This window comes from Solea senegalensis, linkage group LG8 (genome assembly GCF_019176455.1).
Source record: "Solea senegalensis isolate Sse05_10M linkage group LG8, IFAPA_SoseM_1, whole genome shotgun sequence".
In the NCBI taxonomy this organism is placed as follows: Eukaryota; Metazoa; Chordata; class Actinopteri; order Pleuronectiformes; family Soleidae; genus Solea; species Solea senegalensis.
This window is the reverse complement of record NC_058028.1, coordinates 7564142-7852499: the sequence shown is the minus strand read 5'-3', so window position 1 is coordinate 7852499 and position 288358 is coordinate 7564142. Positions and strand designations below refer to the sequence as shown.

The 288358-nt window shown below is 41.6% G+C and overlaps 3 protein-coding genes across 8 annotated transcripts; 1 reads left to right on the top strand and 2 right to left on the bottom strand.

The window, feature by feature from the left end:
* Positions 1-53413: 53413 nt before the first annotated feature.
* nectin1b (nectin cell adhesion molecule 1b) lies at positions 53414-196067 on the bottom strand. Of its 6 annotated transcripts, XM_044031849.1 has the most exons (12): positions 195239-196067; positions 144073-144444; positions 142016-142315; positions 141304-141421; positions 136132-136283; positions 83142-83289; positions 81413-81481; positions 75278-75371; positions 70437-70538; positions 65797-65909; positions 58362-58409; positions 54428-54530 (listed from the first exon to the last, which is right to left on the bottom strand). In XM_044031849.1, exons 1-12 carry the CDS (start codon positions 195288-195290, stop codon positions 54500-54502), a joined length of 1599 nt encoding a protein of 532 aa, XP_043887784.1. In that variant the 5' UTR covers positions 195291-196067; the 3' UTR covers positions 54428-54499. The 6 variants fall into 6 exon arrangements, with proteins under 6 accessions (XP_043887783.1, XP_043887785.1, XP_043887786.1 ...); XM_044031851.1 differs by lacking the exon at positions 58362-58409 and having other exon boundaries at positions 54393-54530; positions 65722-65909; XM_044031852.1 differs by lacking the exon at positions 58362-58409.
* A 76784-nt stretch (positions 196068-272851) lies between these two features.
* ttc36 (tetratricopeptide repeat domain 36) lies at positions 272852-275405 on the top strand. The gene is made up of 3 exons (XM_044031401.1): positions 272852-273066; positions 273296-273484; positions 275020-275405. The coding sequence occupies exons 1-3, from the start codon at positions 272961-272963 to the stop codon at positions 275286-275288; spliced, it is 564 nt and encodes a 187-aa protein (XP_043887336.1). The 5' UTR covers positions 272852-272960; the 3' UTR covers positions 275289-275405.
* Positions 275406-275409: 4 nt separating this feature from the next.
* LOC122773032 (F-box only protein 40) lies at positions 275410-280475 on the bottom strand. The gene is made up of 4 exons (XM_044031400.1): positions 280426-280475; positions 280141-280173; positions 278173-280017; positions 275410-276269 (listed from the first exon to the last, which is right to left on the bottom strand). Exons 2-4 carry the CDS (start codon positions 280141-280143, stop codon positions 276087-276089), a joined length of 2031 nt encoding a protein of 676 aa, XP_043887335.1. The 5' UTR covers positions 280144-280173; positions 280426-280475; the 3' UTR covers positions 275410-276086.
* Positions 280476-288358: the final 7883 nt, after the last annotated feature.

Here is a 288358-nt window from a genome sequence, read left to right as displayed (position 1 = left end):
AGTGAACTACTAAACGCGAACATGCAACTGAACCACCAAAAGAAGTGAACTCTGGTCAAGTGAAATCAAGTCAAGTGAACCAAATGCAGGAAGCGGACTACAACGCAGGGCATTGTGGGTAAACACAACCAAAACATGCGCAACATTGTTGCCTTGAATAGGTTATTCAAAAGGTTTGGTTCGGCTGAATGTTGCAACCCCCAATTGAACCGAGTCCCCAATCGTGCCGAGTCTAGCCAAGTATTAGGTTAAAAAAAACGACCTAAGATAAGAAGTTGTAAACCAGTTAAATACGTCCCTGACAGCAGGATGAATTTTTTAACACTCTTCATCAGCACAAAGTCAGTTGCAATATGTGCATGGATAGCAAAAAAAAAAGAAGAGGAGCAGCCCCCCTTTTGTCTGCTGTGTTGGCATTTCTGTATTCACCACATAATGTAGAATACTTCCATTTGAAAACTGAATCGTGTGTCAACACATCCCCGCTTCCCATCTTCCCCGAGGCACTTTTCTCAATGCAAAGCTGGCTTTAGCCCCTGCTGACCCGTGTAGTTCTGCAGGAAGATGCACTTAGCCCTAGGAGAAACAAACATAAAAACCATCCCTCTCTCCGACACAGTCTTTAATAGTAATGTGGGCCCTGTGGGGGTGCCTCATTTCCACTGATCTGGTACACAATATCTCAGAAGACCAGCAGTGCTGCATTCATTCAATCTACAGGGAAGAATGAAGAGAGAAATCCTTCTCGGAGCTGTTAATCCAAAGCATAAAAACCCCACCTCTGAATAGAAATAACTAATTTTCTGTAAAATATGTACTTAGTGTGAGTGAGTGTGTGTTTGGATGCATCATCTAAAATTATGTCAAGATGAAATAGTGTTTGCTCCCTTTACTCATTATTCTCTCCACATTTGTGCCTGCTAGCAACAGTAGGTATAACAAAGACAAATGACTAAACATTAGCCGTACGAGACGTCACTTTTCAGTTTATAAAATACTTGACGAGCCCCTATGGCTTGATTAAAATCTGCTTCGTGTGTGTGTGTCAAGTTACTGTCTGTCTCATTGCAGAGGATGGACACTTGCTTGACTTTGGGCAAGGACACCGAGAGGCAGACCGATGCCACATGGGACATCTGGATTTTCACTCTTCTCGGCAACCATGTGTAATCCACAGCGACAGGCAGTGAGTGACGGCATCAACTCTGTTGCTGAATACTCAGGTGGACAATGATTCCTCGATCATTTCTGTGACTGGAACAGATCAGTGCCCTTGCCTCGTGGCAAGAATACTTTAGTCACACGAGTTGGAGCTTTATATTTTCAATGACTCCACTTGGGGGTGTCGGTTTATTTAGATGTCGGGGTGACAAGCACATTGTCATTAAAACCGGGCTCAAAATATGATCAAGTCCAATATGGTTCTGTCTCTCTTCATGTCAGATATAAAGGAGAGAAAATGAGTCACTAATCAGAGTTGGATTAAAACTGAAAGAAGCAAAACATATCCATCCATCTATCCCTCCATCAGCCACAATGCCTTTTAAGATGTGGAAAACATGGAAATTAAAGAAAAGGACTTTTGAACCAAAGTTTTGAACCAAAAAATAAAAACATACACAAAGGGGGTAACTTATAGGTACACCTGTGCAACTGCTATTTATCAGCCAATCAAGAAAGGTCAGGTTGTTGTTTCCAGACATGCTGCTCTGAAGGATTTTCATTCACAACCACCTCTAGTGATTTTACAGAGAACTTTCAGAAAAAAAGTCAAATAAAAAAATATCCAGCATCTGCAGTTCTTCTTTGGGCAAAAATTGAGGACAGAGCAGACTGCCTGGACGGTTCAAAATGACAAAAAAAGCAACAGTTGTTTAAATAACCACACAATAAGAACCAAGGTGATGTAGAGAACCATCTGCAAACATCATGAAGCAGACGATCACATCCTGCGTTACACCTAATATAGTGGCCAGTGAGTGTATATCCAACTTTTCTTATATTACTACAAAAGAAAACGATGTTGCGAATAACACTATTATTCACTGACAGCCATTTGCCTCAGGGTGTGGTGCACTTTGTCTTAAAACAAAATCCATGAACCAATCTGTGAGAATGAACCTTCAAACTGACACACTTTGCTTTAGTCTTCCTTTGATTAACAAAGAGCTTGGTCAAAATTGAATTGAAACAACAGCACGAAAGTGAGCAACAAAAGTAGCACGGCATTGATCAAAATGATCGGCACGAATGCGATTGGTTGGACTGGCACTGACCCTCATTTGTATTCCCAATGCGAGCCGGGAGTGAAAGACCTTGATTTGAGGCGCCGCTGTGAAAGCACAACAAAATAAACACAATTAATATAAATTAATTTGTGGTTGTAGTGCGGTTGGAAATGCAGCAATGAAATAAATCAAAGGTGAACAAAGGGAGAATAAAAACGGGTCCACACAGAAATGCAAGCGATGGATCATTTCAAAAGTCATTCAGAGAGACTGGATTCAATTCCGTCCTGCCTGCCTGAGCATGTCCTCCTCATCTCTCTACTGTCTGCTTACCAGTAGCTTCTAGATTCCATGGGCACATTTCTAATCACATTTGTTACTTGCTCATATCACACGTGGGACATGACGACCTGTTTAAATCAGAATATCTGACACTGAACCGTCTGTCTGTCCAGCCATTTTCACTCTGCTGCCAGTGTTCGCCCAGCGCAGGAGATCAACTCCGTGTTAGGCGATGAGGAGAAAAAAGCAGTAAAACTGAACGTTTGAATAGTACAAATTTGACCGGTAGTGCCAAAGAAATGCTCACTGACTACTTTGGATAAAGCTTGCTTAGTAGATGCTAAATGCTACTTAGATAGTAGATGGTGTTAGTGTAAAACTAAAGCAGACAACAGGAGCCAGATAAAGATTGGGCCGGTGTTTAAAATGCTCAAAGGGCTTTTCATTAAGTATTAATTCCAAAGCTTTTGACTATGCATGTATTGCAAAGCACCACAATTTGGCATTTGCACCAAAATGTCATAAAAAATAAATAAAAAGAAATAGGCCATAAAAAAAACAACATCATTTTATAAATTTCTCAAAAAAAGTATCAGTGTGATGTAACACTGTGTTATTGATTTTCCACAAAGCCTGTCGAGACACATTACTGGGAAATGGGTAAATGTGAAGCATAAGAGAATATTGAAACTTTTTCTTTCTTTTTTTTTTCCTGGACAAAGTGAACCTGTGGTGAACAGAATGAACAAAAAAACACAGCTGTAAGTGGATTACCGATATCTGATTCCAGGCCAGATTTTTACCAAAGGCTTTTTTACTATTTCAGTTTGTTTTAATGGCATAACTATGGGCAAATAAACCCTCTTTGAGGCCACCAAACACAGACAGCTTGCATTTTCAATGAGTTCTGTTTATTCAAAATAACACCCTAGAAACCTCAGATCTTAGAAAATGAGACATTAGTCTAACTTTTCAAACACAGAATATGTTTGCTGGAGGATAAGCAACCACTTCATTGATAGTGAGGTTAAAGTTAAATTGAAATGATTGGAAATTAAAAATGTCAAACCTAAAGTGTAATTGGAGGCTTTGGGTTATATATGGTTCCTTGCCCGTCTGTGGTAAAACAAATCCAAAAGGTGAATATATAATAATATTAACTAAAGTGAAAGGAACATTACTTGGTTCAATTTTCCGTGACGCAACTGGATCTCTGCTGATGTGTTTCTAAGATCTTGCACGGTAACGTGGGTTTTTGGATGTCTGCAGAAGTTCCCAAATATAGTGCCCAGTTAAGCGTTAAAGAGTATTTGTACAAAATAAATAACAAAGGCCAGTACATGAAGTTTGGAGAGAAATGTTTCACTTTCTAAAACATTTTTGTGTCAAATTATTGTCTGTTGTGTGGCCTCATGAGTGTTGTTTCATGTTTCACTGCATTCATAAAGTAGGTTGTGCTTTACTCTTTTAGAGCTACGCGCAGGGATAGAAGATGTTCTAGACTTTGAGGTGCCACGTCAACGGAGCATTCCAGCACCACGGACAGATCCCCAGAGCAGCAGCACTTTCTACACTTCACCGTTTTCAACTGGTAACTCGTAAGATCCCAATTACTATGTGGGAAGAATGAATACTTCATGTGTTTGGTGTTCAGTTGCTAAGTCAGACAGGCATGGAACATAATGTCAGAGTCAAAAGTTTTATGTAATTTCATCTTTGATAACATTTTCAAAGGAAAACTCTGAAAGTACAAGATAGAAACTTTCCGTTCAACACAGAAATAAACGTCCATGGCCTCTGCCTTTTGCAAACACATCACAACTCCTGATTTCTGAGCTTTCAGTAAATTCACAAGCACAGGTTTGTGAGGGGGGGTGTTCCTCAGGACCTTTCTTGAGAAGCTCAGTAACAAGAACCCATTTCATGGCGGCGTAGCATTATTTCACCTAGACTTTTGTTCTTGAATTGTCAAAGGTCACTCTTACACTTCATGCAACTTGATACCTAGTCAGTGCTTGACTTCAGATGCCTCTTTTGTTGCAGTTCTTCCTGGGAGCAAAGAAGACAACACACACTCACAAGTTACTAAGCATAGTTCAAAGTCAGAGGTTGTGTGGATTTGTATGATTATGTTAATTTTTATTGCACCTTAAAGCTTCATATTACATAAATGTTCAGAACATAAGCAAAAAATGTGTAAGATTTTGCTCCCAAAGGATGAGCAGTAGCAGTCCTGGCTCCATAAAGTGTGTTGAATAGTGCTAACCACCAACTAGAGTGAATTGTGTCAATCTAATTTGGTTTTATTGTTTCAAAACGTCTGTTTTAAAAGGGTAATTAGTTTAAAATAACAAGTGTGGAAGTTAAGCAGGTAGAGGCAAGGACATTACAGGTCACTGGTTTAACCTGCAGGAGCGTTGGTGTCCAGAGAGCAGCAAACGGAAAGCATGAAATGGAAGTTCTTCCTGTTTGAACTCATTTCCAGAAAGAGAACAACTGACTGCGGATTATCTCCTGTGAGAACAACCTGTTTCGCAGGTGCCAATGCAATATGTTGCTCCCTGCATGCTTTGCCTTCGCTTTGATTTTTTCGCAGATACTTTAAGTCAGCATCTCTTTCAACTTCCTGGCAAACTCGACTAACCCGAATATTACTCTCAGATTCCCAAAGGTCTGTATTATTATCACCTATTGTGAGACAAGGCAGCTAATGCAGAAGCCCAATTTGAATTGTGAAATCTGTGAAGCTGTAGCTCAGAGACTTGATCTGTTTTGTAGGTGTAAATGGTTCACTGCGAGATGAATAAAAATTAGGCTCTGCATTGGAGATGCGACAGAGAGAAATTTGAAGACAGAAGATGTGGCTAATTAGCCAAGTGGTTGAGCCTCAGGAAAGGTCTCTCTCTCGTTCGTACACGTTGCTGTTGGATATCTAACATGTATCATGTTTATCCCAGTCTGTTATTGTCGCCTGGCAACCCACAACAGCCTCGAGTCCGGGGAGGAAGGACAACGCTCTGCAATATTTGAATTGGAATTGCATTGCAATGCTCAAGGCAGCAGTTTTACATATAGACGCCTTTAAATGCATTTAGTTTGTAATATTATCATAATAGCGTAGCTTCCTTGTGTCTATTTTCTTTTCTTTATTACTCCCAGTGACCAAACTACGTGAATTAATTTTTAAGCATGTCACACTTTTGCTGAAGTACAATTTAAGCCTCAAAGTTAACTTAATGTGAAGGAAGCTCAAGTGGGCAAGCATGGTGAAGGAGATGCATATCGTATATGGCCAGATTATGAGGCGTGATATGTTAAATTAAAACTGGAACAAATCAAGTAGAAGTCTCTTTGGTGTTCCATTGAATATTAATTAAGGTAATTAACTGAGGTAAATTGCAATTTGGAGTGTAATTTGTAGTGAGATGACATTTGAAGTTCAACCAGGACTGAAATGCAGTCACCCCTAAACATATGGTAATGGAATTTCCCCCTAATCTTTACCCTCACTTTTGAATAGAATGGGTTTTACTGTCCAATTAGCTTTGACCGAACAACCCCGCCATGGAGAAAGATGAGGGGCAAATACATGTTGGCGGGGAGGGAAATATGAGAGAAAGTCGAGGCTGTATACTCGGTAATGGAACACATCAGCACTGAACAGCAGATTCTGGTGGGAGTAGTTGAATGAGGGAGAAAAATCAGCACGGGGAGCAGATACACTTGGCTTGAAACAGGAGCTGAAGGCTTTGTGCTTATACCCACCAGGGGTGAACTATGTGCTGTTCAGTGATTGAAGAAAATCATACAGTATGGATCTGTTGTACTGCCAAAACAAAATTTCACTCTCTGCACTTCAAACAGATTTGGAGCCAGAGAAGAGAGTTGATTGTCTGTTCTTTCACATATTAAAGTGCTCACACTGGAATGAAAAGTGTTTGATAGATTCTTTTCCAACACTAACAGGACAGGGTGGAAAAAAAACAGGTTCCTTTTTTGTTGTTTATTCCTTTCATGAACCTAGATATAAAATTAATATTGTCTGGATTTACTATATCAACACATGGGAGACCTGAGGAAGTTAGCACTGCTGTTACTAATGAATGCTCAAGATGGTTACATTCACAAGGTGCAACTGTGACCAAATGAACAAATAATGCAAGTATTTGATCAAAGAAGAAATACATTTGGGTTATTACAATAATAACAACAACAATAATACTACTACTAATAATAATAATAATAATAACAATAATAATAATAATAACAATAATAATAACAACAACAACAACAACAATAAAGAAAAGTTTGTGCAGATTGTGCCATAACAAAATAGACACAACCTACAAACATTCTCAGGTTAAAAATGTGTCAAAAAACCCAAAAATATCAATAAATGTGAATAAAAGATACATATATTTGTGTTTCTTTTGAACCAGAAATAACTTACCATTATGAATGAAAAGGTGATGGTGACTCTAAAGCATAGTGGGTATATACAATACCGTAAATTAGTTATAATACTATTGTGTAATGTGTAATTAAACTAAAAGAAATTCTTCTACAGAGAGAACAATTTATTCTAAAATTAACATGACAGCAGCACAGTGTTATACACTTCAACGGTTCCATGTTGTTCGGAAGCTACAGCACACTACAAACACCACAAAGACCATATAGCACAGTGCTGTAATTATAAAACATTACTTGACATAAAAACTACTCCCAGGAGTTTCCCTCGCCTGGTTCTTGAAAAACATCAGTGACCTCATTGTTAAAACTTGCTTTTAGTGTTGGAAGCACGTACGAGAAGCTGCTGCTCTAACTGCAGACAGGATAATAAAGAGGAATCAAGGACCAAAAGGCACACAAACATATTGATTAATCCGCCGCAGGCCTCTTCTGACTTATTACTTATCAAAATGCTTTTTGTACACCAAATAATATGCAATAATAAAGGTATTGATGTGTTGTTTTGATTTGATACATGAGGGCTTTTGGTGAACTACTAGTGTTCCTTTAAGCACCGCAGTCATTTCACTTTGACGATAAAATGTGCTCTGTACTTTAGTCCACATAAAAGCCATTATAGCTTGGTAGACTATAAAGTCTACATTTACAAAAAAAAAAAAACACCACCCAATGATGTGCTTATAACATGCTGTGATCTAATTAAATACTAACAAAAAAAAGGGAGCTATTACTCAAGCTGTTTTCTTGCATGTTGAAACTAGGTGTGTCGTGGATTTGCCAATTAGTGAGTGTGTGTGTGTGTGTTGTGCTGCCACCTGTGTGGGCACATACGCATATCACTATCTCGATAATAAGACCTCAAAGCAGTAGCAGTGCATACATTTTAGATATAAATAAATCTTTTTTTTCTTACAGTGTTGATTAAGTGGTGAGCAGCTCCACACACTCTCAGTATAGCAGCGTCTGTGCATTCATGTCAACCAGGCCAATGGGGTCAAGGAGGAAGGACAGCAACTACATAGCGCTAATAAAACGCGAGGTAACGGTTATTGAACGCAAAAACTGACGAGCAGCACCTACAAAACATTTCCTCCTAGAGCACGGAGACATAGGTGACTTCAAACCAGACTATCCCACTCAATACTATAGCATATTATGCTGTATTTTTTGGTTTTCTTGCTGCCTTGTACACACCTAAATAATATCACCATCCATATATCTCATTGTTTATATAACTAATTCTCATCGTCCTGATCCCTGTTATTATTATCATTATCATCATCATTATTAATATTAATAATAATAATAATAATAATAATAATAATAATAATAATAATAACAACAATAATCGTTTCTACACATTAGTTTACTTTGCATTGCTGTTCTATTTATGTTGCACTTACATGGCGTTCTGCGTTCTATGCGTAGGCACATTTTTGTTTCTGTCTGCTCAGTTAACTTTATGAAATTCCTCCTGGGGATTGGCATCTTTTTTGTTACTTGTCTGTTGAAAGTCACAGACAAAGTCACAGTCACCACCTCCAGCAACAAATCACCTGGCCACACACTGGTTGGGTTTGAGTAACCATGCTTTTGGGCTACAGTCAACCCTGAGGGAATGAATCTGACTGTTTTTTTTTGTGATTTTGGGATTTGCATGTTCTCCCACGTGTGTGCAGATTTCTCCGAGCACTCCTGTTTCCTTCCTCACTTCAAAGACATGCAGATTGAGGTTAGGTTAATTAGCTGTTGGTGTCAGTGGTTGTCTCTTTATTGACTCTGTGTGATGGCTTGATGATGATCTGTTCGGGGTGGAACTACCACCCGTCGTCTTCCCCTCTCAAGAGGATGTGCTGTAAATGAATCCATGTATGGATGGATGAATGTTTGCGAAAACACTGAGCGTCATAAATACCTGCCATGTAAACTGCGTCGACCTGACACTGGCAAAGATTTTGGCATTGAACTTGGCGACACTTTGTAATCTGAAGGGAATTAACGATTCAAACTGACAGTCCACACTTAAATTTATAAAAGTCTCCGAAATCCCAGCCTGCAGCAGCCCGGACTCTATTTTAGGGAGCCCCATTTTACCACATTTAAATTAGCTCACGTGTCTGAACAAATGTTCCATCGAGCTATCCACACTCATCTGTGAAGAATCAGCCCACACACACACACACAGGCCCTACACTCGATAAATGTCTGAAATAGGGCCATTCATCCTTAGCACTCTTCAGTGCGGTAACAATGACACAGAAGTCGCACAGTGTGGACCAAAATGGAGAAGTACACATATCTATATGTAGGTTTTTTCAGAAATTGAAGAAGACAAGAGCACGGAGATGGAGGAAGTTAAATGGAGCAGCAAATTATGCTTGGAGCCCACCGATACCATCAAATGCTTGTGTGTCCTTGATTATACAAACAGTATAGCTTAATGTCGAGTGCTAAATTTGTGCCGTGTCACACAGAGGGAAAAATAAATCACTGCTGCTTTCCTTGATTATTCATTAAGCCCCGGTGAAATATTTTTAAATGGCTGCACAGACAGAATTCACACCGTTCATTGGAAAGCCCTTGGTCCTGTAGCAGTACAGCACAGGTTGCACATTGGTTAAAACAAATTCTCTTTTAATAATCATCAGATTCAGGAGGCAATCAAAAGCCTGCACTTCAAAGAGCAGTTTAATCCATTAATCACAAAGATTACTTCTGTTTATGCCTCTGGGACTTTTCTTTTTTTTAAAAAAAAAAAAAACACTTTTTTTTCCTGATCATTTTTTTTGGTTGTTTTTGTCTTCAGATTTTAAATATCATGTTTATACATGCGTACACTGTTGAGACTTCCGAGGAGTTTGGGGATTGTTAGATGTTAAACCCTTGTATGCTGAGGTTCCACATTAATGCTCATTTACATATTCATATAAATGTATTCTTAGAAAAAAAAATATTTTAACCTACAATTTATATATTATATTTTCGGCAAAAAAACTAAAGTGTGAACTTGCGTCAAATGTTAAATTCAAAGGTTCTTCTGCTGAAGGGTTTTTAACCATTATAAATTATTATCTTATGTGACATTTCTCCATTTGCCCACACAGACCTCATCATGAATGGCATTTTTGCACTATATCTTCTGACATCTTATAAATGGATATTATCAACAGCCATTAGATGTACCACTAAACATTATTGCTATCAAGCACTTACCACATTCAGTATGGTCCACATAAGTGCTTGATAGCAAAATAAGCCATTTGATTCCCTGGGTGGTTTTATGGGCTGTCTGTGAGATGAATGATGGGGATTACTCATGGTTCCTTGGAGATGGTTTGAACTGATGACTATTAAGGTGGGACTCATTGACCTCCACTTGACTGGCAGTGACACCAGAGGCCACCTTGAGTGGGATAGGGGTCAAATTGGATCAGTGTGAGGTCAATGCTGACACAAAGGCCCAAAAAAAAGGTCCTCCGTGTAATGAGGTGAGGGGAAGAGGCCTGTCCACCAATGACAGGTTGCCTCCACCACTAAATGCCACTGGATTCCAATTTTTTCTATCAGTCTACTTCACAGCAGCAGTTATCGAGGTTATTAAGGCTGCACAGTAGAAAATGGGCATAATATATGTGTGGGGGGGGGGATTTGATGTAGTTGTTGATAAATAGCAATGACTCGGTGATTATTTCGCAAGGCCCTGACCTTTCTGCTTAAAACTCTTACTGTGGAGCAGTCTGTCTCTCTGGCAAAAAATCATCCTGCCCATGGGCATTTTACAGATCCAGCCCTTCACATGACCTCATACACACACACACACACACACACGCGCGCACCAACAACCTCTGCCTCAAGTGCTGTCCAAGCTTTCTGTGCATTTTCATGCTCCAAATTTTTTGCAAATACTCACGACGCACACAACAAACGTCCCCCCCGCATTTTCCCAACTTGACCGATAAGACTCGTGTAAAACATTAGCATTAAGGGCATATGGAGCTTGTGAGTTGGCAGAGCAAACTATAATGCAAGTACCTGTATTTACAGTGTAAGCTTTAACATGAAAACAAACTGCTCACCTTGCTGCTTTTTTTCGTCGACATACAGCTTTGCATCCAGGCGACCTTTGTGTGTGAGCATGTGTGTGTGTGTGTGCAAGCATTTATCAGTGAGGTTAATATCTTTTAATGCTGATACAGAGCCCGGAAATGTGGCATTATCAGTGTGCTGACACGTTATCCTGATTTTCTGAGAGTAAGACTCAGACACGGTTGGGAAACCACGTTATATTTTGCAGTTATGATGGCCATGAAATTTTGTTAAGACATTCATGGCTCCTGGCGGACTTATAATGCGAAGCCCTGACATTTTTTTGTTTTTTTTGTAGCACAACCACAGAGTTCATACTTGTGGTTGGATTTATATGTTTCAACATTATGGGCTGCATTGCCATGAAATGCAAATTGTACATTTATCTTCAGCAGTTAGCTGCAGGCAACTGGATGGAGTTACACATTTATGTTCTCCCAAGGATGAATTATTGAATTGAAGATTATTATTAGTTTTTGTTGTCATCAATTTGCATGTTTTGAATTGCCTATGTATGTAATCTCATCCTGTAAAATATCTGCATAAAGTATAGGTACGATCCAATACTATGGTTAATGACGACCCTCAGGACTTCCTATAGTGCATAGTGAATAGTCAGCACAATATGTGCTTAACATCAGTATTTTTAACTTGTTAAAGCAATATATGTACAAGGAGCACACACAGTTGCTAGCATGGCTTCAGTCACCTTATCATATTAGTCCATCAGTTCCAGGGCACCAGTACTAAAGGGCAACCAGAAACAAGATATTATGAACTCTCTCTTTACTTTCAGCAGAGAGAACAGCATCTCCTTTACCACTACTGAGCGTGGTAATGAGCAAACACTGCATTATTCAGGCCACTTCGTGTTGTTATTGGATCTAAGGTCAGTGCTTTCAGTGGGAAACTTCACAATGTGAACTCCTTTCAGCGATAATACTATCATTCGAGGGGTGAAATTGTCCCGGTGAAGGACTGACAGAGGCATTGGTATGCAAAGACCTCAGGACAGATCATAATCTGCTATCTATTTTCCGTCTCCATCAGGCTGTCGGAGGCTAGGAATATGCAGCACCTTGGTGTTCAACATTCTGCTAAGCCTTTATAAGATGCTTTGATATGCTTAAAGGAGCTCATCAAAAATTTCACCTCCTCAGCAAAGCCAACTGTGCAGGGTCGTCCTCAGATGCCCCTACCCAGATATTTGTGAAATTCATTGGTCCTGTTTTGATGTCTGCTTCACCTGTGTGGGCTGGCCGGGGGGGCAGAAGTAAGCAGATTTCACTTATGTGATGTCTTAATTATGTCTACTTGAGGGAATTTTACAATTTCACTTTAAAGCTTATTATGTATAGTCCCACACATCAAAGCGAGCAGTTTTCAAGTTGCTTTTCAAACTTTTTATAAGAAGAAAATAGATTAAAAAAAGAAAAGAAAACATAAGTAATTGGGATATATATCGGGAAAAAAAATTAAGAGACAGGTTCAGGGAGATGGTGCATATATTGTGCATAGAGTCAGCCATTCCAGTACACTTAGGTCAAGCTGATGACTAGAAATAATGCAGATAAAGTTCTCCATTGCCTTAATATAATGTATTTATTCCTGCATTCATCACTGTACAGCTCTAGTGCAGGCAGAAAAATAAGCTGACTTTTCATTAATATGGGGTCTCTTTACCGTCACTTTATGGCCACATCAAAAAAAGCCATCTTTTTAAATAGCCACAGAGATACAACACAGTCCCTGAGCCTGACAGACAAACTGTGGCTTGCACAAGTACGATAGCGTTTGCTGTCACATGTGACAAACTGTTGCGACTGCAGGACGAGAACACACTTTTTATGAGTTTTAACCATTAGCCACTCCTGCTGCTTACAGCTATGTAGTAACAATAAAGCTACTTTTATCGCAATGATCGCAACATTTGACAGATAAATGGACATTTTCCATGCCGCCTGAAACTTGTAGGCTTGCTGTATAGAGTCGATGCTAGAGTTAAAATAACTCATACCTGAAGAGGCAACAGGCAGTGATCATGGACAGAGTCATTCCTTTTTGCAGTAATAGCAAGACGCTGCCAAGGGCACACACATTTCCTCAGAGCTGGTGTTGAGCCATAATACAATGACAAAAAAAAAACATGATAGATACCATGTCAACATGATTTTCTTATTTGTTTTGGATACAGAGTAACACAGTTTCTGACAGAGTGAAAGCACGGCTCATGTGTGGTTGGTGTTCTCTATTGCCACTGCACAGTGTAGCGTTTGACTTCATGACCACAAAAAGTTGGTGATTGTAGCTAAGTGGAGCTCGACCTCTTTATTCCAAGGTCAAGATGAAGGGCATATATGTATATGTATATATATATACATATATATATATATATATATATATATATATATATATACATATATATACATATAGATATATACATATATACATATACATATAGATATATACATATATACATACATATATACATATACACATATATATACACATATATATATATATATATACATATATATATATACATATATATATATATATATATATATATATATATACATATATATATATACATATATATATATATATATATATATATATACATATATATATATACATATATACATATATATATATATATATATATATATATATATATATATACTGTATATAATGTATTTGATGTGATACAAACAGCACTGCCATTCCAGTCATTATTGCTCAATAAAGCCAATAATGCTGCTCATGCTCTGGCTTTGATGTTACTAACCTAACAACCAAGCTGCACCTGCAAGACTGTGCCTCTCATCTCTGCCTGTCTCGTCTTCCTCTTAGAAACCTGAGGCCTATTAGAAGGATAAGAATGAATCTCTATGGAGGTAGCCTATTTAACTCAGGGAATCACCGCTAGTGGTGAAGCTGTAAATGAACCCTCAGAGAAGAGAGGCAGCTTAACTTCTTGATTCTCGATGATGATCGTATGATACAGTGTGACACAGATGAATAAACGGATATACAGTCTCATTTCCAAGTGAATAATGCAAGAGGACTAATTGAATGAGTCAGCAATTAGCGGCAAGCAGACGTACGGCAAAACGTTCTGTTACAGCCTCTGTCTGCTGAGTTTAATTATAAATTATTGTTATCATTGAGAATGGACATGAAAGTATTCAGCGTACGAAATCTATTTTCTTTCAGTAATAAATGATTTGATAAAGCCCTCCGTGGAAAACAATCCATATTCTCCATTCTAGTGTTTTTTTTTCTTTGCCCTCTGGGTTTGTGCTGTTGAATAATGGCTGCAGTTGATGCCATATTTCAAACCAGAACACCACTTTTTCCCCTTTCCTTTTTATTTTTCCTAATTGTTTAATACAAATATGGAAAACCCTCAACATCCTCTTTGGTAAAATATGAGTTTTAATGGTTAACCTTGACCAGGCTTATGTGGAAATTGTCAAAATCTAAATCCGCACAACTCTCTGGTTGTGAAAAACATTGAGCATCTTCAAACAATAAATCCTATGCACTCCCCCACGGGCGATGTTAAGGTAACGTTGCATACGGATGAGTAATATCATCACAAGCACACAGTTTGTTTGATCTGCACTTTTTCTACTTGCTTCACATTTTATTTGGGAGATTTTGAGACAGACAGTCTGCCTGCTAACATCCCTCAGCTCTAGGTGTCAGTGCAGCACACTGGCGTTTTAGCTGCTAATGCTAATGGCAGCAGTGCAAACAAACTGACCAACCTTGCAGCCTGTGTGTTAGAAATCGGCGTCATGTTGACATTAGGTCAGTGGGAGGAAACAGTTTCAGATGCTGAGAAATAAAGTCGCTGATATATTTTGCAGAACGGCTGAATCTGCTCTACATTGCTTTTGTGATTTTCTAGCCATTTCCACACTAAATGACGTTGGGTAACATGTTTTCAATGAATGTCCATGGTTTGGGATGACAATGTGCGTACACTTACACGTTCAGCGTCTCTTCAGTTCTCCTTGGCTTCACTTTCATGCACTCATTTCCAACTTTACCGTCTTCCCCTGGACCCCAGACAGACTTTCTTCAGCTCACATCAGGAAGGGGGCATATGCTGCATGTAAGATGAACAACAATTATCTCTGTCGAGTGTTTAGAGTGAATGTTTTCAAAGCATATCTTGACTGAGTTTGTAGTGCAACCCTGTCTCAATATCATTAAAACACCCAACCTCCACCAATTTTCAGCAGCATTTACTCTGTTTAACTGAGCAGCAAAGGCCACAAGGTTGGTGCAGTGGTTAGCACTCTTGCCTTTGCAGTAAAAAGACCTCGATTCACGTGGGTTTTCTGTGTTTTTTACCTCCCACAGTCCAAAAACATATACCCCACCAGTATCATGCGGAGGATGAAGCAGTAGAAGATGAAGATGATAAGATAAATAAGCAGCACAACTCAAAAAATGTGCTCAATTTATTAAACTTCAAGGTCAGGGAGGGTGAGCCGTGCTTGTGGAGGTTGTGCTCTGTAAGTCTAGGTTTTACAAAGAAATGTTGAAATGACATGACATCAATTTATTTCCCCATTATATAAACTGAGCACAATAGAGGAGTGATTATTTCACAGCGTCAGTGAACACTGCAGAACTCTTAGCAGCACTCACCGCCTTCATAATATCAAAAGTCCACATACACACCCTGCAACCTATGTGTCTCTTAAAAGCAGACGTCTTTTTATTCCATAACCTCCACCCACAGTCAGCTGTCTGGTAAATATGCCACTTAAATTCATTAGACATTGGCTCATAAAAAGAGTAATTATTTGGAGTCCTGTGCCTCCAACCGTTTAGTGTAAGAGTCAATTATGGTGAACAAGGGAATGTTAACTGGCTCATTAGATGGCAGGAAACAAAGCAAATGTCCCATCTCCATAGGAGGGCTGCCTCGAGTTTGATGGAAAGTTAGCAGGCAGGTTTAAAGTAACCTAAGACAATTTATACGGAGGATTTAATAACTTAGCAACATATCAACTACTGACAGGTGTACTGTTAGGGAAATTCAGAGCCATTACAGCAATTGAAATTATTATTATTATTCTTGTCTTTTAAAGAAATGAATTTCTAAGACACATAAATTGCAGACTGTAGATAACATGTAACATGCATCTTATAATTCTGTTATTATTCTGTCTCCTGAAAATAGCTTTCATTTTTACAAAATACAGGAATGACATTGGGAATAATAATTCCAACTGTGGACTATTTCATTATCACTTATTTTAACTTCGAAACTTGAAAAATCACATGCGCAACGGACATCATTTTACGTCTACAGTCATGATTATCAGCATTTCCAAGATCACAGAAAAGCCACAGCACTGTTGAAACTTGTTTATAACCTTTTGTCTAGATTAACGGTCACAGGTTGTGACTTTGTTATCTTTATAGCGAGGAAAGATACTGCACAACACAACAAATAAGCCCACCATTACTTGCAGTCTCGCACACAGAGACACAAGGGGAATGGATGATGCAGAGCCCTAATAGAAGCAACAAGCAGACTTTTGAGTTGGTGATACAACATAATGGAACAACAACGGCGACTTTGGACAACAGAAGAGCTGCATTTCCTTCCAGAGTAACATCAGAGGTGGCACTTTAGTTTGCGTTGACCACAGTGCCAGGCTACTCTTGCAGCGCTAAAAGGTATACGTATGGGATGATAGGGAAAATATACTGACCGAAATAACTGTGATTCCAAACACACTTTGGATTGGAATGTTGTGACTGAAAGTTGGTCTTATACAGCTAGCTTATCAGCAAGCTGTCGATGAGTTTACTCGCATAACACATGCACGTAATACTGAAGCATGACACAGGGCAAGAGGCAGGGTACACCCTGGACAGATCACCAGTCAATCACGGGGACACCGGCTCGCCTCGGCACGGTTAAGTTGTGTTTCCACTAGCATAGTACCTGGTACCAGGTACTTTCTTAAGTAACTGCTCTGGCAAGGTTCCAAGCAAGCTTAGTAGGTACTCTGCATGATGTCGCCATACTGTTGGGCACTGATTGGTCAGAGTTCCGTCACAGGAAGCGACGTCCAACACAAAAATCAAGCCAAACAATGCCGAACTGCATATCAGTTAAAAAGACTTAATCTCCAACAATTCCCAACAAAAAGGGAAATGTCTAAAATCTCAATATTTAACAGAGGAGTCTAGTGTATTTAGCGACAGCACTGCTGATCGCGACTTGCATCACAAACCTTGCCGCCGTATGGAGGAAGTACTGAACAAATTAACTGATTCTAGTACAACTGCTTTACAAGTCACTAGTCACTCGTTTGTGTGTGTGTGTTTAAAATGAAGTCACCGCAGTTTTACGCAGCCGTGCAGTGATGACTCCGCCCATGTTGAGTAGGTAGACGCAACCTAAACTATGTCGTGCCATGCCGAGGAGAGCCGGGACCATAGTGGAGAAGGGCCAATAGAGACAAACCACCATCCACTCTCACACTCACACCTATGGACAATTTAGAGTGTCCAATTTACCCAATCCCCATATTGCATGTTTTTGGAAAGTGGGAGGAAGCTGGACAACCCGGAGAAAACCCACACACACACACGGGGAGCATTGGAAACATATTTACTGAAAAACAACTCACTGGGACAGTATGCAGTATTCTTTTTACTTAATTCACGTGAAATTTCAACAATTTCAACAAATATCGATAATGGAGATGTAACGTCTTGTGGATCCTTTTATTGTGCTAAGGTATTAAATGACATATCTTCCCATCAGTACACACACACTTTCAGACTCAATCAAATCTAACTACTTTTGTCTTCCAGGGGGAAGGCTGTGGAGAATGTGAGGTATACGTGCAGGAGAAATATTATTCAATTTTTACTCCCATCCATCTCTGTATATCCTCATGACTCTGCTGAAAGTGTTTTCCTATTGGCAAATGTGGCAGCACTTCGGTAATAAATCATGAGCAAAAGCTGTGGCCCCCAGCTCAGCTGACATGATTCTCAACAATTGGATTTCTCTCGCTGTGCATATGTTATCATGGCACTGTGCAGCACCATGGAGACCGCCGATTCAGCTGCCAAGCCCTTTCGTATTTAATTGATAAATATTAGTCCTGCATTTGTGGTCATGTGCATCGGGTTCACTGTGAATGTGACCTTGTGAAAGGTTCCAAGATGTATTATTATCATTTGAAAGTATAAGCAATGATGATGTAGTTTTATTATTAAACCAACAATGAAATGTGTGATTCATGTGTATATTCCTTTACTCACAAATGTGAAGCAAGGCTTATTAAACCATGCAACAGTAGGCACACATCACATGTATTCAACACTCATCTCCCTTTACAAATACATCTAATAAAACTCCAGGCTGAACAATTGGACCTGGAAGCAAGGTTAAATATTTGCAGCTGTGCCCTCTGCCTGAACTATTTCTATCTATGTCTTGTAAATTGTGTGATGTATTTAGTGAGAGGAGGATGCAGACTAAAAAAGAAAAAAGAAAATGCAAATTAGTCACCAGAAATTGGATTTGGGGGGGAAACGTGATGAGATTCTCACTGCAGCCAGAAACAAGGAGAGAATGAGTGGCAGTGGATATGCTGCTGCAGGAGTTTTAAAGAGACAGTGAATGATCCAAATGAAGAGTGCAGACCTTATCACTGTCAGCGTTTCACAATCTAACAGCATATGCTGCCTCCAGTTTGCTAATTCTCTCAACGTTTGGATGAATTATACGCCGCGTGATTGGAGCACGACGCAAGACGCAGACAGTACAAGACGTTCGAGTGTGTGTTAAAGTTCTTCAGAAATGTTTTAATTGTGATTTCCCACTTGCCTCTTACGACATCGAAGTTTGGACTGTGGAGCTGAGAGTCTGTCTGTCTGTCTGTCAGCGAAGTGCGTATGTGGGGGTGTGAGCAGATGTAGAGTAAAAGTGCATCTGAGCATGACAATATAATGAGTCCACTAATCACAGTTATTCAGCCAAGCAGGAAGCAGTAAAGTAACGGTAAAGCCACTGTCATCAACAGCTGCAATATTGACTCTAGCGAAAAGACAAAGAACTTTCATACGGAGTAGTAGTAATCTTTACTGAGGATTCAACAGAGTCGAGGGACAACAGACACTGAGTCGAGCCAATCTAATATTATAACACATGCATATTCATCGATGCTATGCAGAGACATTTGCATCACATTTCCCTTTTGCTAATGTTGTTGATGGAGTTGTATAAAGGACCTCTACAGTAGTTGATATTATTGTTATTATTATCTTTATTTAACAAGCAAGGCATAACAAAGGATATTATTACATATATACACAACTATATTCCAAAAATGAAATGAATGCAGGATGATAAAAAGAGGCAATGTGAGTCAGTTAAAAGGTCTGCAGCCAAAGTTATGTTATTTCTCATTATTCAAAGATTATTGATCGATCCAGCTACATTTAACCCTTAAGAGTTCCTTTAAAAAAATTACTAACGTGTTCCTAGCGGCAGAAACTGTCACTGTCAATCTTTTAAAACTACTTCAGCCTAAAATATACATACCAAACATTAATTATATTTTTGGGATTTTAAGGCTAGTATGTGTACACAAATTTGAGCTATATTCATTCAACATAGCCAACATGGCTTAACAATAAACAACGGAATGGCAGAAAATGTCCCTATGAACTCTTCAGGGTTAATATCAAAACGTTGATCAAATTGAACCGCATAAAAACCCACACTGCTCCTTGTGGAAAACAGCAGACATACTGTATTTAAATAATTTTATTTATTTTATTTTTTAAACAACCCAATGACTATTCAGACTATTAAAAAAGCCCTCAACTAAAACACAAAGTTGAATGTTTGTAATTATGGTCAAAAGGAACTAAACAAATCTGTAGTACACACCATATCTATGCAATTTCAAATAAAAGGTGAAGAGATATAATTTGTGAGGAATTTAATGCAACATTAAGTGAGGTTTTGGAAAAATGTTTTGTCACTGTGTGCCTTATCTCTATTGAACATTTAATACTTTTTAATTAGACACAGCTCAGTCAGTCTTCTTTCTCTATTCAGTGGTTTAATGGAATATAAACACAGATCAGCCCTCAGTATAATGTGGAATTGGTGGCACACGTTTATAATTGTTATTATTAGGTGTGATAATTGAGTGAGGCATTGACATTTACGTGCAGTACAGCAGCTGGTCTTTTATATTTCACTGTGCGATGCGTAACAGAAGAATCGTAACGCAGCATGTGATAATATTTCAACTTCGGCTGAGAAAGCTAATAGCTTACGTTAGACACACGAGGTGTTTCATGTTTCAACAATGATTTGTTTAAAAAAAAAAAGAAAAAATCAAGTGTGGGGGTGATGAGATGCATCACACTCGCCTCTGATGTCTAATAACGATAACTGCGTGTGACAGTGTTAAATACTTCCTCAGCAAAGTCAAACATTTTAGGTCACAGTACAAAAATATTCAGGATCTGTTTCAGGGCTTTATTTTTTTTTCTTTCTTCTGAAGTGACGCTGCATCAATATGTGATGCCATGATGTTTAAAAAACAGGTCTATCGGACATCATGGGATAGCACACCACTGTTCAGGTCATACATTTTATCCATTTCAAGCTCTTCCGAATTCATTAATTCTAATTCAACTTCCACTGTGAGGAATTGGCGATAATGAAGATGGTGGATTTTGTGTTTAGAGTCAGGGTAGAGGTTGGTAGAGGGTGGTGAATTTTATGTCACAGATTTATTTACGATGTGTTTTCAAACTTTTGGGCCTGTGCAGTTAAATTATTAGCATATGAAATTTCATTTGTGTGATGATAAGTCACCTGAGAGTGATTATTTTAAGTGTTATTTGTGTATGTAAATCTTCTGATCATGATTATGTTTACTATTATTATTGTTGTTGTCGTAGAGCCAAAGACAGCCAAAGTGACTCACAGGCTGTTGCATCCAAAGTTGAATAGCCCCCAATCTCCAGATGTTTAAGTAGAATGAATTGAGTAATGTTTGGCTTTTTTAAAAGTAAAATTATTAAACTAATGTCAAATGAGCAACCTATGGTTTTAGCTCATTTAGTAGAATGGATTTTTTATTTTTATTTTTTTTACATTAAATGGGAGTCTTCCTCTTTTCCTCCTGCCCGGTGGCTCGATCTTCAACATGCTTTGTCCAAGATAATCCGTATCGCTCTTCTGCACATAACCAGACCGTGTTCATTCAACGTGAGCTATCTCAGCATCTTCAGCTCTTGCGACTTTCAGCTCTGCCTCCTGTCTTTTAGACAGTGCCACTGTCTCCAAGCCAAACACCATCCATCAACACGACCTCACTGTCTTATCGCTCACTTTTGCTGCGACAAAATGGATGGATCGTGACATTTAATGAACATGCTTTCTTAAAAAAACAAAACAATGCAGCAATGTCAGGGAGGCCGGCAAAAGACATCAGCACCAAGGACAGCTCCTACAATATTCAAACACATACAATCTCACAAAAATCTTCTTTTTTTTTTTCCAAATCAGGGACACTGCTTTCAGAACAGTCAATAGATGTGTGATTAACCCAAACAGTGCTTCTGAGACATGGTTAACATTCATGTTTCCACCTGATTTAGCCACAATATAATCATAATATATATTTTTTTTTGGCACAGCATATAGGAGCCACTTAATTTTTAATTTCCTCACCAGGTTCACTACTCATTTCCTGCAATGCTTGTCAGAGCTTATACAGTCCTTTGTAATCCTCAGCTGTCAACGCACTACGGAACGACAACCACATACAGAACCGTGGCTTGAAGAATGACTGTGCGAGGATTTTAATACATCTTTCCCTGTGGTAACTGTTTTTGAGTGTTTATGTGTGATATGAGCTGGTTTTATGTTCTGCGGGTGTTTGTCAGTCAGTAAGAACCATATATACCACTTGTAACACAAATAAACACTTAAATATAGTAGAAGGTCATGGAGTGGAGTTTTGTCTATACAGTATGTGATATACACATTCTACCCATTTTTAATTAGAAGCACATACATATCTGAAATATATCATTCCTTATAATGAATAATTACCTTGAAAATTATAAGATCAAATGGCACTCATGCTGTGAGTCTGTTTAATTTTAGTCCTTTAATTATTTGACCGTTTGATTTCATCACTTTTCTTCTATTTTTTTTGTACTTTGAAGTCAAGTCGTTGGTTTTTCCCCACTTTCTTTTAACTGAGTTGGTTGTTTTTTAATGGCTGTGCAGACCATTTAATCAACCTCCATTTACCCAATGTGCTTTATAAATATCATAGCCTTGCCGTTTTACAGTCAATTTGCCCAGCTTTACCGTTTACATTAACCAAGATATACCCATGTAGCAGCCCATACAGTCACATTAAAATGATGGCCCTATGGTCACGTCACCCATTGTATTGGTCCAATTCATGTGCAATGACAAGGGGTATTTACTGTCCGTATGTCTATTTCAGCACAGCGTTTCATCGCCTGTTGTAATGAAGACATTGACCAAGTTAAATATACATGTTGAGCTCAGAAAGTTGTAGCACAGACATTATAATTAGGGAGACAATAGGAGTTATTCTTGGAGGATACTTCACCGGCATGGCATTCCTGTTTTCTTACAATCCTGCTGTTATTTACTGAGACGTGAGTTCCCTTCTGAACTTTAATTAGCGTGGGGTAAAATATGAAAGGTCAAAATTACATTGCTTGACAGTTTGATGTTGCAGCTCTAAACCAAGTACTGTTTTTTCGAGGCAATGCTAAGAAGAATGTCACTCAGATGCCGCCTCATATTTTTAGTTAGATTACAGGTTGCAAATTAGTCTTTTGAAAAAAAACAAAAACAAAAGCCACATTCAAATAAATGCCCTACAGATTAAAAAAATCCAGTATATTGAAAAGCAAAAAAAAAAACAGGGGCCTACACCGTCTTATCCAGTGACACATCTCTGAGAACAGAACAGCAACGATGGCAGTCTGTTTGTGCCGCTGACATTTCTCTGATGTTTACAATAACAGTGTCTCACATACAACAAAACACAGGAGCAGGAGTGATTTTGTTCCATCGAGAAACTGAATTATACAACTTTACAAGGCTCAGCACACACAGATGCTGTATCATTAACAATGTAGAAAGGGCACACAAACGAAATCCTGTTCATAAAATAGCTTTATCGGAAAAAAACCCAAAAACTTTGTATTTCTTTGTTCTCGAGATATACTGGAGAACAAGTGAAGTGTGTCCTGTGTTTTAATACACTTAAGTGTAGCACAGTGTACAATTGAAGATTCATGATGAAATACATTACAACAGCATGCACTGTAGATATCTGTGCAGTTAAATGCGTTGCCAGAATATCCACCATCAGTTTCTAGTTTAATCTAGATTACCATCTACTTTAAAGAATCATGATAATTAAAGGAAACATGGAGCTGATGAAAACTGAGTTTAAATTTGGACTTGCAGTTACCTATAATACACACAATTTCACTCTGTATTGTATTTATATTGTTGTTTAGCTCAAGATCATTGTCGTATTTTCCCACCATTGTCTTCCAAGGTGTTGCTATTTTCATTGTAGTTTGCTGTTTTTATTGTTTTTGTACTAATTGTGTTATTGTTTTTTTTAAATTGTTAAGTGATATCATTAGTCTTAATTCATGTAATGATTGTTCTTGTTGTGGTTATAAAGTATGACTCGATAAATCCATTTAAACATTGGTAAAAAAAAAAGTACAACAATGTTGCTTTATGCAATAAAATGCAATAAAATGCAATTTTAGTTTTGAGAATACATTTACTGCAGAGTTTTGTTACTTTTCGTCTGTGCATGTTCACTCCTTCAGAAAATAAACACAAGATTTAACTCTGTTTTAGCTCCAGGTAAGAAACACTAATTGGAACACACCTTGTTTAACACAACAAGTGAATTATGGTCCCAATATTCACAAACTGCCTCATTGGCCTTGTCAACTACAGAGTGAAAGTGTGACCAAACAGGTTCCCTGAGGCACACCGCAAACAATGGCCCACGTCAAAAACTCATTGCTGAACAGAAGAAAAAGCCTTGTTTTCTGCAGTCCTTAAAGGGTCATTTACTACTGTACCTTATTAATTCAAGAACAGCACACAAAAAATACTTTTATACGCCATTATGGACGTGACTACCTTCAGATTTCAGTTCTTATTCACGATGATGAACTACTATAATGGGCACATTATGGAAAGTGAAGCAGAGTAAACAGAGACTGCTCTCAGGGTAATATATATTCCATTGTTTCAGTGAAGAATAAACTGTCTGTTTTCTTGTTTTTGACTTTGCACTCTAAACTGGAGATGCAGTATGAGGTGTTGCACATATTATTCAAGATATGTGACACGAGCCTGCAGAGCTTGCAAAGCAGGTAGCACCAGCTTCTCACAGCCACAAGAAACAAGTAGAATTATTTATAGGTGTAAAATATTTATTCTGGATCTGTCTGTGCCCCCCATTGCTAAAAAATAACAGACTATTCTGCAGAAAACCCACTGTGGGCTGGGACATTGAAAGAATAATTTCTACTCATTTCACTGCTACAGCCTATTTGATGCTTTTAAAAGTTGTGTCTAAATAAGGCAGGGGAACTCAAATTTACCTACGACACCAGTTGCACTATGTGACTTTTGAAAAGAATCAAAAACTTATTTGAGAACTTTGCCGACAACATTCCTTAAAATGTTAAAAATAATGGTTGTATGTGTTATAAGAAATGCAGTAAAACACCCGTGTCTGGAAAGTGGTTTGTGTGACTTGTTATAACAGTGTAGTTACACTGTCTGGAAGATGGGATTTCTTTTTAGTCTGAGTGAATGTGCAATTCATTTAAAATTCGCTCTTTAGAAAATTAGCTACGGATCTTTATGCTCATCAAGAAGGGCAGTGGACCATTTAGTGTGCTGACCTCTGTGTCAGAGCGATAGCTGCTGTCAATCATCCCCATGGTGATATAACGCCCATGAAGATCCTTTTGAGACTTTCACTTTTCTGTTTCTGTGTGTAAGAGCCAAGTACATTTTCTTTGTGCATAATATTTGTGTCATAATGTAATCAGTGTTTTAACTAAGTCATATTACATCCATTTATGAGTCAGACAATTTACATACTGCACATACAGTACAAAACTGTTACAGAGATTTATGATCACTAAATGTTACATTTAAGCATTTAGCAGACACTTTTATCCAAAGCGACTTACAAGAGAGGCATAAGCTATATATATATATATATATGTATAGAAGAAGTCTAGGAAAGCACTCCACTCGATAGGAACAGTGGCGAGAGTGCTAGGACAGAAGATGCTCTTGGAAGAGCTGGGTTTTCAAGAGCTTCTTGAAGATAGACAGGGACGCCCCTGTTCTGGTAGCACTAGGTCATTACACCAGCATGGAACGACACATGAAAAGAGTCTGATTGTCTTGTGCGGCGTGTTGGCACTGCCAGACGACTATCCTTTGAACGGAGTATTCGAGAAGAAGAACATAAGCCTTTAGGTGAGCATTTAAGTAGGTGGGAGCAAACTAGAGCTGAAGGTCTAGTTATAAGAATAAGTGATTAATTAAACTTAATGTTGGCTAAAGATAAGAATTTTCTCTCACACATACTGTATTTATGTGAATCTGAAATTTAGCATGTTAATATGACCAGATACAGTATAAAGGACATGTTCATACATGAGCATGGCCATCCATCAGGGCCTGCTAAAAGGGTTATCTTAATGAAATATTTCAACTCTCTCAGTATTATGTTGAGAAATTTGATCATGTCTATGACCAAACTTAGTTTTTTTTTTGGCTAGTTTTTCCAGGCAAAAAAGATCGACCTGTCAAATCTGACAGGAAGATCACACCTGCAGCTGAAACGGCACGTGACCAACTGACATCAGGTGATAGTTCTGAGGAAAGTGGAAGATACATGCTGAAACCGGTTAATAAGATGAAGAAAACGTTCTTTTGTCTAAAACCAAAAAACTAAGGCATGTTAGTATTGCTTATTGTGATAAATATCAGATGTTAAAAAAAATATATTTTTGCTACTTAGTGGAAGAAACCATTTAAACTTCTTAAGAAAACAAACAAACACTCGTTAAACAGAGAAACGATTTACAAATCCGAGGAAGAACTTTCACAGTGCTGTGTGTGATGCCTCAAAGTGTGTTCGTGCAATGCAGCATCATTATCTTTATATATATATTGAACTTCTATTTTATTGTTACAATTATTGCTCAGGAATTATCGCACAGCCCTGTAATCCATGCACCACCACACAAACACCATCAGCGAAAAAAGGACAAGCTTAGCTGCTACAAGCAGGTTATTTAAGATGCAAAAGCAGGTTGGCAACAAGAGCAGATTAGCATCACACACACACACACACACAGCACTTGTACTATGAACTTGCATGATTTTACAGACACAAACAAACAACAACAAGGCTATCTTGTTGACGACAGGAGCAAAGATCCTGCATGTGCACCTCAGTGGACATGCAGAAGTCTGAGTGCAACACAATCTTCATCATTCCTCCGAGAAAACCTTCCACGTGCCAAATGATCGGACACCTCATAGATAAATGAGCAGCAACAGCAGTCACAAGTCTCAAGGACATTAGCAAAATGAGCAAACGCACACTGCAGACCATGCTCTGGCAATCTGAGCAGACTTTTAATTAAATTTAATTTAATTAAATAATTAATTGTCTTTTTGCAAAAAGGTGCACTACATTTGGTGGTAGTGGATCAGTTTTGGGTAAACTGTAAAAAGAAGTGTAAAGGCTTAAAGGTTTTCTCTTTTTTTCCAACAGTAAACATTTTTTTATCCCTTTAACAACGAGCATATCACTGACGACACTTTACATTACCGGTTTGTGCTATCACAAAAATTCCAACGGTTTTTGAAAGCTGAGACATTGCATGTCAAAGCCAACATGTGGTAATTACGGCGATTTCACCTACGATCTTTCAGGAAGCCGAGTTCCAGAGACTGGGAAGAACATCATAGTTTCCATTTTTTAGCCTCTTTTTGCACATTGAGAGACAAAGACTCAAAAAAATTAAAATTTCAAATTTACTATGCATAATCTGGTGTTCATGCACAACTGCAGTGTTTTTTACAAATAAACCATTTTGTTTTTCATATTAAAACAGTATTTTAAAAGGCAGTTAATTGAAAATAACTGCCAGATATTGGAAATTATTCTGGGAAGTCCAGACAGACATTTTGAAGGTCAGGTGTTAAAGGGTTAATCACATGTATTACAACTACATATACAATGTGCATGGTTTTCTCAGTCTGTTCTGAGGCAAACCAGGAAATGTAAACATATTGAATAGCCACAAGGTGGCAATTCTGCTGGTTACATAAATGGGTCTGTTTGAATGGAAAAATGTGCTGACTTCCCACTTGATTTCTAACACCACTAAACATTTTAAAGAGGAGTTAATGGTATCAATCAATTGTTTCAGGTCTTCTTTATTAGCAAATGCTGCCAGTTATGACGTAGATATATAATAAACACACACACAAATGTCAACATGTTAAGTTAAACTGCGAGGCTTCAAAACAGTTTGGTTTCTTGTGTCTTATGGGTGACATCACAACTGGCTCCATTCAGTTCATGTAAGTCAGGACAGTGTAGCAGTGAGCCAACGTGCGCCCCCGACACTGAGGAAACTAAGTGGAACTTGTGACCCTTCGAAATGTATGGTCAACAATAATTTTGCAATACAAATGTCTGAAATTTGACAGCCCACTCTACTCCTTTATTATCTATCTATCTATTACTATCTATTATTCATCATCGTAGACTCAGTAAGATAAAAGGTGCTTCATGTTACTATTATTATGACAGCAGTTGGTACAACTCTAAAAATTGTAAGCTCGACACAAAGTAAAGTGCTTAAAGTAAAATGTTTTGTTATTTTTAATTCAAATTAATTATTTAATATTTAACTAAATAAATAGACAACTAATATAATTAATATACAAAGCAAAGTGGATAACAGAAAGAACAAAAGCAAGCAATAATATTTTCTTCCAGGTTGTTGTTGCTGCCTAAAAGATATTATTGCCAAATCACATAATATATGGTTACATTTATGATATGGGTTCGGTGTGATTTTTTTTTGTAAAATAAACACAGATCCTCTAAAGTTACTTCAGTCTTGAACACACTGTGAGACAATGGGTCACTTCCATGTGGAAACAACTGAAAGATTAACCTTCTCAACCTGTTTTGGACAGGAAGAATTATGTTTGCAGCTGAAAGGCAAAATGATTAGTTGCTCTTTTGCTGAGACAAACAATTTTTTAGTTTTTTTTGTTTTTTTCCCTGCTACGTGCCCCTTTAGCAACAGCTGATATGACTAAAGCTGTACTTTTTCAGAGTACAGTTTATCCTTTGATCACATAGAATAACAGATATCCTTCGCTCAGAGCCAATTTTACAAAACAGCATCAATATGGATTTTCTAAAACCTCTTGATTTGAGCGGTTTAATTTTGGAGAGAAAACAATTCATGATTTTATGTTGCATAGATTGTTGAATCAAATGTGCCCCATAAAAGAAAAGATGTGCCGTAAAAACGCAGTCCTATCATAAAACGTTCTCTTTTTTGCCTTTCTCTATGTTTTCCATTTTGTGTACATTCATGTTTAATGTACCACATTTGTGGAGAGAGGGGAAAGCTTATTAAGAGGAAACGGGAAAAGCAGGAGGGAGTTGTGTATGAATGACTACTGCTGTCATGAACAGGAGGGAAGTGACAACCCCCCCCACCCACAGCACTGCTTTTACCTTGCAGTACCAACCCCCTCTACCCCCTACTCTTTTACTCCAGCTGTGTGCTTGTTGGGTCTGTCTGCCTCCTGTCTCCTTAGGCCCTAAAGCAGCATTAACACACAGAGTAATCTGTCGCCTTTCCCAAACCCATTTTTGCTCTTTCTCTCTGTGGTTTCACATAAACATCAGGCTCTTTTACCAGGGCTGGCATTCTTTAAATGTCAGAAGAATTGTCCCAAGGCATTCTCGCCTGTTAAATAAAGCCAGACACACACAAAAACTGAGTCTCTAATAAAGTATGTTAACCGGGAGCAGTAAGGATCTGTTTGTATTGCCGTGCTGTTTGCTTGCACAACATTGTGGGGGGGGGGGGAAGAAAATGAAAAAGTGATAGCAGGGAAACAGAGAGAAGGTACACTTGACAAGCATATTATTGTGAAAAAGACTCGGTGGCAGGAACACTCTGCTACGTTGTGGTGGGCTATCTTCTTTAAGGATGGAAAAGATGAAATGCTTTGTCAAAAAACACTGATACCATTGGGGGAAAAAAAGAGATTAAGGAGGGAAAAAACAGAACTCTCTCTCTAGACCACACTTACCCGGGTGACACAACTGATATGTCCACAGACCGATGTGCCAAAATGAGCTATTGTGTGTCCAGCTTTTGGAAAAGGCTTTTAAAAAACACATTTATTTGTTCCATGTATGGTGATTTTTGTGTCACACTGACTTCCTGTAGAATTCACACTGGCATTTAGCTTTAAACCGACACTGTTGCTTTGTCAGCACTGAACACCACCTAAGACTAAAAAGCCACATTACAAGTTCATTATGCGATATTTATACTGATGCACACGGATAACTATTGCACTGGCGTGCAATGTTTGATAGAGAAGTTGATCAATAACACCGACTCAGTGGTTGCCAAGTACTTAAGACCCATCTCTGCTGATCTCCACGCAGGCCTGTTGTCCCACCAATTAACACTCATCTTGGCTGAGCATAAACTCTTTAGCCTAACATTGTATTGAGCTCACTTAGTGTACACAGTGTTATTCTGATGTCTAGATTTAGGTTAGTCTGTTTGTGATGTCCATGCGTCCTAGCACAGCCAGGACTAGATTTGCATGCAACTAACCCCTCTTTTAACCTGACAATCCTCATCATACATAAATGACCTTAACAAACAAACACAGCAGCCATGCCGTCCAGAAGCCATCTTTGATTCTGCAATGTTGTTGTTGTTGTTTCTTTGTTAACCTCCATCTTGAATTGAAGCCTGAGTTGACCATTTAGTCTGTGCACACAGACGCGTTCTCTTTCTCTCACACACACACACACACAGTCGAGTTTTTATAACTTCAGAGGACATTGATTTACTTTAATTTCCCAGATAATTACTCTAACTTTAACCATAACTTCTAGTGGCCCAACCCCAACCTTAACCTCACCATAATCTATATGGGATATTTTGTCCCCATTAGGAAGAAAAGTCCTTGTAATCATTACAAGGACTTTTTCAAACAACCTTGGGGCCACCAAGCTTCTAGTCAGGTAAAAAAAAATGTATCCGACATCCATCCATCCATCTTCTACTGCTGCTGCTTTATCCTCCACATGAGGGCCATATTTTATCTGCAATGTATTGTATGTTCATTAATATGCACTGTCCCATTCAAAGAAACATTAATTTATTCATAAATAAGAAATTACATCATATCCCACCATGATATCTCAATAAAAATGTTGGTGATGAGCAATAGTTCACAGAACTTCAAAATAACAGAGCCTGGAATGATATATAGTTCAAATAAATGTATCTATCACTCAAAAAAAAAACATATATATACAGAAATAACCCCATTATATCTTGGTTTGAGTTTGAGACCTCTGTGTAATGTGAATGTGCAAACAGATTTAGGTCCCTAAAAAATTAGTAACAGTTGGAACACACATATACACACTATATATATATTAACATTTTATAGAAAATATTATTTTAATCCTTAATGTCCTTCTAATAAATGTGTCTTAAATACACAGTCTGGTCCATTTAATGTTGCATAAGTGTGAATATTGCCAACCTCCTCCCAGTAGAACTCCAATCCTTCAATACAAGCTAACTATTGACACAGCATTGTGGTTTATCAATTATTCAGTTCAATTATCAATCATTATCCAAATCAAAATACAGGAGACTGGATCAGTAAATTGGCGTTTCAAAGGCTTGTGCCCTAAGGAACTTTAATATAAAGTAATTAATGTAATATTCATATAATTCCAATATTATTTTTAATAATATTTGACAGCCAACTGAGCCGCTTCAGCCCCGTCACTGACTGAATAGCGCGCACACACATACCTGCTGATAAAGCGCGCGCGCGTGCATGCGCACACGCACACACACACACACACACACACAAACGCACCACCTGTCCCCTCTCTCTTCCTCCTTTTTTCCGTCGCTTCGCTGGTACCACAACACACTCCCCGCAATCTTTATTTGGGCAACAAAGAGTGCGCACTTTCAACTCAACCTTTCAACAATTTCGGACATTTTCACTCACCCGCTGTTGAAGAACGTAGGCCTACACCTCCACCTCCTCCACCTCCTCCGCCTCCCGTCAGTCTGTCAAACAAGATCAATTCCACTTCCGCACTAAAGTAGTGTAAATTCGCGCGCTTTTGGTAGTCAGGTGACCAGCGTTTTTTTTCACTTCTCTACCAACACAACATAGATGTTTATAGAGGGGGCAGAAATAAAGCTACATTACATGATTTTGTCTGAGTATTGTGACCAAGTAAGAGGCCTTAAATTATATATTATTGTGTTTTTATTTTATTTTAAGCCTGATGGGCGGGGCAAGGGGTTTAAAAGGGGCTGCTAAGAGCATCATGGAGGAGTGTATGGTTCCATTTGCAAGCTTAGCTTTGGATTTCTGTCTGTTGCTTATGTGAATAGTTATTGGAGAACTGTTCATGACTTTCTTGTATAAAGATACACTTTTGTAAATTAAAAATAATTTTTTTCCTATTGTTGTGTATTTTTTCCACCTGTAAATATATTTTCACTGTGTTCAAAGGGATCTTAACTCAAGTCAGTCGATGTGCCATATTTTTTTTTTCTTCTATTAGGAGTTATTAGAAGAACTCCACGACAGCCACTCACCCAAAATGTTACTATTTAACAACATAGGGGTGAAATTCAAAAATCCACCATTTTTAAGAAATCCTGCCATAAGCAATTCAGAGCTAATTGGGCAACATTCAGTTTTCTGGGCACACGTGTCACATTGATGGTACAGAAGAATAAATATAACACATGCACTTTCACATATATCCTGTGCCTTTTGCTTCACAGGTGCACTGACATAATATATGGATGAATTCCCTCAGAGAGTTCAAACAGCAGGGTGGATAAAGGTGACACGTTGTCAGAGGTCAGAGAGCTGCTGTGGGGGAATTCCGCTGCTTCAGGCCTGCATTATTTAAATTACCACAGTCATTTGCCATCATTTTTTTTCACAAGGGAAAAAAAACCGACAGGCAGGTTTCCAGTAGTATCTTTCTTCTTTTCGTCTTTGATTACGGTACAAAAACAGAACCTCGTCAAAAGACCTCTTCTCAGTTTCTGGACTTGACAAATAAATAAATCAGTTAATTGGCAACACTCAAATTAAATAAGTTAGTTAGTAAGTTTAGTTAGAACTAAATTAATGGTGTGTTACCATTTTAAGTATTTTTTCATTGATTGTGTCTGGCATTAACATTGATTGTGTCTGGCATTAACATTGGCCTCCGATGCTTGTTCTAGACGAGATGAGGTCATGTCCAATCTGTCTGAGAGAGAGAGAGAGAGGGAGAGAGAGAGAGAGAGAGTAGAAGGAAGGCACGCTTTCCCACCCAATGGACAACTATTAAATGGCTCTGGGTTGAAATGAGTGGGAGCGATATACGGTTTGAAAGGCACAGTTAGCTCGGCAATACGTCCTCCTTCGAAGCAGGTTGGGAATACTCAGTAGGGTTCATGACCATTCTGGTCAAAATGCTATTGATTGTCGTCCAACTCAAAGTGATAGCTGCAAAAGGCCTTGAAATCACAGCCCACAGTCACAATATGCATCCTCTCCGAGTCACTCACAGCGATTGGGCTAGGACCTGGAGATGGGTTGCCGGGGCATTTCTTTTTGGGTCACAGAAGAAATCTGCTGAATTGAATCCATCCTTTTCCATAAGACTTTCTTTTTTTTTAAATAACACATTCATGTATCAAACATACAGTATATCTCATGAAAATGTCATGTCCTGTATCTATTTAAAAAAAAACACCGCCACTGCCAGAAATGGCAGTAAATTAAGGTTCAGGTTATGCACGAATGTGCTCTTGTCACAATTAATAGTGTGAACTGAGTTGTGATGCAGCTTCACATAATTTTAAGAGGTGTATCTCTGAATAAAAAGTGTGTGGAACACTGCATTTATACTTACTTACTTATTTCTGGCCCACATGTTACAAACAAGTTTGCCACATCCCCTTCTCACCAATTTCCCCCGTTATTAACATTTTTAACTTGTGGAAACTGAGATAACATAATTAGTAATTTGACAGATAATTGGACGTAGGAGGGAGCCTGCTGATAGCCTCAGAATAGTTCTATTTGGTGGCCGCCCCTTCAAGGTGGACCATGCATTTCCAGCCTTTATGAAAGTTAATTAATCAAGAACCAGATTAATTGAGTTAATAAATTGAGCCAATTATCTCAGTGCTGGTCCTAGTCTAAACTTATGTTGGATGACAGCTCACCTCAAAGTGATGGACAAGGAGGAACAAAGAGGTAGGTCATACATTTCAAGCAATATTGACATAATCAAAGTTGGGTGAGTGGCAGATAATACACTAATACAGATTAGGTGACTAAATAAAACCAATAGAATAACAGATTAAGTGTTAATTAATGGAAACGTTTTATATAAATCATGAAGCATGAGCATGAAGACTCGCAATTTTTGGTGAGAAAAATATTTTTCCTATTTTCTTTAAAAAGTTTGTGTTGCTTTTCACTCTACATACTTTTCCATCCTGCAAGCTGTAACACTGACATTAACTAATGTCACTTAGTTCACCTCCTGGTAGCTGGTACCGTCCTCATTATTCCTGACTTCTGCCTCTGACACCGTCTCCCCCTGGCCTAAAAAAAAAATCTTTGTGTCCAATCAGCAAAGGAAAGAACATTTACAAGACTCATACTTGTTATGTAGAATGAAATGTAGAACGTCAAAATCCATACAATCAGAATCTTTTCAATTTTTCCTCACCGTCATCTGCACCCGTAGCATTGGATTTCACACAGGCACAAAGCCAGTGGCAACTGGAAAAACATGCATTCTTTCCTGATGAAAGAAGATTTAGTCTAAATTAAATGATATGGCAGAACACACAGGTTGATACGTGAGTTCAGGGGTCGCAAGCATAATTTAATACATCATCTTTTTTTTGTACAAAGCAAGAGAGGCTGGCTGGCTAACACAAGGTAATGTGTATTAAAAAGCCACCGTATGACAGGTTCAAGGGTTAAACCAGTTTTAATTGACCTGACAAGAGAGAGTGTGGGTTTAAAGGTAGGCTCCATAAATCAGCAAAAGCCAAGCAAAAGCAGGCTACACTTTAACAAAATGCAACCCATACGCCCCCACCTGTCAGCCTTCTCACCAAAGTTCCAACACCATAACACTGGAAGTTGTGTCTGTAATGGAACTCCTGAATTTTGGCTAATCTTTCTCTGCCCTGTTTCCATCATGGCACAATTGGGTTTGGTACAGTACGGTACGGTTTGGAAGGCCCTCCATCAGGCTTGTGTTTTGACTGAGGACAATGCCATTACTTGGTAGGAGGATACACAACGGACAATAATGAAGAACATTGTTGTTTTTTAAGCTTGGTTTGTGGCTGTTTGTCTCAACAAGACGTCAAGCTTTGTATGAGAAGAGACTGTGGGTGTTGCAAGGGCCAGTTGCAAGGGAGTGATGCTGTCCTGTCGCCCCAATCAGCTGACCATATCATGACTCTGGTGCATGATATGGTCAGTAAAAGGTACTGAAATATGAGCGTTAAGGCAAATTATGTTTGTACTATTCTCAATGGAAACACAAAAAAAGTATACCGACTGTACCAAACCGTTCCACTCAGAAGAATCTGGCCTTAGTATCACCATTAGTGATAGACATAGGTCTTGTTCATTGGAGGATAGTGAGACCTACAAACAGACTTTTAATTTTAATTTTCTCTTGACAACTTAATTTATTAGATGTCAAAAAGTAAGATATAAAAAGCAGCAGTAAATTAGGTTTATTGATTTAAAAGGGCTGACAACCTGGCTTAGTTTACTCATCGCAGTGCATCTGGTGTGAGGGTGCAAATGATGCGTGTTGTCATGGAATTTGGGCGCTCATCTATGATTTCTTGTAACTATAATCCGAAAAGGGAAGTTTGGTGTAAAAAAACAAAGCGAGGGGGAGGGAAAAGTCACACGAAAACTGTAGGAAACACAGATTGAGACACAGAAACGTATCACATCTTGCTTCCACTACAAAAAATAAAGAAGTTTTGAGACAAAAAAAGTGCTGTAGTATGCACACTGTGATGCGCGAGTACAAGGCTTGACTGTGGCAGCGAGCACAGGTCAGCAGGTGAGACACTGGTTAGGATTCAGGCGAGCAAGCAAAACTTGACTCGGCTAAAGGGCTAATACCACAAGGTATGACATGATCTGACAGAGACATCTTATCTAGAGGAGATGAACAGTTTGATAAGTACTCCCTGAGTTCACTTTCTCTCCAATCTGAAGCTCCTTCTCCGAGTATTATTCTGTGCATTGCACTGCTGCCACACAAATGATGTGGATACTTCCATGAATGGGCACCTGCTTCTAATAAAGCGTTAAAAGAGTATATGTGTGTTGCTTGCGACAAGTGAATAAGAAGATGATTTGTTGCATCACATGCAACTAGAATGGTAATTTTGCACGACAGTCATTTTGTGTCATGTTGGTAATGGAATAATAAATATTGAAAAAAAAAAACAAGCTGACACATTTGTGCTCGATGTGCCAACACGCGACTACGGATTCCCTCTGAGGAATTCATGTTTTTTTTTAAAAAAAACACACTGATTTTATTGTCTGCAGCACAGTTTCTTTGTTGGGAAAAAAAAAGTCAATCAAATTTCCCTGACAGTCCCTGTTAACAGCTGCAGCTTTCATGGAACACCAGCTGCCACTGACATTATCCTGCACCTTATGTTGTATCGATAAAATATTGTCACCTGGAAAGTAGAGTTATCTACACAAGACATTTAATGCAAGCAACGCGCTTCATCCAACTGTGGGGACCTGCTTTTTTAAGCACCAACCCCCTTCCCACTTTTTCATTTCTTTTACCTCTGTGAAGGAAATAATGTTATGTTTACACTGTCTGGTAGCAGGAATACAAAAAAATACAGGATTTTTTTTAATCACAAAGTCAGAGTTTAGATTTTAAGACGACTGTTGGGCCTTCATGAAGTACATATATCTGCATTTTGCAGCCACTTATGTTCCTACTTTTTTTCCCCCCAGATACTTTCCTGCAAATCATGGAAAAAATAATCATATAATAGTGTGTGCATGTTGCATTCTGGCAAATATAGTGTCATATCACTGTTTCCAAAGTGAGCTATTTCACAAAATCTTCTCACCAAGAGGAGTGGGTTGGCGGTGTGTAAAAGTGAGACATCGCCAACACATTTGCAAAGCAGCAGATCACAGTTCCAGACCAAATGTCGCAGTGTTACGAGGACATTCTGGACGTACCAGGTGAGCTGTGCATAAACCTAGCTGCATTTATTACCAGGATTATTTATTATCAACCTCAATACCGCCCAAAAAGTGCCTATCATGTTGATATGCAAATAATAAGTCATTTAATTTCAGTAAATGTGAAGCCACACGAGTGGTTTGCAGAAACATAAAGTGGCAACATACGATCCCTGATTCGTTCTGTATGTTACCCACACTGGCAGAGAATGACCCAGAACACAAGCCAACATGATTCTGCAGGTGAGAAGAAGGAGGGGTTGGGGAAAACCAGGTGATCACACGATGAGCAGAACCTGAAATGACAGGAGAGTTAAAGTACACTCAAATTATTCAATTTTAATTTAATTTGGATCCATTACAGATCCATTACAGATCAGATCACTTCTCTCTTTTAAAGTGCCTTCTTTTTTCTGTTTTCACACCGGTCTTGCTGCTATATTTTTATTATCTTATGTTAATTTATACATAGTCATAGTTCCTGGAAAAATGTAAACAACATTTCTTATTCTTATTTTATTGTTAATATTTCCATTTTCTCTTTAAAATTGTTATTTATATATTTGTATTTTGCACCAAGGGAGTGGCACCCAAATTTCGTTGTCCACAAAATAACGACAATAAAGGCTATTCTATTCTATTCTATTTGATGGTTCACATTCATAACGTCACGAGTAGCTGGCATGTGACTTTCATATTGAGTGTGATTGTCCTCTGAAATGACACACATCCAGTCCAATACAACTTTGTTTATGAAGCACTTCAAAAACAACGACGACAGCTGAAACAAAGTGCTGTACATCAGAGATAAATAAAATATAGAAAAATAGACTTAAAAAACAAACAATACAACATACAATAAAACAATAACACACTGATCACAAACCACAGAGACAGAGGTGGACGGCCAGCCTCACCGGCGCCATGTTCACTCACGTAACCATAGCATATTGTTCAATATGCTAAGCACGTGCACAGTCTGTCAGGAATGGAAGATATGACAACTTTGTGGGTGATATTGTTGTTTGTCTTAGCCGTGCTGCCGACGCTCGGTGCATGCATACAGACAGACAGCCTCATGGATTCTGACACGAGCATTCTCACGCACGGTCACATCGCGGATATATATCCACATTTTGGGGGATCACAAAACAAAGTGACACAAATATGATTTGAAATCCAGAACTGATGATGATTTACGTGTCCACACAACCCTGAATCAACGGGAAAAAAAAGGTAATTACACCCTGATCTAAATGTAACCTCTGTTTAATGACATAACTGTTAGTAAACTGTTTGACCACATCATATCTGGTAGGTAGTGCATGTTCTGCATGGTTGATCAAAGTAGAGGAACTTTCACTGTGAAGGTGAAGAGGATTTCTTCATTTTTACCTCCCTCCCTCCCTCCCTCGCTGTTGTGTAAGCAGTGCAGTGTGACTTTACACTGCCTTTCTTCTCCCCGAGATCAGAGGACATTGTTTATCGATCAGATAAAACAGCCACAGTCGACTCGTCAATGCATTCACACGACCTTCCTTCACTTGTCACACAGAGAAGCCGCGGCGTGACCAGCTGCCGGCCAGTGTGACCACCTCTCCCTGACCCCGGCTCATCCTCTAACCAGCTCGGCTTCCCCCTGCTCCATCAACTTGACCACAACCTTTCCGGCTTATGCAGCAGGACCATTAAAAAGAGTCTGTTTACTTCTCTAAGGGAATGTTGCTGAGCATGAACCCATTTTTAGAGAGAACGGACAAAGAAGAACATCATTTCAGTGGCGTTCCACTCTGGTCTGGGGAGGAACAACATGCACATGTTTGTTCTTTATAACAATCATTATAATGTTAGATCAACATCTTATCTTATCACGCCAGGTTTTGCACACATGCAAACATCTATGAAACCGTATTTGTTTTCACGACCCTTTACAATGAAACCATTCCCACTTGAGAACGATGAACGCTTTGACCGAATCATCAAAGCCTTACCCGATCTACCCACTGATCTACTCAAACAGGAGCCAAACCCTCATCTAAATTACTTTTTTGGGGGGTGGAAAACAATTCCTCTTATCTGTTTGAGGCCAGCTGTCAAGAAAAATGATGTATAATGACTGGGTCTGGAAAGTCTTATTGATTTCTGATGAGTTTATGGTCTGAATTTTGAGTGTCACTTCTTCAATAAAGCGTAATGTCGTCATGGTAAATACGGCCCCGTTTAGAGCTGAAGTGTTGTGTTGGGATGTGGACACAGTGTGATTGACAGTTAGTACGGGCAAGGTGGACATGCAGAGGACAAGCTGTCAACCAGCCTGCTCTTTCAAGCATGGTTACTTCTGTTAAAACACACACACACACACACGCAATACAAAAATAGATTGCGCTGAGAAAGTTTCAAATGAATGGGTTAAATCTTGGTGACTCCCCCACTTCAAACAAACAACAACAACAACAACAAAATCAACATTTTCAGTTTTCCACCCCTCCCCTTTTTTTACTCCACTGTTCATCTCATGCTGAGCTATGTTTGTGCAACTTGGAGACTGGTGTTTTGCTTAAGGGCACCTTGATGGAAGCTACTCTGAGATCAGTCTTTATCGTCCCCCACCACTGAATGTATCTCGAGTCAACCTTTGCAGTCACACGTTGTATTAACCTGTGGGCTGAGACGGCTCCTCTGTCTGCTTTGTCCTCAACTTGCGCATGAAATTGTTAATAAGCACATTTCAGGAACAGCTGAATAAAATAAAAGACAATTTAAAGTCAGATGCCCATTAAATTTAATTAAGTACTATTACACAACTAAATAAGCTGTAAAAAAGGAATTGTAATGTGACAGGTTTTGGGTAATGGCAATTATCTGAAGTTGGATAATAGTACTTTTATTCGTCATAATGATACAGTTTTCCCTTTTCTGATCACATTTTCACTGGGTCTTAGATAAGTTAATTGAAATAAAGTGCCGCTGTGATTGGCACTCATAACTGAATAACATAATTCTAAGTTCTTAGTAAGTTCATGTGACGTGTGATAAAGAAAGCATGGTTTTTAGATTTATATGTGGTTAAAGGTAGGGTGGGAAATTATTGTCTGGAGCATTTTTTACTGTATTGCTTAAAATACTAGCTGTGGAGCGGACAGGGCTGTAAACACACCATCCAATCATAATGCACCGTCCTAAAACTGGCTCTGTTTCTACTGGACCGGTAAATTAACTTTATGTCTTTGTGATCTTTTTCGGCATCAAGTATCCAAAAAAAGTTCTGTACTGCAAGTACTGAAAGTTACCGATGCTGCACAGTGCTCATGAATCCGTGTTGCGCCTTCCTGTGCTCTGGAGGTGTAGCTTCCGAGGTCTGAAGAAGTTCCATAAAAGCACATTTCAGGTCAAGGTGAATGACTACAAGATGCATTTTTAAATGTTTTATAAAACTGCTACATTAGATTGTGTGAATGCAAAGAGAAGTTGCTGGAAACCCAGACATATTTCAGTTGAGTCCTGCTTTTTTCATATTTTTGCATACTTGCATGACGCTTTTTTTATGCCACCTTGAAATGCAGCCATCAGAGTTTAACTTTGATGAAAGTTTCCGGTGCTCCTGCAGAGTTTACGCAAGGTGCACTGAGATTGGACTTCAGAGAACGGAGGAAGGAGGGAAAAAGATGACTGACAAAGTGAAGGCGGCAGATTTATTGTAATATTTTTTGAAAAAAGCTCTTTTCCCGCACTTCACTTTGCAGGGCACTACACAGCAGTTGGTGCAGTGGCACAATGGTCAGGACTGGAATAAAAACAAATTTTAGTACCATTATATTTGTCATGCGTTTCCTAAAATGTGCTCCCTAATTGTAGATGCTGTCACAAAGGTACCTGAAAGCCTGCCACTCACTCACTTTGCTAGTGCAAATGCCATAGTAAATTGCATGAAAAATATTTTCTCTATAAACACTCTCAAGTTGCCTGTTGATGATTCAGCGTGACAATTCTCGTTTTAATACTGTTTATAATACAGTTAGAATAAATACGGTGTCAACAGCAGCAAATCCAGAGATGATAATAAGAAGTGCCACCCTTGTTTTGAATTCACATTAACTTCAGAGGCCCTGTTTAGCTCTGAAACACAATGTTTTAAAGAGGTGAATTAGCTTTGATACCTCAGACATCAGAAGGATGCGAGAGGTTACAGCTCAGAGCCACGCTGCACTGATGATAGCGGCCTCCAAATATTAGTGTCTCAAGGTTGATCATGAATAACCACGGTTGTTAGTTGTTCGACATGCGGCTTCAACATTTTGAAGTGTATTGTATGAAAATTACCTTCTCCAGCACACTTCTCAAACCTCTCTTATCTCAAACTGTGTTTTTTTCTTCGTTATCAGCCTCCTTCACTGTTGCTGTCCATTTATCAGCTGCTCTGGCATTCCCGTTAAAGCCTCCCCACGGTTTGTCTCTTGAACAGTGATGGACACAGGTGGTCAGAGGAAGTGTCCACATGGCTGAGATCTGACCACTGTCCCGGGGCTCTGGCAGTGGCCTTGAAGGCTTATCATCTCTCCACAGAAGTGCTCTTTCATGCTTTTGATCTCGTGTAAATTAGATTCTCCGGCTTTTCTGTTAAAGCACCCCCACTCCGTCCCAGTGATGACGAGCGCGATCGCAAACTTATCGGAGTGTCACTTCTGCCACCGTTGTGTCTCCAATGAACATTGAGAGAAATGCAATTAGATAATTATCTGGCCTCACAAAACAACAGGGCACAACAAAAACATAATGTATTCATTTATCTGGATTTTTAATTTAATAGAATCTCTTCCACAGTAGATTACCGGGCATAAATAATATCAAGTAAATGGAAGACCATAAATGTAAAAGTCGATCAGGGGAAAAAAAAGGTAAGTGTCTAATGTGTCTTAATTGTATAAATGTTCACGTTCGTCTGTTTACATCTATTACATCTGTTTACGATTATTACTGCACGCGGAAAGTTGCGAAACACATGACTGTTGTTTATAAAAACAAAAAAAAAGCCCACGTTTTACACCTTTATAATTATAATACAATTAAATCATATTATAATAAAACACTGAAATGACACAAAATGCATTTTTGCATTTTGACACAATTTGATAAAATCAGGAACATAACTTGTCCAATATGTATATATATATATGTGTATACATATATATATATATATGTACACATATATATAAATAAAGTTACTTTTTACATATATATATAAAATAAAGTTATAGTAAAAAATAAAAAATGTTTACATGCATGCACATGTTAAAAAACATCAACCGACAAAGGTTTAATGAAGCATAAAGGAACTGTATAACCGTTACGCTTTCGTATGTAGTCTGTTAATGCTTTGAGTCAGCCAATTAGTAACAACACATTAACTCACCTCTATGACACTACATTAATCCTCACGACTAAATCAAACTATGTTAGCATTCGATTGATAATGATATAATCCTTTCGCCCTCGCTTTAAAACACAAAACCCACAGGCAAATCCCACGTGGCACAGTTTTATGAGTCGCAGTTTAAATAAAAGCAAAACTACACACGTCATCCACTTTGTTCAACAAAGCTTTGTTATTCTGACGGATGGCATTCTGCGACATGTGCTCTCCATATTCAATTTAGAAGTGGTGAAATGAAAAGGACTGACAGCATGATGTGATTATCTTTAAGCAACTGGTAATTGTCTGCGATGGAGAATGTAATCAAATCCATCACTTGTCTGTGGCTGTGATGCGGAAACAAGCACAAGATCTTTAAGCGCTGTGTTTCTCATTGTACTTTATTGTGAGAGGCAGAAAAGAAAAAAACAACAACAAAGTTTGTGATCCTTGGGAGTTATTTCAATTTCTTGTTGAGCCCTCGATGGATATTTAACTGCTCCGCGTCCCCGCCCTCAGGCCAAGTCGCAACCGACTGTGACGTCTCCCATCAAGCTCCCGTCGGTTTGTGGTCGGTGGTTTCAAAGCCCCTTGTTTGGCCGGCGCCATCTTGTGTTTTTTTTTTTTTTTGTTAACCCAAAGTCACCGTATTTTTTTATTAAATGGGGGAGGTACTTAACTGCACATGCACATACACCTGAAACCACTCGAGGGTAATAGATGTTTTGATTCATCCTAAAGGGAACCATCATTTACAAAAATAAATCATGCTGTATTGAATAACACCTGAAACATTTATAAAAATGATGTTGATGTTATAAATTAAGTGAGCAGTAGAGCCATCTTAGACTTACAACCAAAGTAACTGTGTGTCTTCGACCTAATCTTTCCAAAGAAAGCCGAGGTAAATCAAGTCAAAACATCTCTTTACAAACATAATCTTACCTGTAAGAAAACAGAAATTAAATGACAAAAAAAAACTGCTAATTTCCTAAAGATGAAACAAAAATGGCTTCACTCTCCTACTACTGCTACATTTTAACTTTAAAATGAACAATTCCTCTCAAAAAAACATTACAATTGCTTATTTATCTTAAATAAACAAGAAAAACGCAGGTTAAGAAGGGGTTTTGTAGTGCTGGCCTCTTCTCTCGGTGAGCCAATCCTCTTCCAATTAGCCACTCACAGTGTGACACCTGGTTGCTGAGATCCAACCTGAGAGATTGACAGACACCACAGAGACACACCCACATCCCAGTCACACAGACAGGAGGAGAGAAACTGAATCTTAAAGTACTAAACAGACCGAGGGTCACAACACTCATAGAGTGTAAAAAAATAAAATCAGTTTATTTTTTTTAACAACTATTTGGTTTGATTTTCTGAGTATTTTTTTTTTTTCATGGTTGGTTTTTCGGAGTAATTTTTTTTTCTGAGTTTAGAGCGCATTTGAAACTCGTTCAGTTCAATCAAGTTATCAACTTTGTTCTGGGTTTAAGACACTGGGAGATAGTCGTGTCCTTAAGTCACATAGATGGTATTAGCATTAGTTTGTCGACTTTACGCAGGCACCTGAGGACTTGGATCAGTTGGACGGATATGGCATGCACCATGGATGTAAGATGACTGAAGAGCCGATCAGGAGACTGCTGGAAATATGGGAGTCACCTGCAGTTTGGAGGTGAGTTTACTTACTCAGGAAAACAGGAGGGGAAAAGAAAACGGAAAAAAAATACTCAGAAAAACAGAAAAGAATTACTCAGAAAAACAGGAAAAAACATTAGTTAGAAAAACAGAAAAAAAAAGAAACGTTCAAAAACATTTAATAGCAAATAGCATTAGTGGTTTTACTTTGTGTAGTTGTGTTGTGGGTGGAGAAGTCAGCCATAGGGTCTCAGGCGTGTCGTGACTAAGAAGATTGGCTGCTCCAATCAAGAGCCAGTTGTCCTTGCTGAGCATAGCACAAAAACCCCTTTTTCTAGATCTGTTTTCATTCACCGTCAATGCTTCAGGCCCCAGAAAATGTTATCTTCTTGTTATTGTTTAGCCAGTCATTTCAGATGAATATACCAGAGAGGGGAAGAGCTTGTGAATATTTTAGTAATTTGTGTCACAGTATCACTAAACTGCAGCCAAACTCAGCTGTATACCAAACCTGCTCTCTCTCAACAATGTGTGATAAGCAAAAAGTAAAAAAAAAAAGAAGGCTTCACTGCCACTGGATATGATATGAGTACAGCTGTGGTGGCCACAGTGAAGAAAAAGCCCTTCTTCAGTGCATCGCAAGAAGCTTAACACAGGGCTGAAAATACAGCACAGGGCTGATGAGAATAAATGAGCATCACAGCCTGTCCCAGTTCGCCTGCATTCACAGACCAGTTGCATCGATCCTGCCCAGTGAAGTTTTGGTTTAAACCTCCGATGATGTGAGTCAACAAACACACGCATACACACACACACACACAGAGAGAGAGAGAGTGGGAGGGAAAACAAAACAGATGCATTTAATATGCTTGTCTGAAAGGTCAGGTGTTCAATGGAAGTTACAACTCATTGGAGAATGTAATGAGGTGAGATTGTTCGTGCATCTTCACATCCGGTGATTTTTGCCCCGGTTATTTGAACACAAAACAAAATGAGAAATCACCAGTCACCATCAGTAGATGAAGAGATAAAGATGTGAGATAAAGTGCTTTACAGCAGAGGACGTCCAGTCACAATTTCTTCCAAAAATCCATTCATGTATCTCTCAGTTCCACATCCACAGTTTTGACTGACAAGTTACAATATACAATATCATTTTAAATAAAATGTAAGCAATTTTATTAAGGCGTTAATGTATATGTATGCAAAATGAACTGTCGTCAAACTATTGTTTGTCAATTTTACTTTTGAGTTCTGTAGTTTGGTCAGCGCCATCTTGTGTTTTTTTTTTTAAATCAGAAAAGTAATTAATAATTGGGAGAGGGAGGGGGAAAAAAAAGCAGCCGTACACGGAGCATGATCGCTAAAATGTAAACCCCTTGTCTGGATTGTCTATGTGGCTAAAATGGGATCATAATTTACAAAATAAAGTTCTGTCTGTATAAAACTAGGGTTTGAGACAAAAGGAAAATGTCCTGACGTGATAAATGAAGTGATTGGAGTCGCCCTCTGATGGCCATATGAGAGAATACAACTTTCAGGCACTTTATGGCTGTAATTCAGTCCTCGGTACAACATGTTCGGACGTCTTAATATAAGATAAGACAGTCCTTTATTAGTGGGGAATGATGAACCAAAGGTAGAAGATGTGATACTGGTCAACAAAATGGTATTTTATAGTTTATGTTTTCCGAGGCTACGCTCATCGTCACCATTATTATTATTTTGTAAATTAAAAAGTCGATATCAGTAACTGTATAAACTTGTAACCTGATACAGTTGTTGTGTATCTGCTGCTGGTCTCCCTCTCTCTCTTCTGTCTCTCCCTCTTGTCCTTTCTCTCCCCCCATTTTCTGTCCCCCACCTCTCCACTATGCCCCATTTTTCCTTTCACCCCAACCGGTCGAGGCAGATGACCGCACATCTCTGAGCCTGGTTCTGTCAGAGATTTCTTCCTGTTAAGAGGGAGTTTTTTCTCTCCACTGATGCCTAGTGCTTGCTCATTGTGTGAACTGTTGGGGGTCTCTGCTCTCTTTGATGTTGTCTATGTACAGTGCCTTGAGATAATGTATGTTATGATTTGGCGCTATACAAATAAAATTGAATTGAATTGAATTGAATGTTAATAACTGTATAATGTTCTTTGAGAACTCCAGTATACTGTATCACAGAATGGAAACTTTAGCAAAGTGCAATACTTACGGTCGCTTATGTTACTTTATTGTTTCACAGAACATAGTGAAAATTGATTTTCCATGTCTACACTAAAACATTGAGTTGTTCACGTTTGTTTTTAGGAGAGACGCAACATTTTTTTTGCGAGAAAGCCTATGCGACACAGTTACAGCAACATGAGCACCATTCAAGTATTGTGAGTGATTTAAATGTGATCTGGTGCACGTCTGTTTTTCGATTGGACGGTTCAGAGAGTGAAAATTATGAAAAAGGATAAATGAACGTCCTCCACTGGTAACTCCTGCTCATGATTTGAAATGTGTGTAAAAAACACACAGTACATGCCACATACACACTTACATTGTGTTTCTGATGATTCCCGTGCAAACTTCACCCGTCCGTATGCCTGAGTTTTGCTTTACCTGTTGCCTGGTGACCAGGGAGCTTATGAGCGATCTTATTTATTTTCTTTGACACAGGAGGTGAATGAAATAGCTGCTCTTGTTCAATAATATGTAATCAAATACAAGGGGGCATTCAAGGCTGTATCTAGTCCTATTGTGGCACTTATATGGTATCGTAGAGCTTTCCAATTAGCTCTTGGAAGAGCTGGGTTTTCAGGAGCTTCTTGAAGATAGACAGGGATGCTGTAGTGCTGGGTAGGTCTGTCCACCAGCGTGGAACGACACACGAAAAGTGGCTGGATTGTATTGTACGGGGTGTTGAACAGAGGGGTAACTTAAGCCTTTAAGTTGCTCCTGATGACTGTGCCATGAATGGACAGAGTATGATCAATGTTACTGTATAACACACGTCAGCAAATCGCGCGCGTCACCGATGTCACTCACAAAGATTTCAGAAAGACGTAGCAAATGAAAGATGAGCGTAAGAGGAGCCAGAGCAACACGTTACATAAAAGTGACACAGAGGATTTGTTCCAGGAGACTTCACCCAATTCAATTAAGTGGGCTTTTATGGATGAGTTCTCGAGCGACGCATCTCTCAGGAGGAAGCACTCAGGTTAACTCGTCCTTTGATAATGATAATGAAACAAGTTCTTTTTGTCACAAATATGAAGCTCGGCAAGATTCTGCTGATCTTTCTGCCCACACAGCAACACCATTGATATAGTTTCGATATAGAATAGTGCAGAGTAAAAATGTGAGCAGACGTGTGTCCTCTTTTCTAACGTTTCATCAGCCTTCATAGTTTCACCAGTATTTTTATCCCCTTGTTCTATGAAATATCAGTTCACCTGCTAATGTGATGCTTTAACAATGTCACACTAATGGGTTTGTCAGTTATTCACAATCTCGCGCCTTTTCTTTTTTCTTTTCTTGAAGAGTAAAATCAATCCAGCTCTCAGAGTTAGGGTTAAATATGCACTAAATATGAGCAATCTATTCTGTATTGTTAGTTTCAGCTGTAGGAATTGAAGGCAAACACCCTGACACTGCCTGTGGACACACACAGTAAACACTGAAAGCGCTAATGACAATTGAAGATTGATGATTAAGAGTTGATGTTTTTTTTTTCTTTGTTTGTATTTTTCATTTTCAAAATTGTGCATATTTTAACAGATTTATTGGCAAGGTGCGTGATGGTTCCAATAGAATTGTGTATTTCTAGTTAAAATGTGTTTACTTACTGGTTGACGAAAATTAAGTACTGGACAAAGCGTTTGAAAAATGTTCTCTTTCTTCTGTTTCAGTATTTTTCCATGGTTTTGAAGATATTCACCTTGTTCAAATTAAGCATCCTGAGAATATCTTTTGTGTTTTCTGTGTTTTTGACCCCCTCATGACAGAAAACCCTATGACACGTTGACTCTGATGAAGCACTCCTATTCCTGACTGAATGTCACTGATACTTTGTTAGATTTCTAACGTCAGCACACCCTGGTCTCAAAGATTCTGTCCCAGTCGTGTGACACAGGTCTCTTTTTAAATGGTGACAAAGTGTGTTAACTTGCTGTCTTCTCTGTGTCTCGGTCGCTCTCTCTCTAGGCGTCTCATCTTACAGTCGCACCCGTCGTCTCCTCTGCCCTCTCCCCGTCACCGTCAGGAAAAGAAAGGAATATGTCAATTAAAATCTGACACAGTTCTCATGTGATGATTAGATCTTATTTATAAAATTGTATTTCATACTAATTCTATGTAACACTGTTTTTCTTTGTCACAGACAAAGAATGAAACATCATTCAGCACATTTAAATGAACCCTATGTAGTATTATTGCTGCTCTCAGATTCATATATCAATGACATACTGTAAATGAAATCCATGAGCTAAGGTTAAATGTAGCTCTTACCGACAGTAAAATTCTCTGTGTTGTTTGTTCATGTCACAGATGGATGCAGCGCTCAGCTCTGATACTTGAGTACATTTTCATTCTTCTGCTGCTGCTGCTGCTTCAAACGTAGGTGTTACTCCCAGAGCTTCTGTCGTCTTACTGTCCTGACTCTCCCAAGAATGAATTTGCTGCGGATGAAACCGCCTCAGAACTTTTACTGTACTCTGCTAAATTAGATTTCTCTGTTTGCCTTAAGCCAAGAAGAATCCCCCGCACACCCAAGCTGGTAGTTTTGGTTATAGTCTCTGGGACAACTGTCTTCCATCTGCGTAATATTATTATCATAAGAAGAAACATCTCAAAAGGATGCTGAAAGCTATAGCCCATAATTACACCAACACAATGAACGTCTGTAGATAGTTCCTTCAAAATATACAGGTATGTCGCGTCTCCTCACAGCATGGACAACACACAGAAACAAATAATAATTCACTCTCACACTCAAACATAATCAATTTAAAGTGTCCCATATCAACCTCTACATGTTTTTGGACCATGGAAGGACCCAAGTAAACCCACACACACATGAAGAACATGCAAACTCCACACAGTAAGGCTTTCAGTGGGAGGAAGTCCTGAGCACAGAAGTTAACAAGAGCGGCGTACAAACACAATAATGAAACACTAGAGTACAACGATTTCTTCCAGAGAGCCGTGCCGTGACGTGTTACCACACACGAGGTGTGGGACAATGTGGCAAACGAGTGACTGGAGAACCAGGAAATAAGTAGAGGTGCTTGATGATTGGATTGGGAGCAGGTGTGCTCCCCGCCGCAGGTGAGCTGATTGCATGCAGGAGAGAGAGGCGGAGACGCAGGCGCAGATGAAGGCGGAGCACGACATTCAGACCGGGTTCATGAACTCAGACCATCTTGCACAGAGGCAACAGTGCTAGCCACTTCTCCACCATGTGACCCCCACATCAAGCCCCACCTGTTATATATATATGTACATATGAGTATCTATCTATCTATCTATCTATCTATCTATATATATATATATATGTATATATGTACATATGAGTATCTATCTATCTATCTATATATATATATATATATATATATATATATATATATGTATATATATATACATATATATATAATGCAGGGTTAGGGCTGGTTTACGTGAGCCCTGGAGCATGCCTTAGGTTCAGTATGCTACGCTATAAGCCTTGGCTGAGACCCCATGCATTTATATTACTGCATTCATCAACACTGTCCTCTTTCTCCTTTCCTGTCCTCATTCTTTACTTTACTCTGGAGCTGGAGGACGTGGATTTGCCACAGCTACACAACACATATTAATATCACAGGCCATGGAAGTCCAACCTGAGACGGACGGACGCACATGAAATGCAAACATAGAGCACATTGATTAACAAGCATTTATACAAACTGTGGATGTCGGCTAGAGATGAAGGGAGCAAAAATGGCAGAATAGAGATGACAAATGCAAGCGATTTTCCTTGTAATAAAAGTAATATATGAAGGTAGTCATGGTGTGTTATTCACAAACTTATAATCATTGAGCCACAATCTAACTGGAAGGCTCAACCTTGTGCTGCAAAAGTGCCTTGAGGTGATGTTCGATTTGGAGCTAAAACTGAATAAAATTATATTCAGCAGTTTAATGCATTGACATCCAGGGAGCTTCTTCTTTAAAATCTACTTTACAGTACAAAATGTCAAAAATCTTAAAGAACATTGCTGGAGGGGCCAGATTATTCGAATTATCAACGTTTGGAGAGCTGCTTTGAATTGCTGTGTTGTTTAGAAAAGATGTCCTTTTAAGTGTGCAAAGAATGTTAAAAAAAAGAAAAGAAACGCAAGGCATCGAGTCTTTGAAATTCAGGTCTGACTTTGTCCGGCTTTGTTCCTCGGGCTCGCTGTGGGCTACAAAGTCTGGCATCTGTATCTCCTTTGGCTGTCATGTCTGTTCAGAGTCTCGTGTTTCCTTCTTGTTATTGATTCCTTCATTTCACTTACAGTATGTTTTCCTGATGTGATAATCCCCTCAACTATGTCCTCATGCTGTAGATGCTGAGGTGACACGCCACATTTTCTTATTATCGCATTTGCACGAGTGACACATATACACCCATGAATATTCACCTGCTCTCTTCTAGAAAAGTTTTCCCTATCTTGTTTTTACAGTCGTGTTGAAATATCCAAACCTAAGAAAGTTATTCAAAAATGATTCCTATTGAGCAATCTGCATCACCTTTCAAATTTAGCATCCACTTGCATGTGTGCATTGGTTTTTATGAAATTTCATTGGGCAAAAAAAAATTACTTGACTGTCTTTGTTGTGAATGCACCATTATATCATCAAAATCATCCCGCTTTCATTGCTAAGGAGACACCACTTCCATCAGATGTTACAACATGTTGCTTTAAGCTGTTGCGACCATGGTTGCATCTTCTTTTTACATGCCTTGTGCGTGTGTTGATTGGTCACTCTAAATTGACCATAAGTGGGAATGTGAGAGTGAATGGTTGTTTGTCTCAATGTGTGTGGCCCTGCGTGACCTCACGGCGGAGGACGGAGCGGGAGATAATGGATGGATGGATGTTTATCCCTTTTATAACAGTCCCTTCGATCTCACAATCAAACGACCATGTAATGAAAATTCATCTATTTTTCAAGGCTAGAGAGGGATATTTGATCTGGAATGTAATCTTTAAGTGGATCATATCGGCACAGAAATATGAAACATCTCTTTTTGATTTCATTATTGAAAGTTAACTCTAACCTGACCTTGACCTGCTTCTGCTGTTGGTCTGGTCTTTGGACTATAGCTGCACTAAATCCCTTTGGATGGAATGGTTGTGTCTCCTCTCCGGTGGTGTTCCGGTCTTTATTGGCAAATGACAAACAAGCTCAGGGAATTACACTTTTTGATTGATCACGTAAAAATATGGATTACGTCAGACCGATTTAGAGCAAAACTTGTCCCTAGCGACATGATTCATTTTCTGCCAAAGTAGTCACGGTTGCCATAAGCGTACAAGTAAATATATCAGCCTGCTGCTAAAGAGCATTTGGTTCCCGAAGGAGTGGACGGAGACTAAAGGAGAGTGTATATAAATCCATTAAGTGGACAGAGTCATGAGTCCATACAAGTGCTAACGTTAATATTTTAGCACTTGGGCATGATGCATTTTTAAAGAAGATTATAGCTTTTTAATTTTATGTGGCTATCGCTAATTCAGTGTGTTTATGGTATACAGTATATCATTTACAATGTATGTGAGGTATTTGCAGAATTCGTCTATCTACAATAGTAGAATAATCTAGATTTATTTTAAGAATAAATTGCTACAAATCTTAGCACCTAACATTACACGTCTTTCCTGTTTTTGCATCTTATTACTCATAGTTTTTTCTTATCCACCTGTGCTGTATTTCCCCAAATATTTGCTTATTGACTGATTTCATATAGAGAAAACACATTAACAGCACGTTACACATAGGTTTGTGAAGTTTAATGTTAAACCGCAGAACTTGTTTTTTGTCACACATCAGGTACAATGTTAATATTTACATCAAACATAACTAAAAAAAAAGAGAAAAGGTTTCACATCATTTTATGATTTCATCCATGACAAAAAATATTTATTTTAGGTAGTGTCCTTCCACGAATGTACAATACATGTCAAAAATTAATATATATATGTTTATGTCTTTCACAGAAAAATAACTACATGCTACATACAGTCTTACAAAACTCCAAACAACAAGGTCAAGGGTGAAAACAAACATGGCAGTTTTCTTTAGGACATGTCAAATAAAACAACGTGAATGAAAAACGTCAGACAGTAAAAATGAACACATGTTAAATTCCATGTTAAACAAACTCTAGTAACAACAACAATAATAATAATAATGATAATAATAACAGGAAGGATCTCATGAATAGCAGATGTGTCACAAAAAGACATAGCGGTGTTTCAGTGTTGGTAAACCAATATCAAATACCTTCAGACAGCACTGCTGAAACTAAACGACAGCACACGTATCGAGCCGTTGCAAGACAAACAAAGGTGAGCACAGGAGGAAGTCTCGCAGGTTTCACTCTATCCCATTAACCACCACCTTTAAGAACAAGCATTAAAATTACCTTCAACACCTCAAGGACTGTTCTTTATTTAATTTTTTTCCCCACATTGAGCACAGACACAGACTATTTTCATTTCTTTATATAATTATTTCTCCAAACACACACACACACACACACCTAATATGGCAGCAAAAATAATATGAACTTTTGACGTTGAAGTAAATTAGCAATGTCCAGCAGGGTTGTGTGTGTGGCGGGCTATATCCTGCAAATTGGCTCATCAGCACATTAGCTTATGTATGGTCTGGAATTAACAATTTAAAATGGAGTTTACAAAATAAGTGGCATGTTGTCGTGCATACGAAAGCATTCTCTAAAAAAATACAGTAGTTAGTGTTTTATATCCAGTGTTTTATAGACAAATTAATACAAAAAAAAACAACTATACAGTATATGATTAACATGTGGGCTGTCCTTGAAAAGGTCCCTCCCTTTAGATTCTTTCATCATTTAAGACTTGAATCTGTTTACTTTCCAGGACAACCCCCAATGTTTGTGATTGTCTTCACCTATCGCACCTGCAGAGAGAACATCTGTTGGTTTGGTTGTTTCAGAAACACAAAGGAGCAATAAATCCCAAACTCCACCACACACAGATATGAAGCATATACAGCATATGGCAAGGGATCATGTAAACTGGGGAAGTGAAGCACGTAGCCAATCCACTTTGTTTATTTCACATTAAACCGGGTAGTTTCAGTATAAACACTAGCATCAAACACAACCTAATGAAACTATAGGTATTTGGCAATTGCCGGTAGATAATATTATATTATTATTAGTATTATTATTATGGTTATTATTATTATTATTATTGTTACTATTAATAATAATATGAATAATGATAATAATAATAATAATAATACCAATAATAATACTATTGATAATAATATGAACCATAACATTAATAATAATGCTAATGATAACAATAATAATAATAATAATAACCATAATAGGATGAATGGACAATACTACATGAAATAGAAGAAATGTGTTCCTGCTAAATTTCAAGCCCTTGGTTTTTCTTTGCAGCTACTCAGGATAACATTAATATCTCGTCGTCAAAAAAATACCCAGTCAACTCCATAACAGCAAAGCTATTATGGGATGTAACAAAGGATTCAGTGGCCAATTTCACATCCTCACATAACAACCCCTGCCATTAACTGTCAACAAAGGGGTAGTCCACATCGTCATAGATTGATAATTAGCTTCACAAATCAGTGTTTATATATATATATAAAAATTTTTTTTTCCACTAGAATACACCCAGTTACACAAACAGCATCGTCTATGACTTTCAATGAAGCAAGCATATGATTTACATAGAAAAAGAAAAAAAAAGAGAGAAAAAAGAAAGTATAACAAGCACATTACAATAAAAGGTCACTATCACTGTAGGAAGTGCTGCAAAAATAGGAAAATCACATCTTCAGTGATACAATGGCATAGTCTGTACAGAGAAAAGACAATTGGTAAAACCAAAAAAAAACAGACAGGGTGAGTAAGTACAGGTGAGTCATAAAGGGTAAAGGTGTGGAGGAGGGGTAGTCGGTGTATGCTACGCTAACATCGGTGGAGAAAACAGTGCACGATACGCATTGGACTGAGCCACATGAGCTATAGACACGTTGATCCTAACATGAGGAAGCCCATGTGTGTTTTAAGCTTATAGAATACACAGAAGCACAGTGAGGGACGGATGCACGTCCATCAGTGCGGAGCTTTGTTTTCCCCAAAGCATTTTTACCTCTTGTGGAGCTAAGAGTTAAGCGGCACATCACACCGACTGCTCCTTCGGAAACATGGGCGGAGCTCGGGGGCCGGGGCCCGCGTAGCTCGTGTTGGAGTACACGGGCTCCATGGACGGTTGCTGAGTGTAGGGGTGCTGAGGCAAGAAAGTGACAGGAGGGTAGGTCGTCGCGGGCTTGGAGTCGGGGAGGTGTTCCATGTTGCAGACGCGCTCGTAGTTCACATATTCGGCAGGGTTCAGCAACTCTTCTGGACGCCTCCCAGAGTCCTGCAAAGGAGACGACAAGAAGAGAAGAAGAAAGGAGACAATACTGCTGCGAGGTCACGGGGAACGACAGAAGTGCATGACAGTAGAAAAAAACAGGGCATTCCAGTGGAGCAACGTTGTGGTTTCCTCCTCAGTCCTCACAAACTTGTCTACTCTTGTCCAGTGACGCAGAAATAGAGAAGTAGGGCAGCATTACAGTCACCTGATTAGTTTTATGTGTTTTCAAGTATTGTCTTTACTTTCAAATATTATTCAAGTGTAACTTGAATGCACATAAAACAGGCAGATGGAAACACACCTCATGACATCATGGTTGGGGAAACCCACCTGACGAGACCCAGTGTTACTATCCACTTTATTCCTTTGACCCACGATACCTTGTGTGAAATATTGGAGCAACTGCCAGTGCATGTGCTGTCACTGAAGCAGAAGCAGTGTTTTCCATGGTAACTGGATGCTAATCACAGGGAGAGACTGTACAATTTAACATAAGGCAACATCACCTGTTACACCTTAAAAGGCGTGAGGTGATCATTTCCTGCCTTCTTCGACACAGTAAATATTGCAGTGTTAAAGTAAAAACTTAAAGTGTCAAATAACACCTTCTGATTAGTGGAATATAAATATGAATTGTTAAATAGACTGTTTTACTTTGTATAATTATCACATTGGTAAAACACGATGCAACAGCCTCTGCAATTATCAAATAATAACTCATGTAAAGAATGAAATGATCTCTGTTGCTAAAGACAGTGAAGCTGACAGTAAGATATCAGTATTTACACGGCAATAAGATTAGTTAGAGTTTTGTCAAACAGGAGGTGGAACACAGTCTCATTTAAAGGCAGATAAATGGTGCTTTTCCAATATAGAGTACCGCCTCGCCTCGCCTCGCCTCGCCTCGACTCTACACGGTTTGGTTGGTTTTCCATTCCAAGTACCTCCTCAACGAGCGTGATCGTAGGCTTTCAGCAGTGCCGTCGCTAAATACACCAGACTTTTAGACATTTCCTCGCTAAATGTTGGAGGTAAGTGTTTTTTTAAGTGATCTACAGTTCGGCATTGCTGGTTTAGAACCACATCTGACCAAGTACCGAGTACCAGGTACTATCGCTAATGGAAAAGCAAAATAACCGTGCTGTGCCGAGTCGAGTTGCGCTAGTGGAACAAGCGCCACAAGAGCCACAAGTGAGAGCCACCACCGTGTTTACCACTGGAAAGGACGAGTTTACTGCTGCTTCTGCTTCTGCTCAGGAAGTTTCAGCCATAGTCAGTGGATAGTAAATCGGATAACTTGCTCTGGATCCTTTTTATATATGTTGGGCCACACAGGTCCCCTTTGTCCTAAAGTCTCTTGAAATGCCCCTGGTTAAAAAGAAAACAAACCACATAAAGGTTAACTATGGGGTTTAGTGAGCGGTCTTCACACACAGCATTTAACACAGTCAATCTTGAATTATATTCGAGCGCATGTACTACCAGGGGCACAAAGTGAGGAAAACTCACAAAGCAAATCAAATGCCCAAAGGTTTAGATTAACTCATTGCTATTTATGTTCCGTTTAACACTTCTTTTGAGTCTGCTCTTTTCATATCTGTATTCACGGCCCCGTTCATCATAAATGTGGAATTTGTATTTCTCTTTTCTTTACAGTTTAAAGGGGGAAAAAAGTGAAAGAGGAGGCCATTCATTACAATACCAGATGTGGCACTAAATGTGCCATATGTGCTTAACCGGCCATTATGATTTTACAGTGGGGGCCCTATTTTTTTATGATTGCGAAAGGTGTAACTACAGATGGTGGTGATGTCAGCCAGCAGGAGATAACAGTGGCAACACAACTCTGAGAGCCACATGGCTGTCTATGTGTGTGTGTGTGTGTGTGTGTGTGTGTGTTGGATTGAATGTTTAATGTTTATGTTTGAGGGTTTATCATGAATCATACTGACTCCCTGTGTCTGGATTTAGATCTGTTTTACACCACCTTAAATCTCACATTCAATCTCAGCACTATTTGTGCCAAATATTTCAGTGGCTTTGCACAGTGACTTTGGAAAACTCTGCCACCTCACACATCCGTCAGTTGGATTCCGCTGGACTAATTAAAATCCCAAATCAAAACAACCCCCCTCCCCCCCGTCTTATCATCTCCAACTAATTCTCGTTCTATAAAAGATTTACTCTGAGGTGCGCTGAAACATGTAACATGTAATACAGCTTTTATTATGATAAAGTTACAATAAGCCATATGTTGTCAGGGTTGTTTCGCTGATTTAGAAAGCACTAAGAGCAACAAATGAGTCGAAGCTTCTTCTTGTCCCTTGGAAGCTGTTTCTGTATTTGATTGTGTTAAGTGCGTGTGCAGTGCATACTGATGATGACATTTCCCTGTTTTAATTATTATGTCTTTTGTTTTTCGCCGTTTATTTGTCTTTTGCTATTATTGCCATTACCAGTGGAAGTCTCACAGCGCAACTCGGTGCTATTATTCATGTGACACCGCGGCTGGTGTAAATAGCCGTCTCTATGTGTCCAACCACCCCCTTTTTCAATTGGACAGGCTTTCCAAATCCAAATCAGCCTGCATCACGTATTCCTGGGGGTGTGATGCATCTATTCAATTATCATATCGTCAACAGTGAGTATCAATTTAGTGCTCAAATGCTCAAAAGCACTTAAATAGTCCAGTGTGAAATACACTTAAATTTAACCTTTAGAACGCAGAGCATTTAGGCTGCTTTTTTTTCCATTACTATGCTAAAACGTACAGTATATACAAAGGTTATATAGAGTTTCTTATATCCTTCTTTTCCAGCACAACCTCTACAATTTCTTTCATTTTCACCAACTGTATAAACACAATTGAGCGAAAAGTACTCAAAAAAAGTGAATATGTGATCTATAAACACCCCCCCACAGGATATCCATATAAGGAGTTGTGTATTATTCCCAGGGCAATTTAGCATAGGTGCCGCGTAAGCACTAGGGGTTAACAAAAACACCCACAGCCACGATTCTGCTGCGTGCATCCTACATCATGTTTGATTGTTGGTTTATTAGGATTCTGGTTCTGAGTCGCAGCAAAACCCCGTCCTGTGTACAAGAGAAGTATGACATAAGTGAGACACTGTAATGTGGAATTCACACGTCTGAGCGTGCGCGCCACACACTGACAGATGACTCAATCCTCGAACTCTCTTGTGGATGAAGTGATTTCAATTCATGAATATTCAGCCTTCATTTCATTATGCAGCAGTGATTTGGGGGGGAGTGGACATTTTAAAGTTTCGAGCATGAAAATTGCATTTTGCCGTTAAATAGGAGAGTGCTCCTTTCTGAGGGAGGACGTTTTAAGTCAAAAGCAAAGCACGCCATGGAAGCTCCACACAACACAGTATGCTGACAACATTAACACTGCAGCGGTAAAAGGCCAGTGATGTCAATCAGTGCCATTATGATTATAGTGCCCTAAGCTTTAAATTGATTTTATTTTTAGCTTTACGGGGGAAAAAAATCTGGCCTTTGCGAATCATTGACGAGGCTGCTTTGAGTGAGGGAAATATGGATTTATCCACACTTGGATGCAAAGTTGAGGAAATCTTTTTTGGAGACAATTTAAGTTCAATCAAAGTCCTAATCCTGTCAAATCTTTTTCAGAAGACTTCAAATGATCATGGAGACGTGGATTATTGAAGGTGAGTTTTGAGGAATTCCTTAAATGTGTTTGATGTTTTTGATATGAGGAGTTATGCAATATGAAAGGAAAACAATGAATAGCATGCAAAATGCGAAACAAACACATGAATGAAACAATGGATGAATGGAACTCACGTATATTCCTCCACCATCTCTATATCTAGGAAAACGATGATCCCAGATCTGGAATGTGTTCAAAACCACAAACTGACTTTAATCTGCCTACAAGTTCAAATATATGGTAAACAATAATAATAATAAAAAACAATAAAGCTGACATTCTAAAATATATATATTGTATGGGGAAAAAACATGGGGAATAAAGCAAAGTAACATGCAGGTCTGAAGCAAACAAACTAAGCCCATATGACTCCTCTAGCAAATGATATTGTCTCAATTTTTATCTCTATTACATATTTTGATTTAAAAATTATTTAAAATGATGTGAAACACAAAAGGGTGAATGAGAGTTAAACTTTTGTCCTGACACACAAACTCTAGACGTCAACAGAGGCATCTTTTTTTGTTCTGTTTTACATAACAACCCTTTATCAGACTCCACTTGAGTAATAGAAAGAAATAATGTGCTTCGTAACTTTATTGTGTTGCCGGTGAACAGAGTAACAGTAGCCTTAATGATACTTCACTCACCTCTGATTGGAAATAATGGGAGCGATAATATTCCCACAAATTAAAACAAATAACCTTCAAACGTTTTACTAATTGTGCTTTGTGCACAAATTACATCCTATTATAGTTCTTCTTATCTCTATTAATTAACAATAATCACTCTGAACAGATCATCGATTGGCATTAACACAGATGTTAATGCTAATCTGTTAAAAACCAGCTGGATCCAAGCCACCCCGATATTGAATTATAAGCATTAAACATAATATGTATAAAGAAGACTCCAATCAGTGGAAAAATGATGCAACTCCTGATAAGTGTGTGGTCCTGTACCTCAACACAATCGTCTAAAGTGTGTCATTTAATGGTGATTAAAATGTTTTTTTGAATGTGGTTACATCTGTCATTATGTCCATGGTATAAATATATTATTATTATTATCATTACTATTGTAAAATCTAGCATGTGGCCAACTTTTCAAGATATGGACGTTGAATGGTTTTCAGTGAACACGACAGGATGTGAGTCAGAAACAGAAGCATATACTGTACTTTCCTTTGCAAGAGACGGTTCAACACATTTGCAGGAGACAACTGTGCTTCAATGAGCCACAAATAATCACACCTTTTTATAAAACGCAAAATGAGCAAAAACTCTGCTGCACTGACGCCTACAATGGCACATTTACATGAGAGCAGCTTGCCAATTAGTTTCCATTATGAAACCACACCACGGGAAAATAATAGCATGCAAAAACAATTCTGTGTTTAGCTACTTTTTTTTTTCTTTAATTTGAACTATTACTATCCAGGGTTAGCACTCTTGCCTTCGAGAACTGGTTGGAACAAGGGCCTTTCTACATGCAACAATGGGCATTAGGTACATCGGTCACTCTCAGTTGAGGTGTGAGAGTGAATGGTTGTTTGTCTCTATGTGTGGCCCTGTGATGGACTGGCCAACAGGGTGTACCCCACCTATCACCATGTCAGCTGAGATTGGCACAGTAGCCCCCGCGACCCTCCTGTGGAGGATAGAGCGGTAGAAAATGGATGGATATTACTATCCATGGTCTAGAATAAAAATAACAAAATATGTGAAATTCCTGAAAAGCCTGTTTGTCATTTGCATTATTGAGTTTTATTAAATAAATGCGGAGGTTTGACCTATAACTTTCATTTGGTAATACATTTTTATGAGTGCGGTATATTTCACCTCGTAGGGTAATATTCCACCAAGAGGTCAAGCTTGTTATGTCCTTTTAAGAAAAAAAAAAAGAAATAATAATCTGAACAGCCTCAAAATCAAACTCTGGGCAGTTCGCCAAGGACTCGCACAATAGTCTACCAGATAATAGCCCATCTGAAGATATACTGTCTGAAGGAACGGAAATTTAAAGCAAAGAAGGCAATAAATGGAACAGAGGACATAATGAAATAGTAACAAAAATAGCGAATAATTCAGCTACACTACGAGCGGGTGTGAACGAGGAAACAGAAGTCGATTGAAAACATTGACAGTTAACGCGACGCTTCTCACTTTTTGTTTCTCACAAGAGAGAAACAGATGCAACATCTGCTGACACGGAGAGGAAGGCAACATCTGCGGCTAAATTCCAACTTTCCCCCTTTATGGGATGTTATCGTGAACTCAAACTGTCTGAGCTCTTTATGTCATATGGGAAGAGTTTCCCGTACATCTTCCAAATAATGATCATAATTCACTTTGTGCTCATCATGTCTTTATTAGATGTACTTCACATAACATAATGTTTATATGTTTATTATATTCTTGGAAGCTGTTATTCAACACAACTGCACGGAGCGCCATCAATCTTCTCTGTTTGCTGAAATATATTTTCATCTCGCTCATCAACATTTAGCAGATAAGTCAAAAGGACTCACTGACCTGCGCTGGCCAAAGGCCGCATGCACGTCAGCAAATGCATCAAAATGCAGCAGGAATTCAATAATCCATACACTTGAATTTTAAATGACTGAATTTTGTTATGATGCAAACTTATTTTTCATTCACCCACAAAGTCACATTTATTCTCAGAGTGCAAATGTATGCAAATCAATAGCTTTCCCTCGCATGTTCACATTTATGCTCCTTCAGCCATTGACAGAAAATGTACTTTCACTGAATATAAAACAAGACCAACATCTTAATAACTCAGTCTCTACCCAATAAACAAACTATGCTCTATTCTATTCTATTCTATTCTATTCTATTCTATTCTATTCTATGACAGAGTACTAGGGCCAAACTTTTGAGAATGAAACAATATTATGTGAATAAAGTGATAAAATCTTCACATTACAAGAATAAAGTTGTAATTTTATGAGAATAAAGTCGCCATTTTGTGAGAATAAATTCATAATATTAAAAAAGTTGTAATATGAGAAAAATGTAATAATGTTATGAGAATAAAGTCGTAACATTGCAAGAATAAAGTTTATTTTTTGTCATCTGAGTTATTGCTATTCTATTCTATTCTATTCAGGAAATGAAAGAAAAGTGAGAATGAATGATTGAGAATCTTGAAGCTCCCCTTACATACATACATAAGTCACAATGTGTCAAATAGCTGTACAGCGATGTACAGCGTTTGAAACCTTATGAACATCTGAGAACGCCTCATCCAATCAGGAGCCAGAATTCAACATTTCACACAACAGGACGTTCTTTCTACTGCATTCACTCATGTGGTGTGAAGAGGGAGTAGCAGCTGAGAGACGGCATTCGCAACGGAATTCACAGTGACTGAGCCTTTGGCTAATCTCTATTAACATATAAGATCAATTTTAAAAAAAGCACAGAAAATGTGTTCAGCTAATTATTATTGTGGGCAACCAAAGTAAATACCCTCCCTTTTCTACAAATGCTTGTCAGTATCTCTTCGTGACAATTCGAGGCAGCAAAAAGGACAACATCACCGACAGTAGCTTTAACTCTGCCAGACAACAATTGCTATTAACCTATGAGACAACATCTACTTACAGTCAATTCAGCTTCCACATCTGTTCAAAAACAGCAGATGCTACAGTTGCTTTGGTTCGCGTGAGCCCGGAAAAGTCATTTCTTTTATATCAATCATTCCACCTGTAGCTTTCGTACGTCTCGTTCCCTTCCACATTTTTCCTTGTACAGTTTATCTTAAATGCATACATTTAAAACTGAAGGGTTGATCTAAATGAAATCTGGCTCACCTCGGAGTCATTATAAGTAACGGTGCACTGGGGCAGATAGCGTAACCTCAGAAAAGCGTGTCCTTTTTGGTATCTGATATAACGTAATAACTCAACTGCCAACGCCAAATGGATGCTGGGAAAACATACAATCACGGTGTGATTAATGCCGGCTGACTTATTTAACTGATTACTTAGAAGTCCGGAGGTGAACTGGAAAACTGGCTTTATTCTTCTCAGGGGATAAAGTGTGGATTTTGTGACTGTGGGTGTGACCTCATGGTGTGTTCTTTGGCTCAGTAAACAAAGGATCTTATTAAATGGTGTAACCCTGTGACAGGAGCCAGTCAAGACGAGGCTTGACGCCTTATAACAAACAAAGAAGGTCGACAGACACTTCCCAGAGGGACTTGAAATTGTTGTTGTGTGACATCGGCTGTAGAGCTGCTCACTGAACACCTTGAGAATGCCAATGTTAGAATGTAATCAATATTCATTTGTTTCTCAGAACTGTGTCTTTTGGGTGGTTAAAAAGCACGTTTCTGCATTTAAATCCTAAAAGAAACGTTTTCCACATTTGTACAACTGTTTTACAATGTCGTTATATTTGCTTTTGCAACATTTAGTCCCTGCAACAGATGCATAGATCAGTTTTACCTGTGTCCTAAAAACGACATCTCCAAACGAGGCCCTTCACGATTACGTACGACTCCACTAAAGATAATGTTCAGTTTTTACCATTGTTTCAGAAAAACACACACGCACACACACACAAACTAGATATTGCAGATGATTAAAGTCTAAAATCTGAACAAATGATGTTTTTACTGTGGACTATGGCTCTTTCTGGAAACCTTTGATGAGCTTCCTCCCACGTGCAGCTGCCAAAGATTTAATATCAAAGATAAGTTTGGGATGTTAATACAAATTGTGTGCACATAGCTTTATGCAAGAATATTAAAACTTGCTAATTTCCTTTGGCCTTAGTCACAGGAGGCAGCAGCCCAGAGAAGCATTTCATCCTATTCACATAAAAATATGTTCTGATCTTGGTGAGATTATATATATATATATATTATATAGACATAATACACTAATGTGACTACATATATGACGCTAATGTTTTTGATCTTCTAATATATTCTGATAAGAGACATTTTAGAATTTAATGATATGCTATATGCGAGCTATGATCAGTCAAACTGGGTACGCTGCTGCATTACAATAGCATCTATTCTCTGTCTCTTATAAAACCACTCACAGCACTTTATTGAAATGGTTGCTGCGGAGGTAAAAACGCTAAAGTTTGACTTTCTTACATAGTGTGTTCCTTGTAAGGCTCGTCGTCCACCCTCACCTTTTCAGGGCAGTATTTATCTTTTAATAATAAGACATTTTGTTGTACCGTGACTAACTGGTGTGATAATAAAAGATGATTTTATTTTATTTTATATCTATTTGTTTAATTAATTTGGCAAGTGTTGATTTCAAGGTCCAGTTTTATTCTATCGACGTTCTGACCAAAAGCATGATGTGATATGATGATCTTTAAAATGAAAATGCTTGGCATTTGGAGACTTAAAGTAAGGCCTTGATTTACACGGGCCACCATCGTGCACCACCGTGTTTCTGCACCACCTCAAAACGACAAACTAGCCGCTGCATGTTTTGCAGTGGCAGCTTACTTTGCAAACAAAAAAGAAAAGCTATACCCACTTAATCCTGAGAGTCAGAGAATGACAAGAATGGATGAGTCTGCGGTGCACTCTCAACATTAGATGTCACAAACACGTTGTGGCTCTTTAAAGCCTTAATTTGGCTGCAGTGCCATCTTGGACTGAGAGCTAGAGAATATGCAAGATGTGGGTCTTACCGGAGACAAATAGGCGCCAATCATTCTATAGCCGTGTCCTAAAATACACAGGAGGTGAAATGTTGTCCCATGATGGTTGGTGTCGGATTGATTCTGTGAACAGGTGTCTTTCATACAGGTAACGAGATTAGCAGCTTTTTTTTTTTTTCTTAAAGTGAGAGGACTAGTCTGTGGGAGCCAGAATTTTTTACTGTTGTTGATGATCAAATACTTTTTCACTGAATGAAATGCAAATAAATGTGTATCTTTTTTTTTTTTTTTATATGATTTTCTGGATTTTCTTTGAGGTATTCCGTCTCTCACTGTTAAAATAAACCTACCGTATAATTTGTTTGTCAGTGGGCAAACTAATTATATAATTATTTCCTCCACTGTATTTGACTCTAAATGATATATATCACAAAATGGTTTTGTTTTCTCATTGACTTGCATTTAAACCAGTGGAATTGCCCCCTGGTGGTATGTCAAGAGAATGCAGGTTTCAGCCTCATCCTGACTCAAATATGTCGACGTTTATACAAAAAAAGTTTGCACACGCTGTCTCTTCTGTGGCTTTGGCTTCATTTAGCATCACAGGTGCTAACTTGATAAATGAGCTTACAGTTTACGCACGTCCAGCAATGACTTGCTAATGAACTGGTCGACATTCTAACAGTGTCTCCCATTGAGACACGACATGAGAATACCTAATGCGGCTCCGGCTCTGTTTACAGTTGTGACTCACCAAAGTATCGCGTCTCCAAAACTGCAGTAGAAAGTGCTCCGTGGTCCATTATGTCAAAGCTGCTCTCGACACGAGAGTTTATTTATTTATTGAAAATAAATAAATAAACGAATAACTAAATATACGATTAAAATGCAAGCAGCTCGTACAGTAGATTTAACTTCTGGCTTTATGCACCGTAACGCAGTTGACAGCTGCATTTATTCCCCCTCCGATGAAATTGTCTTTAAATGAAAAGAGAATGGCTGCCGTACTATTTCAGTAACGCACTCTGTGCTGCACACCGTCATGTCTCAGCAATTGCCCGGAGAGAGAACCTTGTGAATTGCCTGGAGAATTACTTCCCTTAGGGAATTGTCATAGAAAGCAATCGAATTTGTGTGTATTTTCTTTTCTTTTCGTGGCTCTCTCCTGTGACACTAAAATGAAATATATGGGCTCCGTCTTGTCGAGCGTGTTTTATCCCAGCTACCAATCGGGGGTTGTGTAGGGTGTCATAATCACTTGAGAAACACATTTTGTATGCTTTTCATCAGCCAAAAGACACAATATTTCACATTTGCTATACTTCAGTGTTTGTTGTTAAGGCAACAAAATACAAACGCATGTGTAAGGATTCACCACTTCATGCGAACACATTAATGGGGGATGTTAAATGATAAGGGAGGGGGAGTTATTGATGGCTCTCGGAGCAGGATTCCTGCATGCTATGTCTACATGATGAGAAAAAAAAACAGTAAAATAATTGTTTGCCAGTTGAGTCCTATTTTAAAATGAAGGCTTCTGAATATAACAGAGCACTAATGCCGATCTTAAGATCCCACGCAATAACGTGCAAGATTGACTTTTTTGTTATCTCTCTGTTGCATCAAGTAACTGGATGTCTGTCTGTGCTATACTGTGTAGAGGTAATAGCCTGAAAATAATAACCACCTCAAAGTTTCTGCGGAGCAGCAAGGGGGGAGATCAACAGAAAACTACAGAGGAAGGTAGACAGGGAGAACCATGAGGTAAAGGGAGGTCAGTGTTTGTGGGGAAAAAAGGGATGAATGAAGGGAAGGAGTGCATCAGTCCGTGTACCTTGAGGCCAAAGTTTGAGGGGGAAAGGCCTATAATGGCATGCGCTAGTGTGAGCTAGGCTGGATGGTTGCATACTCGACAAGGTCCCCAGGGCCAGTGTGAGCAGAGCTTCGTGGGCCGGGAGCGGAGGCCAAAGCTGCAGTATCCAGCTCCGCATACTGGACATCACAGTCCTTGTGGCCAGAGTTCTGGAGACAAGAGAGGCGAGAGGTGTGTGAAGAGTGAGGCAGCCAGAAAATATGTATGAGAGAGTGTGTGTGTGTGTGTGTGTGTGAGACAAAGAAAAGGAAAGGTAGAAAGCAATGAGGGGACATCTGGTCACGGTCGAGGAGACATCTTGAGCTTGTGGGCGGTGGTGTTAGAGAGGAAGGCAAAGAAAAAGTGTTTAAGCATGGAACAAAAAAAAGTTAGATTTGCAGCAAAAGAAAAAAAAAAAAAGAAGATACAGAAAATCATATCTGGCAAAAACAATTAAAAAAAAAAGTTAGAAAAAGTAAATGGAGCTCTTAGTTAACATGCACACAATGACATTTATCCATGGTTTTTGAGTGACCGCGAGTACAACAAAATGAATGCTGTTGTTGTTTTAATGATTCCTCTCCTCGTGTTTGTTCCTCATAAATTATGCAAAGCTCACAGTTGATGGGCATGAAAATTGGATCTGAACTACAACAATCACGGTGACTAAAGGAAGCAATGGAGCTATAAAGCTTGGATTATGGTAAACCTGTGTCCACATAATATGTCAACAAAAAAGAAAATAACTATAGCACTATAAGGGCGGTCATTGTGTTATGTTTTTTTTTTGTTTTTTTTGTCAGCTTCTAAAATGAATATATTCTGTGGTTGCTTCACTCCTCTCGGACAATAAACTGAATATCTTTGGTTTGTGGGCAGAACAAGACATTTGAGGACGTTGTTAGTTTGAGGTTTTGGAAAACACATTTTTCACTATTTTCTGTCATTTTATGCACCAAACATGCTATTGATTATTGGAAGAAGGAAAACAACTGATACTGAAAATAATCCTTAGTCTCCTCTCTAATTTCGGTAATCAGAGTGCATGTAAACACAGGTATGATTCCGACCACTGTGCTGCACAAAGAATCTTTGACTCAATCAGCAATTGGCCAAGTGGATGATGGAGTAAATGACCTCAATGGGATAATCAATCAATGACAACGAAAGCTTGCAACAATTCCAAAAGTACTTGCAAGATCATCACGTTCGGGTGACCTATAGGTCAGCTTGATAATCTAAATAATCTAAAATACGGTGACTTCTGACACCGGTGAGACAGAAACACGGCTAAACAGGGGAACATACATGTGTACAAATGTGCTTGAGAGAAGAGGTAACACAGTGTGGTTATGATTTCCTCCGCCCTTAGAGGTGGCAACTATCATGCTTCAATTAAAAGGCAGCGCTGTGTTTATTCTGTCACTTTGCTTCAGCCACAGACGGACACTGAAGACGCCAAACAACACAAAGTGGCTGTTTGAGCACAGAGGGCAACAAAAAGAAGGCAAACCGCTGTGCACTGATGTTTGTGTTCTTACAGAGAAAACTCAGATTGCAGGGAATCAAAATAAAAACAGGCCATTCTTTCATTTCAGTGGAGAGAGAGAGAGAGAGAGAGAGGAAGTCAGTGACTGGATCAAATGGTGGCTGCTCAGCCTTCAGATGCTGTGCTTAATAAAATCAGTGGAGTAAAAGAGCAAGTTATGATGGCATTAATGCAAAGCATAGCTGTTTGCTAACCCGCAGTTATACATAAATCATCTTAGGGTGGATGTTAAAGGTGGGGGAGGAAGCACATCGATTGGCACGATACCTGTTGTCCGCAAACTGCATCAACGTACCTTATTTCCATCGGAGAGAGGATTACGGGAGAAATGATTGAAGCTTCCCACAGAATTTCACATTAATAATTTAAATCCACTGTGCAATCTCTCCGCCATCACACATCTCTCCACCTCTCGCGCGCCGCTCTCGCTAGATATTTAAATATCTGGGATATTTGTCATGACCAGGGTGCAATCAGGAGGAAAATTACAGTCACATCGCATTCAAAATTGGCAGATAGTATTTTGCCCCTAGAGAATCGTCATTAGTAACACTTGATGCTCAGCAGTCAATGCATGCCTCAGACAAATAGTGTTTTGAAAACCTCAGTGTTGGCCTATTCGTCTTAAGAGCAGCCCTAAACTTCAGTTTGAGGGGGACGTTAGTGGCGATAAGAGACAAATCTGAAGAAAATCTACCCTCAGTGTCCGCACATTATTAAAATTAAACATCCGTTTCCTTTAAGCGTAGAATGGAAGATGACAGTTTAATATCTTTGAAAAACTACATAGAAAATCAAAATCAATTTGTCGTGGTGGGAAAAAGAGCGATAGCAATTGAGATATGCCTGCAAGTTCATCAAGGGACACACACACACACACACACACACGCTGCAAATGCAAAGCAGTGGGATTGAAAAGCTCACATATGTGAGAGTTGTGTGTATCGATTGCGCATTTATGAGCACAGTATGACAACAGCAGGCAGCAGTAAACATTAAATCAGTGCAGGGAAAAGCACACAGAAAACAGACTATTTATGTCACAGCGGCTAAAAGTGGTGGAGGTTCCTTGTGATTTGCATTAGCTGAAGTTTGATCAATTCAAAGACGTTCCATGTATTCGCTGAAACCCGATGGAGAGGCGAGAACCATCGATACAGTATGCTTGTTTCTCAATTCCCTGGCGTCACAGCTCAGCCCCTGTCTCGCAATTTACCACAACTCAACTTATTCCTGGCCGATGAGAATTATGAAACCGAGTTGCAAATCAAATATTGTTCTATTTTATTTTTTAAACAGTAGGAATTGTTGCATTTGTTGGGAAATCTCATTATGTGAGTATGTGGACTGACTGGGGGGAGAAATGAATTGGATTTGGATTTGTATGTCTCCAAATGTGTTTACTTTTGCAATTCTTAACAATGCAATCCCTGCTGGTTGGACTGGCTTTAAAATGAGACAGTGCTGCACCCTGCTGGTGTGGCTGACTGGGGGGGGGAAGCATGCAATCTTTACACGCAGTGCTTATTATAATAGTTTTCTGTGTATCATTGTTCACTGACAAAAAGACAATTTAAAGAAATAGTTGAAATCAGGCCAAGGTATTGATCCAATTGAATTTAAACACATACAGTACATAGCTGAAACAATCACAGTATATGGAGTCACAAAAAGTTGATCCACCTTGTTCTCCAAGTTGCACCTTTCTCATTTACACAAATAACAGCACATGCTATTATTTGCACATCCATTCTCAGCTTCATTAGCAGGTAGCAACAATAATACTTATGTAAAACAGACTTCTCCTGCCGGCAGACATTTATCACAGTGTGACGCAGTGACGTTTATTTTTTCATCTGCCTGCACAGACGCTCACACACAGACACCCACACCATCCAAAAACTCAAAGACTTATTATTAATCTATTTTTTTAACTCAAGGCTGAGACTCCAGCCAAAGCAAGCAATGCTTCCAACACACTCGAGCATCTGCCACCGAGGGAGGCTCGGCGCAGTTAGCAGACGCAGCTGATAACAAGGCAAACACTTCGCAGTCAACAGTTAATACTCGGGGGTAATGATGAGCTGAAAAGCATCACAGTGTAATTTGTCTGCACATAGTTGCCATGCAAACACACGAGTAATTATGGTGGCATGGGGCGGCAGTAGACAGGAAGTCAGGCTAAGGGCAGAGACAGTCATATGGCTTTTCCTCTACACAGTCCCGGCACAGCTCGACACGGCACGGCGAGGTTCTGGACGTTTTATTCGTTGCTATTGCTATTAGGGATAGTTCCTGGTACCTGGTACATTTTTTTTAGTACCTGCTCTTGCGCGGTTCCAAGCGAGCTGAGCCGATACTATACGTGACGTCGTCAGACTGCCGGCCACTGTAAATGGTCTGTATTTATACAGGACTTTTCTAGTCTTGATGACCGCTCAACACTGCTTTACACTAAAGTTTTGCCATTCACCCTTTTCACTCACACTCATATTACGCAGAGCGTTTTCTGTCACTCACGACACGGCCGTCAGCATGTAGACTAGCGGAGCCGGGAATCACCACCAAAAAAAGAACTGCTTTACAAGTCACTAGTCACTAGTTTGTGTGTGTTGCCTGTAAAACAAAGTCACGGCAGTTTCATGCAGCCGTGCTATGATGAGGAGGTACTATAGTAATGGGAAACCATACCAAACTGCGTAGAGTCAAGCCGCGCCGTGCCGTGCAGTGACAAGGCGAGGCGTGCCAGGAATGTGTAGTGGAAAAGCAGCATTATAGTCCACAGAGAGAAGGTCTTTGACAAACTCAGGCTTTGGTAGAAGGTGAGTGGGGCTGATGTAAATGACGAGATAAGAAGCTTAGGAGTGGACTGACTGTTCTGCTTGTCAGACACACCTCCCGTCCACTTTAAAAAAAAACAAAAAAAAAACAGACAAAGCAAAGCCGAAGCAGCGAAGTTAAAGATCTCCAGTCACATCGTCGCGCTGCAGCATTTCACTTCTAAATAAATTCTCAAAAGGCGCAGAGCACACTGGCAGATCGAGTTCACCCTTTCACCAGCAATTACTTCACACGCTGGAGGCAGCAGCTGTGGGTGACCCTGTCAAAGAGGGGCTCCTTTACACCCGTGCGCGGCATCACTACTCACCTGCTTATCAGTGAAGGGTGTCGACTCGGAGGGCGCCATGTCGTAATAAGGAGGCTGAAGAGGAAGCTTCTGCATTTCCTCGTCTTTGTCAAGATGAACCACCTACAGGGAACACACTGTGCATGAAAATGGGCCTTCTCACCTTGTTGACTGTTCTAAGACGACATTTGCTTATAGAAATATATAGGAGAAATAATCTAAATCTTGTCGTTTGTATTGCTGTATGACTGAATTTAAGATTAATGTTGAGTTGGAGATGATGCCACAAAAAGAAAACATTTTCCAATCATACGCTATTTAATTTTCCTACTGGCTACATCATTTCATTAAACTTGTTTAAGTTTAAGCTACAGAGCATTAGGAGCATATTATTATATTGTTTTGTACCATTCGCTCAACAGACAGCAGTCTGAACTTCATCCCCTCGGCTGGAACTCTCTGTTCTGTGTGTATCAAAGATGATTTAGTCTAATCAATTGCATCCATGTCACACAAAGGCTACAATGATGATGTAAACTTTGGAAATTGCGGAGCGGCAGTTTAACTAAAGCTGAAAGAGATATAGCCACTGACAGAACCAACTGTGGGGGGATTTATTTGAGGGTGACACGTGATGACAGAACAGATACAGATTAATCATGCAGATGAAGCTCATTGAAGCCCTCTTTATATAATTCATCCTGAATAAACAAGTTAGTTTTATGCTCTTTTTTTTTTTGGGAATCATGAAAAACAAACACTTTTGCAGCCTCAGAAACTCGCTGTCTCGATCGTGAACTCCCACTGTGATGTTCATTCTACACAACCCATTTAACGGTTTGATGTCAGTGAACTGAGATATTCAAACGCAAAATGATCCCACAGCAAAGACACCTTTAATGGGGGAAGGTGCGCCACTGTGCTTCTGCTTTCCTCATTAAATATCTCAGCATTTTGAGGAGTTCAAACGAGACCGCCGCCTCATAGTCTGAGATGTTGAACTTTCACATTTAAAATGAAGGCTGAGCATTTAATGTGTTAACGTTTTCTAATTAGAGACAAACGCGGAGCGATGTGCTCAGAAAAGTTAGATCTGTTGAGCGTCAAAGGTTCGGTGTCAAAAATCCAAGCGGATGATTCTTTATGACAACTTTCGTAATGCTTTGTAATAATTAAAAAAAAAATTATGATTTGTTATACAGAAACCATTACACTGATTTAATGTGATTTACAAGGTCTCATTACTTCATGTCTTATGCTTTTTTTTTTTTAGAATCTTTTGAATGATTCGACATCGCTGACTGGTCAAGACCAAATCTCAAGGCACAATGTAATTGTAAGTGTTTATATTACTAGTAAGCTGGTGTATAAGCTTGGTTACTGCAAACCAAATTCCCTATATGGGTATACAAATGAAGTTATGTGTCCATCTCAAATGACAACATGTAGTAACACTGGATAAACATATTTTTTTGTGCATTATTACATTAAAATAAGATAATGGAGACCTTTCTAAATGAAATGACTGATCAAAAAGTCTGCCAAATGAAAGAAAGAAAACAAAAAAAAAAAAAGGTGCTGATTGCCGTCAGCGTTCCCATTCACGTTACATCAAAAGGCAAAGAAGTGAATGGCTGAGTGGTTGAACGGTGAGCTGAGCACCAGACTTCATATGTAATTAGCTGGAGGAAACGTTTGTTCGGAACATAAAGACATCAGCCTCCTGGATGGATGTCGTCTGCTTGGCTCCCGGAGACCATCTCACCACAACATGCACTGATTGCTTGTGATGTAGCGAGCGCAGATGTTTATACTACGTTGCCAGTTTTGCTTTGTGCACTGGGCAACGATAGCGCCGGGATGCTGCCAGTCTCTACAGGCCAGTGAAATCACCCGGCATTTCTGAAATAAAGCAACACTATCCAATTCTTTTTCAGGCTCCTGTTGCAATAATAGAATATACTGCATTTTCCATTACCTGTCTGTGTCTGTCACTGTGCCTTAATTCAAACTTTTCCTTGGCGTTCATATCATGAAATGTGGTCAGAGCAGAGCAAGGCCAATAACCACATTATGAGAAAGCAAAACATAATATTGAGTCTATTTTCTAAATTTGAACTGTTCTTTTTCTCTGTTTCCTTATTTAAGCTAAAACTTTCATTTTCATATATTTCCCCATTGCAGGACTTATAAAGTCCTATGAACAATTCAGAAGCAGTGGATGGGCAGAGGCCTGCTGACAATAAGGTTAGAGTCTGTAAGTGTGGAATCCAAATGCAGCCAATACTTCCCGTCTCCTTCTCATCAAAGCGCCATAATCCCAAACACCGGAAGTCATTGTTTGTCGTAGAAGTTGGAATCTTACGAGCAGCGCGTTCCCAGGAAACTTGGAGTCAATTAGCTACCGCATGTAGTTTGCAATAGCAGGTCTGTGATGCATTGAATGTGTCACTCACTTACATGTACAACTAGGACACGTGCATGTCCCCAGAAAATGATGAGTGCTCTCATTAGTTGCTAATCCCCCGTGGAGGAGGCGGGATTTGCAGGGAAAAAGAGTTAAATGTGTCAAAAAGTTGTAAGATTGTGTTGAACAAGCCAAACATTTTGATGTATGAACTGTTGAAACTGGCTAAAAGATGTAGGAATGTGTTCATTTTGAGGCAGCATTCCCAACCAACGAACTGGAACACGACAGTTTGAAATGCGGACTGGAGAAGAGCTTCAGGGACAAAGAAGAAGGAGAAAAAGAGCGAGATATAAACCACATACATAAGCTTTGCCTTGCAATTAAGGAGACAGGCTTGGAAAGACTCTGCAGGAGCGTGTCCAGAGTTCTGACCAGACTGCGATTTGATCCAGCCTTAAAATACATTATTATATTCCATTTTTTCTCCATTATGTTCCATTTTTCTTCGCGTGTTTGGATAACTGCGATTGCTAAGCTAACTCGACCATGAACACAGAGCCTCAATTGTTAAACAGACATAAAAACATGATCTCAACGATAACATAGAAATGGTTTCAGGCACAAATTAGAAATAATAGCTTTTTTTTTAAAAAAGCAGTCATACTTTCAGATGTTTTGCCTGTATTTATTCAAATGTGCTTTTTGTTGTTGTTGTTGTATTGTGAAGTTAATTTCTTACACCCCATTTAAACTATGAAATAGTATAATTGGGAGAGTTGGTGTTTTGTTCGTCTTCAAAAAAAAACGAGAGGGAATAAAATGTAAACTGTTGTTATTATGAGTTGCCTGCTGGCTCTACAGATGCTGATCATCTCTGTGTCATTTCAATACACTGCTCATCAAGATGATTGACAGGCAGAAACATGTTGAGCTGAGAGAAAATGAAGGTGGAACTAAAAGCCCCCTTGAATGTTTATTTTTTTTTATCTTTTTTCACTATTTAGTTTGTCTTTCTTGTGATTTTACAGGTTTACATTGAAAAACAAAAAGATTGTGTTTTCAAATGCATGCAGATGTTCTAAAGATATCAGGTTTGCATCGCCGCAATGACACCGTTTAGCCCAGATCAGTGATCAGAGAACATTGTTGTCGCTGCATAATTCTCCCTCACTAATCCGCTCATTGTTGACATTTCAGTTTGTCACTGATTAATAACAAAGCTGCTTGTTCATGTTATAAAAATCACATCACCTGATTAAATAAAACAGCGCTCCTCAGAGTTGTGTGGTACTTTACTCCCTTTACCACTCAAACAATCATAATACTATGAATTAACGCAGCATGTTGTACATACTGTGTAAGATGCATAGTGTATTTTAACCCTTTAACACGTAAGCCTTACAATGTCCGTCTGGACTTTCTTTTGCTTATTTTAACCATAAAGGGACCAGAAATGTCCTGTGAGTAAGTGCTTTTGCCCAAAATAACTTTCATTTTCTGGTGATTATTTACAAGTGACTGCATGTTAAAATAGTTAACAACTTAGAATTTGTATTTAAAGAAAACACTGTAGTTGTACATCAACACCAGATTTTGCAGATTTGAAATTTGAAATTCACACACAAGAAGCATGTGTTTGAGTTTTTGTCTCAATGAGCAAAAACAGGCCTACAAATGGAAACTTATGCACAGGCGTTTTTCCAACTCTCTCCTCTTTGGTGCCAAAGACGCTCATTCGCAGGCTTCCTGTTCAGTGCACGTTAAATTACCGTAATAACCACATGGTGGCTTTGACGTGCAACTTCTCCGCTTTCGGAAACCGCCGATCGCCTGCGACGTGCTCCGTGTTAAAGGGTTAACAACGGAAATACAGAAGTGAAAAATAGACTGTTCTTGCTTCCATTCTTATGGTGTCCGGATTGAATGTAAAACAACTAACAATTACCTTCTAATGGTAAATGTGCTGTTTGTGCAGGGATCTGTAGCTTGTTACTGTGTCATAAGCCTTTGGTGTCCGTGTACTGTCAGTTCTGCATCAACATAACATCTCTGATAAACACTGAATAAGGTAGGTCATTCATATTTGTATGTACTTTTGTGATTTGATGTCGTGCTTTCGACTTTCTGTGGCGTTTTGCTTCTCGTGTTTTGCAAAACCTGAGTCTCTTCTCTCTACTGTCAAGTTCTCTGTCAGTGTGGCAACTGTTTCCCTTAATTAATCAAGACAGCTCCCCGGGGATAAATAGAGTTCTCTCAACTTAAAGTGAATATATGTTTTTCATCTGGTGCTATAAAAAGTTGGAGGATAAGAAAAGGGGGTATGTTCTGACTTGACTCAGATTTTGCAATGTTTCACTCAAACAATGGGGGCAAAGAGACAGAAATGTGATGCAGAAATCTCAGGATTTGTGTCCGATCAGCCGGAAAGAATGAGAGAAAAAGTGAATCTTACCTGGATGTCATCGGATGTCAAGTGTCCCTTCATGTCACAGTTCTTCTTTTTGGGCGGGGGAGGGGCAGGTTTGTGGGCGGGTGGGAGGTCTGTCCTGTTAGGAGAGTGAAAAGATAACATGACACTCAGCACAGTGAGAGATCATCATCCTTTACGTCCCTCACCTTCTAAGGCACTCTATAATGAGAAGTCCTGCCTGCACTTGCCTTTTTTTTCACTCTTTCCTTGGATTTTGATAGATCTCAGGTTGGAGGCTTTGTTGCAGCGGCAGCCATTCCCCCTGCCCTTTCAAAGGCTCTCGCTGGAGAGACACTGTGCTAATGAGAGTGGGCTGTAATTGGACACTGAGGTGAGGAGATGGGGATGGAGGGGGATATGGAGGGCAGGGAGAAGGGCATGTGTGAGTCAAGTCCTCAGGGTGGATCGAGCCTCATCCAGAGTGCCACATGGACAAACACCGTCCCCACAGTGCGGCGACTGTTTGTTTGACATGTCGTCCTGAGCAGTGACTCAGAGCTCAGCTGGCAGTTTTCCGCTCTCCACTTTTGCCTGAATCCCTGGTACGAACTTCCCCCTAATCCCAGTGCACTCACCCTGCCTATCTGCTGACACACCTGGGGAAGAACAAAGCCTCGACACCTGAACACCTGTGCTCGTTTGAGTGCCACCATTAAACAGAGCGCAACCTACTATTTCCCTCAGTCCTGCAGTAGCATTTTCACGGCAACAAAGGCCACTCACTCGGCACACAGTAACTGCTAAGATGAAAAAGGAGGATTCATTTGTGAGGAGGACGGACAGCAGTAATTGTAAGCTTGATGTTGAAAATGTCTGAAGCGGATGACGATGATAATTTCCGACAAGAAAGTGCGCGTGCTATGAAATCACTACAAAGGAAACTCCGTCCCTCAAACCCGCTGATAGTCAGATGTCATCCGCCACATTGCGACGATGATATAATGAGTGAGCTAAGATAATGAAGTGGATCATAGACACTGAGCTGTGTACCTACATGCGTTATCTCCAGCTCCTCCCGCCTCCCATTTCCATCCTTATTGAATAACATGACCTTTCTGCAAGGCCAACTCGGCGTTTTAATGTGCAGAAAATTTGTGCATGAGTGCACCTCTTAACTCTTTCTTTCACGCTCATTATTTCCAGTTCGTATCACCTTGTCTCCAGACAGGGATGCCGTGCCACTGCCAGATTCGTGTGGCACCCTGTTCAGCCTACAGCAGCACAGAGGCACAGCAAACACAGAGAGACAGAGAGAGACAGAGAGAGAGAGAGAGAGGGACGAGGTGCAGCAGCACACTCCCTCATCTAACAACAACCCTCTTCCATTTCAGAGCCTTCAGAGGAGAGGCATCCATTTCTCTCAGAGACAGATAATTGTGGGTCCTGTGAAATGTGGCGTGTGCAGGTACAGCGGCAGGCTCATTATAAAGAATCGTAATCATCACTCATCATTGGACTGGATTTTGATACAGGTGGAATCTTTGCTATGGCAGCCAACGAGATCATTTGCTTTCATGACATGTAAATGAGGCAAAACGTAATTTTCATCCTCTGTCTGGCCTGAGCGTACACCGAGGCGTCCAATCATCACTTTCCATTAGCTTGCAGGGGGAGAAAGTTAATGAACACCCTGAACAATTGTCATTTTTTTTTAAAGAGGCACATTGTTTGATGTTTTACACAACTTTTACTGTCTTTTGAGACAAGTGGAGCTGCACATGATCATATTGGAATCCATTTATTCTAGCAGGATGGGATTTATACCATGTTGATGTATAATGCATGCATTTGGATTTAGATCCTGCTCCATGCATTTGATTCCATTTGCGTTTGTTGAAGAAATGTGTTCATGTAAGTCGTGTGCAGGGGCCTCTATATGCTGAGTGGCTTTATCGAATCCGACTGAACTCTCCTCGTCATATATCCAGTTTGCATTTTTAATCACGTTATGCACGAAAAGTGGACCAACAGTGTATAAGACTGTCACTGCTTGTTGACACAGCCGTCAGGAAAACAGAGCAAAAATAGCCTTAGTGTCTGGACTATAGTTGATAAATATCATGTATGTGCAATAAAGTCAAACTTATCTATATTTTTGTTTTTAAATGAACAAGGAAAACAGTTTTTACCGTGCTTTGTTGTTGCTCTCGCATTTTAAATGTATACATTTACGCATACATGTAAATGTCTGTGTTGTTATGAACGTGGCTGCCTGAGCTGTGTCGCTGTCCAGTGCTGAAGTCACCTTCTCGTATTAAATGTGTTTTTTTTCTTATTTCCTTATGGTTAATTATTCTCGGACCACATTTGTTTCAAACACTGCATTCGTATTGAATGCGCCGCACGCCTTATCTGCTTTTATTGGAAAAAAACGAGAACACTGAAGTCATAATAATCGACCATTCTCTTAGCAGCCCAACATATTGGCCCAGCTACCCGATGCAGCTGCAGAGAAAAAGAAAAAAAACTAACTGGTGCCAGCAAATCTATGATGTCTGTTAAGATTGCATTCAATAATTCAGCAAATATAGCACAGCGCTGTGAGTGTGAGATCATACAGTAACACACAGTGACATGAATATTCTCCAGGATGAAACAGACTTTTAAAGAAAAGGTTCATCTAAATCTGTTCATCGTAGGTAAATACCCTGATTTGGTATATTTCATGTTTGTTTGTTTTTTTTTTAAATTGAAGCTGCTTGGGCATCAACCTCCATCAATTTCCAATTCCTTTGCAATGCACTATGGGGGAAAAATGTCCTCTGCCCAAAGATGCAAAGCCATTATGTCAGTTAAAGTGAGAACAGTCATTTGCTTCATCTTTAAAAATGAATTAGCATGTATCACTTAAAAAAAAAAAGAAAGAAATTGATGTGAGCATGTGAGACCATGTTTATTACACAAAATCAAATCATCATTTGTGCCAGCGTCGTCTTTCAAACTGTGCTACAAGAGCAGACATCTATTTTTATGACTGCAACATCCCTTTTTATGTCAACATGTTTTGCCTCCTCTCCAACACAACCATATGCTCAGCCCTAGCTTGGAATTTATTTAATATTTATTGAGGTTGTTTTCCTGCTCTGATGTATACGTGTGCCATATGGTGGGTAAAATATGCAGCACATTATATTTGTGTGCGTATAGCATTGTGCATCATTCTCCTCCTTCCACCTCGCTAATTCTGCCACTTTGTGGTCAAAGTTATTGCGAGATGTTATCCGTCAGATGCCGGGGACGTTCGGCTCGACCACCTCCGGTGCATCTCGGCTGTGTGATTGTGCAGCGGCTTCCTCTGTTGTGCTGAATGTGATGCAGGCAGCATGTGGGCGTTGGCTTTCTTGAGAGACAGACACTAATGAAAGCCGACAAGCACCACAAGCCTGTGGGGAGCAGAAAGCACTGGGCAGAGAACCGTAAGCTACATTCAAGTTTGCACTGTTTCCTCATCAGACATCCACCTTGAAGACCTCGCTCTTCCCCGCTCTGCTGGCTACAAAAGGCTCAGGGCAGCTTAAGGAGAGATTTCAGGGGGATAGCGAGGAGAAAACATAACTAATCCTTAAACTGAGAGGAGTAATCTGTGACGGAAGATTTACAGCAAAGAAATGACTTTTGCAATGTGCTCACACACACACACACACACACAGAAAAGTGACCTCTCCATTTTCTTGGCTTTCATTTTTATTTTTTTTGAGCTGCAGATTATCAAAGCTGAAACTGACCCTCAGTGTGAAAATGCACTTCCTGTTCACTGTGTGTAAAAAGTGAACTGTCACATCCACAGAAACCTTTGGATTACAGAGCTGCCATATGACCCCAGCCCAGCTTATGGGAAACAATGCCGAGGGGTTTCAGCCGATCCTTTGCGGCTCTCATTGATTTCTGTTGATCACAATCTTATCTGGTCATTTAAATGCTAATGATACTTTTAATTGCAAGATTGGATAAGTGTGATTTGATGTTTAGGAGGCAATTACTTTCATGCTTTGTCGTGCTCTGATCTTTTCAAATGGTGGTCAGAATTTGCTTTGCAGAACTCAGCTTTCTTTTTCTCTTTTTTTTAATTCTTGTACTTGTGAAGAAATAAAAAAAATTATAAAGAAACCAGAATGACTTCTGTTTTTGTTCTTTGATACCAAAAAATATTTCTGTGCTCTGCTTTTTTTTTTAAAAACAAAACTTTACAATTATACACACAGCCAGTTCCCAACACCCCAGGCTTTACACTGCTATTCAAATGGACATGAGAAACAAAATACAGCTGATTGTTATATAGACACTTGTACTGCATGTGTAACATTGTGCACAGAGGAAACTAAACACCATTTTCACTCATAAACAACAATAGTGGTTGATTCACATTCACACCCAGTACAGTAACAGTCCATGAATGATCCAGACAGACAAAGAAGGATGATTCTACTTTGGTTACAGCTTAGCGCTACAGGGACTCCAACAATGAATTAACCATTTATTACATTTTTTAAAGGTCTCCACACAGCAATGGTACAAAGCCTGAGTGACCTCCTTTATAAATCAAAGTGCAGACAAAATCAAATCAAGTCACTTCAGTTAGTATCTATCAATATTCTCTCAAGAGTTCTTCAACAACTTTCAAACGCCCTCCAAAATCACAATTCAAGGCTAAAAAAAACCAAACATTTTAACACGAGAAGGTGAGAAAAATTGTTTGATACCAATATCTAAGAAAAGGAAAATATCTTCTTCTTGTTTGGTGACAGTGATATCTCGTTCCTTTCGCATCTTGCGCCAGGAAATTGGCATGAGAGTGATTTATACCAGCTAATATCTGCATCTGTGTCAACACCAGCTGCACGTCGGGAGGGAGTTAATTCATTTTGCCGGGGGGGAATGGCGTCCCGATTGGCGGTGCTTTTTGCGACATTTTGGAGGTCGTGCATCACAGTGGGGGCAAAAGACAGCGATGAACGCGTTACTCTGAAAACACCGCTGTTGACATCGCCCATCCATTTTGATAATCAGTTGACTATTGTGCCAGCGCGGCCTCTAAAGGACCAGTGATATATGAGGATTGACCAATTTTGAGTCACATCATGTGCCGCTTTGTGAGCGTGACTGGCGGAGCAGTCAGGCATGTTATCAAATGCCCAGGCTCCATTAACAGCTCATCAACATGCAGAATTAAACAGTCTGGCTAAACACTTCCTCTTTACTCCAACAACAGACATTCATAGAATGCAATGGATTTCTGACAGTGGCCACACATTCACGTTGAAACTGCTCCACATTTACATAATTCGACATTTGAAAAAGAAGTTGACACTTTCCTTGTACGACACGGAACATATCGGATGACAACAAAGATGAATCTAGTCAGTTCTGGCTCTGAGACACGTCACTACATGTAAGCATTCCATGCCGAGGAGTAAACGAAAACAACAACACTGACAACAACTATGACTCTTATCATGCATCTTTGCCAACAGTCGTGCAAACAAAAGCAGGGGAAAGAGCGGGAGGCGGAGGACAGAGGTTCAGCAATGTGGTCTCATGAGAAAGACGCTATCACTTATGTCCAGCGCATGCGATTGCGAGGAAAAACAAAAAACCAAGCTTATGGAACCATCTCTGATTAACAAAGTAATATACAGTATGTGTTCAGTTCACTTCCCCAAATCTAAGAAAAACTCAAAGTGGAGCTGGATATTTTATCTTTAGACTTTTAATTAACTTGGATTTATCTTGGCGCTGTTTCCACTCAGTTTAATTTGCATCCATAGTTTAATCAAACTGCTTTGGTTTGACTTGATGAAGTTTTTGCCATGCACCAAATGCAACAATTTAATGGTATTATGACACAAATATGTTGAATTTGACTTCAAATGATCACTTTGTAGTATGATATGAAATTAAAATGGATTTTTCCACAGATCTGATGTTCTACTACATCAAGTCCAGTGTGAGTTTCGAGGGAAATTAGCATTTTGGTCAACGTTTGCCGCTTTCAGTGCTCACAGCGGCGTGCTCAAGTATGTCACTTGCAGGCCACCGTTACATGCAGGCAACAGAACAGAGGATCCAGGAGGACAGGGTTCAGCGGGGGATAGACTGGGGTCAGGTGCCTCTACTTTCCTTGTGGGGGACTCTGGCTTCTCTGGAGCCTGTGTCACACAACTATCAGCAACAGCAGCAACAGCAATGCTGAGAGAGGGGAGTGGGAAACAGAGAGCAGTTACTTTGGCATCAGAGTGAGAGAGAAAGATAGATTAGCAGGGAGGGAGAAAGAGACAGAATGCAATGGAAGAGCTAAGAGTCTTTGTGCTTCATTTGTCTTGAAAAGCATTCCTGAGAGGCAGCGGCGGTGTGGTTTGAGGGCTTAGCGTTGGACCTGCCGCCATGACAGAGTGCAGGGATGTGCAGCACGGGCACTCACTTTGGCCAAAAGAGCTGGCCGAGTGAACTCGCTGATGCTTGATGTTTGCATCACTGCTTTGAATATCAAATCAATTACAACCATTCTGGAGGGGCAACCACTGAAATGTGCATTATAATCTCATCATGTGAGTTGATTATAGGCTCGTGTGCACCCTCAGCCAGACCCTGCACACCCCCAATCTCGTCTGTTTTGGTAAGATTCCCAGGGTGGATGAAATCCAACCCGTGCACACAAGGAGCATCATTCCCATGGGTCTCTGTTCTGCTTCTTGTATATGCAGTAAATACCCAGGAGCATAATGGAAACCCTGGCAACTATTGAACTCCCTGCCATGGCCAGGTGTTTCAGACAAAGACAATTCATGAGATTCAACTTGACTGCTTGTTACCTTCTCTGCTGAAAGGAGATTTTTTTTTTTTACTATTCTTCCAAAACAGGTGCCAAGAGATTTATATCACCTTTGTACATGTTTTTGTTTTTGTTTTTTTGATTTCCACAGCTCTGTGGCTTGTTGTTCTCTCAGCTCCATCCTCTGCTACTTCTGTTTCTCCCTATGTGTGCAGGCAACAGCTGGTTATATTCAAAGGTGTCATGGCCCCTGGTTTGCATACTGAAAAGAATTACCAGGTTGGCCAAAGAGTGGGGCCCTAAGTCTGGGAAAGAAGTCTATTTTCTCATTTCACATTATGAACAGTACATTTATCAGTTTAAAAGGACCAACATATATTACTTTTCCAGTACAGAGACTTTATCAGAATGAGGAGAATCAATATTCATATTTGGGATTTATTGCCTCAGATTTGTGATTTGGTTGTTTGTCCAAAACCCAATCGTCAAGTTTTGTTTCACTAGTTCTTCTGTTTCCAATAAAGATTGATCAGCGTAATTCCAAAAGAATAATTTGAAGACATTTGACACAATCTCCAGGAAAATCTCCTTAACTTCCTGGCGATATCGTAATAACCCACCAGTGGGGATGCTTTCCCAAGAACAGACTGCAGCACATGGTCTTGCAATCAGTCCTGATTAGAATTTTAGTGTTTCGTGTTTTAATGGGAAATGGGCTCCACCACAACTCCCATTATAATAAAGTAACATCTTAACAGTTGCAGCTTTAATGATAATATATTGTTCCATTTGCCGCAAAGATATGCTTGCTCTGTGTTTTTAAGTTTCGGCACAATTAGATTATTTCTCATAAAGTGAAAGAAGATTGTTGGCTCTCAGGAATGAGAAGAAGGTACCGACATCATTGCAGTGGTTTCGTCTGTCTCTCGCCACATCATCAATCCCCCCCACACTCCCTTAAAATGTGCTTTGTCCTTTCCAAAATGTTTCCACCTCATGGCTTGACAAGAGTTCATGGTTAATCTTACCACCTGTCCAGCTCACTGCAATGCTGTCTGGCAGAGGCACGGTACTCACAGGTCATTATCCGTCTCGGTGCGGGTCTTCTGCTGCCGCCGATGGACCATGAAGACAGTAACAGCCACTCCGATGATGAGTCCGATGGCGACGACCCCTCCGAGGATCCCTATAACACCACCGGGGGGACCCTGAGCCATCGGCTTCTCTGCAGATGAGAGGAGACACAACACTGTCAGGATAGGTGCTCATTGAGTAAACGATGTTGCTGGGTTGAACACCAGAGAAAGACAAAGCAAGTTCACTAATGTCACATCTCAATGACATCCTCCATAGACAATGGGAACAATAAATCACCGGGATTCTGGGCAAACTCAACCGTGTGGCTGAAAATGTTTCAAAATTAAAGCCAGAAAAGAAAAAAACTAAAAAAAAAAAAGGGAACATTTTTGACACTACGTTTGCCATCCTCGAGGCTTTCTGTCAAAAAACGTTATTTCCAGACATACATTTCAGGATGAGACCATTGTCCTTTCTGCTTTGGCACTGCATGAATACCACACTGCTGCGGTCACTCAGCAGCTGCTGCTGCATTTCTAATGTGTACTCCATCATCTGTTCAAAAGACGCCTAAATTGGCTCGGCTTTGACAATGAACCCAAATGCACTCTCAAGAGCATGACAGGGCTATTACATTTACAGTCCTTGCCAGAATGGGGTAAAACATGCAAAATATATATCCGACATTACAGAGATAAATAAAGTGTAAAATGTATTTATAAAAAATTGTCACTGTAACTGATTTGTGAAGGAAAACACAACACAAAGGTCTTGCAGAGCAAACATTGCCGTTTTTTTAATGTTACTCTCTCTGCTCTGTGTTCAGCACTCCAGTCACCCCCTCTGCTGATAAAGCCAAGGTTGTTCATTTTAAAAGCCTTGGGATTCCAGTGCAAATCTTCAAATCAACACGTACATTTTACTCTTTTAAAACCGGCACTGCATTATCTGAAACCCAATGTTTACAAGTAATGATTAAAGCCGATCTGTGTCCACCATCACAGGGAATGTCTGATGACTTGGGTTGCAAAATATGTGGATGTTTTTTCATTTCCTGTGCTAAATAACTCGCCATAATTTAAACAGTACACAGACTGTAATAGGAAAAACAGGGGAAGTACATCACGAATATCACTGATATTGAATAACTGTTCAGCACACATGGAAATATGCCAGGTACCGACAATGGTGTTGTCATTTTGGTCAGGTGTGTCCTAATCGTTTAGGAACAGGTGCCATGTTGGAACCAGGTTTTGGCGCCCGTCCCCCACTGACTTGAATATCTGAAGACATCACCCATAACTGTTTGTTTTGGGGGTTTTTCTGAATTTTCCGTCAAATATTATCATAACAAAATTCTTCCCCTAGCATCAATAAGAGTACTTTTGTGGCTTTAACATGTGTTTCTTAAATTCAATACAGACAAGTCTGGATTTGAACCCTGTCTTCAAGTGTTGCAGTCGTGTGCTTTGCGCACCCGCCGTGCACCCCGGGCGACTCTGCTGGCACTTGTCAAGTGGAAAGTCAGTCATTCAAAACACATGTTGCACACTGGACTATCCCGTATGTTAAAAACATTGAACTAAGTGATTCCAAGGTTCTGACCAAGTGTCTGTATGTTACAGGGCAAGAAATAGTTATATAATATAATATAATATATATATTACATTATATATAATATATATAATAATATAATATAAATGGACCCGTTGTTCTTGCACCAGACACAAGAAACTGGACATATTTTGTGACTATTTGTCCATAACAAATATGGATTTATGACTTAACACCTCGCATCAACAATGAATAATTTAGTGTTACAGGTGAAGGGAACATCCGGCCTCCTGGCCACATACAGCTGGCCTGTGAGTCAATTCACAAGGTCAACTAACAAGTCTTAAGAATCACGGCTGACGAGCATAGAAAAGAAAAATCCACTCCAGTTTGGAAAGTTTGATGTATCAAAATTAACAGACGGTTATTTCTTTGTTGGAATAATGGAGAAGCCAGACTATAGTAGAGAAGGCAAAGAAAAGGGCCCTGAAATCTGATTCCATGAGTCCACAGCAATGGCATTTTATGAAACTCCTCTTTCATTTATCATTGGCTGTGTATAATAGACTGCAATGACCCCAAATCCTCTGACTTGGCCCAGTGTCATAAGCTTAGTTCCTAACCTGTAATTGAAACACCCCTGCCAGCCTCAGCAACCTTCAGGGAGGCAGTAGCATTGATGAAAAAGGCCATTATCTAAAGTTCCAAGGACATTTGCTTTTGGATAAGGATCATTCAGGAGGAGAACTGGTGAAGGAGACGTGAGCGTCATTTTTGTCACACAAAAAAACCAAACATCACAGACTGGATTATTGATACTGAGGAAAAAAAGTGTGGTTTTTTTTTTGTTTTTTTCCTGAGATGAAACAACAGACATAACAAATACAACACAACAAGCCGTTTCTGTGTGATATATGTGTTCAATAATTTAAGACACACTACAAAGGAAACTGAAACAATTGAAATGGCCTTTCAGAGGAAAAAGACTATCAACCCCTGCTGTATTAAATCAAAATTGTGTTCATCTGCTGTGAGATAGATACAGAGCTAAATTGCTGACGGTCCCTCGAGAACCTATTTCTTTGTGTCGCGACTGATGCCAGTTACTGCTGAAACTATTTTCACACGCATAATGTAGATATCATTAGTTGTTGTGGAGGGATGAAGCACCGGCATCCGTCTCCCTCGACAAGAGCTCTAAAAGCTGTCCTTTTCATGACAGTCCAGGGACCAATCAGTGGATGTGAGCCTGTTGTGATGGGGCATGGCAAATTCTTGCCATCTTCCACTTTGAAAAGGAAAGGCTATCTCCTGCCCTCATGATGTCTCCATTATTATCTGGCCGTCCCCTCAGTAGTGACAGAACAAGGCCTCGCTCCCAAGGGGGCTCTTCTCAACAGCCCCGGCCTGCTTGCTTGATTCACTGCCCATAAAGCTGGACACAGAGGACTACTTCACATACGGCCACACAATAGCATGCGTGTTGGCCCACCTTGTTCCCAAACCGCTTGCCGCCTGAAAGCCAGTGATTACACATCATGTCCATCAGAGTGTTATGTCACGCTACGGTGGTCGTTGCTACTGTAATCTTCCTTTCACCTGGCACTTAAAAGTTATGTCAAATCTGCAACGCGAGCAAAATAGGTTTTCTTTGTGCTCACTTTACATGTCTTTCTTGTGATGCATTTCAATTCCAAAGAAAAAAGAGAAGGCTTCAGAGTTGCTGTGATTGGCCGTGAGCGTGATCTTGCGGCATGTGGCGTGGTCCGCAGATAAGCTATAGGACTCGTCGCACCACACGGCGCTAGCCAGTGGGCTGAATTTCATGGCCATAATGCAAATGTTGCTAGACACAACAGTCTGTTGTGTAACACTAACACACAGCGGAGTGGATGAGAATGCAATTTCCCTGTTGTGGAGCCCAAGGCACTCAGCACACAGGGCTTAGCTTGTCACCTCCTCACACATCAAGGTAGTCTGAGTGCTTTTTCTGATTCTTATAACTGCAGAATTATCAGTATCTGGAGATCATATTTTTTTTTTATTTTTTTTTTTTAAGGAAATGAGTTTTACATTACGAGATCCCAATCGCCCTTGTGGCGTTTTGGTGAAATCAATTTGCAAAACATTAACAGCCACACGTGTGAATAGCGGTGTTGAGCGTCGCGCGCAGTTAAACAAAATGATTAGTCGGCCTGCGTTCATTACTCACACTGAGCACCGTAATGCTGAGCTGGGACCACTTATATCACTGTACGGACGCCAAGCCCTTCTACTGTACGTTATACAGCAGCTACAGTGACTGGGTGAGTCTCCCATGACTGAGCTGGGTGCTCATTTAGAGGTTAGCGCTCTCACCTGTTTTTACTGGAAGCCTCACACAGTTCACGGCAACAGAACATTCCTTTTCGATCTCTGTATCTGTTAAGTCACTGAGATGTTTGTTTTTGCAACAAAGGCTTTTATTGTGAAGTACTGAGTTCATACTGAGGAGTCCTGGCATTTAGCAGAGGCATATTTAATACAGTAATTATACGATTTATGGCCATTTTGAAAAAAAGAGAAGCCTATGTAAAACATCGCCGCTGCTCCACAGACTCCCTGTGTTAACAACAGACATTTGCAAAACAAGGCAACGCTCACCCATAGTGACCCTAGACTATTTAAAATGATAAGATACTTCCATGTGCAAAAGATGACCCATGCCTTTAACTGTTTTAACTAATTTTTATTTTTTTCTCTACATATTTTAGCTTGATTTACAGCATTGACAGTTTTTGCCAGGTCGGGAATAGTGACCTTTCACCAATGGGACATTGTCTCTCTCTGTCTCTCTCTCTCTCACTCTCTAAACCTTTCTGTGATTGACTAAAGTCTCATCATGGAGTTACAGGAGTTGCAGAAGTCTGGTTCTCGCTCACTTGATTTAAGTAAAACTCAAAGGTTATAAAATGTTGCCTCGAGCTGCTTTAATAAACGCTCCTGTCTTAAGGAGAGACTGAGGCCCATGACTTTGTCCTGTGAAAGTAATCTTTTGGAAATCCCCCCCCCAGCACTGAACACAATAGGCAGTGCTACATAAGGAGGGCTTTGTCCTTGTTGTAGAATAAACAGTGGATTGCCAACAGTAATAATCACAGGCGCTGAATTACTGTATGCAGTGATTCTCTGCTGCTGCTTTAACAGTCAACATCAGTGCCAGAACCAACTCTGTGCTGTTAGCAGAAAGAGAAAAAATCAGTCTCTGAAGTTAATGCACATTATGGTGTAAAACTTTAGAACTGCTTAATGCATTAAAGCACAACTTTTATGATAGATTACCCCTTTTAAATTCAATGAATAGCCAGGGGAAGCCTTGGAAGAGCCATGGAGACTGCCACAGCAGTGAATTATCAAGTCAATGATTACCATATCTTATGCACCTTAGCTGTTGAACATCATCTTAATTACACTAAAGTCAACAATGAGAGCAAAACATGGCCTTCTTCCATTAAGGTGTCACCAAAATCCAGACCGACACAAACCCTAAAGAATACATGTGGAGAATAAAATCCATTAACCATTTGACCTCCTTTGATTTTCCACTAGAAGTAAACCTGCATGAAAATGTGACCCAGCTCCACTGAGTAAAGGCTGCTGTTCAAATATGTCTTGTAGCTGCCACTGAAAGATTGCTATTGATTTTCAATAAGTGTAAAGCACCCCTCCATGCACTGGCTCTGTGTGCTTTCAGTCCACATCTGTGGCACATTTGAGCTGACAGACGTGTGACCTTGGCTGTTCGCAGCTTTGGCTGTGTCTGAGGTGGCCACAACCTTCATTCCTAACACATATATACTCCCCTGGTGTTCACTGAACTACACCGAATGTGAGCTATTGTTGTTTTCCCTCCACTCCACAGTGCATCCAAACACAAAGTACAGTCACAGGTCTGCGCACAGTGCTCCCTTGGCTTTGATTGGCTTTGTGGCATTGCTTTTACGTCAGCTGGAAGCCCACGGAGAATCACATTTCCCTGACAATCTATCAAGATGGCACTGCTGGCTGCGTGCAACTTCTACCCGGCAGGTTGCTTTGTTTGATGCAGAGTACACAGACGTGCACTCAGGCAGAGATCTCACTGGCTTCAGGGGGACACAGAGAATCTGAACGGGATTATTTCTTATGTATTCCACAGGTCGAACCAGCAGGGGTTCGTGGCCAGGTACAAACATGGGGCAGACAGGATTCATAGAAGATCTGGAAATCTGAAGTGTTAATGGTGCAAAAGTGACCGGCTAACTTAAGCCGAGGCTCCTTCTTGACCAACGTGAACTGCGTGCAACGATTCAGCAAATCCACACATGGGAAAGTGTCAGCTGAGCTCAATAGCCAAAGCATGTGGGCTCTAAGGTTACCGGTCTCCCATAGAAGATGTTAGTCACACATACCAGAACAGGAGGAGTTCAGGTGAGAGGCCAAAGGGTGAGCTATCTCCAGCTGGAGGCAGACTTTACCCACTCCAAATCCAATCTGTCACAGAGTGCAGCAATGCAGGATTTAAATGGAAACAGGCTTTATTTTCTTTCTTTTTTTTTCCCCTTTTTTCTTTTTTGTTTGCAGGGGATCACTGCCATGTACTGTACCTGCTGAGGCCTGGCATGGTTTATCAAATACTGGCAGACCAAGGAAGGCAATTCACAGCCTAATGGTGTCTTTAAATGTACAGTTGCCCGTGGCATTGTGACAAAAAAAGACACTAGGAATGTAGTTTATAGAGACTATAAAGCGATGGTATTAAGGTGATATTTGTGTAGTGGCCTCTTTATAAAAATGGTCCAGTCATAAGTCTGATTGTATTCCAAGAATGGATGCAGCTCCTGGCTCTCTTCCTCTCTCCCATCAGAAATTGTAATTGCTATCTCCTCCACAGGGGCCACAGTACTCTCCAGCAATACTGGTGAGTTTTCAAGTGGACAGATTGAGAGTCTGGCTACGAACCGACGCCAGCTCTACACCACCAATGCCATGTCTGAGACGGCCACCTGTTCCAATACTGCAGTGGCTGGTTTTCCACCTCAGTTTGTACAAGTTGCCAGTGGACCAGCACTGTGAAACAGTCAAGGTGTCTGGTTTCCTTTATCTCTCTATTTATGAGTTCTACAGCTACATTATGTGGAAGTGAATGCCCAGGCTGTTACTAATTTATCTGGAAGAGAATTTTTATACCCTTTTTCCACATTGGGTAAATGCTGTAGGCCCCAATAAAGAGAAAGAAATGTAATTTAATGGACTTCATAAATCTGTATTTCAAGCTGCCAACTCTAGGCGGCACATGCTGTACCGTCTCTCACCCCTACTGGTGTTGGTAATCTCGTTAAAGTTCAATGTTTCCAGAGCTGTCTCCTCTGGGAGCAGAGGCTCCCAATGTCATCCTGCTTCTTTTTTTTCCCCTGCTGCAGTTTAGCCTCTAGGGAGGTCTGCATAGTATTTCACCTAGATTCACATTTATGTCTGTTTCTCCACCACCTCTCAGACCCGATGTGTCAACGCGGAGACGGGAGCTGGAGGCGGCAGGGGCAGAAGGATCGTGGTGCTGTGTGATTGCTGGTTTACATCACTCCGCAGAGAGCAGCACTTCATTAAACACAAATTGTTAACACATGGGATGTGTTTATTAAGATGAATCCAAGCCGATTATGAAGCTAACTGTCCTGGACCTGCTGGGCCCCCCACAACAAACATCTGAGCCCACAGAACAACAAAATATATATTTTTTATTTTCTTTCATCATGTTAGTTGTTTGTATTTTTTTCATTTCTTTTTTCCATTTTTTTAAATAAGTCGACGTCGCCGCGCTCAAGCAGACGACCGATGCTGCAGATCTCTCTGTGACCACATACACATCAGCAGGAGGCGTCTGGTGCACCGCTGAGTCTGGTGCGGTAGCTGACGTGACGACACGCCGCACCAAAGCACCTGTCATTGAGTATGAGATTGCAGGCTGCCAAGCTGATGCTGATGCTGTCATGAGGTATTACCTCCTGTGACAGCCTACATAACAACAGTTCTAATTAAAGAATGATTGGAATGGGTGGACCACTGCCTCCTAATGGGGGAATAAACCGCAACATCGCTCCGGGAAGTGAATTGCGCTCATTTATTAACTTCAGGAAGCTGGTAGCTGCTGTCAAGATGTAATAGCTTGTTTTAAAAGCGACAAACTTTCCATTCTGCCCATTAGTGTGTTCATGCTGACACATTAATTACAAAAACATACACAGAAGATATTTCAGCAGTACATGCAGTGGATTGTCTTTCAGGTAAAGTGTACACCAACTCTTCTTTGTCATGCATCGCCGTTCATCTGTAAACAAGCTGCCGGCCAAGCAGAGGTGGTGATGGAGCGTCCAGTCTGCTTCAGCGGGCACTCTCAAGCCCCTTTTCATGCCCCCGCCAAACACCTCAATCTGTTGAATGTTAATTTACTGGCTCGTCTGAATTTGAGGAGCCGCGGCGTTTGTGTACAGATCTGTAGCCTCGTCTTCCCTCTCGTCTTCCCTTCTTCGCCACCTTCTTCACCGTGTACGCAAAATGACCTGTCTCTCTCTGCCTGGTTAAAAGCTGACAGAGTAACACACCCAGTCACTCTGGATATGTTCAAGAGCAGGTTTTCAATTTATCAACACGAGGCCGAGTAAGTCTGAAAAAATCCCATTCCCAATTCCGGCCGTCTTCTCCTGCCTCAGCAATGTCACTGCAAACACTGGACACACCCAAACATTCAGTGACCCACTGTGGTACTGAATAATAGATTGTTTGCATTCTCACAATAAAATGACCATTGATTACTTTATGTACACTGACAGGATTATAAATTCACTTGGTGAGAGCCAGTTCCTTGCCTGACATTTGCATTTGTATAGTTCTCCCTCTTTCTCTGAGGACATATTTATGCTTATGTTTATATTTTTTTGTTTGTTTGTTTTATCCTTATCCTGATATTTTTCTTATCAACACCAATTGACCACATGTGTGGAAAACCTCCTGCTCATCACCTCTCCGTGATTCATCAACAAAACTAATTCAAGATCAGCTTTCCTATGACAATGTGGTGAAATTCCTGTTGTTTCTAAAGATTTGTTTCTGTGGGAATGTATTTGCCTCTTTGGATCATTACCCCAATCCTTTTGTTGGTTCTGCATGGGTTTAATATAATGTAATGTACTTTATCTGTATAGCCCTTTACAACAAGCCACAGGTGCTTTACAAAATAAAAGCATCACGGACAAGTAGCATAAAAAAAGCAGACGTTAAAAAACAAATTCATGAAACACAAATCAAAGCATGAAAATACCAATTAAAAACACACATGCACAAAAAGTGAACTAAAATAATTAAAATAATAAAAATAATTAAAAGCCATTCTCAATAAATATGTTTTAAGTTTGGATTTAAAAAGGACCAGGTCAGAGGGAAAGCTTATTCCAGAGTCTGGGGGGGCGGCAATTTTGCTGGTTTGTGCGTTTATTTATTTTAAACCATCTCGATGTGTCTAAAACACCAACAATTAAATCAACTGGTAAATCTTGGATTGACTAATCCTAGAAAATATCCCAAAACAGACTAAGTACTTTGGAGGAGGAGGAAAATAAAACACACTCAAGAGATGACCATCATAGTGATAACCATCTTGGCAGTCCTGGCCGGATTAGAGCAGAGACACAAGTAAACAACAAGTTGTCCAACATGGTAAGACCTGTCTTCTAAAGTAAGTGTTTGGAGAAGTCTGTTCTCATAATGAGTGCATGCATTAAGCTTAATGGATTTCTCCTCTCCAATTTAAGGAAACTAAAATAGAACCAACACAACATGTCAGAAAGGCTGTGGAGGCAGCAAAAGAAATGAAAAGCAGCATATACAGTATTCTGACGCGATTCATCGGCTGAATGTAATCTCACAAATTAATGAAGATGTACTGCAGGAAGCCTCACTTCCACCCATTTATATGCTTAGACTTTTACATTATTGTTTCAGCGTTGAGAGGCTTGTTATCAGTGCAGATTTACAAGCAGTATATGCAAAGTCTTTGAGAACACAAAGAGAAAAGAAAGAAAACAACCATTTCAGCAAACTGAATCCAAATAGTAGAGAAGGGCACATTTGAATAGTGGTTAATGGTTTGCCTGATGGTTAGTTTAAGGTGGCATGAGGATTATGTGTATTTGTATTGAGCTTTTTTAATCATTGACAACAATAGTTGTGTTTTTCATCCATTTACACATTGATCATGCAGCACTTTGGGGTTTGAGGCAAGAATTGAACCACTGACCCTCTGACCCTTCAAAAAATGACCCGATGTATCTCCTGAGCCCCAGCCTGCCAAAACATGATCCAGACAATAAGATTAGATTCAACTTTATTGTCATTGCACATGTCACAAGTACAGGCAACACAATGCAGTTTGCAGTAAGCAGTAATAAATAGCATATGTTGCAATATGTACACGGTGGTACATTAAAAGTAGTGCTGTCAAACGATCACAATATTTAATCGCGATTAAACGCAGTAATGTCATAGTTAACTCGCAAAAATTGCATATTTTTATCTCTTCAAAATTTCCCTTGATTTCTTTTTGTCCCATTATTTTTGTTCCCATTTTAATGCTCTTATCAAGTGCATCGGCTTGCTTTGTGCAAATGATGTACAGTATATATATACAGTTTATACAGAGAATGTACAGCGATGCAATGATAGTGCGAAGGTGGCAGCAGTGTAATGGAATGACAGTGGTGCAATGGAATCTACTTTGGATTAAAGTTCAAGAGTTTGTGCGTCATTGTATGTGGATCTGCGTATTATAGTGGGAAAGACACTCATTAGATAATGAGAATCATCACATCATTTATTTTCCAAGACTCCCTGGGTTGGGAGATGACTTAATGTGCCCAAGCAACACAATAAATCTATTAATTTCACAATAAGCATCAGATTAGAATCCTTCATAATGACTTAAGATCACCTAACAGATGCGTGTCGGTACAAGATAGAAACTCGACAACCCTGATGTAAACCATGTGTTGTTGTGTTTCCAAACTGCGAATTAATTATCAAAGATTTGTTGAATGAGTGATAAATAACACAACATAAACTCTGACGCTGTTTGAGTTACAGGCTCGAGAAATATTGAACATCTGCACACTGCCAACAACATCCACGATCCACATGTTTTCACTGTTGCTGAGTCAGAATACGGTTGATGGATGACATCACACTGGAGTTCCCTGTTTCTGCTCACATGTTCACATGCTGTATATCCATCAGACTTGGAGTAAAACCTCAGCCGGTTTTCAAAGAAAACTGAGGCTTAAACCTTTTATTCTGCGTCGCATGTGGACGGAACATGTGGAAAAACAATCAGAATGCGGGGCCATTCTGTAAAACACTGCAAGTTGAACAGTTACACAAGTGTGCACAGCCTCCTTGCTGCTTAAATGAAATGCAGATTCCATAGACTGGCACTAATGTGCAGTTCATTGTGGTTTATGGAAAACCAGGTTGCTATAAAGTCTGCGGTTTCTCTGCATGAGATTTCCAGGCAAACACCTCGGTGAAAACACAATGGAAGGGGGAAGCAATCAATGGACGGATGAAATGTTTTCATCCCGCATCCCTTGCTCTTGCAGAGGAGGAAGCTGAATGGAATAAACACAGTATGGGAGCATACGGAATTTCCCAAGTGGAAATAAACCCTTTAAAAATCCACGCAGGGGATTCACCGCGTCTCACCAATCTCCACCTACCACTGCAGAGAAAAGACATTTACGCCGCCAATGTGTTATTGTCTCAAAAGTTAAAATCCACCCATGACGCTGGAATCTGTGCTCTGATATGAGAAAATAAACACAGGCATGTCGGACATGTTAGAATGCAGTCACGGCATGTTTAAAAACAGACACCGCAAACTGCAATTGCATGGCTTTTGGAGACAATGTGGAGAAGTATTTTAAAATGTGTTAATACGTTTACATTGTCTTACATAAATCTAAAGGAAAGAAGGTTGTAGAGTATTTTCCACTTCTGTGTGATGTCTGCATGCATATGTTCCACTGACAGCCTCATTTTGTGTAAGGGCAGTGGGCTAATACAAACCTGGCCACCACTCTGATGTCAGACTCAAGGTTTAAAGTTAAAAGACGGAGGTATGTCCTCTCCCTGACAGACAGAAGCAGCCTTAACTCAGATCTGTCTTAGACCATGTAACAACGGTGACCATTGTGATTCTGCACGCATACTGCCTCAACCGCCGCAGCTCTTCTCCGAGCACACACACACACACTGCTTAGGCAGACACCAGAGTTTCAAAGGAAATTTCATCGAGCTGCTGAAGCTACTTACTGCCACTGCTAAACACTGCCAGGGAATCTCAAGGCTCTGCCGTGGTCAATGAAAATTATCTGCGGTGGGAAATTTGGGAGCGGAGAGAGCAGTGGGGGGAGACGACATCGAAAGGAGAAAAACAAAAGACCCTCCAAAGAAATTAAAGTTGTGCAAGTCTTTGGAAACAAAAACCTATTCACTCTGCAGCATTTGCTACATCTCGGTGGCAATGATGGATTCATTGCAAGAAGAAGGCGGTGTTGTCATTGTTTGCATATAATGCCGTTTCCTTCTAAAAATATGCACAAACATGCACACCGAGTTTCCAAACAAAAACATCTCCCCCACTGTGCAGGACACCAGGTTTAAACATTTACACATTTGTCTCTTTTTTTGGAAAGGGAGCTCAGTTTGTTACTTTTGGAAAGTGCTCAATTGTGGCAATAGAAAAATCTGACCCAGTACAAACACGCTTTATTATTCTGCAAAGTTCCCCCCAGAATCCAAAGCAAACACATGTAACCTTAACCCTACCTAGACAGAGACACAATTCATCACAACTGAGGGACGATTTCAACGTGTGATGATGCTGCATGTCATAGCTCCCTCCCCAGGTCCTTGTACAGTTTAAATATACATAAACTACGAGAATATGCAAGTTTATATGATGCTGTGTGTACTGTGATTGTCCAGGTTATAGACCCATGTGGCCTTTCTTGTTGTCAACATGACAAATTAAAGCAATGCTTTGTCTCATTTGGAAAAAAAAAAAAATGCATGCATTATAATGCAATGAAACCCCTTTAAGACAAGAAGACAAAAGGCTGAACTCAAAGCCTGACGCAGCCCGAAGTCTCACAACTTGTTGTGCGTCGACACTGCATTAATTACAGATCACAGTGTTGCCCCCCATCCATCACACTGCACTGTGAGGGGCGAGATGATAAACGCAGAGTGCAAAGTGGTCCTTTGCCTGGTAATCACGCGAGGAATCAAGGGAACTGCAGTGGAGACAAGTCGCTAAATGGTCCCATCCACAAAGTGCTACCATGTGGAGGTTTGCAGCGCCATTTACAACCAAATGTTTCTTTGTTCTGTTTCAGTGAAGCTGCAACAGTGTAATTTCAAGGGGGATTGGAAGCGAGGAGCCCAGTGGGCAAAAACCAGATGCACAGACCATATATTCAGTCCACATGAATATTTGGTTTAGTGAAGTTGAAGTTTCAAATTTGTTTTTGGGGGAAAGTAATAGCTCTATAAATAGTTGTGTTTCATGTGGAGGAATGCTGCTTTTCTCATTTCTTATTGCAATGTCTCCCATTATTAACTTCTCACCAGGTTTTAGTAGATTGAATATCATATTGACCTGGGAACAGAAACTCACAAAAGCACATTAAAATGACATTGTTTGGCTCCTACATGCAGTTTCACAAAGGTGAAAATGTGAGTCATGGCTGAGTGGCTACTGTTACGTTGAATTCCATCCTCCTGTGTAAACATGCGGTACTGACAACAGTCGTGTTAGTTTGGTTTGGGTTAAAAGCATCCATCCATGCTTTGAGGGACTTGTCAGTCCCAGTCAGAGGTTGGGTTCAACTTGCTCAGGTCATGAGCCTATCACAGGACCATTACAGAGACAAATAACCTCTCAACCTTCAGTGTAGTGTATTCCAATTAATTTCATCCCAATCTACATGTGTTTGGAATTTGGGAGGAAGCTGGGGTACCTGTATAAATCCCATGGATTAACAGGACTCCACACAGAAAGACCAACCAATATAAGTTGTACGTCTATAGCCGATGCATCATGCATGATATCAATGTGCACACGTTGAAACATTTCCATTTCACTTTAAGGGTCTTCATCTGAAATTATAATACCATACGTAACGTTCTTCTTTTTTCCGTTACTGTGCTTTTTTTCCCCCCTGCCGTTTCCCATTCGTAAGTGTTGCACCGTCAATGTAATTCACTCTTTGTTAAGTCTGAACAATCCCTCAACCACACTCCACTCTGCCGAAAGCTGCTCGCCAGAAACGGGAGGGAAGCAAAATGGCATCACAGTGCTTCTATTCATTTCCGTTTTAATATTATTTCTTGCAGCAAAAAAAAACCTGTCGAAGGTTGTCATCCAATAAGAGCTTCAAAAATACAACAATGCTTGTATAAAGCTACCAGAGGGGAATAAGGGAGGAAACCTGCTTTTGCTGTGCTTTGGGTTAAGTGACTCCTTCAAAATCCCCACTACACCTCTGTGTTTTACGACTCAAAGGACCATTGACTTTTAGAGTGTACCTCACTGATTAATCTTAACAACTGAGGGACAGACAGGGAAGCTACAGCCTCCAGTTCCAGTTAGATTCTTTGCTCACTGTCTACTGATCTCTTTCAAACAACTTGATTGCTCCTCCTGGATTATCTAGTGGATGTGCAGCCACGTGCACGCCGCTGTGTGAACCTGTGTGCATGCAAGTGTGTGTTTTAATTAAAGTTGGAGGGGAATTGGGAAAAGTTTAATTTAGCAAAGGCAGGCTGAAAAATTGTCTCGTTTTCTTGTCTTCATTCCTGTGTTGTTTCTTATCTTCTTTTAAGCTTGGTCACTGCACAGGTTATCTCCAAATTACCAACAGAACTCATCTATTCTTCAATTGAATTAGTTCTGAAAGAAGAGGCCTGCACAGCCATCTCTCTGCTCACTATAAAACAACTCAGCAGTAGTGGCTATCCACAGCTACGACGATAAGACCACAGCAGGATCTGGATCAAACACCTGAATCAGACAACACTGCTGGTTCTCACTCTCTTTCTCCCTCTTTGTCCCACTAATAATCCTCTCTCTGTTCAGTCTTTTTCCACCGGGTCCTGTCAACAAGTCCATACTTCAGGTCAAAAACTCTTCTGAACTACATCCAGACGTTTTTAGTTGAAACAATGAATTGTTCTCTCGTCGTATATGGTGCACAAGTCATGCTCTGAGATGAGATAATGTTCTGGACTCAAAATCTCAAAGAAGCTTAATATATGACAAGGTATCCGCAACCCTCATAGAGTTTGCGCTAGCTAAAGGCAGCTTAAAACGTTTATTTCCAAAAGAGCAACATGAAACCTCCTCAAAGCAGGAATTCACACCTGCCATTGTTCAACGGTTAGCGTGATATGTAAACAAAATCCAAAACGGTGTAGCACGTCTGCAAATCATTTCACTGCGTGAACATTTTGAGTATTTGGAAATGAATGTGAGATTAATGGGGAGCACTCAAGAGGTTGAGAATCCACCGGTCAATAACTCTTGTAACCATAAAAGCAGGGGTGAATTCACATGTGCACAGTAGGGGCATCCACTGAAAATTTGCTTTGCACCCGTTGCATGCAGAAGAAGTTGAGAAATGTTCAAATTCACCGTTAGCGCAAGCATTAGCCAACCAAAACATAAAGTTCAATAAATTTACCAATACAGGCATCTGCCAATCAAATCATGTGTGCGCTATTTGCTCAAATACTACATGGCTGAGCTCTCGGAGAATGTTCGAGGTATCGATATTCTTTGTCGATATTGTGGACATGACAAGCACCACGTTGTCATCACTTATGCTAACTCTTGCTATGTGCTTTGCCATGACAGACACTGCTCTGCTGACCTCTGATAGCTACAGTACCTCCATCAGCAAACGTCAGAACCACATTTAAACATGAACGTAAGACATACCAGCGTAACTGAGAGCTTGTCTACTGCATGTTCACCTACGTCTGCAACTACCGACTGGATGGCGATATCTGTCAGTCACAGTGTCCAAGGCTCGATATACCAATGTCAGGATATATGCTCTGTATATGCCTTATTGAACTTGGAGGTTATTATTTGTACATGGTTTATGCATTTACATATTAAAAGGAACCAGACATCATATGCAGAGTAAAACATACCATATCATATCAGGGATGAATCTAACACCGATGCAGCTCTGAGAACAGTGAGAGCGCAGAATGAGCCTTTACTTGAAACTTTTTTGCTTGCGGTTATGAAACCCATACATCGGTTTTCACTCTGATATTGCACTGAGCATAAAGAGGGGGACTTAAAATAATTGAATGTATTCGCAGTTCATGGAAGAAAATGCAACCAAACAAACAGCGAAAGCCGGGAGAGAGAGAGAGAGAACAACAGGGGTTGTTTGACATTAAACAGAGCAGCAGGCAGTCGGACCAGGCGAGATGAAACCTGCCCAATGACCCTGAAGTCCCGCAGGTAGAGGCTGTTCATAGCGGGTTGTCACAGATTCCAACTCTGTGTTCATCTCATCTGATTTTAGTTGTTTGGATTCACAGGCACATATTCGGGACAGCTGGGCGCCTGTTCCAATGATTTAGTTTCGACTTAGCCTGGCTGTCTTGGGGTAATTTCAGATTATTGAGCCCATTGGCAGTCTTGGATATGCACTATAAAAAAGCTGCTGATCAACAGGCTCTGAATGTGAATGATGACCAAACTATTAAGAGCTATACTTTTATACTTTGATTTATTTATATTCATATTTGACGCCATTACTAGATTTGATATTGACGCATGCAATTGGTCCCCGAGCTACTTAGTTGGCAGTTAAATTAAATTAGCAAATTTCCATAAATAACAAAACATGTTCCACAAGGCTCAGATTTAGGTACCTTTCTGGGTTTTTTTTTCCTATTTCGCAATATTGTCTGATCTTTGGCAAACTGTCACGCTCCTCTGTGAGATGAATAACGTGTCGTTGACTCACACACATCCAGTAGCCAGGGACTTAGCAGTGTTCCCTTTAAACGTTCTACAAGGCGCTCTTAAAGATCCGAGACACGCTGTTTTCCAGAGGCAAAGCCATACGCTGTGATGATCTCAGCGTGCCCACTTCAAACAGACGTACGACTGAGAGAGTCACAGAATATAAATATCCTTCACATTTCACATAGATCACGTTGTGCCACCGACTCACGCGAAAGGTCGGGTTTTTCTGCAAAAAAAATACAGAATGTGGAAAATGGATTGCGGAGTTCAGTTGTCATGTCAGGTGTGGGTGACAGTGATGTGATTTATGGACACACATCCCCCCCCCCACACACACACTTAAACTCTCTCTACCACTACGCTTTGTAATTTATTACCTGTGATCCCTATGGAACACACCATTGTATTTCATATCATATGGTTGTGTGGTCTTATCTTTTTTCTGAGAGAAGTGCTGTGCATTGTTATCTTATCATCGCAAAGGCTTTAATTTGAAAATTATCATCTCACCTGTCAGAATTCCTTTGACACCCAAATAAGCTTTATCAGCTCAACTGACCTGCACTTCCTTCATGATTATTCAGCCAAGTTTGAACTTGCTTTTCATGTCCGTTTATTGGAGCAAATTAAACAACCCCTGCCAACCGACATGCAAGGCTTTCTGCAGCACTGTATTTTTTTACAAATACATTTCTACCTACTTGAATATCATCCCCTATAAAAGGCTGTGTGTGCATATTCACACACACATATTTTCACATTTCCTTTTTATATTAACACCCGTTTGTTTGTTTTTTCCCTTTATGACAGCTGCCTCAAAGATTAAAAAAAACAAAAAAAAGTGTAAAAAGAGCTCAACAGAACTAACGCCATAAACACGCATCGTCAAAAGTCATGATCACAGCGGTCATGACTGCCGACGCAGGGGCTAAATGAAGTGTCTGACTTAAATAGTGTTGTGCCAGTCCAACCAGGTGAGACTGATTTTGTTTAATGACCCACAGCTCCACCTCCAACCTCCTGCAGGTAATTTAGCTGCTGTTACTCCCCTGAAATTAATGATGTTAGGGAACCACACACCTCGAAAACTAATATAGGTCCACGCAGCTTGAGAAAGCAGCAGGAGAATCTACTTTAATCGGCTGGCAAAGATGCAGACCGTACTATTACATGCTTAGATGTTACTTTCACATCCCATAGAAAGTCAACAGCCCCCTTTTCTTGTCTGCTCGTGGGTGTAGAAATAAGCTGTTTATAGTCATCACACCCATAAGTCCTGCTTATACCCACTACATTTAGCTCTGTTTTGGTTGGCCCCATTTTGAAAAAAAACAACACTTTTAAAGCTTTAGAGATGATCTTTTCACTAATAAACCACTAAATATCTGACTTTTTTTTTTTTTTATCATCACATACTTTGCTGATTTGCTGTTTGGTGCCTAAAATGGTTTATTCATTTTTTTTTTTTTCCTGAAAACTAGATGAGGGATATAAAAGAGTGCAAATAGAAATACCTAGTAACATGAGGCTAATGCAGTATCCTGAAGCCGAGTTTCATTTTAAGGTCCATCAGTTCAAGCATTTCCTTTTCACCTCAGTCTTTTAATTCATTGCCAATATGTAGAATACTATTTCCTCCTCGCCCCCATATAATTATAATATTAGTGGAGCTGTATTGCAACTTATTATGTTAGCCAGAAAGAAACAGTGGTTTTTCAGGACTGCCTACTGTGGTTTAACACAGCCAATTAGAACGCTTGTGTCTTGTGAGAAATTGTAGTGTAATTAAAGCCTCACTTGGCTGGCCGTCCTGTGTACAGCATATACTGCTGTATAAATATTGCTTTAGATTTATCCCTACAGTATCTATTGCCTAAGAGACCTCCTCTCTTTGATGATTGCCTCTCTCTCGTCCACCCCTCCCCCTCCCCATCCCTCCTCTGCCACATCTGCTTTCAGTTTTCTCTGTGTATGACAAACAGCTAAGAAATTCCAAACTGTGGTTGTCCTAAGCCAGCAGCCCCTCCTCCAGCTTTCTCTTGGCAGGATGGCTCGTGTCTCACATTTAATCACGAAATGCTTTGCCAGGCAGCTGGGCCTGAGGGAGATTCAGCAGGGGGAACAGTGGAAACCTGATCTGGTGAGGCAGGCAATGTACAGTTAAACCTCTCCATAAAGACACGGGAGCTCGGTCATAACAACACCATCAGGATAGTCGGACCAAAAACAACTTGTGTTTGGCCACTGACCAAAAAAGAGTTGTTTACTTTGTTGGTCAGTGGCACCGACGTAGAAAAATACGACATGAAAAAAACTAGTCAAGTTTGGAAATGCATTGGAGGACTTGTAATGGCAAATTAACTGAACAGATGGGGGAAAAGGAGGCATCATTCTTTTTGCATGCTGTCTCTTCAATTTTCTCTAATTTTCTTCCCCCCATAAAGAGTATGACTCGAGTCTACTGAATGAAAATGCAAACGGTGCCAGGACATGTGTGATCTATTAAGCTGACCAAATTTAAGGCCCCTCTAGTGGCAAGCGTCACATCACAATCCCCAAATTTCTCATTCACATCCATCGTGTATAATTGCATTGTCAAAGAGAATGCTTCAAGGGAACAGATAATTGAGTGGCACATGAACCTCATCATTTCTCCAGAGTCTCCTGAGGGCATCGGGAGTGACAAACTCTTTATCTCTCAAGTCTCAAAGGAGAAACCTTTCCCTTAATCTCGGAGAGAAGGGCATTGACGGTGACCGGTCCTCCTGCTTTTAGTCTGTAATGCATTTCTCTCTAATGCCTTTGACTAAAGCATATCAGCAGGATAGTGATCGAAAGAAATGTTGTGGAGTTCAGTTTCTCCCTCACAGATGTCTTGGCAGTGGAAAATCCACATTTGTTTAAAGAAGACAAAGCATAAGTGGAGGTTAGAAAAGCAAACATCGGACTGATTGGCAGAAACCCCTGTCAATCATGCAGAGATGCCTGAAACCACATTTCGTTTAAAGCATTTACATAGTGATAGGATTCCTAGATTTACATCCCAATGGTACAATAGGAAATACAACTCAGTGGTGCAAGTTTTGATAAACTGCACTTTATATCTGGTTACTTGTCTTTCAGTATCTTAAACACTTGTTAGTCGAAATTACTCCACGGGTCTTAACCTTCTATATCCATGCAGCGTGGAATAAAAGTCACACACATGCAATCAGAACAGTATTCACACACATGCCTGGAAGCAGCTATGATTAACATTTTCAAATGAACACTACATTAACCAGTGTGCAAATCCAGGTAATATATTTTTGTTCAGTGTTTTAGCACATTTAAGGTCATTCATTATCAGGTTTTAGGTTATATTTTCAATTTTCATTCAACTGGACTATAAAATGGACTTTAACTTTCGGCTGTGGCAAAGAGGCTTTTTTTTTTTTTTTTCAGCTCAAAGCTCCCACAGTCCACCTGTGCAGCACCAATTAATGGCCAGACAAAGTTAATGAGTAAATGGGGACCACTGACTCATACAATTACTGCTGGATGTATAAATATAGCAGGTTTTATCAGGAATATCAATGTCTCCAAAGGAAATTAGGCTATGGCATTAACAGTGAATAATAGTTGTGGATTCTCTGCTTCACTGGCGTGCACCTGATTGCAGTTGCTTTGTTTATTATTGTTTTTTTTGCCTGGCTTAATGCATGTTCAAAAAGGCAAATCTTGACAGGACAATGCTACTTTCTTGGAAAGGAGGCTCCGGAGACCACCTGGACCACCCAGACACAGGATGAACACACCCTTATCAGATTTATCTATATGTGACTCGTCCTCAACTTATATCCCCGTGCATTCTATGATTGGAGCAGCTCCAAATCTTACTTGTAAGCACTCCTTCAAGCAGTCTTTCAAGTGTGCCAGAGATTGGTTCCTTGGTTTGTATTAGGAGGATCTAGAACTGGGCTCACACAAATGTCACCAGGGGCACAAAATGCTCAGCATTTGCCGTTCACAGAAAATGGCAAATATAACATTTCAAATGAAAAGGTGAGTCACACCACATTACAATAATGTCCTTCATTTCCATACGTCTGGGACAGCCTCTGCAGGTAATTAAGGGTTACAGTATTAATCAAGTATTAATGTCGCCATAAAATATCCAAAGACACAGAATCTCAGTTTATTCTGTACAGCTATTGAAATCAGGTTTTGTCCAGTGAAATTAACAACCGTGACCGGGTTCCAATGTTTTTCTGTCATGACTCATTAGAGACATCTGTAGTAAGCATGTCATTACCCACTCCTGCACCACACAGCTGACAAAACTGTTCCACAGGAGACCTCAGCACAGACACAGACGGAGAGGGAGCCACATTGGGGGGGAATTGTACAGAGTTATGTATTATATGAAATCATATACCTAAGAAATTTGTGAATTATCGTACGGTATGCCATTGCAATTTATTGTTTCCCCGCCCCTTCACTTTTATAGATCTTGCCTGTGTGTGCCTGTCTTGCATCTCTGTTCATACGCTACCATTATGCCTTTTTATTATAACAGTTTTATTATAACCATAATAAATAGTATCACATATGTTGCATGGATATTTATGGGCCGTACTGTCAAATACATGCACACTTGTAGGTCATGGTGGGTTGCCATTTGGTTTGAGCAAAAACTATGAAAAATATATATATATATAAAACAAATAATCTTTATTTAAGAAAGCAATAAAAGATGTTTGTGGAGAGTGCAACTTGAAGAGTTTCTCATGGATGCCCCGAGGGCTGTGAGATGCTAAAACGGATTTTCAATAATAAATAGTGCATTATCAAATCTGAAAACTGAATATACAGTATGTTGTTCAGACGCACCCGGAAATGTACACGGTCGGGATAAGAAGAAAGTTGTCCATCATGTCCCCACTTTAGTGACAAGCACAATAACACTTGGCATGTTCAGGTTTAATGATAAACAATTGTACTGTATCTTAATAAGCTCTGTTGCTCTCTTGTGTCCAGATTTAAATTATGAGAAACACATTTTTTAAATCAGTGGGGTAATCTATGGACTTTTTCTTCACCCAAAACAAACACTCATTGTTCCCAACGTTCCTCAACCACAGAATTGATGCACCCCGTCAGAATTTCAACCAGATCCTTGTTTTGTTTCTGGTTTTCCTCCATCTCTGGCTCTCTAAATGGAGCCTACACTTTGTTTATCCTTCGTCTGGGCAGCTCCAACGCGACGAACACAGGCATTGACTGACAATGCCAGCGAATTTAGCCTCTCCAACCACTCCACCACCAGTTATTTTGTCCTCCAGCAAAACAAGAACTAAACGTGTTGGCATTTGCTTGCCAGAGACACTCGCATTGATCAGTGCAAACTGGACAAATTCTGTCTTCTTTCTTTATGTCTTCATTCAACTTCATGTCACTTAACCAGTGAATGTTGCACGGTCAATTTCCACAATCCATTACAAAACAGGATTATTCAAAAATGTCAGGCTGATTGAACAGCTACAATCAATCAGCCTACTCTCCTACTGTTTTAAGCCAATTATGAAACATTACATTTTTCAGTCTTATTTTTTATTTTTTTTTTAATGTTGTCCATAATTGCAGTCTTGGCTTTGTTTTCATTCGCTGGAAAATGCAAAATAGTATGAGCTGCTCTGCTTGTTTTGTGCCCAGAATATGAGACATGGAGAATAATCATAGGAGAATATCACTATGATATAAATTCTGAGAAAGCCCAGACACCTCCCAGTGTGTGTGTGTATGGGGGGGGGTGGGGGGGAGGTTACCTCATCTTGACATATAAACTGGTGAAATCATTAGGAAGCACAGCCCATGGTCTTTTCACTGCAGCGCTTTCATGTCAGGTTATAATGTACCCTGCAAACTTTCAATACCTTTGTAGCATCTGCTTTTTGCAGCAAGTCATGAATTCAATAGAGAAAGGTCCCCCTTGAACACAATAGATCACCTGATTGATGGCCATTCCTGAAAGAACTGCCAGAACAAAACAAGACCCTCTACTTCAATTCCCTTAGAGCCGATGAGTTTTGTCGACTGTCAAAATGGGATGAAAAAAAAGGTGGAGAAGCTGATTCATTTTGGTCTGAAAATAGATGGCGGGGGAAGAGGGCTACGACACGTACAATAGTGCGGTCCCGCAGAATAAAAGTTATAATCCGATGAATTAACAGGCACTTAATTATGAGGTCCCCAAAAAAAAGAAAATCACATCACGCTCATCTGCAGAGACGTTGCTCAAAACCATTTCCTGAGCTGTCGTCAAACAAATGGCCAAATCATCTCTCATACAAACACTCGTCAGGCACATTAATTAAAGCATGGTTACAGATCATAGACACAACAGCCAAACCAAATTATGCCATCTAATACAATACCACAATTTGAAGCCATTTATTTGTTAGCAGGGTTGGCATTTGAATACATTTATTCATTTAATTTCAGTCATTTCACTTCAATCAATTAGTGTTGAAAGTTGTCATGTTTTTGCCCCCAGCAGCCAACTGATGCAGAATACATACATATATATATATATATATATGTATATATATATGTATGTATATATATATATATATATATATATATATATATATATATATATATATATATATATATATATATATGTATATATATATATATATACACATATATATATGTATGTATCTATCATATATATGATTACTTTATGTGGAGATGAGTGTTGCTATATAACGCACACAAGCCTTTCCCCAGAATGAGCTGACATTATTCTGTCATTTTCGCTTTCCAAAGACTAGAGAGAGTGTGTGAGAGTTGTCAAGAGGCTACGGAATCTTTATTGTATACCCAAACACACCACACACCATATCATTTATCAAAATTGTGTCGGACATGTAGTGAAGTTTGCACCAGGCTGAGCTGAGATCATGTCTGGTTATTAAAATAAGATGTTAACACAAAGTGTGTACACCAAAATACATGGAAACACAGAGACATCTGATGTGGTACCTGTCATCCGACATGATTTCTCCTTTGGATGATGGATTATCCTCTTTTCTGGTCAACAAAGGCACCTTGCTGAGAAATATTGAATCTGTGACGCTATAACTATCATGGTTTATGCATTATCCAGGTATATTACAGACATGGTGTCAACTTCATCTCTAAAAAGTCTTTCCAATTTATTTACCCTTAATGTAGACTCATACAGTAGAACTATATCCTTCAACTGTACGTTAATGTTTTTATACCTCTTTGCTATGACATAATAAACTTTTTCTATAAAAAGGTCAGCACCTTTTTTGTGCAGAACAATTCATTCAATCACAGGAATGAATAATGTAGTTCAGACGCCGCAGCAGTCTGAGCCCCCGTGTACAGTCTGTTCACTGCCACCAATAAAAGCTGCAATCGCCCGTTCAAAGGCTGCACCAGTCTTGCAGATCTGAAAGAAACTTGGACTCCTTACGTCAGTTTGAGTTTATTTCACAACTACATGTTGTGTTCAACATAATCATGAACAACGTTTCACTCACAGTTCTCTAATTTCCCCCAATTTGAAACATGCATTCTCCACACAGAAAGCCCCTGGTTGAATTGTGACCCTTACTGTTAGGAAGTACGGCCAGCCATTGCACCATCGCGTGACTGTTATTTTAAATAGGAATGGTTGATTCTGCAGATTAGATGGCTTGCGCTGCGAAGTCACTGCAACCGGACTCAAGGTTTCAGAGGGGCTTTCAACAAATCCGTTTCTTCCCTCCCACAGTCCAAAGACATGTAGACTGGGATCAAGTCAATTGAAGACTTGTGAATCCGTCTCTGTATATTTACCCTGTGACTAGACAGACTGAGTGACCAGTCCAGGGTTTACACCCATCAAATCATCAGCCGGGATCGGCCCCAAGACCTTCAAAAGATAGGGAGCACAGATAATGGTTGGAGACACTCTACAGTGAGGATAATTGGTTGAATTGTTGACCTTTGAATGGGTTAAAAGCTTGTGAAGTAACAACTTACTCAGGTATAAGGACAGGTATGATCTTTGTCAATCAGCTGACATGACGTTTTAAGACAGGGGTTTGTCAGGCTGACATTTTCTGCCCTCCAAATCTATTTTGATGGCCAAAAAAGCACTTTCACTGTAAGACAACAGTACTGTGGTTGTGATTATGTTGTGCTAAAAAACATAACAATAGAGCACTTAGCAATGTAACCAAAGCTTAAACGTGCACTGTTCCACATGCACTGTGACATAATAACATCACTTCCAATTGCTGAAACACCATTTAATCACAATAAATGAAACTACGACGCCACGTTTACGGCTGCAGTAGAGGGTATTGTTTTTATGTAACAGTATTTGAGAACAGCCTGTACAACTGACTTGCTGTTGACTGAGTGTTTGTTGCCTTCGGGTATAAGTAATGCTTATTGAACTCAGCTGTGTTAAGTTGTAATCCAGTCTTTCTTATTCTATTCATCTTCTACAGTATACTGTATGTTATTCGCATTTCATACCAACACTGTTGGTTGACTGAGCAACTGGAGGAATAATTTGTCTTTAGGCGATTGCTAAACATCTTGAAATATTCTAATAATAACTTTTGCACCAATTTAAAGATCCCATATCCCGGAAGTGCCAATTAACGCTGCATTTTTTTTGTGTGAATGTGCGTCATTACCTCGTCTATGAAGGCCTAAAAGTCCATAACAATCAGTTCAGCCACTGCTGAGAGCGCAGGGTTTGATTGTTTTCCTGAACCCTACGAAGCGGAACGGCACTTCCATTGACGAGTTACGTCACTGGCAAATCTCACCACTCCTCTAAACAGCAGCGCCTCCTAATCCGGGCACATCAGGTGATGTACTTTCAACTGTAGAAGAAGAACTACTCTTCTTCTGCAGAACTACTACTAGCGATAGCCGGCTACACGCTACGCTCGTGTATCATTTGCATGTGTGTTTATCATCTCGGTAACCACAACGTCAGACTCTGGGTCAGACTTCTTTATCCAATCAGAGTGCATATTCATTCTGCAGCATCTTCTCACCGTCCATTAAGTGTAATAGCACTGCATAAAATATTATGTTCAGAGTGAGGTCCTCTGATGACAACAGAGGATGGACGCACTAGTCATCGGTCATTCATGGAATTATTTCCATAAAAATGAAAGGGGTTTCATGCACACTGCTGTAGCTAATAGATGTGTTTTGTTGGAGTTTTCATTTTTTTTGTGCTGTAACACGTTGTGCTGCAGTTTAGTGCCTCAGAGCCACTCACAAGAAAACATCCTTCAACTATTTTCAGTGAAACGTGAAGAGATGGCACACAGCTACACTACAGCTGAAGGTCACAAATATTTTGCAAACATTTGAGGATGTGAGAGGAGTTCTGTCTGCAGTCCATGTTATTATAACCAAAAACAAATGGATGGGAAGGAAAATGCATCCGACACAGATGGCTGTAGCAAAAACCAACTGGATGCCCTGAATGTAAGATAAGATATGTGGTGGAGTTGCTTCATTTGGGTTCAAAGGACAGTGTTGTTTTCTTATGTGCGTAGCGCCACATTATTTCAGGTTACTCATGAAGCACTCAGCCAGGCATGCACTTGCTGAATACCTTCTCTTTAAACAGGGAGGTTTTTACTTCACAATGCTATTCACTGGACAAAAAGGAAAACCTCTTCCACCCATTCCATCCATCAGCATCAAAGCACCATGTTCCCCTTTGACAAGGTGCTTCATGGCAGGAAGTCCTTGCCCATACCTGCAAACAGAGTCATTTCCTTGCTTTTTTTTTTTTCCTGCTTTGAGAGTTTCCTGTCAGAGCCCCGAGATGTATGTCCAAGTGAAAGCATAAAACCCTTCAAACATTATTCTACTGCGATGTTTTTATATGCACTATACTGCAATTACACATGCTGCCTAGCATTATCTATGCCGTGATGTCAGAGATGTAAATAATGAAAATGGGGGATAAAGTGATTCAGACTCACAAGTCAAACACAGGCCCTAAACATCAATGATTGTCTGAAAGTGTTCATGTCACGGCAAGAGTGCAATGGTAATAAATGGAATTTGATGACGGAGTACCCAAAAGGTGGTTAATGGAAAACAAACACCGCAATATGCACAGTCCAGGTAATAAATAAAGATCAAGACCAAGTAGTAAAGAAGTCAGAAATGCCTCTGCAGCCCGTGGCTTGTCCCAACGTCTCAGCACGACGAGATGACAACGCCATTTGGAAAAAAAAGGCCTGAGTGATTGTCAGTTTCTTCTCCCTCAGGGAGGGAGAGACAGACATAAACAGGTCATCAGCCATGGTGGGCATTAAATTATGCTAACACATTTCCTACTTTGTCCAGTAATTCAAAGCTTAAAGAAAAAAAATGTTTTACCTACAATTACTCAATGGCATGTTTTCTAAAGTAAACCAGCTACAAGTTACGAAACCTTCCGGATATATTGTGAAATCTGAAAGACGCTGTTGGTCACATGGTATAAAGAGAAGAGATTTTCATTATCTCACAGATCACAGATGCACTCTGCCCACTCACGTTGAGCCCACATGTAAAGCCAATGTTCCCACGGAATATGTGTTCAGCATTTGGTTCCATCACAGTGGTGGAAACACTATCCGACCAAATCACTAGATAATGTAGGAAGTGCTGGGGCTACAGAGAGTTCATTGTGTACTGAGGGCACGTTGCCCAATGTCAGGAAAAAGACACTTGTTGACCGTGACCTGTTTTCTCTCAACAAAACTGATGGTATGAGGAAAACATACTGTATGGGCCCTGCATTGTGACTAAAGTAGCTGGTTAACTAACACAGCTTGTTTGTTCTAGTTTCGTCTTTTCAGTGTCGCGGCTCGATTTGGAAATGTTCATTTTGTGCTTTGGAGAGAATGCACATGAACACAACACTGTCCATGCCCCTGCCTTAATCCTTGAACCTATAACTCTACATTAATGTTTCGAGTGTCAACTTCTTGACTTAACCCTGTGATGCAAAGGCAAGCAGACTTCAAAGCTAGGATCTGTAAGGAATGGAAAAGGCATGTAGCAATAGCAGGATACACTTGCCGGGAATAAAAATGACATCCCAACCTCTCCCCATCAATCATCTTGTCAAAGCTCTGGCTCCAAAAATCTGGAAGTTGTTGTTTCTAGTGACACTGGAAATGTTGGCCACAGCTTTTCTGTTTTTCAGTGACTACATTCACAGCGAATAGGACAGGTTAGGACACCTTGCTTTTGAGACATAAGAACATTTCAGCAAATTTGACAAAAGGGTGTCTCAGAAAACACAGGTGAACCATTTTAATTTTGTGACAAAGAAGAAAGGCAGGGACAAACAGAATGTAACCGTATATTAAAAGTTTATTTACAATGAATAAGCATAATGTAAACTTAAAAGAATACTTCACCAATTTGCATTTAGTTTTGTATTACTAGAATAGGGGTAGCAGTTTTGAAAAATGCCGCTCCCCAACCTCAGTTTCCCCTGAGTTGAGAAATATCTTCATTCTTTTCTTTGCTACGTGCCCACCAGTGACACTTGGTCCTGTTAGCGTAACTGTTAGCAAAGATGGCGGACACTGTTTACATTCTGGGAATGAGGTCCCGTCCCCGTGCGAGTGGGTGTAAAATGTGCAGAATTAGCGTTGCAGTGTCAAGCTAATTTTAGTAATACAAAGCTAAGTGCAAATCGGTGAAGTGTTCCTTTATAATCAGCTGCTCCAAAAGTAGCTGACTGGCCTACAGGAGAGAGAAAGACACCATTAACTTAAACCACTAAGGTAGAAAAATACACCCTTTCTCCACTACTTTGGTAATAAGAAAAACTGAATGGAGTACACACAGCTTCCCAAGCTGCACAGGAGGGGAAAACCACCACCCAGTTGCTCACACATTCACATGGTATCTGCACAGCTCCAGAGAGAGAAAGCACCATGCCAGCTCTTCCACAGCTTTTTAAGTCCTCAGCTTGATTGCTGAATTGGAGGCACCTGTGGAACGAGCAGAATGGGCGGAGCCACAAAGCACACAGCACACACAGGATGGAGGACGTCTCACACGGTGTGAGACAACGTCAAAAATGTGGCGTTTGGTTTGCTTCTCACATTTAAACCCGCCTATAATTCCCACATCTGAAATCAAGGAAAGCCCAGGGGGAACCTTTTTCTCCTCAGATGGAGATTTAAATACCACCGACACTTTCGCACAACAAAGCAATATCGGTTCTGCTGATTGGTGCGTGGTGACTGACCTTAGGTTAGTGTATTGAAACCTGCTGCCAATTCTCCTGAGGCAACTAATTGCTTGTGACTTGTCATGGCGACCAGCCAGCCACGAGACTTCTGGGAAATGATTCCCGACCGCCTGTGTTGTTGAGGATCAGTCGGTTTGTTAGCATTTTTTGCATGCATCAGCTTTTGAAAGATGGAGTTGCAAATTGCACCGCGCACCAAATCAATGGCTGGCTCTGCGTATGTATCTGTTGTTAATTAGGATATTTACTTTTGTTTGCAGTAATTCTTTGCCCTGAGAGACCTGCGTGACTTTGGGGGGGGTCAACGCCGACAAGTCAGCAGTGACAGATTCAATGACACATGAATCGCTGTAAGATATGAAACTTTGGACTCAATTAAATATTCTCTGATGACCTCTGTGCCCGAAGATAATTGAGTGGTTAAGTCAGCTCTCGCAGCAGCTACCTGTGTGTGTGTGTGTGTGTCCCTCCTGGCGTATAATCAGATCCCACTGCTTCATTTTCTCCTCTGCCTCCACATCTCTTTTCCATCCTGGAAAAAAAAGATCATTTTTTTGCAACAGCTTTTTTTTAAGTAATCACATCCAAATTTTAATTGGCACATTATATTTTCTTTTTTTATTATTTTAGCCTGGAGTGAGAAACATTGGCAAGAGGTGACTCTGAACTTTTTTTAAGCACCAGAAATGGGTAAGTGTGTGGACTGCTCGCAATATGGTGGATTATAATATTATGTCTATGTATATGCTTATGTGTCTCTGTCATTAGGTTTTACAAGTTTTTTTCTCCATTAAAATCCAATTGTATTTGTTCAATTATTTGGCCTGTTAGATTTATGCTGGAAAAGCAACACTCACAAATGGATTTTTAAGTTAAAGGCCTTTATTTCCTCAGGCTCAAGAGATTAGAGAAAATAACAAGAAGAAAAAAAAATTGCCTTTTACTTAAGACCATCCGTGAGTGTCTGCGGGTTTTCAGCATAAACTGTCCCCCTAATCCTTCTGTGGGAATTCAGTAATTGTGAAAAAAAAAACCTGCTAACACAGTTCCAAATCTTGAATTCACGAAACACCGTCACCGTGTTGTTTGCTCTGTGTGCGCTAGAGTTTCACTGATGTTGCCTCGACCTGGTGGCTCAGCTGATGGGAATTGTTTGTGACAAAGGGTCATTGGTTGTGCATGACGACAGACATGCCTGTGTGTTCTGATGGGCTGCCTCCTCTGGCGCAGTTAGTCTAAATGCAGACTGGCAATGACACTAATGTACACTGATAAAGCTGTGAGAGTCAATAGTCGGGAGAGGGGGAGTGTGGGGGAGTGGGTGACAGTGGATTCTTAATTTATCCCATTTGTCAGACGCTGGAACTCGTGGACACTGGGTTGTTGAATCATGCTGAATGTGGACAAACAAAAAGGGGGCTGGATATTTCCTTCCTCCTACAGTCAGTGGGCTAAGTACATTTTATGCAGGTGAGGGTTCATTTTCATGGCAAGCTTCATGTCTGCGGCGCAGGGACATTTCATTTAAAGTGACATTTTGATGCTGAGTGAGAGTTGACTCATCTTGAGTTGCATTTTCTCTCAAAGCTATAGAGCACAGATGAAGACCAGGGCTCACCTGAGGACATTTTTCTCTATAGGTACCGACGATGACATTACCGAAAGGTACAGAGAGCAAATTACTCGCATTGTTGATTCACGGCTAAGTATCATTAAAATATAGATCATAAAACAAAATAGTGCTCTTTGTTACTGTGGACGCTCCAGTTAATTCTTTTTTTATTTTTTTATTTTTTTATTTTACCAGTGGAGAATTAAATCATCATAAATGCACGCTTTCATGCAAATTCAAATGTGTTTTCTCAACAGACTAACCAACATAAATGAACACAGTGAATTTGCCCCTGTGTGGAGAATTTTAAGGTATTTCAGACAATTTAGAACACTTTTGGACACATATTGAGAATACATATGTCATAGTCACAGTATAGTACAGCACAATTTTGCTTATTGCCTTTTTTGGATTTGTGCTTTGACTAGTTTTGATATTAGATCGGTGAATCGTTCAACCCTTTACCACCCATTTACACTAGCAGCCTGATGTCCCACAACAATGGCTGCACTATTCTCTCCTTAAACTGAAGACAAAATATGAGGCAAATGTCAATGTTGACAGTAGATAACAGTAGTGTTGTTATACGTTAAATGTTATTATGCACGCACTGTGTTCCCACTTCGCCGTCTTCTTCCAAGTCCTTCATCGACTGGTGGAATGCTTTGTGGTCAGGAGTGGAAGTGGAAAATGACACTAAAATTCAGGTGTCCTTCAAACCATGTCCATGTGTTCCCGCAGCCACTCCCCCGTCTCCGTGTAATTATGGATTTCAGGGAGAGTGTCTGTCACAATCACTTTCATCATCCCTGAGCTCCTCGAGGAATTAATATTCCAATTCCGATTTTTTTTTTTTAATTTGAGGCCACGGGAAAATTGGACTTGTATGATGCACTCCATCAAAGAAAAATGTCAACAAGCTGATGACTGCAACTTTTGCCTTCAGCAGTGCTTCTTCACTGCGAATACCAAACACTCCCTCGCGCTGAAATCAAAATTGTGTGGTCACGCACATGAAGAACTGCGAGTGTGTAGCTGTGTGTGTCTGGGGTCGCGCAGGAATTGTGCAGTGAAGAAGCACAAACAAAGGGATGAAGGGTATGTACAGTGGACTCGCTCCGTCACACACACACACACACACACACGGGGTAAATGGTCACAGGGACAGAGTATTCCCAACAGGACTTTGCAGACGAGGGTTGTCAGCACTTTCCTCACCAGAGGGTTTAGGCCTTTCGTTCTGCTCTGGAAAGGCTGAGTTTAATTGGAGAACGCTAATGCGCAGCTGGATAGCAGAGCTGCTCAAACCATGACTGGCTCTGAAAATGGGAGAAATCGGTGTCTGTGTGTGTGTGTGTGTGTGTGTGTGTGGTGGTTGTTTGTGCCTCCAGTAGCTGCTGCTGTTGGCATCCCTCAAGATGCCAACAAATTTATTCATGGAATGTGAGTAGTTTGTTTATGAGCCGGCTAATTTACAAAATAATGGGCAATATTAATTTCAGCAGATTGATCCTGGGTTAATCCAAATAATTGCCAATTGATTAGAATTTGACATTCTCTGGAAACAGAAACAAGTGCAAGTGTGTGCTCGACTGCATGCCCAGTGATATGTGCGATGAATTTCATGAAAAGGGAAAAGAGGAATTAATGCAAGAAATATTTTCGCACAATGGATAACAAGTTGATAACCACGTCCCTACTTCACTGTTTGATTGTGACACAATGCAAAGCTGAGAAAGTCCTCCGCGGAATGAAAACGGTTTTAAATAAAACAGTGTCAGTATGAGTCACATAAAAGCTTGTTCTAAAAGAGAGAAGAACAAAAGGACATGAGGACTTTGAGCTTTTTACTTTTCCATAAACAATCTGCTCTTAGTTTGAAGATGATCAATGGAGCCTTGTTAGATTTACATTGCTGCCTTTTGACTGATTTTCTTTTACTCGTTTGTGTTGGGGAAAGAATGTCAAAGAAACGAGCATCTGTTCAGTTCACTCTTGCCTTTATTCTATTAAACCTGCAGAGGTTTGAGTCAGACATAATATATGTTGTTCATGGATATTTTTCTATTTTTTTGCTTGTTTTAAAAAAAATGCAATCTCACTCATCTATCTTTATCCGCCACATAAGGGTTGCAGGTGCCAATCCCTGCTGACATGGGGTGGGCAACCATCCACTCTCTACCCACGGTCAATTTAGCGTGTCCAATTTGCCTATAATCTCCAAATCTGGGGAGGAAACTGGGGAGAACATGCAACATCCATGTTCCAACAGGGTCACAAACCCAGGTCTTGTGGCCCTTGAAAATTGCAATAAAAAAACAGAAAAGTGAGTGTATTTTTTAATATAATTTCATAAAGAAAAAAGTGTAGCTGCAACCTGGAGTCAGGTTTGTTGTTTCAGGGGGGGGGGGCAAAAGAGTGAGGACGATGTGTTTGAGTCTATCAGTTCAGACAGCGAGCTTGGACAGCGGGAACTTCCACATGAATCAAGCTCCCGTGGAAACACTTTACTGTCAGATGACAGGACGGAGCACGGGGTGCCACGAAGCATCAGTTTAGCACTTCACACACATATAGCATGGCCACAAGACCAGCGGTTCGCATGAGGAAACGGGGAGCAACTGAATCAGTGTGTGAACCACACAGTTTAATGTGAAACACAATGCAAGCAGTGCAAATATTTTAAATTAAAAAAACCAGCCTTTTTGCTTAAGGGGCGAGTTTTCAGTGTGAATATTCTTTTGGCTGCAGCATTATTGAGCAAACAGCTCCTCGTTTTTGCTCTAACGTTTTTAGAGTGCTTTCATGGGGATGGAAAAAAACAGCATGAGATCAGTCTGAAATGTGAATGTGCCTTTTTTTTTTATTATTTCATTTCACTGCTTTGGTTATGGCAGGAATACTGCTCCGAAATGATGTGCCTTGGGTTTTTGGATGGCTCTGCGAGTAAGACCTGTCATCTTTAATCGTGCCATTTGTTGCCTGAGAGAAGAAGAAGAAGAAGAAGAAGGAAAAAAAACTGCGGGAAAAGGGGGAGAAAAAATGACGGTGAACATGCAAAAATAATCCAACGACATCTTTGAGCAGAGGAAACTATGAGAGGTTAGAGTAAGCGACCTGTTTCCTGGTCATTATGAGTCTGTCGCTATATTAATTATGGGTAATTTAATTCTTTTTGTGAGGCATGATAGTGTGATTGACATTACCAGGCACTGTAATTTCATTTTATCCAACTTTGTTTAAATTAAAATGGTTGATTTACCCTTTCAGCTTCATATATATCATTTTTAACCATTTTTGAAATCCTTCACCTTTTATGGGAAAAAAAAGCAGCAGGCAGTAAAGTAGAGCAAAACACATACTGCGCAGTCTTTTCCGACCACAATTATCCGTGTATGCTATTATAATCCCATATTGCATAGATTTGAGCCCTACAGCTACAGTTACATCACTTTGTGAATGCGGACATTACTTAGAAGCTGTCTGAAAATGTTTATTATTATCTGGATGTGTTCCAATAAAGTGAAATAAAAATACTGTAAGGTCATTATAGGGTTTCGAAAGCAACAAATCTAATGGTGGCTGAATACTTTTGCCCAGTATTGTGTCCAAAAAAGGAGCCAATTTATGTTGCGTATATGCATGAAAAGAGATTATGTCTCTTTTAAATGACGTAATCATAGTCGCCCATCGACATCCAACGACAAACACGGTGATGGTGGAGAAAAATGGTTGATTTTCTTATGAACGCACAAGGTCTCTAAACAAAAAAAAAACACTGTCCACTCCCATGTTTGGTCGTATTCACGTGAACTTGTGTCTTCTATGTCTAGTGGCACTTTTCATCTATTGTGTAAGCTCTGAGAAGCCTTGCACGAACAGAATGAGTGCATGAGGAAGCGCCCGAAAGACCCGTTCACTCCCATTCAGCGTATCTAAAGAAATACAGCACATACAATGGCGTCTTAGTGTCGCACTCTTAGAACTAAAAATCCAACTTTAAACGGGGATATCCATAGCAACAGCTCTCTACAGCTGTGGCTGATTAACGGGAGTTCATTAAACGTGTCGTCTTCTTCTCGAAATACATTAACTTGGTGCAATGTACAATAACAATCAGTAGCTCTTAAGCTCTTACTTCACGCTAACAGGTTTTTATGATGGGACTTTTTTTTTTTTTTATGCCGGACCCTCCGTGTGAAAAGTGCACACACTGGGAGAGAAAAAGAAAAGATAAAAAAAAATATTGGAGAGAAGAAAAAAAAAAAACATTTCTGTGGCTATTATAAAGAACAAAGCATGGTGAGCACATAGCATGACATCCTTTTACAGGCTGGGGCTTTTGATAACAACAGTATTTAATGAGAGAACATTCATAACGCAACTTGCACTGGATATAGATATTTAAGACACCGATCATCAGAGGACATTAGATCGTTTCCCTTTCCTTTATGTCACTATACCCCCCCCTGTATCCAGCACAATGAATTACCAGCGCATATGCAGCATGTTCATTATTAGTCATTTAATCACTGCAGTTTGATGACTCGTGACACATTTTCCCAGTCGCACTTTATCGACAGCGAACCCAATTATCAGTGGGTAAAAAGTTTCTTCCACCGCAAGCTTGAATCTAAAAGTCTAATCCTTAGTTTAGTGATCAATTGTGGCCAATTAAATCTGCCAGACCCCTAAAACAAACCCAAAGTGGAGCAATATCGTGATTTACGAGAAAGGCCAAAAGAAAACTAATGAACCTGCGGGGCTCAAACCGAAGTCGTGTTCAATTTCAAATAGATGTTTACATTCTTGGGACTTAGCAGCGCTGTAAAATATGAAAATTATAACAAGGGTAAGAAATGATCTACATAAAATCGCAGCAGGCGCAGGTAGATTATCTTTTATTTATCGCCACCGAGGCTGTTAAAACTAGATGTGATATGGATTTGCTGATTTTCTGCCGTGTTGAATGGAGGGACATCATAACGCACCGTGAGGTGGTTAAACAAAACCGCCTTTTGAAAGGATGGCCCTCCGGGTGCATATTTTTAAACAGAAATCCAGACATATTTCATCATGAGAGGACTTTGATGGAGGAAATGTTGAAGAATTCCACTTGCATGGCTCTGAGGAGGAGGGAAGAAAAAACTAGACGGCCATGCATGTTAAAAGCCTATGTGCTATCAAAGCCCCTTGGGCTACAGAGGGCTCTTTTAGCAAATGGATGGCAACAGCTGCAAACTCTGGGCCGTTCTTAATGTGCACGGTGCAGATGTCTGCACTTGAGTCCCACAGTCTGAGACAGAGCTGTCTGAATCAACACTGTGCCTCTTTTATCATAGCGCTGTGGCTTCATTAAGCACTGAACTCAATATCAACATCTGTCCGACAGTTTCTGCTCTCAAATTAGGAGGAAGAATTCTGACGGAGTTACTGTTTATGTGCCGCATGCATCGCTTCATCTGCTCTGTTCTCAGTCAAACGATTTCTCCTTTTAGTTTTATTCCACTGTGTTTTGGACACGACTGGACAAGTTCTGATTTTGTTTATCTCATCTGCATAATCAGGCTTGCGATGGACCGGCAACCTGTCCAGGGTGTACGCCGCCTTTTGCCCTACGCCAGATTGGCACCTGCGCCAAACCTAGCCCCCGTGACCGATAGCAGCGGTAGAAGATGAATGAGTAATTTGTATAATGGAAAATGTGTTCTGCTCGTGGCACAGGAACTGCGCCGTGAACATTCATCGGTGGGAATCGCAAGATAACTCACAATAAGATACAGGGCTGCCCACTTGTGAGAAAACCTTGGAGTGAGACTGCGTTACCGCCACACACCCAATATATTTATTTATCTATAGTAATATTTGATGCATCCCAAGCGTATGATACATCATAACACTAGAATTAGCTGTAAACACTCATTAAGTGCTAACTTATTATAACAAACAAAATGTCAATTAGTCTAAAAGGTAAAGTGCAGGGTTTACGTACAGTATATTAAATGTTTTTCACTGCTGAGTTCTGTGATAAGACATTTGGAGCACTAAACTTTTGATAATCGCGTGTCACAGTCGTCCCTGTTTCGCGCTGTAGCCTTTTAAGTGTGTACAGCGATGAAAAGGTAACGCTGGCTCAATTTCAGTTGCGCTTTGAGGCGAAATCAGTCAAGAGGACGACTTGTTTGTTGGCCGATTGTCAGCTGTTCATCAGGTGGCGTCGTCTATCTAATAGCACAGCAACACATCATCCCTGCTCCCCTATCCTCTGGCAACTGTCTTCTGAAATATGTTGTTTTGTTCCTGCGTAAGTTCATTCATGCTGCTGCAATGCGTGCCCTCCTCCTCCTCCTCCTCCCCCTCCGCCTATCAGCGCCCAGTGTTCTCAGTCTCAGCAGATCCATCACTCTTCGTCCTTCATCAGCCTCAGCAAATCATCAACCACCATCCTCACCAGCAGCGGGGGTGGTGGTTACTGCGCTGATGCTTTGCCCAGATTCTCTCCATTTCAGTATCTTCCCGCTGAGATCAAGTGCCAACGATTTTCCGAAGGCATAGTCACACTTCATATGATATAATTCACTTGTCCTTCCTCACTCGAAATGTTGCTCTCACAAGGAGGAGGAGCTTTGTTTAAACAAAAAGTTTATTTGCAAAACAAACAAAAAAGAAAACCTTGGGATCCAAATAAGCACCTGCATGAAGGCTACGAGGTTACATCACCAATCAAAGTGTCTGAGACAGTGGTAAAGAAATGTGTCCTTACCCCAATCACTGAACTGGGACAGAACAATGTTGACTATTGAACTCATTTTAATGCTTAAAACAAATACAAGTTACTTCACTGGGTCATCACAATTGAACAAGATTTTTTTTTTTGTTGTTTTCATATTTGTAACACCCTCAGAAATATACATTCACATGGCTGCATACAGACAGTTTCTCTCTTTTAATTTTCTCTCAATAACATTATTATCAACAAACTGTATGCGTCACCCCCTTTTTATATGACAGTGAAGCCACTAGTGGCATATTAAAAACGTACTGGAGGAGCATTTTTAGGTGGGACTTTGGAAATAAGCTACGCAATGTAATCGACGCCATCTATCCATCCATTGTGTCGCCACGTTTGCGGTCAAAATATGTTTATTTTTACACAACCAGGGTCCCCCTACACAATCGCCCCACAAATAAATCCCGACTATTTTGACCGTATGTACAGTATTTACAGCGGAATGTCGAACACACTGAATACAAAAAAGTAGATTAGAATGGAATGAAGTTACAGTCAGTATTACAAAATAGATATTCATAACACCCCGACAACATGAAGCCAATGTTTACATCTACTGGTATACACAATGTTTAATCCGATCCGAGAGCTTTTTCTCTGTCCAACATGTCCGACAAGCAAGTGCGGCAGTGGTTTGATAATAATGGATGCGGGAAAAGTTTTAAGTCAAACGAAACCTTAAGCTTGTGCTTTCAAAAGGGCATTTTTTTTTTTTCGTGTGTGTAATTTTAATTTGACAAGAAATCATTTTCCCACTGGATTTGCTTTGATTGTTGTGCTTAAAATTGTCGTCATCGAGTGACTCAGATCTCTTTAGGGCCCTTTAGGACAAAGAAGTGCTGTTCGACCGTTTTAGCCGTCGTTTGACTTTAACAACATGCAGCCTTTTTACGAGATTTAAAGACCGAGGATAGCTGCATCGCGGCGCTGGAGCTCTGCTATAACATCGCCACTACATTAGCATAAATTGACTGCACTCACAACAAAAATTACAGTACATCATTAATTGGATTCGAAGATGTTTGCAGTCCACGTCATATTTCACTATTATTCGTCGTCTAATTCCGGGCGTGAATATGTTAAACAAAGCAGCTGCAACGAACAACCTCATATCTATTTAGTTTTGATAGGCACTGAATGCAAAAAAAAAAAGGATCTTTTATAGGCTAATTCTGTCTCTGCTCGGGTGCGATGCAAGCCAAATGGAATCGGAGCTCTACGGCATAAACAGTTAATCTGCAGGTGATTAGTAAACTACAGGCTATAAAAAAGTGATTTGAAAGTAGAAACCCCCGCTACTGTCGATTAGTTTCCACCCACTTCCTCTGAAGCTTTCAGTGGCAAAACTTATGCGTCGCTCCCTCGCTGTGGCGAGCAATTTTATTAACCCGGATAAAATGACATAAAGCAGAGAGTAGAAATGGAACGGAACGGAACTGAAAAGAAAATGACACTGGACGTGAAATTTCCCACTTTGCGGTGAAAATGCAGTATAGTTTTAGGCTCATAATAACATGCTTATCTGGAAACGTACAGTAGACAAGCATGGACTGTAAAACATTCACATCTCCCACTGGCAGCAGACCGAGATGCTGTACACATGGTGGTGTGGCAGGGCACCGTGTGCCTGTACCCTTGTACCTCTGTGAATACTAACAACACGGACAAAGTGCTGCCTTTTGAGCTGCAAATGAGAACAAACACATTGGAATTGATACAAAAAAAAAAAAAGTGACATACACACTTCCACTCCCACACAAAAGAAACATGCATAAAATAAGGCTTAATACAGTATTTATATTGTTCAGAGTGAGTCAGATATGCTGTTTATATCAATGGATTCGCTCCCCTTTGTGTCTGTTTCATCCCATATTTCACAATGAACCCTTTTTGTGTGTGTGTGTGTGTGTGAAGCAAACATTGTTTGCCGGTTGTGTTATGGAGTGAAACAAATCATCCACTGGCACTTGTTTTGAAAAATATGCATCTATAGATAGGGACATTATCAATCTTGAGGCTGGGACAACCGACCATTCCTTTTAAAATCCCCCACGTTTGCTTTACAAAGAAAAAAAAAAGGCAACGCATTGAACGACATCATGAAAGCAGCAGGTGACTCATTATACTCCAGCGGGGTCACCATCATATTTGAATTCCCTTCAAAATGTTAAAATATCTTTCTTTTCTTTTTTTTGTCCGTAGACATAAAAAGAAAAGCATGAGTTGACATTGTCCGTGTCCTTTGCGTCCGTGGGTGACTCCTCATAGAAAAACGCTGTTGTTGTGACTGGGGAGGCTTAAGTCACACAATTATAAGTCGAGACTAAGTCATTATTAGGAAAATTCCCCAGGCTACTTTCTCTTGACGTCCACTTGATTAAAAACAGGGTTAGAACGAAACATAACGATGACAACTCGGCACGCGCGCACACACACACATATACACACTCGCCCATAAACACCCACACGTACAAAAGAAATTCCATTCTAGTGGTAAGATTTCGAGTTTGTTGTACACAGGTCAACCTGTTCAAGTCAAGTGACAATAATGACATTTCAGAGCATTAATGAAGGTTTCACTGTGGGACTTACCAAACCATGTGATGTGAGTAGTATACTACTGCAGCCAGTAGTGTACATTCTGGTTTTTGTGATAATGTCACAACAAAAGCAGACTGTATACTACTGCAGCCAGTCTGTCCCTCTTGCTAATCTGACTCACTGATGTGGGACTTTTATTTTGACATGATCAAAAAAAAAAAAAAGTGAAAACACTCAGTATTTATCTGTTACTGCGATGTCATTACAGCTCAGTAGACCGACTCCCCCTCGGTGAAGGACCAAATGGAGCATATAAACACAGAGGGTCATGAAATACTAAACATGTCTTTGGGAAAACAGCAATAACATGTCTGTTTCTCATGCTGTAAATATACAAAAGTGACAAATCTCATGGACACGAAACCCCAGCGAGAAACATGAGAAATGAAACCGGGTGATGTATGGTGTCATTTTCCTGTTTTTTTTTTGTTTCTCTTATTCGTTTGACCACAGAATGACAAACACTTAAAACGCCACCGAAAAGTTATGTCCGATATTTAACTCTCGATTCTCTGCTCATTTAAAAAAAAAATAATCATACAAAAACAGATCATAAAAATGACAAAAAAAAGGCAATGGTAAAAAAGAAAAGAAAAAGAAAAACAATCTTACATCCAGTGTAGGACTTTCACATATGTGCTCACCAAAACCTTAACCTGCAGTCTCATTTTTATACATTTAATACATCTATGACAAGAAAAAAAAATACACAAAAATAATAATACACCAGTATTAATCGACCAATGACCTCGCCGGCCTCAAGGGTCAGCGACAACAAGTCGGTTTAACATACCTTAGTTTTTATTTTTGCCCGTTTACCTGATGGAACTGACACCAATCCTGTCGTGCGGAGAAGTGGACGTTGCTATTTAGACGCTTGATTTTTCTAGTTAAGATACGTTTGGATGGGGTCTCATGTGGGGGGGAGGAGTGGGGAACAGGACTGTGACAGGTGCAGTTTGATGAATGGGAGGGTTGGGGTTGTGATGAAGGTGGAGGGTGCCGTGGAATGCAGGTGGCGTGGGGAGGACACCGGGGGGTTTGGTTTGGTTGTTGCATGCCCCTACACATACCACTCTTTCTTAGAAATGACGGAGCCATCGGTTTGAGAGATCATATCATCGGCTAGCTCAGGTTCGGGATCGTACTGGAAGGCCAGAGTCCGCTCGTCATAATCTCGGCTCTCTCCTTCATCCACAGTGAAATAGGGCCTCTTCAGGTCCTCCGCTTCGGCTTCAAAGTCGCGCTCGCTCGCCTCGAAGCCCCCGGTGCCGCCGATCTGGGCGGGTTTCTTCTCGTCGTCGGAGTCGTCCGGGTACTGCAGGTTCTTGGGGATCGGGGGATGGGCGGGCAGGCCGCCGGCCTTGCTGTACCCGTTCCCGAACACGTGTTTCTTGGTGCTGTAGTCGCCCTTGAAGGTGCGCTGGCGGCGGCGAAGGAATACGAAGAGCAGTATGGCCGCTAAGCCCAACAGGGCGACGCCCCCCACAGCTCCCCCGATGGCGGCACCTGCATTGTGCTCCTGCGTGATCTCTTGGCCCCCATTTGTCGGGTTGATAGGGAATTCTGGGTAGGAAAAGACAGATGGAAGGGAGTGTGTCAGTGCTCTGAAGGGAGGAGGTGCATTTGTGCAGGTGCAGTTTTTTTTGGTTTTTTTTAGGAAAGATGAAGAAAGGGAGACAAGGACGGAAAGCAAAGGGATAGAAGGAAGGACCCCCGGAACCCACAACACCAAATAAGCCTTCAACGACGGTGTGGCAAAGCTTAGTCACCAACAGTCACATGCAGTTTCAGAAATGGAAAGAATGAAATTAAAATCCATTCCAACACACAAGCACCATTGAAAACGAATCAAGAGAGTAAAGTGAAGCTTTGTCAGCATGCATGAACCAACATTTCCTCTCTGTTTGGACGGACAATGAAACAAACTGTGGAAGAAGACATTTCTTAACCTTTTAGCTAACACATTATAGTCATACAAACATTAAATGATATACCATACAGTCCATAAAGACACATGAAAAACAACTTCATCGTCTGTGTCATGAAACGGAGAAGCGCTGCCAGAGATGATTATCAGAAGCCAAGCATAAACATACACACACGGATGCGTCGGAAGAACTGCTCGGCTGCCTGAATCGAGGAGCCTCATGTTGACCAGACAGCAACAAATAATACACATATTATACTCTATGGCACTGAGGCAAAGACATGCTCTCATCTAGAACAGAGTGACAGCGACTAATGCGCTATCTACAAACAAACAGCGGAAAGAGATTTTGCATCAACTCCAAAAAAAATGTTTTAAAATCACAGCTGCCATCATATCTGGAGCAAAATGGAACCAACACTTCACATTGCACCATTTTAGGCACCGCAGAGCCCACATGAAGTGCCAGACAATGCCAAAAACACTGTCGTGTATGGTAATAAAGCAATGGAACCTGTGCACCTTGCGCAGACATTTTCACTTCACAGTGAAAAACAAATGCGCCCCAAAGCTCCTTTGAGCACAGAGACAGAAAATAATTTTCTATCTGAAATGTGATCAAAGCCTCAGGCTGCACATGTAGTGTTTGTCTAAACCTGCAGAGCAGAGGCACGTTTAACTACAGTGGCAAACGCCGAGTCCTCCGCAGTTAGACGAGGGTGAAATAAAAGTAGAGTTAGTGGGAGAATGGAGAAATAATAAATGGTGCAGAAAAAAAAAACAGGTCTCGTATGTAGAGAACTTAACAAGGCCAGACACGTCTGACAAGACCGAGACAATGTTTACTTCTACTGATACTACTGAATTATAACATCATACTATCACACATCACGATCACCTAAACACAGTTTGAATCATGTGACTTCTCGAGAAAATAACCAAAACCACTGAAGGAAACCGCAAGTAGCATCGTCTTCTATCCAGAGCGGGTTCAGCCGTTAACAACTGCCAAGCGCACTGGTGGCGAAACATGTAGCGTATTATATTATTATATAGCATCACTTCCTGTTTGCTCTTAGTGTGCGCTGCTGTTGTGTAGTAACACAGCACGGCAGTGTCAGGCCACTATAAATCACAGTATGGGGAATTCCTATCGCAATGACAGCCTTAGATAACATCTTAAAACCACCAGACTCCTCACACACAGCCATTAACATGAAACATACATCAGTATCTACCCATTGTTTAAATCAAAAGGTGCAAAACTTTGATACCCAGGAGACAATTGATAGACAGACAGAAGATTAATGTTGGCCCAATCTCCAGATCACTAAAAATAAGAGTCTCACACACAAATGCATCGGGTGCAGTAAAGCTGCGGCTGTAGCTTTACCCTCAGCGTTAATTGCGATGGCACTCAGTCAATCCAAGGGATGAACCTCCCAAATGCAGTCGCTCCCCCTTCTGCCGCTCTTCCTCCGTGCCCTTTCTCGTCGGGCCGACGGCAAAGCTCTCCAATTTCTAAGGCGGTGTCAGACACAGTCTCAAATATCAGCTCAGGTTTTAATCTGACCACCTAATGGGATTATTCCGACACAGGCCTTCATTACACACATGAATGAGAGAGCAGAGCCAGGTCACCCCTGCTCGGAAACACATCCTCCCACCTCGTCCGAAGAGGGGTGAAAATCCAAAGGATTTAATGACGGGAGAGAAAAGGGAAGGCGCTCTCCTATAATCTGCTCCTCTACCCTTCACCGTCTTCCTCTTTGACGTGCCGTATATGTGCTCCCATCAGTCGTTTTACCCAAGCGTAATGATGAAGATTCATGTCGTGCATTCCGAGGCCTCACAGATTCAAAGACAAGGCCGTACCTTTAAACCTACAAAACAGTGGTAATAAAAGAGGATGCGTCGACGCTTCAAAAGCCCTCTCTTTTTCTACAGAGGATCAAGTGACATCACCTCTTGACACCTATATTGAGAGAGCGTGAGTGCCAGTGCTAATGATTTCAAATCATGTTATTGGCCCTTATAAACCACAGACATGAAAGCAGTCGTAAACACAACACAAACTTGGATTTTGTCATATATGTCAACGTGCTCAGATGGCTTACATGTTCAACTGGGATTCATTAAAAGCAAAGATAAGGGGTTAAGAAACCCCCAGGAAGGCTCATCATTTCCTGTGCAGTGGAGGAACACGCATTGGCCGCACATTTTCCCTCGTGCACTTATTCCTCCTCGAGGTCACATCACAACACAACACCACCTCCCATTTAGCAAATGGCCTTGTGCACATGACTATAACAAAAATGGTAACACAAACTGAAAATGCTCTCACACAAAAACTCCAGTGTGGTGCTTTTCTCTTCAACATGCACTCACGGGAGAATGGGAAACTGGCATAGACTGTGGTAAAAAAAAAAAATATTCACGTTAAAGAAATGTTAATAATGAAACCCATTTGAAGAGTGGTTTTTTTTTTGGGTCCTCAAACTAATTTGCCAAAATTTCTCAACCTTTCACTTTATGTGTATAAATTTCAAATGACATCCACCAAACCAAGTTGTAATTAATTTACCTGACAAATCATTAACCATTTCAAAATATTAGATGTCACAAATTAGCTCTTGTATTGCCGCCTCCACTGCTATAGATGTTTGGGAGGAGGCATTTCACCTGCGCACCGCTGCGACCGGGGACACCTGCCGATAGGCTGATTACTAAAGATATAAAAGCGGCACCACGACAGGGCTGGCACTGTTCAAAAGGCAGTGTCTATTAACGCCACCCCTGGACATATGTATGAAGTGGCTTGACCTTGAGATGTAATAGCTAAAATCGACTATTGAGATTAATAGGCGTCCAGGTGTGCCATGAAAGGCTGTAACTGCATCCAGAGGCATGATAGATTTACGCAGGTGATCTACAGCCGTCGCTGAAACGCCTCCAGTATGCCATTTGTATTACCAAAAATCAGGTTTTTTTTTTAACATTCACACCTGGATTGATTGGGCGGATGATTTACGACCTCTAAACATTTCAGTGACAAAATCTATTTCCTTCATAACTTGATAAAGAGTTCTCCCTCAGAGTCCCTGATGTAAAACACAAGTGAGTCTCGAAGAGAGAAACAAATCAAATTGTGTTGTTGTTGTTGTTGTTGTTGTTGTTGTTGAAATGGCGATGACATCATCGTGCCAGACTTGTTTTGCATTAGAAGTATTTTGGAGGAAGCTGTACCAGAGGAACTCGTAGTACTGATGGGGAGGCATGTGTGAGGACTGAGGAGAAACTGTTTCACAACTCGGTCCTGCAGGTAGAGTTCCTGGGTGTGCTCTATAGTCATGTCTGAACACATACGGGAAAAAAAAACAACAAAAAAAAAACAGGGAGTCTCATTCCTGAGCCTTAGCGCAATCACTTTGTACATGGTGTTATGACAGAGGCTGGGAAAATGAGAGAGGATTTCAAAGAGTGGTTCACGGGGCGTGGCGTTTATAATGTGACTAAATGAGGTACAAGCTGCCAACAACAGAAGATGAAAAGGGAAATAGACGGGCCACTCTAAGAAGTTGAAGAGTGGAGTGAGACTTTGAGAGGTTGAGGAATGACAGCAGCACATAAAGCACTGGCATAATGAGTGAGTGAGTATCGGGACAGTCGGGAAAGAGGCATTGCTTTGTTTGTTTCTAACAATCCTTATTACTCTCCTGTCTGAATGTGTCAGCGGCTGTGAGGTCACAGAAATGCACTGCTGCCGCAAATAAAAGCTCATCACTGACAGCGATGTAACACGGCCGCCTGAGGAGTCAACACTTTCTAATACCTTCATTGTCTTCCTGTCTGTCCACTTATTTTTCACTACTCCTGATCATGTCACAGAGGCCAACGTTCCCCACCAGGTACGTGCCACTCGCCACATTGAGACCTTCAGCCTTGTGATTCGAGTTCAATTTCCCCATAGAACGCCCACAGAACGCAGATGTGCTGAAGGAGATAACACTGTAAAAAGACCAGCATCAAAACACAGGTTACACGACGGGGTGTGCTGCGAACATGCAGTGACTTGTCAGAGAAACCAGAGAACACTTAATTTATGTTTCAATATTGAATTTAGTTTAGTTTAGCTTTCCCTGTTGCCCTCGACTAGTGACCAAGAATACCACAAGGCTCATATATATATATATATATATATATATATATACATATATATATATACACGCTTGTTTATGGTAGTAATAAACATATTGTTACATCAACATGAGGCATGACTAAGACTAACAATCCCACATAAATATTGCAATGGAAAGAACCAGAAAACCCATTTAGCACCCCTGCCAATATAATATGGCCATTTTGTGCTATGAAAGGTTGTAATAATCTTTCTTAACACACCTAATGAGCAATGAATATTTACACCGCCGTCAAATAGAAATGCTCTTGTACAGATCGTGTTGGTTCATAAGGAAGCCGTCATTATTAATGCATCGCTACACTCCCTGCTGGCCCGCATGTGGCCCGTAATGCTAAGAGGAAGTGCTATAAAGGCGAGTTAGTGGGTCAATAGATGTGTGCACCAAACAAATCTGCATGTTAGTATGTGTTCACAAAAAGGTCAGCGCGCTGTTTGTTTAACATACCCTACCCCCGGCTTCTCCTCTGTGTTCGAGTGTGTAACGAGTGAATCACCACAGCAGCAGCAGCAGCTCTGGAGCCAGTGGTCAGACCATGGGACAACATCTGACCTACTTCATCAGTCTCTCAGGGAGGCGTGACAGAACCAACACCACACGGGTGGACAACTAGGAGGAGAAGGATGACGGAGGAGCAGAGCCGGGCCGGAGGGGGCTCGGCCAATCCCCCAGCTCCATCTGTCTGCCACATCCCTCTCCTCTGCATACACTCCCGAGAGCAGAAACGGCAAGCCATGCAGAAACAAAATGTTAAGATAAATCACTACAATCTCAGCTGCTTTGCTCTCACATGCTTCCCCCGGTGACATTTCCATTTCACTCCTCCTGCCAGCCTATCTTTTTTTTCTCCAAATATAAAACTAACTGCAGCTAAAATGCCCCCACACACACACACCCAGTGCCTTCTCTGGCACATGACAACACTGCAGAGGCTTTATGGGCGGCCTACAGTGAGCGAGTGAAGGAGCAGCTCATGCTAATGGCTCATTTGGATAATGAGGTGTGATCTTGGCAGCATCTGAGGAGCGAGCATCCCCTCCTAGCCCTTTGGAAACTCACTGTATGAGTCTGCACAGCGCGGTCTTCCTGGTTTTGTAGCTGCAAGACTGACACAGATCTTGCAGAAGGAGTGGGGAGGCCACACCTCTGAATGTGCTCCTCCACCTGCCTGGCAGCAGAGTGAGGAGTGTAATGATATGAAGGATATACACGTGTGGACTTTGGATCTATGAATAATGCAGACGGTAGACGCGAGACGGCGACAGTACGGCATGCTATGTCGCTCAGATTGAGACCGACTCCACCATGACAGGCAAAGACAAACAAATTTCACATTGCTGAGGGGAAGCCTTTGCAACGCTGACATTGCAATGTCTCTCGTCTCTGTCGGCGAGGAGAAAAAAAAAGACAAACCGCTGCTTTTAGACCGCCGTTACATACGAGTGCAATCCTTTTATTCCAAGAAGAGATCGACTACGATCGACGCTACATTACAGAGTAATAACGTAATAACAGAAAAAGCTCCCAGAAGATATTCAAAGTTAAGAGTTCAATCCTTTCAACGAAGCAGTTGGGTATGGCTGAATTTGCCATGAGAACCTCACAAGTCCCAATAAAAGGAATCGTTAATGTGAGGTGTGTGGGGTTTTTTTTTATTGATAAAAGACAGGAGTAGGAAATCAATCGCCAAGTGCTGCAGAGAATGGCTTGTGGAAAGATCTTGTATAATACAGACTAACGAGGCAGATGCCTGTCTAATAAAGGATAACAGTCTGCTAAATGTCTCAACGTAGCTTTGTGAAAATTGATGCCATAATCCGACAATGGCAAAAGGTGGGTTAAGCGTTCCAGTTCTAGTTGTAATAAGTTTTAGGAGAACGATAACATCTAATGTCAGCTCAGAGCAACGTCTCCTGCGCAGTAATTTAAATTTATGCTGAGGCAGCTCCCTCTGCCACTGCCAACAACTCAACGCTGCCTTCCTGCCAAGCTGGTGCCAAGCATTTGGAATAAGTGTGTAGATGTAGCTAAAGTCCTCGGCAAATGGCTCCATTCGCCTCCGTTGGTAATGTGCAAATGAAGCCAATGGAATTACGATCGCTAAACAAACAGTGACAGAGTCCGTGCAGCGAAAAAACATAAAAAGCTGCTCCATACATTTATGAGAAAGCAGCTCGTTGCGAGAATCCACTTTACCTCTTCAGCTAAACTCCAAATGTCAAACCCACTGAGGCCTCTCCGTCACTCACATGGATACTGTTATTACGTTATATTTATTTATCTCCATTGGAGCGTACATGTTATATTCATCCCATTTTCACTATGTGGTTAAGATTTCTTTCCCCTCACCTCTTCGCTCGCAGCTTCATCTTCTCACAGGGGAGGGGAACTATTGCTTGTTCAGGCGAGCGTGAACAGATGCCGGCAATGGCTTGCCTGAGCTTACAGAAGTATCCGTCCTCGAGCTTTTCGTGCTAAATCGGAGAGAACGCTCTCACTCCATCCAGTTTAACCTGCGTGGTGAAGCCCTGTAGCAAAGCTCGAAAAGCAACCTCTGCTCTCCACAGCAGCTCGGGTGCCACAGCTCTGACAAGAGGAGGATGAAAGTCGGTGCTTCGGGGCTAAATGTGGATTCACCAAAAAGGTTCACATGGCGGTTGACCCGGCGCTGATGCGATATTATCATCCTGCAAATATGACAGGAATTAGGCACTGTGTCTTTGACTCGGTCTGGCCGTCGTCTCGCAAAGATTAGCGCCGCTGTGTGGGAGAGTCCAAGGTTAAAAAGAATCTAATCACGTTAAATAGATTATCCCTGCAAGTAAACAAATGATTTCTGCAGCGAAATACGCGGCTTTACTGGAGGGACTTTTTCCCATGTCACACACTGCCAAGTATTAAACCACAAATCTTCTTTCTCCGGGGTGATAATGATATAATTGTAAGGCCATCCCCCGACAAAATGGCTGCTCATCACGTCCCATTACAGTATGTGCTGGGAAGAAACTTAAAATGGCTGCATTAATTTGTTCCCAAGCACAAAAAAAAAAAAACAAGTGTGATGTTGTTAAAGCTGATTATCTTGATGAGAGACTAGATTCCTCTTATAAGATGGGGAGGATCCTTGAGTTTAACCACACTATTCAGTTGTCTTCCTGTGGCTTCCTCAGCTGGTAATATTTCACAGGAGTTGCTGTTTCGACTGGAATCCGTCCATCCCTCCAAAAAAAAACGAATCACGCGATATAAATTTCACAGTGAGGCTTTTTAATTGTCTCTGTTTTTTAATATGGCCTCTGATGGCCGTTTGTAATTAGCTGATTAATCAGATCTGACAACTTGTCAACTTTGCCTCAGGAGAGTTCTGAACTGAATTCGAATGGGAGAGGTATATTCAGAGAAGAGGTCTATTGCATGCGGCCAAGTCCAATTTTAATCTATATAGGGCTTTAACGGTCTGCATGGCCTTATAACACACGCTTGCCCCCAGAAGCTCATCTCTCCTTTTATGGATCGTCTCCCTTACCTCTCGTCCATTTTCCCTCTGACTTCCTTTTCACCTCTTTTTCTGAGTGCGAGGATCGATTAAAGCGGGCGAGTGGTTCATCAGATTGTGACAAGTGACGCCATATGTGCAGAACACATGGCCTTGGAGACAGCCGTCTTAGCCCGTGCGGCTTACCGTCTCCACAGTAAACATTACGCCCGATCTAATTGAAACAAGGTGCCGTGCGGCCCCGCGATCTGCAAAGGTGACAGTGATGTGGCTCCTTCGAATCCATCCACAGAAACTGAGGCGCACCATTAAGCTGTGTCTTACTTTGGCGCTCCATTAGTGCCATTTCTCACTGCGGGGAAAACAGCATTTCTGTGACATAAACAATGTTGTTGCAGACATTTAATCTTCCCCTGGAAGAAAGGCTGTCTCCCCGGCAGCTGTGACAGCTTGTAAAGAAAAAAACAAAAAAGTACTTCTGCCACCATCATAGGAATTCATTCATTTATTCACTCATTCATTCCCCTTTGCGGGTCATAGGGGGAGCTTGAGAGGGAAGGACAGCATTGACATTATTTTATCACTGCAATGATGGTTTACTTATAGCCACTAAAGTCCAGCTATTAAGTTATCGACTCCAGAAGCCACAGAACTCTCCCGAGTGCATCTCATTCCAATGAAAATGTGCCCTTTCACAAGGAAAGAGTAGCTGAACAAATATGTACTGCAGTTATCAGGGTGGTCACTTTGCTTTTCTGCAGACAACACTTGGCCGCGATAACTGTGGCCGAATGCTGCAGCCTTGAACCGCAGCCAGCAGCGGGGCTCTCTCACCTGCCACGTCTCAGCCGGTCTGAGACGGCACAAAGACGCACTTTGAAGTTGATGAAGCCTCAGCATACTTGTGTACCTCCAACCCAGGTCATTATGCTGCCACGCAGTCGCTTCAAAGGGTTCGCAGGAACTGTCCCGCTCACCCCTCAAGTTCACTTCCGCCATGTCATCGTACACAGTGCGAGCTCTGTCTACATGCCCAGAGACGTCTTCTGCGAGATCTCCGACACAAATGTCATTATGTCACGAGGCAGCGCGAGGGATAATGCTGACGGGAGCAGGCTAGCATTTCACAGCATCAGCAAACGGCACAGTGTATGATCCCACTGTAACATATCCATGTTACACCTCCGTGAGACAAAGGAGCGCGACAGCTCTGCGCCTTTGCATCCAGGCTGCTGTGCTTTGCATCTCAAAAGCACCAGGCCATGCTAATGTCTGACAGGGAACTATAGCCGTTGAAATCTGACAGGGCACCATGTTAGAGCAGAGGCTCTGAACGGCGCTTTAGGAGGGGCGGACTTGCTCACAGTTACTATGGGAACTGGTAACATGCTATTAAAGCTAGTATGGGACTGTATCCTAAACAGAAATCTGGGCCTTTTGCCATCTCACAATATTGAACAACACTTAGTGTCATCGTGCGGCCGGCTTAGTTCAAAGAGAGGATAAAAGCAGAGCAACAGAATAGCGCTGTGATATTCAATATTTACGATATGCAGGAATAAAGGCCAAGTTACAGTTAAGCTGCCCCCTTATATGTATCTGGGTGTACAAAATAAGTCATATGCAGCGTGATAATGAGAAATAACTATACTGCTGTCGCACTGTCTGCTGAATAAAAGAAGTTTTTCCAGAGCGTCAATATCAGCCAATGCATTTCCGGTAATCTCCTGCTGAACGTTGCTCTAAATGATAAACAAAAAAAAAAAAGAAGAAGTTTAAATTCCATCTGTAGACAAATTGGAAATGAATGCACTCAAATTATGCACCCACACAATGTTTGTCTCACTCACTCAATAAAAATGATATGGACAAATGATGAGAATAAACAGTAAGACAACCGGGGACACGAGCAATGTGGTTTGTTGATTCAAGCAATCAATGAAAAAGCAGAAAATGGAAAATGACTTTAGCGCCTTTGTTGTGTCTTTTCAAAAGGGATGTAGTATTTATAACGCCAAACAGTACAATCTCTCTGGAACACAATAGCTCAATAGAAGCTGGCGCACGGCGATTTCCCGACAGTGTATTACTTCCTCACTTTCCAGTTTTATAACCACTGTTCATGCACTTCTTTAAGGATGTCCATTATCACCATTCTAGCCCGCCTCCTTTGCTAGGGGCAACTTCTCATGAGGTAATCAATGACATCACATCCTCCACAGCTGCTTCGCCCGGGATTTACCCATAACAACACGATCATAAGAAAGAGAGGAAACACAAAGAAAGAGAGCGATGCAGTGATACTGTAAGACACAGCTGTTCACTTCACAGCGAGCGTCGAGTTCCCAGAGACACGACATGAGTCAACATGCGAAGCAATGCAAGTTAGAACACAGCCCCCACCCCGACCTCCACCCCACCCTTCCCAGAAACCAAGCCGCATGAAGAAGTCTTTCCAGTGTGACCAGACCAAAACTGTGACAGTATCCCAGTACCACACTACCACACACACACAGCTGGTACCAATAGAAGATCCCCACATTAGTAGAATGTACAGCAGGGTCAGATCTGATATACATTGCAATGAGGGGCAAAAAAAGTATCCCCTATGGATATGAACCAGCAGTTGTGTATAATGCAGAGGGAACTGAGTCAGTTTTGTTCAGTGTTTTTTGTTTTATTCCCCCACAGAATTAGACAGAAGTTGAGAGAGAAGAGGAGACAAAAGAGCACAGGGCTGGAGACAGGTGAGAGCACAATGCAAGCCAACAATCATCAATACAGTACCCTCGCCTCAAACTGCCATTTCCCTTGATGTTAACCTCCGTTGCTAATAATAGACGGCGCTTTACAGCACTCCCTCCCACACATGTGTGGAGATGCTGTTCTGTTTGTCGCCACATGTGTGGAGCTCTCGGTGCAGCGGGGAGCCGCTCAGACAGATCAGGTGTGAACCGCATCAGGAAAACACAGCTGATCGGCGGCCGTCACCCGCTTTGTGCACGATTGTTGGCTAAACGAATCCGTCGGCGTTCCCCCGACGCGAGCATTTCGCGGGGTACTGTATTGATTGCAAGAAGCCATGCCAGATGACGTTGCCACAGCAGATGCATGAGCCGCACACGTGCAAACAACTTGTCGCCTTCTCATTTTGACACCCATGTTAGGATTTCGCAGCAGCCACTGTGTGAGCCACTTCTTATCCAAATGAATCCATTATTTGTGTTTGTGCACATCGCAGCGTCACACCCTCGACATTTAGTCGAGTACACGGCCATTGTCATAGCAAATATAGAAAACACAGAAATGGCAGCTCTGCAGCAGGCATGTACAATACCATGTGCATCCAGCGTGGAAAGAAAAGGCTTAAAGTCCTGCGTCAATGAACCTACCTGTGATGTTGAGATCCACGCTGCCAGTACGGGTCCCAATTCCATTGGTTGCGTCGCAGACATACGTGCCAGCGAGGTCGTAGGTCACCGGCCCCTTGAAGAACAGGGTGTTGTTCTTGATCTCCACATTAGTGGGCAGGGAGCCATTCAAGCTGTAGAGAAAGAGACAGATGCAATAATACAGACGCCATAAGGCAGAATTACACGAGACCACAGTGAGAAAAAAAAAGAAAATCACTCTCCCAGAAGCAGCGAGGCAATTCAAAGCACATGAAAAACACAGTCTCCAGTGCCAAACAAACCTGGATGTGCATGTTGTTGGGCTGAGATAAATACCAGGGATATTTGACAGTGCTGTATTTCAGCCATCATCCATCAAGTCCAAACAAAATTATGAGGACAGGGAATCCCAGCAGGTCCAAACAGGTAAGAAATATCTGACGCCTGAGGACACATGTTTTTTTTTTTTTTGGCATATGGAATACAAAACAGGGAGGGGGTTGTGTGTGTGTGTGTGTGTGTGTGTGTGCAATAAAGCTCTAGCTCCTCAACTGCAGCACGCCTCACATGGCTGAACTCAAAACTCACGGGGGCTGTCAGGAGAGGCAGCTGATGAAGCGGTGAATGCAGAATCTATCAAATGCCGGGGCTGACAATGAGAAGCGGAGCCTGTTACTCCTGCCTGAGGTGTTTGTCTTCATGGTTCACCATCACTGCCGCGTTCAAACCCGCTCGTGTCCTTTGATCAGGTCAGTACACTTTGAGGTCACAGCTCCCGAGAACAAAACCCCTCCATTCTATTACCTAGACCCCCTTTATGGAGCCCGAAGGCTGAGAAAAAAGGTATTAAATTTCGTGGCAATTAGCCACTTCCTGTTGCCTTCCCTCGACAAGCTTCATCGGCCGCTCTGAATGGATCCAGCCTAAGCAGAGCTGCAAACACGACAGTGATAAAACTGAGTCGTCCTCTGGTCTGATGGTGGAGAGCTGCTAAGTGTTGGCGACAGGCTTTTGGCGGAGGTCTGCGCTCCACTGAGCCATTCTGGTAGTTTTAAGAGACCAAAACTGACAGTCCCTTTAAAGTCAACCAAGACTCGCAGACCACACACACACGTGTGTGTGTCGTTTAAACGACTGATGATGGATGCGCTTGCCGCACGGTACCGGCACGAGCGTCACGACAACCAACAATCGTAGTTTCGTCCTCTGGCTTTCAGAAGGTACGCGAGCATGTGTCTTATCATGTCCGATTCGCAAAAGCCATAGCAACAAGCTGTCTATTGAGTGTACTTTGTCCAATACAAATATCACTGCCTTGTTTTTTGCACATAAAAGCCATTTGATTACCATTGATTATCTCTAACCCTGTGCTGGGGTATTTGGGGGCGATGTGGCTCTGAAAGGTAAGCTGTTGTAATGCATCCATGTCAGTACAGCATTAGAACTTCACTAGCTCTTGGATTGACCCCCTGATCCAGATCTTAACCAGGGTTTGTCAGCTTAGTTCTTATGGACACCCCTTCACAAAGTATACGTTTTTTTTTGTAATCCAGCAAATAAACAACAACAACAACAAACAAACAAGATATGGGTGAAAACACCACCTCCACTTGTGTGTGAGGGGACATTAAAAGCAAGGTAATGCACCATTTGTTACAGTGAGAGGAAAATGAGACAACAGTGCACGGGCAATATCTTTACAGCCTTACACTAACAATGAAGCACTTCAGCCTCACCAAACACTGTGACGAGTTATCTCTTAACACATCTGTCATAAAAAAAGGAAACGGACAACTTTCAGTGCAAGTCCAGAGTATTTTTTTCGCGCCCGCAGGTGAAGATCAAACACAATGCAGCGTTGTCGACCACGCTCAGCGATTATGTCACGAGTCAGTAACCGGTTACCTTTTGTAGCGTCTCTGAAAAGTCCAATTGATTTGCTACAGGAATGGAAGACGACCAAACTGTGATTTACCGCAGACTCGGGAAGCATCCAGAGATGTCTGCAGCTGTGCGAGACATCTGAGTGTGTGATGTACGTGTGTGTCCGTGTGTGTGTGTGTGTGCGAGAGACGAGCCAGAGGGAAAGCAAAATGAGGGGCCAACAAACAGCGAGAGAGTGATGCAGATCCTTTGATGACGAGCCGCTCCGTGTGCGTGTGCAGATGTGGGCGACACAGAATCAATACATTCTGCTGTATGTGGAAAAAGGCTTTGAATGTGAATGCCTGTAACACGTACGTTACGTACAGTATAAATGCATAATAAAGGCCAGTATGTGAAATTGTACTCATGCTCAGGTCTAAAAACAAGACAATAACAATCCAAACTAATTGTATAAACTTGAATATAATGAATACATAAATAAATAGAAGGACTGTGTCTTTAATTAAACATTTGTTTTGTTGAATGTTTAACACTGGATTTTATTCCGTTAGCATAGCCAATATGTATTCAGTTCATGAGTGCCGCTGCTAAAAATTCACATGGTCAATTAATATTCACAACAAAGCACGACCTGGAGCTAGAATGAAACAATGGGGATTCTACCAAACCCCCGACAACTAAATACATGCAAGTGAGCACAGTGAGTGCATGTAATACCTGCGCATTTTGCATTAATTACTCCAGTGCAAGTGTGACTGGAAGAGTACAAACACATCAGCTCTGTCGATGCGATGGAATTGGACTGAGCGGGAATAATTCCAGTTGAAGATGAATAAAAATATGTTTGTGAACAATTAAATATTCATATTCCAAGCTTAGCACAGTCATGTCAGTGACCCATTTACACGCGAATGAGGTTAATGCGGTGGGTTTGTACAGCATGTACACGTTCGGGCTCAAATATGTGCTTCGCTGTGTCCCTTCATTAAGTTATTACACGTTATTAATATGACGTGTGAAACCTAGGATTCATATAAGGTGACGAGCAGTTGAAAGAATCGCCTCTCTGGTGTTGATCTGGACATGGATGGCGCACCGAGGCCCAGACAGACATTTAACTTAAGCATTTCATCCACAGCTAATGATAACCGAGAAACTCAACTGGACTTTAATAAACATGATTAATAGAATTGCATTATAACAACCGAAATAAGTAATCAAGCTAATTAAAGCAGAGTTTGAGGTAATTATTCAGTAAACAGCCAGAATAACAACAATACTGCTGCTGTGTGGTTGTGTATATATATATATATATATATATATACATATATATATACACATATATATATATATACATATATATATGTATATATATATATACATACACATATATATGTACGTATACATACATATATATGATTTTTCATGCAGATAAATTAAACTATAAATACATTAAACATTAATTTCAAAATCTTATTTGTTATTTGTGACAACAACTTCTCACATTGACCCATTTTGAGAAATTGCTTTGAAACCTAATGTGTTCTAAGAATTTTGCCATAATGAGCAGTGACAGTAGTAACAGCATCTATAACTTGCAGTACAGTGCATAGCACTTGTCTATTATTGTTTATTAACGATGCATAAAGTGCAAACTATCTACCTCTAACGATTTACAATTTCAGCTTGCACAATCAGAATTTGAAATGAAAAAAAAACATGCATGATCCACAGACTCATCGACAATTTAAAAAAAACTACATACTATAATTCATAAGAGGATTTGTGTCAATGACGGTGGGTTTGGTGGCTCTTTAAACAAGTGTGTGTCTGCGGTTCAGTGTGACGCAACTCTGCCGGCCTGTTCCGGATTGTTCTGTCACAGTCCTGCACTGACCTCTACAGAGGAGCCCTGGGGAACCTTCATAGCGGATTTGGCATCTCATTTTTGGGTCCAGCCATGGCCGTCCCCTCCTATCTGTCAGCACAGTGCCCTCGTCTTTTCAGATCACATCTCATCAGACCACCTCCTCCTGCCCCCCTCCCGTCTCTTCTGCGAGTGATACCAAACAAACAAATCTTCTCTATAGCTTGTCTTTGTCTTCTGCTGTTGTGTGTTTAGCACTGTTTTGGCCCTGGAATCTACCATCGCCAATGCATGAGACAAAAGAGAGGGCTCATTAAAGTCTAACAGTGGAACCATGAACTGTCAAGAAGACACAACAAGCGAACAATGGTCTATTAATCCGCATCCACTCAACACCATTCACGAATCAACCTTCGCTGAGCAATTACAGAACAAATTGCTGCACTTATCTCCTAATTTCAGCAAATCTAAAGTCCCATGCTTAGAAAAGATGCTTTATATTCAAAGAGCTTCACGTCAATTTTTTTTTTTTTTCATCCAAATTAAGTAAAAAGGTTTGATCAGTGAAAATGACAGCAACCAATTGTACACTCATGTCATATGCATAGAATTTAAACTGCATTATTTCCATATGACCACAATCGTCATGCTGTCACTCCGAACAGATCGACCCCGGGGTTATTCTGCGGTTCCCAGGGGCCCCCGCACAACATGTTTGTAGCTGTTCTGGCTTGTGCATTTGCAGTGATGATCTCCGAGGCAAAAAACACTGATGTCAGGCCTGCGGTATGCCAGCCTAATCCATAGCTCCTGCTCCAGCGTCAGCTCCAACCGTCTGCCCTGTGTGTCAGGGACAAGCCGCTGCCTCCTCAACCCCCCCCGAGAGAACACAACAGCACCATCAATGACGGTTTCTTACCCCTATATCTGTATGCTGGTCGGCAGACTACAAAGGAACACACCCCCCCCCACACACACACACACAAGCAAAGCAAAGCAAACTGGGTTCTGTTTGCGTTCATTTCCCAGTATCAGTGACCATCAAGCAGATACGGGTGTGTGTTGCCGTTGTAATGGGCCCATTGTGCTCTGCCTCAGGTCCTGGTCTTATCTCCATCACGTGTAAACATACAAATAAACTGAGACACATTTCGGGAGAGGATGAAGGAAGTTGGTGTTTTTCTTGTTTCTTGTTTTTTTTTTTGTTATCTTTGTAGATGACTTTGTTTTATAGGTATGCCTTAAAACCAATATTACAAAAAGAAATGTCTCCATTAGGCCACGGCGTTCCATAACTAGAACCCTAACTGTGTTTTATGAAGCCTTTCAAAAAAACATCTTTTTAAGTTAGAAAAGCTGAAGTGAGAGAAACAGCACAGCTTTAGATTCTTGAAGGGAAAAGGTTTGTTCACACTTACAGTTTCCACTGGTAGACAGTGACAGGGGGGTTGGCGTCAGCCCTGCAGGTCAGCTGAACGTTCTGACGGTTCAGGTACCAGTTTCCATCAAACCCCTCAATCTTTACATCGGGTTCATCTGGAAAAAGAAGACTCGAGGATGTGAGTTATGCAACACAAATGCTGTAAAATAACAACTCCTTCCAGTTAAAGCTGGGGTAGGCAACAGATTTCTGGTGTTGTTGATCAGCAATTCCATAATAACTAATAATAAATTCAGCACCATGTAAATCATATTGAATCAGCTTATGCTAGACTTCTGTTTTGAGTGATTTGTTCTTCACTAGATTGAAATAACCCAGATTATAATGTGTATATATGATCAAACATGATGAAATATTGAAATGTCATGTTTCAAAAACCCCCTTTAAACTGATTAACATGACGAAATGTGTCGGTACTCGATTTCTCTAAACGACTTGTCAATAAGAAATATTCACGTATATGTAAAAAAAATAATAATAATTGTGCACACTCCGGCTTATTTGTGTGTATGATTCTTCAAAAACAAGATTAGATTCTCAAATGTGTTTGGTAGAGGATCTGGTTTACTGTAAACAAAGGTGTTTGCAACATGTCACACAACATCTAGGCGAACGAGATCACACATCTGTTTGCTTTGCGAGCACTGACGGACGCTCACTCGACAACACGACAATGCATCTTTACTCACATTGGACGTTGAGCACCACGCTGTCCGTGATCCTTTCTTCCCGGTACGTCACGATACACGTGAGCTTCTGCTTGTGGGTCTCGCGGCTCGGTATCACCACGTAGTTGCTGCGTATTGTCACCGTCCCGTTTTGGTTGCGAACCTCCTGGAAAGTGGCCTCGCCCTTCAGCCTGGTCTCCCACTTGATCACGCTCGGGGGTTTGCCATTGGCTGACACACACGTGGCAACGGTCATCTTGCGTTTCTGACCCCTAGCCACGATGGTGGGCGTCGTCAAGCTCAAACGTGTCATAGGACGAGCTGTAGAGAAAATCACATTAATGAAATATACCATTTTTTTTTTCCCTTTCTTTCAGTTTCAGTCTCTCTGTAATGTCTCATTTGGTATAATTCAGCAATAGCCAGCTTTAGAATTTAAAGCTACAGATTGAGGTAAGTTCAACTAAACTGCCGAGATAAAAAAACAGTGATGTTTCTCAAACAGGACAAAGTTTACTTCCTTCCTGCCTCAAAGCTCTCACAGACACAGAAGCCGCTTATCTACCAAAAAGCAGAGTCATCCAATTTGAATCCTCTGTGAGTTGCCAATTAAGAATCTAATCTTAGTACATCAAAAGGCAGGATTAAGCAAGTGCACAAGTGAAAGAAATAGGTGATGAAGTGGCCTCTTTGAACGCTGCCAGTTGGTTATCTGCACACAGGTTCTGAGCGCTCACTGAGCCACAGAAGGGTAAGAAAGTCCTGAGAGGCTCAGTGACACAAAAGGAGGACTCAGAGCTGACAAGAAGCTCTGGCAACAAGGACTACTCAAGCCAAGTGTCTTTACTTTACCGGGATGTTATAAAAACAAGGCGACACTCAAAGTTTAATTACATCTCGAATCAAAGTCGACAAACAGCCTTTTCAAAATCTGCCTCTCTCCAAGACAATCTACGTCTGCATTTCAAGCCAAATTACACAACCTGAAGTGGCCTCATTGATTTCCGTCTCACCTGCCATTTTTATTGACTGCTTTCTGTGGTAAACCCCCACCACCACCTTCTTTTAATAAAAGCCATGTGGGTGAAAACGGAACGGTGTTAAATGGCACGTGACCTCAATCATCACGTTAGGAATCGGTCAAAAAGTATTTTCCATTTCATTCCTAAGTATGGAAGGAGAGCCTTGTGGATATGAGCGCACCGTGCAGTCAGAGCAGTTTCCATTGTACCTGACAAGCGTTTCACTGAGGGCTCAGGAGACACGGGGCAGATTTGGGCGTTTTTCATCACAGTGGATCCTCATCGAGCCAGTGGCAACTTGATTTAAAGACGTAGAAGTGGATAATCCTTATATTTACTTGGCTCAAAGTTAAACAAGCTTCATTCACTGTAATGTTCACGCAATCCGATCTGCGCAATCCATCTTTGTTCCACAACATGCAGGGACTTAGACCTGTCAGGAATAAGTGATTGACCAAGGCATGTGGTCTTTAGATCTTCACATCGCCGCCCTAAATGTAGATACACTTTTCCCTCACACAGTCATCCAATTTCATCTCACCGCCGTCCAGTGAGAAAACAACATGCAACCCCAGTGTTAGTGGTTTTGAATTCTTTGGAGGAAGTGGAGGTTTGGAGTTCTCCTTTGTCCTGAGTGGACTGAGGAAATTCCACGGGATAATGCCGTGTCACAAAAGAAAACACAGCATTCAGGCTTTTACAGCCCATGGAAATGTGACTTTGCATAGGCGAACAGTATTTCCTGAGTATAAATGTCAAATAAAAGTTGCTGACAACCTTGGTGTGACTTTTAAAGATGATAACTTCCTCACTAGAGGAGGAAAAAAATGTCAGTCTGGGCTGAAAAGAGGTTACAAAACTCTTAAATTCAAAGGGTTTGCACACGGCCTTAATGAACATAAATCAGAGACAGAGAACTAAAAAAGAACTGCGATTTAACTGCTATCATCAACTCAGTGGGTCTTGGGTTGCTGAAACACAAGATCAGGGTAGTTTTGCCCTTCAAAAATACAGACACTGAGGAATATTTTCACTTTGATTGTTGCCAGTACTTACCAAATACAGTGAGGTTGACCATGTTCTCTCTGTTGCCGGCGGGGAACGTGGTGTACTCGCAGATGTAGGCCGCTTCATCGGACAGCTGCAGGTTGGAGAACACAATGGTGGTGTCCTCCAGTGAGGGCGTGCGGTGGCGCACCGCGGCCTGCTTGAAGCTGACCCGCTCCTTGAAGGGCGGCAGGACGGACACGCCGAGGGCCGGGTTGGCTATGGCCACGTTTTGCTTGGTGCCGTTGAGGAACTTCTGCCAGGTGACTTGGGAGATCTTGACCGGGGGGTTGCTGTTGATGAAAATGCAGCGCAGCTCCACTTGTGAACCCACAAATCCGGACTTACTGGGATCCATCTGTACCATTTGTCCATTGCCACCTAGATTCAACAACACAGAGAGCGAGAGGGAGAGAGAAAACATTTAATTACGATTAACAGGTGTCCAAGGCCAAGCAAAGCACTCCATTCAATAGCAAGTGCATGCGCTGAAAGTCAAGAAGTCAATTCAGCCTCCTAAGTAGTACATGCACGCACGGCACTCGCAGTCAATTCGCAAGACTTGGCCACGGACTCGCCTTATGCCACAGAAGCACCGTCTGCTCCCTATACATCAGCGGCGAAAGTCGCTGCGCGGCGGTGGCTGCGAGTAAAAGCTGGCCGAGTTGTTATTAACATAATGGGCACATCTATACAACCCTGTCTTTGTCACCGAGGGTGCCGTTTCTGATGAGATGGGAGGGCCGAGCGAGAACCAATGCATCACTAATGAACGCGTACAAGGGCAGTGAGCTGGAGCCAAGCCGTCGTCTGCTGTGTTCTCCTCCAACCTACCCGGCAACACACCAGCTAGGCCATTGTAATTTTAATTACTTTTTACTCTCAAATACCTCGACGACTGCCTGGAGCTCCTGTTAACAGAAACAATGTGGAGTCCCTGTGTAAGCACATGAAACAATAAGAACACACACATTAACTATATATATATAAAAAAAACAAAAAGAACCCTCAGCAATTATGCCCCTCTCTTAGTTATCTAAGTCAGTGAGGACTTAAGTAGCCAAAGAGTCAATTAGTACTGTAAACTTCCTGTTAACTGGCCTCTGGTTTAGACTGTCATGCTCACAGTGACCTAATGCTACACTGCAGTGTAAACTTGATGTATTCTATGGCCACAGATTAGCAGTTTACATCCTTTAATTAGATACTCGTGACCGACAACTCGCTTTCATGTGGAACTGAAAGGATCGGCTGCGTGAACTGATGACACTTTTTGAATTCCTTGTCAGTAATTAGGGGAATCAGTGAATGATTGGGGAGTGAATTCATGATTTCATTACATTCGTTGACACAGACGCTGACGCTTGTCCGGTTTACGCATACTAACGTATACTATACTGATACTACAAAAAGAGACTTAAAAGGTTAAGGTTTATTAAAGGTTATTTCACAACTTTAAAACAAAGCTCTATAATTAGCTCCAACACTGACTGCTGCTGTGCTTCTGTGAGAGCAACTCTCATCCACACTTGACCTGGGGTCTGAAATGACCTCAGTCTGAGCAGATGTGCCACTGAATGTCTGCAGGGCTCGAGCATCCTGTTGTCTTCTGACACATCTTTGTTATCTCACGCTCTGATTTATGTTACTTTCCAGGTGAGCTCTGGTGATGAAGCGTTTCCTGGCCGGACGACCCCCCCCCTCCCGACTACACTTGTATTTACACGCTGCCGTAATGATCTGCCGTGGACAGGAAGAAAGACTGACTTCTTCCGTTAATCACAGCGGACTCACAAAGCCACCAGTAAATCAAGTCATAAACAGAGAGGAAAATATGCCGTGGCCCCAAGTGGAGAAGTGGGCCCTGCATGCATTCACCACACACTGAGAAGCTCTTTAACGCAGTCTAACTGCATCACGATGATGAATAATCCCGACATTCAGAGATACAATTTCTACAGGGGGCTTTAAAATGTGTAAGAACACATGAGAGAGATCCATTTATGTCTACACCCACTGAATACAATATCTGCTGCAGTCTATCTTCTACGACACAGGAATGCGAAGCGGAGAGAGGATGGACGAGTAATGTGCGTGCGGGTTGTCAGCGCCATCTAAGCAGCAGCGGCAGCAGCAGCCTCTCCGCTATGAAAAATCTCCTTTTAAAAAGAGGAGATAGTCGGCCGAAGGACACTGGGACACAACACATGCATGAAGAGAGGAAATAGTGGTTGGAGATTACAGCTGGAGGACCATTAAGATGAACAATGTAATCCGTTTCCATCCCTCACAGCAGAGCAGCGCATTACGGGAGATATGTGATTTCTATCCTACGCGCTCACTCAAGCGTAACCTTTGCCGCCAACATCAAATTATATTTGAAAAAAAAAACCAAACAATGTGACAACCTTTTTCCAGATACGGAGTGCACACCCGCTTTCACTTCAGCAAAGATACTTCTCATAGAGATTTAAACTTGTACGATTCGAAAAAGATGACAGATTGATTTACTAATACAGTTTGACAGGGAGGACTGACAACCTTCTCATGTGCACCGTGAGAAACACCTGTGTCCCCGCGCACCTCAGGGCAACGCTGTACCCCATTTTATTTTATAACGCTTCAGATTGCCAGTTGTGGCAGCTATAGTGCGATATTTTATTTTATTTTTTTTTTTTTGGAAATAGAAAAGACAATTTACTGTGTGACAACACTAGTTAAAGTTTAATCTTATGTTGGAGTGAAGTGGGGGAGCGTGTGCGCAGGGGAGAGACGGGCTGTAAAAACTCATAAATATGTACCTGGATAGACTTCACCCACTTGAGCACTAAAACAATAGTGGCAGGGATTGGCTTCAGGCAAAGCTGCAGCCCCTTCTTCGTCCCCCCCCCCACTCGGACTGAACCAAACAAACAGCAGCTATAGTGCAAATGGAAACCAGAGGAATATAGGCATAATTATGCAACTGCAGAGCCCCTCTGTGAAGGACCAGGGGCACCCATGGGGACCCCTTTCATTCAAGGACCGGTGGAGTCCTTGGCTGAGCACACAGTAAAGCTTTAATTACAGGCTAAACCACAGAGCAGCGAAGTTATAGAAGAACTGAGCCACAAAACATGCAAGGGGCATTATGAGGGTGGATTTTGTGTGTGGGTAACGGGATCCAGTGACACGGGGGGGGGGAACAAAAAAGGCAAAAGTGCAGAAGTAGTGAGACGGAGAGGGAGATGAAGGCGAAGGCGGAGCTTCGGGCAGGTTTGTATTTGTGCTGTGGGATTGAGGCTTGCCAGTGTCATGGCGTGAACTGCTGCTGCTGCTTTGTTCCCACACTGACAAGAGGGTGACTGAGGGGGCAGTCATCCCATAATACACCTGAGGCTAGACACTGCCTTGAGAGGTGCCAGTGGAGAGAGAAGCCCCGTTTCTGGAAGGAGAGGCATTACAAACAAAAGCAGAAAGTAAACCCAAGCTGGCAGAATATAAAGAAAAAAAAAAGAGTGGCTTGATTCAGTCCAGGTGAAGTGATTTGGATGGAGGAGGACATCAGGGGCACCATTATAACAGCTGCTGTACCGTCTGGCCGTGCACTGATAGCAAGAGACTCCCAAGGCCTGGCCAGTGAAATGTTTACAGAACTGTAATAAGATCTGGCCTGTCAGGTGGCAAGGAAAAGCATACACTTTTGTGTTGTTTACATATGGCTCACGGGACAACGCAGGGCGCACACTGCACCAAACAACAGCCAACATTCAGTCCAATAGCTCTCCTATCGTGTGCAGACAGTATCAGAACTGCAGGGCGGTCTTGTTCTAAATATACAAGCTGAATAAATGTGCCTCGGTCAGTCATCAGAGGTTTTATTACCCTGGTGGGAAAACAAAACTGGATTCATTTCGACTTGCTATTATGGTTTCAATACAAAATTCACAACATCCATTCATCTGCTTACTCCCAGATATGATTTTGTATAATGTTGAACCAGACCTTGCTTCACAGATAACAGAAAAACACCATCATAAAACCCTAAATTGAAAACCAAGGCACCGTTTCCTTAAGCTTCTTTTCCATAAAACAACTGCTATTTGGCAGCTCATCTCGTAATGGATATGTAACAGCATTGGCTTTTTTTTTTTTCAGCTAAACTGGCCAAGACCCAACCATATTTCAAAAGACAATTATTGGCTCGTTTACCCTTACTCTGGCCACGCTCGTCCAAGAAATATCCATTTGTGGCTGAGTCAAACAAAGTTCAGCATAATTCACATCATGCTGCAGCACAGTGAGGGAGGCAAAGATTTAATAGGACTGAATGCATATTTTAGAAAGAGGCACTTGCTAATATCCTCTTTTTAACGCAGCACCGGGGCAACTTGGCACACTGTCAGCCGCCACTGACAGCTCAGCATCACTGACAAAGACAGAAAACGAGCGATGCAGTGTCGTTACGGGGGGTTTTTTTTTGTCACTTTTCCGGGATGAGGAGCTTCTATTTTGACTGGACTCAGTCCTCTGTGAATCTGTCCGATCATAGCGTTCAATTTAGAATGAATGAACAATGAAAAGTAACCATAATTATCTAAATACATTATATTTAATAACAATTGAATATTGACTTCCACTCAATAAAGATCACATTTCTATTGATAATGACTTTTTTGGTGGCATCGCCCACGCCGCACTCTGGCCCGTCATTATATTTGTGAATGGACTGCGACACGCATGCTTTTCCAGACGTAAAAACGCCATGAGAAATGCTACTTTTGAGCTAATCTTATTAAGGCACATCATCTCCTCATGCTTGATATGAAAACTCGATTGTTACTTAAGTGGGATAGTGCTGGCTCGAACCATTCGGGATAATGACTGTTTAATGTAGCCCCAGTTCCCACGGCAATGGCACAGGCCTCTCGGTTTTCTTATTCATGACCACACATGGTGTGTTTTGGGAGTCGAAATCGTCTCTTACACTCTCTCTCTCTGTGTCCCTCACACACACATTAAAACCCGCCCATTAGTTAATTGTTTATTCTCCTGGTGGAATATTTTTATTGGGTTTTCAGCAACTTCTCAGAGCTCAAGCAGCGGTGTTTCGCTGACAGTATGTTATGTCGAGACATAAGTGCTTTTCAAATGCCGGACAAAATAAATCACGGTACAACACGGGGAGCTATTTCATCGTGTGGAGGCTTTAACACATCCAGATCGGGCACTTTATTTAGCAGGAGTATCTATATACTACGTTTAATGTAGCTCATGGTTGACTGTGGCCATTCGCTTTAAAAGGGCAGGGAGTTTGTTTTAATCTACACTCAGACACTGTTGGACGGTGCTCGAGTCTCCTGGGTAAACAGTGTACCTGCCAAAGCGGCACTCTTTACCCTATGTCTCCCCGTGCAAACACTGAACTGCAAAGGCTGGCGAAACCCCAGTGGAACAGATGGTTAGTGGAACCTTTTCTTCACTATCGGGTTCAAAGTTTGAAACGCACTCATTCATTGAGGACAATGCAACATCTGCTGCACTGTAAATGTTAAAGGAATACTTCGCCGGTTTGAATTTAGCTTTGTACTACTAGAACAGACGTAGCATTTTTGAACAACCTCAGTTTCCCCTGAGTTGAGGAATGTCTTCCTTCTTTTCTGTTAGCGTAGCTGTTAGCAAAGATGGCGGACACTGTTTACATTCTGGGAATGAGGTCCCGTCCCTCTACGAGTGGGAATTAGCGTTGCAGTTTCAAGCCTCGGGCCAAAAAAAGAATGAAGGTGTTGAAACTGAGGTTTGGAAGCACAATTTTTAAAAAATACTACCCCATATTCTAGTAATACAAAGCCAAATCCACATCGGTGAAGTATTCCTTTAAGGATTTTCAGGAATATATTATGTTAGGCAACTTCACAATCTGCTAAATTGTCCGTAGATGTGAGAGTGGATGTTTGTTTTGTCTCTATCTGTCCAGTGTGTGTCCCGCCTGTCGCCCCTTATGTCAGCTGAGATTGGCACAGCACCCCGCGGCGACCCTCACGTGGAGGATAAAGCGCCAGAAAATGGATGCTCTGGAGTAGCTCCACGAAAACGCGCTGTGCGGTTCATCGGAAATATTCCCAACGGTTGTTTGTTTGAGGCGAGACAGAGACGCGTAATGACTGAGTGCCTCAACACAGTGATGTGCGCGTTTTCTACCGGGGATCTAAAATTACAACTTTCAGGTTGGCAGTGCATAACGGCGTCCAGTCGAGCGTACGCGGCACATTCTCACCTAATGTAGCTGCATCCTTGTGTTTCTGAGGCAACGTGAGCCTACACTCTCTCTCACACACACACACACACACACACACACACACGGGCGCACCCCATGAGCTGCTTTAAGGCATTTCAAATGTCATGGGGATTCATCGGTTCGCCTGCAACTGAGCATCTCATCCCAGTTCAGCGGGATAAGGATTCATCTTTGAACGAAACACTAGAAAACACCGAATCTCTTTTGTTTAATTTTATCTGTTTTGTCATCTGACAATTTCTGCTAAAACTATATCTCATGCAGTGCTGGTGGAGTTGCTGTAATTGCTGCTTTTTATTATTCCATTCTGATATTGTAGAGGTAATCTGGGGTTTTAGTTGTCTTTGACCATGGCAATGACAAATGAAACTGGGCCAAAAATACAGCTTGTGGCCCAGAGAGAGGGGGGGGAGAGGGGGAGGGTTACAGACAGGGAGAGAGAAAGAGAGAGAGAGAGAGTAGTGTAAACACAGTACTGAAGAGCTCTGACCCTCCTCCCTCCCCCTGCAGTTTAACTAAACAAGGCCACCACGGTTTCGGTGCAACAACACAAAATAAACAGCGGTGACGTTACCTGACCAAGCGGCCACATGACATCATCCACTGATACCACATAGAGCGCAACTGTCAGTAAACAAGAGGAGCAGGGCAACTATCTGCCCAGGACACGAGCGACTGCCCCTATCACAGCTGCGCTTGTTTGACTGAAACTGTGGCAGACAAACGGGGAACAGATCCAGGTATCTGTGTGTGTGATTCAAATGTGGTCTCTGGAAAAAGTGCTGTAGTAATGCGGTAATAACAGTAATACAATTCGTCAGACAGATCTGAAGTCAAGACACCAGGGAGCACTTTAACAGACCAGTCAACAAAACATCCTCAGAATGAGCTCTGCTGGTTGTTTTTTTCAATAATGCAAATGTTTCCCTGGAATAGGAAAGGGGATGATCAATAAATAAAAAGTTTTGTAAAAAAATAATCCTGGGGGCAGCAGGTGTGAACGGGGAGGGGTTTCATAAATGTGATGTAGGGGATTTTGAAGAGTTACAGGGGAAGGGTGTGCGGTGAGAGTGACACGTAGCAGGTCAGACGCGGGCGAGCAGATTACAGCACTCAGGATATTAAAGTGGAGGCGAGTCGGCGCTGCGGGCGACACACCTACCGTGAAAATCTCTGCATTAGCACGGGGTGACACACAGGCTATGTCCACATTTTAACGTTTGACACAGTCGACATAGCAGAGCGATACAACAAAAAAACGTCTGCAGGAGCATGCGTCTCTTCAGGCCTTTGGGTTTGCAGCAAAAGGTCAAAGAGGTTCTCAGTGAAATTGTTAGGATTAGATGTCATCGGGCCCAGTTCTAAAATTGTGCCTGAACTGGTGTTTTAAAGATATAAAGATAGATTTGTATGTTTCTTGCAAGAATTCAGAAAATAAATGAAACCAAACCCATTTTTACACTAAAATAACATTTCTGCAGTGAAACATTATTTTACTTCCTGTAATATTTGCCTCTCCTGCCAAGAGATGTGGTCTCTGATCACATGCGGTGCATTGAAACATTATCATTTGTCTTTTGATTCAGGTCAGGCTGATACTGACTGTAAAAAAGAAAACCCGGCGCTACTTTGGCACCGGATTTCGAAACCCAACCCATACGAGTGAAAACAATTCAGCTCTGCAGTCACTTTTTCTACGTGAGAGGAACACGCTGCCTGTCCATTAAGTGTCGGTATACAGTGACAGCTTAGTGAACGTAATATGACAACTGTTTCTTTTAAACCCTGGAGTATCATCTCATGAAACCTCTTTTTTTCACACGGCACAATCTACAAGAGCGGTCTTGCGGTGTGACGTGTGAGACTGTCCTCCAATAAAACGTACATATAGGTCGAATGCGGGAATTCCGACCTATATTTACGTTTTCAAAACATGCGCCCCTCGCGGTTGTATACATAACAGCAACCGCTTCCGCCTTAGACGCTGTATCTAGTGGCTTCACCGTTGTCGGCACCGGCAGTCGCGGTTGACCATGGTTCGGTCCCAAACTATACCACTATTTTAATATTTTTACTACCTAACCCTGTCTTTTTTGCCCTAACCCTACCCTCAGTAACATCTGTGCATATTCGAGTTGGAAAATACTACCTTTACGTCGCCTTCAGGGGTTTGAAAAAAACGACCCACAGTCACGTTTTCAGAAAACGACCTATATGTACGTTGCAGGACAGGTTGAGGACAGGTTGTGACGTGTAGGTGACTCGGCCTGAACCAGCACCACGGCAGCAAAAACGAAACCAGCACACGTCGCAGGAAGGAGTCCGGCCTCCATCTCGACACCATCTGCTCTATGGTCCCGCAAGAAAAGACGAGTCTTGCATGTGGCGCTGAAGCTACGCTACGTCCATATGGTTGTGCCAAGCGCTTGATAGCAGGACATTATTATACAACATTAAGAGTTCAAAAACGACACCGCTGAAACTGGATGATCAATCACTGGCTGCACACGAGGACGGGATCCTTAGAGAAAGCAACATCAAGTGGGAGTAAATCCATACACTCCAAGTCAGGTAACCTTTAGAAATACTCAGCGAGAACAAACAATATTATTTTTGCTGTGTTGACCTGTCTTGACCTTTATTGGTTTTTCCTGCCGCTGTTTTTCCCTTCTGCTTGTTTGTTTTTTTTTTTTTTCTCAGCTGATGCTGGCTGGTGGGTGAAAGTCTTTGGGGGAGTGGTGGTGGTGGGGGTCCAGTAAGGATCACCGTTGCATGACCAGTGGCTTATTACACCCAGAAAAGAGAGTAAACAATCAATATTTGATTACAGTCGCTGGTGAATTTATTTCCCTGATACTTCCATTTCCATTCTGCCTTATTGCAGCAGCCTCCGTTGACCTCTTGAAAGGACCTGATGCTGAGCACATCATACATTTTTAAAGATTAAAGATAGAAAAAAAAATAAATAGAGGCATCGGCTGTCATCAAAGTGCATCTCTAATTGTGATTGGGGCATACACAGGACAGCAGGGGCAATGTGCACACAGCCCTGCTATTCACCAAGTGTGTTTTTTTTTTTTCCCCTCCCACATTTCTGGCTCAGGCCATTTATACAGCAGATCCATTAACATATAGGAGAGGGAATTCACACTCCAGCTGGAGTGGGCAGTGGGCTGAAGCCCCAGTCTGCTATCAATTAACAAGCACACTTAGTATGTGTCTGACTCACGATCGTCATGGGACTTGGACAAATGCAGTGTTTGCTCAAATATACTACTGTCTTCAAGAGGACGATTACCAGCGCGTGTCTCAAAAAAGTCTAAAGGAGCATTGACACCTGACACTGCAAGAAACCAGTATACACACACGAGGCATTCACTTCAAATTAATATGATTAGAATTTTTTGCCCTGCAGTCACGTCATTTAGGCATGGATTAGCGTCCTGTTTACACCACGGGAGGGACGATGTGCGCGGCTCCTTAATCTGATAAAGTTCGATATGCTACACACACTTTATCCCATCTTATCATGTTATTCAAATAACCTTTCATATTAGTGATGCGTGTACATTAATAGGCATTCCTTGCATGTGCCGTACAAATGTGAAACATAAACAAATATAAGGGATTGATGCTGATGTGTGGGAGAGCTGGCTGCATGAGAGCATTTCAGCATAAATGCTGGATTCTGGCCTTTGCCAAATTCCCCCCTTTTTCATGTGTGTTTTGATCATAACCCTCGACGAAATCCGCGCGGTTCTCGGCAGAACTCCGAGACCAGGGCTCAACTATTTCCTAAACCACGACCACAGCCTATCTTTCCAAGGCGAGTAAGGCTCCATGTTCCACATACATATAACCGTCGGAATGCTCACCACATCTCAGGGCCGCGTTCATATTCTGCTGCATGTGCTTTCCAGCTGTGTCGGGAGTGTTGTCTTTCCCACCAGGCTCCGAGCGGCATCGTATACAGCCCTCGCGGTTCAGTCAGCTTCCATTCTGTACATCAAAACCTACCGAGTATATTACGAGACATCTGTATCTGACACGACGGTGAATACCTGTGAGTAGATGGAGAATGACTAATGCTGGGAAGCTGATTGTGGACAGCTATTATTTATCTTCATGCATACTGTTCATCGATAGAACGCTTTAAAAGAAACATGAAATAACAGCACTTCGATAGCTGCACAGTTTACGCTACTCTTTCAAGAGAATAACAGCTGGCATGGAGACATAAGTAGGGAACCACAAAGCCACAGAGAGGGGAAAGGAACAGTCTGAAAGCTGAGTCGGGTGGTATGGGTTACTCCAATCTTCACTGGTCGTTAGATGTCTCACAGTGTGTATTGACACAGAGACCCAGGACTCAAAAAGAGAAAATATTTAGTGCTTTCTTTTGCGGCGTGCATGGCAAGAAAACTCCTACGTAACGTGACTGACCAGAGAAAGAGTGGGAGAAGTAATCAAACACGGGAATCGACTATCACAAAACGAGTCTCTTTTGAGTCTTGGTTTCATCTGAAAACTCCACAGTGGGTGGGCTGTGGGCTTGGGGCATTTAAAAAAAACTGTCAGGAAATGAACTCATGGGCTGCTGCTTTTGAATAAAGGTGGAGTCTTCACCGCGTCTGCAGTGCTGAATAAAACAGAATACCTTCGATGACGGTATACTTTTTTATTATTATCTTTATTTATAAGGCGGTTGATTGGTCCATAACATGTCAGAAAATGGCGTTTACCCAGACGTTGAGACACAAACAGAGAGTACTAATATTGAAAGGCATAAAGAAAGGAAAGAAAGAGTTGCACAATAGCTGTAATAACATATATGGGTCATTTCAGAGATTGCCTTGTGTCATCTGTCACATCTAAAGCGCTCATCCAGTGGGAGGAGCTTGGACAGAGAGCCTCGAAACAAACCTCCAACTTCCATTTCTCTCGCAGCTCTGCCTATTGCAGCTTTAAGTAAAAAAAATGAACAATAGTGATGAGAGCTGCCAGAGACGGGAGATTATCCGGCAGTTTGATGCAATTTCGCCGGGGCCAAATTGTAACTGTGACTGCTCCGCTGACAGACTGCGCTATTAAACGAAATCAAAGTAGCGCCGGAAATTACCCCCCCGTGTTAAAAAGTATTCTGTAGTTAAACTCCAGAGCGTTCCAAATTCGGACTTCAAATGCAGAAGTGAAATAACCGAGCGAGAGTGAAACTGGTTCTGACTCGAAAAGCCTCTGACGAACGAAGAAAAAAAAGACAAGTCCACTTGCCAAATCTTGCATTAATATACTGAACGGAGAGAGAGTTTGACCAACTCAACACGGCTTCGTCCCTGTCAGTCCCTCAGGACTTTGGCTAATGGAGAAACATTACACTGCACATACTGCAGGAACCGGCTCCCATGATGTCAGAGATTCTGCTGCCATCAGAAGGAATGCTTTCTGTCGCTGTGTACCTCAGAATCCCTGATGTGCACACCTAACACTTGGACATTCATAACGTCTGCGGACAGGGTTAATAATAATAACGCAGGCGCTGCCTCAAGACACACGAGGTCTGCCCACTGAGAGCCGCATGACGGAAGAAGCTGCACGCTGCACGCAGTGTTATTTTTCCTCGGGGCTGTGGGAGCATTATTTGGAGCTCTTACCCTCACACTGCCCTCCCTTACTGTGTCTTTAACGTGGGCTGTTCACTGTTTGACAGGATTGACAAGCTCCCTGGCAGAGCTGATTAAAAGCTTTAAGGTCAGAGAAGTGGGACAGATATCGAGCGAACACCTGTCTCCTCGCTGTGAGTCAGTCCCCTACTGGGTGTGTCCTCCATTGACATGGGATCAATGGCTCCATTAAGAGCAAACATGGACTCGCTTCTTTCGACAGTGCTGCTTTGGCTTGCAAACAACCTCTTACCTGCCTCTTCCTCTTTTTTTTTTTCTCTTTTCTTTTGCACGCACACACAAAAAAAAAAGTACACACTGTGATATATACATATGTATTTCCATATTCAAACCTAATTTCATCATGATCATCCTCGTAAAATCACTTGCAACGGCGCAAAGCACGGCCGCCTACTGAAGATCTGCCAACGGATTTCGGATCATTAAAGAGATGTTTGAAGTTCACTGGAAGCCTTTTCCACATAAGTTACACAAATTGCAGATTTTGTGAAATCTCAGCCACGTGTTTTCTCCCTCCCTCCCTCCCTCCCTCCCTATCTCTCGCTCTCTCTCTGTTAGTGGTCTGCAGAATTGCAAGCGCTACGGCTGAGCTCTCCAGAGTCATAATCCGCAAATGGACATTTCACTTCACTGCAGCCGAGGTTTGGGCGATAGCGAATTAAGATACCTGTGTCTGTGTAGACGTCGCACTGGTTACGGCACCTCTTCCACCCCCCGCCCCGCCGCACAGCTTCACATGAGAGAAAATGTGCTTCTCCTGACATCGTATCGCACAATTATCTATAAAATAAAACCTAATACCGTGGGCTTTAGCTGCGGGATAAGACCTCAAGGATATCTCAAACCGTCTCCCACACGGCACTCATCATTTCTTTTCATCTCCAGTGTACTTCCATTTTCTCGGGTTCCTGAACCCCCTCCTCCACACACTCACCTAGCTGGTCTTTCGTGATATGATTCCATGGCTTAGCACAGAGGTGCAGTGTGTAGAATTGGTTTTTATCACATTAACGTGGTCTGTAATCAGTTCTTCTTTTGTTTGCCGTGAGAAAATAAAGCCGCCGACTAAACGGACGAGACAGGAAGACTTAGGCTTTTGTCAAACAAACAATGGCAAGCTCAAACTCACATTTCTCGCTCGCCCGTGAAAGAGAATCATTACTCTTGAACTGCATTTCACAGTTTGATCATTGCAGAGAAAAAAAAAAAAACAACAAACAAAAAAACTGAATAGCTGTTCGCGGTGAACGGTTGACTGAAAATATAGATTAACTCGGAAAATTTGCTGTTTTGCACCAATGAACTCATTAATGACATGTTAACACCAAGTTACCATTACATTATGACTAATTGTTGCTTTAGCACTTTGTGTTTCCACATTTAGATATTTAATGAAGATGTAGCACAACACTGAGGCGAGGGAGCCGCTTCACACTTCCACAGTAGAGTTTTCAAACAGGCGTGAAAGTGGGTTTGCAGAAGGGACAGGTGAAAGTGTGGTTGAAGTCACGGGGTCACACCTCCACTCGCAGCTGCTCGGTGGATCTGTCCCATGTTTGCATGGTCACAGGAACAGGGGCAGAAGACGTGCTGCACTGGGAAATAAATGCTGTACATGTTGGTGTTGGAAATAAAGAAAATCCCATGAAATGCTGGATTTGTAGGCGTTCCAGGAGTCCTGTCACTATCCCACCATCTACTTAGGCCGTATCCCCATGGAAACTGAACCTTCCCTGTCCGATCTTTTTGTTTCTCATTCATAGAAAGGCTATGATGCTAAAGGTGGTTGTACACACTAAAACACAAGATTTTTTTCCACTGTTACCCGTTTAAAGGCTCCAAAATCGCCAGTTCTGTGTGGATAAATAGCAAAATATCCCTCATTTCTAAGATAAGCGTCAGTGCACAGAGTCAGACTGGCAGGTAAACTATGCTATGACTGTATTTCTTTAATATTTGGCGCCAGCATCTACATTCGTACCTCATGTCAGGACAGACAATACATTGCTCAACTATTGTTTTCAAATATTGAGCAACTGAATCATAATTTCAGAAAATGTATATTTGGCATCATCAAAAATGTCAAATTAGAAGCACAAAAAGAAGGAAGTTTACACAGTTTTGACAGGGTCGTAAAAGCAGCTCGTGTGTACACACGGTGACCACATGTGGTAAAACTAAACTATGGAGTATTATGTCTTATCTTGACCGTTACCTGTCGGTTAATAATTGACTCCGAACAAAAGCAGTTAGATTCGTTAAGGGTTCTCACACACACACACACACACACACACTGCAGCCTGGTCATCTTCATAGACAACACTTACAGTCACCGCCACCCGGATTCCAAATGCCAGTGTTTTCATCGACTGTGCAGCAGATTGCGCACATTATCTGGCGCCGAGAAATTGTAGTAGCCCGGGTGAAAATTTCTCATCTTCTCTGTGGCCTTCAAAGATTGCAGCCCTTTGTACTCGATACTCCCACACTCACTCAGCAAAGCTGGTAGAATAAGTTGCTGCAGAAATGAGCCGAGCGCCAGTGTCTCCAAAAGGGACCCAACTGAAAAAAAAGGAAACCTACACTGTGCATACAAAGCTGGAGACACTCTTGTGACCACACACACACACACACACACACTAAAAGTAGGCACATGGGTTAATGCAGGCCAGAGTAAAATAAAAGGCAGCGAGCTGTGACAGGTGTATTCCTCATGGGCATAATCTTGGGCTGAATCTTGTTTAAAGTTATTTATAATTGCGGTGTGTTGTGTATTAATCGCTCATGCATATCAGCACGGTAATTACAGCTGGTATTAATTCCAGAGTGATGGATATGTTTGGGATGAAAAAGAAAGCAACACAAATAATCACATTAATCATTTCAGAGACGAGCGCCGCACGTATCGGCGACATGCGCGACGACTGGATTGCGGTGAATGGCTGCGAAGACAGCGCGGCTAAAAAGGATGGATCGCTCCCTTTGCTCACATCATTCATTCATTCATTCATTCATCCACCACTCTAGGGTCCCGGGGTGCTCCCATCAATCCATGTGACGTCAGGACCACAACTGAAAAGGTCCCGCAGTTCCGTTTGTCTACAATCATTTTTATTATCGATTCATGCGTTGATTACTTCTCTCGGGTAATCAATGGGTTTGTTTGGTTCGTTAAATGCCGAGCCAAAGCAACAAGGACGCGGTCACGTTAAGACTCCAAACCCCCCCTGTCCCACACGTGTGTGACTGTATGTATGTTGCACAGTTGTGATCCTGGTGTGGTCACAAAAACATCTGCCCACAGACCGACAGACATATAAACGCCTCAGCGGTGGTTCCTGCTTCAGCGTGGCATCTCTGGAACCACAGTTTACCACCAAAACACTCACACACACGACAAACACCACCAGCTACAGCCTTGTCCGGTAATAGATCACTGTGACGGCGGCGGCCTGTGGTGGGCTCAAGGATTTCTGCCGAGATTGGACTCTTAAAGTGGCTTTTATCCGTTCCCGCTTGGCTGCAGTGCGTGCTCACGTGCTGTGACATCGCCGACCCTTCGTATAGCATGTAATAGATGTGATGGTGTCCGCAGAGCTGTGGATGCTTGGGGCGATGGGATGGCACAAGAAGAAATGTTTGTTTGTTTTTATGACACATAAACATGTTCGGATGAGTCAGTGGTCATCGTAAACGGCCAGGTTATTTAAGATGGATCTTTAGCCCGCAGTGAATTAAGACAGAATTAGAACATCTGAAGAAACACATGAATTTGTTGTATAATACTGAAGAAAATCGTAGTGTTATAATTAAAATCACATTTTTATTACCCAGCCTTTGTCTGACTCCAGAAGTCGCCTCTTCGTGACACTGTTTTGCAAACATAATAAATGTAAATGTCAGTAAAAGACAATATTTTCTTACTTAATTACTTGAAATTACTTTTTCCCCCCCTGAACAATAGCAACACGATGCATATCTATGAATCACGACTTCACAGTAGCCGCAGCGAGCGTCTTTATTATTCTGCCTGCGCGTTGTTCCAAATGAATGAACTATTAAACTACCATTAATAGCAAAATGCATTTAAATGCATGCATTTTCTTTTCCTTTCTGTTCCAGCAACGATCAAACACATTAGTTTCCTGTGGGAACACCAATGGTGTGCGGCAATTAGCACCGCATTGTACTCCTATTCCACAGACAGCTGTAGTTATTTAGCAATTATCACATTCAACATGAACGTCTTATAGTTTTGAAATGTAATTTTACTGTCTGAAAACAAGTGTCTCACCCCCACCTTGGGAAGAGCGAGGAGAGAGAGAGAGAGAAAATACAGTTAAATATTTATATATACCCTTTTTCTAGAAATGAACAGACCTTGCTTGACTGCACTAAAATGAAACTTGTTGTGACCTAGTTAGACCAATGCCATGTGACAGGGCCATGCCTGCCTTCTTTTCCGTGAGGCCAGCCAAGCAGAAACGGCCATATCGAGCGTGATATTTTGCACGGCAGTCCTCGTGGAGAGTCTGCGAGCGGGGCGTGGAGCAGCAGCCAGGTTCTGTGGCCTCTACTCCTTGGCTGATGAGGTGTGTGAAGAGCAGCACTCTGTTGCAGGAGGCTGAGGCTGAGGCTGAGGCAGCAGCAGCCATGCTTCGTTAATGTGCGGCCACTCCCCTACAGAGCGCTCAAGCCCGGACAGGCCGAGGTGACGCTCACCCCTCCCTCCCTTTCCCCACACCTTAGCCAGCTTGACTCTGCTTGGTTGATGAACTGTAGCGAGAGACACAACTCCAAGGTTGTCCGCGCTGCTTTTTTTTTTGCTTTCTTACGCTTCTTCTTCTTTTTTTTTTTTTTTTTTTTTCTTGCCTTTCTCGGGATGTCAGTTGTTGAACTCTGCTGATGGCTCTCAACCTTGATGTCAGCTGGCTCGGCCGCAGCTGCGACACACTCCAGTGAACACCTGAGGGATCTCCGCTGTCACACTGTAAGAGTTGCAGGTTGTACGGCCAGCTGCTTATGTTTCAATACAACGGCAGGAGCATCAACGGCGTCGCGAGCCTGCCCAGACACGATGTACCTTGCGCAACTTCGAAAGAGTCACTCCCCTGATCCGAGACAGTGAAACTATGAAAATCCAGGAGAACTTGCTTCACTAGTTAATCTACATAAAGTTTTCTGACTGAATCTATAAAGTATAAAGTATATAACCACTGTTTGTGATCCATTGAGCTTTACAGTGTTATTTTTCACCCCCCCACAAACTCACACTCACACACACACACATGATACAAAGGGCCCAGTGTGCTGTCAGGACGGTTTTTACCCCGTGTCACTTCAAGATCTCCTCCCTCACAGCACCATAAACACTTTGCCTGCTGTGGTTGCGTTGGAGCGGCTACAGAAGCAATCAGTGAGGCCGTTGTACTATTTGTACATCCCATGGCGGGAGACGCCGCCAACGTCTCTGCGCGCTTGTTACGCAAGGAACCCGGGCCGCAGCTAATGATTATTTTCATAATCACAGTTAATCTCTGGATTCTTTTCTCGATTAATAGTAATCATCTGGCAATCCATCGTTTGGTCCATGAAAATGTCCAGAAAATGTTTGTCAAACCCGGAAACGGTGACGTTCTCAAACGTCTCGTTTTGTCCACAAACCAAAAATGATTCCGTCTGAATCATTTCTTTGTGTAAAGAAACCGGAAAATGTTCACATTTGAAAAGCTGAAAAATCAGAAAACTTCCAAAAGACCTGGTTACGTTACCACACAGAAGACTCATTTCTCTCTGTAATGGTGAAATTCATGTAAACAACTTCTTTTCAAATCCAGTGCCTCCTCACTGTAATCCAACAACGGCGTATTTGAGTGTCCAAGAGTGTCCACGGAGTGCGCCGTACAGGTAAAACTTAACACATTCCAATTTAGCGTACCAATTCCAGTTGATCCAAGTGATTACAACAGACAGAAGCTCACAAATTTCTCTGTGACAGCAGGTTGTTAAAATACAACTGTGCAGACGGGGAAAATTGCCAAACCAAGCAATTATGCTCTTACCTACAATTTGACTGTATAATCATTTTCGTGTCTTAGTATTTCATCCCTCGGAGTTACCATTATCCCCTCACCAAACACTCCACCGCACATTTGTGCCGGCTTTTCCCAACCACCCAACAAGTGTCAAAGTTTTTTGTTTGTTTGTTTGTTTGTTTATTAGCAGACTCAGCGTGTGTGGCTGTCAGGGGATTGCGAGTCCACTTCTACACTGTTTGTTGGTTTAAACCAATTACGACATGAGGCACCGTCAGAGAATTAAAAGTTTGATTAGGCGTAGAGAGGACGGCAGCATAATTGGATTGGATAACAGTTCAGTTGCTGAAGCTGCATGATTAAAAAAATACAACACAAAAAAAAACACCATCTAATAATAGTACCTGGTAGAGATAGTGCTTGACAAGTTGATATAATGCAGCTATTTCAGCTCTTGACGATTGGATAATTGATTCATAATTAACCACTAAACGAATCATGAAACTACTTTGACTGTGTGCTTTTGTCTGATTTCAGCTTTTTTTTTCCAACTGTCAGTATTTTCTTTGCCAAACTGTGACAGTAAACTGATTGTCTTTGGTTTGTGGAGTGTGGGTGTTGTTATTTTGACTTCAGGAAAAACGGAGGTTGACGTTTCCCACCATTTTCTAACCAGAACCAAACTATGTAACTGTCCCCCACGTCAATCAATAGACAAACGTGTTGTTTTTCACGGCCCTCGAGGAGAAAAATGAACTTAATCTGTTGAGTAAAACATTTTCCTGACTTATCATAGCGAGGTGTTTACTTTCCGCCTGCTGTACTTCGCCTGGTGGAGGCTTAAGTCAGCTACTGTTGATTAACTAGTGACAGATTGCAGTGCAACTGATTTTTCAAGCCAGCTTAGTGAAATGATGTCTCCTTTCCACTTGAGCTACACCACGCTTTACCTTCATCACTATCGCGCGGCTACAGTGATCTGTCATTTAGGGGAAGCTTTAAAAATCCAATTGTTCGTTTCAAAGCATTTCGAAATGAAAGTGTCCCGTGCGTGTGTGTGTGTGTGTGTGTGTGTGTGTGCAGACGGAGAACGCATTAGCTGAATCTTGAGTTTCGTTCGAAATTTTTAAAAATGTCACACTTTCCATGCAGCTTTGCATGTTCCCTTTTTCCTCTCTTTCTCTTTTTTTTTTTGCATCGCGAAGTCCAGACTGTCGCACAACACTGTGACTTGAAAATGTGAAGTGAAAGCACGTGAAATGTGGAAGCTGTGACTTGCACTTTGCAAACACGTGTGTTAAATAGTGTTGTTGCCAGCTGCGACAGTCTAAAAGGAAACAGAATACCTCTACAAAGTGTGAGAATACAGATAGATATAAAACCAAAGGATTACTTTACTCCGAATGGGTATTTATTATATAGTTCTCTGACTCCAGAGAGATAAACACACACAAAAGGGATATAAGCTTTCATTGATTCGGTATGAAAGCTTTCCCTATTAAATGCTACTAGGATGATAACAACAAAATCATTCTGGCTTTTTTTTAAGTAAGCTGGGCCTTGGCCTTGTCTTCAGTGCTGGGAACGCTGAGATACTGAGCCGAGTCTGAAGACTAATCAAGTACCTGTCAACTCCATCAGTTTAAGAAGTTGAGTGTGGGACGTGCGGCGCAGCAGCGAGCTCCTTTTAGCTCCGGGGATGTCACTTTAAGTAATAACGTTTCCAAAACTGTGTCGTGAGTTTTAGAAAGCGGCGGGAAATTATTTGGTGTTCATCTCCAGCTCCGGGGGCAACAATCTGACGCGCAGCCGAGCTGACGTTCCCGTCCCCGGCCGCGGTGACGGTTAAAGTGAGCCGATGATAAGTTGCTGTGGAGCGCTTGCTGGACACCCTGCGTTCCCTCCTTATCGCAGCGCACGCCTGTGAACTAACAAGCGATTAGGGATTCTTCTCTCTTCTGAAGAATTGATGGTTTTCGTCGAGAATCTAACAAGAGATGCTCTCGACGCAGCCGCCGCACAACACAGCACCGCATTAACGCGACCTTTCCAAGGATGGAGAGTGCTCAAATTACAGACATGCTCTTAGTGCTGCTGGAGAGCAAACAAACACGTTTTTGGGTTGTTTTTTTTTAGCATTCCATTCTACACACACTGGACAAAGTGAGACTCTGCTCTGTGTAGAATTAATTGACCTGAAATGGCCTGTTTTCTAAACTTTGAGCTGCTAACGAATAGAAACAACATTGAAGACACATTTAAATTCCATCTTGTCTCCGTTGTCAACAAGCTGTACCACCCTGCAGTGCCTGCGCTGACAAAAGCAGTTTTCGTCTACACATTTAATCACCAGGAGGCTAAAACCACATTTTTAAGGCTACTCTGACCTTGACCTTTGGCTGCCTAAATATGAACAGATAATCGATCGACGTCTGAGTGAACGTTTGTGCCAAGTTTGGAATGATTTTCCTCATTTTTATCAATCGCATGTATGTGGCATATGGAACACAATCTCCAAACCCAAAAAGTTTCTGGGGTGCCAAATTCCCTAGAGGTGCTCCTGAGATATCACACTCACAGAGTAAGAAATGTGTTTTGGGAGGTCACGGCGACCTTGACATCGACCACCAAAATCAAATCTGTCCAACTGAACGTTTGAGCCAAATTTGGAAGAATTCCCTGAAGGCGTTTTTTGAGATATCGTTCTCACAGGAATAGGAGGAAGGGATGGGGGAAAATATCACTATGGAGGTGAAAAACCAGTTCAGCAATACCTTTCAGTGTGTGTTTGTGTGTGTGTGTGTGTGTGTGTGTATCCTCTGCTCGTTCTTGGCTGACCTTGCTGAGGTGACAACCCTGAGATTGAGCTTGGACATGTTTACACTGACTATATGCCTGCTCTGTATGGTTCACACACGTGCAGCAGATCCTCTGAGGAGATGCTGGTGTGTGTGTGTGTGTGTGTGTGTGTGGCGGGCGGGGCGGGGGGGGGAGAGAAGAAACCCTCCCGTTTTCATCCCAGTGACTGACAGAGGGAAGATCTTTGAGTTAATTCCCATTCACACGCCTCAAACACTGTCACATCCAACAGTGGGAAGCACTCCTGCTCTACAACACACGGGTGATAAAATACAGTGTGGGAGGTTCGCATAAAAGACAAGGACAGGCACAAAAAACAGACAAACGGTGGGATGAGAAGGAGAAAGACACCGGCGTGCACTTTTATTCCTCAGAGGCTCGTTTTATGAGACACCTTCGATATTTTCGGCGTCTCATCTGACGCGTTTAGCGAGATGCGGCGCCGCATGTGCAACGCCCACACTGTAAACAATGAAGTTCCCGTTGAAGGAATGCGTGTTTGGCATAGTGTGCGGCGTGAAGAGTCGTTGTTGGAGCTATTATGGAGTCATTTCAGACGGCTCACCGGGGGAAACTCGGTGTGTTTGAAATAATTAAAGGCGCATCTTTATTGTTTCACTGCATTTTGAGGGCATTTTTTCTTGAAATCAATTATTGTGGCAGAAAAATTATTTAAATAAAAAAAAAATATGGCCAACAAAGTGGCAAAGGCAGGAAACTAAGAGGTTTTTTTTTTTAAAGCACCAAAAAGAAAAACATCTTTGAATGCTTCTAGGATTTTAGGATTCCTGACAACCTAACAGGTCATACAGGGGTGAATTTTTCATGAAGAGGAGACATACACTTTTCATTGGCTCCTCTTTTAGATTCTGGAAGCACCACAGCGCTGACACGGAGGCCCACGTGAGCCTGATTTCACTTTCTTTTTTGCACATTTTGAAAAAAAAATAAGGGACTGAAATAGAAAAGAAAAACAGGGAAGAACCAGGAGGCTGAAGTATACGACAGAGAGAGAGAGCGAGAGAGAGAGAGAGAGAAGCAGCTGTGCTGCCAGATCAAATAGGAATGGGGGAAGGAGAGGCTTGTTTTGCCCCCTGCACATCGATGGGGGAGAACCGAGCATGTAGTGCATCAAATTTTCATATGAGCATCAGTGCACAGCTTAGAACTGAATTATGGGACCAAAGCAGCAGAAAATATCCTTGAGGAACAGCTGAATAAAAATGTGTCTTATTTATAGACCATGATGAGAACACAGCTGAATGATTAAATTAAGCTAATTACCTTACAGTGAAGGGCCATCGAGCAAAATATGCATTTAAGTTATAATTATCATGGATTAATTTTTTCCTGGAATATGCCGTATTATATTTCAAATTAGACCCGTTGCATACACCCCTGTGTATATATTAAAGGGGTAGTTGGGGGGATTTCGCATACAAATAATACAAACATACCTATGTTGAGATGCAGCGAGGTGTGGGAGGGCATGAGCTAAAGGTGAAAACATGGCAGGGAAAAAAAGGCTCACCTTTGTTGGGCCCCTTTACAGAGCAGCCATTTTGACATGTCTCCGTAAGAAAATGTCGGTTTAGATAGCCAAATTAAAGCATCCACTTAGCATCCTCAGTTTCAAGGTAAACGCCGGTTCACTATCACTCTCTCCTGCCATACATGATGTGAACAGAGCTATTTTTTAAAGGAATACTCCACTGATTTACGCATTTAGCTTTGTATTACTAGAATAGGGGTAGTGTTTCCCCTGAGTTGAGGAAAGATACTCGGTCCTGTTAGCGTAACTTTTAGCAAAGATGGCGGACACTGTTTACGTTCTGAGAATGAGGTCGTGTCCCTCTACGAGCGGGTCTAAAAAGTGCAGAATGTAAACAGTGTCCGCCATCTTTGCTAACAGTTACGCTAACAGGACCAAGTGTCACTGGTGGGCACGTAACAAAGAAAAGAATGAAGATATTTCTCAAGGTTGGGAGGCACAATTTTTCAAAAATACTAGCCCTATTCTAGTAATACAAAGCTAAATGCTAATCTGTGAAGTATTCCTTTAATGTGCCTTTCCTGCTAATACATGTCAGAATTTGCCGTTGTGATTCCATTTACCAGAGTAACACAAACTTGATGATATCTGATATCGGTGGCAGCAGAACACTGAGAACCACTTAAAAAATCCAGAACACGTTAATTATCATATATATTATAATGAATAAGAAAGTGCTTTTAAACTTTTCTGTCATTCTTGGCCTTTTGTGTTGATGTCAACAGGCAGAGACAGAGGCTGTTGTTGTGCAAATGCTCACCCTAAACATGGACGTGTCAGAGCAGAGAGTGTTGTTGATGGTAAACAGAGATGCGTTCAAAGTCGTGCACATGTGGTCTGCGCCAACAGAAAAACAACGCAGGTGGGGCCGTTTGGGGGATGAGCACTCTCTTAAACGCTGCAAAAAAACAACAACTGTTTGTTCGCTTTCAGTCGTGGAACGATAACTGAGGTTGGTTTTCACATGTAGGCCAATGTGATGGGAAACATTCCACAGTACATCTGTTCAAACCTGACAGGACCGTTAACGACAAAACCAGAATATTACAACCTACGAGGTGAGATTACTGCAACATACCACAGAGTTAATACGAAAGTAGGACAAAGTCCGTCTTCGGAGTCGAATTCTGCTGACACGCTTTGTGACGGCGCTTATTTAGACTTGCAGATGTTTGCATGAATGATACAATATCCTAGGTGGATATTGTTCCAGGGTGAGTTCTACAAAGAAACATCAGTCGGAGTAATTTTCATACAAAAAAAAAAAAAAGAAATGAAAAAATGAGTGAATACATCTGTTTAAAAAGAGACGAGTGCCAAAACATTTGTATCCTACAAAAACCATGTGTTTTTCTTGAAAACAAATTGCCCTGAGAATCTTTCTAGACTGCACAGTCATCAGTGATAAATGGAAGTTCTGAGGACTCGATAATCTCCGTAATGCTTGGTCCATGTTCAGCAGTGCACCTGGTTTCCCGGCCTTCGTGTCCGCTTCACAGATGCAGCTACCAGATGTGCCATAAAGTAGAAATAGTGCGCTGCAATGACTGTGTGTAAAAAAAAAGAAAAAGTAACAAGTAAACAGCCCACATGACTGCAATATTCACACGTGTCAGCAGTTTAATAGATTGTAGGCTGCATGTCCAATAAAAGAATGTGTGAACAAGCTGCTCAACAAGCAGCAGGTCCACCTCTTTTGTTTTTTTTGGTTTTTATTTCCTTATTTCCTTGAGGAAGAGCACTGCGAATATTTGCATCAAAAGCAAATAGTCTTTCTGAAGGTAAAACAGCTCAAAGTATGACTGGGATAGGTGAGAGCAGAAAGATATAGGGCCGGTTGGTGCGATAAGGCTGTTTCATGGTCTCTGGTGTGAAATTGCAATATTTCAGAATGGCAAGGTAACGGTGTCGCAAGCAATCCTGCCTTTCAAAAGCCACACGGCTTCCGCAGTGAAATTGCCATTAAGCATGAAACTAAAAGGTGGAGGTGTCACATTTGTGTGAAAGTTTCATTCTGAACACCTGAACAGACAAAGCATTTGCAGTTAACAGGAAGGTGTGAAAGTGATATTTAAAAACATGGCCATGAACACTGGATTTTTCCCTAAATGTATGAATCTCTGCCATGTGAGGTGTTGTGTAAAAAAAAAATAAAAAAAAAGAGAGAGAGAGAAAAGAGTCCTCACAGACCATTTGAAAGCTGAAGGACACTCATTGTGTTCTCTTGCCACATTGTCCATGCTGCCTTTGGCTCTACTTCAACGGCTCTATTAAAATGCAGCTTTTCATCCCTGATCCTCTTGCTCCCATATTAACACATGTTGTTCACAGCAGTCAGTCTGGCATTGACACAGCCCTGTGAGCTGGAAGAATCACACACGCAGCGCAACACAGTATGTACAACACCACCACAACACCAGTCGTTTACTCCGGGGGCAGGGGGAATCATTTGATGACAATAATTGTGGCGCAATCTTCTTCAAAAAAGGTAATAAATGTAAAGTTCATGAACAAAAAGGTTTGTTTTTACCTTCACGTTTTTGTCCATTTTACCCTAATTTGACTTCCTGCTCGCACCTGTTGAATGGGTGATGGTTTCAACACACCTTTGCAAGACCGGTGATGCAAATGGCTGTAAGAGCAAACCTAGAAATCCACGTTGATATATGCACACTCTGATGATTGGCAGGTCGAGATATGTCTAGACGTCTGTTTTAAAACTGGGACAATTTTGCTTGAAAGTGGGTGATTTTATCCTCAAGGGAAGATCCATGCTAACTGACTTTTTCAGTGTTTTCACTTCCTAACTACACAGTAAAAACCCACACACACACACAAATGTACACTCATCAAATTGATGATGGGGTGATTTCTTCATTCACCCGGCGTTACCTTGAAGACATATAGTGCAGTAGGAGTCGCCATTAAAAGCTGATCTTGCCGGCGAATGACGACACTACAGCTTGTGACACTGTTTAACAATGGCAGGGTTCACGAGAGCAAACGCAGCCTCACTAATGTAAAGCTTTTACAGAGTGTGCCGAGTGTACACACCAAACACACTTCCACATAGCCGACACAATATCAGAGGCCACTGTGTAAACACTCCATCTTTAGCAAACGTAGAGGCACCAGTCCAAACCACCTGGGGCTGACTTTTAACAGCTCCTCCGGATTACAGTTCCTATCCACAGACCGGTTTAACAGCTTGGTCCCACAGCTGATGTCGCCATGCTGCCATTTTTTTTTCCCTCCCCTGTTCGGAGCAGACATGTGGGCGAGCCGGGTGTGGCCCGCCGCCTCCGCCGCAACTTACTCTCTGGCCAGAGCGACATATAATTTCTACACATTTCCCTCACCGCGACATGGCCAATATGAGACGCTTGGAAACCCCACGAGCGCCGCCGCTGCCAGCCGAGCGCGCCTCATTCGCTGCTTTGTGCAAACAAGTTTCGTGGGCCTTGACAGCCACGCGGTGCCCTTCCCTTGCTATTACCTGTGAGGGGAAGTGCATCTGAAAGGCTCCACAAACGCTCTAACCACACATGCGATATCAACATCTGTGCCAAGGACACAGTGTCTCCGGGGAGGAGGGGGGGGGCGAGAGACAGCTTCGGCGATAACAGAGCCTTTTACAGTGGGGGAGGCACCTTCCCCGTCAACTACCCCCACCCCCTTTGTCCTCTTTAATTCCAATCGCATTAAACTAAGTGTAAGTTCAAAAAGGAGGACTGTCTTCATTACACTTTCATTCACATGCGTCTATCTTCACATCTAATCAGCTGACAGTTGGGTGTTTTCAGTAAACAAATTAGATCGTGCAATGATCGCAATCAGCCAAATTACTGTATATTGTTGTTTGGCTTTTTCACAGCCAAATCAACATTTTTTATTTATTTTTTTAACTGTGCCTAAGCTGGTACAACACAAACGTTTACAACACTGAAGGCAAATAATAAACACCCAGTCCAATATATTCTTCAAAGGATATTTATAATAACAACAACATACAGTACTTTTAGGTTGAATTAGTTTTGTGTTGAAACATGCTAAAGCAGCACACTCAGCAGTAAGTGCCTCTCTGTCACTTCCTGGTTTAACACCATCTGGAAGCAGACATTCAAATCAAACATAGACAAAGGCGGTGAGGCTTGTTTGTGTTATACCTGCTACAGCCCAGTAACCTGGACTCTGAACAAACAGACGCGCACAGTGAAACACAACACAGCACAGCACAGCTCCATCAAGTCAGGTCATTGTTGCTGTGGCCAAACTGAAAAGCTAATTCAGCATTCGTTGTCTTTCACACACGTTGCGTATGTTAGAAAATAGAGGCTGAGGACGTGATGTGGAGACACCGTCTCAGAGCGGAGAATGAAAACCTCATTTTTAAACACACGGGCGTGAAGTAGTCGCCAAGGAAACGACGCTATGGATCCCAAAGATGAGAGGCCGGCAGAGGAGATGAGGAGGTAGCATCACCTGTACAACCCCTCACTCCGGTAGTGCAAGGACTCCCGCGGGGGAGATAGCACAGACGCTGGGGAAGGACAAGCAGAGGTGGAAGATCCTACCGGACAAGTTTGTCAAGGCACAGAAGAAGGCAAAAAGGAAGGAGCGGTGATGCTGGCGACAGCTCTTCCTGCACTAGCGTCCTTCTCGTTGCCATGAATGCTACAAGTGTGAAAATGCATCCTACGCCCTGCGCACAGACTTGTACCGCCAGCACGCACCACTGCTCGTCGCATTGTGCGGAAGTATACCGCGCGCTTCACCCCCTTCAAACATCACAACGAGGTTCCACTCGCCACACACACACACGGCCATAAAATATTTACTTGCTCTCATGAATGAGTGTTTTTCTTGGGGGCCTCCACAAGGAGACAGCTTTGTTTGGTCCCCACTTCCCTCAATACCCTCGCATGTTGACAGCAAACCAATGTGAAGACTAGAGCGCGCCGTACAGGTATATCAAGAATGATTCACGAGTGGAATATTCACATGGCAACAGCTAAACAACAGCCCTATTCAGTGGATTGAGCCCCCGGTGTTATGAGTAATAGTTTCAACAGTGGCTAAGAGACAGTTGGTTTGGCGTTGTGCAGGTACAGGCATGGACTTGTCCTGCCTGTCAGAGCTCAAACCTGAACTTCCAGCAAAGGAGCGTGGGGGCGGGGGGGGTGTAGAGAATGCAGCGCTGTCACCTGATAAGTGCATATTGTGATTATTTATTTAAAACCCCCAGTGACACTTTGGCAGTGCGGCATTCTTACGGGGGAAGGGCGAACAAAGGGTAAAACAGAGGAGCGACAGCTGGAGAAAGATCTCCCTACAGCTGTAACTTCACTCAGAGGTGGTGACATTACGTTTCTCTTCTAACGTTGAGCATCTGCTACCAAAACAGAAACATCTCCAAATTCATCTCCGCTGCTTTCATGTGCTCTGTGGAGTTTTTGTCGACTAATTGGTTTGCTAACCGGGATGCCACCGCGCTGCAGCCGAGGTGTATTCCTCAAACCTCCCCATCCCATTTCAGCTGAACGTGCAATGTTCCACTTCCGTCCCCTGGTACATCCTTATTTCTGCAACACCTGCTCAATGCATGACTCGGCCTTACATAAATAAAACACTGGAAAGCATATGGTGGCGCATCACATCAAATATAGCCTCACCACTGTTTTTGTTTGTTTTTTTTTGTAAGCAAACAGTTAGCAAATTGACAGAATGACTTATCAAACAAAAAGCTTAGCATTTTTTGAATCTAGAGTCTCAGAGTTTAATAAATATGTAAATTTAACATATTGGATTTGGACGGCTGTTGGGCTGAATATATTTTTTTGTAATACTCCGATTATCAATAATTAAAGTCCTTGTTTTTGTCCACCAAACTCGACCTAACAAACAACAACATAGTTCCCCAACAGACACACCGGGGTGCCTTGTTAATGCTAAACTGCATAAACAAGCCAAATTGCTTGCATATGAGTATTTTCTAGCACTAATTTACCACCATCCTGAAATCTGCCAGGTCTCGTTAAGACTTGCTAAAAAGCCTAAAGCAAAACACAACCACACAGTCTATAGTAAGATATTTAATATTTAAAGCATTCATAGTAAATTCCCAACATCTGATGCTCCGTTTGAGGGAGCTCGTTGTTTCGACGCTGCTTTTGTGTCAACACAAAAGGTCTCCTCCCCTTCCCCGTCACCAATCAGATTTGGCCGAGAGTCTCCTGGAAGTATCAACACCGTCAACACAAATTAGAGCTTAATTACTACAGAAAAATCCATTCACTATTGTTTCCCTGCAGAGCAGCCAAACCATCTGCATTACTTCAATTCTATTTATCATGCTACACTTTCCCAAAAATGCCCCTCCTTTATAAACCCCAGCCCCAAAAGCCTGCTGTGTGCAGATAATTTCCCCCACGTCCATTCCTGTTTATTGTTTCATATATTGTACAGTACTGCGCTTCCTCTGGGCAAATGTCCTCGTTTTTTTTTTTTCTCTTCTTTTACTTCCCATGGTCCCAACAATCTCATCATAATGCTTTGCCAACACTTCTGTGTTCCATTAGCGTCTGGCATTCCTCCACTAATTGCATGAAACTAGGTCTGCAACCTCTTTTACACCCAATCAGCAGGGGGGACACAAGGGTTCTACTCTTGATTATACACCACAGGAGCTGGGAAACAGCATCAGTGCAGATTAGCCGGGTAGCTCAGGTAGGTGTTGGGAGGTTGGGCTCCTCTTACCCCGGCGTGTCACTTTGTTTGTCGTCACCACCGGGAGCACAAGGGGGAGGGGGGCGGTGGGTAGGTGGCTGGTGACGAAGCCAATTATTTTCACCTACCTGCTGCTCCCTGCCAGCAGACATGTAATCTTAAACGGTCTCAGTGATCTCTGGGCAGGCTTTGAGCCCTTGGAGAATATGGTTTCACAGATGAAGCTGTCACAAGAAAACAGCTTGCGTTCGGCAGGTTTTCCAGAGTCGCTTCTCACCTAGTCGCCAATTCAAACATCGCGACGGGAATTTACAAAACTCTCAATCCATGAAACAAACTAAACCGAACTCCCAGGATGTCTGCTTAATCACCAAGAGTTCCGTTCATAAAAGAAAATGTACCGCTTGCTTAGTGCCTCCTCTGTGGAAATGAAGAGGTGTGCGACGGGTTCGCAGCAGCGGGCTGTCGGGGGGAAGGCAGGGTGGAATTTCAGGAGCGGCGAGGTATGCTGTTACAGGGAAAGAATTGGGTAATGTGAACCAAAACACTGGACTACAGAGTCTCCTTAGGGTTGTTTCTATAAATAAAAGACCACAAGGCCAGACGCACAAAACTGTTAACTTCAACCCCAAGGAGAAACATGAGTGTTCTTTTGATGAGTCAGTCTTAGCTATGCAGAGAAAGATATGACGAGCCCATCTCTCTTGTAGATTATCTCCACAGTCCACTACACAGATCTGGCTAATGCTGGAGCAAATGGAAGCCATTTAGGCCACTAAAAGCGAAAACCATCACTTGCAATTCATGCACCTTTCTGGAGCTATAGATGCTTTTGATAGTGAGTCGCTTGGCTGCACACAAAATCTTTATCTTTGTGTGAAGCACCCTCTCTAACAGAAATGTAGCTGTGTCATACCCAGAAGTGATGTCTGAATTGCTGTCCTCAAAGAGGAATGAAGAGAAAAAAAAAGGATTAAGTTGTGCGATACTGCACCGATTCACAAATGAGTCTGACATAGGTCAACTCGTTCAGTATTGGATAAGATGTCCTTCTATCTGGACTCAGTCAAAACAATCTGTTCCAAGGCTTACAGGATCACTACAGCTCCCGCTTTTAAGCACTTATATCATGACAACTTTACGAGTTGCTGTAAAAAGATCTATATATTAATAGGTATCAGTTTCTTACACAATTTAAAGTGTCCTTTACATAAGGCACGTGGTTACAGTACTAATTAAATGCACCACACTGTACACACTGCACGTCCCTTTACAATATCCAATAAATAATTAAAATGGAAATCTTGAAAGAAAAAAGAACCTTGAATGGGAATGTAAAACCATGAATTTGGATATGCGTTTACAGCGTAGGATTTGAAGGTTGCCAGGATTAGTTATGGACAATTACTGTACGAGAAGTGAGCGATGCGGGGGTATTTTTTTTTTATTTTTTATTTTTTTTTAAAGCTCATGTTTTGATATAAACACAAGCTTAAACATTTTTGATTTGAGAGCCAAATCTAAATGGTGTACCTCCACCAAGCCTGCATAATTGTTGATATTGTTTTTGGTACCACTTGTTTGTCTTCGAACAGGATTAAGCACAAACTGGAAGACGTGGTGGGGAAGGGAGGGGTAGTCCCACGGAATCCTAGAGTAGAGAGCTACTACGTGAGAACGGATGATATTTGAATTGTTTCTCAAATATTAACATACAATCTCATTTCGTTTTTTATTCCCTTGGACTCAAGTTTAACTTTGGTTAAATTAGTTTTTTGTTCTGTAGCCAAAGAAGTGCCATAACATTATGGAGTATTTTAGAGGCTATTGTGGAAAAAAAATCTACTACCTAAGAATGGATAGTGGGGAAGATCTCAAAATGATTTCTCAAATATTAACACACAATCTCATTTAACTACGTTCATTCTCTTGGATTCAAGAACAAACTTTGGGAAAAGGACTTCTTTGTTCCTTTAACGTGTTGACAGATGTGTAGAAATGTGAGGTTTTCACTTCCCGCTGACTAACAGTGATGTAACAGAGTCACAAACATGAGTAATGACTACGAGTCCGTATCACATGTATCTACAAGTTGACTGCAGGTAACACAAAGGTGCTCTTTGAATGCATCTGTGTTCTAATCTCTGCTGGGTTCAAAGAAGCACATCTTCACAGACCTCAGATCTATAAATACCCTACATGTATATTTCATTTATCGCACTAAAAGCAAAATGAGGCAAGCTTTTTCTTTGCGCTAATGGATCCCACACAATGAGGCTGACTCCACATCAAAGTTGCATGAAAAAAATCCTTAGAAACGAGACCATTAATAAAATGATTCTCTTCCTGGTGCTGGACAGTCAATGTAGGGTTTTTTTTGTATGTACTATAGAACATTTCCACGTCATGGACCTGTCAAATATTTGTTGTCGACATAAATGGCATCATAGGAGACGGTGAGATGCTCGGTACAAGTTACTAATCCTGTGAGATTACATCCTTCAGCCGATGCAGTAACTGCACAAACACAGCTCATGTAAATTCAAAACCGTCTGCGACACACCTAAGCAAGAAAGGCAACTTTGCAAATGGCAAGTCTGTGTATCCATATCCCGGCAACAGACACGACTGCAGATAGGGACACACTTTGCATTCAGCATTATAACAAAAGGGTTGGGAGCAGGAGTTCTCCTCCAGGGTAGAGAGAATGGATACAGGGTAAACTGAAACACCGAGATGAATATTATCATTTGCTCTTCAGGCAAACGCAGTAATCCTGGGTATGACTTACAATAACAGATAATGGTTCACGTTTCAGCTCGCGGACACTCCGTCGATACGTTACACGTTAGGTAAGATGTTATCGAAACTGGAAAATTGAAAAGTTGAACCCTTCAAAGGCAAAAATGTGTCATGAAGCGATCCGAATTTCAATCGTTAAATATCATTTTTGATTAACTATTGATTTGACCTCGACAGACTAAAATATCTGCACAGATATCACACAGTAATCATGAAAACGAGAAGAATGGCGTAAAAAAAATGACCCATTTCCTGTCGAAAATAATCGCAACTGGCTATTTATTCAAAAATCGCTCAGCCCTAGTTCCAGTCAAGTAAACTGATTGTCAGGGAGATATTCCGTGAGTGCACATACAGTATAAGCTGTCACAATTTAGAGGCCACCGCTCTCTGAAGGCTGAATGCGTCACAGCACCATGACTCGGCAGTCCCACTTTCAAAGACTCCAACAACTGCATGTTTTGAAAGCAGATGATGTGCAACCCGACAGCAAAAGAACACAGTGGAACATATAAACCGCGCATCAACTCAAGTGGATAGCTGTGCACATTACTGTTAACCAGCGAAATGTAAGGGAGCAGAATAAGGCAAATGAACCTCGGAGAACTTTAAAGTTAGATTTCAGTCCAGTCCACTTCTGTCAGTGGAGATTGGAAACATTACAACCACGCCAAAGAGGTGTCAAGAGCACAGCTGTAATCTGATTTCGCGTTGGGCCTTTAAGTCAAGTGAAGCCTCTTTTCTATGGAAAACAGCCCTGTCAGGACCTGCACGGTTGGCCCTCTCTTTGTGTCACTGTCATTTAGCATCGGCAGCGGCCTGTCAAACAGAATGCCACCGTCACACTGGCTGCTCGTCCACGTATGAGACAGGATGCTGAACAAAGGCCCTGGAATGATAGATGATGCTATACAACAGTCAGTGGACACTGGAGGGGTGGGGTGGGGTGGGGGGGGGTGACTCTCCCTGACATATCCATTGATAGATATGATTCTGAAGATGTGTCAGTGTATGGGATGGAGCCATCAGAGGAAGCAGGGGAGCCAGGCACCAGAGATGAAAACAAGAATCTATCAGCGCCAGCAAATGTGAAATTACATTTTGCAGAAAAAAAAAAAAGGTATTTTCTTTTTCCTTTTTTTCCGCTCTCTCCTTTTTCTCCTCATAATCATTAATTCATTAAATGAAAAGGCAGGCCATCAGGCGGGGTCATGCATTTTCAACAGACTCGGTATGAAAAGGAAAAAAAAAAAAGCAGCACAGAAAGTGAAGTACGAACAAGTCGAAAACAATAAAGTGGACTGGGCCGAGAATGAAAAGAGAGCGCCTGAGTGAAGGGCAAATGCAAGGAAGCGAGACGCCGCGGAGCCGGAGCCGCGACTTCTGGCAAAAAGCAGCACACGTGTGTTTGACTCATGAGCAGCAGCAATGCAACGAGAGAGGGTACTTTTAGCCATGTGGAAACAGCGGTGCAGCCCCAGCTGTTGTGACGTGAACGCGCTCACTCGCATCGGTTTTGTCAGCACTCCCTGAGCTCACACCTCCCCCTGCCTCACACTAGCATATGCATTTCCGGGCGCTGAATATTAAACTCCAGCAGTCAAGGGGGTTTCATGTGTGAGTCATGGCCCGCCGGTGTGCCGGTGGAATAAAATGCCATGGAGCCACAGTCTGCTCACGGCGCCGAAGCTCCAAACATAGCCACGAGATGTTTTTGCGTAGGCCTCCATTAAGAAAGAGGGGAGAAGACATTTCACCACACGTACACGTCGCTTAGTTGGAGCTGGGATACACAACAAACAATGTAATAAGGCTATAGCCGAGGCAAAACCAGAAACAACCTCGATGATGGTGTTAGTTTCAGCCCATTTGAGGATTTGATTATTCACACATTAGTGTTTTATGACAAAAAAAAGAAGTTATTTTCCCCGTGGAAGTAGAAAACCACACTAGCACAGCCTTGTACAGATGTGGCTGGACTCAAATTGAGATTGAGATTAAATGTGAACGTCACAGATCAGTGAAGCTTAATGAATAACGTGTTGTGCGACAGAGTCCATGCGGGTTTTAAGAGAAATAAAAACATAAATGAACCAAAACCTTTCACACAAAGTAAAAAAAAACAAGTATTTAGTTTTATAAGACTGTTCACTATCCTTTCAGGAGCATTATATCTCTCATTAATTCATTCATTCATTACCTATGCTCTGTTATTGTGTGACGAATGGTGAAAACAAAGTTGTTATTTAATGTATTTTTCGTTATTTTAAAAAGTTTGGAAGCTGACAAAAGCTGAAATGTGAAGAAAAAAAAAAAACCCACTCCTTTGACTATGTGGATCCAAATCAAAACAAATGCTACTACAGTATTTTCCATGTTCACTGTTCCTGTTCAGACTCACACGCACAGATGAGTCTACCAGGAGCAGAGCCTGTGTTTTTTACTGCACACGGTGTGAATGGCAGAGGTCAAAGAGCAGCCACAAAAGGGGACCAAGTGTTCTTTGAGTGTGACACACCTGGCAACAGCGCGTCAGACCTCTCGATGAGTGTGATTAACCCCCGCCGGCCCGCCAGCTTTGTTTTCCCTTTGGAGGCATCTGCTCCAGTGGAGCAGTACAGCCTGTAGGAGTTCATGTACTGGTGAAGAAAAAGCAGACCAGCTGCAATCTTTGAAGGTCCACGAAAGGGGGATGTGGGACTTCCGTCAGGCAAAGACACTCTGAGAAGAGGATCGCGGGATGATGGATCTGCCTGTCTTGGATTACCTTTGCCTGCACAGTCTCATAAGGACAGGGAGACATTTGTGCCAAACAGGTCAGCAATGGGGGCTTGTAAATAAGACAGTCACCCCTGTGTTTACGAAGGAAAAAAATAATAATGTTTCTGTCTGGGACATTTGTGCCAAGGGAAAAGCAATCAATTAGCTATTAGTGTCGAGATAAGTCGCTTTCTCATTATGCAGGGGGGTAACTGTACAGTGGTGTTTGCGTGGCGCACGATGAGATCAGCACGTGATACACACACACACACACACACACACACACACAGTGCTGCATACAAACACATCCCCTCTGCAGAGCTGTGGGCTAATAAACACGGCGGACCGTCTGACCGAATCCACAACACGACGCCGCCCTGACACGTCGCGCTGGAAATGCACGCCGCTGCGAATGTGTTTCTAAAAATACCTCGCACACATGCAGCGCACACTCGGGAGGGCTGGATAGTACAGTACCGCACTGTTGTGTGCGACTGCGTGACTGCAAGGCGACGCTGCACGAGCGGGAAGCCTGCACTCTTCCGCCGCGGCGCCTCGGGCTCGTTCGCTCTCTCGGACGTTTCCTCCACGACTTGAGACGTTTAACAGAAGAGGGAGGAGCACACCGCTCTATACTAATAAATCACACAATGAGTCTCCCTGTAGAAAGGTTACACATCTCTAATTGGATCCTTTTTATTCATCTAGGTGGGATTTTCCCCTGAACACCCTTTGATTTATCGCACATCAACCGGCTCTTGGGTTTTGAAGAATTGTGGATTCACGGGAGGCTGACAGCTCCTGACAGTCGCCTATAAATATTAATCATAAATCTACGGCTCAAGTCGTGGCGGTGAATGATCTGACGGACATAACCAGTCAAGAATATCAATTAACTCAACTTCATTAATCCTTAAAATTGACTGGTAAAGGAACATGTCTGAGCCACCCCGTGGTTTAATTACCTGGCGGAGAGGACGAGAGTCTGACGCACACAGGGATGCAGTTGGCAACAACCAAATGAATGTTTGTTTGCTTAAACTAAACTTGGCATGTTGTGTAAAACTTAATTTGTTGGGTGTTACCAATTTGAAGTTAATTTAGTACATTCACAGCCACATTTTCTTTTCCAGTTTTACTTCCAATCTGACCAATTTGATTTGAGTTGTTGGCAATGTGACATTTAAAATCATTCAATACACACAGCTGGGACCATTTAGAGGCAATTCTTCAAACTGCACAGCAAATATCCTAAAAATAAATCCTGAAGTGGTTAAGTGGTAGATTTCAGTCTCCTCTCTTCTTCAAGTGTTGGCCGTACCCAGGTATTTCTTTACTATGTCAGTCCGTCATCACTAGATGATGGCTGTATCTGTATCTTTCCAAAGGCTTGAGGAATGATGTAAAACTTCTTTATTTATTAAACCTTTCTCTAAACCAGCAAAATCAGCTGAGACCTAAATTGTTTTCCAGTAATGACATGACAATTTGAACCAGGCAAACGCAGCCACAGTGAAATCAGGCAAACAAACCTGTGGGAGCAAGTTTTAGGCTCATTTGAAAGACCGAAAAATAATCAACAATTATGTGGATTCAAATAAACCAGCATGCTCGTGAAACAGTAATGCCCGTAATCCTCCCATTATTCATAAACTCTACTTAAACGACATCCACCGCATGAAAATCGGCACGGTCTATGTAGAGCTAAACAAATGAGTCTACACATGCACTACAAAGAGCTCATTCATGCCTGTGAGATCCCGCTACCCATCCTAAAAAATGCCTTTAATTCAAAACATAATGCAGCCTTGAATGGTAGTTTTCATTCGCTCTCCACTTACATTTCTGCGGGCCTTTTAGATTAAAAGCAAAAAAGAAAACGTCGAGTGAGAAGTCTGTTCAAGGTGTGTGGGAAGGCACACCTCAAAGGTTTAAAAGATAAGCCTTTCATTTTTTTTTTTGTCTTTTGTTTATCTCAGAGGGAATTTTAAAAGAATATCATCCATTATTCAACCTGTATTTGCAGAATAGAGACTCTTAGCTGAGCCTCGTTGGAGAGCCACTCTTTGTGTGAATGTTAAATAAACCAGACCTTTGCTCCAGGGATTACCCCGCAAATGCCTGACTGTCATTCCAGCACACTGAATAAAGAGGTCCTCCACAATAGGTCTATACTATGTAACAGTATCATACAAAATAACTATGATTTTGTGCAGACACAAAGGTGCCAATTTCGCCAAAATAATACCACTTTTCCTCATTTATCAAACAGCCCATTTTTCCCCTTAGAAATAATACTACTGTGGCCACCATCCACACTGACAGCTGCACTTAACCAGGTCCTGGTTTGATTGTTGTGATTATATGTCTTTGTGATTATGATTGAATATGCCAAAGGCTATGATAAAAACATATAGTTCATCTTTGTCAAATGCGGCATTTTTGTGTTTCTAAGTGAATCCCATCAACTCCTAGAGAGACTTGTGAGTCACAAAGTTATTCAGTTCTTTCATATTGTGCAAGTGAGAGTTGGAAAACGGCCCGATGTTGTCACTAAACAGCACCACGCGTCACTGCGCCGGTGTGTGTGTACGTTTGGGTTTACCGCGCGTTGTAATACGCGGGGTGAGTGAATGACGCCGCCCAATCAAACAGGCCAATGAAGTGTTTATGCCTGAACAAATGGCAACAACGTAATCTCAAACACCACCAGGTTCCTGCTTGACGGATTCTCAGAGCTCAAAGCGTGAAAAACAGCCGAGGATGTCGAGATTCCCCCGGCGCTCATTCACCAGTGATCAATTTCCCATCTTCCATCCTCTGGCCTGCCCTCACACATCAGCATCAATCCGACACAAGTAAATACAGTGAGTGGCTTAATGCATTTGCCTCTCCAGGGTTTCTGCAAACCAAAATGGCATCGGAAGGGTAAATATATAAATATTCCATTGAGTGGTTGAGTGGATTGCAGTCTGTTGTCTCGCGAACAACCTCCTCGCTCTGCTGTCCATGAAAAAGCGGATGAAATTGTCTCGGTGTGGGCTTTTGAGCGCACACACACAGCCGCGGCTGCCGAGTTGGATGGCACTAAAAGTAGTCATAAAGCTTGGTTCAAATAAGGCGAGGGGAAAGGAGGCATCCCTTGTTAGCGAAATCAAAAGGCACCAATGTCAAGTCAGCATGTGCACTTACGGAACGGTAATTAAGAGCCCTCTTTTTGCCGTGGCCTCCGTTCAATCTGCAATCACAAGTTTGGCACAATAAGGACTTTGAAAAACACTTCAGCTAACTGGGTCCATCCACAGCACTCCACCATGGCCTAATCCTCTTTAATGGCAGTTATTTCTCATCAGCGCACCAGCTATGAATGTGCTGCTGCCCCCTTTGACGGCAGAGAGGAAGGACAGGGGAAATTTACAGGAATGCAGATATGTGTCAGCGTCCCCGCTTTCATATAGCATGACATTACATGCTTTGATTAATCTCTCCGAGCACATAATCTAGAGCCCTGCCCACTGAGTGCGGCAGCGCTAACCCCACCTCTACACAGCAGCAGCTGGATAAGCTGTGATAGGACGAAGGGGGCACGGTGGACAAACACAACACATCCACTACTCGACATGATGACCTTGACTGGAGAGTGGCCCCGGCACAAACTCTTCCTCTCTCCTGTCTCACACTGCTGTAAAAGGCTCCAGTCCAATTACAGGCGCTGGGTACATTGTCTTGTTAACTCCAGTTCTGACCGTACGTTTGGGGCAGCTGAGAGATCCAACACCGGTTGGGAGTTTGACAACCGACACGGCTACCTTTTCCTCTTCCACAGCCTCGAATGATGCTGCGGGTGATGGAGGAGTGAAATAAGCTGTCTGAGGCAGCTAAGCAGACGGTGACGGCATCAGTCGCCAATCCTGACAGCACTATATGTAGGAGGCCTGAAAACGAGCGGAAACACACTGTGACTCTCAGACAGCACTAGAATTTCCATGGAGGACGTGTATACCCGTTGTTTGGACCGTCTGCCAAGACAAAACAACTTTACAACACCAAGTGGAAGTCTACAACAGCAACACTGATGAGTCCATGTAGTCTCTCGGTCCACCGCTGTAACACTTGAGGTTGTTTTCTGCAGTTTCTCTGTAATTTCTAGCTTCAGACTACGGTGTCTGCCTCAGCAGTGTACAAACTCGAGCTTGTAGTGGAGGCTCCCGTCTGTGGGTGCAGAGGAAGGACACACACAGGTAGGCGGGTGGGTCTGAGGGAGAGAGATAAGCCAGCCAATCATTGCCTGCGCTCCGACTGAAATGATTAGTGGTGTTTATGGGTGTACCGAGAGAGCTATGTGAGGAAGAAATAAGGGTTTATTATGAATGGGATCTCGGGTCCAAACAAGCTTGACTTCCCATGACAGGCTCTACGTCGCAATAACTGAGTCCCGTGGTTGCCCCAACATTTGAAGGTGGATGTTTTTCGCAGCATACAGTTTGCAGGTTACACCTCAGTGGCACAGAAAAGACAGTCGACGTATTTGATCCAAACTCCACCAGATAACCAATGAGGAATTGACCTATAAATGGCACCTCAGCAATGACAGCTCCTAATACTGACCTTTAAAAGAGGAGTAAATATGAAGTGTCGACCAAACACTCGGCACTTCTTCATCTGCGAGAGGTCAACGCTGAGACTCCATCAGAGCCACTTAAGCACAACCTTATCCCGGAATAAAATGCCACAATTGTACAATTGGACGGGAACGAGACTGTGGAATCGGCGCGGAATATCTGAGGGTCTAAACAAAGCGCAGGGGCAGGCTTGATGCAAGTGCAGCTGACGGGCGTATTTCAGAGGCTGTGTGGCATATCACTGGTGATGATGAAGCAGCACAGATCCATGTGATCAGAGGAGTACACATGTGATGGAGGCAGCACAGGCATTTACAGAGATAAATGGCTCTAAAAGTATGCGTATGAGAAAATCAATGTGTATTCTGGCCACGGTGGAAATTTGAGAAACTTTCATGCACTTGTTTGTTGGCTGTACTTTGGTATTAGTCGATATGCACCAAACTGACCGTCGGTTCACTGGCAAATAAGACTAACTCAGATGTTTATCTGGCCATGAATGCAAAATCTTGTAAAATGTGGCTAGGAAGGCTTTGTTTTGTGATTTTTTTTTGGTAGTTGAAGTTATTGAAGTTGCTCTTCCGTGAATTGAAAGGAAACAGAAATGTCAAAACATCATGATCAGTATTGGCCAAGAATCAGGTTTATTTCAGGTTCAGTTAAAACTTTCAGGCTCTTTTAAAATGTGGGGTTTTTTTTGTCATTGTTGTTTTCTTATAGGTGTTGCATTGCACTGTCAGACGATACAGTTGTGGCGTCCCATGACTATCCGACTGCCTACCCCCATTCCATGACCTCTATATCCCTGTTGGTCTGTCCACAGCAAATCCGAAAAGCCTCCCAGCATCTCCATGGTGACAGGCCTCAGTCGAGCAGATGGCCTCAGTGTGCTGTGCGGCAATTAAAGACGGAGCGATGGGCAGGGAGAAGAAAGTGGGTCATAATGGGGGGGCGGGGGCGGGAGGGGGGGGCAGGCCCGGCAACGTGAAGCTGCCTCTCCCTCGGGCCTGCGCATGGTTGTATGCATTTGCGCACTCTGTGGCATCACACACACGAACGTCCATGCTTCAGTGCACTCCTTCCCCGAGTCTTCCCAGCAAAACAAACACCCCACGTCAGCACTGTGAGAGTGAAAAGAGGAGTTAGGGAGGGCTGAGGAAGTGTGGCGAATAACACTGCCCCCGAATCGCTCACACAAAAGGAGGATCTCTGACAGTGAGAGGTCAGAGAAACTTCCACTCGTAGCCCACGAGCAGACCCCACCGCTCCAATCAATGGGATTAGCCCTCAACACACAGAATACAGAAATAGCTTCACACCATTTGAATCACTTTCGCTGTTTTTCCAGCCCAACCGAAATATCCCCATCACCACAGATGTGGCGCGGCGTGGTGCAAAATCTAATCAGTTTATTTCCAACTTCATCAGGACCTCGGACTCGCTCGTTATAAAAGATCTGACTGAGCCTCTGGATCTCTCTCAGCGCTCCAATGAAGAACGACTCTAATTGAACTAATTCAGCAGACGATGAGATTGTTGGCGCATTATGGAGCCTTTAATTTAATTTACTCTTTCATGTGCCGCGATATCCTTTCAATTACGTTCGTTTAAACAGATCTCTAATGTATAGTGTGACTTTTTTTTTTATTCCGAGGAGGTGGTCTACACGCTTCCTGCGCTGAAACAGAAAAGAAGACCTAACGAGCTGGAAAATACTGAATAAACATTTATTTGCACAAGTCTTTTTTTTTAATTCAGCAAGAAGCCCCCTTGAACTTCGGCCAATAACACCGTGTCAAGGCAAACTAGAATCACCCCTGGAACACAGCCCCATTCAAGAACAGCATGACCTTCAACAGACTCCAATCCCCTGCAGGGTCGACATGTAAATCTCCCATTTGCCCTTTTTTTCCTCTCTCTCTCTTTACAAATAGACTCCTATTTTCCTCCCTCACAATTTAAGTAGAAATGTACAATCCTTAAACACAGACTGCAGAGTAATTTAAAAACTTGGCATCCTGAAGGGTATGAGTCTGCAGGTCATAAGAGGGAAGGTATTTTAAGGCTTTTGCTGCAGTATTTAACAGCCTCTATATCAGGTTTCCCAGTCCAACATTTGTTCCTCTTTTGCTTCTATTTTCAGTTCCATAATGCTGACAAAGAGGGTATACACGTAGCTTGGAACAATCGCACGTCTCTTCATCCATCTCAAATAAATATTTACGACGCCTGTGCTCTATGTGAACAGAGCATATTGTAGAAACAAGACGATATCCAACTCGGATGCATCAAAAAAGGCAGGAAGCTGCACTCTTCCCTCCCACTCTTCATCTGTGAGACTGTGAGCTATGTGGGTGCTGGGTCAGCCAGTGGGTGTTGTGTGGCCACTTATATCTGCATAGATTATCGTCATAAATGTTCCATCTCATATTTTCGACACATGGGTGGGAGAAGGGAAGAGCACCCTTGACCCCGAAAGCTTCTGTTTTCCGACGCGGCCTGCTGTGACATTTGGCGCCCTCGTGGCTCGAACTGACAATTGTGAACTACAAAATGGCCCCGCGTGGTTCCTTCGCCGCAATCGGAGCCCTCTCCAGATTCCTGACTGGTTAATTCTCCTTGCAGACCCCGTAGCCAAGTGAGATGTGTGCTGCCAGAGTCGAATCTCCCATGTGGAAACCACTTGGAAATGTGTTCAGCTGGAAGAGGCTAGAAGAAGTGAGGAGGAGGAGGTGTAGAGGGAGGAGGAGGGGGGGGTTACAGCAGACATTCTAAATGCAACTGTACAACTTTCAGACTTTAAAAAGCACTGCCTGCAGGGGAAATCATAAAAAGTTACCCAGACAAAATGCCAACATCGACTTCAAGTCTGTCAGGTCAGGGTCAAATATGACCTGGATCTTTCTATGACCTTAACCAAAGGGGCTTTGCCTTTTTTTAATCCCAACCATAGGTCAACCTCGCACTTTAAGTCTTACTAAGTTGCCATGACCATCTTTTCTTAACCTAAAAACCCCCGCGTTTTTAGCTCCCACGTGCTATTATTACAGGAACCTGTTATCTGGAAACGTGATTATTCTGCCTCATGCTGAACAATGTCTGACCGTGTTCACTGGGAAACATTTTGTTTCTCTCCAAAACAATAAAACGGGCAAATGAAAAACAGCTGCAAATGAACACAATCTGGAGAAGATAGTGGAGCCTGAACAATCGCACAGAAATGCTGATGTTACTCGGGCTGCGACTAATAATTATCTCCATCACAGATTAAACTCGTAATTATGTTGTAAATGAATCATTTTGTTGTTTGGGCCATAGAGCGTCTCATCTCCGACGCTGAAATGGAAAAAACGTGTTGCATTAGGAAAACAGTGAAACTGATTAACTGACGATCCAAAGAGTTGTAATTCATTTGTAAGTTGTGTTCTAATGATTCATGGACCCGTCGCTGCAGAAAGGAACTATAATGTTAATATTTCAATGTTGTGGCCTGCACTTTAACTTATGTCTGACTCCTCTGTTTCTGAACTCATCACATGAGCACATCTTCTCTTCATTAGCCTGTCATTTTGGTCCTTGCTCTTAGAAACTGCGACTAATAAATGTCACACATGAGAAGAGCAAAATATGAATGCCCCTCCCCTTTTTTTCCACTGGCAAATAAACTGAATTTATCGAGGTGAATGCGTGAGCACGGCACAGCCTAATAATATAATAAGAATAATAATAATAATTTAAATAGGTGGAGTGCTACGACACACTCAGGTCTGTTTCAAGATGAAGGGATAAACAGAACCCCTTTCCTGGCTCTGGTGGTTTAATTACTCACTCTCTCATCCACACACACACATCTAAACCTACTGATAACATCCACTGCAGTGCTATTTTAAAAACAAATAGAATAAAAGGGGGGAGGGACGTGCAGAGAGAAGAGGAAGCCATTTGGCTCACCTGACTTTCTGAAAATAATGCAACTTTGGATTGAAACTCAGCCAGGCCTGAAACTGGGGGAATCAATAGCAGACTACATTAGTTGCTTTGGCATAGACCCTACTAACAAAGTGGAAGGATCAATGCCACACTGCAGACCATATCTGTGATCATCTTCATCTTCAAAAGGGCAAAGTTAAACCATGTGCATGTAATAAAAAAAGATATTCTACCGCTCGCGTGGGGGTGACCTCAATCGCACCGTAATAATGAGCACCGCTGTCGTGTCAGCCGCGGTGCAGGTGGAGGATGGAAGGAACAGCCGAAATATTATAAGAGAAGCGTTCATTTGCAAGCAGGTGAAACACTTTCGATAAAGAGCAATTATCTGTACAGTCAATCTCGGGCAGAGGAGCGGAGCAAACGTGAGCGGCACAAAGAGGAATGTGGCAGACGCGGCGCTGACCTGTTATCGGTCATATTTTGCTCGTCTGTCTGCACTGGGTGAGGGCACTAAGGAGCTTTGCAGCGAGCTGCAGCACACTGGGGGCTTAGCTATATGTCAGGGAGAATAAATAAACCTGTGTTTGTGTTTTCTAAGCAACCGCCTCCCCCCCCCACACTACCTCTGCCGCCCACCCCATCGCCCATTTACAACCACACTGTTGCTTTGAAGCACTGTCAGCTCCCAGGGAGATATCAGTGTGGAATATTAAATGAGTGAACACCATCACTCATTAAAAAAGGAAGGGAAAAAAAAAAAAGGGAAAACGTTTCACGAAACAATCCCGCTTTTGTATCAAGTGCTAACTGAGTCGACTCTCACCTTCTCACATGCGATCCTCAAAAGGCAGAGACAGGAGCGAGAGAGAGAGAGAGCGATGGGAGGAGGGGAGGGAGGGGGGAGGGAGGGCATGCGCACACGCGAGCCGACGGGAAAAGAGAAAAATGTAAAGTTCTGGCAGGAGATCAGCTCCGAGACCAGCGGAACCCCGGGTGTTGTGTCACATTTTCATACCACTTTGATTCAGAACGGGTTTTTTTTTATTTTTTTTTATCAGACTGAAAGATTGAAAGCAGCTGCTCAAGTTTATTAAACGGTTGATATTTTCATTCTAAAGAGGCTCTGTGAACTTCTTTTCCATTTCAGCTTCACCCCCGGCGGATATTTATTAGTGGATGGCATATGCAGTGGGTGAGCGGGCTAATGGGATTGATAAATATTTTTTTTGCAGATGCTTTTGGTCGGAAGTTGTAGAGACACTTTTCCGCGTCTCATGAGCTGACTTCTTTGAGATCACAGATATATATATAAAAAAAAAAAAGGCCAGAACTGATCTGAACTGAAGTCTTTGCAAGCTGTTTTTTTTTCTCATGAATTAAACGGCAAATTTAAACTCATTGCCTGAAAACTGTTACCTCTCAACTCTGGAGTATACGCAGTGGGATTGTATTATTGTTATTATCGGCACTGGGGCCAGTGGAATCTTCAATTTATGTACTCAAATGTATGTCAACTGACACAGTGACGGAACACCGGACAGTGAGAGGCAGAGCTGAATAAACTGCAAGAGTGAAAGCAAAAGCATCAACATAAGGGCAGGTTATCGTCATATCAGCATTAAATCTAAACCCTGACAACTACAACTGCATGCTGATGTAAACAAGCCTGCTCCTACAACTGCCTACAGACGGCCACTAGCACCCGATGTTTCCCCTTCTTCGACTGACTGACATTAAGTGTTGGCAAATGGTTACTTTTTGCGTTCACCACTGAACGTGGAATTAAATGTACAGTGGGTGACTGTGCCCTCAAGACTCCAGACTTAAAACCAGCAAAGGTCTCCATTTTAGAGGCTGAGAAACTGGACACCAGGTGCAAAAACAGCAAAAAGCAATGCGTATAAAACCCCAACCATATTAGTGTGGATGTGGCCCCGGTGACATTGTCTGATGGGTTTTGGCAGCACTGGTATCAGGTCAGAGGTCTGGCCCTACAACACACTTTATCCCATATTTCCACCTTTAAAGGATCAATTTTCCTTTTTATCCCCGGACCGCGCGCTGACTGGATATTAGTAATTCTCTGCCCTTTAATGGAAGCACATCAGTCCGGCTGCCTTGTTGTAAATTGACTTGTTCGGTCAGTCACACAAGGGCAGGGGGAGCATACTGATCAGATGTGCCTTACTTTAAAAAGGCATGCAGCCTTAGTGGGAAGACCAGGAATGATCCAGTTCTTCAAAGAACGACATTTCCTTATGACTGAAACAGGGCAAATAAATAAATGATGCATTAAGAGGCTGCACTCCCTTCACACGGCAGCATGGGAAAACAAAGAAACGGATGGAAGTCGATGTGTTAAAATAAATCACGTTTATTTGAACTGAATGACTGATTACATCTTGAAACTACAAAATCTAAACACTAAATGTTTGGCGAGCCTTGTGGCCCGGTGTCACATAAATAGTACAGACTGTCAGAATCCCTCCCAGCGTCTGAGATTATTTTCTTTTTTTCACCAGAGAAGATTTAAATCATCTCAGGAACTCTACTAAGCCAATCCTCGGATTTTTCTTTTTTTGATTTTTTTTGAAAAGCTCTCTGACAAATGCCAAGGAAAATATGGAACAAGCATAGTCAGTCAGTCAGTCAGCCAGTCAGTCAATGCCATTGTCATTCTCAAGAGCAGAGCAGGAATTTAACCATTTAATCCCTTTACAAGGAGTGGCTAAACACAACGAGTGACTCAAGGGATTAATGCCAAATCAGAAAACATGCAGGGTTAGATTTGATCCCCCTTTATTGATTTCCCTCTCCTTTACTTTGCTGATTCTGTGATTCCAGTCGAAACCGAGAAGAATTTCAAGGACTTAAAGCGTAACGTTGCAGGTGCGGCGCGATAAGCCAGTGCAAGCGTGATAAACGTGTTACCCATCCTGATTCAGCGCGGCGGCTCCGTACACGTAGAGTCGGGCAGCGGGAGTGGGACGCTCTACGCTAACAGCCAATCCAAAACACTGCATGTTGACAATGAAGTCCGTGTTCTGACAACACGATATCTGGTAACTGTAGACGGCCGGTGTCGGGGACAAACATTGCTTGTGATATTTGACTAAACTTCCTCATTTCCCTGAAATAGCATCATCATTCAGAGGCAACAGATTCAGCTCCGAACAATTTCATCATCAGAGACATGCAGAGAAGTTGTGAACTCCTCGCTCGGGGACCATGAGTCATTCATTTACTCCCAATCGGGGGCCAAAATTCCGCATTTAAAACTACAAACTCCCAAACGAACGGAAAAAAAGGAATTCATTTTTCAGCACCACACACACGCAGAACACTCAATTCTGTCATAACCTTTTCCATTATTTAGCTTATCATGTTTTATTCATCTAATTCGCAATACGCAGCTTGTATGCACGGACCACAGGGTTTGGAAATGTATGTCAGCGAGGAGGAGGGAAGCCACCATTCACTTCTATTCGCAGAGACGTTATGGCGTTGACGTGAATGTATTTGTTGTCAATGCGTGTTTGTCGGAGCTCGTAACTACTTGGGAAAAAGTAAGAACCGATGTATTGATCGGTTTAATGTAATGAAATAACTCCACATATGAACGTAGTGACACGCAAACAATACTGTGGGACAAAACCAGATGTAATTAAGAGGTCGACATTTTCACAATTGCACAATCAACTAAATCAAGACATCGGTTGGGAATCTGGAATAACTGACCAATTAAATGACATGAAGATGATCGTAGACCATGGGATTGGAGCGCAGGATACACTTCAGACATATTTGGGAGTGTTCACAACTGAACTTGTTGCTGTCCATCACAAAAGTCAGTTATTAATGTCAGGGTTGAATAGCATCAAAGTTACAAAGAAGAACTCGACTCTCGCTAATTTAACACTGAAAGAGGACTCTCTCTTGATGAAGGGCCCACTTCCTTTTCCACAATTACAGAAAAGACGCTTTACAGAGACGTTTCACGCAGTGTTTGGAGGAGGATTTGCCAAAGACCTGACAGCAGAGGCACAATGTGCTAAATGCCGAAAGAGATGAAGTTTGAGTGTCCAAGTGCCTCCGTTAGTTCTCGTGGCAAAAAAAAAAAAAGTGATGCTTAATCTCCTGTCAGTTCCACTCAAGCTCGTCTCCCAGGTCTCTGAGCTCTCTCTCATCCATCCATCACCTCAGTGGGAACCAAAGGGAGAAATCCCCAAGGGAATGAGGATCAGAGCAATTTGCGTTGGCGCTAACCTTCATGGCCCAACAATGCCATCGCGACTCTCTCCATTTCACTGTATCACAACTATTATTCAAGGGAAGCACAACATGCGCGGACAGGCAATTACAGTTTTCTGAGGGAAAAGTGCAATCGGCCGTCTTTGACTTCGCTCAAGTTTACAAAGTAGAAATGAGCAAATTCAAAATGCTAATTACAACGCTCCAAACGGGAAGAAGTATTCCTCCCATTACATCTGAGGAAACGTGGGGTTTTTTTTTTCCCCCCAGCTTGCTCAACATCAAACATCTATTTCAACCCTCTTCATAAACATGCGCACGTATGTCCTCAGACCCTCCCCCCCCACACACACACACACACTGTTCAGTCAATCAATCAACGCGAGGGAAGTATGTGACATTTCCAGCACAAAGGCGGTTTTCAATGTGCTTTCAAACGGGCCTGAACAACACGCTGCAGCAGCACAGCATGTGTGCGCTTGTCAGGAGTCACAAGGAGCTGTCGTGTGTTTGCTGACAAGACTGTGCATAGACATCAGGTAATAAGTTGTGCAATTAACCCTAGAGAGTCTAGACAATAACGCGGCCTATCAAAACGAAACAGAGAGCATTACGTCTCTCTGGAGATGCCATGTGAGAGGATATTAACACAACAAAAGGGGGCGTCGATGTGCAAAATAATGCGGCGGCGTTCTGATATTGCGAGGGATGCGGTATTAAAGAGAAACCCGCATGAGAGTCTGCGCGCAGTGACTGACAGTGCCGAACAACAGGGGGGTTGAAGCGGAATTATTTTAGCTTTCATGACGCCAAGCTATTACACAGCCTGCGATTCACAGCTACATCATTTCGGAGCCAGAATAATAATACCTTCAAAGTTGATGCTTGTCCACCATTCAGTAGTTTATTTCCCAAATGTTTAATCCAACTAAGATGAAGAATTAGAGCTGGAAAATCTGCTTATCCCACCACTGAGAGTGATATCCATACGAGCCTGTACAAAATCAGCGCCCGGGGGTGGAGCCAAACCATAAACAACCACCTGGATGCTAACTCAATTCACACTCAATTAAATACCAGTCTGGAATACTACTGAGATAATATAAGAGTGGGGGAACAGAGTCGCTGTTATTATTCACACATCCATTATTCGCCATGTTCCTCTTATTTGATCATCTATTGGCAAGCAGCTTTGAATATTTTCTGTTTATGAATTTGGCACTCTTGTGTTTCCTTCAAATGGTAATTACCATGACTGGCGCAAATGGTTTTCCCTGACGGATAACGGGAACGCGGTCTGCTGCTACTTGCATTTGTCCGAGCCATTCCCACTTGTTTGTGCTTGGGTAATGAGGGCAATGAGTCTTGAACACGTTGTATATCAATTAGAACATAAAAGACGGCGGGCATTTATGGCCCCGCCCTTTAACCTCAGGGCGAAAGATCACATTCTTGTTTTTTTTTTTTTTTTTGCATTTCAAAAGAAATGGCTCCAAACAACTGTTGAAATCAAATGTTTCCAAGCCCTTTTCCCTTCATGATGGGATGTCTGAGAGAATGAATTATGCAGACTCTTCTGTTATAAAACACACCACATCTATAAAATCTGAAATAAAGAGTGAAATACAGCATGGAGCATGGTCTAATTAGGCTTTGAAAAAAAAAAAAAACACCTCCTGCTTTGCTGAAATAAGACATTTCTAGGACACTTTAAGAGCATTTTTTTTTTGAGAGAGAGATTTTCCACACCCTTGAATGAACAGCTTCAAAAGATGCCCTCCACAAATCCCAAGAGAACCAGTTAATCCTGATCTTCTCCACAAGCAAAGGGATCATCTCAATGTAAATCAGACAGGGCCTTTTTGATCAAAGTATTCAATCAGTCCAAAACACATGATGTCATAACGAGCTTCCATGTGAACGAGGTCAGGGTCGCGGTCGTCCGTGGGTTCCGAGGAGAGAAAGTAGCACTGGGCCAAATGAAACAAAATATTCCACTATTAGACTCGTCACCGGAGCAACATTACCAAACCGCGTACATTCCGCAGTTGGTCAAGAGAACATTGGTGCCATTCAAAACACGATCCCACATTTCCTGACCACACTCGACCCTCTCCCATGTGTTGCTTCAAAAACAGGGGCGCCAGACACGCCGTGTTCACACCAGATGCAGTTTTGGACATTTAATGACGCGAAGGACGCAAGTGTTTTAAAACAGAAGTAACGGGCCGTCGCGGAAACGTCTGCAGTGACGAAACCGCCATGATGTGTGTTTCAAAGCGATACGAGCGAAGCGGTGAAACTCGCCAACCTGTGTCCAATGGTGTTGTGACGCACAAGATGGCGGTTCCTTCTCCGCGGACAACTTGTGTCGTAGAGCTCCGAGTGCATCTCCGCCTCTGTCATGAGCATGCTCTGGCCGCTGGCACGTACGTGACGTCATCCAGAGAATCTCAACGCTGATTCGCCGGCATGATTTTTCGCCAGTGTTGCAAAACTTCAACTCGAGCGAGAGACGCGTCGTGTGCGACAGGCGCCTGACGGTGTGAGCGCAGCATGAGACGTAAACGAACCAGAAACTTTTTAAAGAGAAACCTTTAAAAAGTCTGCATCATGGATCACAAAGAAACACAGACGTGAATACATACGCGCTTGTTTCCCATTAGATTTAATGTGAATGTGATCAATGTCAGTTTATCAGCCACTAATGCACCCATTAACCCCACACACACACTGTAGTTGCGAGGACATTTATTGACAACATGCTTTGCCTCAACCATGTGAAATAAATGCTGAACCCCAACCCTAACCCATGACTTCTTCATCAGCCTCCTTTGCCTAATTGTATCCCATTACACTACATTACATGTCATTTAGCAGACGCTTTTATCCAAAGCGATTTACAATGGGTATGAGCACAATCAGCCAGGGGTGGAATCGAACTTGCGACCATGATGTCTTTCGCACACAGGGTACTGGTCTTAACCACAGAGCCACTCCACCCCCCCCAAAAAACCTTTTAAAGCCATTTAATGTTGTGGGGGCTTACTAACATGTCGCCACAATGTCAAGAATGCACTCACAACAGTGGTCATGAACCAGAATATGTCCTCGCAGCCTCATAAAACACACACAGATGATCTTGTAGGACGATTATTCGGATGACAAATCATCATCATCATCACATCCTGTGTTACTCATTCACACAGTAACATGGGGTTCGACTTAAAGTGTACTTAAACTGTAATTACGCAGGGACTGGCGCTACCATTACAATGAGATATTGGAAAACTTGGGAGACCACGGACTGACTGACTGACTGGCTGACTGGCCTGCACGGGTTCGCACATGTCGCCATCTGCCTGCAGCTCGGGTAAGTTCATTATTTTCGCAGCCACATACGTATTCTGCAGCCGTTTGGCGAAAGGGGGGAGAGTGGGTGTGGGGGGGCGCCGAACACAGAGCACACTTACAAACTCTCATTTGCACATGTTGCTGCAAAGCGCAAGCGATCGCATCGATCCACTCATTCATGCGTTAATTAAGTGCGTGCCATTGCACAAATACACACGCGAAAAGAGATGGATGAGGTGGCGGGGGGTGGTGATGATGGTGATGATGATGATGATGATGAAATAAGGCAGATCAATCGGATTAGTGAGTTTCCTGCGACTTACCGTGGATGTGCAGCGCCAACAGGAGTATCCACATCCCCACGCACATCGCCATGGCACCTCGACTATCCGGATCGTACTCTTGTAAACCCGAGAGTGGGTGAAATGTGTGCAACTTCTGCAAATCCCACTTTGGCCACCGACTAGTCCACTTCCCTCAGTGCGCGGCCGCAGAAGCAGACTTTCGCAAAACTAGGGGGATGACGGCGGTGCCCGAGCATCAATGTCGCGTCCGCGGCGAGAGTTAGTGTGAAAAGTAGCAGCTGTTCGGGTCCCAGAAATGATCCCGATCCAAGCGGAGGCAGATGGTGTGTTCAGGAAACGCGCAGAGAAACGAGAGCTGGGCTCTTTTCAAAGCGGCTCTTCGAGTTTAACCATTCAGCCTTTGTTGCTCCATGCACCGCAGCGGCTGCACAACTCTCCCTCCCTCTCTCTCCCAGTATACTGTGGCTTAGAGGCAAAGTGGGCGGGGGGTCCTTAATCGATGCTTCACTGGGAAGTTTCCAAGACTTGCGGGAGTTCCTCCCGGGAAATGTCGCCTTTCCCTTCCGTCCGCAGAACTGACACAACACCTTACAGATAATCTGCTGGCACTGTTCCCCGGTAAGTTCCCCGGTTGGAGCTGAACGCAGCACACGCGCAGGACTTGCTGTGTGGAGTGGAAATGAGGGTGAGGTTTTTACGCACCCCAGCTTTCCTGTTTCCCCTCTTACTTCGGATGAGGTGAAGTAGGAAATAGGAACGGGTTGCGCTTATCCTGCTTTTGCCCCCGCTGATCTGCCAGCACAATGTGCTGCTCCTGCTGCTGCTGAGTGTGGCTGAAGCTTTGGGAGAGATCGGGATCGGGTGACGCTGTGTGCAAAGGGGAGGAGCCTGGATTGTCCTGCAACACACACACAAAAAAACTACAGTGGGCTGCAACAGCCAGTGGTGGTGGTAGCGCGCAAACTTTCTCCACCACTCACAGAGGGATCTTTAAAATCCAACGTTTGGAGTGAGCATGTGAGGAAGAAAGGAAAGGGGGTTTATAAGGATACATGAATATACTGTGGATCCGTCGATGAGAGAGGGTAGGGAGGAAGAAACAGCGCCATTGATGCAATGATTTATGACCAAACCCTTCACTGTGGTAAGCCAAACAAATGTGATTAAATGTTGAGGAAACCACACTCAGAGACACTTATTTTCCTGATGATGGGAAGTATGGGGAGAATTAAAGTCAATACATACAATCAATGCTCAATACTAAACACAAACACTTGTGCACAAATGAATCGGCTTTAATATCTGGAAAGTGTGCAATTATACAGCAGTAAAATTGGGTCGTGTATAAATAATTAATAGTCGTCTTTCTTCTTCTCTATTTACTGTCAGGCCTTCAGAAAGTATGTGGGGGAAAGTCCAAGTTCTGTGGTAACCTTCACTAAAAAAAGTAATGCTGCCACAGAAATGCACCAAACTCGGAGAGGAAGCACGTGGAGCATGCACATAAAAATAAATCATTTTAAAAAGTAAAAAAAACAAAACAATAATAATAACCTCTTATTTGAACAAGTATACAGTACATTGCAGACAGAATGAACCAAGCCAGGGGGACGAGAGGAAAGAAAATGAAAGGTAACATGAAACGAATAATCTCCAAACGCAAGAGGAAGAAAATGGGCGATGATAAAAATAGCGACGGCAAATGCACGAGTAAGAGCAAAAGAGGTGGTTATGAGGCTGTGACCTCATTGTTTCCCCAACATGAATATTGGTTGTATTCATGAAAAAACCTCATTCTCATGTGTACAGATTTGGAAATGTAAGGGTGTGTCTTCTATATGACCTCATGTTGTTATATCGTAGGGGAGATGTAGCCCACACTACTTTTCCTCATCCTTCATGCTATGTGTTTTTAGTTTCTTTTTTCCTTCTTTCTCGTGTTATTTTATCTTTTGATTAGAGGCTTTACATGATTCTTTACGCTAAGATTGTGTTTGTGGTCCAGCTCCTTTCCTACAAAGCATAAGGCATCACCGGTTAAGTCGTACGATAAACCGAGGCGCTGCATCGATCGCAGGCAAATACATCGGCTTTTTAGTTTAATTACTGGAAGTGAGAAAAGTCAAATGAATTCCAGATGAGCTCCACCAGAAATCCCAATGACCCCTGCAGCACCCCAGACCACATGCACACCACCAGTCTGACAAATAAATCAGGGTGGGGCAGTGAGAGTCAAAACGCGACCCGAGCACTCGTCACGAGCGTGTTCTCAAAATGAGATAACATTTATCTGAAAAGGGAGGGGACGTGCAAAAAGATTTGTTCAAGAAAATGAACACATGAAAGATTTGTATGTCCCAGATCTTTGCTGCTGGTTGAGAGTTGGTTTCAGGATGAGCTCTAGTTTTACATTTGGGTGTAAAAGGCGTCTAAACTGAAGATGAACGTCCTCACAACTAGAGGAAGACGTGGTGTGTCTTATCTGCATGTGTGTGCACCTCACATGGGTATAAGGGCTTATAAACCAGCTGTAGCGCATGAGGTAAAATAGTGCACCGCTAATCCTCCCTCCTCCTCCCTTTCCCTCTGTCCTCCCCTCTCCTGAGCGAGCTCATCCTTTTCTCTAAAAGCAACCTAACAGGATCAGACATGTGACAGTTCTGCCTGTAAACAAATGGGGAGGATGAATGTGATAACAGTTCCCTCTTGTGGACGGTACTTCTGCAGATCATTATACTAGACCTGGCTGAACACCACATGCTTAATATGGCAAGCGTTGTCTTGTTTGGACCTCTGCAATCATGATTGACTATCAGCAGCCCAGGATTATTATCTGCATTATGTGAACAGAAAGAGGAATTACCTGGCATGAGAGAAGAGCGTCAGGCCAATTGGTTATTAGGGTCAGTGTAGTGTTTGGGCCACCGCAACATAAATCACACAAATGGGAAACCACAATGTGACTTTCCTTGTAAGTGAGGCGATGCATGGTTAATAAACGTTACCCTCAATCCTGTTAAACGCATTGCAACCATTCGTGCGCATTCGTCATGGATAAACTCGAGACCTGACATTTTGTTTTTGTCGGCGCTGTCAAGGAGACGTGAGCGGGCTGCCGCTCGCTGGAATTCTGCGTGCGTGTCCCAAAGTACTGGTTTTAGCTGGATGGAATGATGCCAGGTGATAGTTGACGTCTGAATGGTATTGATGTTTACTCACAAGGCACGCGAGGAGAGTCAAGTGGAAATTCATGGGTATCAACACAAGGTTATGAATAAAATATACAGTTATTGGATGAAATGTGTCAAATGTATACTGCATTTTTACCATTTGGAAGACAAACACGTGGCCTAGTAAACCTTGAACAGAAAAAGCAGCAGCAGCAGCAGCAAGGAGATAATTAGAGACGAGTTAAATATGATAAACGTCGGACACATTTTTGTCAGAGGGGATATTACCCATTACTCCGGGACAGCTATCTTGAATGTATGCAAGGCAGTGGCTAGAGTTCATTAGTCAGCGCTGTCCTGCCCGAGTCTGGGAAGCTGACGACAAAGAATCCACGCTCGGCCAAACTTTCCCGTGGCTGATAATGGCCAAAAATCTTTGCAATCGTGCCCCCTTGCCTTTGGTGCGTTAACTCCAGTGCCCCTTTCATCGAGCGGCCGAGCTTGTGATTGATTTACAGGCGAGCTGATGAAATTTGATACGCTCATTTTGAACTACAGCTGTGCCAGAGCTCGCAGCGAGGCTCGGGCTGGTGGCAGCGATTTAGGAACTGTCCTACATATTAGATTTTTGGAGCGGCATCAAAAGCACATATTAATAAGGATACTATCCATCTGTTACGTGATTATTTTTAAGTCAAGCAGAAAATAAATCACTCGTGACAGACATCAGTAAACGTGTCACAGGGCGTGAGCTCGATCTGCTTCTCTCCCAATTTCTGTCATCATCTCGGCTTGTGATGCAAACACTGATTTATGCAATACAATATGTGTCATGTCTGTAGCCCAATGCGAGCTGTCACAAACTTGCAATTGCGAGCACAAAAATTATGGTATAACTTTGGCAGAGTGCTGATGAGAGAAACCGAATCCAGGTTTCCCGCCGATCAGAATAGCATGAAATTTGCTCTGGGGCCGACCCAAGTCTGCCACCCTGGAGAGCAAATGCATCTTTTTGATCCAAACGTGGTTTGTTTCCTCGGCCTGGAAAATAAATAATAGAACATTTGATGGGGGGAAAACGATGTCCTATACTCGCTGTGTACAAAGGCAGATCTGCAATGTTAAATCAGCCCAGTTTCCAGCATCATTTGTTGAAATTGTTCTATTATTTTTACATTACATGTCTACAGTTGTGCATGCAGTGTTCAAACCGCTCCTGTTTCTTTTTGGCAAAATAAAACTCATGTTTAATGCTATCTCCTGGTTATTAATGTGGTTAGGATTTAGCTTTACCAAAAAAAGAGAGAAAGGTTTATCCTTACATTAAAAACGCCATACAAATATCTTCCAATGGCGGATTTTGAACTTGTGTCAAGCTGTGGTCGTGTTGCTTTGTTGGATGTTTTGTACCACCACCATTTGTCTCTAATACTGCATCATGTCAAAAATGTCGCTGTAACTTGAATGAAACCATTTGGCAAAACATCACATTTATACATGTTATTCTGCGCAGAATGAACAAATGCATTTTTTTTTCCCCAGCGGCAGCGAAGCAATTTGTTTTCCGGCAGACTGTAGGCTGGTAATATTCATATTAATATTGATCACCTGACATATGGAAAGCTTGCATTGTACAAGCAGCAGATTTTATTATCTGTACATGATAACAACATCTGGAACCAGCAGACAGCCCATGCTAGGCTGCCGTTATCCGATTCCCTTCTCCATTTAATTCATTACACGTTACTAAGCAAATTACTGACCATTTAACTTGATATAGTGGACAGCCATTGTGTTACCTGACTGATTATATTGGTAATGCTTTATGGTATGCATTCTCCACAAGGATTATTTTTTTCCCTGTGAAATGACCGGGTGACACTGTGTTGCATAATCTACCAACAACTCATAGATACAAAGATCATTTGTAGATTTAAATACTCTCATCAAGAGCGCAAACATAATTCATACTCCGTCCATTACCTTCCTTTTCCCAAACACACGCACACACCGACACAGCAGAGAGGAGAACAGCTAACACCGCACTGTGTGAGGCAGCTGAGGTGTTACTAACCAGTGTTTGTGCACAGCATATTATCCTTTTCATCAAAGATCGATCAATGGGAAATAATCTGGCACATAATCTGTATGTGCTGGTAAATTAACTGGAAGAAAAGGAAAAATTACTCTGCCTTGTTCCCTCAGTAGCCCATTGTTGGGCAAACTATGTGACCTATTATATGAATATGTAGGTAGATTTTACCAAATGTGCTTCAGTAAAGTATTTTACATATATACTTATATATACATATATACACATATTTTACCTCTGCTCATTTGTGTTTCAATAGGACACAAAAAGAATACATCTTTCATGCCATATATCTTCTGAAATGTTCATTATCCTGCACAAAGTGTTTTTTTAATGTTGCTCGCATACTCAATGCGATCACGTCGACGTCCTCTTTCTGTAACACATTTTGTCGTAAAATGAAATATAAACCCTTTCTTCATGCGTATAGGACTTTAGCTTTGTAGCTTTGTTTTGTTCGGACAGAAAATGAATATAGCGCAGTTATCACGTATTCAGACTTATTGGACTCATGGGCCTCGCAAAAATCCAACTTACACATGCAATGATGTAATTAAATTGCCAACGTGAGCGTTAAAGTGGATTCCTGTATTTAGGACTTTAGGACAAAACAGATTTAAATGAATGATGTTTGAGTTGGAAATAGCAGCTGTTAAGACAGGGCTGTAAGGGTAAAAAAACATAAAAAAGGTGACGCTAATGGAAAAATAAACTTGATATTACCAGGTCATTTGTCATTACAATCGAAGCAGATTTTGTAATGATAAAGAAAATATTCCCTAATCATAACAAAAGACCTTGTTACTGGGAGAAAACCAGGTGATTTTTCTTTGTCAAGCCAAATGTGCATCTATAGTTTGCTTCCCTTTAAAAGCCATATCTGAAATACACACACACACACCAGAGAAACACACATGACACACTATGGCCTGCAGCATTTCAAATTGTGTGTACTGAACCCAGTATAGAGTCTTTTATTTATGAAGCGTGATGTGCTGCAGCAAGAAACGAGGGAAGATGGTGCACTTGCACATGTGTGGATATGAGAATGTCCCGGACAGACTTCGGATAATTCTTTTCTTCAGGGAGCGTTTAGGGAAAACTGTAACCGATGTGAAGAGGAAATCAATCCGTAATAAAGTAGCTCAAGTCACATCTACTACAGTTGACAAGTAAACTAGGTATATTTGCCAAATGGGGTGACTAACGCGCCGGCATACAGACAACTGCATTGACATCTGTGAGGATACTAGTGACCTCTGTCTGCCACTAATGAGTGAGCATTAGCTTTAGCGTATGGGCTGAGAAATAAAGAGCCTGTGTGGCAGAGAGCTGAGTTGACACAAGGTAAACAATGCTCTTTTTTTTCCCTCCACTGGCTCAACAACAGTATATCTGTACATGCAAAATGAGGTGGAAAACACCATGTTGCTTCTTATTGTCAAGTAATATTTCAAATACTTAGCATCCAATGTGTATTCCAACCACGACGTGCAAATGTGAACTTAACTCTGGGGTCTGTAATGTGTTCCTTTTATCTAAAACCTGCCCCGCACTAGAGGACAAATAGCCAGATTCCGGTCCTGATTTTAGGCTTTTTAGGATGAACAGATTATCTGTATTGTGAGGGGTTAGCAGCACACAACAGCTATTAAGTGACGACGGCGACAGTTCTCCATGTCTGTTTATATTCTGAAGCCTCGTTAAGTCGCGCAGGTGTTTCTGTGAGATCCCAAATCCCTGGAATCCCCTCCCTGAAATGGTCTGATTAAATGCCAAGTGTGTGGTCCTGCTTCTTGACTGGATTGTCCAATCTGGGTTTACTCAGGATTAAAACACTGAACATCGGTTACAAAGTTCGTTGTGTCTGTGCTCTCCCACGTTTTTAAATTGTAACCCATCCTGATAGCGTCGCAAAATAAAGTTGTAACTGTGGGATAATGAAAAGGTCCGTGTACAACACTGTAAACTTTACTTGCATGCCGGCCAACAATCTCAGTCCCGCTATGGACAAAGAAGCTTCCACTGTCATGAGAGCAGAGCATGTGGAATCTACTTTTGCTAGATTTTCCCAGAATTGCTAATCCTAGCTTTACTTGATGCTCTAAACCCCCCAGAATCGGACTTAGGTACAAACAACATGCCTAATAGTTAAAGGCGACATAGAATGCTTGTATCACACATATATGTTAGTTATGGAGGTCTACTTACATATATTAACTTGTTTTCATGGTTAAAAACCTCCTAATCGCTGCAAACGAGCCGATCAAAATATCTCCTCACTGACGCTCTCGTCAGCCGCGCTGTTTCAGACCAAAACCACACCCCCAGAACGTGGACTGTGTTGTGATTGGCCAGCCAACGAGAGCTTTCCTACTGTCCTGTGATTGGCCAGGTACCTGGAAGTGACGTAATAGATAGGCCAGCTCTCAGATACACAGCTCCCCCTTCTGGCACGGTGGATGCTCTGCATCTCAGCAGCTGCAACGAGAGTAGTTCTTCTTCTTTTTCTGCGGTTGAATGTACGCAACCGGATGTGCCCGGACTAGTGCCCACACCAGGAGGCGCTACGGTGGTGAGGATTTCTGATGACGACATCAAATTAAGGAAGTGCCGATCCGCTTCGCAGAGCCCAGGAAAACAATACAACACTATTTTCTCAGCAGTGGCTAAACTGTTTGTTCTGAAACTTTAGGGTTTCATAAACGAGGTAATGACGCAGATACACACACAAACACAGCGTTAATTGGAGCTTCCGGTCTATGTCGCCTTTAATATTGTTTAACAGTCATACACATGAGCGTGTGTGTGATGTTACAGCATTAATAAAGCAATATTGTAATAGCTAATTAACAAGGCCTGTGTTAAAGTGTTAAGAATTCGATCAGTCGTCCTAGTCGTTGGTGTGAAAAATCAGAATATCGAGACGCGAGTCTTACTTGAGTGAAACGTTGGTCCCTATAGAAACTGTGCAGGAAATATATCTCTTACCGTCTTTTTTTTTTTGTTGAATATGTACCTTAGAAATGACTTCAAACAAGTGTTTTCTGTCGCTGTGGAATAAACCCTCACAAGGTTCTGGGGGAATGTTTAGAATATTCTTCCTCTCATATTCCTTATTCCCGTGTCTGGTGTGAACGCCTCTCTGGAGGTTGTTCCGCAGCAGAGACGCTGGGTTATAGGGTCTGGGCTTTCACTAAGAATTGTCTTCGTTTGAAGTCGTCCTGTAGTCGATTCACTTTGATGTTCCCGGTCATTATCCCGCTGCATCTCCCAGCCTCTGCTGTGTTCCAGCTGGCAGAGAGACACACTGACATCTCAGAAGACACTGTAATAAATGTTGAAATTATTTCTTTCTTTCTTTTGCAACGATGTCGAGTTTTTCCGGTCCAGAGGAGAGGCAGCATGGCTCTAAATCACAACGCCCCCTGTACCGTGATCCACCTCTGGGATCATGTGTTCATGTCAGTTCATGCAGCGCCGTATTTACAGCACAAGTAGTGCTGCAGTGTTCCTCCCAAACAATTCAACCTTCGATTCATCAGTCTATTATCATTTTCCCTGTGCGTGCCAGGGGTGTCAGGGGTTCTCTCTGGCAAACTTCAGGGTATTGATCGTGGTTGTTTTAGGGAGCAGCGGCTTCCTCTGTAAACCTTGAAAAGCCAGCAATATTGGACACATTTTGAAAAACAAACCGCAGCCGATACGTCCCTCCCTACCTCCTTATTTTCTGCTCTTCTAAAGCTCAACCCACTAAACACTTGAAGTTGTTGTTGTTACAGTGGAATTATGGATTTTGGCTGCATTTTCTCTACCAGAGACTACCTGAGTCACTTGGATATTTCAGGCTCTACCACAGTACTTCAGTGGATTCATCTTGTGAAGACGCCGGTAAGACAACGTGAGACTTTTTATGTTAATATTATATACAGTGGCGATTGCTCTAAGACAGCAAGGAAAGATTAACTTCCTCTCAAATGTTGATATATGTACTGTGTTGTATTTACATTTCAATACTAAAAGTCCATTAGAATTAGCATTCAGAATCAGCTGTTTATCACGGATGACGGATCGTCAACGTGATTTTCGTACTCCCGTAGCAGCCGCCAAATTAAAACCGCTCAGCTTCAACTGTTCTCTATGGGACGACACAGAATAAGGTTCTTTTCATCGCGTTAAGCTCAGCGGTGATCGGGCAAATGCGGCAGAAACGTCAATGGAGCAGCGGGCGCGAACACTGGGCTTCTGCATGATGATTGGAGGAACTGACTGCAAAGGCGGAGCCAATTGTCTGATTGATTGACAGCGTCTGCCTAAGTCCTGTGTGGATTTTGCGAGGGAAGGTTGTCAACAAATTGCTGGTCATTATGTGTTATATGCTACATATACCCTGTACATATAGTACATATACCCTGTAAATAAAGTATAGCATTTCAATTACATAATTATCGCATTTCCTTGTTCTAGTTGTTTGATTGCAGAGTTTATGTATAAATAACTGGGCCTGAAATGAGCTTACCCAAGTCCAGCAACCACCACTGATACACTATATACACTGTGTATGTATATATATATATATATATATATATATATATATATATATATATATATATATATGTATATACTATATATATATATGTATATACTATATATATATATACACATGTGTGTATAGATACACTATATACACTGTGTATGTATATATACATATGTATATATGTATAGATACACAATATACACTGTGTATGTATATATACATATGTATATATATATATATACTATATATATATACATGTGTGTATAGATACACTATATACACTGTGTATGTATATATATATATATATATATATATATATACACTATATACACTGTGTATTTATAGTGCTTTACCTTACACTGCACTTTACACTTCACCAGTGCAATTCTTATTTACAGTACCCTTGTTGCCCCTTCTATACCTCTGTTGCACCTCATCTCAGTATTTCTTTGCTGCTACTGGGTGAAAGTGTGTGACTGTATGTATGTATGTATGTATGTATATATGCTCTTTTTTTCTCTCTTACATTAGTTTCCTGTTATTTATGTACATTGTTCATGCTAGGGGAATGTCATTTCATCCGTGTCTGTACGGAAGTGCAGGTAACAACAATGGCAACAGACATATCTTATCTTAATGTTTAAAAGTCTCCAAATAAATTACAGACGCTGGTTTTAAACATACTCTTTTTGTTTCCTCAAACTCAATAATTGTATTCCATTTTTTGTATTGCTATTGTAACCCCTTGGGTTTGTCATTCTGTGTGTACAGCATTTAGTCTTGCAAGGTCCAGGCTGCTGCTGCTGCTGCTGCTGCTGCTGCTGCTGCTGCTGCTGCTGCTGCTGCTGCTGCTGCTGCTGCTGCTGCTGCTGCTGCTGCTGCTGCTGCTGCATTTAATTACCAACGAGCAGCAGCTGTGACAACCTCAGCTCACCTGAAACTCATGACTCATCCGCACACCTCCACCTCCTCCTGGCTGCCAACCACGCCCACGTCCACAGTCACTGTCTTGCATTTCCTGTTTGATCGATCCAGCGCTTATTTAAAAACAAAACAAAAAAAGACACGCTAACCAACGATGAAACAAATGACTTGTTAAAGCTTGAGTTGAAAAATGAACCCCGGTTTCACGCGGCAGGTTCTGCATCACTGTAATCGAGTTCCGTGGCTTTTCTGTTCATTTGAGAGTAGAAGTGTCTGCAGACAACTTTATTTGTCGGTAACGAGTGGAGGACAGCAAATGAGATAAAAGAGTGTTTCAGGAACAAATTACCAACTCTCTTTAACAAGCTGCAGTGATTATCTCAAGGTTAATGGTGAATGCCCTGTTAAATACCAACACTTTAAGATGGCTTTCAATGCAACTTTAGCTTTATGTAAATAAACAAATGGGTTCTATACTCATGAGCACTGACGTGATGGAAACATCTGAACTCTTTTGTTGTTCTTATCTCATAGATTACCATCTCTGAACTTATTTTAAAACATGTGTTATTATGTGTCTGCTCTCTGTCTTGCTTGTGTGTGTAGTAGCTATATTATTTCCATATATCGCCATACTTTTTCGCCCACACTCGAAAATCATCTTATATGAATGTGTACATGAGGTCACTGTAATTGGCCTCCAGGGATTAATAAAATGTTCTGTATGTTTTTCCTGCAAAGTACCCTTTATGTCAGCTAGTGCTTCTTATGAACAGCAAATGCAGTGTGCTTTTTTTCTTCAACCAGGACCCATTTCATCTTTTTTTATTGAATGTTTTGCACGAGACTTCAGTTAAACCGTGTTTCCATCATGATACAGTTTGGTACGAAAAATTGAACGTTTGGGGCCGGTTATTTTGGTACTACTCCTAATGGAAACTGGAAATAAACACGTACTGTACTGATTCCACATTGATTTAGTTTTTGTTGATGTCACTAGTCCCCGGATTTTACGTGCCTTTTTCTAACCATATATATTCATTCAAGAGATTAAATGTGTTTGTTCATAGATGTAACTCAGGCAAAAGTTCCAAGTCATTCCAAACGGCTGACTTCTCCTCGCCAACTGTACATCTCGTCACAGGGGCACTTCTGCAGCGGCAGCAGGATAAAGTCCCTGCTATGTGGTTAATGAGAGAGATCACATGCATGGCAGCACTTGCTAAGTTACACGGTTTTAACAATCTATCAGCAGGCTCATTTCCAAGCCACTTCAACCTCCCATCGTTCAGATAGTCTGTCTCCACTTTGACTGGCCGCCTTGTTAAAACGTGGACGTGTCTGCTCTGGTACAGACGTGATCATACTCTCCCCCCACACTCACGGAAAAATAAATGATCATTCCGAGGGCGTTTATCAGCCATCCTTGAATCACTCGTTTTTATAATCACAGTACCTTCTCGATGGCAATAAGCCACTTGTATTTCATTAATCTTGGCTAAAAATAGATGAGGTTCAGCAGAAGCAGGAAAACGCAGGCTACTGTTGTTGATGTCCACGTGTGCTTTCAGTCCTGCTCATTCACTAATGTAAATAGAAACCGTCTCATTTGCTAATGGTCGGGTATTCATTTCTCCCGGTGCGATATGACACCTTTTCATCCCCAAAGCTTTTCAATTGTTATGGGCTTCTTTTTTTCTTCCCTTCTTTTTTTGAATATCCACTTTGCTGAATTGATTGCTGAGTGGCAGAACAAATTGAATCCAGCTTTTGTGTCGCCTTTCAAAACCATGGTTTTCAGTACGCGCGCTTCACAAATTTGCAGAAAATGTTCCAGGCCTGTCTTGTCTGATAAAAATGCCTAATATAATTTATTTCATTCCCGGTCCTGCACAATAAGGATTTACTACGCTGGAAAACAACCTCGTCCTGGAGGACTCCTTGTAGGATATAAAGACTCTCCATTATCTTGGCCTCCAGCTTCCACATAATACGGATGATTTCAAATTGGAAACACCCACAGATCACACCTTAAGACTTGAGTATCTACTGAGCAAAGAGTTGCTTCAAGGTTGAAAAGTCATTTTTTTTTTAATAGTATCAGGAATGTTACAATGTAATAAAGGGAACACTTCTGTCAGACTCTTGACAAGGACACCTGAAGGTGTCACAGTCACTATGTTCAGTTGTATCTTCCACTTGGGATTCTCAAGGATTCTGCATTAAGTTTAACTCAATTACTTGTGCAAGTAATTATATTGTGTGTCACCTGCTGTGTGATTATTGAACCGAACTCCTTGACTCGATGTTTCCAGAACACTGCATTCCAAATGTGCTGCTTGTAAACAACAAATACCAGGGTTTGAACGAAGCCTTTCTGCGCTGTTGAACGTGCGTAATCACACGCACACATGCATGCAACCAGTTGATAAACGAATACATAAAAATTGTGCAATGTCAGAAAAAGAAATTGTATTTATAGGAAATGGGTTTTTTTAGGCGATGCAAATCAATGCAAAGTATATATACAAACGCTAAGCGTGGACATTTTGAAATGCTGACTGCATCGTGTCCAGACTATCTTAGACTATCGCCTCAGGCGGGCGATTTCATTTCTTTATTTCAAAGGAATACATCATTAAACGTGTTTACATAGAGACACATGCTTTCTGTTGGTGCCCATTAATTTCTATTTATATTTTGTGATGTATTTACCAGCAGCTAATTAGCATAAAGTCATCATGAAGCAGTGACACGAAAGGCCACTCTTGAGTTTGCAATGATGCGAGAAAATATTTAAATACGCTGGCGGCTCGAAAACAGGAGCAGTGTGTCAAAGTTAAGTTTTAAAAGAAGTCAACAACAGTTTACAGAATTTAGTTTCTAGGCATTGTATGTACTGTATATTCAAAGTCTGTTTATTCACGAAGCGTGAATAAGCGTGATCTTTGTCAAATCTGATGTCAGAAGTTTGGTAAAAACCACAACAACAAAGGCCAAATCCAGCACCTGAAGGCAACTTGGTGTCTGTGAATGAACCAGCAAGAACACAGAAGGCAACAACTCACACGTCATGACGTGACAGCGTGAATTAATTTGTTTAACTGTTATTGTTAGGTGCAGATGAGGAGACGATGGAGTTCAACACAAACTAACAAAAGAATCAAAACTGACAGGCACAAGGGGAAGAGAAAAAGAGGGAATAGAGAAAAAAGAACTGGCACTAAACACTGGGAGCAGGGAGACTAAATACACAAGGGGGTGGAAACTAACAAGATGCAGGTGAAACTAATCATGGCAGGGCATGAGGTAATCACTCTGGAGGGAAAGTGGAAAAAGAGAGGAAGCAAAAACTAAAGAGAGAAACAGGCAGACTCCAAGCCCAAGTGCAAAACAACTGAAACACAATACAATACAGGGAAATGCAAAAAGACCACAAAACCCCCAAAACCATGAAGTTTAAAACGGAATAACAGAAAAGTTCAAAGACAAAAAAGTTACTCACAGAGGCAGATCATGACAATCTAGTTATTTTTACCCAAGTGATCAAAGATGTTTATTAAATTGCATTTGCTACTGTAAACACACAGTAAAATATAGCAGAGCCATATTGTCCTGTTTTTCACCAGTGCCATTAAAACAGCATACATTATCTTTTATACTATGTAATTACATGTCTCCTCTTCTTTTTTTATTCCAGTTAAACGGGAGCTTTCACGAATCACTTGCTAATCGTGTGAACCATTTCTCTCTATTATGTTGTACGATGTTATTATGTTGCCTCGGAATTGTGTTTTTTTTTTAAGTGGACCTATACAAACAAAAACTGAATGGAATTGAATAGATTAACCTTATTTTATGTTTTCAGCCTTGTCATTTAGCATCATATCCAGTACCTGTAATGCTTTTCGGAAGTATATTTATCACATGTTATTTTTCTTCTCATTTTACAACAAGAAGACAATAAGAGGAGGACAAGGTCGGTGCACCGTTTGCAGCCTGTGTAGAATCTAAGGCAAGGGCATGAGTTGATGATTTAGATAAACTCTGTCTGCAGATTTATACTCACAAGGAAGACAGAAAACGTCTGCTCTTCATAAATATAAACGCTTTCTGCGCCATGCCAGAGAGTATAACTCCACTGCTTACGTTCCAGCAAATTTCAATGTGTAATTCTGCACCGCCATCAATATTAACAATTAGATATACGTCCAATCAATAGCTCTGATGTTATGCTTTCAGGAAATGCCCTGCAGACAGGAGATAAGTTTTATTTTGTCATTTGCGTGGGCTCATTATCTGTAGTTACCGGTCACAAACTCGCCACAGCAAAATTGACCGCTGTAGAGTTGAAACAAATTTGGTGTCAAATCCTCAAAGATTATACATATCAGTATTACATAAATAAAAGAATTGCATGGAACAAAAATTCCCATTTTTGTGCATAAAAGTCTGCAGAGTTAAACTGCTGAGCGAGATGGAGAAAGAAGACCCAATGTGCTGGAAGGGAAGGAGGATATCTGGAAATCTTTAATTTCAGTCTTGGGCTTCAAAGGCCTGCAGAGAGAAAATGAGAGAGTCGGTGAGTGACCAGTGGGCTATCAGCAAATGGGTGGGCAGTGGCACACAGGGCACATCACAGGGACCATTCTGGAGCTGCACACGAGACAAAATTACTCTTTCTGTCTGAATAAATTCTGGCTGTAGGCAACTGCCAGCCCCAGTATCTGAAAAATAAGTCATGGACCTGATTAAATTATCATTATATCTGTGAATATGTGTGTAAAGAGAAACTGAAAGAGGATTCACCTTTAAGGGGGCACAGTTTGAGAGAGAGAGATGGAAATGTATCTGGAATACTTCCGTGCAACGTGTTTATTTCCATCTTATCACAGTGGGGGCACGAAATCAGCTCCAGATCAATCCTCTTTAATACTTATGTGGGGGAAACATCTGGTTTTCAATTAGACATTCAGCAAACCTGACAACAGGGGGCTACCTCACAGTAGCGGTAGTGTTACTGGGCCAGCAATAATGATGTGGCTAATGTGCCTATCGAACAACACGTGGATGGAGAGCTCAGCCATCTGCACTATCTTAAGATAGCTCTTTGCAATCTGTTCCTACTGATAAGGTGCAATCTGATTCCGAGGGATCAAACATGCTGCAGGAATATAAGTCATCTAACAGAAAATAAAACCCGAGCCAACAGCCACGGGTAAATAAACCCACACACTCACTCAGAGAAAATGTGATCCTGTCATGTCGGTCACATGTTCCTGTTTGAAACCCCAGCTGATTCTTGGTGCCTTTTTGTCTGCATGGGTTTTAATAAGATCCCGGAGCATGCCAGGAGGTTATCAGCTCTCACCTACTGGCAACAACATCTTAGAAAGTTGAAGTGAAAAAAAAAATAAAAAAAGGGTTGGTTTCCTTTAAGCTAAGGTGGCAATGTTTGAAAATGCAGAGATAGCGGAAATACATAGATAAATAATAATAAAAAAAAGAGGATCTGCAACAGATGATAAGACTTGAGGATGATGGAATTGATAAGAACCTTGTTTCCTCTGCATGTGAATATATGCTGATCTGAATAAAAATCTACACAGTACAACAATACAAACGGAATGGAAAATGACCCACAGCATCCCATATCTGCCCCAGGCAAAGAGTAGAGTTCAAGGGTTATTTGATGGGATAAAATTAGCCCTAAAGACCAGCTGCCAAAACATAGTTATGACTATAAACGTTGGATTTACCTGGAATATTTAACTTGGCTGAAAGACATGATAGTTACATGTTATTACCTAAGGTCTAATTTAGGAATTAACCCACTCTACAGGTTTGCATCTCAAGCGTGATGAGGTTTTTCTTTTCCCCTGACTGATCTGACTGTATCTTTCATCTCACACGGATCTGATATGCTAAGAGAGGAGATGTGAAGCATGTCATGTTCCCCAACCACTTCCTGTGTGTGTCCCCCGCAGGCTTCAAGCCTTCTAAGAGGAGCTGTACAAGTCGGTGCTCATGAGGATGCTCATGTCACTGAGCCTGACAATACATGGCAGCTGATACGGCCTGCATCTTTGGATAGATGATCTATTACATCAAAATAAGCTGTTAATAAGCTGCTGAACTGTTGAAATATTCACTTTACTTTAACTTAAGTGATTACTTCTGCCAAAAGTCATTTGTTAGGATATCCATTATGTCACTTTTCTGTTTCCTGAGTCCCCACACATTGTTTGACACTTTTCGATAACTTTCCAGGACCAATTTCCTCAAATTCAAAGACCGAATGCAAGAGCTGCTTCACCCATTACATCCACTTGTATTGATTTGAAAGCAAGCTGGCTCTGGCCAAGTGATTGTCCTTGGGGTCTTGGTCAAAGTCAGTCTTTGTAGTTTTCTTTGGTGAGACAGAGATCATGGAATTTGCATTTCCCAGGCATCACGTCATTTGCTGTCTCTCGCTTAACGTTACTCGCTCATTGTTCCGTGAGGACTCTCACACCAACAGCGGAGAAACAACACAGCTAGTAATGATGACTCGACGTTTGTTCTGCACAGGCCTAGTCTTGCAATGCACGGCGCATGGAACAGGTGGCGTCGCAACAAACCAGAGAGACATTTACCTTAAAGGTAGTGTCAGAGGAAAACGTATTACTCGGCCTTCTCTAAAATTAGCAGCTTACATTCCTAAGCACAAACCTAAACAACCCAGCCGCAACTCTCTAATCACAAAGGCCTCGGTGTAGCACTGGCACCAGTCATTTGTCTACAGAATGTGCCTCTTTATATTTTCACTGTGTCTAACCTGACTGGGACAGAGGACTGATAACTCAACTATGCAGTCCTCCTGAAGGTCAGCTCTATGTATCAGCAGCAGAGAAAGGCCTCCAAAACCCTTTAAATATCCTGATTCTGAAAGAGGATGCCCAACTATCAACATCTACTTGTGCATGTTTGGCATTGTCTCAGTTCTCCTCAGATCTGAGCTTGTTTCCAATAAAGCTTTTCAATTTAACTCATCTCGGACTCCAGAAACTCCGTCCTTGGTCAATCAAATCGCCGCAACAGGTAGGGTTGGAGATTCTGGAAAAACTGTTAGAGCAGGCTACATTTTGAATTCTAAAGTCCAAGGCCCTTTCCTCACACTTCCCTCCGAAGCTCCGCCTCCCGAGCACAGGAATGCACAACGAACCCAGATTCACGAGCATCTGTAACTTTCGGTCATTTTCTTCTCGTTTGTCATCTATTTTTTTGGATACAAATGACGACGTGATTCCGAAAAACAACAAATACACTCAAAAGATCACAGACACATCAAGTTAACCTACATGTCGCCACCGTGGCATCACTTTGCAGCCCTTTCTGGACTTTCAGTTGTCGCCACCGTTCAAACGCAGCACAGATGTTCACTGGTCTTGGATCCCCCTGCATCAGCCTTATTCTTGGCAGTAGCTTTCCAAGAAAACATCTTCCGTTCGCGGCCTGTTGTTGGCACCTTTTCTGCCATAACGTTGCTGCAATAGCCTTGTGTCTCGTTGAATGTTTAAGCTTGCTTCTTAGCATGCGCGATTAGCGCCCGAAGAGGGGTATGAACATCTAATGGTTTCCCTTCACAAACATGAGAGAATCTGTGAGAATCAGAATCAGTTTTATTACCAAATGAACAACACAGGCACAACAACATTAGAGTCATACTGTGCCATGCATGTCAAAATGAAAACCATTCACGTTAAATAAGGTTAATTACTGTCTACATCCAGTAATAATACTGTAATACGAGAGAGAAACAACGGTGTTGCCTGTAATCACACAGACTAAATGTCATAGCTAAGACGCGCAGGGAAAAAAACACAAGGGATACACGAAACCTTCAAATGTCACAAAGACAAAACTTTACTGTTAGCAGGGACACGACATTTCTGTAATTACTGAAGTGGAGATGTAACAGTCACCATTTCTCTGCAGCATATGAATCGATATGTCATGGGCACGACGAAAACCTTGCTGCCATGACGGCAACAAATATTTAACAGACAATTTGCCGACATCGTGCCTCTGTGTTTTCTTTCCGACGGGATAGCTGTAATAATATTGCAGACATTATTACAAATAACAGGCAGGTTGGCCATCGTGTCGCAGGGATGTACAGTATGTGCACACAGGCAGGAACAGGCTGCAAAGACACATTGAATGAACTAAGACACCTTGTTTTAATGGGCACTGCACAAATGCTTTCTACTGGGGAGTCAGTAGAAAGGGGCATCCTGTTACTGCAGGAGCAATCACTGATTGAATAATATGCGAGGCGTCATGCTGTGTTTCCAAACTTTTAAAAACAAATGTGCATTGATTACCAGGATCACGCACTGAATACGAGGAATCGAGGCCCCACCGTTGTTCACGCAGAGAAATGTGTCTCCTGGTGGAAGTAAAGTGAACATATTGTCCTGATGCTCGAGGGAAATTGAACAAAAACAGCAGCATTTTGTTGCCATTAACAAAATAAACATTGTACTGGAAAAGATCCCAGGTGATTTATTAAATAAAAATGAGGTGAATTATACACAGAAGCTCAGCCTTTGAAAGTAATCGCCTTGAAATAAATGTGTCGTCTGAAACCTCCTGCCCGTTGCCTGTCAACCTCGTGATAGCATGGGACTGAGAAAAGGCTGCATGCAAAACAAACAAGCCCCCTTAACTAAACAATCCCCAATATTATGGATTTTCTGGTGCCATGGAAATGTGGCCAAAGAATCCAATCCTAACAGCCTGTCAGACGCTCATGGTCTGAGGCCCTTTTTGATGATAACATGCCTTGACAATATTTTTTACTGCCCTACAGAGGTAGGAAAAAGCCATCACACACAAACACAATCCCAAACATCATTTCTCTGTTCTTGGATCAGGGTTTTAGGATTTGTGCAATGAGCTGATTGGTATCAAAATGACTTTGTTACAACACAAAACCACATTTAATGATTTCTGCTATAAAATTGGCAGTGGGAGTGATGTTATATATATATGTATATATATATATATATATATATATATATATATATATATATATATTCTTTTTTGTGAAGAAGTATACTTATAATGACCAAACATTTTCCAGCAATTTTTAAATTCACATTTCTATTCAAGGTAATGGGCCGTGTTATTTTGGTTGCACTTTAATGACGTCATCCACTTCCATCTCCTGTTATATCTTCTGGGACTGAAAGTGTGCAATATTTTTGTGTTGTTTTTTTTTTTTTTTTACATTTCATCATCATTATTATATATGTGCTGCACATTCTGCCACAGACTCTCTCCCCTTAAAGCAAAACACGCACAAGAGAATCAAATGAGACAACAAGGACGACTATTCCGACGATCCCGTGCTGCTTCTTGACGTCCTCAAACTAGGAATGTTGTTATTGGTTTGATTGAGAGCCCCCTCGTGACAGAAATGACAAAACAAAAGCACGGATTGATCAAAAATTCCACGATAACCTTTTTGACATGATGTAAATCAAGTGCTCTGAGAGGGAACATGCCCGTGACGGGAGACTTTGACCGATCAGAGCTCAGTTCAACAAGTGAGGGCAAAGCACGTACACAACACTTACCTTCAGTGGACAGGTTGTTATTCTAGCATTGGTAATAACTGCAATAACATTGGTAATAATACTACAAAGCAACCTTTATATAAACATTTGGCAGAGCCTATCAGAGATGGAGAGATTACCACATAATTTGCATCTAATAGTGCATTCATAGCGAACTTGTTGTTCCTAATCTGGGGGCGTTTCTCCCCTATGGATCAGTTATTGTGTGATCACAGCAATCACACGTTCTGGCACAAATCACACCTCGGCGTAGCTCAAATTGGAAATGTTCATATGCTGAACACTGGTATATCGCCATCCATTCACAAAACAGTCTATAAGCACATAGCGTTGAGGAGGGCATGGTTACGTGCAACATTGTGAGATAACACTCCCTGAATCGGAACGAAACACGGGTTTGAAAGCGTCCTCTGTGTGTGCATTTGCTGGTGTTAATCTGGTGGAACTCGATTTGGACTCCTCTTTAGTATCTTGAACACTGGGTGTACTCGGGACTCGACTCTGACTCAAGGTTTCCATTACACCGCTAATCCCAACATCTGAAAATCATTTCAAAAATCATAATCTAAAACATTGCATCTCATGTTTACTAAACAGTCTATGGCTCTGATCAACATAAAACAAGAAGGAGGTTTAAATCATGGCTGTTATGAAACATTATTATATTACTCATCGAGCCTGTGCACTGTAATGCCTTTCATTCATGCATCGGTATGACACTCATTTCTTGCACTGCATCCCCCAGTGCAAGATTTATTTGCATTTTTGTGTACAGCAGGCAGGGGCCATGCAACTCCAGTGACCATGACATTGCCTCTCAGCAGCATGGCACCGCGGTAAGTTGGGAGATGATCCTTAAAATAGGTTTAAGCCCCTGTGACAGCGAGCATGCGAGCTACTGAAGTGCCCTTGAGCAAGACACTGCATCAGCTCCAGGCATTCTGCTCCGTTGCCGGAACAAACACCCTGACCTCTGCGACAAAAAGCAGCAGGAGTCTGCAGCCTCGCAAGCATCCAAACAGCGAAGTGACAGCCTTCCTCTTTGTTTAGAAAAGTGAATGTAAAATTATGCAAATGTGCGTGTGACTGAGCGGAATTCATGGAAAGATATTTTTCTCTTGGACAAGGTTTCAGCCAAAAATGTAGAAATTGCACTTTTCTGTTGCAATGATTAGGCTAAGTGCTAATCATTGTCAAACATAATTACTGAATGTCATAATGCCTGTTGCTTTTTGGCTTGATAAACTGTTTCCCCCTCTCGTCTGACATCCATCACATTTTATTTTGTCTACAGTTTGGGCAGACATTAGAAGAACAAAAAATAATAATAATAATAATAATAATAATGATGATAATAAAAACGGGGGTTGTTCCTAACCAGAGGGAGTGCTCCGGAGAGAATGTGTGACAGACGTGATTATCGTCCATCTGTTCAATTAACTTTCTCAGAAATAAATGGGAAGGGTGCAAAAAATGAAATACATCGATTAACCCTTAGTGCTCCAGTGCAGAAGTCACAAAATAGACCGTTTTTCTTCTACTGTTGCTCATAAAAATTCAAAGCGAACTCTTTGAGTACTTTTTGTTTATACAGTTGGTGAAAACTTTTGAAATGCACTTATTGTAAGTCACTTTGGATAAAAGCATCTGCCAAATGACATGTAATAATGTAATCATAGTAATCTATTGGTTAATCTATAGGGCAACAAAAGTTTTTTTTATTATTTTGTTTTATTTGAACATACTAAACAGCAATTTCTCCTGGCTTTGTTTTGGTTGTGTTTACCCACAATGCCCTGCGTAGTCCGCTTCCTGCATTCGCACCTCCCCACGCGGACCAGACTTTCCGAGAAAATGAACTCGGGTTCGATTTAGAAAGGCAGGTGTGACTGCGCCCTATATTGGCCATTCTTAAAGCCTCTGTATATACGTTTTAACATAGTCATCGAAAAGAAGGGTTAGGGTTGTTCAAAGGGTTAATGCAAAAACAGATTTGGCTAATTTCCGACAAGACTCTTGTAGAATATGCATAATATTTTTATCTATTAATAAGGATAATGAGCTTTTCTCCTTTCTTTTCTGGATTCACGGAAATCACATTCCCCGTGTTGAAGATGTAAGTCTCATTATCAGACCTGAGTCTCCTCACTTCAGTTCCCACAGTCTTTACTCACTAAGCGCATCCAACTGATTACAGAAGTTTTCCGGGAGAATAAGCCTGTTTTATACGTGAGTCCTGTGTTATCACACCATAAGCACAGCCCCATGTGCACAGGCGGCCAAACAGATAGCACAGCCGGAGCATTTAAAGCAGCCGCCTTTAAGTTAGACACCAGCTCATCACCTTCCTCGACTCTTCAGGTTCACACACACACACACACACACACTGACATGGACACGGCGTGAAAGCATCAAATTCACTGAACTGCACACACAGCAATGCTCCTCCAGACACGTTGCGTCTCTTCAGAATGTTTGGTTTCCCTCAAATTTCAATTAGCATATTTTAAGATATCAGAGGAGGTCTTAGGTTTTTTTTTTTGGTTTTTTTTCTTAAATCGATTTTTCTCTGTCCACACTGTCAGTGATTTTGCTAATCTGATAATTTATTCATCAAACGAAATGGCAAAACATTTACTGGTCCATGCCTGACCAATATAAGCTGCTTATTGGCTGCTTATGTACAGTGCATTATTCTATTACTCTATGAAGTGATTGTTTTTTAGGGACTGGGAATAAGTGGGGACCATTCGCCTCTATTTTATGGGCTTGTCTTAAGCCACAGATTAGTTCAGAAAGAAAGTAATATTCAGTGAAAATGATAAAAAAAAAAAAAATGTAATTTCTTAACTTGATTTGTTTTCACACAAGATGACGGTTGACTCTGGGATGACTTTGAGAGGCGACAATTCGTTTTCATTAAATAAATTATGTTGATCTCTTGTTCAAGCTGTAGTCGGCAGGTTTGTTGGGGGGTGGAAAAAACGATGGTCGGGTCTTATCCCCAGGGTGTTAAATACTCACTCACATTTTGTGATTGAGGCTCTCCTGAGTTCCTGAGTCTGACATTTACAAATAAATAAAAGTTACACGAATAAAGCTGTAGTGGCAGGATGACTAGAGGAACATTTGATTGTTGAGTTTTATCCCTGCTTGTTAAATATTAATGCGTTTGGATGGAGGCCACAGGTGACCCAGCAACAGTCTGATGTCTTACGTTTACATTTGTATTACAGCAATATCATGTTACTCCCCAAGTAATAGTTTAGTAATATGAATGGCTGATTGTACTCAATTCCATTGGAAGTCGCTTTGGATAAAAGCGTCTGCTAAATGACATGTGATGTAATGTAATGTAATTACTACAGGCTACCATCAGTATGACGCTTCAAAAGTAAACAAAGAAAAAACGCCACATCATTCAATGGAAATGCATCCTCCTATACATAACACACACACATGTTCTATTACCAATCTACTTGGTGTTTTCTATAAAAACTACTAAAATATAACTTACCTACAAAATGATTGCCACACTATGAGCATATTGTTACGGCACTGTAATGTGTTACCCTATCTTTTTGCGTTGTATTTGGTTGTATCACAATGTAAAGCCCCTTTTCCACTAGCGTCACAGGAAGAGTCATTAGCGCGACGTCCGACACAAGAATCAAACTGAGCAATAGATGAGTTAAAAAGACTTCAAAATCCTAAAAACGTGGGTTAATCTCCAACAATTGCTAAAAGTGGCGATCGCGAGCCGCATCACAAACCTTGCCAGGAGTGAGACGGAGTCATGGAGGAAGTACTGAACAAATGTTTTTTAATGAACTGATTCTAATGATTCAGTGACACTGAAAACAACTGCTTCACAAGTCACTAGTCACTAGTTTGTGTGTGTCGCGTTTCATGCTATGATGACTCCGCCCACCTTGAGGAGGTACTGTATCGGAATGGAAACACAAACCAAACCGTATAGGGGCGGGGCGGGGCGAGACGAGCTGGGAACATGTCGTGGAAACACGGCATAACCACTGACCTCCCACTCTTGTGTGACTACTCTATTCATTTCTATGAATGCAGTATTGTAGCAGCAGCAGCAGCAGCAGCATTCATTTGTCCAAAATGAATATTGGAATCTTTCAAAAACAGAGGCCACGTGAGTCTGAATAAAGTCAGCGCTCGAGTCCAAGTGCGAGTCGTCAGCACACAACTCAACGTGAAGTCCTGGAAATCATGAATCAAGTCCAATTTGAGTGGGGATCGCGGATTCATGTCCAGCCACTCTGATTAATTCTGACGCGATATCCTGGGGGTCACAGTCGGAGGGTATGAAGTTTTCTAACAAGAGCCAACAAACTGCAACTGTGTGGACTTGACAGCACTGCAGAAATTACACATCTAATGGCGTGTCTCGCCTCTTGGTGGTGAAAATCAAACCACAGTCAATTTTTCCTCGAGTAAAGTAGGTTGCTTAGAGATAATTAATTCATTCTATAGCACCCAAGTGCAGGCTGTTGCTTTGATTTTAGAGGTTTAAGGCAGACAGGTTGAGGAGTACCGGTGTAAGCTGTGCAGCATTTGACTTCTAAATAAATGCCTTGCATCCCACATCCTGATGCTGTGATTACAGTGTTGAGCAAGAAGTGAATGCAACCAAAACCTAAGCCGTAAAGCTTGATAGAAGATAGAGGATGAACGCGGATTTGGGCGACTGCACGCATTTTGCACAGTTTGTTGTTAGTAGAAAGATTCTAATGACTGTGTTAGTAATGTTCCAGCTCTGGGATCGAACCAAGCCATCTTTAGAATGCTGGTCTGAGAAAATCAAAGCGTCTTTCGGTGTGAAATCTGCTCCCTGCTTTCACTGGGCGTTATATTGAGTCGATGGAAAAGTAAGAAAGCAAAGTGCTTAGCAGTGCTTAATGTCTCCTTTTGCTGAAGTTTTGTTTGGGAGTAAGAGCAGCCCTTCTTCAGACACAGCCAGTCGACACCTAAGGCTCTACACAATGCAAATGCAGCTAAAAATCAATGATGCATGTGTAATGGATTTCCTACATTTGAAATGACTGACTGAGCAATGAGCACTATGCGCATCTGGTGTGGAGCAAGGGAGTGCATTTAAGTCCAGTTACAGCACACGGGTCATTCATTTTGTTTATTCAATAAATAAATAAACAAGCGAATAGAGAATTACAGGCAATGCAGAAGAGCACTGCAGGAGGAAGAGTCTGTGAAATGGCTGCAGTGGCGTCACCACGAGACAGAAAGAGACCGGCTGCATCGCGACATTGCATTCCTTTATTAGGATTACATAAGATATGTCAAGGCTGGCTTAGCTAACAGGGCCCATGATGCCATGAGCTACTCATGCGTGTTCAACATCCTGTTACGCCGCCGTGAGATTGGACTCAGGACCTCTGGAGGCGGAGAAGTGACTTCTCTTGTCGAGGTCAATGCCTTCGCTCTACTTTTTTACACATAAATGGCACAGTGTGCAAATGAAGTTTCAATGGCAGGACAATGAAAGGAGATCTACACCGCACATATGTAAATATATGTATGATGTGTTTGCTGGAGCTTCAGGGTTAACCTTTTTCATGATCATGGCTGTGCATTGGAACAGATACACACACACACACAGTATTTGTACTGAGGACCCTTGTAGGCATAATGCATTCCCTAGCTCCTAACCATCATAACCTAACCCTGAAGAAAATCCAAATAACCCTAACCCTAAAACCATGTCTTTAAGGTAGGGTTGGAGATCCCGGGAAAAACAGTTAGAGCAGGCTACATTTTGAATTTCAAAAGTCCACGCCCCTTTCTTCAGACTTCCCTCCAAAGCTCCGCCTCCAGAGCACAGGAACACGCAACGAACACAGATTCACGAGCATCTGTAACTGTAACGGTACTTTACGTTTTTGGACACTTGTTCAATTGACAACATGATGATGAAAAACAACAAATACAAGTTCACAGAGACATTAAGTTAACCTAACACCCAAAAGCCCTTTAAAGATGTGAGGACCAGACAAAATCGACCTTTGGTCCTCACAAAGATACACATATGAGAACGCACACATGGATAGATAGATAGATAGATAGACAGATAGATAGATAGATAGATAGATAGATAGATAGATAGATAGATAGATAGATCCTAATTGTGATTGCCTGGTTAAATAAGGATTACAGCACACAATAATATTAAATGTGCAGTGAACTGATAATCCACTGACTCTGATGCTTTACTGAGCAAGCATCCGACTGTGCTTGTTTTGGCAGCAGCGCAGCTGGATAAAGAACATTTCCTCTCGTTAACCTGTCGAGCTTGGATTGCATTGTCAACACTTTGTGAAGCCTCGCCGATAGAGAAAACATCCGCGTGTTGCTGCCACTGTGATCTCTACTTATATCGGTAGTGAATGAAACGACGCAGCACAGTGCAGCCGGGCTCTGTGTCATAAACTTGAGCTTTTATGGACTTTGCAGTGTCAGGGCAGTCTTAAATAATGGCCCTCATCATCATCATCATCATGTGGGCTGCTTTCTTTTGTGGACCATGTAGTCAGTGATGTCAGAGACGCTGCTGTATCCAGCAGGCGTGGTCACTGGAGACGGAATTTGCTCTCAGTTTGCCTGAGGTGAATTTGTAATGTGTTGGCTGCAAATGAAATAGACCCCACTTTATAACTGCTATTTCATATTACAAATAAATACACACTGTACCTTAAATTGTGTGCATAACTGACAACATTTCTAATGACATGGTTCACAGTTAATCTGTTCTTTTCTAAACTCCTAAAATGTGCATAATTCAACCCAGAGAATTCATGTAATTCGATTATTTGTGTCACATCTCAATCCTCGAGTTCCCGGCACGACTTGAGACGTGACGGACAACTTATTACGCAATGATGTTTGCGTTCAAAGATGTTATGTGATTAAAAATTCAATTTCTGCAGCATGGATGATGAATGAAAGAAAAAAAATCGACTTTAATTTGGGCGACACATTATGCTGGAATCCTGCGACGTGAAATCCTTCACACGCCCCGGCTCTTTATTTATGGGCTAAAATCTCACTGTCAATCATCATTGTGTTGCTGCTCAACAGTTGAATACATGAAAATGAACTCTCATGATGTAAGAAAGGCTCTAAATTCCACATTGTTACATCCTGCATGAAAAGGGAAATATCTGTTTTGCTGGCATCAGCTTGGATGGTGCTTAATGCTGTGTGTGTGTGTGTGTGTGTGTGTCCACTGCTCCTCCCCCACAGAGAGCTAAGTCATTTTATGCTCTAATTCTTTCCTTTAAATTAGACAGGAGGCATAAAATATGAAGAGGGCAGGGATATTTTCAGAGGTCACGTGACATGTGGCATAAATACTTAACCACCACTTGAAATGAAACATTCCATTGTGTCATGTGTGCAAATAATGTTTGGCCGTAATTTAAACAGAATCCCGAGTGGTCTCTCAGGTCTCCGTGATCCTTTATTTACCCCCGCTGTGACGGCTCTGGGCAAAACTTAATCAAACATCACACACAAATAAATGAAAGGTTTCATTTTCCTATTCATGACACATTTTTGGAAGAAAAGAAAATGTTGTGTCGCTTGTGAAGTCGTTCATACACGGCTGTTTGAAGACAACTGAAATGACAAGAAATGATTAGTGATGTTTATCTTTATGACGGACGCTCCACTCATCGCTGGCTTTGTTATTCGCGGTGTGAATCAACACTTTCATTACAATACGATACATCATTGATTCTTTGCACGACAATATTGATATTTATATGTTTCATTTTACACAGTCACACTGATCCCATCCAACAAAATATTGTGAATTGATGCAGGGCAACTTGTGTCTAGCTCCGCCTGCGTCTCCGCCTGCGTCTCCTCCTTTACTCTCCTCCATGCAATCAGTTCACCTGTGGCGGGAGCACACCTGCTCCCAATCCAATCATCAAGCACCTCCACTTATTTCCTGCTTCTCCAGTCACCAGATTGTTCCAGACCTCTGCGTGGTAAACGTCATTATTTCTCTCGTGTTTAGTTGTTTGCTTGTACTCTGCTCATGTTGTCGCCTGTGTGCTCAGAACTTCCTTTCTGGAAGTTATACGTAGGAAAATATACGTAGGAGCACAGTGTGTGACATAAAGACTGGGGTATTGGCAGATATTTAATATACTACATTTACTATTTTTACTATTAGTGTATAATTGCTTTGAAATAAAAGGAATATTTAGAATTAGAACCATTAAAATGTCTTCTTTTTTTTTGCTTAAATGAACCATAAAAGGTCTTTTGCCCGTTTTTTTAAGAATAAAAAATAGGATATCTCGCAGTTATTGACAATTTACTGCATGTTAAAATAGTGTTGTAACAATGTGAAGTGAAGAAAAACTGCAGTTGTACATGAACAACTGCAAATAAAAATTTGAACCGCATAAAACATATGGAAAGGAAACTATATATCGGCGACAAATACGCTGATTCTCCAAATTCCTGCAACCATAACCATAATAAATAAATAACCATAATAATTATACACTAGCTTTGACTTGCAACTTCTCAGCTTTCAGAAACTGCTGGAATTTTCCTGATCGCACAAAACGTCGCGTAACTACAGCAACGCAAAGTGCGCTTGTGCAAACGTGTCCTCAGCGACACACTCGCCGTTAAATGATTAATATGTACTTTAAGTGCTTGGCGAGGCCGCCATCTTGTGTTACTGTGTTTCTGCAGCACAAGGATGCATGCAAACAAAAGATACCAGCGCCGCCTACATCAATCTGAGGCTTAAACCAATGAAGAACAGAGGAAAGGACAGAGAGAGAGAGAGTAGGAAAGAGTGTCTGTGTCCTCTGTGGTATGAGAAGGCCACTGCAGTTCCCCTGATGTGCTTGGAGAAAAGGGGAGGGGTGAGAGCCGACGAGTCCTCCGTTTGTTGCACTTTGCAGTCTCACTACTCGATGTCACTAATTCTTACGCACTGGCTTTTCAAATCATGGCCCATTGAAATGATTCAGTAGAAATGAGCGGACTGCAGTTCTATCCGCAGGCACGCAGATAACCCATGGATCAGAGGGGGGTGGGCCATAAAAAAAAGAAAGAAAACAAGGACATTTCAGATTAAAAGTGGATTGCAGGCGGGAAGTATCAGCACTTAGATAATCCTACTGGTCGATGGTGAAATTATCTTTAAATTACAGAAAATATTTGGCGCGGGATGTGGTTTCGGGCGTGATGACGGCGCCGATCCATGCGTCACGGCTGCACGGTGGACGTTTTTGTTTTTCATTTGCAGATGTGTCTCTCGTCGCTGCGCCGCCGCTCGTACGTTACCTTAGCTTTGACATGATAGTGTGTAACGCGAGACTGTAACTGTCTCACCCCATTCTTTATAATAAGCAGCGCGTTGTCGGGAATAAATTAACTCCTGTCAAATCTGCGCCGTTTCCCCCCCTTTACCTCTTGACATTTATGAGGTGTTATTTCTCTCATGTATTACTAAATTGCATGCATGCAATTCATTTCCCCCAAGGCACCTTGCCGTTTTTCTCATCTGAACGGAGCGACTCGGGCAGTGAGCTATATGAGAGATATATTAGTGTCCGGGAGCAAAGCACTGAGAGGGTAGGGCCTGTCTTGATGATTTATTCCAAATCCAAAAGCTCTGCAGGAGTGTCTTGTCAATCCCACTGGCATCACCTAAGGGTCATATCAAAGCAGCGAGTTGGAAAAAGCCGAGACAGTTGTTTACAAAATCCAGCCGCCTGTTTTGTTCTTTTTTTCTTTGGAATTAAAACATAAATTGGCGCTGTTGCTGGCGCTAGTAAACGGTGACACGTCTGTGGAATTTGACGGGCATCAGCCAATTATTTGGAACTTGTTATAAGACACGTTGGAGATGCACATTGTTAAGCAGGCTTTTGCAGCGGAGAGCGCCGGGCACGTGGAACGCACGCGTGCCAATTTAGCCTGCGACTCGAGGGTGAGAAATTTGCAAGACATCGCCGAGAAACCCCGCGTCTCACAAAACTGCAGCGGGGAAAACAGGACAATGAGTTCTCACCTCAGGATCCTCCCTGAATCATGCCGCTCGTACGCTTGAGTCATCACTTTTCTGCTACGATGCCGCGCAGGGGTCACTCAGTTTATTAATCACCACTGTTTTACTATCGCTTCCAGTGAGTTCACACCAGAGTTTATTTGTACACATCACAAACACCGTCATCCCGTCATCCTGACAACTCTCCGACGTGTTTCTTGTCATCGTCACCTTCCAAATATACCTCGTTAGCGCTGAATTGGTTACATAGAAAGTGAGTATTTGAATTGCATTGAATTGTAAATGTTGTTTGAGATAGGCAACGGCATCCTCTGTGAAAAAGTGGTAGAAGAAGGATGGATGTAAATGTATAGTGTGTATAAAGTGGCTCACATAAGGAAACAGTGTTTCAATTGAGTTTATTTGAGTTTTTTAGATGTCAATAGTTTTATTTATGGTTTTATTTATTTATTGTTTTTGACTATCTCATGATTGTATTTGAATTATTTCAAATGTTTCCTTTATTTAAAGAGCTTGGTCATTATTTTGCGAAAAACTGGCCATTCCTTTTTTTAATCAGTTGCTGTTTTATTATTTATAAGTCAAATTTAAACTGTTCAGCTATTTGAAAAGTGTATTCAGTATTTTGCATTGCATCTGATACTGCACTAAGACACTAAGACAATATCATCTTAATGTTGTGGCAAAGTAGAACCTGTTTATATAATAATACATGTATATAGCCATGTACCTGTGCTTACAAAGATTCCAATTATTCTGATTCACATTCACACAATATTTTTTAAATAATATAAACCAAGTGCAGAATCCTCCTCTTGTGATTGATTCTGTACATTCTTACTGCTTAGGTTGTTTTATTCAGTCTCTGTGAGACGGAAGTGTGGACATTACACTCCTATTTGCTTTCATATTTAAGTCCCAGTGGGAAGCATTCATCCCGGTAAGGTTTATTCATGAGGACAGGCGAGTGCCCTGTGCATTATAAATAGAACAGAGCTCTCAGCTATGCTCAGCGTCTCGCTGCATCTTGCTAGTCACCGCCGCGTTCGAGAGATGCAGCACAAAAGTAGCCGAGTAAAAATAATCAGATCGTTTATTTTTGTTCACTTAAACACCATCACAGGAAAAATGACGCTTGATTTGACAATTTGCTCATTATCCCCGCGTCCTCACAGTGGAGTCAATATGAGATACACACTGTGCGATTCACATACCCTGGAATTGTGTTTGCTTTGGTCAGAATTATCATCGAGCCGCTGCATTGATTGGCAATATTCAGCTACCCCACCGAAACGTTTCTCACGCTGATGAGATAAAGTTACAGTGAAAATATCAAATGACCCTGGATGCAGTCGGGCGGGGTATCAACTAACACCGCAACATTTCAGACGTGGATATAAGTGACTGCCTTTGAGGCATGTTATCTGCATCTATCCAATTTTCCCGAGCTGCTGAGAAAAGAAAAAAAAGATTAAACTCCAATCCAAAGTAAAGTGCGCCGCCATTCACGAGAGCGCCTTTGATTATTGAAATCCTGCCCTGTTTCCCTTTAAATTGCAAACGCCGGGTTTTAATCTTTGAGCATATTTAATTCAAAATGGTCATGTCGCTGGGATCCTCCTTCTCTATCAGACCCCTGAAAGGCTCCTTTGTGTCGTGTTCAGTGATTTAAGTTTTGATACAGAGTCAAACTGATTGCACCATTAAAAACCAAAGGTGATTATCCAGATGGACTCGATAGCAAAATGTAGCCTATTATGTGTGAGGAGAAAAGGCTGATTAAAAAAGAATTTTGAGTTGACTCTACTTTCTGTCCATGCTCTCCTTGCCTGACCGCACATTGCTCCCGGGGCCTCCTCAGATTTGTGGGAGTAGCAGAGATGCACTTTATTTATTCATTCGCCGATTATTCACTTGCATGGAAAAAAAATAAAAGAACTTGGTGAACCAGTCAAGTCGTGAGCACGACTTTTGGGACACTTTTAAGTGTAATGTTTATTGATTTATTCCCCCCACAACAAAATTATACGGACATTGTGAAAATGTCAAAATGTCAAAGGAGTCTTCTCATGACGTCCAACAGTTCCTACTTGAAATGCAGGAGCAGAGTGTTCTATGGGCCTGTATTATACCGTGTTCATCAATAACACTGTGGATGAGAGACGGAAATGTTGTAGACTGATAAAAACACTGGTACTCGTGGGTTTTGAGAGCACATCTATGTGAAATAACATCCTTGAGGGTTTGAAGCCTTTCTCCACAAAGCACAAATGTCCCCGGTTGAGTTTTATGCACACGGTACAACAAGCAAATCTTCTTTTGGTGTGACATGAGACATTGAATCTCAACTATTTTATAGCTTGTTTGTGCCAAACTACGCTTCCTCCTTTGTCATGTAGACCTTTTTTTCCATCAGAGAATCTCCAAAGAACACCCTGGAGCAGATTTTTGTTGCACACGTTTATGTCTTTTAATTCACTCCAACCGGTGCTGATTGAATGCAAAAAACCCTTCAAGGCTTCAGATTAAGCCTTTATAATGCACCAGTTATGATGAAAAAAAAAAAAACCCTAACACATTTTATTTCTTTTTATTCATCTGGAATGTTTTTCTCTCATTCATCAGAACATTTCCTGAGATAAATAACAGCCAAAATACATTAGTGGGATTTTATCCTGAGAGTAATACGGAGGAAGTGCTGCCCCCAGCAATGTCAGAGTAAGTTACAGTCATCCAGAAATAGGTACTGAGGATAGGAGGTGAACATGTCATCCTGACTTAGGCCAAGCCAACGGGAGCTTTTCAGAGAGAACAAAAGCAGCCTAACTGCCTCCCTCAGCCACGGAAAACCTTTGTTTCATGCAGTGGGCTACACTGGCAGCTCATGTGCTCTCCAATCAGATGTAAGATTTGGAAACGCATTATCTCCCCAGACCACAATCAAGAAGCAGAGGCTATCGATATTTCTCTGATGAGCACAAAGGGGGCGACGCGTTTCACAGACGTTTCACAATTGCTCCTCATGACCGGAAAACACGTTGGTGAGATTAGGGCTAAATTACGGTTGCAGTGATAACTGGGCTCACATTTTCCGACAGTGGCAGTTGGATTGCATCATAAATCCTCCAGACAGCAACAGCTGTCAACATCACGGAGGTCCGCTGGAAAACTGTCCAAACAGCCGTGTCAGAGACGGATACCTGGAGAAGAGCGCTGTCATGTGGAATTCCTGTGCGATAACTGATGAAAGATGAAATATAACTGGTGCACTGAATGGGCAAATAATATAGATTTGTGTACAGGGATGTATTTTGTTTATAGGTTTGTTTATATAGTTGATGAGACTACTTCTATTTAGCTTATTCCTGTATGTCGGCTAAATGCTTTCAAATGTGGACTTGTTTTGTCAGGTTTCTTTAAATATATCATTTGTATGAATATAAAGACTGAAGGACAGGCATATGTGATTAGTCTGTAATTACAGTTCCAACTGGATATGAGTCATTTAGACATGGACATATTTTATAAAAGTAAATAAACAGCAAACACAGCAGCTTAACACTTGGAACAGCTGCCTTTTTACAGTGTATTATATCTGTTATTTCAGCACAACCGAGTTCAAAGTTCACTTGGCTCGTTTTTTCTTTTTGTTTTCAACAAAAACAAAAGAAAATATATCTATTTTTGTGACTTCTGCACAATTATTGCTACTTTATATCACTATTACTAAAACTGCGATATAAAATGAATCCTAACGTTTGACTCAACAACACATAAATAACACATTAAAGCCTGAATATGTGACCTATAAACACACACCCCCAGGATGTCCATATAAGGAGTTGTGTGTTATTCCCACTGCAATTTACCGTGGGTGATCTTGCGGCACAGATCCGTGCCGTGCGAGCACTAAGGGTTATGTAACATAGGCCCAAATGGCCAATATTTAAATGTGATGGCTTTTCCCCTGGCTTACAGGCTGCATCTCTCCACCAGTTCTTGCAAGTATCTGTTTACCTCTCGAAATGTATTTCTGCTGACAAACAAAAACAAAAAAAGAAACAGACAGGGAAACAGACAGGGAAACCGACAGGGAAACCAAGAAACATGCCATCATCACAGTGACACACAAAACAATCCCCTTTTTAAATAGATTCATATGTCAAAAAAAAGAAAGTGTTGTGGTTCCTTCAAAGGACACGACTCCCTGCCAAGTCCTGGAGTGTTGGCAGCCCTAATTATCTGGCGTGAAAATCAGATGTGTTGAGAGTGAGACGCCCATGTTTGCAGACCGCGCTGTGGCTTTGCGAGCGAAACTCGCTGACGTCAACCGAACACAAAATCAATTATATCCACTAGTGGCAAATCGATTTTCCTGTGTCCAATACATTTCAGGTGAGATGAAAAAGTTGTTGTTTTCCTAAAGAAGTACAGTAAGCTGTTAAAAACAAAAGCAATGAGGCTGAGAAACTCAAATATGGCTGCGGGGCTGCATTAAATCACCTGACAGACCTCTGCCGAGGGAAGGAAGAAATGCCAACAGTACTTTATTCTGTCCGTATACTGTTGTCGAGTGTAATCTTTTAGCTGTAAGTTATTCAGCTGGAGAATAACAGCCACATGATAACATAACTGTACCCCCCGCCCCCCACACACCTCCTTCCTCGGTCTCTGGCAGCACAGATGCTCAGGCAGGCTGGAACTGGTCATAGAGTGTCACTCACAATCAGCCGGTGAGTGCCAAAGTGCATTCATCCAGAAAATGCCAGATTCCACTATAATCATTTTTTTTCTTATTCTACCTCCATCTCTCCGTACCTCGGTGAGAAGACGGGCTATTGAAAATCTTGACCTTCGGGATGACAGCTATCAGTGTTCAGAGATTGAGAGTTTGTGAAGTACAAATCTCGCAACACTGCAGGGGTTGCTCTGCGCCGTAAATGTTCGGCCGACTTAAGGTTTCAATTATGAAAATGACCCTGGCTGTTCCGTTCTTTCCTTCTTTACCTACTTGTGCAAATCGATTTATTCATGTCCAAATAGTAATCTCTGTCCAACATTGTGCCTCTTGAGGCGTCAGGAAACAGATATGTAAAGCTGTATTTAAATACACATATAGCAGTGTGTGTCGTTATCAGGCCTCTGTTTTGGTAGCTGAGTTACTTTTCACGAACCCGTTGTAAATGCTAGATCCTACATATTACGACAGAGCATTAGGGTTGAGAAAAAAAACAATTCACAGATCCAAAATGTTAATTATCAGTCGGATTGTTTCTTGAGAAACTACAAAACCCCTCTGACTGGCCCGCTGATGCATCCACCAATAACCCTGCCTGGTTCTTTCTGTGGAAAAGATCCATTTTCTTGCAATTTCTTTAGTCCTGATGACATTGTGAAGATTAAGTTTCCCCTTGTTTGAGAAACTTATTCTAAAGTACAATTCCACAAAATGCTCGACAGCCCTCATTTTAACAACTCTCCTCTTCTAAAACAACAGGTTAGAATAGTCTGTCTTTGTTCTCGTAAAAATACAACTTTAATCTTGTAAATTTACGACTTTATTGACCTAAATTAAGACTTTATTCTCGAAAAAAAAAAAAAATCTCAATTTGGCACTAATACTCCGTTTGAATGACGCATATTTATATGGTGTGTTTCGCATCACCACAGACCTGAAATTAAATAAAATAATTAAAAAAATTAAAGAACAAATGATAGTGAATAACCAGTGGCTACTCCACTGGTTGCAAAAATGAGTCCATCTGAATGGAAGTGTACTTCTCAAATGATTTTATAATGTCAGCAAACAGTTTCCAGTCATTAGTAGCAATCCCAAGAGTCAAGAACATGATGCCAAATATGTGTAATGTGTTCATATTCAGAGGAAAATGGAAGATAAACTTAGGCACGTGTGAGTGGACGCCAGTGTGACGTCACAGTCCGTTGCTACTTGATTCGAAACGCTCCCTCGTCATAGTCGTGGCCCTAAAATGTGGTCACTGGGCGTTCTGCTTGTGCACGACAGTAAATAACAGATAGTAACAAGCTGCTCGTGGCACACGCGGTGCAGCTGCGGTATTTAAAGGAAGCTGGCAGTCGACGGCGACTCTCCGAATCTCTTCAAATAAATGTAACGCCGCAGTCCAAGCTTCTCCTTCTGGACTCATGAGTGACTTGATGCATTCATTACGTCCCATATCTGTGACTGGCTATGGTAGGCATGGTAAGCTTATTGGTATTAGCCATTGTGATTGCTTTTGTTTTGTTCTGATATGCTTGTTCAACCAGTGGCGCTCAAGTATTGCATATTTGACCTAAAGGGATTTTCTTATATTGTTGTCCTGGCACAGAAATAAGATTCTCAAATAAACAAGCAGGGTGTTCTTGGCATAGTGTGTGTGTGTGTGTGTGTTAGGAGAAATAGGATGGACTAGTTTGTCAGTGATACTTAGCTTGTTCTGACTACATTAGAATCATTATGAGCATCCATGAGGACATGGTTGTTCTATGCAAAGCTTCGTGATACATGGCAACTGGCAACTGACAATCTTGTGTTTTCATGTTTCTGGTGTCCTGCAACCTGTATATGAATGTCTCATCACGCCTTTCACGTAATGCACACCCTCTTCCTATTTTAGTGGATTCATGCTGTTGTATTGCCCACCCTCCTCCTCCTCCTCCTCCTCCCCGTCACCGCCCAGTCTCCGCTGTTTCACTCCATCCATCATTCTTCATCCTCCAACTCTCTCAGCAAGTCATCAACCACCACCACTGTCTGGACTCCGGAGGGGATTAACTTGCTGCAGCTCAGTCCAGATGCCTTCTATCTCAATACCTCCTTTGCCGAGTCCAAGCACCGACGACCTTTTAAGAGTCCTTAATCATCACATTTCATTGTTCAGTCTTCAATAAATAACTGTTCCCATTCTCAGTGTCTTTTCTGATGAATGAACTGGTTCGTGCCTTGCAACAGGGCAGCGTGATGCTAGAAAATGGCGGCCCAAGCTGAGAAGGCACTTGAGTCCAGAGCAATATCAATTTTGTGAGAATCATCATCATTCTTTGATTGTCCGTGTATAAGAGACAGCCATGTAACACCAACATAATTTGCTGCTAATTTTAGAGTGACAACATATTAACTAAACTTAAGTGCACTTATGCTTCAGGGAGTCGAAAGAAAAGTTGACGCATGGGGTAGAACAAGAAGAAAAATGAGGTGGTAAGTGAGTTTTAATAGGGCCCCCTCTGGATCTGACGGAGTCCCTTGAAATGCACCTGCTTCCCATTCAAAATGGCTGTTGCTTCCAGCTAATACACTTCATTTAATATAGAAGGTCATGATATGGAATTTTCATGTTTTCAAATGGAGGTTTTTTTCAAACGCAAAAACGCGTTTGTAGACGATGTCTGCAGCAAAGCATCGCCATTCCTTCATGCTTAACTGGGCAGTCAATGCGATGTCAGGGAAGAAACCCTGTAATGCATTAGAGCGCGCACAAAAAAAAACCGACAATGATGTCGCTCGTGCATATTTTATGTTGAATATTTGATAGTGAGTGTGGAGGCAGGGTGGCAAAAGATGAAAAGCCATGCCAGCCTATGTCTGCCAGCCAGGAACTGATCAGCATATTAATACAGAATAGTGATATTACTTTCTCTGCAGTACCTCAAGGCCGGACATTTAGAGAGAGAAAGCGAGAAAAAGAGAGACTGACCTTCCAGCCCAGCAGAATGAAGTTTCACCCAAAAATGGAAAGTTCACTATCAGCTTTCAATTTTAAAAGTAAAGTCTCCTTCATTTGCATAATTAGAATTCAGATCTCCGAAAAGGAGCCTATCCATGCCGCTCACTGTTTGGTAATAAGTGCTGCAGGACATCAGAAACCTCCACAGAGGACAAGTGAGCGTGTTTTAAAAGGGAGATGAGGCACCATGCTGCACATACTTATACATGAGTTCAAACCAAAGGAGACACCTTTCTGTGGAGAGAAGCTTGCTTAATGGATCTGGTGGGGAGAATTTACCGTCTGTCACTTTGCAGTATATAACTGTCATATAATTTAGTTTTTATCTACCCATGTCACACAGGCTGATTTGGGATAATGGCACTGTTTGATGAGGCAGCCAAGAGAGCAGACTGCAGGCTCTAAGTACATATGCCCTATGTAAAGAGAGTTAAACGATGTTTTTCCCATTTTAATATGGGAAAAAAATGAAGAGAGGAGACCGCGCTTGTCATTTTTTAAGATTTATTTTCCAAAAATGTCACTGTGATTCTCTGTAGAGTCTTTAAGAATAATAGTGGGATTGTATAAGGTTTTTCAGCTCGGTCCACACAGGATGCTTGAGCGGTGGGTCTGTGATGTGATTTTCATTTACAGCGTGTTTCCACCGAGTGGATCTGTTTGGTTTGGCACGTCTTTTTTCGCATTTCACCACCAGCAGTGCCCTTCTCTTGGAGTAATGGTACAGTACGGGTGGAGTTAGATCCACGACAGTCAGCTGATCAGGTGACAGGAAAGCGTCACACAGTTGTGTCGCGTTCGATGGCGCACCAGTTCCGTGTCACGCTGCACATCAGGCCCAGCGCACACAGTTGAAATACAAGCCTGACCGAGTCGATTGCAAGTCGAGTCTGGAGGGGTATTTTTTTGCCTTTATCTCTAGATTCAGCGAACGCAAGCCATGAAGCCGTGTCCATGGCGATGGAAGAAATTGTTCATAAAAATGCACAAAACGCTTTTACAACAACAGCAAACATCAGCAGCAAATACACATAAGTGCACAGAGAACAGAGCGTTTATCACAAAGAGACTTAAAAGTGCAACAAGATGTCGTCAGGTCAGCATCCGTTTTTGTGTGCTTCTTCTCGCCAGTTCGATGTTTTGTCATGTGTGGCCCCTCGCACGGTCAGACAGTTGTTTCCTCTTCCTCGCTTCCTTCCGACAACTGTTTCCTCTTCCTCTGCCATGATTAATGTAAAAAAAACAACATTATCACTGCTTTGATCTGATGGACGGTACCTGGTTAGTCTGTATGTTTGTGTAGTTGCCGTTTCTCGCGAGAACCGAGACTTCGCGAGACCTCCTGACTCGTCCTGGGTCGTCCTCGTCTTGAAAGACAGGTTCTCCACTAAAAGACGATAGGGGGAGTGAAGACAAACCCGATCTCCTCGCAACAGGCCATTTAACTGTCACAATGACTCTAAAGCTTTTAAATTAGGTTAAAAATACTGCATCCAACTTCCACTTAGAATATAGAATCTAGAATATTTGCTGGACCGACGGATGTGTGAAGTCTTGGCATTAAATTCGAGTAAATAAAAGTTTATTATATGATTTTCAAAGGCAAAACCCTGAGTAAAACAGCACATATTACATATCATTTTTAACATAATGACTTATAACACGCTATAGCAGCTACACCTCCCTGAGTAAAAAACAGTCATCGCGCACTACACGTGCATTCAGTGCGTCCACATAGTCAGTGTGTTATTAAGCAGGCTGTGACAGGTGGGTGTGAGCTCAGCAAAAATAAAAAACCTGCTGCCAAGGCCACCAGGAAAAAGAAAAACATTTTCGTCACTTAACAAAAGCTAGGCCTAAAAAAAGAACGTTAATACGGCCAATAAGACGGATGAAGGGCTGGACAACAACCAAAAAAAAAAGCCCATGACAATGATCAGTGAGTCTCGGGTGCATGGAAAGGTTGATTAAATTAGCAGAGATGTATTACATCCCCTATACAGTGTGAATGAGCTCTGAACTTCAGGCAGATGGTATCAGGTGTCAGTCTTTCAAGCGTCTGCTGGGGCTTGCAGATCATTTGTCCCTATCAGTATTTCACTGCACCTTATCATCATATAAGGTTTTGATCTTCTCGTGTCTTGTGTATCTGGTCTGGTTTTACTTCACTATATAATATACAGTGAAGAAAGATGTTAGACATCCGGTGCATATTGTTGTGAGTCATTGTTTTCCTGTACGTGTTTGTCTGATATAATGACACAAGATTGCTTTCAAAAAAAAGGATCGATAAACAATATCATTTATATAAAACATGTCCGCTTCAGTTTAAGCCATCGCATGTGTAGTGAATGTGAAGATAAGGTAAGATTTAGAGTGTCACAGCAGCAGAGACAGTAAAGGTAAAGGTGATACATAATAATAGACGTGCATTGCACATCTATGAATATAAAAGATAGAAAAATATGGACTATTAATATAATGAATGCTGTTGGTCTACTGTTGCCTCCATCTTGTGAGTTACAAATGCCACAATCTGTTATTGAACCGTAAGCAAGGCTTCAACCGCAAATGTATGTATGTATGTATGTTATCTTTAAAAATGCGCATAAACATGAACCTCAGGTGGAAGAGGAAGTACAGCGAACTGGAGTGACACGGATAAGAACAGCACCTGTAATGGAAATGCACCGTGTGTGATGAGTCACTATGTAATGGTGTGTGAGCACACCTTTCCAAAGGTATAAATGAAATTAATTAATTCCTGAGAGACGGCCATATGGCTGTGAAAATATCCACCAAGTACACAATTCATCATTCTATTAAAAGTGAGCAGATGTTATTAGAGACGGTTTATTTAATAATCAATCCAGACTGGATTTATAAAACCTTGTCTGGCTGGAAAAGAACGAGTTGACATATGTTTGTTTTGTTTTTTTCTTGTGTTACTGTGAATCATTTGCTAAAAATCTGACGAATCATAAGAATCTGAAGCAGATACATCACACAGTTTGGTAGATTATAGTGATTATTCATGAGTGAGTAGGTGTTTTAGCCACATGGCAACTCGCTGTGACTTCAACACCGGTTTTTAATCAGTTTGGGCCAGTGCCAGAACCTCTGATACCAGAGGTAACAGTATTTGGAGGAGCAGGGGTGGAGCCTGATTCATTACCATGTACCTCTTGGATGGAACTAGCTGTCAATCACTTGCTGCCCATGCCCCATCATCTGTAAAACCATAACATAACATAACATACTAACTTTGCAACTAGTGGAGTCGCCCCCTGTTGGTCATTCAAGAAGATACTGGTTTTTAGCCTATTTCCCCCAAAGTCGTGTATTGGTTGCATTTTCATGTCCCTTTTTTAAAATAAGTCCCCAAAACACAGTTCCAAAACGCAGACGCGATACGAAACTGTCGTATCAGATTCACGTCGACTTGTTTTCGCGTGGACAGTCACTCACTGAAGAGATGTAGGATTATTTTCTCGTTCACCTACAAAGTCATTGATTTTTGCCACCCGTGGAGTCGCCCTTTGTTGGTCATTGAAGAGGACACTGGTTTTGCGACTCTTTGACTTTGGTGTGTTCATACATTCTGTCATCACAGCCACCGCTGACGGCGCCGGCCTCTGCGGCGATGAAGCGATACTTGCATGTCACTGGGAAAATAATTGACCACAGGTTGTGGCGACGAGGCGATAACGCGCACCGGCGTAGATACCACAACAGAGGAGTTACAACAATACTTCACCACAAACAAAATTCCTGAGCACAGCCCTGAAGTGAAAATCTCACAGTGACAGCAGAGTCGGGTTTGGAGCGATAATAAGAGGAATTTTCTAAACTGGGTGCAACATTTCCAATTCCGTTCTGTCACTGTTATCACCAGCTTGTCATATTTATGTATCATGTCCCAATGCTCTTTAATCCCTTGTGACAAGGTCTGCAAAAAGATGTTTTTTTTTTACACTTCCTCTGTCTTCACTTTCTACAAAGAGGTCACAGTGAGAAGCTCAAAGCAGTGTTCATTTTCTCATCCCGTCTTTTGTTGGATTTTAATTAGGCTTAAATCCTGTGTCAAATCTCGTTTCTTCATTTTTATCCTCCATTGTCGACTGCTTAATGTTGATTTTAAAGATATAATTAGTCTCATTTGGTGACAGAGTACTTCATTCCATTTCAGTCTTTTGTCAGTTTTGTCAGATAATACTGAACATTTCGTGGTGGTCAGAATAACAGTAATTGGAATAGGATTATAATTACTAATCAGTTTGGATGATTGAGGATTGGAGGGCGGCGCGCATGCACAGGAAACAGCTGCTGTCAGAAAGAAAGAAAATCCTTTTATGTCGAGTCTTGTCATGACCTTATTGAGATCATTTAACCCCAGTTCCCCCCATGACCCTCTGAAAGGTTTGATAATTGATAAATGCGCTGCTATACCCCCTTATATCGTCCTAATATAATTATATAACACATGAATGTTTATGTTTACATGTCACTGAGTAGTCTGATCATGCCTCATATCTAAATTATACAGCTTGTGAGAACCCTAATCGGAGGTTACTGATTAAGTACATGTCTATAAAATGCCACTAAGATTAGAATACTCCATGTAACGCTCACATTTAATATCCAACATTGTCATATTGCCGTCCATGTAAAGTTGCACTTTGATGTGGACACAGTGGATGTCGGCGCTGCTGAGTTTCCGCTAATAAAATTCACTAAAAGCACTAAAGCACAAACTGTGACTCCAGGAATTCCAACAATTCTTTATTTGTTTTGTTTATTTTCAGGTTTTTTGTGCCATTATGAAGATTCCAGTCTCAGGTTGTCTACTGTGCTGATTCTTAACATTCCATTTACCGGCCTGCCGCGTTGCCCCCTTTGGCTGTAGTACATTTTTTAAGGGTTCGACTGAAACGAGGGACAACAGCTGTGGTGTCCAGCCAGCAGCAAAATGTTAGCAAGCTTTTGATAGAAAACTGCGAGGAAGAATTTTGATAGGACACTCTGAGTTTATGGCTTAATTCACCTCGGGCATGCAAGCTCTTGATTCAACAACAGTTTGGCCCTGGCACTGTCTCTCTGCAGGCAAAGGTGGTGGTTGTATTGTTGCAGTAAGAAGGATTGTTAGAAACTGATTGTGATTGTTTCGGTTGTTTCATGTAGTAACACTTCAGATTACAGTTCAGTGTCGTGAGCACGATGCACCTGCTTCATACAACATGTTTTATTCTGTTAACCCTTAGAACACTTTTCCGTTACTCTGTTAAAACGTACAGTATACAGAGGCTATAAAAATGTGCAATATAGAGTGTCTTATATCCTTTTCTTCAGCACAATAGGCAATCTGACGAAACATTTCTTTCATTTTCACCAACGATATAAACACACCTGAGCAAAAAGTACTTAAAATGTTTCAAATCGGATGATTTTGTGTTCACTTGGCTCGTTTTCATGAACCAAAAAAAAGATCACACAATAAGTACACACTGTTAAGCATTAGTTATGCATTAATAAATATTGAATGCATCATTTATAATGCATGCACTTATTACAAAGTGTTACCAAAGAAAAGAAAAACTTTCTGTTTTGTGATTTCTGCAGAATTAGTGCTACCTTACATCACTACTAAAAATGGCATATAAAATGAATCATAAATTTGACTCAACAACACATAAGAAGACAAAAAAACACCCATATGAGGATTATATGTGTGTTGTGTATGTGATGTGTCCATATAAGAAGTTGTGTATTATTCCCACGGCAACTTACCATGGGTGCACCTGTGGCACAGATCCATGTTGCATGAGCACCAAGGGTTAATTGGAATGAACTATTCCCTTTTAGATGATTTTTCCTTTTTCCCATTTCTTTGCAGCTTAGGCAGTTGTTACCAGTGCTATAGTGACCTTCCCACTGGAATGCTGTATACAGATAGCTGCATAGTAGAACAGCCAATAGGAACATCCTCTCTCCAAATTCTTTCTCCACTAGCCAGAGATCCCCGGGGGTGGAAACAGCCTAATGGCCATGGTATACTTCCGCACACATGCTGGGCACGCCGCAGTGGGCGTCCCATATCGCGGATGTATGGATGAATAGAATAGAACACATTCCTACCAAAGAAGAAGAGAACGATGCTACAGTTCCTTCGGACACGTCTGGTTTGAGCGGCTTCTTCTTCTTCTGTTGTGGAAATTCTTGTTCTGCTTGGTGAGCGGGGCTTAATACTCAGTTCAACGTTGATGGCGCCACGCGCACGACGGGTCCGCGAGCCCACTGCGCGGAATTATAGCAGGCCCTTAACGAAGGACCAGATGTCTCTCACAGAGCATTATGCAAAAACAGCGAAACAAATCCAAATCCAAAGGGCTGCATTTCTGCACAACAGTTTCAAAATGGGAAAACTGTGCAGCCAATGTTTGTGTTTGAGCAGAGTGAAGAAAAGGCAGGGGGCTTCACTCCTGGGCCCAAAAGATGAATTTGTTTTATCCAGCGTAGCAAACCTGGCTGTATACAAAGAGGGACAGGGTGCGCCAAGATATGTTGTGTGTTAGTTTCCACTATTCATCACTTCAAACACATCCTCAGCTTTCTGCCAATACTGCACCTCATCCCTGATGCGGCTCAACAGTGTGACTGCCGCCAGAGCGTGCAGCCCAGCAGCCATAGCCAGTGATTTACTATCGGGCTATATTTTGTCTCACTTGGGTGCACACCACTAGCCACACTGTTGCCCTGGCTGTCACATGCTGCCTGGCCATATTTGTAATTCCGTGTAAAGCAGTACCTGCGAGGTGGTCTATCTCCGCGGCGTTCATCAGAAGACACTCTAATCACGACCGCGTTGAGCAAGATGGGTGTGATGAGGCAGAACTAACAGAGGATATATTCAACACCCAGCTGATCAGATAGAAGTGCTGCAATTACTCGCCAAGGAAGTTTGCGCAGTGGTTTGAGCTGTTGCCAGGCCTTTTTCCAACTCCCAAGAGAGTCAGCCATAAGTACAAAAGTGTTATAAAGAGTGTTATTTAACTGAATGGGGAATTAATTGTGCTGCCGTCAAGTTCAAAATGATGGCTTTAACTAATTAGGTAAAAGTGTTTATGTAAGTGTCGACTCAAATTGCATGTTATCATCTAATGGCAGCCCGAGCAGGTTTGTCTCATTTCTCTGTGTTTGTCTATATTTAATGCACGTCTGAATAAAAACACAAATGAATGCATAATGTAGGCTCTGCCACCTGTGCCCGCAGGCGGAATTCTCTGTGCAGTTTGTGAGTTCTCACTTCTCCACAATGGTACCAAACAGATTTGTAAATGTCATTTCACATGTTCACCTGTGCATGTATGTTTAATAGCACGATCATTTTCCTTTAAGGGCCGATTTTGTATTTTACAAAAAAAAAAAAATGCTACATTGGGCAACATTTCCAGGTCAGGATGGCAACCGAAATTGCAGTTTTAATAAATCCCGTCAGTGAGCTGCATGCAGCATGCTGATGTTTACCCATGTGGATATTTGTTCTCTTTGCCAAACAGAAACTAGAGGCGGAAAAGCTGGCACGACAGAGTATGTGCTCTAATCGCTTGAGGCCACACGCTTTAGATTCTGGTTTTTTAGTTTGTTTGTTTTGGGGTGTTTGTTTTTTTCAGTGTGTGGATGAGTTCGTACCCTACGCCAGATATTCAAGTGGTTCAAATTTTGAAGGCTCTGAGTTAAGAGAGACAACACACTCTGCTGCACTACCGCTCTATTTTATAAATCATGCTTCTTTGCCAGGTGTAAATATAAAATATTTCCACTGTAGAGTGCAGGTTTATGTGCTGCCACAGTCAATTTTTTATTTGCTGCCACGCAACAGCTCAACTGTGGATGTGAACTCAATGTGCAGCAACTATAAAATCTGCGTACATTAATAAACCAAAGACGACATACCATAACATTTGACCTTCATGCGCCTACGTTCATGAGCTTGTCTTTACTGGACAGCCTCAAGGAACATCTAAGAAATCATAAGTGATATGAAGTTATGAACTGTTCATTCATAAAAACATCACTGTTGTTTCCCGCAGAACAAATCAAACACAGTGTTTTTTAAATACTAAAAAGGAGGAGTGGTTCTGCCAAACTGCACCTTCCTCACATTCAAATGAGCAACAAGACTTGGAGTTATATACAAATAAAGACTAAATTGCACCGATAACCTCTTGTATTGTTTTCCTGTAGCAGCAGCTTTGAATTTGCAAAGAGATGCCTGCATGAATAAGCAGAATTTTCCCATTTCCCATTACGTCGATGATTTTGTGCGGTGCAAAATGCAGAGCAGCATAAATCACAGTCACATTAATTTATTGTAGATCTCATAAGGCTGTTTTTCAGGCATTACCGTGCATTTTCAGTGCGGTGTGTACAGTTGTCTAAACCAAAACTGAAGTGAATTTACTCCAAAGTAAATATGCGGAAATCCATAAATAAAACATGCTCTAAAGTAATTTACAAATAGATGAAACATACTGTTGGAGGGTTGTTAGGTGAAAACACCTAAACACAATAACGTATAAAATGAGTTATATGTGGATGATTGTGGTTTTATGTTTATTTCCTTTGTGTCCATGGTGAGCTATTATCACGTCCATTGTATGTTTGGACCTTACATACAGTATGTGAGCACCCCAATATTCTTGTGATTTTGGTGACCATATAATAATAACACAATTTATTTCATGACACTCAAGGTCAATTCAATTCAATTCAATTTGATTTGTATAGCGCCAAATCATAAAGTTCACACGATGAGCACGCACTAGGCATCAGTGGAGAGAAACGACTCCTTTTTAACAGGAAGAAATCTCTGACAGAACCAGAGATGTTCAGCCTTCTGCCTCGACCGGTTGGGGTGACAGAGGAGAGGTGGGGGAGTGAAAGGGGGGAGAGAAAGGACAAGAGGGATATGAGGTAGAGACAGAAGAGAGAAACCACAAGCAGATTATACAACAACTGTATCAAGTTACAAGTTTATACGGGACAGTCAGTGATGACAATGTTTATAGTACCACAATGTCATTTATATCAGCAGCAGCAGAGACTGTTGATAAAAAAATTATACTGATAGCGACTTTTAATTATAGCATAGTAATAATGGTGATGATATGTATGATAGTAATAGCCTCGAAACTGGATCCTGCAACCTGTACTACGAGGACACAGAGAGAGGAAAGGAAGGAAAGACACAAACTAGGGAGAGAAAGAACAAGGTTAATGACATGTAAAAAGGTCATAAGGTCAGCTTACAGAAACAATTACATGTGAAAACAATGTAAAAGAACACTTAAACTTACAACAATAAAACAAACCTGAGTTAGTCAGGCGGGATTTGAAAGTGGAAAATGAGTCAGTGTTCCTGATGTTAGGGGGAGGGACTTCCAAAGACGGGGCCCCGTGGTGGACAGACGGGCAGGAGGCACAATGAGGCTGATTGAAGAGGCTGACCTGAGTGTTTGGGAAGGGCTGTTTATGTGGAGGAGGTCAGAGAGGTATGATGGCCTTGAAGGTGTTGAGTGTAATTTTAAAGCCCATGTGGAATTTGACCGGAAGCCAGTGGGGAGCAGGTGTGATGTGAAGGATGGACGCAGTCCTGCTGATGATGCGGGCGGCAGAGTTCTGGACCAGTTGGAGCTTATGGATGGACTTCTGGGGGGGGAGACCGTAGAGAAGGGAGTTGGAACCAATGAGGAGAACCTCGGTTTTATCACCGTTGAGTTTCAATAAGTTGGAAGAGAACCGGATTATGATTTCTTGCAAACAGTCACAAAGAGAGGAGGGCGGGTAGGTGGCCATAATATGTGTAAGCTTTAACGCTCCGCTTGGCAAAATACTTTCCAGCTCAGTTGGTCGTGCGCTGTTGATGACACTCAAAGAAGACGAATGTCTGCAATCATTTTTCAGAGGTTTCTGTCTCAGTAAACGCACGGGACATACTGGCACGACATTCTTGAGATTCTCCGTTGTTCATTAAATCTGGAGAATTTACATCTTATGAAACATTTTTTGCTCCACTTGGCAAAACAACTTTCCCGTTCAGCTGGGCGATGCGCTCGCCGTCGATGACACTCAAAGAAGACGACACTGAATGTCTGCAATCATTTTCAGAGATTTGCGTGTCGGAAAATGCATGGCGCACACTGGCGTGAGATTCTTAAGAATCTCCATTGTTCATGAAGTCTTGAGAATTGAAATCTTATAAAACGTTTTGAAAAATATTGGTGAAAAGATCAAAACTCTCAGAGGATAAAAAAATCATGTTTAGAAACACTGGAAAGTGAAACACCCTTCGACATTTATAGAAAAAAGATCTTTCTTAATCAGTCTTGACAATGCCATTAGTAGGATCTCTAATATCTGTCTTTGCAGAGGGAAAATAGAAATGATTAAATTAAGTGTCAGTTTCCCACTCCTCCCGGGAACAGACCTGCATAGCATTTTGACATTTTTATAATAATAATTCTTTCAGATGGTGTCCACATTAACATCCTGGTGTGACGTTGAAATATCTTTCCACATTTTGTGGCACGGCAGCTTCTGGTGTCGCAGGTCAATGTCATTCTGACCGAAAGTGGCTTCCTGTGGATACAGCAACATCCATGACGAAGTAGAACGAGAAACAAACATGATCTTTAAAGGAAAACCAGTTTTTAAACGGTGTAAAACTTCAACAAAAGGCAACAAGACGAGTAGGATGATCCATTTTAGCCTAACCCTTCATTTAACAGCCACATCTGCAATTTACTGGAGAATTTAACAAGGCTCCGATTGCAAAAACTGTGACATCGTTGGGTCTACAGTGAACAACAAAACAGATTCGTCACAAACACAATCTGATTAATTTGAGCCTATTAAACGGTTACACATGTTAAGATTATGTTCAAGGAATAATAGAAATAGACATTTTTTTTGTCTTACACTTGTCATGATGGTGTTAAAAATGATTTTTATATTTTTGCCCAGAGAAGACGACAAATGACCTGTGTTATTGTTCTGTAGCATTTACACCAGTAACTCCATGCATCCTCTCACACTTGCTACTGTGGGTTAACCACAATGACTAACCACCACCAGGGGGATTGTTATGGAAACACAAGTTGCCTTTTTAATAAACCACATTAAAAAAAAAAAAAGCAAAAGAAAAAGAGTCAGTGTTTGGAGGTAAAACTGGAGTTTTCCACATATAGCTAATAAAGAATTTACAAAACAACCCACTTTTGGCCAATTTGAATAGCCTTATGTTCCCGGCAAGCACAGTAAAAAGAAAAGAAAAGTGAACTCCTTTGAAAGTTGTGGAGAAGCTCTGAAAGTGATCAAGGAATCATCACGAAGCATCTTTCAAGCTTTACACGGCTGCATGTGCCCGGACGTAAGCGGCTCCTGGAAGCTTATGTAATTTTCAAAGTTGCTGATGAGCAGCTCTTGCGTTCACGGTAACAAATGGCCTGGGATATTAAAATGAACACCTCCATCTTAAAAATCTATTTACTGTATGCTGATGTGAAAGAATCTTAAGAGTAAAAAAAATGCACGCTTTCCCTCCATCTGTCATAATAACAACACACTGGCAGCAATTAACAAAGCGGTATCTGTCCCTGATATAAGCTCTGAAAGTGGAGTCGGGCGACAGACAAATGACGCAAATCAATACAAAATACACTTTTTCTGCACAGTTCATTTGCAGAGTTAAGAGGAAATCTACTAAATGATACTTCACCGCTTCCCGCGTGTGCTTCATAATTCAGTTTAATACACAGTAAATGCAGTGGTAAGATTTAATCTGTTTAGATTTTCTGATGCCACAAAACTGCATTTTCTGCACTTTTTTTTTTTCATCATTGTCGAAACCGTGCGTACACGTTTAAAGGGCAATTTCTGCATTCTTATATCAATGTCATCTGCATAAGTCTGTCATCCATGTACCCTAACCCATTGGACAGTGTATTGGAATGGAATAGACTGTGGTTTGAGGTACACTACTGTCAAATGCCTGATGAATGTGGATCCTTATTTAAGGGTGAATGGAGCCACAGGTGTCTATATACAGTATGTTTGGATGTTTACAGTATAATAGATATAACAAAGCTTGATAAATGGAGCAGGAAACTCTGGTTCATGTGATGTGTTAAAGGTAATATGTCGCTTTAATCGTCCAAGTTAGTGGGTCAGGTATCAGGGGAGAAATGACTGAATTCTTGCATCCCTAGTAAAGCTCACTAAATGAAGTTATGTTGAAATACATCTTGAACAGAGTGTGAACATTTTAATTTTACTCACCTCCTGTATGAATTTTTAATGATTTACACAAAATACTGCCAACCTGAGCATTTAAACCATGTGATACAAAAACTGATTCGGACTTGAAGAGGAAGGTCTACGTGGACCTGTGATGGCGACCTATCCATCCATACCCCGAAAAGATGGGGTTCTCCCTTTCTATGGATGGATTGATGGGTGAATTTGATACACATCAAGGTGCAAATTTCAAAAATACCTGAAACTTTCCATTTCCAATACTTACAAAAAACCCAAAAACGGTCCCCAGCTCTCTGTGGTGAGTGATTGTTTTCCAGTTCTTCTCACTTTCATGGCTTTTGCTCATCGGCAGAAACACTCAAGGCTGCAGTTGGTTTCTTTTTATGATCCCTTCACCCTCGAGTCACTTTGAAAGACACGCTTTATAAATGCTGTTTCTTTTTTTTGAGTGTCTCTTCTCTTCACCTTTGTTTTAGTGTGGGCAGCTCCGCTCCCACTTTTCTTGAGAGTATTGTATATAATTGCCCGCACAGTCGAGTGCAAGTCTTGTGGATCTCTCCGCGTGTCGCCGCTAACATCTATTATGCTCACGCTTAAAATAGCGACATGTAGCAGCTTTCACCTTTTGCCGACAGACACGTTGGGAGCCAATCTATGTGACACCGCTGTGCTCTAACTTAAAGAATGACTTGATGATAATGAAATACACGTGACACTGTGTATTTCATCGTGCATTTATATGAACATTGAAATGTAAATGAATGTCCGTCACATTCAGAACAATCGTCAGATTAGTTGTTTGAATGAAACGCAACTTCAGAAGAATCTATGCTCAGGTCAGTCATAGCTTACGTTCGTAGGACTTCATCACCTTTACTGTCCCCTCTGTCCGCACAGAGTCCAGCAGATTATCAAATTCTTGTAGCGTCTTTGAGAGAGGGCGTCTTTGGGAACCTGCTCCTGCTCCTAGTATTTTAATCTATTTATTCACTTGACATTTTATTGTTGTGTTGAACTGTGGTGATTGTATAAATAATAAATGATCTTTATTGTCATTATACAACCGAAATCGCACGTTTAGACCAACCTGACCGAATGTGTCTCGGACCCAGCACCTTCTTCCTTTGAGGCAACAGTGCTAACCACTAACCACTTTTTTGGCCGAAATTCTCGAGAAAACATAGTGAGTGACTGAGCAGGTGAGGTGGAAGAAGCTCACAGCACAAGTAAAGCGAGACAGCTTCATACACCAATTTCAGACGTGGATTCGACTGCTAAAATTAGGACGCAGATGTCCAGTGGGATTCATAATCCTGTTTTTTCCATCATGATCGTAATTTTGACTTCACACTGACTCACGGCAGCTGCTGTTTCCTTCATCATGCCGCTCCAATAACTTTTCCTGGAAGCAGTCTGGACAAGAGACGTTACGTAAAAGACAGATGTACAGCACATAACTTATCAAAGTGCTGTAGAAACAACAGCAGAATAGCCCGGCGCTTCTTTCTCTGCACTTTCTCTCTCTGCGTGCCTGTGTGAGAGTGGGTTGGGGCAGACCTCACATGCAGACACATAGAACACACAGAAAACAAGGTCAGTGCCTGTATGTTTTTAAAGACTGTCGTCCACACTGGAGCTTGAACCTGTAGAGTCCATCCATCCATTCATCTTCTACTGCTTTATCCTCCACATGAGGGTGTCAGCTGACATAGGGCGATAGGTGGGGTACACCCTGGACAGTTCGCTAGTCCATCACTGGGCCACATATAGAGACAAACAACCTTTTCGGACTGTGGGAGGAAGCCAGAGAACCCGGAGAAAATCCACGCACACATGCGGAGAACATGCAAACTCCATGCAGAAAGGCCAACTTGCATAGTGTAGTGTAGTATACTGTAATATTGCAAAACAATGGCAGAGGATTGATGGAAAAAAGATTATACCATTTTTCTCAAAGGTTGCAGAGCAGACACCAATCCCATCTGACAGAAAGGCACGGCCACGTTCCGGAAACATCTACATCTACAACACTATCAGTGTCTGTAGGGAAAGTGTGGATTTTTAATTTATTTAAATGGCAGTATGTATTTATTACTAGGACTACGTGTTAAACATCCTTTGAGAATCAAACACAACTATGGAGATTTCCTCTTAGGTAGGGTTGGAAGTGTCCTCATGGGTGGTGATCTGTCTCCAGTACGACACATCATCAGTTGTGCACCCCTCATTGGGTGTTTCGGCCTTTTTTCACAATACGCCCTCGTCCGAAGCTGACCCACCGCAGGCCACCCTGTCTCCTTCTGCTTCAGCCATAGCCAATGGCTGCTTCTTACGTCCGCAGCTGTAAGCTCCTTGACGGTCTTCCGCTGAGCGTGCCCTCTGACTCCAACCTCCTTCGGTAGCCAAATGTGGGTTCATCGAACAGTAGTGCATCAACATAAATTCATTCAGTGCATGTTTTCTATGTAATATGAACTCATTTTCAATTGTTCAACAAAGAAACTACAGGGGTAGAGATGGCACACTGAGATTTAAGGTCACAAAACAAATTAAACTTTCACTTAAAGTCAATAACTGCTTGTTGGATAAAGTGTTGGCAAAGATTCCCTATATGATTTCAAGTTGTTGAGAGGAGTGACCCCCAAGATGAGGAGGTGTACATATATATATATTTATACACATTACTAGTACAAAGTGGTGTTTCTGTTTCTTCCCCCTCTATGCCCAACTGAGTACAAGGCAATTTCTTTTCTTCTTTTCACTTTGACTCTCGGGTGTACCTGTATGTTTTATTGCTTCACACTCAAATTGCTCAAGGACAAAAAAAAAAAGTGTGAAAAAAGAAATCATTGTGCAGACACGTCGGCAACACTGCACTATAACATGGTCATTGCCCTTCTCTTCCATTTGCTTATATCAAATGTACAAGCGCACAGTTGAGGGGGAAAAAAACAAGGGAAAAGAGAGGATGCACTGAAGGGGAAGAGATGAAGTTGTACTTTAGCCGAGTACAGCACGAGTGGTCAAACACCAAAAGAGTTTAGAAATCTGATAGATCGCCGTGGGGAAGGAGAGCTTCAGCAAAGCGAAGCTTTTTAATCAGAGAAATTGCGACTGACATGAACACATCTGAAACATGAAAGCAATCAGCGGCACACAAACGATGGCACTCTGTCATAAAACCCAATTATCCCAGTACACGCAAGTCATGCACTTTTACCTTAATTTATCTTTACGATTGTTTCCGCAGATGCAGCAAACTGTGCGATTCCCTCCACACTTTCTTGAGCGCGTCAAGACTTTCAAATGTGCCACACCGACATGATCCCGACAATGGGAGTCGACAGCGCAGAGAATGAAACGGATGAAAATTAGCAAAAACATCTGAGTGTGCACTTTCATCACCGAAACAACGCTTTAATCTCAGCAAAGAGGATGTTTTCGGAGGCTGTGCCTCCAAACACTTTTCATCTCATTAACTCAGATGGGAAAAAAAAAATTTAAAAGCAAGATCTCTAACAGGGTGGGGGCTCTCACAGGAAGATGACAAAAGAGCTGCACATCAAAAGATGGGAAACAACAACTTATTTGACAAATCGTCCAGGTAACGGCTTTTCAAACACAAAATGGTTTGCATACAAAGCGAATGCACTTTTGGGTCATAATCATTCGGAGAGTACGTTGTGACCGTGAACTGCGTGAGTCCAGAACTGTGCCCGGTGGACACCGACTCTTTGAGGCAAATCATTCATCATTGTGACAGGCGAAAGCAGAGTATCCTTCATCTTTTTTTAGTTGCATTTCCACTCCGGCATTTGTGATGAATAAGTTGACGTGAGAGGTTACGGGGGTGACATGCGTAGTCACGCGTACAGGTGACAGTCTCTTGTATCAGAGGAAGGGATTTCAATGTTTTCTTTACTTGATGTTTGGGGGGGTTTTATGGTGTAAAGATGTCAGATGTAGCAAGACACCATTAAAGATGCAGGTACTTTTACACATAGTTGACTTGTTTTATGTCATAATGAGTATATTGTTGCATAAAAAGCACTCATTTAATAACTTAGCAACCCTGCACTGGAGATAACAGATCAATGGGAATGAGGAGAAGATACTGTAGTTAAATTGGAGTTTTCACAGTGCACGGAACATACAACTGGAAAAATAAATTTGGGTGCTATACGTTGCATAGTAATACCAGAGTGTGTTGATTGCTTGGCACAATGTGTGTGTGGAGAGTCTCATTCACCCCGGTCATCGTTACACAAAAGACACCGAATCAGTAGCAACTGGACGAAGATCACGGTTAAAGCGGATGCAGTGTTGAATACAATAATATTAAATCCTTTTGATTTGCTCTCGTCAGCCACCGCAGCCGCCCTTATTGCCACATTCGACAACTCACCCTCTTCTGTGCCTGTGTCACTCTTTTTTTTTAATGAGAAACCACACATCAACTTTGCCTGTTTGATGTGTCATACAGCACGAAGGCCTAGAGGGAGATGAGAATTAAAAGAAAAAAAGTTCACATTCCCGGATGACGACACACTTTTTTTTCCATTACAACGTCAACACACACAGTGGGTATAAGAATGTGTAATATAGCGTGTCTTACATCCTCTTTTTCAGCACAACCTATAGGCAATCTGTTCACCAACTACAATAAACACACCCAAGGAAAAAGTACTAAAATCTTTTCAAATCAGATTGAATTTGTGAGTTTTGCTCGGCTCATTTTTTTAAGAACAAAAAGAAAAGAGAAATGGTCTATTTTGTCAGTATCGCTTGTGAGAGCCACTCACAAAGTAATATTTGGTAGTGTTCAGTGTAGTATGTGCAATATGTTCTGAAATAATATATAATATACTCAAGCTCATGCAATAGTTACGATAATATATAACAGCCACGACATCACTACTCCCGGTTTTAAAAGAAAATACACAATGTGGAATGAATTATAACTTTGAATCAACAACATATAAGAACATTGTGTAAAGCCTGAAGACATGACCTATAAACACACACCCCAGGATGTCCACATTACCATGGGTGCACCAGTGGTACAGATCTGTGCCGCGTGAGCACGAAGGGTTAAATTTGCAAATTCATCACGAGGGCATACGCTGCTAAGCTCTCGCATAAAAAGAAACATACGACTGAGATGCGACAGCACCAATAATGACTTCTCAGAATGGAAACGAATACAAAATGGAGAAAAAAAAATGATTTCAAATGGCCTTTATCTTTCACTGTCAAACCCAAGACACACTCAAACCTTTGAAGTGTAAAAATTTTCCTTGGAGTGTAAACAACTCGCTCCCATCCATGACGCTTACCTCTCTTCTTTGTGCTCGTAATTTTCTACATGAATAAAGCTCTGCTTCTCTCTCCCACTGGCTACATCCTGACTGAAGTGCAATCTGTTATAATATCAACTCAAACCCCCATTGGCAATCATCATTAGCCTCCGCTCTCTCTTGCATATTTAGCCCTGGCACCGTGCGTTGTGGCAGCGGACAGCATGGATTCTGCACACCAAGATGATTAGCGAGGGCGTGATACTGCTGGACTTGCACTGACCATTACAACGTCCCCTTAAAAACGTGTAATTACCAGCGAAAGCTTTTTACTGTGGCATGAAACAAATCTCTCCCCCATTTCAATATTTCATTCTGTGCTTGTTTTCAACTATTCCTCATAAAAGGTGGGCTGGTTCAGTCTCAAAGGATGTTTGTGAAGAAAAGCTCTGACAGCGTGTTAAAAAATAAAAAAAATAAAAATGAAATGCCTCTTCCTCTTGTGAGTCAGCTCAGTGTTCTGATAACGCTGCTAGCTGTGCACCCCATACTACAGTGTAGGTAGGGAGGCTGGCTTACGATTTCACACACAGCCCTGTCATGAAAGATTGAGCATGTGGGAGTCATTGAAATGTATTCATGCTCACAGTGTAGTGGAAGCACGGGGGCCACAGTAATGGTTGTCAGGGGCTGGTATGCCTCAGTGAACTGAAGACGACATTTTCTGTCTCGCTGGCTGCCGGGACGTTTGAGTTATATAACCCTGCATGAAGCCACAGATGAGCATGGCACACATATTAAATGCAGCATTTTATTACAGGGCTCATGTGTGACACGAAGAGCCTCACGTAGTGCAAGTGATTAAAAAAAAAAAAAAAAAGAAAAAAAGGCACGTTTTGTTGTGTGCAGCATCTGTTAGAATTTGGCTGTTTCACACAGAGCTACAGGGGAACGTTAACGCCACACAAGTGCAGTCTGATTTTTGTGTGCGTGGCAAAATCCATATGAGAAAAGAAAATTGCGCGTATTAAAAGATTTCACTGGAAGCTTGGGCATGTTTTTGGACCACGAGTGGTATTTTATGAAACGATAAAAAAGCTCATCTGAAGCCCACGGACCATCCTGGACAACTCACAGATGCATGTTTTATTTGGGTTAAGGGAGGGGACTCAGATAACCGTCATCTCATCTCCTCCAGGATTCTCTCCGATTCCGCCCGCTCGGGTTACAGTGTCCTTTTCAGGCATGCAAATAATGTGGAACTAGAATGAATGCATTGCTGCACGCTCCAGTTACATTAATGAAGTAGACAAAGGCAAACTATGTTGATGGGAGAGTTGTTGTGGAAGGCTGGGTTTGCAAAATCTCTCCTGTTATTTTTATTCTCATGAGGATAATCACCATCATTTAACAATGTCCATAGCAATATTTCATTGTCTGGTTTTGGAAATGCAATGCAGAGAGAGCCAACCTGACCTTGATCCATTTAAAGTAGTGGTTCCTCAACCTCAGGGGTCCTTGTCCTGAGAGTCTGCATTAAAATGAACATTTTTTTGCACGTGTTCTACAAATTCAGCTGCAGAGGACAGCGTGCCGAACAGAATACTGAACTCTCTGAGATAATTGCCGTATTTTTGTGGAGTCATGTAAGTAAAACTGACTTGCCTTTAGTGGTTGTATCATTCATGTCTAACGGCAAATTAATTGATCAGCCAAATTAGACAAGTTATGACAATAGTGCTCAGAGAAGTGAAAGCACATGAGAAGAAGGGGTCGTTTGGCTCCTGGGACAAGGTTACACTGACAAGGATGTCGGCAAAGACAAGGAAAATGTCTGCTATCTTTAAGCGTTTCCCTTTTTTTGTATTCAATGTAAATTGTCCAACACCTGAAACGGTTTGGTGAAAAAGGTGTAACTGAGAATCAACAGATATAAGTTCAGGCGCATTCATTCACTCACATGTTCTGGGAGTGTGAGAGTGTTAAAGTGATTTTTTCAAGGTCACCACAGAAGTCAGTCCACACTCTGTAATTTGTAATTCTTAGAAAATGTTACCCATTTCAAACATACTTGTAATGCAAAACTCATAGTCATTATGATGCCAATTTCTATAAGAAAATACTATGTAGTATTGACACATTACTGTAGTGTACTGTCCAGTAATGTGCAAAGTCTTGTTTTATGTCTGTCAAATGATGTGGTTATTGGCACTGGATTGTAGGTGGTAGTGGTCAGAACTTATGGAAATATTTATCTAAAAAAAAAATGTAAAATGTGTCAACATTTAACTTGACATTTCACAAAAACTGGATTATGATAATGTCTGATTTACAGTATGGTAGTATACGCATATACATTGTAAACACAACCGATTCAGTGGTGTCTACAACTTATTGGAAATGTAGTTTTAATTACATCTCAAAGTTGATCATTTTTAAAGTGGGACTTTTAATTTGAAATATTTCAGTAAAAATGTCTGAATGCAGTATGATGTTTCATTACAACTCAAAGTAGATTTTGTTTTATCAGAAAGTGTGAATATGGGACTTTGAACTTGAAGTTTCTCTAAATCTCTATAATTAAAATGTATAATTTATACCCAGTACAATTTTGCAGTGTTAAATCAACACTTAAAGAGTTAAATTTAACACTGTGTCCAAGTGTATTTGGTCCTTATCAGAATTGGTGTTAAATGTAATTTTTTCTAGGGGGCATTCTACTCAATCAAATGCATATTTAACACTGCGAAAATGTACTGTGTAGTATGCTAGTAATTACTGAGCACAACCTAATCTGTCTACCTACGAGACACTTTTTGTTTTTATTACATCTAAAGTTGATAATTTTTTGACTAAAAAGTGCAAATATGGGACTTTTAATTTTAAAATGGTCAAAAATGTAAACATGTCTGTATGCAGTACGGTAGTAGTCATACATTTAAATGTCTAGAACTCATGGAAAGCACGTGTATTGTGAATGAAGCCAAAGGCATACAGGATCATTTGACCAATTAACTTTTCTTTTATCTTTGTCCTCCCTGCTCTATTTCTACATCATGCTCCGAAATGGCAGGCTACCGTTTTCACCTCGGGGTGTTTAAAGTCTCGAAATGCTATATTGACGCAAAGACCCCAAGATACTACTACAATATAATCCAAATCAATGTAATAACTGCAGGTGCTGAGGTTGCACCAGTCCCACTCAGGTTGTCATCGGGCCCAACACCATGCAGAGAACAAATAAAAAGGAGCCGCTCTGCTGTGGGAGTGTGAAAGGGCAAAGAGTTGAAAGTAAAGCTGAAGTGCGATGACTCCCAGGTGAGAGGGAAACGGTGTGAAATGCATTAGCGCTCGTGGAAACTGCTGGGCAGTGCAGGGTGACTCTATTGACTTAAAAGGAGAAACCCCACTAGTATTTAAGCATTTCTGCCATCAGTAGATTTATTTTAGCACGTGCATATTTCAAAGTCTTAAAACGCTGAATTACTTTTAGATGATGAAATGACGTGGCGACAGTTACAGCTTTACTTTTGCTTGATGTCGTCAGTTAAAAGTGCCATAAAATAAGCCAGGGTTTGTGGTAAAAAAAAAAGGTGAATATGAATGGATGATGAATGAATCAATGAACAGAACCACAGAACTTAGATCCATTACTTCAATTTGCAAGAGCCTGCTGCCTGCATGTGACATGTTTATTTCTTTCTTTTTCCCCATCACAGCCACTGACGCCATAATTACAGAGGTGTTGTCATTATAAACGCATTCACTGACAATTAAGAGTGAGAGAGAGAGTGGAAATAAATTACCCCGTCATCATTTCTATTGCATCACGTACTGTGAATGAGTAAGTGGGGGAAATCATGGGAAAAGTTGCCTCAGACTTCCAATGGAATGGAGTCAAAGACGCTCCGGAACCGACTCCGAACTTTCCAAGTGATGACTCCACCGAAGTGTCTAAAGAGAACAATTGATCCGCGTTCGCCGCCCAAATGGATTTAAATCTTTAATTAGCTCGGTGGCATGATGCCAAATGTAAATTAGACATTGGGCTTGTGATTGTGTCAAGATTTTAATGAAAAGCTCCTGACAGAAGCAAGGTGAAAATAAATCAGATTACCTCAATTTAATTGCAGTGGCCTCTTTCTCTCTCTCTCTGTTTGTGTGTGTGTGTGTGTGTGTGTGTGTGTGTGTGTTTGTAAGGGAGAGAGGTAATGGGAGAGCAAATTGAAATCTAATGCACAAGTGCCACTAAAAGCCTTGGCCTTGTTCATGGCGGCTGTATTTTTTTAAGTGTAAGCACAGAAGCACACACACACACACACACACACGCTTACACAGAGATCCAGTCTAGAGTTAAGCATCGTCTCATAAATAACCTCACAAACAACCCAACAAAGTAACCTTACCCATTACTGGCTGCTAGACTGCCATTTTGGCTTGTTTGCTGTACTTACAACATTACATTTAGGTGCAATCCTCTGCCAGCTGTTGACTCCATAGACTGTACATATATATGAAATAGAGGTAACACAACCTGTACTCTCTTGAAAAGGCAAATACAAGTTAGTTTTCTACTAAAGTCTATGAGAAAAATGGGTCTATTACTCAACTTAATTGAACCATAGACATCTTCAGTACAGCACTAAGTCAACTTTGTTATTAACTGTGTAAATTCTGCTCTCATATAGACTTAAATACTTATTGGGACACTGACAGTTCATGCCTTCCAAATGGTGCATGGTTGCAGGTGTAGATGTGCAGTGGATGAGCTCTCAGTCAGGCCCAACCCCACTGTTCAGGTTTAAAAAGAAAAAAAACAACATAGTAACTGGCCAAAAATACTAAGCTGACGTGCTAATAACCACCTTGCCAAATTTGTTTGAACATTTGGTTTCAAATTATGTCAAATTCAGCAACATTCTCGGCTCTGAAACACTGCGGGGGCTGTGTCCTCTCCTTCTCTCAACACACACACACACACACAAACACATTTGGGCAGTCGAAACAAAGCATCACCGCAGCCTTAACTGAACCCTTTAGACCTTAAACTTAATCAGTTCATCAGAAATGAACACAAAATGTTCAGTTTTGTACGTAAGCTTCAAATAACCATGTGACTACTATACTACTATACAGTACTTATACTTATACTACCTATACTGCATTTAGCTTTGTATTACTAAAATTAGGGGTAGTATTTTTGAAAAAAAATTTGCTTCCCAACCTCAGTTTCCCCTGAGTCGAAAAATATCTTCATACTTTTTTTGTTACGTGCCCACCAGTGACACTCGCCATTGACACCCGCCAGTGACACCCACCAATGACACCCACCAATGACCACCGCCAGTGACACCGCCAGTGACGCGCGTGACACTTCGCCAGTGACACCCAGTGCCACCCACCAATGACCACCGGTGACACCCACCAGTGACACCCACCAATGACCACCCAGTGACACCGCCAGTGACGCTGACACCGCCAGTGACACCCGCCAGTGACCCAGTGACACCCCACCGCCATGACCACCGCCAGTGACACCCGCCAATGACACCAGTGACGCCGCCAGTGACACCCGCCAGTGACAGTGACCCACCCGCCAGTGACAGTGACACCGCCAGTGACACCCCCAATGACCACCGCCAGTGACACCCACCAGTGAGGTTGGGAAGCACAATTTTTAAAAAATACTTCCCGTATTCTAGTAAAACAAAGCTAAATGCTAAATGGTGAAGTATTGCTTTAAGTTTAGAGTTAGGTTTAGAGTTAAGGTTAGGCATTTAGCAGTGATGGTTATGGCATGTGGGTTGAGAATGCACTTTGTCAGAGACCGTATGTGTGTGTGTGTGTGTTTGTTTGTGTTGATTAGAGCTGTGATTAAAGGTTGTGATAGGCCACAGAAGATCTTCAGAATTTCAATTGGGCTGCAGCATTTTAAACTTTGGCAATCACTGACATATCTAAATGCCAACCGTGTGGCCAGAACAAGTAACAAGCACACTCTTAGCTTCTGGCAGTGGCCTCCGAACAAGGGGCTCCACGGGTTATCCAAAAACGTGCGTATGTACAATCTGTGAATGCTTACGTGACGCACCATATAAGCAATTAATTCTCATTAATTTGTTTTTCCCCCTCATAATCAGCTCAAACTATGTTTTAATACCTGCGATGGTAAAGAATGCCAAGATTGCTTTACAAACTGAGCGGACAAGACACACAAACCTGGCGTCAAACTGACAAGACACAACTGGCAAATAAATGTTACCTGACACACTATTAAATCACTTTACAAAACTAAGTGTTGTTTTGACATGAGAACAACCAGACCCAGCCGCTCGGCCCATTTAATCAAACCCCAATCCCTCTGAGGCTTAATAAATGTCCCTGCCAAGTTTCATAAATGGGGGATCAATTATAATTGATTTCACAGTCTGATACATTTATTAAAGTGACATCCATTTATTCATGTGCTTACCTGTGTTGCCATCAGCTGCCGCTTGCAGTCGCTATGGGCATGAGCTCACTAACTCATACTTAATTCAAGGTATCACTTTCAGATTTGTCCTTACGCCGGAATAATTGCTACACTGCCATGATGGATTCGATACCTACGAAGCAACACTTCATTTCTCACACTGGTCAGCCAATGAGACGTCTCTATATAATTTTCTAATAATGCAATATGTACCCATTGACATATGTAGACAGAAAGGGGAGCGAGGAAATTTCATCACAAGGGGAGAATAAATTAGTTCCGGGGTGTCACCTCCTGTCACATCAGTTGACATCTCGTGCAGATGAAACCTGTCATTCAGCAGGAGCAGGAGACCGTTAGGGCTGATCTTCTATCGCCAACGACGTTGCCAATGTATTTGGATGACTAAGGGGTTCTCATGTGGCCAACAAGTTTGATTTTTTCCTCGATTATGTGACAACTCGTTGATGCATCATGCTATCTTCCCCACCACATGGTAAATCAGGCCTGACTCGACCAAAGTAGTTCTCCGTTTGCAGGTTGAGTTTAAGAGTGTGTTGACACCAGAGCTGTGTGGTCCACCAAGGGTTTGTTTCCTTGGATAGTCCGCTTCGTTTGGGCAGGGGTGAACTCTGATGCGGACCACTTTGGAACCCTGTTGTGGTTCGCTTCCAGTGGTAAATGTAAACAGACTATTGAGCGAACCGTAGAGAGGAACTTGCTGCCTCACCTGCTGCTCATACTGGGCAGCTTCTTGGGAAAACCCAATTAGGTTTGAACACCAAAGTAAAAACAGAAACCCCAAGACTGCATACATTTGGTGTTGCTTCATTGTTACTACAGTGAAGTATTGTCTTTGGTGGCTCTGTGTGTCCATCAGTCTGTTCTTCCGCACAAACCGCCAGTTTGGTCCACGTTTCGGCATTCCCTGTCCAATAGAACCGAGTCTCCTGGACTATCCTAGTGTGAATGTGCCCTAAAGAGGACATTTTACTAAATAGCCATCAGGGGCGACCTTACTAGTTGCAAGAAGAACTCAATTTTAATGGAAACCCATGGGAAAACTGAGCTAACTTCTAATCAGTCTTCTAAAGAGGTAATAGTCTCAACTGCTATATAGCATCAGGTCTTCTTCAATAGCATTTTTTAAACGATGTTCCTATTTAGCACTCATGCCTTTGCAGCAAGAAGACCTGGGTTCGAGCCCCGGTTGGAACATGGGCCATTCTGCAGCTTCCTCCCACAGTCCAAATATGCAATATGGGGACTAGGTTAATTGGACACTCTCAATTGTCCTTACGGTTAGGGTTCTTGGTTGAATGGTTGTTTGTCTCTATGTGGCCCTTGCGATGGACTGGCAAACTGTCCAGGCTGTACCCCGCCTACCGCCCTATGTCAGCTGTGATCGGCACAGCAACCCCCCCGACCCTCATGTGAAGGATAAAGTGGTAGAAGATGGATGGATGGATATTCCTATTCAGGGAAAAATAGACAATAAAGCAGAGTACATATGATTGGACACCATGTGACTGACAGCTACTACCACCCAGTAGGTGCCTGGTAGGAGATGTTTGTGAATTTCTGGTTGCACAGATTGTGAGTCACGTTTTATATAGCGTTTATGGAATCAACCTGCCACAGTAGAAGCCTGCTTCATAACACAACATAAGCTAAAGCCTCAGTGGAAACTACAATAGTGTCCAACAACAACAGCCAGAATTGAAGTCAACTCACTAAACCTCAAATCTGAGAAGAGTCTTGATTTCCCATTGCTCAAAAAATAAATAAAAATGATAGTGTGTTCCAGTTGCTCCCGTCACGACTCCTGGACATTTACCCATTGACATTCTTGAATTATTCAGTTTGGACTTTTGTGGTGTATTGATTTTGGGTTATTGAATTTTCTGTTGTTTTAATGGACTTTTCAGGTTTTCAGATGTCAAGAGTTCCCTGTGTTTCTTTGTATCGTGTTTGTTTCCTGTATTATTTTGTAGTTTAGAGAGTGAGACTTGCCTTATTTTTTTTGCTTCCTGTTATTGTCTGGTTTTCCCTCTGTGTTGATTGTTCTTCACCTGTGTTCAATCACCTCTGCCTCCTTACTGTGTTTAGTCTCTGTGCTCCCCAGTGTATTCGTCAGTTCTTCTGTTCCGCTCTGTTTGATCTCTCCGCTCCTTGTATTTCCCAGGTGTTTTTGGATTTTGTTTCACACCCTGACCCTTACCCACCTTCTCATTTGCCTCTTTGAGTATTTTCCCTGTGTTTATCTCTTCGCGGTATAGTTTTTGGTAGTTTTCCGAAGACAGAGACAGCCCTGAAACCTTTCTGAACATACAAAAGTACAAAGCAGATATGGGGTCCGCTACATAGACCTTGTGGAAGAGAACAAACGGAGCAGTGGGTGGATGTATTTGTAAAACTGGATAACAGAAGTGCAAAAGAAGAAACGGTAAAAAAAAACCTGAACGTTAGCTTTCACTTACCAGTGACGCTCAGCCCAGAGCTGCCATTTTGAATTGTTAACACGGGACAGCTTCTTCAACTTCACAGGATCTTCCAATTGAAACTCATTACTTATAACTGGGAAATTACGACCTCTGAGTGCAACTTGATTGCACTATGGGTCGAGTCCATGTTGAGTATCCATTAAGCTACAGGAGTCAGAACCCGCTTCATTAAGGTTGAGTGTGATTGCAGTTCCAAAATGGATTCTCATGTTCTGCTTACAGATGACATTTCATATAAATGACACCTGGAGTTTAATATAACACATTTGTGCAGATAACTCAGTGTCTCTTTAAATATATTAACGCAATAGACTTTAAACACACATATCCACAAGCGCTGCTCTGTTGGGGTGTTCATTTACAATTTTGCAGCATTAGTGTGATATTTTAATATCTTACGCAAAAACCTGAACAAAAAAAGGTCCTAATTTCCAACTTGAGTTGGAATGCAGATAATGCCCGTCCAATTGGAGTCACACGTCCTGAATTCAAGGACAACAGCACTGTCTACAAGCGTGAGTCAGCCTTCATGACAGACTGGACAGTGTTTTTCTTGTGCTCAGCTGTCAGACACATCGCAGGATCAGTGCTAAAACACAAACTGAACTTTCCTCATGCTCTTCCTCGAACAGACCGAACTGAGGGAACTGTTGAGCTATGGAATTCTCACTTGAGTTGCATTGACAACACATTTCTGTTATCTCATATACTGCATAGTTTTGCTTTTTTTTTTTGTTTTTTATTTGAGGTTAATTATCAGATTCGAACACCTTCTATTGGGTTTTCAAATTAATTTCACTTGTCGATGATAATGAATAGCAAAAAAAAAACAATGAGTCACATTCAATAATATCATGTTTCTCCTCTGTATTATATCATATGCTGTTGTTAGTTTTCTTGTCTTTTATCTTGTTTGGCTTTATATTTCCTTAACCTGGTCTGTCAAAAGCTCTGTTGTTAAAAGATAATATATAACTAGTTATTTGTAGTCGGCTTCTGAGAATCTCCACTTTAATGAGTGCTTCATGTGTAAACAGTGTTTCCTGGAGGTACATGAGAACCACAGAAGACTGTTTTTTTGTTTGTTTGTTTGTTTGTTTGTTTAATACGGCACAGACTGTCAAAGACATCCCATTACAAAATAGTGAATCCACTGATCCTCAGCTCTGTTTTTGAACTTGGCAGTGAACCACTCTCTCTTCTGCATATGATGGGTTGTGTTTTCTCTTTCTCTGGATCCCCAAACAGAATGCACATGACAACTGTGAAGCAGATGGCTATTTCTCCCAGAGATTCTCTGACCTTTAAAACTAGACTGGTGACTGGAGGGACTGTGTATTGAATTCAGAAGCAGATTGGAAAGTGGGTTCAAGGAAAAAAAGCAAAAAAAGCCCAGGTGCTCACGAGAAAGACAATGAACTGCAAAACCACTGAGCCGCTCCTTCCTTCCGTCGTGTAGCACGGAAATACAGCAAGAATCACACCGTACTTGATGATAAATTCAAAACAAAACGTTGCCTCGCCAGCGAAACACCACAACACTTTGATGGGGGACATTCGACGGAATAGCTTCTGCTGATCTGGCAGCTTGCGCAGCAGAACAAAGACGCCAAATGACTTGGTAAATGTTGGGAAAAGACGGTGGTAAAAGCCGAACAATTATGGTTAGGTAAATGGTTGATGATCTGGGGAAAATTTGTGGGCATGGTTGAAAGAAACCCCCGATGAGACAGGATATCCAAGCATCCACCGCAACCTTGTCTCTTAAGACCAGTGAACTTCAAGGGATGAAGATGCCACACACAGCAAAGCCCGTCCCTCCATCCCATCACGCCTGTTTTCAATGTACTTCTGCGAAGTCTGATCTCCATAGGAAGTCACTCGAATCTCACAAATCTCTTACTTAGATAGAGGCCAGTTGGGTAATGTCATTTAGCAAAAGCAGTGTAATCTGACCACAATACTGGCTTCCTTGTTTACGTGCATAAATCAGTGCTGATATCCAAAGAATTAGTCCGTACAATCAGGAGCTTTGTGTTAGCCAGAGCTATTTATGACGCTTTCACTCCTGTAAGGTTAATAATGTGGGACGTTGCACCACTCTGTTGATTAGCGCTGGACCGAGGTGAGCGCCTCCAACCTTCAGTTGGAACTAAAGCCCATGACAAACAACTGTATTTACATGAGAGCTGTGAGTGGGCGACCGGCTCCAGAAAAGATCTGAGCCAGATGAGAACACTGCAGCCTCCAGATAGGAATGCAATGAGTCACCAAAGATAAAACAGTTAATTTTTCCTTAAATGTTGTTTCTATTAATAACCTCGCTGATCTATATTAACGGAAAATGCCTCGGAGCCGCCAGTTATACCACAACAAAACCCGAGCGCCCGCGATGAGCAGTAAGCCCCCAAAACAGTTGAAAATTAAATGGGGAAAAAAAATAAAAAAAATCAAATGCAACTTTTTCCAGACAGTGATGAAATGAAGTCTTGATGTTGTTGTGTTGCTGTAGGCAAAAGAGAAGCATCATGTTTTATTCACTCTCCGAGCATCAACCTCCCTCACTGTCAGAATCCCTTGAAGTGACCTGCAGCAGGACGGAGACGCTCTGTCTTTGGGCTCCATCCTTTGGTCAACGCGCATAACTGCATCAACAAATCTGCTTGTTGTGGTTCGGTGTGTGTGCGTGTGTGTGTGTGTGGTATCCAGAAGCCTGGCGAACAGCAATGTAAATCACATTTCACAGTAGCTGCTTTTCCCTGATATTTTGTATTTCACGTTGTATTTTTTTTTTGGGAGGGGGGCATTTCCATATGAGATGGAGAATGAACAATATCTCCTTGAAATGAATAGTATCCTCATGCAAAACAAAATTCAGACTCTTATACAATCACATTTAGCCCTTCAGACAATCCAGTCTGACATATTCACCCGACTATTTTTGCACCCGCTGAACTGGCAGACAAGAAGTAATCTACAAACCATACAATATTGCGGCCGATTAGATCTTGCACATCACTCCGAGGGACTTTTCATTTTCCAAATGAGTTATTCCGCCTGCTCAAATGATGTAGCCGCATTACATCAAGTGTTAAATAAGCTTTGGACCAAGGCTATCCATTCTACTTTGTGGCTGCAGCGTAATGTCTACTCCACCATAAAAATCTTATTTTCCATCCACTGCAGGTAAACGATCTCCTGGGATATTCATGTGCTCATTTAACTTTTAAATAGATGACTTTAAAGACATGCAGATGGCTTCTCACAAAGACCAGATAGGCCCTCTCAAGTGCATCCTGGCATGAGAATAGTTGACTCTAAAAAATGCATGAGAAATGTGATGGTGGGTGGATTTGTGCTTTCCGGAGAGAGAGAGAGAAAAAATGCATTTCATATTTGTTGCCTTTTCTACCTCTGGACGGTTTTTTATTGTAATACGTTAGAGACAAATCGTATTAATTATCCGTTAATGGCCGTTGATGCCATCTGTCGGGTAGAAGACACGATTGAGCACAGTTGAATTCAAACTAAATCAGAAAATAAAATGAAAAGACTATTGAATGTAGCCGTTTAAAAACTGACACCGCATGTTTATGTGTTGGTTCTTGCACCATGCGGCAAAAATTCTCCTCTTGCCACCACGGAGGCCCTCAGAACTCTCCAAAAACATCAACTGGTGCTCAGAGCGCAGCGAAAGGAGTGTTACTCATGCTTTGCAGTAAACCCAGACAGAGCTGTCAGATGAGCTGAGGAAGAACTGGTACGCAGTGACAGTGTGGCAGCACGACAATAATACCTACATTATACCCGAATAGATTAGTTTCCCCACATAAGTCGAATGCAGTGCGTGGGAATAACAAAAAAAAAAAAAAAACAACAACTGCAACTACAGAAATTCCAGCACAGTGATAAAACAACATACCAGAAATAAACATGAACCACCTTGCTGCCAAATTTTAAGAGGGTTTATTATTTATTTTCTATTTTTTCCCACACACACAATATGAGATTCCTCTTTGAGAACTCTGCTTCAAAGTTTATAATCCCCTGCAGGTTGCACACACTGGTGCATCGTCACGGGATCAATTTCACCAACTCAAAACTGAAGTGTAGCCAAAAAAAGTATAGCAACTGAGCTCACACTCACACACACACACACACGCGCTCTCTCTTCCTGTGCTGTATCTGAAAGCCGGGGTGTTGACCAGAGTTAATATTCCGGCGGTGGCTTCAAATAAATCATTGTATGGGAACCACACTCACTCACAGTTCACCGTTAAACTGCAATGAGTCAGAGGACGTCAGCCGAGGAGGCGGTCTTTAAGGGAATAGTTGAGGTGTTTTTGAAGTGTGGCACTGTCGCATACAAACGCATAGGAACTGTGCTGTGAGCACTCTGTCACACCAGTGCAGAGAAACCAGACTTAGACACGGAGGCTCACTCTCAGTAACAACATGGCAAGGGAACAAAGAAATTGTGGATTTTTATCCCTTTATCACCTAATCCTCAAAATGTCCATCTGGACTTTTTTTTGCTTATTTTAACCATAAAAGTGCCAGAAAATGTCCTGTGAGTAAGTGCTTTTGTCCATTTTTCCAGAATAACTTGCAATATCTGGCAGTTATTTACAATTGAAACAGTATAAAACATATTTAAAAGAACATTTGTTTGAGTCTTTGTCTCAATTTCAATTTTTTGGCCCGTTTTTGAACATTATGTATAGATAGCAATTTATCAACACCTTCCTCTCTGGTGACAAAGACGCTGATTCTCGGGCTTCCTGCAACAGCACGAGTGAAATTACCACAAATGTGCGATACACTCTGTGTTTTTCCGGATGTAAAGTGAAGCTAGTACAAGAGCAAAAACTGTGGTTTAGCTCATGGACACTGCAGGAGCTGCCTCATTTGGTAAATTTGTGTCACAAATCTGAATGGAGGATTTGATGCATATATGAACTTACGGATGGGAGCAATGCTGGATCATTAACTCTGGCACGCTAAAAATTGCCAAACCGCTTATTTTCTCCATATGAACTTCAGTGAGGGGAGTGGACGGCTTTACAAAGTGAAACAGTACAGATCAGTGTGTGAAGTGGGGGGAAAAATAAGTCCCAGTCCTCCCATGAGTCTGTCGCTATTACTAAATAATTAAAACACTCAATTATGACAATCTTTCCAGATATTAGTGACGCTCACAACAGTTATTCAAATACATAAGTCTCGATTAAAATAACTAAAAACAGGACTTTGTTTCACATTTTGCCATCTTGTATATTTAGATTGTCGTTAACATTTCCAACACCGATATTCCAACATATTCATCTTATAATTTCAGATTAGCATTGTTGCAATGCTCATCACAACTTAATGTGGTTTCTCAGGCTAAAACAAAGCAGCAGGTGTTTTTTTTTTTTAAAGAAAGGATAAAATGGTACAACGGATAAGATCGGCCCGAGAGATATTGTTCTGGTTTTACAACAAATACAAAAACACTGGACACTAGAAATAAACATTTCTGGAAATGTCTCCGTCCTTTAGCTTAACATAGAATTGGACTATAAATTTGGTCTTAAACACTCAGATTGCACCTTTAAACTAGTGCATGCATACAGTATGAGAAGCCCCAGTGTTGCAGTGAGACCACCCTCATCCTCGCCTCCTGTACACACCCATAACGCTCACATTCACACAATCCCTCAAAACCCACAATCAAATTGTACGCACCATCTGCAAAACATTCCCAGCAGGCCTGAAATGAACATTAGCCTGGGGAAAACTCCTAAGATAGATCCTCACCTCACTAGTTTTAGTTTTGCCTCAGTTTCAGTGCGTTGTTGTTGTTTAGCCTGTAAGAGGTGGCAGAGCCTTTCTAACAAAGCAGCTTGTTTCACTTTAAATCCCCCCCTGTAAACCATAAATCATCCACGGTTCACAGTCCGTGACAGTGCCAGCCCGGTCCACCACATTATTATTTGGGAAAACACTACACTTTACATGTCCAGATGACCCAAAAATCCCCCCCAAAAATCGGTATCAGGTTTGATTCTTTTTATCGCTCCTCGGTGCCTCAGTTGATGCAATCATTGCATTAATCATGGTTGTTATAGGTGGAAGAGTGAGAGAGGATTTTGTTTGTGTGCGAGCCGAAGCCGATTCAAGCTGTTGTCATGTTCTTGAAAAAACAGAGCGGCTCCTGAGACAGACACCATCTTGGCTCTGCTTGTTTTATGTCTTTTGTGTTGTCTGGTTGTTAACACGTATAACGTCATTCATGTTCAGGCTGCGGGAAATATTCCCGGTGTCTATTTTTTGACTGAAATTAGGTGAAGCTTGTTTGACTGAACTCCTGTGAAGTTTGGAATCAAACGTGTGCCTTATATAAGAATTGCATTCGTGCCAACGCTCGTGCAGCGCAAGCCCGGAGGGGAAGCATTGTGGCGACAGCTTAAAAAAAACCTATTATGTCACGTATTACGAATCATATTGTTGTTGCGCGGTCGTGCGACCTGATCCAGGTTGTATATCCATCTGCAGCGCGGCGTCTCACCGTAACTATAAATTGTAACATAAATTCATGACAGCAAGCCAATAAATTTCGGATGAGCCGATCATAAAGAGTAAAAGGCCACAGCTCTAAAAACGGCGTTGTCCATCTTTTGGGAATCCTGATGGATCGTTGCAAACGGGGCGCTAACTGTTGAGGGTGGAGAGCTCGGATGTTTGTTCCCATTCATTTTCTTTTAGGGGGTAACAAGAACTTCCCCCCAGAGCGTGGTGCGATAACAGGCTGCGGCACAGCGGACTCATCAGTGAACCGTCATCTGGCAGGGATGGAAATTTGCTGCCTGATAGCCGCTCACACCGGGGATCAGTGGTGTTATTACACATAAACGCTATCATGTTGATTTTCCTTTGGAATTAAAATGACATTCATATGCAGCCCAACAACAATGCGAGCTATAGGAAACTGCGATGAGATTGGTGTTGATTTATCTCACCACATGGGAGACATTTGTGGCGCCTGACGGCCTTGCCACATTCAGCCTTGCTTAACCGTCAGCCCCGACCGAGCTTTTCCACATTCTTCCACATGGGCTGCCATAAAAGTTGTTTACGACTTCGCAAAAATGTCAATAAATGTGATATCAAGTACAAACTCGTGACCTGTTGCAGTGCGAAGCCGGCGCACTCTACTGTACATGTGCTGCTTTCCAATCGAGCGGTTTCTGCGATCCACCAATGAAAGTGAAAAAAGAAAAAAACATAATTAACTGAGACTTATGACAGACAGGGCGTTTAAAAAATAACCCCGGCAGGAAGTAGAACACCATGGAAACAGTCTCTGTGCATTCAGTGAATGAAGGACGTTTTCCCGATGACGCTGGTTTATGGTAATGAGTGAGTGGAGCATCTCCTGAAGGGCATCGGCTTTGAGGTTCGATGGAAGATGATGAGGCAATAACAGCTTTGAAATACTATTTGTTTTGTATGCAAATGACACGAGTGAACCTTTCATGAAAATGGACCTCACTGTGTGGAGGCCTCCGTCGTGGACACATCAGCAAGTGTTTGTTTTGTGATTTTAAAGGGGAAAGCTGAAATCCTTTCTGGTATTGAGATGTCACTAATTGTCACACACTGGACCTTTACACATTGAACCACTGGACTCCTCCGTCGCCTGTTTGCCTTTCCTTTTGTTACGACTGTCGTCGTTATGTTGCTGTGTGTGTGTGCTTTGTGTGTGTGCCCTGTGATTTTTCTGTCAATTTCCTAGGTAAATTGCTGTGTGTCCTAGCCGTGCCAGGATTGGTGGACTGGTTTTGGGCCCTGCCGCTCGATTGGCTGCACTTGATTACCACCTGGTACATAACGAGCCAAGATGGTGGACGACGGGGGGCAAGAACAGCATGGCAGATGGCGACACACACTTCCTCATCCTCCTCTTCTCCCAACCGGCCACACTTCCACCATAATTTTGTCTTAGGTAGGTAGGGAGGTAAGTAAGTTCCTGTCATTTGGTTTGGTTCGGATTGATTAGGTAAGATTTATTGTTTTCTAGACAGGGACCTTTTTGTTTGTTATTTTGGCCTTAGTCCACCCTGAAGCCTAGACCTCAGTTAAACCATTTTTGTAGTCATTTATCTTCCTTTTGTAAATAAATCATTCTTTTTGTGAACCAACAACGCTAAAAATCGTTTGTGGTCACTTGGGACTTGGGGAAGATGAGGCCTTATCAAGTTATGTCCTAGGCCCCCTAGACTGGGGCATAACACCTTTATTTTCCTCGGGCTGAGTCATGGTGGATGTTACAAATGTGCCATAAACAACCAGCATGGACGACAGCGCAATCATTTTATATCACCGCTTGAACGTCGCACTTGAAAGGGCTGCAGACTCAGCGACTAGACTGTCAAAATAAAGCGTTTCAGAATGAATTAGCGCACCCACCCAGGTGTCATGATTCTATCACTGCTAGTTGGAGCTGATAAAAAGTCTCTGTGTATCACAGAGTCCTCTGGCCTTGCGAGTGAATGCCGATTGTATCTATTCCCAGACCAAAAACCACACGATGTTACATAAGGTTTTCAACCATCATTCTGCAACTGCCTCCTAATGTCTATGGCAACGGCAGATGTATGGAATTGAAATAGCTTGTGTGTTATATAAAGATAAAATGCGTGTACTGTTTATTTCCTTAACCCCTGGCACCTCTGCAGTCTCCACAGAGCAGATTAATCTGTCTTAATCCAGCTCAGAAGTCCCCTGCACTGCATGGGCGTAGTTCTTTGTCATCAGAACAGGTCAGGTATCGACACACGGACGTCTGTTTACCTCGACAGGGCGCCGGGATTATAGGGCACAAGCTTTGATGTCAGATTCACAGACAGTGGTTGAGCGAAGCTGAAGCCCAGATGAATTTTGATGATCTAAATCCATGTTATGAAGCAAAGGGACAATCCCGAGATAGAGAAAGAAAAGTCAAACACTTCTATTGCAAAGTGTGTTCCTTTAAATTTTTTACTGAAGAGACTTGTTGGAGTTCGAAAATGACCTCTGGTGCGTTCATGAAGGTCCGCGAGGAGCTTAGACGCGAAGAAACGTCCGTCCCGTTTTCTAAACAGCTCAGACTAATACCGCTGTCTCGTTCAGTTAATACAACAATGCTGCTGCAGTCAGATTTAATCTGTCTTTTGTCTTTATAATTGCTCAGAGGAAATACACAGGGTGTCTTCATTGCTTTATGTTGTTATTAGCTTTTACAGCAGCACCGCCACGGAAGGTCAGTGTTTTTTGATTATCTCTTTATTTCCCTTTTGGCCCGAGCAGACTCCATCCTCTCAGCCGCTTGGTTTTTGAAAGTCTATAAACACGGCCAGTGTGTTTCTCCCCATTGACATAATCAGGTTGAGTGGTGCTGATGCAGTGACATTTTCAGTAATAGGAGACTGATAATCCTCACACAATTGCTTCTCCACTTTTGCACTATAGCGGAGGCCTTGGGGGACACACACACTGTGCCGTTGCCAGAAAATCTGTGGCTTTTTCGAGTGACCATGAACATGAGAGCCGGGCCCTCACTCTTTAACTCTTATTACCCTGTGGAAAATGGGAGTTCTGCAAGGATCAAACCGTCTGTTCTGACTTTGGTGAATGGGGAGGGAGGGGGAGGAGCGTGGAGTCTGGCGGAAATAAAAGCAGCAAGAGCTCTCTCAAGTGGCAAAAGAGAAAACTTCTCTTCTCCCAGCAAATCAAGAAGCATTTCTTTCCCTTAATCCTCTTGGATATTTTATCATTCGGGCAAATAAATGATTCAAGGGTTTACAAATAAATAAAAAAAAAGCAATTAAAAACCTAAAGACAGTATACTTTTCCAGATCAGATTTTTTCCTCTGGCAGTTAAATTAGATGTCAGAATAGCCACAGAAGACAGCGCCGGAGCAGTGCAGCAGGAGATGGTAAAATTAGGTACTTTAAACCTGCAGCATCCGCAGCATTAGTCAAGCAGGTGTCGTTAAGGCTTATAATTTTCCCCCTAAATGAGTCTCTTAAGTGTGGGTTTCGCAAACACTCACTCTGTGTAACAAATAAAGCATTTTTAACAAAATGGATTGACGATAGTGTGAAGTTATTCAGCAATTTCTTTTTTTAAAAATATAGTTTCACTGTTTTAAAATGGATGAAGGGAAGTGTGAAGTTATTCAGCATTTTTACAGTATCTGACTGCATGAGCGTCAGTCATGTAGCAACACATAGGCAAGTGCTGAGATTATTAATTTACAAGCGTCATAACTACGGAATCATTACGTCTCGCTTCACAAATGCCAGAATCTGACAAAGATCTTTTTTTTTTCTTTTTTTTTCTCAGTTGATTTGGGGTTTGGTCGCTTAAATACGTATATTGCTTCAAGCTGTGGGACATAACACAAATTATTTTTCCCATTGATAGGAAACTAGATGATAAAGCTAGTGCACACCAGTGGGATGAGCCACTTTTAAAACGTCCAAACGCTGATAGTCAGGCATCTACATACTTGCAATGGATAGATGTCCTTAGTTTGTCTATGTACACCATATTGGCCCCTATGATATACGGAGGCCCTTTTATCTTAGGGCCCAAACAATTGTCCACCTTTTTCCAACGGCCCTGCTCTATAAAAAATGATCTAATGTTGAAAAAAAATGTAACTGATAGATAATTAAAACATCTAAAGCCGCTTTTTCAGATTGAGTGATCATGTCTTTACCTCTCCGGTTTTTAGCCTGACATTTCCATCTCATTAGTTGTTTTATTTGAAGTTGGGGGATTATGAATTCCTTGTAATCAGTCCGCTTCATTGTGAAACTCCCAGTTTCACTGTATACCTAAGTATGCGAGACAGCTTTCATCATGAAAACATCTCTTACTTCAGACACAGGGAGTTTGCCGTGAGAAAAAGGGCTCCACTTCAAACGCCTTCCCTTTGCCTTACATCCTGTTCCAAATGAATATTTTAGCTCCCTCGCGAAGATAAATGCATTATCAGCATATAGGTGTTACATTAACACTATAATGTACACTTAGTCGTTAGGTACTACTTTAAAACGTGTCATTCTGTCCTACACATCATGAACAGCAACATCCCCCAAAATATGGACTTAAAAACCAACCACAAATCCTCCATTAATAACAACCCGGGGACAGCAACCTTTTCAACTTCACATGGACCTTGTCCTTTTAAAAAAAAAAGTCCCATGAGTCTGCGCCACCACCATGAGCTCTCTGTTGTTCCAGATCACTGCTGTCAATAATTGGTAACAATTGAAAAAGGCTGTGAGCTGGAACATTTTCATTTCTGTGCCTCACTTACACACATTCGCTGGAGTCTCTCTGAACACCAACAAGGACTACGGCAAACTGCAGTGTGTCCATGTCCACCCGTGCCGTCCTGATCCACCACACTCTGTAGTCAAGTCACCTGCCCTTATTTGTCGGGATGCTATCTGCTGTTACCCACCTCTAACTGTCGGATGCAAGGAGGAGACACTTCTTGTTTTTCCCCTTTCCGATTTACAACTTTGCAGGAAAAGCAGGCGCCGTATTCTAGCCGTGAATCATAACTTGATGTCAAACAAAAGCAGGACTGGATTAATGCCACATGGGAAACGATAGGATGTGCACATACAAGGAAAACACGCCCCGCAATGCTGCACATGTTTTAACCGGCATTTCATGAATTGTAATGCAGAGAACACAATCACTGCAACATATATCACTGTATAAGATGAGCGCGTTTAGCCCAGATGGTTTCATTTAAACAATTTCTCAGGCCCAAAGAGATAAAGCCATCCAACGTTTCACTTAAAGCAAAAGAGAAGGATCAGAGGAATAATTTACCATCTCTTTATGCAACGCTGTCTTCTAAGAACTGTCTCTACGACTAAGTTTTTTTTTTTATTCTCAAATGTATAAAGTTTTATTAGAATCGCTCTTAAAAGCCTGAACTTTAATTCTCTCTGTACATGAAACACGCACTCATTTTGGACGGCAAACCAAGTCTATAAGTGCAAAATGGCGTAACAGAACAATGACCGTTAAAGAATGTGTGGTGTCATTAAGGATTCCTAATCATCAAGGTCTTACGGATATAAGCTGTCAATGCGCGTCACTCTGTAATTCAGCAGATGCAGTTGAAGGCTATTTCAGACGATTCATTATGAAATGTCCATTGTCTACACCCCGTGCCGAGAATACATCTTTGCATTTAACATCAGTGAAGACACACGTTTCCGTGAATTTAAGAAAAACTGAGCAAATATGCAAGATGTACTGATAACACAGTGTAATGGCAGCAGTTTTAAGGGAACAGGTGACATAAAACTAAATTGGGAAGGGGGGAGAGGAAGTGATGAGCGGCAAGCCAGGTAAAGTCTGAGGACACCTGGTGGAGCAGCAGGGACAGAAAGCAAGATAAAAAAGGGAAGTACTGTATATATACATAACCATTGCTATGTTATAACTATATTTATAAATAAATTGTTACAATATGTGCATCTGCTAAGCACAGTATGCTTATTTATTCTTTTTTACCCCTTTTCTTACTTTAACCTGTATTTATTATGTACTTGAGTGACTGAAACGTCCAAATTCCCCCATAGGGATCAATGTTTTTTTTTTTAATTGAACAACTAAACGTTTTTGGCATCTAGTGATAACTGAGCTGAGGTTCCCAGATATAATAATCCCTGACAAAACGTCCGCTCTGTGTCTTCTCACATTACAGTTGCAGTAGAGCACAATGTTCGCCGCATTTCTGAGTTAACCAGAAACACATGGGCTCAAAGTCCAACGCTGCCTACGCCCCCCTCTTTGATTGGCTGCTGGACATGGCAGATTTTGGGGAGAAGAGGAATTCTCCACCCAGCTGTAATTCTGCTGTTTTGGATTTTTCCTCCTGTTTGTCCCTCCCGTCGCTTTCATTGCAGACGCTTTTGAGATGGCCTCAGAACATGACAGAGCTGTGCTCCGGGCAATATTCAGTCCCACCTCCCCCTTTGGAGATGTCCCTGGCCTAAACCAAGAGGAGGAATTAATTGATGATGGTGAGCATGAGCCTCTTACTTGATGTGTCTCCATGTATCATCTCGCAGCTTTGTATTTTTATCATTTCATAGCATATTGGGCTCATTTGAACCCATTCCATTCCTGGACTAAAAAGAAACGACATTTTAATCCAGGCTGAGTCCTGTGTGACATTTCTGTGTTTTCTTTGCCATGGTAGCTGTCAGTTGAGTTTGAGCAGTTTTCAACCTGTTTATCTCCCCCTGCCAGAGAGTGGCTTTGACGCAGAGTTGCTGAAGCAAGTGAAAGAGTTGGAGTTGCAGGGAGTCTCTGCCGCCGAGGCTGGGGATTTGCAAGCCGCACTTCAACTGTTCAGCCAGGCAATCCAGATCCTGCCCCAGCGAGCCTCAGCCTATAACAACCGGGCACAGGCTCTGCGGCTGCTGGGGGACACAGCAGGTAAACATGCCTTAGGTTCAAGCACAGCTCTTCTCATAGACAGGATGTCGTGGCGACACGTACTATACACGCAGCGTGTTCGCTGTGTATCAGTGATTTGTCTGTCCAACGGTGTCACTCTACAGTTCTCTCAGCTTCAGTTTGACTCAACACTGGCAGGGTTTCGTACTCTGAATGTATAGAAAGAAAGACGTGTGCGCTTCTTTTTATTCAGTTCTTTGTCTTTGGGAGGGGCTTAGGACAGACTGGCTCCTTCCCAAAAATCTTAGTATTGAATGGCCAGCATATGAGAATCAACTGTTGCTATACACAGTTTGTTTTCTTCTATGTACGTACAAAAGTGTGGTTGCTATACCTGCCATAAAATACAAGAAGATGACAAAAGACAGCTTAAAAAACATTTACTTTACTTGAATAACTATACTAAAATGAAAGATAACATGAAAATGTGTGTTTATTTTTATAAGAACAACCCCCCAACATGAAACTAATACATAGATTTTGTAAGAATAACTACGGTACTGAACTCTGGTGTGTGCTCACATCCACGTTCAACTATTTCTCGAACAATCCCGAGCGCTCTGTCAGTCACGCCATGAGCTCAGTATTCACGTGCTCTGTTGCTTAATGTAGAGCTTCTAACTTTAGGTGGTGTTTTTTGAATTTGTCACTGAACTGGCGCCAGACGTTGTTCATCACAAATCACAAATGACCTGAATGAACTGCCCACAGGTCCAAAACAACAAGGAGGGGGAGAGGGGCGGGGAAGGTGGGCGGAACTGTGTTCATGTGATGACAGAAGAGGTGGTGAGATGAGGTCAAAGATCTGAGAAAATGATCTGCTCGATGGTCACACTGTGTATTTATTTTGCTATACGTGCTCAGTGATCTGTCCCTGAAGACACTTTTGGACTCTTAAGTGCATTCAGTGTGTTTATAACTCCTGTCGTCACATCACCTGCCCTGATTAGCTCCACCTGTGTCTTGTTAAATGAATCACGTCACCTGTGTATTTAGTCTCCCTCCTGCCACGTGTTTCTTGTTTGTGCCTCGTCGCTGCGATGTCTTTGCCACGGTCCTCTTCATTTGTGATGCTCCTGTATTTACCTTTAAATGCACATTTTCTTTTTCATTACCACAACAGTCATCTTCCAGTGTACCAACCAAGCCAGAAATCTTGATTTGTGGACTCAGATCTTTATTCTAAGCCCATATTAATATAGTGGGACTTGGAAACACTTGCAAACTGAGTTTATAGATCTCTCTGTTGCTGAAGTAAAGAAACTGCAGCTGTAGTGTTTGGGGCCAAAATGCATATACTGCCAATGCTCTAACATTTTTTAAATCAGTGCTGGAGACTTTCCTTATTGATGTTATGGGTTAGATGTGAAAAGTCCAATAAAATGTTCCTCTTCTGCACCTTGACAGTGAGAGTTGCAGGACATTCATTGAACCCCCTACAAGACCACACTATTATTTAAAATCCTCTCTCTCCAGACATGCATGTGCCTCATAGATTTCTTCTCTCCTCCCAGGAGCGCTGCAGGACCTGGGCCAAGCTATCTCTCTGAGCGGCGGCACTGGGAAAACTGCCTGTCAGGCGCTGGTGCAGAGGGGCCTTTTACATAGATTGGCCCGTCAGGATGATGCAGCCACAGCGGACTTTGAGAAAGCGGCAGCGCTTGGGAGCGAATTTGCTCGACAGCAAGCTGTAATTCTTAACCCTTACGCGGCCCTGTGCAACAAAATGTTGTCGCAGGCGATCAAACAGCTGCGCAACCCAGAAATGTCTGAGATGCAGTAATTTATCACGTGCACATCATTTTGTAAAGAATCATAGGTTAATAAAAAAGTGTTTTTGTTATTGTTTATCCTCCAATGCCCTTTCTATCCCACCAAGCAAATAAATCACACAGGCCAACTGAGGGTCATCTTTATTATACACACTATAATGTCAATGACACGCACTCACATCACAGAGTCTAAATCAGAAACAAAGCTGTTACAGTCTGTATTAAGTCACCCACGACATGTGGGACATGTGACATGCTCAGCATTCAAATATCAGGCTTGTTTTACGGCGTGACGCCATTCCACACCGGTGAGTGAGACACTATAGCTTTTGTCCAGCAGATGGCAGTCTAACCACACTGGAAAACAGTCAACATGAACAACATCTGTTGTTCTTGAGCGATCTCTAACACAAGACTGAAATCAAGTGGAAATAACGACACATGACACACACATTAGGAGCAGCTATCAAACTCTAATTTTAAACTCCTTAAGGGAAAATCGAAATAGAATTGTCTTAATAAACTCCACATCAATCTTGAAACATTCTTTCTCATTGCAGGGGGAAAATTATTTGTGAAGATCTTACGGAACAGTCGTGAACATCACATAATATTATAATTGCATTTCATGCCACAATAAAAATCTGCACACATGCATCATGTGCCTGCAGGGGCTTCAGCACAAACACAGCCCTAAACTCTCATCTGTTTCCATCAGCAGCTGGATAACTGTATGTGGAGGCTTTACATGCACTTTCATGCTGTATCACATCAGAGTGGTTCGTTTCGCGCCCACTGAGCTCTGTGCATTATCTCTCATGCCTCACTTCTCCGTGTTTGTCTCTGACCTCTCCCAGGCAGGGTAACACCACCGGCTCAGTGCGCTCCTCCCTCCGGTAGAAGGAGCAGCATTTCAGGTGTTCTGACATGGAGGGAGTGTTGCCGAGGCTCCATCTGTCCACAGAGGAGAACAAAGAGCTGAACTCCCAAACCTGCAAAAAAAAAACCAAGAGACAAGAGTTGGAGTAGGTGTAGGAGGCTGCTGTCAGGGCATCAGTCAGTTGTGCTGCAGCTGTACGGCCATGAGGATGGATGTATTTTTAATATCCGTGGAATCTAGATCACGGAGTATTTTTATCACATGTCAGGGCATGTTGTTATTTCTAGTTTCATCCATTATAGATTTATTCAAATGATGCCCCCTCATCGGAGGGGGGCAGCAAATACCCAGCTGTCACCCACACAGCCTTTATCAATGCTGTGCTCCCATGAATGATCACACATCTGACTTGTTACTGCGGCGCTGTGTTTACTGGCAGCAAAAGCCTCAGGCCATTCTTCATTCCTGATGTCGTCAGCATGCTCTGTGTCCTGTAATCACTGCAGGACCGAAATAGCAAATGTAAGAATACACAACAACACGTGTTTATATATAGTGTGTAGTGTTGTTGTTTTCCACCCCATGTTGTATTGTTATTTGCGTGTCTGTGGAATATCTAGAGATAAAACAGATAAAAAGTAACTTGAGGAATAAACAATGACAATTATTGGAACTTAGTTAATCACATTAACATTTGAACTCTTTTTACATTTAAAAACTAAAACTTCAGTCTCTTCTTGTTACATTCTGAATCTGCAGTTTAAAGAAACACAAGCACGCGTGACATTTTTCATGTCGAGATGTGCTGCTACACCAGAATCATGAATTATAAATGGCCACGCAGCTTAAGTCGACAGTGCCGATCCCTTGAATGTTTCAACCTTAAACAAGTCTCGTAATCCCTGCAGACATGATTAAAGTCGTCGTCTCCGAACGTTCAGGCAGCTGCTGCAGCTGCAGCGTCCATCTGCAACTGTGCAGGGGCTCAGACCGCAAGACCAGCAGGCGTCGTCGTGGCCTAATGGTCTGATCCGCGGGGTCTAAAGGTCTGACTTAGCGGTGTAATGAAGACAAAGCATATCTGCTTTAATTCCAGCTGCCGTGGGTGACCCCCCCCCACACCCATCCTCCATTTTTCTTCTTCCTCTTTAAAGTCAGCTATAGATAATCCCGCCATCAATGACAAAGTTTTGTTTTTAATGTTGGCAATTGGCTTAGTTTTCTTCTCTGTTTTTAGCTTATCAATCCCTTAGCAAAACCCATTGCTCCCCAGGCGTAGATAAGTGCTGCCCCCAGCTTCGGTGTGTTCACTTCTAGTGTGTAATAATAAGGATGGGGTTAAATGCAGAGGTCAAATTCACTGCCACTAATTAGTGTGTGTGCAAAAATAACGTCCTTATCTCTGTGTCACATCATGTTTGTTTGTTTTTTTTTAAATGAAAGTGAAGGGAAAACTCCAGCAGGAGTCCAACCACTGTTGTCGACACGTCCGTGTTTGTGGAGAGAGCCGCTGAGAGGAGGCTGCAGAGTGTTTTCAGTGCGGCAGCTGCTGTCATGCTCCATGAATGACTGAAATGTTCCACTGACAGTGAACAGAAAGCTGCCAAATACTAAACAGAAACCAGTGTGGGAGCCTGGCCTGTTTTAACGCCGCCTTCACTGACAACAAAGGTTGAGATCAAAAATGAGATGGAATCATTCAGTATAATTAAGTCCACAAGGAGGTTACACTTTTGACTGTGTTTGTCTTCTTTTGTTTAACCTGTGAGTGGCATCATGTAATATAGGACAAATGGATATTACACTTAGATGGGAATGTAGGTTATGGCCAAAGAAAGAACTTAGTAGATACTTGATTGTGTTGACACTGAGAAACTGAGCGACTTTGACAGATGTTTGCAGATGAGTGCTTTCTCTAGTAATTATATTACCAGGAATAGTTATAAAAAAATATAAGTGGTTTGTGCAAAATAAAACCCTGTCTTTGGAGACATAAAAATCTCAAGGATACTTGCTTTCTTTCGACATTTCCAAGAGCTTCCCCCGTGGGAGTACGTCTTCTTCTTCCACTTGAGAGACACCATCCCTCTCTCTTGCAACAGAGTGGCACACAGATCCCTCATCAGGTGGGAGACCTGTGACAGCTGAGACAATGTAAAACTGTCCAGGTAAGCGGCAATATGCTGGAGAACCTCCACGGGCAGCGCGCCCAGCGGATCCAGATCACATGCACCTCTTCTCCGAGGGCTCGAGGCTTTCCCGCCTTCGCAGAGGGACGAGGGCACTTGTGGCTGGAGGACGAAGGTGCTGACATGTGGGCAGAACTTAATTGCCGCTGGGTGCCTCGCAGGCTGCAGCCTTGTCTGGGTGAAAGTACAGCCGAGGTATGCTAAGGGGCAGCGTTGTTGCAGCCAGCCGCTAAGCGAGGCCTGTATGTCAGAGTGCACATTCTTGAAATGAGAGCGGTACTCGTCGCGGCGAAAGAAGTGGCCACACATGTAGCTGAAGGCAGAGCTTGTCCGGTTGTGTCTTCTCGTGACAGATTCTGCTTCGACGTGCATGTAAAGACACGGGGGTTTGTCGGCAATGACGTCGGCGAGGGACGCGTCTGATTCAAAGGGAGCCGAGCTAAAGTCGTACGTTTGTGTTCCTACGTCTACATAAATACCGTCTACGCTCGTGCTCTCTGAGATTAAATGTCCTTTGAGTTCCTTCTCCAGGGAGCACAGGAGTGTGGCACTAACCTCATCGCTCTTTGGGAGCACGGGAACTAATGAGTCCAAGTCTCCAGTGTCCACGCTCTTGTGTTCGGTCTTGGCTTTGTTTGCTGGGTCCTTCAGGAAAATGCGCTTGGCTCTGTAGCTGGTCGGAACGTTGAACGTGCGGACGGTTTGAACCTCGATGGGCTCCAAACTCCCATAAACGAAATCCTTCTCTTTTGGGGTGCAGGCTGCAAGTTGGCCGAAGTTAATCAACATGGCTCCATGGTGCACCAGATACATGTTGTAATCTGCAATGTTTACTTCTCTGCCTAACCTCTCCAGGACCCCGTCTTGCCATGGCGCGAGGCCAGTTGCACCATCCGTGCTTGAAGCAGCAGCAGAGTTCTCGTGATTCAGTTGTGAGTTTCTTCTCGCTTCCTGACAGTTTGCTGTTTCCTGATCCTCCCTCTTCTTTCCCCTTCCTTCCCTCGTATTCATGTTCTTGACAGTCTCCTTGCATCCTCCCATCTCTTTTGTAAATATTTTCTCCCAGGAAGCGTAGTCCTGAACGCTCATTGCAGAGGCCCTCTCCTCTTGGATGACTTCATTTTCTTCTGTCTCTGTGCTGCTCCTATCGGAAGAACAGGCTGTTTCCTCTGCAGCACGGTTAACCTCGGAAACCTTTTCCTGGAGGACGGGCTCCTGCTTCATCAGCTCCGGGAAAATATTCTTCATTTTTATGGATCGAAACAGCACGTCTTGGTCCCTCAGAGCCGCAGCAACGTCAAGGTGCGGCGCTGTCTGACAGGTTTCGGAGACATTTCTGTAAAAGGTCAGATCCTTTTCAGAAACCGGCCAGCGGTTCCACTCCTGGGAGCAGCAGACTACACTGGCAGGACAGACCTCTAGGTGCTTCGCCCGTCTGTGGCGCAGCATCAAGAGAGGGCATCCGTAGATGACATTGAGGCAGGGGACTGTCTCATTAGGACAGAGAAGCTGATGCTCGTCTTGCTTGCACAGATGGAAGGTGAAGCCGCAGTTCTTGGGACATTTGACAACCGAGCATGAAACTGAACTCTGCATCGGGGCTCTACAGTGAGCATTGTAGCACTTGTCACAATGCTCGTGACGCCCCACCGGCATCTTTCTGTTCTTCACCTTCACAGATGAAAACCATAAAGCAAAGTAAAACAGATGCTTTGTTAGAAAATACAATGAGTTCATCTCAATTTCCGTTCAAGTTAAATGCAGATTCCAAAGAATGTAAATAAATGCACTCACCATTGTCGTTCACCGAGAGGAAAAAGTGATCATCTGAAAAGTTTCATGTAACAAATAGTTAGACCTGCACAAACTTTATAAAAAAAGGTCAGAACAAAACAGTAAAGAATATTGTCATATGCTATTGTTATTATTATTATTATTATTATCAATAATAATAATAATAATAATTAAATACACTCTACAAAGTCTTAAAAAGAAAATTTATTAAATTTTAGCCAAAAATCTTGTTTAGTTTGATGAAATAAAGTCAACAACAGGGACAATAACAGTACAATTTCTCACCCTTTGTTCCTCTGTGCCTGTCACCTTGCATTTGCTGGCACCTCTGAATAACCTCTGCACTGTGTCTGGACATTATAAATAGACACAGCAGCGGGGGCAGACAGGCCAGTGGGACGGGGGCACTATTGTCACACACACACACACACACACACACACAGCCATTAAGAGCCAAGGTCAAGTTACAGCCTCACTTCACTGTGAGAGGCTGCTGATAATAGCAGGTGATTTAGGGTCTCAACAGTTTAACAGCAGCGGCAGTGCGGCGTGACACGTCGTCGTCTTCATAAAAACATTTAGAAATCTTTCAAAAACTTGTCTGAAACCTAAAATTTTCTTCTCACTTACTCAACATTCAACCACTAAAACCATTCTTTCTGCTCAGGAATGCAAATTAATAACTTAATCAATCGATAAATAATAATGTGCTTGACTAAAGGTTAATTTCAATATTCATGGATTACAATAATAATTGTTTTTCAGCATTAAAAATATAATTTTGGTGAAAGAGCTTGTACATGTAGTGGTGCATTAAACAACAAAAATGATTTTGATGATTATCAATGTTGTTATTTTCGGGCAGCTGTGACATAAACTTTACATTGGTGGTATTCTAACACATTTGTTAAGCACTATATATGTATATAATCCTCAAAATAAAAGTGCTTTATGAAATACAACTTCAAGATGGTATCGCTTTAATTTCTTTCCATTGGTGACATTTATAAGCTTTATTATGACTGATCATTTACACGGTACAGTGTTTTGGTTACACAGTGTTAAAAGCTGTTATTATCAGTGTCCTCCACTGGATGTCAGTCACACACTTTAGAAAAACTCAACCTTTTTCCAGCTCGAGCGGTTTGTGCCAAGAGAAATTTTAAAACATGGTTTATCCTCCCACCCCCCGTCTTTGATTTTGATTTTGGGTCAATTCAAAGTCACCTGATGTATGTGCGGTTGATTATGAACCAAAAAAACTGAGACATTGCAGGGCTCAGACGTATTTCTCTTAAGTTATAATCAGTTAAATATAGAAACTGTTGTGAGGCAAATTTTGTGCATCCGGTCACTGTCGCTGTGGCAAGACCATTGTTTGGAACACGTTACTTTTCCCTCAGAGCTGGTGTTGTGTTTGGTCACATGAAGCATCCCTGTTATGGGATAAAAATATGTGAAATAATCCATCCATCCATCCATTTTTGACCGATTGTTTTTGGACTTTGGGAGGAAGCCAGAGAACCTGGAGAAAAGCCACACACACACACATAAGGAAAACATGCAAACTCGAAAGCGTTTGACTTCTCGCCACTGTTTGATCTAATCTGACTAATTTTACAACTAGTTTTTCATCTTATTGCCTCAAAACATCACAATTCCCTACACATTTGGCGTCCAAACAAATAAACTTGTTGATCACAGCTATCATTGATTTTGAGTGGTTTATTCAACAACAAAAAAAAAGTACCGCCTTATGAAATGAACGAGTAAGGAAATTTAATGTTCATCTTTATTATGGAAAACATTCCCATGCATGCAGACACGGCATAACTATGAGCATGTCCATTAAACTGAATCTAAGTTTGTGTTAAAGATAGAAGAGCAGTAGCAACACATCTGTCAGATTAGACCTTTTCATTAGTGTCCCATGATTCCCTGCTACTCAGCAGCACATTTTTGATTACACACCAGAAATGCCTCACTATTTATGCGTCAGCTTTGAACGTTCACGTACAGAAACTCTGCCCGGAGACATATTGCATTGATCCTGCCACCGTCTCTAACTGTTTACACTCATTCATGCTCAACCTTCCTCTTCCCTCCCCCACATCACCGCGCCGACTCGTCCTCACACCACATTTTCTGCTTTCAGAGATATGTGCAGTAGCTTGAAGTCTTAATGCACCTATTTCCTTTCCTTTCTTTTTTTACACCTGGTACATATTCAAATGAACGGCGTATCAGAGGGAGCAACGTGCTTCGCCCGCCCTATATGCTCTGCAATCAGCATACATTTCATCAAGGGAGAGACGGAGCAAGAGAGTGAGACTCCAATGCCGAAAAAAAATACTTTCTATTTCAGTGTCTTGTTGCTATACAACAGCATCACAAATGAGGCTGCGTGGAAAGTTAAAGCTGGAGTTACATCAGTCAAATACACCTTTTAGAGGCACTTTGAAGTCAGCGTACAAATAATTACTTGCTGTTTAATTCACGTATATTGTGAGAGTGAAACCTGCAGAAACATGCTATGATCAAGCTGGATGTTTTGTTTCGAAGAGATGTAGGATAATGTGTGCACGTAATGCAAAGTTTGAGCTTTACACTTGAACCTCGCCGTGCCCGATTCTGGCAGCGCGATTTGCTGACTCCGTTACACACACTCCTCACAGTGTTCCTGCCCACTCACGAAACTTGCACCGTGCCAGGACAGAGGTTCAAGTGCAGAATGGGAATGAAAGAGGATCCGTTCTCCCCATTAAAAGTCAATGACCCATCAAAATGAATTTGAAGCTGTGAGTTTAATGCTAAAGTTGCATAATGTTGCTTTAACATTAGATCGTTAGCCGGTAAACTGGTACATCAGGATAAAGCCTTGAATGCTAATCAGCTGTTCTGATGTCCTCTGCTACATAAGTGTGCCGGTTTTAAAGGAGCAGGTCAGCTTTTTATTGTAAACAACATCACTCTTGTGTCTATCCAAACGGCAACTTAGCTTAGCTTAGCATACAAACGTGGGCAGAGTCGTCATACTACGGCTTGTGCAAAAATGCCACGGCGCCATTTTATACGCGACACAAACGCACAAACTAGCGACGAGCAAAGCAGCTCTTTTCGGTGTAACTGAATCATTAGAATCAGTTAAAAAAGATTCATTCACAGAAACATTAAGTACTTCCTGCAAGACCGGAGCGCAGACTCCTGTGTTAAATATTACGTTTTTAGAAATTTCCTTGCTAATTGTTGGGGATTAACGCAAGATTTCGGGATTTCTTCTGTCTTTTTAAATGATCGTCAGTTCGGCATTGTTCAGTTTGATTCCTGTGCCGGGCGTCGTGTTCACGACTCTTCCAGTGACAACACCCTCAGACCAATCAGTGGCCGGCAGTCTGTTGCTAAAAAAGTAGCGGGTGCTATTTTTAATGGAAAAGTGGTGTTGAGCTGTGCTGTGCCGTGCCGAGTCGCGCTACAGCGTGGAAAAGTGGAAAAGGTTAACCAAATCTACCAAACAGCAAAGCATGTGCTGTTGTCAAGTTTCACCACAACAGTGTAAAGTAAATGAGAGGTTTGTCGGAGAACTGGACGTTATTCATTCCAACACTCAGCTTGATCTCTTACGTGACCTGGCAGCTTAGAAAGAGGATAATTGCAGCTTGTCGATTTTCTGTAGAACGGATTTGAACAAGTCTGAGGCTAAGGGTTAATGATTCATGCGAGCTACATATCATTTAAAACCAATTTAACATTCTGAAACGTGAGCGGACGGCATTAGGCGGCGGAGACAAAAGTCGAACTCGATTAATATTCAAGGCATTCAAAAGCTGTCAGCACACAGCGGGACTGATGAAAGCATCAATGACTTCTCTACAGTGTAGTGAAGGGCTTTACTGTCTCCACCGACACCGCCGAGTATATGGTCCACAGATTCCCTCTAAAGCCCACCCACTGCTATCTGACACTTCCATCTTATTGCAATTCCTCTTGAAATCCAGGTGATATGGATTCCGGCCACACGGCTCACGTCCATCATCACATGTGACCAGCTTATAGATACCCACCATATTAGAACTGGAGCGCGCACAGTCAGAGTTTTCACGCCGTATACGGACGTGAGTATGTGTGCAAAATACATTCACCACAGGTTCCAATCAAAGTAAATACCGCATCAAGGATAATTGGAGGCACCGGAGCTATAATTAAAATGCAAAAGGTCTCACAGAGTATTTACTTTTTACATTATTTTTTATATTTAGTGTAAATTAAACAAATTTAGCAGAAGGCTGTGACATAAAAAAAAAAAGTAGAAAAAGTAAGTCTGAATACTTTGTGAATGCACTGGTGTTAAAACCTTTGAGACAATATAAAGAGAAATATGCTAATGCCCAATTCCCAAAGCATCGGCATACTTTTTTTTTTTTTTATCGCAGTGCTTTGCCCAGTAAAGGACTTTAAATAAGATGCAGATAGCTTTGAGAATGATGAATGATGAGAATGAAGCTGAAAGCTGAACTCAAATGAGTTTGTACTTTCAAGCTTAGGGGAAAAAAAAATCTATTGCATATTATGCTTCCCGCAAGTGGCTTATTTGCGCACATAAAACCTAAGTGTTTTCAAATTTAACAGACTTATGAACTTTTGTGTGTAACCCATACGGTGTTAATCACAGTGACATATTGAGACATGCATGCAAAAATGCACTGAATATGCTGTTTATGTTCCGTTCACTCGGGGAGAAAGAAAGACGCTGTGGGCACACTGAGGAATCGTAAACTTTGAAGTAGCTATAGGGAACACTTGCCCGTTTACACATCCAGCATTTGTGGAACATTATCATTCATTTGAAGCTGTAAGTGTGTTTACCTGATGAATGCGAGTCCAATATTTTCTCTCTTAGCCCCCACTTTAAGTCTCGAGGGAAATATTTCGCTTTTTCAGCAACTCAGTGCTCCACTGTGTCCCTTTAACTGTTTCTGTCTGGGCAGGTATTTTCCTGTGAAAATAGCTTAAGGCTGCAGACGAAACTCAAAGTCTGTGGCAGCGAGTGTGAAACAAGACTTTTACTGAGACACACACACACAAAAAACACAACTATGACTATGAACTGTAAAACTGATGCTAAAACTTTCAAAGCAGTGAGATTCTGTTAATTGTGGTATCAAATTTCCTCACATCTCACAAATACGAAGTAGAAGATGCAGACCAATTAAAGGCTATGTGTAAAGTAACAATAATAGTGCAGAGGTCACAAAATGAGACCGTTTTTCTTTTCTTTTCCTGTGACGTATTTCCAAATTTCACGAATTTAAGCCGTTTTCTAAACATTTTGTGTACTTTTTGCTCAGGTGTGTTTATATAGTAATTTTTTCATCCGATTGTCTAGGTTGTGTTGGAAAAAAAGGATATAAGACACTTTCTATTGCATATTCTTGTAGCCTCTGTATTGACTGTATACGTTTAAACATAATGTGAAAAAAGCAGCCGAAATGCTCTGTGTTCTAAGGGTTAAATAAAACAATAAGACGGTGGACAACAATTCTAAAGTATTGGAATATGTTAAACCTGCGTTCAAGCAATAACAAATTTTTTAATATAATAATTAATGTTTTTATCTCTCTGTATCCCCCCCGACTCTGCAGGTTGTATTTTATTTTTATTACGAGTGACCCCGCTCAAATTCACATATGGTTTTTATGTTTTTTTTTTCAGTGGGGCTTTTTTTAATTGTTTGAATCCATCAGTGTGAACGACTATTTCACGTGCGATTAAAAAAAAATCCATGTATTTATGAGCATGTATTGTTTTTTTTTCGACCTCATTAAAACGACTTAAGTCTGTTTGGCCCTGACATATATACCTTAGGAGAGAACATGCATTTAACACAACATATAGAGCAGACGGCTCCTCCTCACGTCCCACCTAATTAAGTGGGTTTCTTTTCAATCCCTCTGCAGCTCCACTCTGACTTGGCCGGGCACAAGAACAAGATGCTTTGCTAACCCTGGCCCATGAAGATGTTAATGTTTATGGGCATATCAATTTTCGCTTCCGGGCTTTTTGCACCCTACGTCCTACTTTTAATTACAAAGGCTAATTAAAAGTACCTCGTAATAAAGTCTGTGTTGGTTTCCCCCCCGAGGGCGGAGTACAGTACTTTGTGTCATTTTGAATCATTAATCGCGAATATGCTGAAGGATGACAAAAACCTGAGAAGCTGTAAATGAAACTTTTCACTCCGCTTGTTTTCATCGTGTCAGGGGCTAATAAGTGCTAACAGAAGGTGGGTGGAGGGGGGCGTGATTTTCAGCATCAAGTCATTTCATGCCCCCATAATAAATGACAGAGCGTATAACATTTATGATCTTGTCGACACCTTGTTGAAGACAAGTTAAAGGATAAAACGCGGCGGAGACTTTAATCAGTTCTGTCTCTGTCACAGCAGGGGAGAAAGTCAGTTTTTTGTGCTACACGTAAGTTTACATTTCATACTATGCAGAGATTTGACAACAGGCTGTGAATCTTTACGCACGATTCCTTCCTTCCTGCCTTCCTTCCTTTTCATCTTTTGTTTTGGTGTGTGTGTGTGTGTTTGATAAGGGTTGACAGTTTTCTGCTGTATGAATGTCAGAACAGCCCGAAGCTGCATTGGCTCACAGATAAAATGCATGGAAGATCCAAGTCTGTTCTATTTTCCCTCCACATACATTACGATATATACACTATGTCACTGCATATTAGTGCAATATCTCTGTCACTGGGTGGAAGCGGCATGTTTTCATGTTTTATTGCGTAATAATAACTGCTTTTATGTTTACGTTGACCAGTTTTTTGCTGCTCATGTTTTCCTCGTCGATCATCTGACCACCGCTGAGCACTTTGGAGATTAAGCGTGAGCAGGACTAACAACCTCGAGGACAAAGGAAAAGGGCATGTGCTTTTCAAAGTGTTGTTTTCATGTTTGTGTTTGTCACCCGTCAAGCCCAAATGTGTATTATTACGACAGAATTAGCGGCACAAAAATGTCAATACTGTACATGACAGCCAAAACAAAGAGGGGGAGAAACTGAATAATATTATTCCAAGGGGAGACAACAATACTCCTGAGCGTTGGTGCTGTTTATAACAGAATCTGCGCACATTCTGTATTTATAGTTTTGCATGTCGTGTTCTGCTGCTCATCTGTAAAATGTATAGTTTTATCTGGGATCCAAAGCAAAAATAAAAACACAGCTGTATGCCAGACAACAATGCATGATAAAGATAATTTCTACTCAGGTGGTGCAGTTAAAATAGTGTGTGTGTGTGTGTGTGTGTGTGTGTACCTGCCGTTTCTGTGGGGCACAGTGATAAGGAGCAAACACAGATAACGGACCACAGCGGAGCCGCAGGATGTCACTTCCACTGCTAACGCTGCACAAGTTTAGCAATGCACCTCAAAGGTGTGTGTGATAGTGTCTGTGGTTTTGATTCGATCACACATGGGGGCACAACTGATATCAGTATTTGCAGAATGTAATATCACATGTCGTGCTTTGCTAACCCAAAATGAATTACTGCACAAGGTTGTTATTGTTATTTATACATATAAAACTTATGCGTCAGAATTACCGTGAAATGAGTTTAACTCTGTGAAATGGTTAGTTTATCGATGCCAGAATGTTATTGTATTTCCCTTTTGGAAAAAACTGTAAAACACGTTGACATGCTATCTCCCTTTGCTTTGCTCTTTCTGTGCTGAGCTTACATGTTCTCCCCATGTGTGCACTGTAGCGGTGGGTCAAAATATCCTTTCGGTGATATATCATCATCCCTCCTCCTGCAATACAGGAATCAGTACACCAGGGCAAATATCTATATTTTAATTAACAAATGAAGGCCCTCTAAAGTAAACAGTCCCTGCCACTTTCACCAGTTTTCACAGACGTCGCTAGTTCTTGTCTCCTCGTGGCGGCGCTGCTCAAATGAGTGAGGGAAACTCGGACGGAATTACCTGGCTGAGGAAGAGGGAGTATACAGCAGGATAATGGTGGAGAAAGCTATGCCCCATCCACATGCAATACACAGACTTTATGCTCTATGTCTAGACAGATATCGTGATGTATGATTGTCTCGCAATGCATTGATAATCACAGAATCGTTGTATCGTGATATAACACGATACGACAGTAGAGACATGCAGATTAAATGATATATAATTATATATCATATAATATATTAT

What these genes read in the sequence shown, in the direction of transcription:
- ttc36 (XM_044031401.1), top strand. Translation starts at nt 272,961, where the DNA reads ATGGCCTCAGAACATGACAGAGCTGTGCTCCGGGCAATATTCAGTCCC. An exon ending in GGAGGAATTAATTGATGATG is followed by an intron (nt 273,067 to 273,295) that starts GTGAGCATGAGC and finishes TCCCCCTGCCAG; the next exon opens with AGAGTGGCTTTGACGCAGAG. An exon ending in GCTGCTGGGGGACACAGCAG is followed by an intron (nt 273,485 to 275,019) that starts GTAAACATGCCT and finishes CTCTCCTCCCAG; the next exon opens with GAGCGCTGCAGGACCTGGGC.
- LOC122773032 (XM_044031400.1), bottom strand. An exon ending in CTTGGAAATGTCGAAAGAAA is followed by an intron (nt 276,270 to 278,172) that starts GCAAGTATCCTT and finishes TTTTTTTTGCAG; the next exon opens with GTTTGGGAGTTCAGCTCTTT.
- nectin1b (XM_044031848.1), bottom strand. Translation starts at nt 195,290, where the DNA reads ATGGCGATGTGCGTGGGGATGTGGATACTCCTGTTGGCGCTGCACATC. An exon ending in CGTGGTGCTCAACGTCCAAT is followed by an intron (nt 141,422 to 142,015) that starts GTGAGTAAAGAT and finishes TTCTTTTTCCAG; the next exon opens with ATGAACCCGATGTAAAGATT. An exon ending in TGACATCCGATGACATCCAG is followed by an intron (nt 70,539 to 75,277) that starts GTAAGATTCACT and finishes TGTTCCCTGTAG; the next exon opens with GTGGTTCATCTTGACAAAGA.